General features: G+C 41.4%; 1 protein-coding gene across 5 annotated transcripts; it reads left to right on the forward strand.

The window, feature by feature from the left end:
* The first annotated feature begins 121897 nt into the window (after positions 1-121897).
* Positions 121898-243297, forward strand: ATP11B (ATPase phospholipid transporting 11B (putative)). Of its 5 annotated transcripts, none has more exons than XM_056121109.1 (31): positions 121898-122198; positions 145409-145525; positions 151223-151312; positions 153713-153793; positions 157715-157822; positions 158184-158312; positions 159113-159216; positions 171201-171248; positions 173260-173324; positions 176941-177022; positions 187649-187799; positions 189585-189782; positions 191264-191503; positions 192048-192223; positions 193005-193073; positions 194618-194691; positions 194772-194875; positions 198193-198374; positions 201300-201503; positions 203174-203327; positions 204816-204918; positions 209291-209436; positions 211038-211097; positions 213262-213389; positions 214651-214789; positions 222213-222278; positions 223113-223216; positions 225101-225266; positions 227938-228023; positions 237616-237749; positions 242077-243297. In XM_056121109.1, the coding sequence occupies exons 1-30, from the start codon at positions 122172-122174 to the stop codon at positions 237719-237721; spliced, it is 3507 nt and encodes a 1168-aa protein (XP_055977084.1). In that variant the 5' UTR covers positions 121898-122171; the 3' UTR covers positions 237722-237749; positions 242077-243297. The 5 variants fall into 5 exon arrangements, with proteins under 5 accessions (XP_055977084.1, XP_055977083.1, XP_055977085.1 ...); XM_056121108.1 differs by lacking the exon at positions 227938-228023 and adding an exon at positions 229375-229484; XM_056121110.1 differs by lacking the exon at positions 242077-243297 and adding an exon at positions 229375-229484.
* Positions 243298-250851: the final 7554 nt, after the last annotated feature.

Below are 250851 nucleotides of genomic sequence, written 5' to 3' on the forward strand. Positions count from 1 at the left end.
AATGACTTCAAGTGGAAGCCGATGCTCTTTTAGCAATCTAAAAATACCTAGCGCCCATAAGTGTTATTCTAAATCTACTCTGTCTGTGCTCTGTCAATGGGACAACAAGGCCCAGCATACAGCATATAATCTTACAGCATGGTATGCTAAATACTTTAAGCCCACTGATCAAACAAGAGGATTCATCTAAATTATGACTGCTCACAAACACTGCACTTAGTCACCTGGATTCTGATGAAAATGAACATAGAGATTAATATTACTATAATTCCTGACAATACAACATCCATTCTTTAGTTTATTAATGAAATTATTACCAGAACTAATTTTCTGACTTTGAATTTGAATTCTGACTTTGAATTTCTATTCAAGAAATACATTTGGGGGTCAAAGACATAGCTCAATGGACTAGGTGCACGTTTTGTATGTGGGAGTCTGGGTTCAATCCCTGCCACCACGTGGTCCCCTGAGCACCACCAGAAGTAATTCCTGAGTGCAGAGCCAAGAGTTAGCACTGGCATTGTATGGTGTGACTCCCCGCCCCCAAACACACACACACAAATGTTTAAAAGAAGTTGATTTGACCTTCATGGTTAGAATTACTGCTGTTTCATGATAAAACTTGAACAAATGGAAATATGATTTTTATGGGTAATACCATTCTTAAGCAAAGAAAATGGTATTATGAACTGAAGTCACTGTGAATATTGTTGAAGTGACAAAAGACTTAGAATTTGATATTTACTTTGTTGATAAAGCAACAGCAGAGTTTGAGAGGGTTCACTCTGATTATGACTCAAGTTCTACAATAGGTAAATATATCAAATACTGCGTGCCACAGAGAAATTTCTCACAAAAGTGTCAATCAAAGCAATCGACAATTTCTTTCATTGTTAACAATGAAAGAAAATTTCATTGTTGTCTTTTTTAGCACATTTTCCCATCCACCCCAACCTTCTGCAACCACAACCCTTATGTTCAGCAACCATCAGCATGAAGGCAAGGTCTCCAAGTAAAAAAAAAAATGATCACTCTCAGAAGGCTTATCTGGTAGTTAACTTTTGTATCAATAAAATACATTTAGTTAAGATATGTATACTTTTAGATGTGTTGTCATTGCACACTCGATAGACTATATATAGTAGAAACATAACTTTCATATTCTGGTAAACAACAAAAAGAAAGGATGACTCACTTCATTGCAATATTCTCTTTGTTTCAATAGTCTGAAACCAAATTGCAAAATCTGCAAGGTATGCCTGTATTATTTTTGATAGCCCCCTTTCCTTTACTCTTATTCTCAAAGTATTGCCAAATTCTACATGTCTTAGCTCCAAAACAGAACTGGAACAGGCATATGCCTTGCATATGAAAGGCCTGGGTTGGATCTCCTGGCACCAAATGGTCACTGCCAGATGCAACCTAAGGACACCAAGTTGGGAGTAGATTCTAAGCATCGTCAAGTGTGGGTCAAAAAATAAATTTTAATATATAAATAAATATATTAAATATATATTTAATATTTAATTTATATTTAATAAATATATTAAAAATAAATTTTTAATATATCTGTATTTGTTTGTGTATGTGTTTCCCTATCTCCAACAGTGACTGGAATTTTTGAAGTCTCTCCATGTCTAGACTACATCACTATTTAAACCCTCACTAGCTGTAATGATGGCAGTAACCTACCCAGACCCAGACTGAAGCAAGAAGGCTGAGCTTCCCAGATTTGAATGGGTTCTTTTCAAACCTCTACACTCACTCTTCATTTCACACAAGCAATTCTTCACCTCAGACAAGCTACTGCCTGATGGGTCAATGTCTGCAACGGCCTGAAGCTGTGGTGTTTCTCAGGCCTTGCAATGCTGGGATTACCCAGGTCACTCCAAAGGAACTGAGGGGGGGAGGAGTCTCCAAGACCAAACACACAATGCTTAAGGATGTGGAACCAGAAACCAACTTGGGGTTGACCACATGCAAAGCACATGCCTTAACCCCTGTCCTCTATCTCCAACCCAAAAACCCCTTCACTTTGAATTGATCATCTTATTTCTAGTTCACCTAGTTAAACAGGACCTCCACAAAGTTCTGCCACCATATACAGCCACAGGTGTTTTTCCACAGAGAAATGGATTATTACCTTAGACGGATTATTTATACTCCTATTTAAATGGAATCTTTCCACTTGTTTTCTAGATCCCTTCTCTTCTTTGATAACATTGCTCCAGTGCTTCTCATATCTCCAACAAGTTATCCTTCATTATTGGGATATCCCCATCAACAACCACATATAACAATGAGGGTAGGGCATTTGCCTTGCACGCAGCCAACCTGGCTGACCCAGATTTAATTCCTCCACCCCTCTCAGAGAGCCCGGCAAGCTACCAAGAGTATCTTGCCCCCAGGGCAAAGCCTGGCAAGCTACCTGTGACGTATTCACTATGCCAAACACAGTAACAAGTGTCACAATGGAGACATTACTGGGCCCACTCAAGCAAATTGATGAACAACAGGAGGACAGTGACAGTGACAGTGATACCATAAGAAGAAAAATAAAATACCTGTCTCTTTAATTCACTTCTTCCTCTACACTGGGTTCATACCTTAAAACTCAGATCCATAGTTCCCATTTCTCAGGTAATATACAAGTGGAATTTTTTTTGGAGTGGGAAAGGTCACACTTGGCTGTGGTCAAGACTTACTCCTGGCTCTGTGCCAGGGGTCATTCCTGGTGGTGCTCAGGGAATCATATGTGAACCAGAGTTGGCTACATGCAGGGAAATTTCCTACCCTCTTTACTAACTTTCCAGCCCTTCAAGTGGATATCTAAAAGGCATCTCAAAGTAAAATGTCCAAAGAGAGCCCCTAATCTTCCCCCTCATCTGTACTTTGTGTGGGTGCAGGTTTCTTCCTCACAGCAAGTGGAAATTCTACCCTCCCAGCACTTTGAACAAAAGTGTTGACCCCTCGGTTTTACTCATCAACAAATTCCATTTCTCATACCATACCTCTTTTAGATTTTTTTTTTATCATCCACTGCTCTAACTCTAGTTTCTCATTCTTCCCACCTTCTGAGCCACTTGCCTTGATGCTGCTGACCCTGGTATAATTCCTGGCATGATCTATGGTCCTCCAAACACTAGCAGGAGTAACCCCTGAGCACATATCCAAGAATACCCCTTACGTACTACCAGGTGTGGCCCAACCTCCTTCCCACTCCAAAAACTAAAATCTGGTTTTGGTAAAGGTACGAACTAGTAGTTATTCTTATACTTTCTAATTAATAAATAAAATTTAACTACTTTAATGTGGTTAGTTGGGATAAATAAGTTAATAAATAAATAATTTTGTATTTCTTTCTGGGTGAGTAGTTAGGATCCAAACACCCGGAAACATTTTTTTTAATTTTTTATAATTTTATTTATTGAATCACTTTGAGAGCAGTTACAAAGCTTTTGGGTTTAAGTCTCGGTCATACAATGAAACACCCTTACCTTCACCAGTGCCCATTATCCACCAAAAAGCCCATCTCACACCCTCCCCCTACCTCTGGGGCAGATCATTTCCACATTACTCTCTCTCTACTTTGATTACATTCAATATTTTTACACCAGACCCACCATTATTATTTGGGATTTTACCCCAAAATTCAGATCTGCTGAAAAGGCAACACTAGGCAATTTATTTTCTACTGCTGGTTATGAATAACATATGATGACACGGGGCTGTGGTAGTGGCCACGCGATTTTGGAATTCTGAAGTTTTAGCAATTAAATCTGGAGGGATTTCTGCCAAAACCTGCTGGGTTCTGAGATTTGTTCCTGAGTCTCTGGGATCATGGCGTTGAGCAGCTTGATCAGGAGCCAGAAAGACTGTTCATGGGCAGCGACTTAGAGTCTCGTTGGGACCGGGAGGAAAGGGCCGGCTCCACCCCCCTCCTGTGAGGCCCAAACCTGACTGCCCAATGGCCTCTGGAGGATGGTGGCCACCGAGCAGCCTAGGGGAAGCAGGCAGAGAGACAACACCCTTTCCCCCCTGGGGCGGCCCTGCGACAGTAACCGACTGCGTGGTCTGGATGCATTTCTGCCAAAAGCCACTGAGTTCCAAGATTTGTTTCTGAGTCTCTGGGATCATGGCCGTTAAGCAGCTTAATCAGGGGCCAGAGATGCCTTTCGTGGGCAGCGACTTGGGGTCTAGTTGGGGTGGGGAGGAAAGGGATGGATTACCCCCCGATCCCATGAAGCCCCGCATGTCTCATCACTGCGGGCCCAAACCTGACTGTCCAGTGGCTTCTGGAGGATGGCGGTCACCGGGCTGCCAGGGGGAACAGGCCAAGGCATGAAACCTGTTCCCACCTGAGGTGGCCTGGCGTCGGTAACCTACTGCATTTTTGCCAAAAGCCGTTGGGTTTCAAGATTTGTTTCTGAGTCTCTGGGATCATGGCCGTTAAGCAGTTCGATCAGGAACCAGAGAGGCCATGCCTCCAATTATATAGTTGAGCCCGAGGTGGTTTGTGGGTGTGTCTTCCACATACCTAACTTTTGGCCATTTACTTTCTTGGTAAACTTTGCCCCAAGTTTTGGGGTCTGGCGAAATGCACAGCAGCAATTCTGGGGTATCTGGAAGTCTGAAGGCGCCATCAGGCTGCTGATGCACTCACATCACAGGTACAGATTGACCTGCTGGCAGCACCATACCCTCCGGAAACATTATTTAATACAGTAACTAACTTTCAATATCTGAGTCAAAGAAATTATCAAGAATATGATAAAACCACATATTGGTTTGAACTTGACATAGACCTGTCACTGGGCAACTGTGACTATTCAAGTCAGTTCAAACAGATGCACCCAGGCACCTGTGTGGTACTAGTTCTGTTCCACTCAAACTTGGTAACTGAGACCTTATGAAATACTCAGTGTCGCATCACAAGATGCTGCCCCAGTCCGTTTGGCCTTGGCTCTAGAGTTTCTACCAGGGGCAGGCCAACAAAAACACCCTAGACTAACTGCAAGTTGAACCTTCATTCCAAGCCTCATACAGCACCTGGAATAATGAAGAAACAAAGGAATTCTTCTGCTTTGATGGATAAAGATAAAAGCCTGGAAAGGACTCCATCAAGCCCTGGAAACTTTCTAAACTCCTTCATAAGGACATGCAAGCAACAATCCTGATGATGCTCACTGAAATGAGCTTATCAGTGGAAGAGAACTTTAATGAGAACAAAGAAAGTGTGAGAAATCTTTGAGCTAAGGAATACACTAGCTGACGTAACAGACACGACAGAGGAGCTCAGCAACAGAGTGACAGAAGCTGAAGTCAAATGACTGAGTTTCAGGGTAAGTTCTCTGAAACTAGTTTGTTTGGTATTTTTTTTTCACTTTTTTCCACATTATTTAAATACCAAGATTTACAAAGTTGTCCATGATGCATTTTTTACAAAAAAAAAATTTGTTATTGATGCAAAGTCATTCAATATTCCAACCCCAATGCCACTGTGACCTTCCCTCCACCGTTGCTTCCATTTTCCCAACTACCCCTTAAGTCTGCCCCCATAGCAGACCCAAAATGATTTATTTTATACTGCTTGTTACCATGAAATGAATCGTGGAATAATCAAAATACACTTCAGTAAAAAAAATTTGAGAAAATTGTTGTTTCTCACCATCAGTACATTTAGTCCTTGTCTAAGGATTTACTAAGTTAAGCAGTTGTTAGTTAGTTAGTTGAGTCTTCTGTGTTAAATTTCTCGAGCAAGGTTGGCTTCTATGTTACATTCCCATCCAGTTTTGTGTGTTCCTGTTTGGTGATGTTGCACGGCCACAAATGCAGCCACGTGCTCCAGAAAATCCAGATTAACTGGATAGTGAGCTTACATGGCAATGTTGGTGGAATGTGGGTATAGATGCTGGAACTTCCAGAAGTACAGGGAAATGAGGGAAAGAGGGTGGAGGAGGTTGCCCACTACCACTCCAAGAAATCCTGGAATTCTCAGCCCCCAAAAAAATGGTGTACCTGAAATTTTCAGCAGTTAGGCATCTCTGTGGAGCTCAGTCATAAGGCAATGGAACCCAGCCACAGCACGGTGGCAGCTGTTGGGTTGTGTGTGAGTACAGCTGCTACAACTTCAGCAAAGTGGGTACTTGGTCATCCACTTCTGAGGTCTCCTTGGAGGTCTCAGCTGGGGACTGATGTATCCAAAAAACTTTGGCAGTTAGTTGACCTCCTTCAAGATTTATTCATCAGCTCACAAGCTGGGCTGGCAGATGAGCTTACATGGCAACAGTGGTGGATATGAGACAGTTTTTTTTTAAAAAAAAGTAGAAAAGGAATGAACATAAAGAAGAAAACATAAGAAACTTAGGAGACATAATCAAGAGGACCAATATTAGTTCCTTGGGGGTTCCAGAAGGAAAGAAAAGAGATAAAGACAAAGAATTCTTGCTTGAAGAAAGAATAGTATGAAAGTGTTATTAAAATCCTGTTCAGGGACTGGAGCAATAGCACAGCAGGTAAGGCATTTGTGTTGAATGTGGCTGATCCAGGTTTGATTCCTAGTATCCCATATGGCCCCCTGAGCACCACCAGGGGTAATTCCTGAGTGCAGAGCCAAGAGTGACCCCTGTGCATCACCGGGTGTTACCCAAAAAACATAACAAAACAAAAAATCCTGTTCAAAGGAGAGATAAAACTTTTTTTCAAGCATCGGAGAGATAGTACAGCAGGTAAAGTGCCTGCCTCACATACTGCCGTCTGGAGTTGAATTTGGTTCCATCACCAGCACCCTACATAACAGCTGTTATATGAAAAAAAGAAAGAAAGAAAGAAAGAAAGAAAAGCTCAGGAAAAAGTCTAAACAACTGAATAACAGCAGCTGAGGAAAAGGTCAAAGAGCTCCAAGATGAAATGGAGAAACTCTCTAGGAGACAACAGAATAAGGGGTAAAGTCTGAAAAGAAATGAATAGCGAGCCAGAGAACTCTGTGGTGTATTCAAGAGGAATGATATAAGAATCATCAGAGATCCTACTTACCAGAATTACATTATATATAAATGAACTAGCTTTGCCATCAAAATTATAGTGTTGAATTTACTTTTCTAAAAAGACCCAACTAAACACTATCTATAAGAAATTTAGTTTAGAGACTGGAGTTATAGTTCAGTAGGTAGGTCACCTTGCATCTGACCAACCCAAGTTCAATCCACAGCGCCCCATATGGTCCCCTGAGACTGACTGGAGTGATTCCTGAGTGCAGATCTAGGAGTAACCCCAAAGCACTGCCAGATGTGACCCAAAAACAAAAATAGAGAGATTCAGTCTAAAGATACACATAGATTAAAAGTGAAGATGTATAAAATGATATTCCACACAAATGGAACCAAAAAAGTGAAGGAATTACTATAGTTATATCAGACAAAATAAACTCTCAGCTAAAAACTGTATGATGCAAAGGAAATCATTACATAATGATTGAAAATTCAGTTCATCTAGAGGACTTTGCAAATATTTATAGACTCAACAGTAGAGCACAATATATAAATATATTAAGAAAATATTAACTAATATGAAGAAAATTCATAACACAATCATGTTAATTTAATATACTGCTTTCAATAAAGGATAAATATTAGATAGAAAATCAGAAGGAAACACTGAACATAAATAGTACATTAGGCCTATCAGATCTAATAGGACCAAAACCAGCAAAAAATATTTTATTCCAATTACATGAAACATTTTTAATATAAATTATGCATGAGTCCATGAAACAAGTCTTACTTTAAGAAGAATGAATTACATCAAGCAACTTTTCTAATGGAAATAATATGAGCTAAAATCCAATTACCAGAAAATAGAAAATTACCAATTACCAGAATAGATATAGAAAATCCATATATATATACTTATATATGTATATGTATATATGTGGGGGAAGTATTAAACAATATCCTCCTGAGCTACTAATAAAAAATTATCAGAACAGAGTGATAGAACAGCTAATAAGACATTTGCCTTGCAAGCGACCAGTCTGGGTTCAAATCCTGGTTTCCCATATGGTCCCCAGAGTCCCACCAGGAGTAAGCCCTGAGTACTGCTTGTGTGGTTCATTAAAAGAGGAAGAAATAAAAAATAGAAGGGAAGAAAGAGATAGAGGAAAAAAGGAAGGAAGGAAGGAAGGAAGGAAGGGAGGGGGGGAGGGAGGGAGGGAGGGAGGGAGAAAGAAAGAAAGAAAGAAAGAAAGAAAGAAAGAAAGAAAGAAAGAAAGAAAGAAAGAAAGAAAGAAAGAAAGAGAAAGAAAGAAAGAGAGAAAAGGGGAGAGAAAGAAAGAAGGAAAGGAGAAAGGGAGGATGGAGGGAAGGAGGGAGAGAATGAGGGGGGAAGGGAAGGAGCGAGTAGGAAGGAAGGAGGGAGGGAGGGAGTGAGGGAGGAAAGGAGGGAGGAAGGAAGGAAGGGAAGGAGGGAGGGAGGGAAAAATTAGAAAATATCTTGAAAAAATGAAAACAGAAAAACAGGTCAAATTAGTGGAATGTAGTAAACACAGTTATGAGGAAAGTTTACAGCAAAAATCAGATGGGTTGGATACGTAATGATATTTGGAGATGACCGCTGGACTAGAGCCGTTATCTACTTGATTCCACCGGACGTCAAAAGACCACGTGGCCCCCTACCTACCAGATGGTCAGACTTCTTCATCAAGATCCTGAACGATCAGTTTGAGGCTCTTCATGTTCCTAGAACAAACACGCCATTGGGCTACACTAGCACACGACAGGGACAAATGGAGATGTTACTGGTGCCCACTCAAGCAAATCAACAATGAACGGGAAGTCAAGTGATCAAGTGATGCTTACACTAAGCAATAGTAAAGAGGAACAGAAAGATAGGGTTGAGGTATTAGCCTTACATGCAGTCAAACCTGGTTTGATTTCTGACAACACATAGTCCCCCAAGCACTACTGGGAGCAGTCCCCAAGCCGGCCTGCTGGATATAACCCAAATATTTAAAAATGAACCATTGCTAATGGTTAAAGTGCAATAGTAACTTTGTACATCAAAACCATAAATGTTAATTAATGCTGTTGTAACCATGTTACAAAACTACATCAAAATATTTTTTTAGTTTTAGGGACCAGAGCTATAGTAGAACAGGTAGGGCACTTGCCTTGCACATGGCTGACCCAGATTCCATCCTGACACCCCAGGAGTGATCTCTGAGCTCAGAACTAGGAGTAAGCTCTGAGCACAGCCTGGTGTGGTCCCAAAACAAACCCCAAAAAAAATTTTTAAAAGAAAAGTGAAAAAAACTCAAAATAAAAATCCTAACTTTATATCTCAAAGAACAAGAGAAATTACACACTTATACTTGCACCCTAATTTTTTTAAAAAGGATATAAAAAAGATCATCAAGGGGTAAACCACATGCAAGATAAGCACTTAGCCCCTGTTCAATCTCTTGGTTTTAAGAACTGTTTTTTTTTTTTTAAAAAAAGGTAAAAGGTAAAGGTAAAGGCCCTCCGGTTGATCGTCGATTTGCTCGAGCGGGCCCAGTAACGTCTCCATTGGAGACTTTGTTGTTACTGTGTCTGGCATATCGAATACTCTCGGTAGCTTGCCGGGCTCTCCGAGAGGGGCGGAGGAATCGAACTCGGGTCGGCCATGTTGGCCGCTTGTAAGGCGAACGCCCTACCCGCTGTGTACATATCTTCAGCTAGATTATGAAAAAAAGGGAGAGATAAAAAATAAAGTCAGAAACACTAGGAAAAAATATAACTGATAACAAAGAGTTTAAATTATGGAAAAATACTGCAAATAATTATATATCAACAAAATAAATAACCATAAAAATTATTAAATTTGTAAAAGTATACAACCTCCAAAGCCTTAATCATGAGTACAAAGAAAATCTGAACAAATGATCAATCTTAACACAGAAAAGTGCTACACTGAATAGGTTTACTGACGAATTCTAACCAAAAAAAGGAAGTCTGGATATCAATTCAACTCAAATTCTTGCAAACTAGAAGAAATATGAGTAGTTCTAATGAAGCCAGCATTACCCAGATACCAAAGTCAGAAAAGACAATTATACACATGTTATAGTCATGAACACAGATATACAAATCCTCAACAAAATTAGCAAACCAGACTTACGCTTAATCATACATTAAAAGGATGTATCTGGATCAATGAGGATTATTCCAGTGGGATAAGGATGTTTCAATATTCACAAATCAATAAATGTGACATTTTATCACTGCCATCATGTAAGCTCATCTATCGGCCCAAGTTAAGAGACTCATGACTAAATCTTGAAAGAGAGCAACCAGTTGCAAAAATTTCTCAGATATGTGAGACCCCCACTGAGACCTCCTGAGTTACCACAGAAGGAGGCAGGCCAAGTCCCCACTGCCAAAGCCCTGGCAGGCACACTCCCATCACAACTGCTGCCACCATGCATATGGCTGGACTCTACCATCTCAAGACTGAGCTCTACAGAGGCATCAAATTGCTGAAAATTTCAAGTACACCAGGATTATTTTGGCTGAAAACTTCAGGCCTTCTCAGAGTGGTGGTGGGTGACTTCCCCCCAATCTCTGTACTTCCGGAAGCCCCAGAAAACACAATCCACCACTGCCATCATGTAAATTCATTTTCCAGTTAAATAATCTGGATTTCCTGGAGAAAATCTCCAAACTCTACAATACCAACATCCCAGTAGAAGAATACCAAATTGGATGAGAATGTAACATAGAAGACAAATAGGCTTGAATAACAAAGAGTTAACACAGAAGACTTAACTAGCACAGCTCAGTAAACCCTCAGACAATGACTTAATGTGCCCCATGGTGAGATATAATAATTTTCACAATCTTCTTTTACTGAAGTATTTTTTGCTTAGTTCGTTATCCATTTAGTGGTAACAAGCAATATAAAATAAATCATTTTGGGTCTGCTATGGGGTCAGACTTGAGGGGTGGTTGGGAAAATGGGGACAATGGTAGAGGGAAGAGAAGAGTGATGACGGGATTGGGTTTGGAATATTGACCACCGATAACAAACACTTCGTGAACAACTTTGCAAACCAAACCACAGTGTTTAAATAAAATGGAGGGGGCTGGAGTGATAGCACAGTGGATAGGGTGTTTGCCTTGCACGTGGCCGACCCCGGTTCGATTCCCAGCATCCCATATGGTCCCCAGGGCATCACCAGGGGTAATTTCTGAGTGCATGAGCCAGGAGGAACCCCTGTGCATTGCAGGATGTGATCCAAAAAGCAAAAAAATGAATAAATAAATAAAATGGAAAAATCAGCTGATGTCATGCAATACACTAACAACAAATAAAAACGGGTAAACTTATATTATCTACTCTACAGAGGCAGAAAATAATTGACAATATTTAACATGTTTTCATAATAAGAACTTTCAACAAGGTTGTATAGGTGAAATATAACTCAAGAACCTAAAGGCTATGTACGTCAATTCCACAGCAACACACTCAATGATTCATCTTAAATGAAAGTTTTTTCTCTGATATCAGAAACAAAACAAGTATACCCTCTCTCACCATTTGTATGCAATATAATACTGGAATCCCTAACCCAGAAACTAGGCTAGAAAAAGAACTCAAAGGCATTCAAATCAGAAAGAAAGATACACTGCACCTCAAAAGAAACAGTGACCAAAATACAAAAGCAACCAATGCTGGCGTGGATGTGGCAAGAAAGGGACCCTCCTTCACTGCTGGTGGGAATTCCGACTGGTTCAGCCCTTTTGGAAAACAGTATGGACGATTCTCAAAAAATTAGAATTTGATCTCCCATTTGACCCAGCAATACCACTCCTGAGAATATATCCCAGAGAAGCAAAAAAGTATAGTTGAAGTGACATCTGCACTTGTTTGTTCATTGCAGCACTCTTTACAATAGCCAGAATCTGGAAAAAACCTGAGTGCCCGAGAACAGATGACTGGTTAAAGAAACTCTGGTATATTTACACAATGGAGTACTATGTAGCTGTTAGAAAAGATGAAGTCATGAAATTTACATACAAGTGGTACTACATGGAAAGTATCATGTTAAGCGAAATGAGTCAGAAAGAACGGGATAGACAGAAAGATTGCATTTATCTGGGGAACATAAAGCAACAAAATGGGAGACTAACACCCAGGAGTGGCCGAGATTAGCACCAGGAATTTTGCTCCATGACTTGGAGGCCAGCTACACATGCTAGGGGAAAAGGAAGCTCAGATAGAGAAGGGAGCACCAAATAAAGGGTGTTGGGAGGATCTTCCCAGGATGGGAGAAGCATGCTGAAAGTAGACTATAGACCAAACCTGATTGCCACTCAATGCCTCTCTTGCAAACCACAGGACCCAAAAGGAGAGAGAGAGAGAACAAATTTACTGAAAAAAAGCAAATAGAAAAATATCTTATGTTTGTGGATTGGAAAACTGTTAGTGTTAAAATGGCCATGCTACACAAAATGAATTACAAATTTGATGTGGTCTCTATCAAATATATTTAAGATGAATATAGCCTGAGATGATAATGTATAATTTGACAACTGTGGTCTGATACTGCATTGCATAATTGAAAGTTTCTGATTAGAATTTAAATAAATTAGAATTTAAATATAGAAAACAAAAATATATTAAGTGTGAATGTATATGTTAAATATATATTAAATATTGATCACATTTAAACCTATATTATAATTTAATTTGTTGATTACATCTTAATAAAACTGAATAAAAGAATCTCTATCTCTTCATTATAGAAATGCCCTGATTGGAATATTTTAAATATAAAACCCTGCCATTATCAATATTGTAAATCACAGTGCCTAAAATGAAAGAAGCAGAAATCACCAAAATGATTTGCTTCCACATATTCAAAGCCAATGACAACTATGCCAGGCTAATTCTACATCTTAAAAGTTGTGATAAAGGGGCTGGAGTGATAGCACAGTGGGTAAGGCGTTTGCCTTGCACATGGCCAACCCGGGTTCGATTTCCAAATGGTCCAGCATCCCAAATGGTTCCCTGAGCACTGCCAGGAGTAATTTCGGAGTGCCTGGGCCAGGAGTAACCCCTGTACATCACTGGTTGTGACCCAAGAAGGGAAAAAAAGTTGTGATAAAGATTTGCAGAGATTCATCTAATAACCCAGTGCAAATTTTGCCTGAGCTCACTATATTGCTAGCACTGCTGAAAGACTTCAAGAATGATCAAGAGGAAAGAGAGGAGTACGAAGTGTAGGAAGAAAAGGCGACGACAAAATGTTCCTGTCTTAAAGGTGCTTGCTACCCGTTTCTGGGGGAATTCGAAGAGTGTTTATTTAAGAATGATCACCTAACAAAATCTCAATTGGTTCCCCCTGCCTCTACTCCTCACTATTCTTTGTGCATTGTCCCATACAGCAAGCCAAGGGATTGCTCAAATACATAAATAAAGGTTTGCACTGTGAAGTTTAAAATCTCATAGTTTCAGGATCAGAAAGATAATAGTGCAGATAGGGTGGTTGTCTTGCATGTGACCAACTTGGGTTCGATCCCTTGCACCACATATGTTCCCCTAAGCCCACCAAAAGTGATCCCTGACCATAGGTAGAGCCAAGAGTAAGCTCTGAGTCCACTGGTATGGCCCAGACAACAAACAAACAAAATTTCATAGCTTCACATTTCATTGTTACTGTTCCTTTGCTCGAGCGGGCCCAGTAACGTCTCCATTGGAGACTTTGTTGTTACTGTGTCTGGCATATCGAATACGTCTCAGGGAGCTTGCGAGGCTCTGCCGTGTGGACAAGATACTCTCGGTAGCTTGCCGGGCTCTCCGAAAGGATAGAGCAATAGCACAGCGGTAGGGCGTTTGCCTTGCACGCAGCCAATATGGCCGACCCGAGTTCGATTCCTCCGCCCCTCTCGGAGAGCCTGGCAAGCTACCGAGAGTATCTCGCCCGCACAGCAGAGCCTGGCAAGATCCCTGAGACGTATTCGATATGCCAGACACAGTAACAACAAAGTCTCCGATGGAGACGTTACTGGGCCCGCTCGAGCAAATCGATGAACAACGGGAGGGCCTTTACCTTTACCTTTACCACATCTCATTTACCAAGAAAAGTCATAACAATAATAATAACAATAAAGCACAAACTTCTTGACAAAATGCAATTAAGGCTTAATTGCCCTGGTCCCTGCTGATATCTAACCTAATGTCCTACCCCCATCTCCACTCTACCTTGCATTAGAGTCTCTGGATTTTTCTTTTTTCTCTTTTTCATTCCTCAGTAAAGCCAACCTCTCTCTCCCTGCCTCAGCGCCTGTCCATCCCCCACGCAGCTGCTGCAAGTCTGCAGTCTGCTCTCCCCCAGACTGTGTTTCTCCAGGAGAAAGAGTGTTCTGGTCTGCAAGCTCCTCCCCCCCCCACCCCCCGCATGTGCCTGCGCTTCTCCCCATCGGAAATTGTCATCTACCTGTGTCCTTTCTTACCATCTATTTTCTCCTACTAGAAAGTCAACGCCATGAACACAAACCTTGCCCTTGTTGTCCACTCTGCACACTTGGCACCAGTAAATATTTATGCAATGAGTAAATGAATGAAAGCTAGGCAGAAAGATGAATGTCAGTGTTGATTAGAGTTATCCAAGAAGAGTCCAGGAACTCAATGGGCCGTAAAGGACACATTAAGGTAAACTCCTTAGAATGTGATGGGACTAGTCATCTCACTGTCTTCTCACTAGTCACCTTCACTGTCTTCTCACTGACAGAGCATTCCTCCCTCAGAATCTGCAAGAGTCAAGCAAGTAGCCAGAAAGCAGCAGCAAAATGATTATTGAATTACATGACTTTATTGGGGGGGTCATGGTCATGGTCCTCCCGTTGTTCATCAATTTGCTTGAGCAGGCCCAGTAACGTCTCCATCGTGAGACTTGTTACTGTGTTTGGCATATTGAATACGTCTTGGGTAGCTTGCCAGGCTTGGGGGGAGGGGTAGGAAATGCTTTCCCAAGCAGTGCTCAGGAGGCCCAGGGCCACCACCAGCGATTCTTAGCCAACTAAACTGGTGTTCAGTGCAAGGGCCTGAGGATGCCTGCCTGTTCAAGAACACCTGCAAGAACGTTGACTCATGCAGGTATGGGGTGGCCCAGCAGGTCAACCTGTACCTGCAGGGTGAGTGCATCATCAGCCTGATGGTGCCTTCAGACTTCCTGATACCCTCAAACTGTCACTGTGCCTCTGACCCGACTCCAACAACTTGGGACCAAATTTCCTGAGAAATTAAATGCCAAAAGTTCAGTATGTGGGAATCACACCCACAAACCACCTTTGGCTTGGCTATACAGGCCCATTTGTAGGCCTTGCTCCAGAGACCCATAAATAAATCTTGAAAGAGATCAAAATCAGGCCATTTAAGCGCATTAACAGCCATAACTCAGAGACTCACAAGTGAATCTTGGAATAGAGCAGCACACTGCAGAGATGCCTCCCAACCCCAAGCCAGGCTGATTTCACTGGGGCACCTCAGAGAGCAGGAGGTGTGTCCGTCCACCTGCCCCAAATGAACCCCGGTAGCCACAAACCTCCAGAACCCAATCACCACCACACTCATGGCCAACCTTCATAGGCTTGTCCTGAGCCCCCCCACACATAAGAATTAACCCTCTGAAAAAGCCAGGTATGCGGAACTAGTGACTGAAAACTCCAGGCTTCACAGAATTGGAGATGGGCGACCTCCCCCATTTCTCCACCCTTCCAGTTCCTTTGCAGTCACACCCAAGAACTGCCTCTGGGCGCCATGTAAGTACATTAACGGCCATGATTCAGAGACTCACAATTGAATCTCAGAAGAGAGCAGCATACCACATAGATGCTTCTAGACTCCAAATATTTTTTAAAAATTTAGAATTCCAGGAGTTCATGGCCACTTTTGCAGCCGCAAAACATCTTATACTGTTCATAACAAGTAATACAAAATAAATTACTTAGCATCTGCCAGTGGGCAGTCTTGGGTGGCGGTGGGAAAATTTGAAATAATGGTGGGGGGAAGGTGTAATGGTGGTGGGACTGGTGTTGAACTGTTGAGTGCAAACAATTATTGTGAATAACTTTATGAAAATAAAATTGAAAAACAAATTTTTAAAAAGGTAATGTAGAGTTCATGCCTGCTTCAGTCAGCATAATCAGTGGCTGAATAAATAGCAGTACTCCTAAAAAAAATGCTGACTCGACCTCTGGGGCCCCACTCGTGATATTTTCAGGAGCAGATGTTGCCAATAATCAAACCCAGAACAGGTGGGTGCCAGGCAAGCACTCTAACCACTGTACTACTTCCCAAGTTTGAATAACTTTCTTAAACAATTCTCCTAGACATAGATCACTTCTAAGCAGAAGCCAGAATTTTCAGAGGGGGGAGTTCACCAAGTGGTTTCTAATTCAGACCAGCAGCGTCCCAGATAGAGATGGCTCCATATCTAAAGACAGATCAGATAGGGCTGGAGGAAACCCGAATTAGTATAAATGGAAGAAGAAAAAAGAAAAGAAAAAGAATTACTCCAAGTAAGTTCCTCTCCCCTCTCTAAACCTCAAGACTAACCTAACAAAATTACTGGACTGTAAAATTTTGTTTGCTTTTGTGATTTAAGTGCAGTTGTGTTTGTTTTAGATAAGTTTTTGGCTTCTGTATCATGTGTCTAAGTCAAGAAATGCTTATTCACAGAAAATGAAGGTAAGGCTGGGGCCAGAGAGAGAGAGTACAGTGAGGAAGGTGCTTGCCTTTGCACATGGCTGACCCCAGTTCAATCACATATGATCAGCATCACATATGATCCCCTAAGTACCATTAGGAGTGACTCCTAAGCACTGACTCTTGAGCACCGTCAAAGCACAGACTCAACAACACTGAAAATATGAGATTCAAACTACAATCACCAAACTTTAAAATGTTCCTGTTAAGATGTCAGGCTGAAGAAACAGGAGGGAGCTTCAGAATTCTTATGGAAGAAAGTTAACATTGCTGGTGGGATTGGTGCTAGAACATTATATGCCTAAAAGATATCAACAACTTTTTAAATTATGGTTCTTTAATGGGCTGGAGTGATAGCACAGCTGGTAGGGCGTTTGCTTTGTGCATGGCCGGCCAGGCTGAGTCGGGTTTGATTCCTCCGCCTCTCTCAGAGAGCCCAGCAAGCTACCGAGAGTAACTCGCCCACATGGCAAAGCCTGGCAAGCTACCCATGACTTATTCAATATGTCAAACACAGTAACAACTAGTCTCACAATGGAGACGTTACTGGGCCTGCTCAAGCAAATGAATGAACAACGAGAGGACAGGGACAGTGACAGTGGTTCTTTAATTAAAATTTTAATGAAGAATAAATAAATATCCATACTTCCAAAATTGTTCGCCATTATTACTACAAATAATGCATGTTCCCTAACACTATTATCTTAACCCCAACCACAGAGGCAAGCATAGGGGACATTATGTTCAGTTGGAGTGAAATGTATGCAGAAGACCCCATAAGAATCAAAGATCCTTTCTCTAGTCATGTCCCTAGTAATAATTAAGAAATGAAAAGGAAAAGGGGATGAGCAGCATTACAGATGATGCTGTATCATTAGACCACACTTGAACTACTGGTTAAAATCAAAGCTACATTAACAAAGAAATATTTATTGGTGTAACACATCTAGCCTTGAAAGATTACAGCCTGCAAAGAATATTAATCTTCTCTGAATGTATGAGCAGAGCAACATGTTGATGGTTAAGGAGATGGGTACAGGGACCAGAGTGACGGCACAAAGTATAGAGTGCTTGCTTTGCATGTGGCTGAGCTGGGTTCCATCCCTGGCATCCCATATGGTTCCCTAAGTATGGCTAGGAGTAAATCCTGAGTACAAAGCCAGGAGTAACCCTTGAGCATCAGCAATGTTGAGTGTGTTCCCCAAACAAAACAAAACAAAACAAAACAAAACAAAAAAAGGAAATTCTGTCTTTGTTATCTTTGTGTTCTGAGGTCTTTAATGAGTGAATTGCCAAATTAATCATTAGTAAATCATGCTTTATCTGTTTCTGTAATTGACACATCACTGTTCTTGCCTTAAAGAGTCATTGTGAAGATCAGACAAGTTTAGGGACATACATTTTCTATACTATATTGTTCCATCATTTGCTGTCTTATGCAGATTTCTGTAGTTATTTATTTACTTTGTCTTATCTACAAGGCTATGAACTTTGACTTATGTTCGAGACTGTATTTCATATATATCTTTTTTTTCTCTTACAATAGTATTGAATATGTGATAGGCTTTCAATAAATGCTAAAACCATAGAACTAAAAAAAGGGGGGGGATGGGCAGCAAGCACTTAAAGGACAGTTGTTTGGGGACAAAGGAGTTGGCTAATCTTAGTATGACAACAGATCTTCATAATCTGTTGATCACATTAAAACTAAGGTTTGTTGCCTTTTTTACTTTACACATTATGTTTTGGGGGGAAAAAAATCCAAGAACCAAAAAAAAAATTTGGTAGATTAAAAAGGACAAAGCAAATTGTATTGTCTAAAATATGCAAACTGTCTTGTCTCAGATCACTCAGTATTAGCCGTAGCAAGTTAAAAGAATGTCACAAATTCATACTTAATGATTAATTGATTTCTTTTTTACCTTTAACTCCAGAAATTTAAAAAAAATCTCTGAGACATCAACTTATACTGTCTGGAGGGGAGAGAGATTAGCAACATATATGACAAAAGGTTAAATACTTATTAAGAAAAACACTGTTTACAAAAAAGACAACTGTGGCAATAATCGATAAATGACAGGTATGAAACAGCAATTGACAAAACAAGAAATTCAAACAGCTACTGACAATTATTCTTCCTTTTATTAATTCAGCGAACAAAAGTTGAGTAGCAAGTAAGTGCCTGATATTGTATCAACTATAGGATGAGGAGCAAATAATCACTAAATTCTGAAAGCACCCGTATTTTAATATTAAAGTTAGTTTATAATCAACTTGATTTATTTCAAATTCAAGTGCTCATTTTACCTATTAAGTGCCTTCAATTTACACTATATATTGGTCTAAGAAGCTTATTATTTCTCATGTGCTTTGTCTGGATAATTCCATAGATGGGAATATTTCCAACAGAATACTGTCACTGTCACCCCGTTGTTCATCAATTTGCTCGAGCAGGCCCAGTAACGTCTCCATTGTGAGACTTGTTGTTACTGTGTTTGGCATATCGAATATGTCATGGGTAGCTTGCCAGGCTTTGCCATACGGGCGAGATACACTCGGTAGCTTGCCAGGCTCTCCGAGAGGGGCGGAGGATCAAAAGAAATTATTGTTTGAAGAAAATAATCGTTCTATTTATAAAAACTGAAACTGGAAACCATCCTCAGCACTTGGTCATTTTTTTAAGTTATTTAATATCACTAGAAAATTCTCACCAAAAAAGGACCAGTTTAAACACATGATACAAAATTGGAAATGATCAACCTCATCAAGAAATGGGGGAAAGAAATGAACAAAAACTTCCTCAGAGAAGAAATACAAATGGCCAAAAGGCACATGAAAAAACGTTCTACAACGCTAATCATCAGAAAGTTGCAAATCCAAACAATGAGATATCATCTCACACAAAGACTGGCACACATCAAAAAGAATAAGAACAACCAGTGCTGGCGTGGATGCAGGAAGAAAGGACTCTCATTCATTGCTGGTGGGAATGCCGACTGGTCCAGCATTTATAGGAAAACAATTCCTCAAAAAACTGGAAATCAAGCTTCCATATGACCCAGCAATACCACTTCAGGGAACTTACCTAGGGGTGGAAAAATACAGCATAAATGACATCTGCACTTGTATGTTCACTGCAGCACTGTTCACAATAGCCAGATTCTGGAAACAACCCAAATGCCTAAGAACAGATGAATGGTTAAAGAAACTATGGTACATCTACACAGTGGAATACTATGCAACTGTTAGGGGAAATGAAGAGGTGAAATTCTCTTATAAATGGATAGATATAAAAGAGTATCATGCTGAGTGAAACGAGTCAGATGGAGAGGGACAAACAGAATGATTACACACATTTGTGAGACATTTTTAAAAAAGAAAAAACCTAGTATAAGACCAATATCCAAGCACAGCAGAAACATGGGCCAAGAGGATTGGTCCACAGTTAGAAACCTGCCTCAGGTGCTGGGGGAGAAGGCAGTTGGGATAGAGGAAGAACCACTATGACAATGATAGCTGGGAATGATCACTCTGGTTAAGAACTGCGTGGTAAAAGTAGGTCAAAGAACAAACCCAATAACCTCTCAATATCTGTATGGCAAACCATAAAGCCCTAAAGGAGGGCAGGGGGGGAAATATGAGAGAGAGAGAGAGAGAGAGAGAGAGAGAGAGAGAGAGAGAGAGAGAGAAGTAGGAAAGTGCTTGCCATAGAGGCAGCTTGGAAAGTAGGGGTGAGGAAGGAAAATTGTGGTCAGTGGTGGTGGGAAATGTACACTGGAAAGAAGTAGCACTGTAGCACTGTCCTCCCGTTGTTCATCGATTTGCTCCAGTGGGCCCAGTAACATCTCCATTGTGAGACTTCTAATAAATAATAAATGGGAAGTGATGATAACATACTGAAGTGTGGATATATGTATACTCTATGATTCCTACAATCACATTCCTGTTAATCTAAGTTGTAAAAAAATAACCAAGAGAAGCCTGATTACTTTTAACAACTCTGATGTACCTAAGTGAATTGCCAAATAAATATTCTCATTGGAGTGTTCAAAAATTGGGTAGTCCTTGGATCATACTAAGAAATCCACATCTTGGCGTGGAAGCAATATGCTTGGATCCTTTTTAATTGTGGCAGGGATAAAACGCGACTTGGTTGGTTTAAACTGAATGTTAAATGCAAGGGTCAAAGTTTAGCGAAGCACTTGCCAAAACCTTTATGGGAGAAAGATCCCTATAAAAGGGAATGCCCTGCCAAAGAGGCAGGGTGGGATGGGGGGGGGGGGGGGGGTTGGGGGTGGGAGGGATATTGGGATCATTGGTGGTGAAGAATGAGCACTGGTGGAGGGATGGGTACACAATCATTGTATAACTGAAACCCAAACACAAAAATTTATAAGTTTACAACTGTACCTCATGGTGTTTCACTAATAAAAATAAAATAAAGTCAAATTGTTAAAAAAAAATCATTTCAAGACCGTCTAGTTTGGCCAAGGCCTGAGAATCCGTTTGGGGAGCCGGTGCTTTCTGGCTGAACATTCCTGTTTAGTCAATAATATTTATTTTGCGCTGGTGGGGGGGGGGGCGGGGACCAGAACTCCTCGCTGCCACTTCTGTTTAATAATAAATGCTGAACTTCAAACGCGGCAGCCTCATCAGTGCCTACCGGGAGGTGCCCAACTGCAACCCGCCAGCGCACATGAAAGAGCAAAACGTTTCCTGTCGCAGCTCGCGGCGGCCAGGAATAAACCTGCCCCGAGTGGGAAGAGGTGAACGCGGCCGCCCCCCGCGCGCCGGCCCCGGGAGCCCCCCTGCTCCATCTATTTGCCCGGGACCGGGGCGCTGCGCCCCTTCCCCGGTCGCCCCGGGTACCCTCCAAGCCTGCGGCGCTCGCCGGCTGCACAATCTGGGCTTGCTGCTCGCTCCCCCGGGCCTTTCATGCTGCCTTTTCAACTCGCTGGGGCCGTTGCCAAGCCAATTAGCCCTTCCCGTGGGCCGGGGGTGAGCGCTCCGGACACGCGTGGGTTCGGCTCGGCTGGGCCCCCGAGTCGCCGCGCCTCGGCGCGTTCCAGGGCGCGCGGCGCGCGAGGCGGCGGGGACGCCCGCGTTCCGGCCTTTGGTCTTCAAAGTCTTTCTTTTTTTATTTACCAGGAAAGGCTCTGAGAGTCGCCCCTTTGATGATTTCATTTTGGAATGTTAAAAAAAAAAAAGATTTATAAGGGCTGTATGCTACACGCGTATTCATAGTATCAGAGCAACGTGACCCCCGCCTTCACCTGGTGCTGATTTGGACTTGCTCTCTGAGCCTTTGAAATGCAGGAGGGTGGTCGTCCCAGCTGGACCAGCGGTGGGGGAGTGAACTCCACCTAGAATACCATTTGGCGCCCTATAATTCGCATTCTGATCGCCTCTGCTAAGGGTGGCGTGAGTGTGTAGGCATTCTCACAACAGTTTCGTGAGCTCTTTTTTTGGTTTTGTTGGGGGCCACGCCCGGTGATGCTCAGGGCTTGCCCCTGGTTCTGCACCCAGGAGCCACCCAGGCGGTGCTTAGGGGACCCGCATGGAATGTCAGAGATTGAACCCTGGTCTGGCCGCTTGGAAAGCCAGCGCCCTAACCGCTGTCCTGTCACTCCAGTTTTGAGAGCTTAAAAGAAGATCTACCTTGCCAACCCCTCCCCAAATTATTCCGTCTTGGGTGCAGTTCTTCCAGCAATGTGTCATGGAGACCCAAACAGATCTTCAGTGGGATTTGCTTTCAAGTCCAACGCATCTGTTACTTTTTTAACGCGAACTAATTTAGAACGTCGCTTTGTCCCAGAGGGACTGATATTAGAAGTGCTTTGCCTCATACACACACAGCCCTGCAAATGTGCTTTTAGTTCTGCACACTTGTAACAATCCCTAGGTATGAAGAAAAGCCCTTTCTCCCACAGCTCGCCCAGCCCCGCAGGCGTTTTCAGGGATGAGCTTGGAGTGCCCCTCTGTGGAACACGGGGAGCACTACAATTTCTTTCTCCAGGTTACTGCCTGATCACCACCCTGCCTGAGGGAAGAACCACGAACTTACTCATGGGACTTAGGGAGAGGTTTACTTTGCATCAGCATCTATGAGTTGAATCTAACTCTTTTCCTTCCATGAGGTAAGGAAAGGAGGGCTGAGATCTCCAAGCCTACTCGGATCGGGGCTGAACATCCTCCATCCTGAGATCCTCCGAATTCCAGTAGGCAGGGGTCACACCCACCAACCGGCCCCCTGGTGCCCTGTAATCCCATCAACGGCCAAGACTCAGAGACTATAAAAAACAGCTCCCATAATAAGACATCTTATTATGACATCTTATTATCTCATTCCTACTTTGGACAAACTGGCAGGCTACCGAATGTAACCTGCCCACACGGCAGAGTCTGGCAAACTCCCACTGGCGTACCCAATATGCCAAATACCAGTAACAATGATGGGTCTCATTCTCCTAAAGAGCCTTGAATATAGCACTTTCTTAAAAATCTCAGGGCTAGGATGAAGGAGACGTTACTGGGGCCTGCTCAAGGCAATCGATGAATAACAGGATGGTCGTGATTCGATTCGTGATTCCTTCCATGAAAGCAAATGTTAGATAAAAAAAAAACTAACGAGGGCTGGAGCAATAGTATAGTAGGTAAGGGACTTGTTTTACATACATGGTCCACCTGGAGTGATTCTTGAGCACAGAACCAAGAGTACACCCTGAGCACCGCCAGATGTGACCCAAAAGCAAAAATGCAAAAATAAAAATAAAATATGGACGAATTCATGCACGAATGAATCCTACTTGTAGACACCAAAATTCAGGCACCAAACAAAATGATAGTCCCAGGAGAAAGCCTAGAGAGCTCTTGGTCATGCCTCTCAATTGTACTGGCGAAGGAATCACAATCCAGCGTGTGTGTGTGTGTGTGTGTGTGTATGTGTGTGTGTGTGTGTGTGTTCCTGGAATATGATGGCACACCTGCTAAGCTCATGCCTCCATGAATTCCCTTCAATAAATAGTCTCTGGAAACAGGTTATGCACAGGCTTCTCATTCCTTACTATTTGCTCTACAACAGATTTGTCTGACTGCAAATGCCAGATTTTTTGCAAGCTTCCACTATCTAACTCCTGAAAGAAATTTAGATTCATGTTAAAATAATATTTGCTTTCAACCAGATAGAGGAAGGGTACCAGACTGCAGGCATAAAAAGTTTGAAAACAACAGCATAGGAGGTTTCCAACTCCTCATCCCTCAGAATTTGAGTAGAGAGATTACGTTTCCGTACTCAGAAGCCCAGAACAAGTATGTTTCCACTTCATGCAAGGTATGTTCCTCAAAGAGAATATGTCAGATGAGTCACATTTGCAGTTCACTGGAGATACTCGCTCAACAATAAATATCCTGTTTTTAAAAAATTAACTCCTTAAAAAAATAAGGCCAGAGAGATAATATAGAGGTTATGGTGATTGCCTTGGTCTCCAGGATTCGGCCAATCCTGGCTTAATTCTCTGCATGATGGATGGATGGATGATCCCCCAATCACCAGCAGTGATAGATCCCTGCATAGAGACATGAGTAAGCCCCGAACACCACTGGGTGTAGCCCCAAACTCCATAAATTAATAGCAATAAAATTTAGATAATGTTATTTTGTAAATCTGAAATTGATTCATATGATCAAGTTATACTCACTGAAAATCTTTTCATTAGAATTGAGGTTGGCCACACCTAGCAGTGCTCGGGGACTATTCCTGGCTCTGTGCTCTGGAGGGAACCCTAGTGGTTCGGGAAATTGAACTATGTTTAGACTGATGCAGCTGCATCCAAGGTTAAGTGCCTTCCCAAAACTCACATCTGACTCATAGAAGGAAGACAACGCATTGGCTCATAAACTGAAAATTCCAACCAAGGTTTCAAGCAAAAGTTGATCCAAAGACTTTGATAATGACTCCAAAGAGCTAATTTCTTTGTATTTCCTGCTTTATTTCAAAGATATTATTTTATCCTAGAGACAAATTAAAGAAATCATTTAAATGATCATAAATGGATGACAGAGGTGACTTATTCTCCAAGAAGAAATGATGGATAACAATAATTGAGTTATTTGAATTAAAATCTGTGTAGGGTTTGAGGGAGAGGTGTTGGGGGGTTGTTTTGGTTTTTGTTTTATGTGGGGGATTTTTTGGTGGAGGATGAAACCAGCTATGCTCAGGGCTTCCTCTGGTTTGGCATTCAGGGATCACTCCTAGTGAGGCTTGAGGAACTATTCGGGGTGCCAGAGATCAAAACTGGGCAGGCTACATGCAAGGCAAGTGTTGTACTCCCTGCACTATCTCACCAGCCCCTCAAAATATTAAGAAGAAAATATGCATTACACAATGTTTAAGGAGGGAGGGGAGACTTTCTTTGTTGTGAATCTGTTGAAGGCCATGGTGGGAGAATCTGCTCTTGATAATTTGCTACTGTACATATTTAGTTTCCCAGTAAGGGGAAGGTGTGATGAATGCTCCAGACTTCATGTTTTACAACAAAATGATAGTCCCAGGAGAAACCATAGAGAGCTCATGGTCTTGCCTCTCAATTGTACTGAGGAAAGAATCACAATCCAGAGATGGGGAAAGAACATAAACTTCATTTTATAAGAACTGATAAGACCATTTAAATGTGAACCAGGATGGACCTCTGTATGCCAAGTCTTGATAATTTGTCAAATAACACCACCTGCAAATCAGAGTCTCACCCAAAAATTCAGAGATTCCAGACCCACCTAAGACTGATGCAATTTCCAAGAGCAAACTCATTGCTTCCTGGTACCCATGCTTCCATTCTGGCTCTGACACCATGAATTCTGAATCCATATATTAATCTGGCAAGTGTGACTAATATATTAACCTCAAGATTTTATCAAGATTATTTTTAAATGATATTATATTGATGTTATCAGTGATTCCACTTCATCCAATCTATTTTTACTTTTAAGTCTAGGATTCAGAAGTAGCTATCAACCTTCTTTAATAGTCTACCTACTCTCGAAAACAAATTTTATACCCAGAAAACCTTTGTAGGCTGCAGGTTTTAGGCAAAATTTTTATATATTTAGGACTGTCAGTGTCATTAATATCAAAGAATTGATTTCTTTTCCCCCTAACTTTTTTAAGAGATGAAGCTCATTGGCTTCACTAAAGTCCTTACTCCTTTATTTGTTTTGCCAGACACTTCAAGTCTCTTCAGTATGTAATCTTCAATCCACCAAACTGTGCGCGTGATTTGTGTTGGTGTTAGAAGATAATTGCTCATTTGAACACTCTAAATCGAGCCTTCCATGGCAATTTTACATTCCACACGCAAGATAAAGTGAATGGAAGATCATAAAGCTGGAGTTCTGTGGACACTGTTTGATCATGTGAAATGAGATATGTTTTGTTGACTGAATTACCTTGTTTCAACTCAGCTGAAGAACTAGATGTTGTAAATATTTTATACCTTATTAAAGAGATCCTTGAAAAAAGCCTTCAGATTTTTTCTTCTGCAATAAGGAAAAAATAAATATTCTGGAAGATCCTACCACTTATAAGTATATCCTGGCTACACTATCCTTCATTGCATTGCTAAAATTATAAGCAAAAGGAGAAACTTTTAGGATACTCTTTTCCAGAAACATTTTTTTTTATTTATTTATTGAATCACCGTGGGAAAGGTTACAAAGCTTTCAGGTTTAGGTCTCAGTCATGCAAATATCAAACACATTTCCCTTTACCAATACTTTTTTTTTACCATGAAGAACCCCAATAAAACCCCACCCCCCACCCCTCCCAGTCCCTGTGGGGCAGATGAATTCTAGTTAACACTCTATCTGCTTTGATTAGATTCATTGTTTCAATAAAAGATTCACCACTATTATTTAGAGTTTACCCCCCCCCAAATCAGACAAGCTGAAAAAGCATTGTGACGTGATTTGCTTACCAGAAACATTTTTTAATATTTTGTTTGTTTTGCTTTGGGGCCACACTCAGTAGTCCTCAGGGAAACTGGGACCATTGGTGGTGAGAAATGTACTCTGTTGAAGGGATGAGTATTGGAACATTATATGACTGAAACCCAGTCATAAACAACTGTACATCACTGTGATTTAATAAAAAAATTAATAAAGTTAAAAAATTAAAAGGATGGGATAGGGCCAGAGAGATAGTATACCAGATAGGGCATCTGCCTTGCTTACAGCTGGTGCAAGTTTGATCTCCAGCATGCCATATGACCCCCAAGAAATACCAGAAGTAATTCCTGAGTGCAGAGTCAGGAGTAACCCATGAGCATCACCAAGGATGTCCCATACACAAGATGATTTTAAAAATTAAGGATAGTATAAAAAGTAATTAATTACATCCATTCAGAGTCCTAGAGAAAAATAACAGTGGGAAAATATTTGAGGAGAAAATTACAAAATTTCAATAAGAAGTGATAAAATGAACTCATAGATTAAAGAAGTCCATGTGTGACAAGAAAAATCACTGAAAAGAATTCACAGTGATGCACATTATAGTGAAACTATAGACTACAGAAGGCAACAAGGAACCTGCAATGTGAAAGAAAAGAGATGATGACTAGGGGCCGGAGCAATAGTATAGCAGGTAGGGCGTATGCCTTGCACACAGCCAACCCAGGTTCGATCCCCGGCATCCCATATGGTCTCCTGAGCACCACCAGGAATAATTCGTGAGTGCAGAGCCAGGAGTAACCCCTGAGCATTGCCGGGTGTGACCCACAAAGAAAAGAGAGAGAGAGAGAGAGAGAGAGAGATGATGATGATGATGATGATGATGATGATGATGATGACTAGACCCTTAGGCGTTCCAATAAAAAGCAGAGAAGAAAATAATAGCTTCAAAATGTTGAAATTTACTATCCTCTTAAAATTAAGTACAAAATAAAATTTAGAAAAGAGAAAATAAAGACATTCTCTGTTAAACAAAAACCTGTTCGAGTGCCACCAACAGATCTTTATCACTGGAACTTCAGAAGAATGCACTTTGATAAGAAAGAAAAGTATTGCTTAAGAAAATCTGGACTGCAGAAGGAATATTGAATGAATTGCTAAAAATGTGGATTATTCTAAAAGGTATGTATTCTAGGACCAGACAGATAGTAAAGCAGGCAAGGCACATGCCTTGCATTGTGTCAACCTGGGCTCAATCCTTGGCCCTACATATGTTCCCCTGAGCAGTGTCAGGTGTGACCCCTGCACATAGAGCCAGGAGTAAGCCTTGAGCACTGCTGAGCATAGCCAACGCTTATCTTAAATTTTTAATAAATAAGTCAATTAAAATGTATGTATTCTATGGGGCTGGAGCGATAGCACAGCGAGTAGGGAGTTTGCCTTGCACTTGGCCGACCCAAGTTCGATTCCCAGCATCCCATATGGTCCCCTGAGCACCGCCAGGAGTGATTCCTGAGTGCAGAGCCAGGAGTAACCCCTGTGCATAGTGCATAGCCGGGTATGACCCAAAAAGCAAATAAATTAATTAAATAAATAAATAAAATGTATGTATTCTTATATATATATATGGGGAAAGGACAAGGGAGAGGGAAAAGAAAGGTAAAGAAGAGGAAGAACAAAAAGAGATATAAATATAGTGTTTCAAATAAAGTGTAAAACTAAAGGTTTTGCCTCCAATAGCATCTGAATCAGAAATGAGTAACACGAAGTGCTGTAAGACTCTGCATTTTCCCAGAAAACTTTTAACATATTGACTGACTTTAAAAGTACTTAAATGGAATGTGTAAGAAACAATTTTAATATATTTCAATACACTTTATTATTTTTAATCCATAAGCAAAGGAAATTAGATGAAGAAATAAATTTAACTAAACCACTGAATTAAGCGCTAAAAGGAAAAGGGAAGAAAGCACCAAAAGTAAGTCAGATGTTAGGGAAACTTTTAAGAGCCCAAATATATCAGTAATCACAATAAACATAATGGCTTTGAAATCAGTTAAATAAAAAATAACATTTTTTAAATCTAAGTAGACAGCATATAATAGCCGCTAACAAACAATGCTTAAAGCTTAGAAAGGTTGAAAATGACAATACTTAAAAAGAAATACACCCCCTGGTACTTATCTTGGCTATTCTTGGGTGATAGTCTCCCATTTTGTTACTTTATATTCCCCAGATGAATGCAATTTTTCTGTCCCTCTCTTTCTGACTCATTTCACTTAGCATGATACTTTCCATGTAGTACCACTTGTATGTAAATTTCATGACTTCATCTTTTCTAACAGCTACACAGTACTCCATTGTGGAGATGTACCAAAGTTTCTTTAACCAGTCATCTGTTCTCAGGCACTCGGGTTTTTTCCAGATTTTGGTTATTGTGAATAGTGCAGCAATGAACATAGAAGTGCAGATGTCAATTCAACTGCACTTTTTTGCCTCTATGGGATATATTCCCAGGAGTGGTATTGCTCAGTCAAATGGGAGCTCAATTCTAATTTTTTGAGAATCATCCACACTGTTTTCCAAAGGGGTTGAACCAGTCGGCATTCCCACCAGCAGTGAAGGAGGGTCCCTTTCTCGCCACATCCGCGCCAACACAGGTTGCTTTTGTTCTTTTGGATGTGGGCCAGTCTCTGTGGTGTGAGATGATATCTCTTTGTTGTTTTGATCTACCTCCATGGCTTGGAGGCCAGCCTCACATGCTGGGGGAGAAGGCAGCTCAGATAGAGAGGGGAGCACCAAGTAAATGGTGCTGGGAGGATCCTGCCAGGATGAGAGATGCATGCTGAAAGTAGACTATAGACCGAACATGATTGCCACTCAGTGCCTCTTTTGCGAACCACAACACCCAAAAGGAGAGAGAGAACAAAAGGGAATGCCCTGCCACAGATGCGGGAGGGAGGAGGTCGGGTGGGGGGGGAGGGATACTGGGATCATTGGTGGTGGAGAATGGGCACTGGTGGAGGGATGGGTACTGGATCACTGTATAACTGAAACCCAAGCACAAAAATTTGTAAGTCTACAACTATACCTCATGGTGTTTCACTAATAAAAAAATTTTTTAAATACACCCCCCCCCAAAAAAAATACACCCCCATGCTTGCCTTGCAAACAGCTGGCCCATGTTCAATCCCCAGCACCACTTATGATCCCCCAAGACCCATCAGGCATTATCCCTGAACACAGGCAGAAGAAAGTCCTAATAACTGTGTGGCACATTGGTCCCTGACCCAACAGTACCTAAGCAGCATCTTATTCTCAGGCCCTTCCACTGAACTACAAGTCCAGTTGGCAAAGAATGCTGGGGGAGGCCTAATGAACAATGCTCAAAACCCCTCCCCTCAAAAATAAAATACTACCAGATGCCAAAATTATGCAGCTATCACTAGTCAGGAGATCTTCCAAGCAACACTCAAGGGGTCAGGTAGCAGCCCTTGACTATACTTGGTCCATGGAATCTGATGGTTCAATGCTTTGACCTCCGTGCAGTACTGTGTGGGCCCAGAGGTGCTCTGGGGTTCCTGTGCTGTAGCCAGTGCTGCTTGGGGGTCATGCAGTGCAGGGATTGAGCTCATGCAAGATGTGCACCCATGACCGCTGAGCAAAATCCCCAATTCCAAGAATACACATTCTTTTTAGATTCACAGGCAGTGTTACCAAATATCTGAATAAATACCAAATAAATATCATTTATTCAGCTCTAAAATAAGTCTCAACATATCTGAAAGAATTAGTATTAGAGCTAGATAGATAGTACAGAGAATAATGTGGTTACCTTACATAAAGCCAACTTCAGTTCAATCCTGACACTGCATATGATCCCCTATCTCTACCAGGAGTGACCCCTAAACGTAGAACCAGGAGTAGGCCCTGACCACTGAGATTTATGGCCCAAAAGCCAAAAAAAAATAAATTAGTATCATAAAGACTAGTCCCAGCAACAGTACAGTTGAAAAGTGAAGAGGTACTAGTGAAGGAATAGGTGTTGAATGATTACATGACTGAAATTCAATCTTGAACAGCTTCATAACTTTATATCCCACAATAATTCAGTTTTTAAAAATTTAATTAAAAAAAGAGAAAGAGAATAATAAAAACCTGATGGAAGACTTCAAATCATATGTTTAGAATTAGAGTAATTAGAGCACAAATTAGAGTAATTGCAAATGAAAGTAATACTAGAATATAGAATAAATAAGCTAAAAAACCAGAGAAACAAATTTTAAAAGCAACTAGAAAAAAGAGGATAGTTGGAAAGGGGTAACAGTAAGAGCAACAAGCCTCCTTCTCAACAAAAAACATAGAAATCAGAAGATAATTGGCCAAAAGAAATCAGTAACTTAGAAGTTCATATTCACTCAGACTATCGTTTAAAGATAAAAGTAAAATTAAGATATATTCAGACACAAAAATTGAGAGAATCCATCCAGAGAGGACCTGCAAAGAAAATGCAAAGGTTTTTCTTCAGACAAAGACAGATAAATCTCAGGGAGAAGCTCAAAGGTACAAGAAAAATTAAGAAAAAGAGAATTTATGTATGCATATAAATGAATATTTACCATATAAAATGTGAAGAATATTGCCTTATGTGGTATACATATACTCTGTAAAACATTCTAAGTCATTTTGGAAAATAAGTAAATGAACTGAAAACAAAAGGTACTTGATAATTTTTCCCTGTAGAGGTAAGGTTATCAATTATGATACATACATACTGGAATCAGTTATGTAAGAGGACAACAGATTCATTTAAATGGCTAGGAACCAGCTTTATCACTGTTGAAATACAAATTGATAGAAGGAGAGGAGGAGGCTAGAATGTGAATATAACAATGTGTTAGATTTAGGGACCAGTGTAAGAAACTTATGTATAAAAAATTTAGAAATCTTTATGTGTGTATAGATATGGAAGTTAGTACATACATATACACACATGAATTTCTTTGTTCTGTCAACTGAGACCTAAAAAATGAATATAATAGAAATAAACATTTTGTAGCACCAGATCTTGGTTTATAACAACTTTCTCCTGAAAATGGGGCCAAGAAAGGGGAATGCTCCTTGGACAAATGACTAAAATTGGAATAGAAATATCAACCTGAAAGCAGCTTGTAATGTCAATAAATCAAGAGGTGTTTTAACTATATATATATTTGTGTGTGTGTGTGTGTTCTCTCTCTCTCTCTCTGTCTCTCTGTCTCACACACACACACACACACACACACACACACACACACACAGTCAATGAGATTATTTCACGAGGGCACAGGATTCAACAAAAAGAATTTCTAATGGTCAAAGCAAAAATTATTTCAACAACAGAAGTAATAAATTAGCATTGGATTATTGCCCAAAGTGTAAAACAAATATTTATGGCCCATATGAATATGAATAGAAGTTGAGATAATTGATAAATGCGGAAAAGAAAGAAGAAGGCTATGCAAAAGAATTCCAAATAAACGATGTATATACTCCAGCTTTAAGCTCCTTTAAGAAAGGGAACTTCCCAATCTTCTGTAAGTAAAATACAATTCAAAACTTGTGAGTTATTCATAAGTCAGAATCATGAGGGATATTTTTAGTTTTAAATGCTTATTGAAAAGAGCCCTCTCGGAGAGCCTGGCAAGCTACCGAGAGTATCTCGCTCGCACGGCAGAGCCTGGCAAGCTCCCCGTGACGTATTCAATATGCCAAACACAGTAACAACAAAGTCTCCAATGGAGACGTTACTGGGCCCGCTCGAGCAAATCGACGATCAACGGGAGGGCCTTTACCTTTACCTTTACCTTTTTATTGAAAAGAGAAGGAAAATCAATCTAAGAATTTATTCTTAAGAAACTACAAACAGGACTAGAGAGATGGCCCAGGGAATAAGGTACATGTGGTTTCTATCTCTAGCACCCAGGGCCTCTGAACACCACCATAGTAACCCTGGAGGCCCTTAAGCAACACCAGGGTGAGTCAGGTAATCCCCAGCAGTGCCCAAGCAACGTCATGTCCTTGGGCCCTTGATTTGAACTGACACCAGTTAACTGGAAGTTACAGGCGGGGCCCTCAGGGCCTCCTGAATACCACCCCCACCATTCTCCCCTGCATAAAGAAAAGAAGCTAAAAAGAGCAAAGCACTTGTCTCAGCAGCAAAGCTTGCAGGCGTGAAACCTGAGTTCCTATCCTGACAGGGAAGAGGGGGGAGAGAAGAAGACACAGAGAGAGACAGAGAGAGACAAAGAGACAGAGAGACAACATCTGAATTTTTTCCTCACAAAATAATTTTCACTTGCATGTTTAAATTCTTTAATAGTTATGGAACTACTTGAGTTATTTGTTTCTTCTATCAACCGCATTATGTATTTATGCCTTCAATGAGTTTATCTAGTGCAACTGTGTTGCAAACCTTGTGAGCAAAATATTTCATGTGATGTTCCATTTATTATCCTTTCAACGTCTGAGGGTTGGTAATTATACCCTTTTTTATATCTGACATTGGAAATTTTGTGACTTATTTCCTGAGAAAAATGGAGGTTTACTGTTTTGCTGATACTCTAAGAGAATAAGCTTTAATGTCATTCATTTTGTTTTATTCATTTTATTATCTTATTTATTTTCTACTTTGAGATTTTTTTTAGTTTCTTAAGGCAGTAAGTGATAAAAAGCCTTGCACTACAACTTAGATTTCATACTGTTCTTAGTAATTAGAGACTGAATGCTTTCCTCCTAAGATCAGAATAATATAGGATTTTCACTCTTGCTGCATCTATTTCACATTGTAATAGACATCCAATGGAATAAAGCAAGAAAAAGAAATTAAAAGCATATATATTAGAAATAAAGAAATAAGTGCCTTTTTTTGTAGTAGTTTTCTACACAGAAAATGCAGAATCTATGGGAAAAAAACTGAATTTGAGTCTAGCAAGATACAAGATCAAAATTAAGCATTGTTAAAATTCTATATTCCCTAACCAAACAATTGGAAACTTAATTTAAAACCGGAATTATTTAAAATTACATCAAAATATAAAATATGTACAGATAAATCTAACAAAATAGCATAAAAACTTTACAGCAGAACCAAAAATTAAAGAACTAAACATATTAAGCTCACGAATCAAAAAATTCAATATTATTCATAACAAATAGATCAACAGATTTAAGATATCCAGATATTCCAGATATCCCAGGAGGCTTTGTTTTGTAGAAATAGGCAAGCTTATTCCAGGAATGAGAAGGAAAAGACCTAGAATAACTTATTTCTCCATCAGACACCAATAGAGTTCTAAACCCAAATTCCATGCTATCTTATTGGTTTAGAGTTTCCCCTTAATTCAATTTATCTTATCCTCATTGTTTAATCTACTGTATATTGAATGATTATGTATTATTTAAGCTATATACCACTTTATTAAATTCAATAGTTAAAATAAGTATATTAAATATATTCAATTAAAATAACTCCAGCAAATTCTATTCCTGGGGTTGCCCAAATATCTCAACTTGTCAACTTGGGACTTATAATTTCTTTTTTTTTCTACTTCATGGGATTCTGCCTTCTGGAGAAGCCTGTGCTCATACGTGCTCTCTCTCTCTCTCTCTCTTTCTCTCTCCCCTCTCTCTCCCCCCTTCATCGCTCCCTCTTTTTTTTTTCTATCTCACTCTGTTCCCTCTTCTAACCCCCATATTCTCTAAATAAAACTATTTACTTCAAAAACAAATTTAGAACAAACCAATTTCTGTCTTATTGGAAATAATAAAAATATGCATAAAGGCCCTCCCGTTGATTGTCGATTTGCTCGAGCGGGCCCAGTAACGTCTCCATTGGAGACCTTGTTGTTACTGTGTCTGGCATATCGAATACTCTCGGTAGCTTGCCGGGCTCTCCGAGAGGGGCGGAGGAATCGAACTCGGGTCGGCCATGTTGGCCGCTTGTAAGGCGAACGCCCTACCCAACATCTAAATTTACCACATAACCCCTTTCCGTGAAAATAAATCTATCAATCACATTTTATCACTCTCAGCGAAGAAAGTAATGAACAGAATATATCCTATTTTTTTTTCACAGCAATTTCTCTCACTAACATTTGCTGCTTTTTGTGTGACGTTTATGTGAAGATACATCACAATTAGAAGTTCTGCCCAAAAAGAAGACAAGTAGAACATGAATAAAGGGGATGGGAGTAATAATTTTAAAGTGGAAATAGAAAGACCTTGTTTTCGGGGTGGGGTTAGAGCCACACCCAGAGGTACTGGGATCTGCTCCTGCCTCAATGCTGGGGATTGATCACAGGGCTTGCTCAGGAGACCCTGTGGCACTGGAGATTAAAGCAGGTTCAGCTAAAAGCCGCTGGGTTTTGAGTTTTGTTTCTGAGTCTCTGGGATCATGGCCGTTAAGCAGCTTGATCACAACATCATATGTTATTCATAACCAGCAATAGAACACAAATTGTCTACTGTTGCCTTTTCAGCAGATGTGAGTGTTGGGGTAAAATCTCAAATAATAATGGTGGGTCTGGTGTCGAAATATTGAATGTGATCAAAGTAGAGAGAGCATAATGTGGAAATCATCTGCCCCACAGGTAGGGGGAGGGTGTGGGATGGGGTTATACTGGGGGTTTGGGGGGCATGGGCACTGGTGAAGGTACAGGTGTTTCATTGTATGACCGAGACTTAGACCTGAAAACTTTGTAACTGCTCTCACGGTGATTCAATAAATAAAATTATAAAAAAATGAAAAAAAAAAGTAAGGTGGAATTCATGCACAATTCAATCAGCTAATCAGTGGCTGAATAAATAGCAGTACTCCTACATAAAAAAATAATAATAAAAAAAAATAAAAAATAAAGCAGTTTCAGCTACCTGCAAGGCAAGCACCTTAACAGCTTTATACTATCTCCGTATTCTGCAAGGCTGTACCTTTAAGGTAGTGTCTATGCCATTTTCTTTCACGGATAAACTACATTTCCAAAAGTCCTATGTTGAAGCCTACGCCTTCTATATAATAAATTTTTGGAGAAATGGCCCTTATAGAGATAATTCGGGAAAAATAATCAGTGTGTAGCCCAGATTGAATCTGACTGGTGTTCCTTTTCTTAAAACAAACTGTGTTGCTTTACCAAACTATACAACTGGTCATGAGTGTTGGGGGAATATAGCTTCAGACCTCTGTAAGTAAATGAGCTTCATAGCACGCAACACACACTAACAAAACTGCCCTGGCCTCCCATACCTCCCTTCCCTCTTCGCTCCTTTCCTCCGCTCTGTCCTTTCAAGAAGAGACACGGAGAGCTCTTGTGAGAAAAAGACTATGAGGACATAGCAAGATCATGGGCATCTGCACTCCAAAGAGAAATGTCCCAGGAAAAATCCTGCCACCAACCTCACCGTGGCCTGCCTGCATCCAGAACATTCATCTCTGTTGTTTACGCCCTGAATCTAGCAGTTCCAAAAGACCAAGGCATCGTCCCTCAAGCATGTATTTGCCTCCAGTTTGGACTTGGCCTAATTAGATAAAAATAAGTCACTGAAGTGTCTTTGGCCTCCTCCACCCTATCTGTTCTGCCCCTGTTTGTTCGACCCAATCCCATCTCTGCCTCCTGAGCATGGCACGATTCCAAAACCTCCTGGAAATGCAGGGTTGGTTTTTAGCTTCACCTATTTGATTAGCTCACTTTGCAAGTTTCTGGGTTGATGCAGACCATCACAAAAGCCTGGTTGGCCAAGGGACAGAAATCAATAAGGAGGGAGACAGCAGGAACGACAGGAGTTGGGTTCAGAAACCTCGCCACACAGTGTGCTGGCTTTGTTGAGCTTCATGGCACGGGCCCATGTTCTATAAACTTTTCATCTGCACACAAATTGCATTTCACAGCGATGCTAAAGGCAGGGGGGGAGGGGACTGATACTGCACGTGGGAGGTATGTGCACAAATCCTGTTATCAGATAATAGGATTATCAGGCATGCCTCCTGAGCATGCTTTGAAAGTTTACTCCTAAATCTACATATCCAGCCACGGGCTAGCCTTTCTATTGCACAACAAATAAAATTGCTGCCAAATCAGTTTTTAAGCCACTATTCTTCTTCCTCGTTATTTCTGTCATCATTCTGAGTGGAGTTGCTGCAGTAAACCATATCAAAAGAAGCATTTCCCTCTCTCTCTCATATTTACACCATCACACTCCTACCTTCCCAACGAATACTGGATCATTTCTTCGTATTTGTTCTGCAGCTCAGAGGAAATTCTAGGTGCAAAGAAAGCAAAGAGGAAAAAGTGGAAAAGAAAACGGCAATAAAGTATTTTAGCAATAATGATGAAAAGACCAGCCCACTGCCCGTCTCACAGGACCAGATGGAGCACACCAAATGTCAGGAGACAGGAGGGACGGAAAACCTAGGCCCAAAGGTCTTCAAAACTTATAACCAGTGGGGGCTGGAGTAATAGTACAGTGAGTAGGTCATTTGCCTTGCTTGGAGTTGAGTGGATTCGATCCCCAGTACCCCATATGGTCCCCTGAGCCCTGCCAGGAGTGATCCCTGAGCACAGAGCCAGGTGTAAGCCCTGAGCATCATCAGGTATGTCCCAAACCCTGCCTCACCCCTCAAAATAATCTCTAACCAGGGGCCGGGGAGATGACTCCAAGGAATGGAGCCTGTGCCTTGCAAGAGCGGGCTCCTGAGTTCAATCCCCACACAGCATGGACCCTTCAAACCCTGCTGTGGTATCTCTGAGAGCCCCTGGCATGACAAGTCCTGAACATGACTACACCACCAGGCCTGAATAGTAAACCATTTGACCCAAATGACTGAGTATTACCAGCTCCCCCACCCCCCCCCCCACACACACACACACCCTGGAAATGCAGAGTTGGTTTTTAGCTGCACCTATTTGATTAGCTCACTTTGCAGAATCACTTGGGAGGCCCAAATAAATAACAGGGAAGAAACTTATAGCCAAAATGTAACTTTCTGTGGCCATTTGTCATAGCTTATTGTCCTGGGCTTTGATTAGAACCTTTTCAGTCTTAGGCTCTGGACAGCACACAGGCCAGGTCAAAACCTTCCAAAACTCCAACTAGATGATTGTTGCTCTCTTGTGGCTCGGAAGAGTGTCATTTTGCCTCCAACTTCACCACTCAGGTTGAAGAATTTATTGCTTGTATTTCCTGCAAGACAGTCCCACTGACCTTCTCACAGGACCTGATGGCGAACACCAAATGTGTCAGGAGACAGAGACGAGGGAAGGACAGTCTGGGCCCAAAGGCCTCATGTTGGGAATTCAGAAAGGAAGGCAGGGGCGTCCACAGTTGGCCAGTTTGAATAATAAAGGTGGACTTTGAGCTAGGGGATATTTTCCAGCTGCCTGGTACCTACCTGAGATGATTTCGGTCAGGGGAAATACTGATTTAGTGTATGAGTTAGATAAAAGCTGCTTTGCACATGATTGGCCCAAATAAAATTATTTATGAATTTTAGGAATTAGCTAGTCCTGGGAAACTAACCAGATTTTGAGCTGTGGAAACATCATAGAATATAAAAATGTATAAACATGATGAATGTACAGAGAAAGTTTTCACTGCTCCCTAAGTATTGCTTTGTTTTATTTAAATGTACTCTATCCTTAAAAAGTTATTTGCGAGGGCTGGAGCAATAGCACAGCGGGTAGGGCCTTTGCCTTGCACGTGGCCAACCCGGGTTCGATTCCCAGCATCCCATATGGTCCCCTGAGCATCGCCAGGGGTAATTCCTGAGTGCAGAGCCAGGAGTAACTCCTGAGCACCTCTGGGTGAGACCCTGTGCATCACCAGGCATGACCCAAAGAGCAAAAAAAAAAAAAAGAAAAAAAAGTCATTTGCAGGAGCTGGAGCTATAGTAGAGCGGGTAGGGCATTTGCCTTGCACACCGCTGACCTGGGTTCGATTCCCAGCATCTCATATGGTGCCTCGAGCATTGCCAAGAGTAATTCCTGAGTGCAGAGCAAGGAGTAACTCCTGAGCACCTCTGGGTATGACCCAAAAAAGAAAAAAAAAATCATTTGCAGGGGCTAGGGAGATAGTACAGCAAGTAAGGTGCTTGCCTTGCATGAAGCTGATCTGGGTTCAGTCCCCCACACTACATATGGTCCTGAAGTCCAGTCAGTAGTAATGCCTGAGCACAGAGCCAGGAGAAAGCCTTGAGCATCACAAAAGTGTGGCAAGAAAAAAAGAAAAGAAAAGGAAAGGAGAGGAGAGGAGGGGAAGGAAGGAGAGGGAAGGGGAGGGAAAGGGAGGGGAGGGGAGGGGAGGGGAGGGAAGGGAAGAGAAGGGAGGGAAGGGAAGGGAAGGGAAGGGAAGGGAAGGGAAGGGAAGGGAAGGGAAGGGAAGGGAAGGGAAGGGAAGGGAAGGGAAGGGAAGGAAGCCAGTTCTTTTCTATTCTTTGTAATCCTAATATGCCAAAAATATTTCTACTAATGACGACCCAGGAGCAAGTCTTGAGCTTCATAGGAGTGTGGAAAAACAAAGTCAGTTCTTTTCTATGCTTCTTAATCTGAATATGCCAAAAATACTTCTCCCAATTATGAACAGATTTTGAATTTCATTAAATATTTTCCTAAATGAGTTCGAGTGGCTTTCTGACATAATCTTTCATTTTGCATTTATTGATGTAAGCTAGATTTTTACTTCCCAAAATAAATCCAATTTGGAAATATTATTGGATTTGGTTTGTAAAATTTTGTTAGGATTTTTGCAACTGTACTCAAGTAAAATTGATTTATATTTGTCCTCTGTGTAAGTGTAATCTTCATTAGATATTGGCACAAGATTATCCTAAACTCCAGGTATGAGCTGGAGAGTGTGGTTTTCTCTTCTATACCAAGAAAAAAGAGCCATGGCTGATTTCATTCCCAGCTCTGCAATGTCCCTGAGCATTGGTGGAAAAAAAATTAGAAGTGACACCCAAAGACAAAGCTAGGAGTAATCCCCAAGAACCTCTAGGTAGGCATGACCAAAACCAACCCTCCCCCCCAAAAAAAAATTTTTTTTAATAAAGATAAAAAAGCATTGACTTTCTTCTCCTTAGTTATTTATTGAACCTTCCAACTAAGTGCCTTAATCTCTGTTCTATCTATCTCTCCAAACCTTTTTTCTAGTTTATTGAGATTGATCAATATGGCAAGCTACCCGTGGCGCATTCAATATGCCAAAAGCAGTAACAATAACGGTTCTCATTCCCCTGACCCTGAAAGAGCCTCCAATATGGCAGAGTTGGGAAGGATGAGTGGAGAGGCTGCTAAAATCTCAGGACTGGGATGAATGGAGACATTACTGGTGCCCGCTCGAGCAAGTTAATAAATAACGGAATGACAGTGACAGTGACAGTGATCAATAATTAGTTTTTAAACTATATTTCCTTAATATATGCATTTAAGGCAATAAATTTTCTGCTAAGTTTTAGTCTACCCCCATTTAAAAATGTTAACCTGTGGCATTTTTACTATTATTTATGTTAAATTGTTTTCTAATTTCTTTGTGATTTTTCCTTTGATTACATAGATGCAAATTGGTTAAATTCGAAATAAATGGGTATTCTTTATCCTTTTGTTATTAATTTCTATCATATATATATATCCTGCTAGAATACATATTCTATATGAATTCCTTTCATTTTGTTAAAACTTTCTCAGTATTGAGCCATCTTTTGTAAGTATTCTGCTGACTTTGAAAAGTATGCTACATAATTCTATTGGTAGAGTACTCTCTATAGATGTTTGGTCAAATGTGTTTAAATACCTCTACTGAGTTTTTTGGTCTCTATATCTTGACAATTAGTAAAATGAGAGAAATTTAAATCCTTGCTGTAGTGAGTTCTTGGTTTCTTTCAATTTACTTTGACATATCACTTTAAGAGCAAATAAGATTGCCACTTCTAGTGAATTTTACCTTTCATCATGATGAAGTAAAAATCTTTTAACACTACTATGTTTACTTGTCTCATATAAATTTTAAAACAATTTAGATTCAGGGGGTTAATGTTGTGCTTTCTATGGTCATTCTATATTCTTTGGTTGTTTTGTTGTTTTGGGGGGGCCACACCCAGTAGTGCTCAAGGATGACTCCTGGTGGGGCTCATGTGACCATATGTGAAGAAAGAGATCAAACCCAAACCAATTGCACGCAAAGCAAGCATTCTGTCTGCTACTCTCTGTCTCTCTCTGTCTCTCTCTGTCTCTCTCTCTCTCTCTCTCTCTCTCTCTCTCTCTCTGCCCCTCTTTCTGTATTCTTAATGTGTTTATCATAATACATTTTTGGGGGAAAAAATTAAATATAATTCATAAAACTTTTTAATTGAAGCTTTACTCCTTTTATAGTTAATGGAATTGCTGCTATCTCTGGGGTCACATTTGCCATTACTATACACTATTTGTCTTCTAGCTCTGTGTTGCTTTACTACCTTCTCTTCTCTTGACTTCCTTTATGGAGTGTGTGTGTGTGTGTGTGTGTGTGTGTGTGTGTGTGTATACACGCGCTCGCGCGTGCTCACTCCACCGCTCCTCTTTGATTTTTGCTGATTTTTGTTTTATTTTGCCATAGTGCTACAAGTGCAAAGCATTACATGTGCAAGGTACATACATGTACAAGATATATCCACCACAGATGGATAGCTCCCAACTTAATCTATCCAATTGAGGTAATTTTTTATATATATACTTTTTGACTTCGTAATTCTCTTAGCAATTTTCTAAAGCTCTAAAATTGATCAAAATTATAAAGTCTAAAAAAAATTGAAAATATATCCATAAAATAATGTAAGGCCAACAGTAGGATTCTGATCTTTGAAGTGTTATTCACTATATTCAAGCTTCTGGAGGCAGCAGCACTGAGAATCATTTGGCTTGAGATTTCCTGGGCCTGGACTAGGAAGGTATAGGCCACACTAGATCTGGCTGACTTTGTTTATTTGTATTGCTATCTTCTCTACCCAAGAGCAGTGGAGAGTTTGTTCATCTGGATACCTGCCCTTTGCACCTGTGTCCTAGATGCTGTGGCACTGTGATCTCGAACAAATAATATCTTTTCGTTCTTTGCTCACATTTCTGACACAGACCTCTGAAAAACCTTGGAATTTCGTAAGTGGTAAGAGCAACAGAAATGCCTGTTGCTATATTTATGAACTGGCTTTTGTTTGAAAACAGATCTCATTCTGGGACTGGAGGGATCGTACAGCACATAGGGTGCTTTCCTCACATGCTGCAGTCCCTGGTTTCATCCCCAGAACCCCCAGTACTCTCTGAGCTAGGAGTAAGCCCTGAGCACATAAATAGACAGAGAGAGAGGGAGAGAGAGAGAGGGAGAGAGAGAGAGAGAGAGATGGTTCTTTTCTTTCCTTTTCTTTCCCCTGGGCTTTTGTTTTTGTTTTTAATTAAGTAAAATAATTCTCCCTTTCCCCCTTCTCTTCATTGCTATCATTGCTCTGACAACCAGGGGTCAGGCACATGCCTGGTTGTGGTTCTCACAGACTTTAGCTATTCTTGACCTCACACGCATAGGGGTGTGTGAAGGTGTATCATAAAGCAGGGTACTCATGCACATTCTGGTTATAGTGTTCACTTCTGGGGTCACCATGGTGCTTCCCAGGTGTCATACTTCCTAGCACTGGCATTCACTCACTTTTTTGTTTCCCTGCTCCCCGGGGAATCATATCCCTTTTGTGGGGACTTTCAGGATTACCTGGCTTCAGTGAAGCCAGAAATCATTTGTCAGTCAAGGACCTCATTCAGCTGTGCTGCCAGCCTCACACAGAGCTTCAAGGACCCGGCAGCCCCAGGTATCTGACAGCCTGATGAGTGCAAGACAGGTGGATTCAGCCTTTGAGCTACTCCTCTGGTTCCAAGGTGACTTTCAGATCGCACCTAAGTATGAGGGCTGGTTGCCAGGAGAACAAACCATTTCATTCGTGTGTCAGAACTTGCAGTCCCTTTCCTCTGATTGCAGGCCTGTGGTTTAATCATTTATGACATCTCCCTAAAATCCCAAAAGGACCCTGTTCAGGAAGCTTCTGGGTGAACACATGGAGATATATGAGGAAGTTGACCCACAAAGCACTGGTGGATGCAGCCCTATTCACTATCACTGTCCTCTCCTTGTTCATCAGTTTGCTCTAGCGGGCCCAGTAATGTCTCCATTGGAGACTTTGTTGTTACTGTGTTTGGCATATCGAATACACCACGGGGAGCTTGCCAGGCTTTGCCGTGCGGGCGAGATACTCTCAGTAGCTTGCCGGGCTCTCTGAGAGGGGCGGAGGAATCGAACCTGGGTTGGCCAGGTCGGCCGCTTGCCCCTATTAAAATACAGAAAACAACAGGAGGCAGAGCTAGAGCACAATCAGTAGAGCATTTTCCTGGCACGCAGTGGATCTGGGTTCAATTCTGGCCACCCTACATGGTCCCTCAAGCCCACCAGGAGTGATAACCTGAGCACAGAACCAGAAGTAAGCTCTGGGCACCGAATAAAGAGAAAGCAAACATATAGGGTTCAAAAAGATAGCAAAGCACTTGCTTTGGTATGTTTTTTTTTTTAAGGTGGGGTACTAGCCTTGCCTGCAGTTGACCCTATTTTAATCCCAGGCACTGCATCTGTCCCCAAGCATTGCCTGGGGTCAATCCTAAAAACAGAGCCAGCAATAAGTCCTGAGTACAACTGGGTGTGGCCTAGTGCCCCAACAATTGGAAAAAAAAAAAAGTAGGTTGGGCAGGAGAGTTAGTACAGCAGGTAGGGTGCTTGCCTTACACAGAGCCAACCTGAATTCTATGCCCAGCACCTCATAGGGTCCCCTGGGTCCCACCGGGAGTGATCACTGAGCCCAGAGCCAGCTGCTAAAAAATGGCTATCAAATTCATTTTGTTTATGAGCAGCAGACACTATAATTTTTAATTACAGCCTGACCACATCATATAATGGCTAAAGTGCTCCTCAGAGATCAAGAAAAAGTGATGAAGACATGGGTATTAGAGCAATGTATGACTGAAATTCAATCATGAACAACTTTGTAAATGTATATCTCATGGTGATTCCGTTTTTTTTTTTTAATTTTCTTTTAAAGAACCAGAAAACATCCAATTGTTTCCTTGAAAGGGAGGAAAATATGTATTGCAAATGAGAAGAGTTCCACTTCAGTCTAGTTAAGATTTACTTTGGCAAAGGGAAAATTGCCACACTGTTTTACTGTGGCAATTTTTTCTTCTTTTTGAATGGTGATTAGATGAAGGCGATTATGAAGCCACGGGATTGTGTGATTAAGATTAAGAATGGGGTTTCTACCCCGCCTGTGACAGTTGGTTGACTTTGGTTAAATTACTTACCTCCTCTGAGCCTCAGTTCCTGATTTTTAAAATAAGATAATCAGTACCTTCCTTACCAGGCAAAGGTGCCAGGGAAGAAAGAGGAAGCCAGGGAAGCATTTCGCCCACACAGTAATTGCTCAGTAAATGAAAGCTATGACTTCCTCCTTAGTGCTGGGGTCACTGTGAACTCTGCCGCCCAGTGAAGTCCAAAGTTCAAATCTTGGCTTGGCTCCTTAATTGCATAACCTTGGCTGAGTTAGTAATAAATCTCAGTCTCCTGCTTCCTGATCTTTAAAACGAAAATCCGTCTTGCAATACTTTGAGAGTTGTTGGGAGGATTCAGTGAGTTAATGCCTAAAAAGTGCTTAGATCGACTATTGGTTGTTATTGTTACTAGTGATTCTTCATCCCTCTGCAGAGAGCACTTTCCCTCCTCTGTACTACCAGGCCTTTCTAACTCTGTTCTCCCGGCCAATCACATCACATGCAACTCGCTCTTAGAGCCGTCATGCCAAGCTAGACTCAAGGCACCCTTGTGACACAAAGGAGCGCCTGATTTAAAAAAAAAAAAAAATCCACGTTTAGGGCTGGAGTGATAGCACAATGGGTAGGGCCTTGCACACGGCCAACCTGGGTTCGATTCCTTTGCTCCTCTCAGAGAGTCCAGCAAGCTACTGAGAATATACTGCCTCCATGGTAGAGTCTGGCAAGCTCCCCATGGCATATTCAGCATGCCAAAAACAGTAACAACAAGTCTCACAATGGAGATGTTACTGTAGCCCACTAGAGCAAATGGATTAACAACTGAACAACAAATGCTATAGTGTTATATCCAATCAAGTGTTTTTAATAAATTTCAAGTCCTAGTATCAAACAATTCAAGAGCACATTGCACAGGAGTTTATTAGGGAAAACATAATAAATTCACATCCTATTGTTTATGTATGTAAGGTAAAGGTAAAGGCCCTCCCGTTGTTCATCGATTTGTTCGAGCAGGCCCAGTGAGACTTGTTGTTACTGTGTTTGGCTTATCGAATATGTCACAGGGAGCTTGCCAGGCTTTGCCGTGCGAGCGAGATACTCTCGGTAGCTTGCTGGGCTCTCCGAGAGGGGCAGAGGAATCGAACTCGGGTCGGCCATGTTGGCTGCGTGCAAGGCAAACGCCCTACCGCTGTGCTATCGCTCCAGCCCTGTATTATTTTTTAATTAATTTTATTAAATCTCCGCCAGATCGTTACAAGCTTCCATGTTTGGGTTACAATCACACAATGATCAAACACCCATCCCTCCACCAATGCACATTCCCCACCACCAATATCTCCAGTATACCCCCCTTCTCCACCCTCTCTCTGCCTCCATGGCAGACATGATTCCCCATAATCTCTCTCTAAAAATTAGAGGCATTATGGTTTGCAATACAGACCCTGAGAGATTATCATGTTTGGTCCTTTATCTACTTTCTGCACACATCTCCCATCCCGACCGATTCCTCCAGCCATCTTTTTCTTAGTGATCCCTTGTCTATTCCAGCTGCCTTCTCCCCTTTGCTCATGAGGCAAGCTTCCAGCTATGGAGAAATCTATCTGTCCTGTGTATCTAATACTATCTTTAGGTGTCAGCCTCATGTTATGTTGTTTTATACTCCACAAATGAGTGCAGTCCTCCTATGTCTGTCCCTCTCTTTCTGACTCATTTCACTTAGCATGATACTCTCCATGTCTATCCATTTATAAGCAAAATTCATGACTTCATCTCTCCTGACAGCTGCATAATATTCTATTGTGTAGATGTACCAAAGTTTCTTTAATTAGTCATCTGTTCTAGGGCACTTGGATTGTTTCCAGATTTTGGCTATTGTGAACAGTGCTGCAATGAACACATAGGTACAGATGTCATTTCTACTGTGCCTTTTTGAATCCTCAGGATATATTCCCAGAAGTGGTATTGCTGGGTCATATGGAAGCTCAATTTCTAGTTTTTGAAGGACTGTCCATATTGTTTTCCAGAAAGGCTGGACTAGTGGGCATTCCCACCAACAGTGAAAGAGTATCCCTTTTACCCCACATCCACGCCAGCACTGGTTGCTTTTGTTCTTGTGGATGTGGGCCAGTCTCTGTGGTGTAAGATGATATCTCATTATTGTTTTGATTTGCATCTCCCTGATGATTAGCGATGTGGAGCAGTTTTTCATGTGCCTTTTGGCCATTTGTTTTTCTTTTCTGAGGAAAATTCTGTTCTTTTCTTCTCCCCATTTTTTGATGGGGTTGGGGTTTTTTTTTCTTGTACAATTCTACTAGTGTCTTGCATATCCTGGATATTAATCCCTTATCAGATTGGTATTGGATAAATATTCTTTCCCATTCTGTGGGCTCTTTCTATATTTTGGTCACTGTTTCTTTTGAAGTGCAGAAGTTTCTTAGTTTGATGTAGTCCCATTTGTTTATGTTTGCTTCCACTTGTGTGTATTATTTTTTTGTTTAAATAATTTTTTTAAATTTTTATTAGTGAAACACCATTAGGTACAGTTGTAGACTTACAAATTTTTGTGCTTGGGTTTCAGTTATACAATGATCGAGTACCCATCTCTCCACCAGTGCCCATTCTCCACCACCAATGATCCCAGTATCCCTCCCACCCCCCACCCCCCATCCCACCCTGCCTCTGTGGCAGGGCACGATTGCCACTCAATTCCTCTTTTGCATGTATTATTTTTAAATGGTTTCTTACGTCTAGTTCTTGAGAAGTATAGCAGCAGTGCAGTAAAAGCGTCTGAATTGTTGCAATTTGCTCAATTTAGCATAAGGTGGCGCTAAAGGATGTTTTAATCTGTGGTCCAGCGTGTACAAACAGTTCCAGCCTAGCCAGTCTAAGAGTTCAGCATACCCACCCTGCACATACACACACGCCCAAAGCTTCAGCTGTCAACAGCTTCATTAAACTGTCTGTGCTTAGACTTCTGAAATTGTTTTGTTTGCTGAGTTCACCAGGAAAGTTCCCACAAACACGTATTTAAAAGAAAACTTCAATTGTACTGATTTTAAAACCTGGGCACATATATTTTTGTTTTGTATTACTTATTTAGTTAGCATATTGGGTATGCCACGGGGAGTTTGCCAGACTCTGCCATGTGGGCAGGTTACATTCGGTAGCCTGCCAGTTTGTCCAAAGTAGGAATGAGATAATAAGATGTCGCGCCATGCGCTTCCAGGAGCTGGGTTTTATAGTCTCTGAGTCTTGGCCATTGATGGGATTACACGGCACCAGAGGGCCAGTTGGTGGGTGTGACCCCTGCCTACTGGAATTTGGAGGATCTGGGTGGAGGATGCTCAGCCCCGATTCAAGCAGGCTTGGAGATCTCAGCCCCGGGACCAGCATGCCTTTGTTCCTCTGCTGGTACCTTCATGCGTGTGGAGAGTGGTCTCAGCATGGTGGTGGCTGGTTCCCAATATGCCAAATACAGTAACAATGATGGGTCTCATTCTCCTAAACTGAAAAAGCCTTGAATATGGCACTTTTTAAAAAATCTCAGGACTAGGACGAAGAAGACGTTGCTGGGGCCTGCTCGAGGCGATCGACGAACAACAGGATGGTCGTGATCGTCATGATTACTTATTTACTGAGGTACATTTTGGGGAAAGGACATTTTGGTCATACCTGGCTGTATTCAAGGACTACTACTGGCTCTGTGCTCAGAAGTCACTCCCCGTGATGCTTGGGGAAGGATACATGATGCCAGGGGTCATCAGCCTACAAGGTCTTACCACCTGTACTCTCTTTCTGGCCCAAGGTATATATGTTTGACACCTACCAGAAAGTTGTGTTTTTCCTTTGAATTCCAGTTAAACGTAAATTGCACATAAACAATGTAGAAAAGCATTTAAAAAATGAATGCTAAGAAAGTCATTGTGTACAATACTACAACACAGAGATAATTGTGGACACTTGTATGTGCTAAACCTGAGTTCAATCCCTGGCAGTACCTGCCTTCTCCCATCCTTTCCCCAACAATCCCATCCCTGCCACATACTACCTGGTGTCTTACCAGCACCACTGAGCCAGGGCAGCGCCACCTCACCAAGCCAAGCGCTGAGCTGACAGCCACCACAGCTAAGTCAAGTATTACTGAGAGTGTCCTCTGACCTCTTTAGTGCTACTTGACAGGACCCCTAAAATAAAAGAATGGGGGACAAGAAAGAGAATATAGCAGAAAAGGAACTAACTTTGCAAGCAGCCAACCCAGCAACATAGAAGTTCCCCCCAAGAACCACCAGGATGACCCCTGGACACAGAGCCAAGCATAATCCCTGAACATTGACGGGTGTGACCCCAAAACCCAAAGGAATAGAGAAAAAAATAAAATAACGTGTTTGACTATTGAAGATCTGTTGCACAACAATGTATATATATGTTACATTATTAAAGTATTTAGTACTGTTCAATATTGAACATTATTGATGAAAAGGTGAGAAAGAAGAAACAGAAAGAGGGGGAGGGAGAGAGGAAGGGAGGAAGGAAGGAAGGAGGGAGGGAGGAAGGGAGGGAAGGAGGGAGGGATAGAAAAGGAAAATAGACCAAAGGATCTTTTCATATGTCCAGTTCAGTAGGAAATCAGCCAATAAGCAATCTCATGCAGAGGAGATGTGCCCAAGGACCTGCTAGGCTTGTGTTCAAGGAAGCCAAGGTGCTTAGTGCTATGAGTAGCAAGAGAAGAAGACAGATGTGGGAGTTCAAGGAGATCTTCAATCAACCTCAATTTCTCCTTTGCATTGGCCTTGAGCACTTCTTTGGGGTATCAGACAGGAAGCAAAAACTGGGGGGAAAAAGTCCTGGATTAGACTTTGACCCTCAGGAGAATTGTTAGATGTGCAAGAGGCATAAGAGAAAAGTAAAAGTATTTGCTTCTTGGGATTCCCTCCAGGTTCCAAGTGGAGAATTTTGTGTGTTTGTTTGTTTGGAGGCCACACCCAGCATTGCTCAGGGCTTGCTTCTGGCATCAGGGATTATTCCTGGTGGGGCCTGAGGCTATATGGAACAACACAAGCACCTTATCCACTGTACTATCTTTCCAGCCCTCAAATGGAGAATTTTATATTCTCTGGAAACCCGACTAAAGTCCATTTATGGAATCAACAAAGATCCAGAAGCCAACTGCAGCACGGGATCAAACCCTGGCTCTGCCATTCACCAGTTGTGTGACTCCCTGTACAAATGACTTCATGATTATCTTCTTCTCTATCCCCCTTTATAAAATGGGATGGATAATGGTAATAATAGTCCTCATAGAATGTGTGAGAAAATAAAAGGTATGAACATGTTTAAATTTCTAACGCTGAAATTTTATTGTAAAGAATTTTGCAAATCATGCTGTTTACAGGTTTTTTTTTTCTTTTAAATGTCTGCCATAGAGGCAGGTTGGGGAGGGGAGGGAAACTGAGGACACTGGTGGCAGAAAATGTACACTGGTGAAGGGATGCATTTGGACTGAATCCCAATCATAAAAAACTTTGTAATTGTGTACTCCATGGTGATTGAATTTTTAAAAAATGTTTTAAAACTCTATAATCCTTAGTATACAAGAAGACGTCAATAATGATAATATTAGTATATGTCTTGGAAGACCTTGAAAATGAGTCTGAAAAGTTTGAATGGTAAACTATAAACCCATCTACACAGAATAAAGACAAAAGAATAATAGAAAACTGATATATTGACAGAGAGTGAACTGAGGAGAAACAGAACCTGCCCATAAAGTGGGTATCTAGGGCTTAACAACTGTGGAGATACAGCAGGGAACAACGTGAGTGAGAAGTTAATAGTTTATCGTGAAGAACCATGTCAAGGGGTTTAGAAGTAGACAAGTGAAAACGGGTTTAGAAGAGGATAAATGAGGTAAGAGTGAGTAACCTGGGGGGTATCTCTGGGTCCAAGAGCTCTGGGGGTCTCAGGTGAATCATAAGCTATACTCTCTACCTCCAGTATTCTGTTGGTTAGGTTTGTGGTCATTGTTCTTCTTTTATCTATTTTTGTTGGTCTTGTCAATAAAGAATTTCTCACAACCTCCCTGAGAGGTTGTTAGAAGAAAATTGTATGGCAGACATTGCAATTCTTTTAAAGTGAAATTCCAGATAGATATAAGGATTGTCTTATAGAAAATAATGAAAGACCTCAATGACAAATTTAGTCAACTGGAAAATAGTGACCAAAGTTTCTGACAGAAAAAATATAATGCCTAGGGGCCAGAGACATAGTACAATAGGTCGGACACTTCCTTGCATGCAGCCGAACCAGGTTTGATCCCCAATGTCCCATATGGTCCCCCAAGCACCACCAGAAGTGCTTCTTGAGTGCAGAGCCAGGAGCACTCAGGAATTCCTAAGCATCACCAGGTGTGGCTGAAAAGCAAAACAAAACAAAAATAGTGCCTAACAGAAATAGGAATTGGGAAAGAGAAGCTAAAATTTCAGAGAAAACGAAAAGACAATACAAATTCAGAATTATGAAATAGAATTGTTTAGAAGACTGCAGATAACTGAATTTATTACATGTATAGTTATCTACTTTGTAATTCCACAAAAATTATAAAATATGCATAAAAATGATATAACCAGGAGCTCGGAAGATAGTACAGGAATGAAAATGCTTGCCTTCCACGAGGATGACCCAAGTTTGAATTGGGGTGAGATTGATGTGGGATTGATCCTTAGCACCACATATGGTGCCCAGAGCACTGCCAGAAGTGATTCCTCAACAAAGAGCCATGAATAAGCCCTGAGCATCACTGTTTGTTATCCAAAATAAACACAACAAAATAACATAGCCAAAGGGATCCAGTAGAAAGTTACAACACAAAAAGTTTCCAATCAAAATATCAAAAGAGCAAATCACTTTTTTTTTTTTTACTTTTTGGGTCACACCTGGCGATGCACAGGGGTTATTCCTGGCTCTACACTCAGGAATTATGCCAGTGATGCTCAGAGGACCATATGGGATGCTGGGAATTGAACCTGGATCCGCCGCATGCAAAGCAAACGCCCTACCTGCTGTGCTATTACTCCAGTCCCAGCAAATCACTTTTACAACTGAAAGAATTGTGGGGGAATTTTTTTTTAACTACATTATTAGATGCCTTGAAAAAACTTTTTTGTTTAAAAAAAAGTAATCATTCATAATAAAGACAGTAAATACTGCTTCCTAATTAAACAAATAGACTGAGCACATTTATTGCCTTTTCCATTTAAGTCCTCACTAAAATGTCAGAAAGTGATAAGAAAAAAAAACCTTGTACATCTGTAAAGACCAAGGGAAAAATAAAAAGTATGAAATAAAAAATATGTCAGTAACTGTAATGAAGTCTTACAAGACAAAAAGCATTTTGTCTCAGCATTCTAAGGAAGCGATTCCAATAAGAAGCAAACATGATCCTCTTGCCGAACATTCGAGAAGCTTGGGGTCTGGAAGCAACCGAAGATGAGAGATGCTGGAGGGATTAAGAAGGGAAATAATTGGCAGTCTTCTGCCCATCAGACACCTGCCACTTTGGTGTGACTCAGTGTCAGTTTGACTGTGGTGGTGAGGGGGCACTGGGGTAAAAGAGGGCTTTCTGGGCAAGAAACAGTTACACTGTTTTCATCTATTCCTAAACTTCTGGGAGACACTGCACTGAGAGTGAGCTCTGGATGGACACTCCAGCCTGCCTCTCAGCTCTTCCAAAGGGACTGGACAAAGGAGGAAATATTCCCTTTTCTGTAGTATGTTCTTCTCAGATGGTGCCCCTGGGGATACATCCTCTTCCTCTCTACACCTTCAAGATCAAAAAAGCTGGTGGAGTTCTCTGTCCATGAGGGGGTAGGGGGTGGCGCGCTTGCCATTTCTAGTCCTTTTTCAAAGCACCTCGCGCTGATTCTCAGCGCCTGCCACCGGCCCCTGCTCTGCTCTGCAGCATAATAAAATGGCTCATCAGGTGAATGGTAATGCGGTCCAGTTAAAAGAAGAGGAGGAACCAAGGGGATACTTCCAGTGTAACTCACACAGAACACTACAAGACGCTGATAGAGGCAGGCCTCCCACAGAAGGTGGCAGAAAGACTTGATGAAATGTTTCAGGCAGGATTGGTAGCTTATGTCGATCTTGATGAGAGAGCAATTGATGCTCTCGGGGACATTAATGAAGAAGGAGCTCTGTCTGTACTACAGCAATTCAAGGAAAGTGACTTATCACATGCTCAGAACAAAAGTGCATTTTTATGTGGAGTTATGAAGACCTACAGGCACAGGGAGAAACAGAGGAGCAAGGAGCAAGAGTCCACGAAGGGACCAGATAAAGCAAAGATTAAGGCCTTGTTTGAGAGGACTGGTTATACTCTGGATGCAACCGCAGGACAGAGGAAGTCTGGTGGTCCTCCTCCAGATAGTGTGTACTCTGGTGTGCAGCCTGGAATTGGAACAGAAGTCTTTGTAGGTAAAATACCAAGAGATGTATATGAGCACGAATTGGTGCCCCTGTTTGAAAAGGCTGGTCCTATTTGGGATGTACGTCTTATGGTGGATCCACTATCTGGTCAAAACAGAGGGTATGCATTTATTACCTTTTGTGGAAAAGAAGCTTCACAGGAATCTGTTAAACCGGTGTGTGATCAATGAAAATCCCCTGTTGAGCATATCGTTATATGAGAGAATTGCCTCAATATCAAAGTGTTTGTCGTTAATGTTTTATTTTCTTTTATTTCTACTTTGAATGTTTTTGTATTAATGGAGTTGCTATGTGGCCTTTGAATTATTTTTTTCTCATTGTAAAAGTAAATGAAAATAATCTGTGAATAAATGAGCATAGCCCAGAAAATAATGTATTAAAGAAAGTCTCCTATAATTTTCAGAATTCACTAGATTGATTAGTAGCATGAGTTTTATTTGAATATTTGGAGCCTGCAGTTATTATTTAAAAATAAAAAGCTTGTCAATTCTTGCTGTTAAACATCAGGATAGAGTGCTTAAAAGTGTAGTAAAAAACTAGAATGTTTTCAGGGGAACATAATGGGTAACATTGACTCTCTTTAGAACACAGTACAGGAACTGGTTGTGGATCTATTTTGTTTCATTTTTGTCATAGCCTAATCATATAGTTTATACATTTTCTAGGTCCTTGTTCTTTTCTATCTTTGTTTCCAGGCTCTTCGGTCCCCTCTAACTTGACTCTTTTCTGTTTTTCTACTATTTTATAACCAGACTTATAGTAATTGGAAGTAATTTTAATCTATAAACTTGATTTATTTATATCTAATTTCCCCTTCAAGGATCCCAAATTATAGTATTGATTCGTTTTTCTGAAATTCTCTGGGGGGAAAAAACCTTCAGATAGATAAGATGTTAATATGAAATAAGATCTTTTTATTTATTTGTTTGTTTGTTTGTTTGCTTGCTTTTGGGGTCACACCTGGCAATGCACAGGGGTTACTCCTGGCTCTGCACTCAGGAATTACTCCTGGCGGTGTTCAGGGGACCATATGAGATGCTGGGAATCGAACTGGGTCAGCCACATGCAAGGCAGACGCCTTACCCTCTGTGCTATCACTCCAGCCCTGAAATAAGATCTTTTTAAAAATAAAGTAATTGTCATTTAAAAAAAAAAAACTGGTGGAGTCAAACTTCTCAGAATTCATTAGAAGAGGAGAGAGAAGGTGGGGGAAGGGAGGAGGAGGAGGAGGAGGAGGAGGAGGAGGAGGAGGAGGAGGAAGTGAAGGGGAAAAAAAAAGTCCTCACAGGCAGAGGACTGAAAACAGCAAATGATCTCACTGACATTGAACATTGTTTGAAAATGTCTAATCACCCATGACTGATAAGGTGCCTGACATTTCCTTGGTCAGCCTATGACCTTAATGCTCACACACTTGGAGCCACCCAGAGAAAGGTGTCCCCAGTGATTCTTCGGTTTGTTTTGGTTTGTTTGGGATTTTTCCTCTCCTCTCTGTTGACACTGTTGCAATGAGCAGGCTCTCTCTCTCTCTCTCTCTCTCTCTCTCTCTCTCTCTCTCTCTCCCTCTCCCTCTCCCTCTCTCTCTTTCCCTCTCCCTCTCCCTCTCTCTCTCCCTCTTCCTCTCCCTCTCTTTCTCTCTCCCTCCCACCTCCCTCTCTCTCCCCTCTCTGCTTTGCTGGCTGACTGGAGGGTGACTGCAAAACTCACACAGATGCTTACTAGGAGTCACACTCCTAGCCTCAGTGCTCACATTGTGTGCAGTGGCCCTGGGGATCATATTCTTGCTTGAGAAGTTCACTCTTCAGTCACAGAGCCATGATCTCCTAGTCCCTGTGTAGTCCTCTGATTTTAGTGTGTGACTTAGACACCTAAAACAAGAGACCCCTCATGACTCTTGAGGGAAATAAAACCAACTCTTCCGTTTCCCACCCTCTCTTTACTCCCCTTGGTCAAGACACTAGAAAATAGAGACTGACTTGAACTTTTCACTGCAGCTACACCACTTGTTTCTGGAAAGCGCTAACTTCTATGCAATTCGTCTCAGAACACTAAAATGCTCACAACCATATGCAAAGGTGCAAGTCATCTGACAGTCATCTGAAAGAGGACAGAGTTGGGGTCGAATTCCAATAGCTGACTGATCCTGGGCCATTCATTAATTGACATTCATTTATTACCTAATCTCCCTGAACTTCAGTTTCTTTATCTAGCAAATAGTTAGTGAATAAATCACAAATCACAATCACAAATCATCCTGTTATTCGTCGATTGCCTCGAGCAGGCCCCAGTAACGTCTCCTTCATCCTAGCCCTGAGATTATATTCAAGGCTCTTTAGGAGAATGAGACCCATCATTGTTACTGGTATTTGGCATATTGGGTACGCCACGGGGAGTTTGCCAGACTCTGCCGTGTGGGCAGGCTACATTCGGTAACCTGCCAGTTTGTCCAAAATAAATAGTGAATAAATAGTTAACCTGTTTACTGCTGAGTTGTTCTGAGGCTGGGGAATAAAAACAAACAAACAACAACAACAACAACAAAAAACTAAACAAGTTTGCTAGTTTGCTTGTTTGCCAAGTAAAAGAACCTTTCAGAGATTAAGACCTGGAGTTCCTTGAGGCCCGTTTGCCACAGATGTGCTCTACATAGAATGTTCTGGGCGAGTTGGGGAGCCCAGTGGTTCCCGAAACAAGCAGCAGAGACACTGATATGAGAAAAGGTAGGAACAAGGGAGAAATACTGAGTCCCGTGAAACACCACAGAAATACTGTCCCGTGTGATTTTTAGATACGGCTCAGAAACTTTAGAAGGACAAAGGTTGTGGGGTCCAGAGACAGGGAAGAGGCGGGGCAAAATGAAGAGATAAGGAGATAAAATCTCCCCTATGGCGCCTGAGCGATTGCACGGTAGCTAGGGAGTTTGCCTCACTGCTGCGGACTCAGGTTCCATCACTGGCATCCCATATGATTCCCCGAGCTCACCAAGAATAGTCCCTGAGTAGAGAGCCAGGAGTAACCCTGAGTATTGCCGGTGAGGCCCCCAAACCAGAAAAATTTAAAAAAAAATCAATAAAATCTCCCCTGAACTATGAGTGAAATTCCCCTACGGAAAAGTTCTTTCTTTGTCCATGACAAAGGTATATTTAAAAGCAACTTCCACCCAGGCTTCTGAGCTCCTCCTGCAAAATTAACCTTTTACCAGAGATAGTCTGGGGCGGCTAATCTTTGTTCACTTACAATGACAATAGTTTATATGCCAGAGAGTCATGATGGAGAGTCAAGACTTTATACTAAAAGGTTTTGGGAGAAACAACTACAACTTCTCAATGTGAAAGGTTCTTAATTATTTCCTATGGCCACAGTACAAATTGCCTCAAGTTTTGGCAACACCACACGTGTGCTTTTACCATTCTAAAAGTGTCTGACTCAGAGTCACGCGGCCAACATGAGTGTGTACAGGGCAAGGCTCCCTCCAGAGATTCCTGGAGAGTCCTCGGGAGTCCTACCTGCTTGCCTTTTCCTGCCTCTGTAGCTGCATTCTGTGTCTTGTCCCCTCCCCCAAACTTCAAAACTCATGGTGATATTTGCTTCCAGGTCAGCTTGCCAATTTTCTTTTGGGTCAAAATCTTCTCTGTCTCTTTCTTAAAGGGATATTGGGGTTACAGTGAGGATCTCCTGGAAAGTCCACCGTAATCTCCCTACCTCAAGGTATTTTAGTTTAAGCATATCTGCATATCTGTGGTTTTTGTTTGTAGTTTGCTCGCCAAACACAGTAACCTTTCAGAGATTAGGACCTGGTTCTCCTTGGGGCCCATTTACCACAGACATCATCTACACAGAATGCTCTGGGCAAGTTGGGGAGCCCAGTGGTTCCCTATGAATTTACAAGGCGACTGACAAAGTACCCGACCTCCCGGGCCTTCCCCGGCTCCACTGCACATAGTGATGACCAACTGAAAGACAGGAGGGTCCTCTCTGGGCTGCAACAAGCCAGGAGAAAGAGTTCCTGGAGTCACCCCATCCTCACTGTGGTGGCCCAAAGCCCAGGGACAGGGCCACTGCTGGCCCAGCCTCGCTTTGGTAGCTCTGTCACCTGTGCCTGTCTGCAAGGCCAGGGATCTTGGCAGATGCCAGGAACATGCATCTAGTAGCTGTACTCCCACAGGCAAGGGAGCGTTCCCGGGGAGACCCACCCACAAGTGAGGACCCCTCCCCGCCCCCCACTCTCCTCTCCCTGGGGCACAAGAAGGGTCCCTCTATGTAGATGAAAAGTTCCATTAGACTGAGTAGCCTCTAATCTGGTTCTCCTTCATTATTGACTACAGATTGTTGCTCCCCTTTATGTATTTATTTGCTTATTTTTAATTGAATCAGCATGAAATAGAACATACAAGAATATAAACTATTGTCATGACTGGGTTTCAGTCATGTGGTGTTCCAACACCCATCCCTCCACCAGTGTGCGTTTCTAGTAAACAATGTCCCTAGTTTCCCTCCCACCACCCCCAAATACCACCTGCCCCCACCCCCACCCCTGAGCCTGCCTCTGTGGCAGTGTTGCTCCTTTTATAATTGGGCAAGAGTTATGTCATGTAATTCCAAAGTGTTTTTTTGGGAGGAGGAGGGGGCTTTTTGGGTCACACCTGGCAATGCACAGGGGTTACTCCTGGCTCTGCACTCAGGAATTACCCCTGGCGGTGCTCAGGGGAACCATACAGGTTGCTGGGAATCAAACCTGGTTTGGTCGCGTGCAAGGCAAACACCCTACCCGCTGTGGTATTGCTCCAGCCCCAGTTCCTAAGTATTTTACTTGGTGATATCGTGTGTGTGTGTGTGTGTGTGTGTGTGTGTGCACGCACTCACATACATGTGCACACGCACATGTGTGCTCCAGGGTCTCATACGTGCTAGACAAACGCTCTATCTTTATACCATTTCTCTGGCCCCTGGACTCTGTTTTATAGACCCATTAGCTCTCTCCATTGATGTGCTTTGGGCTTCAAACAATAGACACAGCAAATGAGCCAACGTTTGTTGAACGTCTCCTTAGACACTAGGTCCTGACACTGTCTTATTTCTGTCATTTTGTTTCATTATTTTGACAAACACATCTCGGGAGTGAGAAAACAGAGTCTTCAGTTCAACTGGGAGCTGTATTCTCTAACTGATAATGTTACTAAGAGGTAGTTCAGAGTCATATGCACTTGTGACCCCTGAACCACTATTTTCCCACATACCCCTTCAGCACAGAGAAGGAGAAGCATCCTTTAACCATGACCTCAGCCCAGTCATGATTTCTTTTCCTCCCTCATGTTGTCACTGCTATTACAGTGAGGTGGGGAGGGGCTGAACACACTTGGCTGTGGCTCCTGAGATGGAGAGTTCAGACTTTGTTGTGGTGGGATAATGAGGGCAGTGCCCTGAGTCATGTGTGGCCTCCTGCCCACAAGGCAGGCACACTAGCAATGAGACCCAACCCTGACTGCTTGGAGTCCCGCAACTGTCACCCACCGATTATTCCTTCCTTACAATCCTAACCACCAAACTGACAACTCCATGAAGTAAAGAGTTCACAACAAAAAATAACTTAGCAGGGACCAGAGCGATAGCACAGCAGGTAGGGTGTTCGCCTTGCATGCGGCTGACCTGGGTTCGATCCCCGGCATCCCATATGGTCCCCCAAGCACCGCCAGGAGTAATTCCTGAGTGCAGAGCCAGGAATAACCTCTGAGCATCGCTGGGTGTGACCCAAAAAGCAAAAAAACAAAACAAAATAAAACTCAGCAAATGACTGTGTAAGATTATTCTGCTCTGGATGTATTGCTTCTAGGCCAGATACCTCCCACACTTTTTGATTAGGAAGCTCAGTGACAAAAGTGCTCTACACCTCTACATGTGGATGCTTGCTTTTAAAGAAAACTGTACACTAGCGTTATGAACTATAAATATTTATAATATGAAATGTTAGTCATGAGAAGTTCTATTATTTTTCTCCATGTTCAAAGTCTGCTACCATGGATGCTATGTGAACAAGCCAGGTGATAGATGATTACAGTGTCATCTGTTTGACTACTGAAATACAGACCTGTTGCTATATACCAGGGCTCATTCATTAATACCTAAGAACCTGCCCCAGCAACATTATAAATGTCTGTAATGAAAGACTTCAGCTTCTCTAGTCACAAAACTCAGGTAGTCAAACAGAACCCACCCAGATCTCTTCATGCGCAAGTGACTTTCTGGTTCCTGGGCATACATCCCTGGCACTGCCCTAAATGTCCTGATTCCCATAGTCCATGTGCTAGAAAATAAAAAGGGATGAGGTGTTCCTGAGAAATGTGCCATGAAAACTCAGATTTTGGACATTAAAAGCTTGCCCTAAATTTGTGATGGTGGATAAATAAAATTTTCTTTAATTTTATATCATGAAGAATTATTCAGTCACAACAGAGCATCTACCTTTATCTATATTGAGCCTACTCTGTATTTTTTATCAGGACTAAGTTCCTGGATTGGTCTGTCCTTCAGGATGTCTAAAGGACTCCTTCCAAGAATCAGGGAGACAGTGCAGTAGGGACTGTATGTGGCCTTGAAGGTGGCTGATCCTGATCCTGAATGTGGTGGATTTTGACACCACAAATGGTCACCTGAGCACGGCCAAAAGTGAGCCCTGAGCACAGAGCCTTGAGTAAGCCCTGAGACCCACCGTGTATAACCGAAAAGCTAAAATAAGAAATAAATAAAAATCACATTAAGGTCTCTTTCCTGAGTGAGGCAACTTTCTATAATGTCTTTGTAAGTTGCAAAGTGATATTAACATCCCCTTTTATAGATTAACATCCCCTTTTACAGAAGAAGCACTCAGTGAGAAGAAGTGACTGGCCCAAGTCACAGAAACACTAGTAGACTTTGGAGGGGCACCGGGAACCCCCAACCTTTGCTCATATGTGTGCAACTCCACCTGCCCCTAGGAGACCCTCCTGACTTCTGTTGTAAGCATTGGTTAAGGAAAGGAACAGCTAGAAATCTGGGGTATCCATACCCCCATTGTGTCACAGTAAGGAGAAAGAGCGTTAGAAAGGAATTGGTCCCTTTATGTTTCATTTCCATTTCCAATTCCATCATTACTGGACAAAGGACAAAGGAACTCAAACAAGTCATGACCTTCTCTGCTCCTAATTTTCTTTGAAGTATAATGTTGTAATTGGACTGGATGGTCATTTGAGAGCTGTTATAAGTGCCAGCAGTTAAGAATGCTTCCCTTTCTTCAAGTGGAGGCGAAGGGTGTTGGAAAACTGAACTCTTACAAGTCTTATTTCCACAGCATCCTGATACCATATCTTCATTCAGCACTTTCCATATGCCAGATTCAGACATGCTCTCAACTAATCACCAAAAGAACTTCAAAAGATCAATGATGATATTCTCATTTGACCAGTAAGAAGACTGAGTCACAGAAAAGTGAACAAATTTTTCTAAAGGAACACCAATAAGTCATAAAATTAGGAATGGAACCCAGGTTCATCTCCCTCCAAAGCCTGCCTGTGAGCCACCTCATCCTGCCTCCTTTGACCATGCTTTGCACGAGTCCAACAGGGAGACAGGAGAGATGGAGTCCTCCCTCTTTCTTCTCTCACTATAGCTACAATGTTGTGACTTAAAATATGTATATAAAATATATAAAATATAAAATATATTATATATAATATAAAATAAATAAAATATATAAAATATATATAAAATATTCAGCCCAACAGCTGAAGACCTCCGAGGCCCAGCCAAGGCCATGCTGGGACCACTCTCCACACACTTGGATGAGCCTCACGCATAAAAGAACTGGCAGAGGAACCCAGGTGTGTGGGACCCGGGGCTGAGATCTCCAAGCCTGCACGGTTTGAGACTGGACCTGCCAGTAACTAGACAGTTACACCCACCAACTGCCATGTAACTCCAACCACGGCCATGATCCAGAGATTATCATACTCAGCTCCCGGAAGCGCACAGCCACATTCGCGGCCGCGCGACATCTTATCATCTCATTCCTACTTTGGACAAACTGGCAGGCTACCAAATGTAACCTGCCCACACGGCAGAGTCTGGCAAACTCCCCGTGGTATACCCAATATGCCAAATACCAGTAACAATGATGGGTCTCATTCTCCTAACCCTGAAAAAGCCTTGAATATGGCACTTTAAAAAAAAAAAATCTCAGGGCTAGGACGAAGAAGACGTTACTGGCACCTGCTCGAGGCAATGTATACACCATGACTTATAATTGTCTCTTCACATCCCCGACTTCTGTCCTCTTCAACCGACTAAAATGGCTAAGATGCACTGTGTGATCTACCAAACAGAACACAGCCTATAAAACTAAAGAAATTGACTCTGTGCTGCCCATGAACAGCCTTTCTGGCTCCTGATCAAGCTGCTTAATGTCCATGATTCCAGAGACTCAGGAGCAAATCTTGGAACCCAGCAGGTTTTGGCAGAAATCCCTCCAGATTTAAGTGTTAAAATTTCAGAATTTCAAAATCGCGCGGCCACTACTGCAGTCACGTGACATCATATGTTATTCATAACCAGCAACAGAAAAAAAATTGTCTACTTTTGCCTTTTCAGCAGATCTGAGTGTTGGGGTAAAAAATCTCAAATAATAATGGTGGGTCTGGTGTCAAAATATTGAATGTGATCAAAGTAGAGAGAGAGTAATGTGGAAATCATCTGCCCCATAGGTAGGGGGAGGGTGTGAAATGGGGGTACACTGAGGTTATTGGGGGTGGAGAATGGGCACTGGTGAAGGTACGGGTGTTTCATTGTATGACCGAGACTTAGACCCGAAAACTTTGTAACTGCTCTCACAGTGATTCAATAAATAAAATTATAAAAAATGAAAAAAAATAATTTAGTCTCTTTTGCTAAAATTAAATAAATAAAATAAAATCTATAAACTAAAAAAAAAAAGAACTTGACTCTGTGGGAGAGAACTAGTTCAAGGCAAGGATTAAGGCACTTGCCTTGAACACTGGGAATGATCCCCAAGCACAAGCTAGGAGTAGTCCTCAAACACCCCCAAGTGTTGCCAGACCAACTCCTGCTCCAAAAATCGACCAGTATTGGGATCTAGTGCTACCATTTATGAAACTTTGATGAGTGCCAATACTCAAAGAGGAATGAGAATATTTATTCTATCTTATAGAATGAATGGTTATGAAAATCATTATCAACTTTGTTTATTCATTCATGAACCAAACGTTTGTTGAGTGCCTCATATGTGACAGGTTCTGGCTGCGGGTAATTAAATATTGAACAAACGAAATAAGATCCTGCTCTCACGAATCAGATAATCTAACAGAGGTAAGTAATAAACATGGGACCAAGTGTACCGGCAATTCCAGACTGATAGAAGTATTGTTACTGCCATAAAAAGAGTGACCAGGAGCAGGAAGACTTGTTCATGAAGTTGGGGTAGAGCAGGGAAGGTGTGGAAAATAGCCAGTGCTGAGAGAACTGCAGACAGGGAAAGTGGAAGTTTCAGCTGGTCTGAGTGCATTGAGAAAGTCAAGTCTGGCCAGGGGGGCTGGAGTACAGTAAGGAAGAGAAAGAGTTTAAAGCAAGGAAGGAAAGAAGCACATAGAGAGAACATTTCTAAGGGCACAGGAAGATGTGCATAGATGCCCAAAAAAGAGACATGATTGGAACACATTTTTGTATGATTTGTTTTGTTTGCATTGGAACTGGTTTTGTTGAGGGGTGGGGGGAACCCTGCAGTGCTCAGGGATCACACCTAGCTCTGTACCCAGGAACTGTTACTGGCAGTGCACCAGGACACCTGTATCAGGACACCAGATACAGTGCCAGGAATTAAACCCAGGTCAGTCACATGCAAGGCAAGCACCATCACCCTGGACTATTTTTCCAGTCGCTGGGTACTTAAAAAAAAAATAATAAGTCCTATAACCAACACTGCTGACAGCGGTGCAAAGGGGGCACGGCCAGCGGTATAGGAGCACACCGTGCCCAGTGACACACAGTGCTGAGGGTCACTCAGGCCCTTGAGTGTGCAAGCCCAGTGCTCCTTGGGCCCCTGCATGCTTTTTAAATGAGATGGATGGCTCTCTAGTGTGGAGAATGGGTTGGGTGTGGGGAAGGAGGCAGGGGAGCCCCAGGAGAGTTGACTGAGCGCGGTGGGTGCAGGTCAGGAGAGAGTGGTCCTTCGGCCCAGCTGGGGCTAGATGGCAGAGGGAGATGCCATCCAAGGGACTGGGAGCAAACAAGGATGAAAACCAAAACCAAAGTGCAAAGGATTGCTCACGTGTAATGCACTGTACTGGGCGAAGGAATTATTCAATGCTGATTTCCCTAGGGTAGGGGCAGGAGGGGCTGGACTGCAGACAAGACTCCTGCTGGAAAAGAGACAGAGCTGCAAAATGATTGATGTGCAGGGACCCTGAGTGCAAACTTCTCCATGATTTCCCTAGGTCTGACCCTGCTGTACGGGAATTGTATTTCAGCTGTTTGGGGGCCTGGCCAATTCCCAAGTCATTTATGTCTTTTTGAAAGCTCATTTCAGCTGAGGTTCTTTTCTAGGTCAAAAAAAAAAAAAAACAGGAAAAAGGAAAGAACATGGAATTACCATCTTCATCAATTTTAGGTAGATCTCCAAGCCTGCTCAGATTGGGACTGGGGCCTCCTCCACCCAGATCCCCCACCTTCCAGTATGTAGGCGTTACACTCACCAACTGCCCCCAGCACTGTGTAATCCCATCAACGGCCAAGACCCAGAGACTATAAAACCCTACCAAAAGTATCCTGCTCACACGGCAGAGTCTGGCAAACTCCCCGTGGCGTATTCAATATGCCAAAAACCAGTAAATGATGGGTCTCATTCTCCTGACCCTGAAAGAGCCTCAAAAGTGGCACTTTTTAAAATCTCAGGGCTAGGACGAAGGAGACGTTACCATTACCGGGGCCTGCTCTAGGCAATCGACGAACAACAGGATGACAGTGATACAGTGATCACTTTTAGGGGTATAGTGGAGTAGTGACTCGCATGGTCACTTGACTGTGCCACAGCTCCTGAGCACTTTTCCACTGTGCAAAACCGAAACTCTCTCCCCACCCTCTTCATCTCTTATATCCAGCTTTGGAGTTTCAGCCAAATAACTTTACTCATTCCCCACAGTCTCAGGGCCCATCCCCTGGTATTTGTTTTTCCTACGTGAAAACAGCATTGAAAATAATCAAGATCTCAGACATTTCACTTAATTGGATTTTGTTTTCAAAGCACTTGACTCATTAAATTAAAAGCCATGAAGCTTAGAGCCATGAGGGAACATTTTCTGGGGAATGACTCAGTGCTTTTCTTTCTCTTTTTCTTTCTCAGTCTTTTTCTTTCTCTTCCTTCTTCCCTTCCTTTCTCCCTTTTCTTCTGTCCTCCCTTCCCTTCCTCCTTTCCTCTCTTCCTCCCTTTCTCCTTCCTTCCTTCCTTCCTTCCTCCTTCTTTCTCTCTCTTTCTTTCTTCCTTTCTTTCTTCCTTTCTCTTTTTCTTTCTCTCGTTCTTTCTTTCTCTCTCTCCCTCCCATCCTTCCTTCCTCCCTCCCTCCCTGCCTTCCATCCTTCCTTCTTTCCTTCCTTCCTTCCTTCCTTCCTTCCTTCCTTCCTTCCTTCCTCCTTCTTTCTCTCTCTTTCTTCCTTTCTTTCTTCCTTTCTCTCTCTTTTTCTTTCTCTCGTTCTTTCTTTCTCTCTCTCCCTCCCATCCTCCCTCCCTCCTCCCTCCCTCCCTCCCTCCCTCCCTCCCTCCCTTCCTTCCTTCCTTCCTTCCTTCCTTCTTTCCTTCCTCTCCCACACCAGGCGGTGCAATGACAGGAGTCAAGGCAGAGCCATGGCTGCCACTGCATGCAAGTTGTCTTACCTACTGTAGGATCTTTCAGCCCCAGTGACTCAATGTTTCTAATGGGCAATGTTAACCTGGAAGGAGGGGGCAGGAAACCATTCTTCCTGGAGCTGCACTGTCTAAAATTGTCCATGCAGGACTTAAAGCATCCCTGCCTCTCACTCCTGCTAAAAACCAATCATTGTGACCACCACCTCCTAATGTTCCCCAATGTGCCTTTGAGGAGCATAAAGTCATCCCAGCAACGATGTACAAGATGTACTTTATTAGGACCTTCTGCTCCTGGGAAATTGGTCTCCTATGATCCTTGCGATTTAATTCAATTCTGTCTTCACAAGTCCTGAACGGGACATGGTCCCAACTATTTATTTTGCAAGAAGCAATTATGTTTTCCCACACTCTCTTTCCCTACAAGCATCATCTAGGACTTTGGCCAATTCCCTTGGGCTCACAGGTCTTTAAAATAACTGTCATTATATAAGAAAGTCTTAATAAGACAGTTGTTGCCCTGCTTTGCTCACCTACCCATCCAGTCCTATTTCTTCTTGTGCTTTTTTATTCCCTTATATGGACCGATGCAAAATGTCCAGGAGCGCACAGCAGCCCGGGAAGACAGGGAGAATCTTACATGCCCGTGACTAGTTCCAAGAGGAAGACCTAGAGCCTGAGCCATAGTACGAGTAGCATTCTTGCCTTAAATGTGCCCAACCCAAATTTGATCCCCAGTATCCCATATGGTCCCCTGAGCAATGCCAGGAATAGTTCCTGAGTGCAGAGCCAAGAGTAAAAACAAAAACATGGGTTAGAGTGATAGTACATAAAGCAGGTAAGGCACTTGCCTTACATGTGACTGACCCAGGTTCAATCCCCATCATCTCACATGGTCACCCAAGCTTGCCAGGAGTGATTCCTGCATGCAGAGCCAGGAGTAATCCCTGAGCATCTTCTAGGTGTGACCCTTTCTTTAAAAAGGGAAGGACTTAAAAAAGAGGTGAGTTAGCACAGTTATCACAGGCCTGGGTGACCTTTGAGTATAAAAGATGGTGCCTTGAACAATTGTGTGTAGATGGCAGGGGGAGGGAGGGACATTCAAGAATATGTGTATGTGTGTGTGTGTGTGTGTGTGTACGTATATGCGCATAAAAGAAAGGGAATTCAGAGACTTTATCAAAGACACAGTGACCAGCTCCTTCCCGTCAGGTTTTACTGGTTCTTCTAGCACTGGGTAGTGTGATCTGATAGTAGGAACCAGGAGAGGACTACCTCTTGGCTCTGCCTTTGATTCACAGCAAGTCTTTCTTCTTCTTGCAATGAATTTATTACTCACCAAAGTCAGTCACAGCCACCAAACCTGATAATTGGCTTTGCTGGGATCCTCCCAGCACACAAAGCACACAGTTATGAAATATATGTCACCTCCAATTACATCTGTACTTTTACTCCACAGAAGTGATGACAAGTTGCTTATATCATGTCATGATGTGCTGGCTTTGTGTCATGACAAGACAATTGCCTCATTTTCACTAAAAGCTAACAAAACTGAAGGTGTGTGGCAGACTGTGCTCAAACATCAGTTTACAGTAACTGGATCTGCTGTGAAGTCTCACAGGGAGAAAAGCAATTTGGACATCCCCGCTGTAACCTGACTCCAAGGCTCTGCTGAATGCAGAGCAGGCACCTCACGTTACTGTCTTATCCATCCCGCCAACACAGGAGCAGGGCCTCAGCGCCTCTCCATTCTGCCTCCCAGAGGCTCCCTTCACAAGCTTTCTTTCCTCTTCCAGGCCCCTGGAAGCTCAAGACTCGGTGCTGCCTTTCCAGTCTTTTCTCTCCACATCCTTCCTAGTCAGCAGAGTCCTCCCTCCCTCTCTGTGTCTGTTTCCCTCTGCTCTGTCAATCTTTCTGTCTGATTCTGTCTCTCTTTCACTCTCTCTCTCTCTCTTTCTCTCTCTCTGTCTCATACACACACACACACACACACACACACACACACACACACACACTTTCTTCTAATTCACTGACCTTTCTCTCTCACCTACCTTTGAGGCAAGCCCCCTCAATCTTAGAAAGAAAACACACAGCTGACCTAGGTTTGGTCCCTGGCACCACCAGGAATGATCCCTGAGCGCAGAGCCAAGAGTAAACCACAGGGTGTGGGCCCCCAAACAAAACTAAACCAAAACCTCTGGCTCAGCGACTCCATTAGTATACTACCCAGCTCTTCTGCTTGCTCTACCAAGCTTCTGGTCTCCTAGGAAACCTGCCTTCACTTTACTCAAACTACTGCTGCAGAGAACCAGCTGACTCTCCATTCTCCAGAAAAGTTCACCTCATCCTGTATTTCTCTGCCACTGTCTACTTTCGAGAGGTTCTCTTTCTTTGAATTCCAGAAGCTTTCCTTTGCTTTAATTTGTTTGGAGCCTACATTCCGCAGTACTCAGGGCTTGCTTCTGGCTCAGAGCTAAGGGATCACTCCTGGAGATGTTTGGGGGGACCAGGTGCAGGTGCTGAGATTTAAACAGGGCTTGTTTGCATGCAAGGCAAACACCATAACTCCTGTACTCTCCTGTACTCCCTTCAGACCCTGTTTGTTTTTAATCCAGAACTTCACACTCACAAACTTATTCGAAATATAGAACTTTGTGTCTGACTCCTATCACCAGCATTCTTCGAGAGTTTTGTTTTCTTTTCTCAAAATTTTTGAGGACTGGAGAGACAGTACAGTGGGTAGTTCATTTGCCTTGCGCATGGCTGACCCACGTTCAATCCCTGGCATCCCATATGGTCTCCTGAGCATTGCCAGGACCAATTTCTGAGTGCAGGGCCAGGAGTAAGCCCAGAATATTGCAAGGTGTGACCTCCCCCTAAGATTCCCCCCCCCCCCCAAAATACAGACAAATAAAAAATAAATTATTTTTCGTTTATTCTATTGAATCACCATGAATGACAAAGTTATAAAGATTTATGATTGAGTTTCAGGCATGTTGGCCCACCCATCTCTGTTTTATTTGCTCTCTATCGCCCTGTCCTCGGTAACCACTACACGGAAATGTCCGCCTCACTGAGGTCCCTGCTGCCCCAGCCTCCAGGGCACTTGGAAACTTGGAAGCAGCCTGCTCAGTGGGGAAGCACCAGGCCCACTCCCCAACGGCTGGTCGAGGCTTCAGACAGATGCCTGGCAGGGAAAGGGGCCTGATTCAGTCCCAGTTCTGTTCCCGCTGACATTCCCGATTGTCAACCCACTGCTCCTTCAGACTAACCTCCCCCTCTCAGGTGATCTCACCGGTCCAGCTTGGCAGCACGTTTCTTCCTTCTGTCTTGGACCTGAGTTTCCTCCTGGGGCTTCCTTCATTCTACATTTTTTGACAAGGTCTAAGTTTTTCCACATGATTTTCCTATTGTTACCTCAAACTCCGATGAGCCTATTTACCCCTGAGGGAGTGGCAGGGACAGATGGATGTGGTATTCTTTCTGACTCATGAATTTCAGTCAATCCAGCAACACTCAGTCTCAAAATTCCAGTAAGCTTTGCTTCTCCTTTCTATTCAAGTTACCAAGCCTGCTTAACTCCTTTCTGGGTTTTTCTTCCCTCTTACCACACCCAGTGCCTTGATTTCTGTGCTCCATCTATCACCCCACATTAGTAAAGTAAAGTAAAGTAAAGGCCCTCCCGTTGATCATCGATTTGCTCGAGCGGGCCCAGTAACGTCTCCATTGGAGACTTTGTTGTTACTGTGTCTGGCATATCGAATACTCTCGGTAGCTTGCCGGGCTCTCGGAGAGGGGTGGAGGAATCGAACTCGGGTCGGCCATGTTGGCCGCGTGTAAGGCGAACGCCCTACCCGCTGTGCTATCACTCCAGCCCCACATTAATCTTCATAAAACCCTGCTCACAGACATTTATGGCCCGTGGTAAACAGAAGCTTTTCAGTTGGGATGTGAGTAGTACAAAAGGATATCACTGTATCACTGTCATCCTGTTGTTCGTAGATTGCCTAGAGCAGGCCCCGGTAATGGTAACGTCTCCTTCTTCCTAGCCCTGAGATTTTAGAAAGTGCCACATTCGAGGCTCTTTCAGGAGAATGAGACCCATCATTGTTACTGGGTTTTGGCATATTGAATACGCCACGGGGAGTTTGTCAGACTCTGTCGTGTGGGCAGGATACTTTTGGTAGCCTGCTGGGTTCTCCAGAGTAAGAACTAGATGATAAGATGGGGAGATTCCGGGAGCAGGGTTTTATAGTCTCTGGGTCTTGGTCGTTGATGGGATTACATGGCGCTGGGGGCAGTTGGTGGGTGAAACGCCTACATACTGGAAGGTGGGGGATCTGGGTGGAGGAGGCACCAGTCCCAATCCGAGCAGGCTTGGAGATCTACGCCCCAGGTCCCGCACACCTCGGTTCCTCTGCCGGTTCCTTCATGCGTGAGGCTCGTTCAAACGTGTGGAGAGTGGTCTTAAGCATGGCTGTGGCTGGAACCAGAGGTCTTCAACTGCCGGGGCTCTGCTCAGGGTGGGGAGGAAAACTAAACCCACCCTCCTCCAAGGGGCCCCGGTGAGGACAGCCAGGAGTGGAAGCAGGAGACTCTGCACTGTTCTCTTAATCATTTTTTCTTGGGGGAGGTCACACCCAGCTGTTCTCAGGACTTATTCCTGACTTTGTGCTCAGGGATCACTCAGGAAACTATATGTGACAGCACCAGGGATCAAACCTGGGTCTGCCACATGCATGGCAAGAGCCCTGCATACTGTATGTAATATATACATGTATAAATATGTTATTTATACTGCAGGTCTAATTCATTTAGCTTATTACATTTAGTAGTGTCATGGAGATGTTTAGAAAGTTGTCAAATTTGGGGAAAGTGCTATCATAACTTTTGTTTTCTCTCTATGACCTATAGGATGTGGAAGAATTGTTCCCCCGTCTGGTCTCTGGGTCTTCATCATTTAAACCTTAAAGCTCCTTTACCTTGTGAAAACTCTGGCACTCATTAGGGACCACATACATTTTTGGGTCTGTATCTGACCCCGTATTTCTGGGTGGTAGATGACACACGAGTCAGCACTCAGGTTGGTAGGAAGAGTCTCAGATCCCAGTGCATTTCCCCTGCTGAGTGACCAGCCAAAGCTTCACCCTCAAAGTGACGGTTACCGGTGTCTGTCACCCATATCCTAGATCTCCAGGAAACCTCTTTCCAACTTTTCCTGTGACCCTGATATTCTGTCCCTAAGCCTGACTTTGGATCTTTGAAAGGCAGCTTAACTTTCTCTTATGAGAACAGTTATGTTGCTGTTACAAGGTGGAAGTAAAAAGAAAATTAGAAAAGGAAGTTGTTGGGTAATGTGCACAGCCATCACCAGGGTAAATACAGTTCCCAGTAACCAGTTATCCAATCCCACCAGATAGGAATCAAATCAGCCTCCCAGGAGGCTTCTTCCTCTGTGTCCTAATTCTTTATTCCAGAGCATCTCCTCTCCCAACAGGCAATGTCCCCAATCTGCATGCACAAGTGTCTCACGGCTCAGGTTAGTCTACCAGTTCTACCAGTCCTAGGCCAGTTCTACCAGTGCTTTCTTGTTCAAACAAGTGTGAATCCAAGTGAACTACCCCCAAAGTCCAGCTGATGACAGGGAGGAAATATTTTTAAAATACAGTATTCTCAGGCCAGAGGTGCAGGCACTTGCCCAGCTCCCACACTTGGTGGCAGGTATTCCAAAGAGGAGTGTCTCTTGGGTCACACTTGGGATATAGACACTGCCAACACATGGCTTCCTGCCTAAAGTTGAGTATGCAAGATACATACTCAACTTCTGAGCTAATCCTAGCTTCCCAAATAAGGTATATTTCCATATAAAATAGTTTACAAAAATATTATAAAAGAGGTCATTGTAACAAACTCAGTAACAATTTATTATTTTTACTGGTTATAAAATCAACCACACGCATGCCTTAGACAGGCATTTTTGGGGGCATGATATATTTAATTTACTAATATATGGACTGGAGCGATAGCACACTGGGTAGGATGTTTGCCTTGCACGCGGCCGACCCGGGAGGCCTGGGTTCAATTCTTCTGCCCCTCTCGGAGAGCCTGGCAAGCTACTGAGAGTATCCCCCCCCCCCCCCCCCCCCCCGCACAGCAGAGCCTGGCAAGCTACTGGTGGTGTATTTGATATGCCCAAAACCGTAACAACAAGTCTCACAATGGAGACGTTACTGGGCCCGCTCCAGCAAATCAATGAACAATGGGAGGACAGTGCTAATATGTATCAGTGTATAGGGAAAAAAGGAGATAATAAGCTAGGCTAGGCTAAGATTTGATAGGGCTGGGAAGGGCAGAGACGGTAGCAGTGACGACAGTGCTAGAGTTGGACTATGTGTTCAAATTCTGATTTGAGTCTATTAACCTTATGCAAATTGTACAAGTTTTTGTGTCTTAACTATAAATAATAAAAATGAATATAAGCATCATTATAAATGATGAGCTTATTGGGTAAATTAATCCAAGGAGAAGAATGAACTGGTCAATGAAAGTGAAGCATCTTTGTTAACACAAATGTTAAAGAATGAAAAGATATTACCTTTCAGAAAGATTGATCATGAGCTAAAATACAGTAGCACTGCACTGTACTGCACTGTCCTCCCGTTGTTCATCGATTTGCTCAAGCGGGCACCAGTAAGGTCTCCATTGTGAGACTTGTTACTGTTTTTAGCATATCGAATAAGCTATGGGGAGCTTGCCAGGCTCTGCTGTGCGGGCGGGATACTCTCGGTAGCTTGCCGGGCTCTCCAAGAGGGATGGAGGAATCGAACCCGGGTCGGCTGCGTGCAAGGCAAATGCCCTACCCACTGTGCTATTGCTCCAGCCCAGTAGTACCCTATAAGGTGAAGTTAAAACGATTAAGGTAAACTGAATATAAATACATACACATGTTTATTTTCAAAGATGCATACTGGAAACTTATGTGTTAGAATACAATATTATGTCAATGAAATATAAAGTAGAATAAAGTAGTCTAATTAATTGTAAAATTCTCATATGTAGTCACTAAATAATGATTCATCCCTTCCAAAACAAATACTTGTATTCACTTTGAAAGTTAACATTTTAAGATTTCTGCTTAGCAGCCCTGCAGAAAATAGGGAAACAGGAACTAAGGCTTAATAAGACCCTCACCTGGCTCCAGCAACAGACCCAAAGAAGCTCCAGCGGGAACAAAAGGCCAGGAAAAGAATTTCAAAGAAGACCATCACCACTCCCATCTTCCCTGGTAACCTTAGCAACGGACTTTTACCTGGGAAGAAGCCCCAGTTTGGGGCAGGTTGGAGAAACCCTATAAAGGCCACCTTGAACAAAGGAAGGGCATGCATATGCTGCCTGAGCCCATGTGTCACCCGCATCTCCCCTCTTGAGATGTGTACCTTCATGCTTTCGTGTCTAATGCTAGGATGTGTGTAGGGGCTCTCTCCACCCTTGGAGAAGCCCATGTTCTCTCTTGAGTACCTCTCTCTCTCTCTCTCTCTCTCTCTCTCTCTCTCTCTCTCTCTCTCTCTCTCTCTCTCCCCCCTCCCCCGCACCTAAAAATCCTACAAATAAAATCTATTTGTTTCAAAAAAAAAAGATTTCTGCTTAGTTTTTGCAAGAAAAACTGAGACAAGCAGTACCTACTGTGTGTGTAAAGTCTAGACGTGAAGGTGTGGGTGTTGAGCCGGGGCATGGTGGACTGAGAGTCCCCTGGGGAAGTTGCATCTAAATCTTCACTCTGCTGATTGAGATCACACACCTTAGCTCTTCAGAAAAAAACACTTGATAATACAAAAGTCTGATTTCTAAGCCCATGCCATTAGCGACCTCATCAGATTGCAAAGAGAAAGTACTGGCCACCCTCTCAAAAATAGATGAGTACCATGTCCTAATGTTTTAAAGGAATGAAATAACTTATACAATTCTGTATCATATTTATCTTGGGAACCCTTGATCTATAGAAACTTGTTGTAGTATTTAATTATGTGTTGATTTTTTGGTATTAAGTTGTGTTTTATCAAAGCATACCACCACTTGATCACTTGACTTCCTGTTAATCATCGATTTGCTCGAGCGGTTGCCAGTAATGTCTCCATTTGTCCCTGTCACGTGCTAGTGTAGCCCAACAGCGTCTGTTCGTTCTAGGAACACGAAGAGCATCAAACTGATCGTTCAGGGTCTTGACGAAAAAGTATGACCATCTGGTAGATGGGCGGCCACGCGGTCTTTTGACTTTTCATGGAATCCAGTCAGTAACGGCTCTAGTCCAGCGGTCATCTCCAAATCTCATTACGTGTTCAGCCCATCTGATTTTTGATGCCTTGGCAAACGAGACAGTGTCCCTGATTCTTGATTCAGAGCTCCATAGGGGTCAGAACTTTGGATTCTTTCTCTCATTTGAGTGAAGCGTGATACTCCAAGCATAGCTCTTTCGATTCCTCTTTGGGAGACTCAAATAGCGTTCTCATCCTGTTTGTGTAGCGCCCAGATCTCTGAGGTGTATGTTAATGCAGGAAGAACAGTGGAATCGAAGATATGTGCCCGGAGCCGGAGGTTCTTCGTCCCCTTAGCTATTTCTTCAATGCTCTTGAAGGCGGTCCAAGCCACTCTCTTCCTCCTGCGCAACTCAGGTGCCAGGTCATTTGTCATGTTGACTTCTCGACCTAGGTACACATAACTGTTGCATTCGGAGATAGTCATTCCATTGAGAGCGAATGGAGCGTCAGGAACGAGGCTGTTTCTCATGAGAAGTATACCATACATATGAGAAATATTACACATTGTTAAGGAAAAAACTTAACAAATTTTTACAAGGCAAATATTCTTGTAAGCAATACCTCATCAACAAAGAGAGTGCTATCATCTTCCCTACGCCCACAACATGCTCCCTGGCATTACTCCCAAAAGAGAAACTGCCATTTCCCCCTCTTAGATTAAAAAATAGATTTGTGTATCCTATTCTTTAATTTTCATGGAAAGAAATTCCTTTAAGTTGGGAAGCCAGGGGTGGGGGGTGGGGAGGGAGTCTTATCAAATGAAGCAAGCAAGTACAACAGAAGCCTATGGGAACTCTTCAGCAGGGATCCAAGGAAGGGGGCGTGCGAAGACCACATGAAAAGACAGACCACACTCTCAGGTTGACAGGAAGCTCCAGGAAGCTACTGCTCTGGACATGGACCCCTCTTCTGTATTCTGGGGTCCCAAACTCCATCTAAAGCCAAAACTTCATAGGAGAGCTCCAGAAAGAACTTGAACTTCCATGAAAAGTGTAAGGATGGATGTAAGTTCCAGCATCTGATCAGTTGAAGAGAAGAAAAGAGCCTCATGTCTGCGCCTGAAGGACAATTCAGTTTGAAGATATCTGAGCCTGAATTGACCCAGAATCAATTTTTGACATGTCCTATGCTAAGTGTGAAGTCTTGGATGTTCTGGTCTGCCATGATGATGAGCCGGAAGGGTGGCAGACGGCCTTTGTTCCTCATCAGTTTCCTCTCTGAGGTAAAGGCTTGGGGAGCACCCAAGAGGTATACAACATTTTGTGTCAGAAGTTCTCTGTGAAGAAAGTCACATTTGTCTACAGGTGTTGAGTTGCATGGTCCTTCAGTGACCAGGCTTTCTCCCACATACTTGGAACTTCTCATACCTCAGAGTCCTCACGTTCCACAGGATCATAAAATTTTGTATGATTGGATCAACCCCGTTTATCTGGCTATGGACTGCCAAACTTAAATTCAAAAGAAATTTGAAGAGAAATCTTAAATTCTCCTAAAGGAGTTCCCAAAGCCTAAGAAATTTATAAAAGTCTGTGAGGTTTTGGAGAAAGGAGATGTGAACATGGAGCCGGGGTCCTCCCTTAAGAGAAAGCTTATCGGGGTCCTGGCCAGTCGACCCTGGCACACTGGAGTACGACCCACCTGGTCGCCAGACTTACACCCTATAGGAGAGGGAGTGGGAAGGGGAGAAGCCTCTGCCCTGTCCCTCCAAGCACCGTGGACTGCAGCCGCCTCTGAGAAAGAACCACGTGGAGAAGAGGAAGCTGGTGGTCAATCAGCAATCCGTTTATTAGCTCTCACACGGGGGTTTTTATACATACATTTCAGGGGGCAATCCACATGTATCACATTTACCTTGTCAGGCTCAATACAGATGTTCGTTAATGATCGACATCTCCCGCTTTCAGGGCCAGGTGTATTAGCTCAGTCAGATAGTAACTATTACATCCTTCAACCTCAACCAGAGTGTCTTCTTGTGTGTGGAGTGCTGGAGCAAGCCCCTGGGCCCCTGTAAACAGGGCCAACTCTTTCTTTCAGGGGCAGGGGATTTAGTCAAAGTCACAGGCAGGCTACTGAGACCCCCACAAAAGCTGAGGAGTATAAACTTCCCAACATCCTGAAGGACCCTGTGCAGTTTCTCTACTTACAGGCACGCTTCCTGCTGCTCTTTATCTTATCAGGCCTGAAACTTCACCTCTTATTCGCTCAGTAAACAAATAGAAGATGAGACTGAGGAGGGTGGGGGATCGGGTGGGAAGGGAGAAGCACCCTTTGCTTCTGCCGGCACTGAAGAAGGTACTAGCCAGAGCTCCTTGGAGCCAGAGGCTCATCAGGTGGCCATCAGCAGCAGCAGCCCACAGTGTGAGGAACAGAGAAGCCCCAGACCTGAAGAAGACAAAAAAAAAAAAAAAAGGAAAAATCAAGTGGTCCACGTGCCGTGGAGAACTGAGGCATTGAAAGACTGGACTTGGAATCCATGACAGTATCAAAACTGTCACTATCACTGTCCTCCCATTGTTCATCAATTTGCTCAAGTGGGCCCAGTAACATCTCCATTTTGAGATTTGTTGTTACTGTGTTTGGCAATACGTCATGGGTAGCTTGCCAGGCTTGCCAGGCTCTCCGAGAGGGGCAGAGGAAATGAACCCAGGTCGGTTGGGTCGGCCTTGTGCAAAGCAAATGCCCTACCGCTGTGCTATCGCTCCAGTCCAGTACTAAAAGTCTTATTTTCTGCTGCAAAAACCGTGGACCTGATGATGGTGGCTTTACTCCATACTTTACCAAAGATGAAGATGAAGTGCTGCTAGCCATGAACCCAGAAAACAAGTCTTTTGATGTTGGTCTACAAAGATAGAGAGTACCTGAAATTAAGCACCAAAGTCTTGAGCAAAAGAAAACCTTTCAAATAGAACAGGTTTCTGGGATGTTTCACTTGTCTCTCTTTTTTTTTTGAGGCAGGGGGTGGGGGGGAAGGTCACACGCGACAATGCACAGAAGTTACTCCTGGCTTTGCACTCAGGAATTACTCCTGGCGGTCCTTGGGGGACCAGACCATGTGGGATGCTGGGAATCAAACCCAGGTCGGCCACGTGCAAGGCAAACGCCCTACCGCTGTACTATCGCTCCAGCCTCTCATTTGTCTCTTATGGATGACAAGTGGGGGCAAAGTGGAGAGAGAGGCCTTCATCAGAGCTGGGCCATGTGGAAGAGCTTAGCAGAGAGGGACAGACCGCAGATAGCTGTCTGTTGGAGTGCTTTCAGCCCTTGACACCTGCACTCCAGTTTCTCTGAAAGTAGACAAGTGGTTAAAAACCACTGTCAGTTAAGCAGCAAAGACTTTTTGAAACTAACAGGAAATTTCTGTGGCTCAGCCTCTAAAAACCACTGGGCTATGATAATGTTCTTACAATGTTGTGTGGTTTCATAATGATTCATAATTACTGTTCTCAATCTAGACATTAACTTGGACTTAGAGACTTTGATTAAAAGGAAAATAAACCTTAGAACCATTGTCAAATAGGAGGAAAGCAATAACACCATGGATGCCACAAAATGAAGGTAATAAGAGAATATTGTTAAAATCTTGAGTGAGGCTGGAGAGATAGTACAGGGGTTAAGGTGCTTGCCTTGCACGTGGTCAATATCCATTTAATCCCTGGAAGCACATATGGTCCCCAGAGCCCACCGGGGGTGATCCCTGAGCACAGAGCCAGAAGTTAATCCTGAGTTCTGCCAGGTCTGACCCCAAATCAAAAGCAAAAATAATACGTGTCATTGTTTGGCACATAAAAATAAAGGATCGGATTATAAATTAAGTCAAAATGACCTTTTCAATAAGCCTACTCTAAAATATCACCATTCAAAAGGAGGCAATATCAACCTATCTACTCTTTTCTCCCCCAGTGAAATAATGTAAAATTTAGACACTCAATAGACATAGAAAATATCTGGGATACAATGAAAATTATTTAGTAAAAAATTAGGACATGACCTTTTATCAAAATAAAATTGTGCCAAATGTTGAACTCAGAGAAAAAAATGAATCAAATGTCTATTATAAATACACTCAATGATGGAATAGCAAATTATAAATGAACATATATAAAAGAAATAAATAATAATAAATGAACATATATAAAAATCAGAAAATGAAAAAAAAATCAGAAAATGAGATGCATTTAAATTTAAATATATTAAGATATATTTAAACCAAATAAAAATTTGAGGACTGAAAATTTGAGAGTTTAAGATGTTTAATTCTCTAAACTTAACCAAATTGTTGTAATAAGAATCAGTAAACTTGAAAAGAGAGTTCCAGATATTATTCTCATTTTTTCCCATACTAAATATTTTAGGCATCTTACTACTCTAAGTGGAATTTCTGTTCCTTTTATAGAAATCTCTTAAACATTTCTTGGAGAGTAGATTTGGTGGAAATGGATTCTCTCACCTGTTGTTTCACCGAAGTGCTTTAAATATGAAAGAATTTCCTTGGTAGGTTATTCTTGTTTTGAGGACTATTTCATTTACCATCTTGTATATATCCAATCATTTCCCCCTGGCCTGTAGAGTTTCTGTGATGATATCTTCTGACAGTTTTGTGGGGCTTCCCAGTGGTTCTCAGGGGTATCTCTTACTTTGGACAATTTAATTATAATGAATCTTTTTGGTGTGTGTCAGTTTGGGTTTATTTTGTTTGGATCCCTTTGAGTTTCCTGGTTCTGAGTGTCTAACTCCTTTCTCAGTTTGGGTACATTCTCAGATATCATTTCTGCAAGTAAGAATTCTTCTTCTTTCTTCTTCTGGATTCCCTATAATGCAAATTTGCTCCTGTTGATGCTGTCCTACATTATATATAGAATATCTTTATTGTTCTTTCTTTCTTTCTGGGAACCCTCCTAGAGGAGGCCTAGGTGGATCCTGCCAGACATTCTTTGCTAACCTATTGGGCAGTTCAATAAAAGGGCTTGAGGATACAGTGATGACAGACCCTGCCAAGCTGGGGATTACCTGGGCCACCCCATCAGGGCGGCATCTAATGATGCGTAGAAATCGTGAAGTATCGGAGATAGAACCCACGTCCAGCGCATGCAACCTAACCCATGCACTATCTCCTGGCCTCTCCTACTTATTTTTAATTCTTCCTTCTTTTTACCTGTCTTTTCAAATGATTTCCATCACTTTATCTTCACTGATTCACATTCTGACTTTTTCCATTCTTCTTCCATTCTTCTATTCTCCTTTTATTGCATTTTTTGTTTGACTACTGCATTTTTTGAGTTCTGTTAGACTTTTCTAAAACATTCTTTCATACTTTGTTTATGTTCAAGTTCTCTTCCATTGAGCTTATGTCAGTAAGCCACCTGGGGTTGGGGGTGGATTTATAGCACATTCAGAAAGGATTCAAGAGGAGCCTGGATCTTCAACCTTAGCTAGTGATAGAAATGTGATGGTGGTTGGCAGGGAGCTTGGCAGACAGAGGGGCCCTGGCTACCTGACTGTGCTATGGCGCACTCAGAGGGTGCTTTCCATCTGTTGGGATGCAGCTGGATTGCTAGAAGTAGAGATGTAGATTGGCTGGCAGAGGTGGGATCTCTTTGTTTTCCAGAAAGCTCTCTTGATAATTATCTGTCCCCTTCCAGCTATCTCAGTTATTTGCTAAGCTATTTGCGGGGGGGGGGGGGGGTGTGGGGGGGGGGGGGAAGCATGGAGTGAGTGCTCCTCAAGAATTTTCCCTCAGGATCTGTGACTATGGAGACTAAGATTTAACAGCGTGTCCACCAGCACTGTTATCAGCAAGGATGAAAGAGATAATGAAGCTGGTACCCACCAGTGATTCCATAGCTTCTTGCTTCCCATTCCAATGTTGTAAGTATTGCACCATAGCACCTAGCTGCATTCATCCACTTTCCCCTACCAACATAAAGTTTCTCCCCTTGGATTTCATTTCCTGATTTTCCGTTTCCATCCACTGGTAAGGTGGGCTTCCTCTGTTAGGGGGGCATATTTTAGTCTGCCAACGCATTTGGATTCTCTCTATACATTCCTCAATGTGAAAAACTTTATTCGTCAAGGTTTTCGTTCAGTTTCTATGCAATTTAAGCTAAGCTTGGGTATCTATTTGGAAGTAAACATATATTCTCCCTTTTCAGCCATCACAGTTCTCTGTCTCCCTTATTCTCTTTTCAAAACAATCTTCACCTTTAAGTTATCTAGTTAAATGTCTTGAAATATTTGTCTGTGCCATGGAGCTTCCCCAAAAACCCTGTAGCATTTTATTTCAACTTTTCTTGTTTGGGTGACACATCAACTTTTCATTATGGTGTCAAATGAAATGATTTCAGGCTATACTTCCTTGAGAGGAATATACTGCATGTTATTTGACTTTGTATTTTCCATCCAGGACAGTATTTTTTAATAAGAAACAGCATGTTTAGGTATAAGAGGTTGTGTCTATTTACATATGCCAATCATGTGCACAAACTTTATATATGATATGGCTAAATAAGAACAATTTCGTCCTCGGATGTGCCATTGAGAAACAGGTACATCAACAGAAATGGGGGCTTGAGGGGACCACAGAAGTCAAAATCACCCCAGAATCCTGGCTCAGCCTAGTGGGAAGAATTAATCAAGATAATGAGTGAATGCTCTACCTGTTCTGAGAATGGGGGCTCTGAGTTAGATTTCAGCTGATTTACAGAATGTAACGAAATGTGATATTACCTACACAATTGTATGTGAACTGGCTTCATTTCCACGACTGATAGGCATCAGGAATACATGGAATCCACCACCTGACTTTCACAGACACATATTGGTGTCCAGAGTGGATACATTTAGGCATTCATCCCCTCTTGTTGAATGATTTAACAAGTTTAAATAAATAAGTATAGTGAAGAGTTCTATAAAAATTATTTATTGAAAGTAATTGTCAACTCATTTTGAGTAATTAGAAAATGTTGTCAGGTGGATTAAGCCATGAAATTTTGATTTAAAAAAAATGGAAAATTGGGCCTAAAGAGATAGCACAGGGGGTTAGGCACTTGCCTTACAAACAGCCAACTCCAGTTCAACCTTGGTCTCCCCACAACACCAGGAGTGATTCCCTGAGCACAGAGTCAGGAAAAAGCATTAAGCACCTCCAGGTGTGCCCCCCAAAGGGAAAATTTATTAAGTTAGTATCATTTATTAGTTTTGATAGTTTATATTTGATGATACCAACCATTAGAGTAAATATTATAGACTTTTGAGAAATATATTATTTAATATCTTAAGATCATATAGTTGCCTTCCAAAAGATTAAAAATATCAGTTTATAGTTTTTCATTCTTTTTATTTCTTAATAATGTTTTAATGCAAAGTATAACTACGTGGTACAATTTTTTTTTTTGGTTTTTGGGTCACACCCAGCAAGGCACAGGGCCTACTCCTGGCTCATGCACTCATGAATTACTCCTGGCAGTACTCATGGGACCATATGGGATGCTGGGAATCGAACCTAGGTCGGCTGCATGCAAGGCAAATGCCCTACCCGCTGTGCTATCGCTCCAGCCCCAGTGGTACAATATTTTTGTACAAAACTATTGAACTTTGTCTGTTTCTATGTGAAATCATTTGTGTAAGCATTAAAATATACATTGGAAACTCAAATATTTAAGTTTTTGTACCTTTCAATTCAAGCGTGATCAAAATTTGTGCAACGACAAAGTATGAGACATTCGCTCCTGATCTAAAATGAAAATTGGTCGTCCTGGATTCCTTGGGAGACACATTGATAATAAAACATAATAAGTAACTGCAAGTAAATTAACATTAACAAGAATTTACTATAACAACTATACTTTGCCCCTGTCTCATTAGGAAAGAAGAAAAGAAGAAAGGGTGAGGGAGGAGGAAAGCGGGAGAAGGAGGGAAGGGGGGAAGGAGGGACTTCCTGACAGTGCTGGCTGGGGTAAATAGACAACTGGGAAAACTCATGAAAAAATCCACATGATCACACTCGGGGTTAGATGCCACAGTCAGCTGACACATGTTACACTAAAGAGGCTGAAAACTAAATAGCCACTTCATGTTTGAGTAATATTTGATCATTCTTTATCTGGTGCCAAAATGCACATTCAAATCTAGCAGAGGACAAGAAACTGAAGACAGTTGCAACAGTCATCAAGGGAGGCTCTCCACTGACTTCACTGAAACCCAAGGTTTTCATGACTTTTTACGTTTTCTTTTCTGCTACCTCCCACCTCCTCCATCCCTCACACATTTGTGCTCTCCTTCAACAATAAAAACCCGTAGGTCCATGTGTTTCCAAAGTAGTTCAGAGTGATCAGGCAGAAATAAAAAACTTGAGTTTGCCTTATACGTGCCCCCTTCTTAGTTGGTTTTGGGCAGAGAAATTAACTTTCCTTGGTTTCCCTGTCTTCATAGGTCAAGGGAGATGATAGCATGATAGAGTGAAACCTACAAAGAAGAGAAATGGTAGTCAAACTATCCACACATGGCACACTGTAGGCATGCAGGGGTGCACAGTGGTACCCACAATCCTTCCTCCTTTGGGAAAAAGAAAAAAATAGAGTCTTAGTTTCAGATCCGTGCTGCTCCAGCTTTAACAAGTATATGAAACATGGGAGGTGGGAGATTGTTAAGGTGCAGATTTGGACTTAGTAGGTCTGTGCTGAGATTCAGCATTTCTAGCATTGCTGATCCCCAGTCACTACCTTGAATAGTTAAGTTTCAGAAGTGAAAGAAAACAACGTGGAAATAGAGAAGATTAATATAGAGATAAGTAGACGCTGATAGAATGCCAACTGTGTGTTTAGCCACGTGCATAGTTAAACTATATACATAGCTTTTTCAATGTCCTCAGAATAACTCTGAAAAGTAGGTTTTATTGCTGTTCCAGAGCAGAAAATTGAGGATCAGGTGTTCCGGTTCAGATGAGAACTTTATAAAGTCAAAGCTTGCATGCCCTGCACACCTGGAGAAAGTCAGGAAGATTAGCAAAAGGACACAAGAACAAAAAACAATCCAATTGAGAGGGAATGACCAAGTAGTGTATTTTATCACGTTATCACCACAGATTTTGTGCCAATTTTTTTGTTAAAAAAAAAAAAAAGAAAAAAGTTTTGTGGTGTGTGACCAATTTGTAATTTTTTTTTCTTTTTTATGTCTTAACATGGTTACAATAGTGTTAGCACTCATGGTTTTGATGTACATAATTATTGCACCTTCACCACCACTAAGTGCCCAAAACCGCCCACCACTGCCCTTACCCCTTACATCACTTGTAATCTACCTCTTCATTGAAACCTCAAATAAAATAAGTCAGAAGGACAAATACTATTTGTCAGGAATCTGACTAAGCAACAGATTGGCACCAGAGAAGAGGCAGAACCAATAATTTTATTTACACATGCAAGCTCATCCTGGGAAACATTTTTCATTTAACACATAGAGTGGTTGTTATCATGTTTGCTAACAGACACAATAATTGGTACAATCAGCCATGAAAACAATTTGCTTTAAATTCCAGATAGACATTTACCAACTCTTTCTGTGACTCAGTTCCTGTTTAAGCTATTTGATCAGACTTGCTCTCTTGTGCTGTTCTTGTCATACCTTTGTGATTTATGACCTATTTATCTTTACTCAGCTCCTAGAATGGGTCACTGGGAGGTCCTGCCTCTGATTTTTCCAATGAATATGGAAGAATAAATCAAGGGAATAGACAGTAACAATCAATGACAAACCCTGGGCTTTGGATGAACAAACTCAAGATTTTCAAGCAGGGGATTAGGGAGCTAGAGGTGACAAAGGACAGTCATAGAGGGTCTTGGGCACTTTGGTGGTGAGGTGGGTAACTGGACAATGATACCACAAATTTTAATACCATTGTAAGCATGTTGCCATAATTAAAGAAAATAAAATATTTAAATAATTTTAAATTTAAATCATGCTGATTTAATGATTAGTGGTGGAAAATAGGGTACAATGACTACATGGTGAAAATGGTAGGCTGAGGATCAGTGACTTGTAGAGGAAAAATGCAGGGGTAAATTAGTCTTATAGTACGTTCTGCCCCAGCTGGAGAGGTTTTTTTCCCTTACTTTCTAGTAAGCTTTTCTTAAGAAAGAAAGAGGGGAAGGAAGGAAGGAAGGAAGGAAGGAAGGAAGGAAGGAAGGAAGGAAGGAAGGAAGGAAGGAAGGAAGGAGGGAGGGAGGGAGGGAGGGGGGAGGGAGGGAGAGGGGAGGGAGGGAGGAAGAGAGGGAGGGAGGGAGGAAGAGAGAAGAAAGAAAGAAAGAAAGAAAGAAAGAAAGAAAGAAAGAAAGAAAGAAAGAAAGAAAAGAAAAGAAAAGAAAAGAAAAGAAATCAGGGCCACTAAGCCTTCCCCTTTGGTCTTGTTTCCTTCCAGGGTCTCCAGAGAAAGCTGTTGTTGTTCAAGGTTCTGCTCTGTACCTTGGTTGTCAAAGGCTCGCTGACAAAGCACCAATGTGGCTGTCACCTTCCGTGCAGTGAGGGGACTAAGCTTCTCCTCTCCCGGTTGTTTCTATAGTTACCAAGATAAGAAGGAAAATGCAAAGAAGCAGTTAAAAAGGAGGACCAGCAATGACTGCCCTTTCGAAAGGACTTTTTCAACCACTGTTGAACAAGTGTGGTTGAAATAGCCCAGCAAAGGTACAGCAAAGAGTCTGTATCCCTAATCTAAATTCCACAGTGCCCTAGCAAACAAGTGCTGGAGCCAAAGGTATGAGTGTGCAAGCATAATGAGCTCTAACAGGTAACAGTCACGTGACAAATAAAGCAGACTGCCACAAGTGTCTTTCCTCAACACCGCAAGTGTTATTATGTTTAGGTCTGTGAAACCGTGAACTTTACTTAGGTCAGAAACACAAAAAAGCTTTATTTCTTTTTTGTTGTTGTTTTTGGGGGCCCCACCGAGCAGTATGCAGGGACCACTCTCAGCTAGCTCTGTGCTTACTTGGAAATCAGGAGGTAAAAGGAATTGAACTTGGGCCTCTCTTGTGGAAAGCATTTGCTCAGTCCTTTGAACTCTCCTCTGGCCCCTTCAAAACCATCTTAAGACAGAACTTCCTGACCTCATGCCAGACTGTCTTCACCAGGGCAACTCAGAGTAGGGCAGGTTGAGTTTCCCTCCCTGCCCCAGCAGAACCCTGGCAGCTGAAAGCCTCCAGAACTCAATCGCCATCATGCTCAAGGCTGCTCTCCACACACTCGGACAAGCCTCACTTATGAAGGAACCTCACTTATGCAGGAAAACCCAGGTATGCAGGACCCATGACTTAGATCTCCAGGCTCACTTGGAACGGGACTGGGCCTCCTCCTCACAGCTCCCCAGTTTTCTAGTAGCTTGGCAGTCACACCCATAAACTGCCTGAGGCGCCATATAATCTGATCAATGGCCAAGATCCAGAGCCATGAGATAAAGCTCCCAGAAGAGAGCGACACAGAATATCCTGGAGCGTGTGACCAACCTCTTCTATCCTAGCCCACTGATGTACCAAAAGCAGCACACATTTGTCTGGGTGTAATCTCTTACATAAGGGCTTACATGACTCTAGAATGAAATATAACAATATTCACACACTTTCTTCTTATGGTGGGGGGATGGTGTACCAGGTGGGATTGGTGTTTTAATGTTATCTGTAATGAACCACTGTGAACAACTTTATAAAAATAAAATTAAAATACAATTACAATTAATTGATCACAGGCAGTAAAAGTTTTTAAAAAAAGATTTTAAAAAGCTTTAGCCTTTATTTTCTTTTCAGGGTGACATACTGAACTGTTTTCCAGGTACCATGCAAGAGTACACCTACTTGGAAAAAAAATATGTTTCTTCAAGACTTTTCAAGAAATCTGGAACTGTTAATACTGGTTCAAAATGCATTTAACTCCTGGAGAATTCTCCAGGCTCCATACTGAGCCAATATCACCGGGAGGTCCCAGCTGGGGTAGGTGCTATCTCCCCACCTTCTTCAGATGGAATCCCGGCGACCATGAGCTACTACAAGCATGGCTTCATATGTGGGTACCAGGACTATTTTCCAAACCGCATGAAGACGCCGGGCCGGGCAGTCCCGCCCCAGTTCCTAGGCAACCTCTGATCCCAGAAGTCACGTCCACAACCCGCCCCCAGCGCCATCTTACAGCACACAACAGCAAAAAGAAAACTGGCTGGCAGGCTCCACAACTCCCGGAGAATTCTCCAGGCCCCTCAGTGATACTGAGCCGATATCACTGGGAAATCCCAGATGGGGTAGGTGCTGTCTCCCTGCCTTCCCCAGATGGAATCCCAGCGACCATGAGCTTCTACAAGATGGCTCCGTATGCGGGTACCAGGACTATTTTCCAAAGCGTGTGGCTGCTTACACAGCCACGCAACATTTCCTAATGTGCAAAGTGATCAATGGAAAGTAAATGATCTAGTGTTTGTCCCTGAAAGACAGGCTTGAATGGTGGTGGGAAAATCTGAGCAAAATATAATGCCCAACCCAAATGCATCTGGACTGTGCATTTAACTACAGTGCTATTCTGCCCTGGGAGGGGAAGGGTATCTATCCCTCCGCCTGTCCCCCTTTGCTGCGGCAGCATGGTGGCCTGCATCTTTTAGAGTCTAATGAACAGCTAGGTATGAGACTGCATTGACGAGGCATATGGCGCCTCATGGGATGGGGGGTGGAATCGGCCCTGCTCCCTGCTATGGCAATGCTCCTGGTTGCCACCCTCAAACGCCTCCTCCAGCTCCTGAACAACGATGATCCCAGAGGCACACAAACTAATCTCAGAACCCAGGGGCTTTTGGCAGTAATCCCTCTACGCTTATTACTAAAATATCAGAAATCCAAATGCACGTGGCCATAATAGCGGCCACACGACATCATATGCTCTTCATAATCAGGAATAGAAAACAAATTATCTAATGATGCCTTTTTGGCAGGTCTGAATGTTGGGGAAAATTCCAAATAATAATGTGGGGCCTCTTGTAATATTGAATGAGATCAATGTAGAGAGAGAGAGAGAGAGTAAAGTGGAAATCTGTCACACAGGTGGGGGGTGGGTGGGAGGAGGGTATACTGAGGTTCTTAGTCGTGGAAAATGTGCTCTAGTGAAGGAACGGGTATTTGGTCTTTGTATGACTGACCGAGACTTAAACTGAAAGACTTTGTGACTGTTCTCATGGTGATTCAATAAATAAAAAATTTTAAAAATGCATCTGATATCTTTTACTGGACTATCAGTTTCCTTCCTTGAGGGTGTTGTGTCTGGAAGGGATTGTAATAGGCTCCTTTCCTCTCTTCCTGGACACATCTCTGAAGGATGACTAAGATCAAGTTCCTGGATTGTCTTAACCATCAAATGATAGCAGGAGAATGGTTAAGAGAAAAGCAGATTACACAGAAGGCTTAATTTGAAACAAAACAGCTTAGTGAACCCTCAGATAAGGATGTAATGTCCCCATAGTGAGATACAAACAAGTTTCACAAGTTTTCTTCTACAGAAATATTTTTTGATCATTCCATTAACCATTTAATGGTAGCATGCAATATAAAATAAATTATTGTGGGCCTGCTACTGGGGCAGGCTTGAGGGATGGTTGGAAAATGGAGACAATGGTGGAGGGAAGGTGACAGTGTAGTAGGAGTGGTGTTGGAATATTTAATCCCTGTAACAAATTATCATGAACAACTTTGTAAACTGTGATGTTTAAAGTGGGGGGGGAGGGAGTGGTGGGGGGGTGGAGAAAAGCAGAGACAGCTATATGGCAAGTGAAGGCAACATGTATTTAATACCATTAACACACACACATATTTTTTCTTCAGTCCTTGGAAGCTTACAGTCTTTAAGGATGCGAGGTTGTTGGGAGAATGTGCTAGTGACTCCAACTGCCGCTTCTCTTCCTCCATACCAGAATCCCTACTTCTACCTGGGGAGCCTGACCAAGGCAATAGGAGACTCTTTCTGGTCTTTTATGTCTAGTTGCTGTCAACTGCCTAAATTCTGGACAACAGATGCAAGTGGAATTGTTCCCTGGGCGTTTGGGGAGTGTCAATAGCAGGGTCTCCAGTGGGTGGGCAGCCTGTCTCTCTGCCTGGCCATCTCTTCTGAGTTCTAGGTTCTTAGTTCTCAGGTTATTCCCAACTGGATTTCAACTGTGGGCTCCCGCACAATTCCCTAAAACTTACCATTCTGTAGAGCCAGTTCAAATTCATGCCTGTTTCTCCCCTGGGGATAGTGTTCATCTACTCCTCTGAGTAACTCAGGATGAAAAGACAATCTCCAATGCTGGAGGCACACAACCAACGAGCCACTACTCCCCTCTACCTTCACAAAGACAGGCCCAACTTCATGTTGTTCTCCACGCCAGCTGCACGTCTGTGCAATTGCCGCTCCCAAGCCCAGCGAAAGAGCTGTGGTTGCCCATTGTTGTGTGGCCATGACTGGCCTCACTTCCCAGGCTGGGCTAGGGTTGGCTTCACCTCATTCATAATGCTTTGCAGAGAAATTCAATACTAGCAGAGGCTTGCTTATTCTGCACCTGCAAACCAGATCCCCTTGGACCACTCACTCTTGTATGTAACCTTGCTGCCTGCCCCTCCTCCACTCTCACAAAATTTTGCACAAACCCCCACTTTCCTTACACAGTGTGGTATACAAAATTGTTCATGGTGATTTGTTTCAGGCATTCAATACTCCACACCAGTCCCACCATGACTGTCACCTTCCCTCTACCATTGTCTCTGTTTTCCCAAACACTCCTCAAGCCTACCTCTGGAGCTGGCTCACAATAATTTATTTTGTATTGCTTGTTACTACTAGATGGCTAATGGAATTAGCAAAATATATTTCTGTAGAAGAAAATTTGTGAAAATTGTTGTATCTCTGACTGGAGCGATAGCACAGCGGGTGTGGGGTTTGCCTTGCATGCAGCTGACCTGGGTTTGATTCCTCCATCCCTCTCAGAGAGCCCGGCAAACTATTGAGAGTATCCTGCCCTCACGGCAGAGCCTGGCAAGCTACCGGTGCTGTATTCGATATGCCAAAAACAGTACCAACAGGTCTCACAATGGTGACGTTACTGGTGCCCACTCGATCAAATCAATGAACAACAGGACAATAGTGCTACAGTGCTACAGTGTTGTATCTCACCATGGGGCGTAAAATCCTTGTATGAGGATTTACTAAGCTGTTGTGGCAAGTTCAGCCTTCTGTGTTAATGTTTTTGGTAGTCAAGATTGGTTGTCCTCTATGTTATATCCCATCCAATCTGGTGTGCTGCTATTGGGATATCAGTGTTGGAGATGTCATGTACGGGGGAAACCGATATGATGCTAACAGCTAACATTAAGTCTCAGCTAAGCCTCAGTTTCTGTTTATCCAGAGCAGGACTTGCAGTTTTTGGTAAACTCCCAGTTGAGTAATGTTCCTAGATAAGGAGTTGGGCGGTTGGGTCTGGCCGTCATGAGGGGTTACTGTACCCTCCTTAGAAACTGTTACTAGCCATTGTCTAATTGCTGACCACTATTGTAATAGGGCCGATGTTAAAAATAGACCAGTATATAAATTGCCTCTTAACTCTGAATCTTATATAAATTGCTTGTGATATGGAGTCGGGGTTCTTGTCAAGACTCCACTGCGTTGGATGAGACTTGGACCCTAGCTCGGGCTAGTGATGGCTTGAGTTAGTAATAAAGTTCCTTTGCATAATAAAGAATAAAGTTCTCTCCGCAACTGGGGATCTGAAATTCGAGCACAACATTCACTCCAGGAAATCCAGAATATTTAACTGGGCAGTCAGACTGGAGGCATGGGGCTGGCTTGCGGGTGTGAGAGCAGCTGCGGGGGATTTGTTAGGACAGGAACTGGCCCACCTCCTTCCCGAAATTGCCCTGGAGGTTTTAGCCAGGAATAGGGAGCCCAGAAAGTTTTTGCAGCTAGTTGATCTCTTTCCAGATTTATTTATGAGTCTCGAACAGGACATAAATGAGTTTTTATGGAGACAGCGGTGGGACGTGGGTGTGGCTCACCCTCACAAGATTTTATCAAACCATTAGGCCTTCCAATGATTCCTGCACATCCCAGATATCAGTGGCAGGCCTAATAGTTTGATAAAATCTTGTGAGGGTGAGCCACACAAACGTCCCACTGCTGTCTCCATCAATAGTGGGGAGAGACAGAGTCCAAGGGTTAAGGCTCATGACTTGCATGCGGCCAACCCTGATTGGATCCCCAGTACCATATGGTCTCCCAGCATCAGTCAGTCGAGTGCCGGAGGTCCCTGAGCACCATGGGGGGGGGGGGTGCACATGTGGTCCCTGACACTATAGGACCTGAGCAGTTCCATTGTCTAGGCCACAAGCCTGGTTGCCCAGTATTCCAGGAAGGGATCCCAGGCTGCTGAGCACTGCTTTGGAACCCTCCCCCAGCAAATGAAATTAAAATGTAAGTAAAATGAGGCCAGTCTAAACCATCAGACTACACCTAAAATCTGACCATTATTTTCCATCCTCTAGTCAGTAGCGGGGAAAACTCATTCTAAGGTGTAAAGATTCTAATTAGAACAAGAAAGTTACTAAGAGAAACAGTTGGCAGAAAATCTAATTCAAGAGCATTGCTGAAGGCACTGCATGGCATTTGATGCACCGATTAAATTTGTTTCAATTGAGAAAACAGGAAGAAAGGAATGCTGGTGAGGTCATCTTCATCTCATTAATGCCAGTGAAGATCAAGCTCTGAAACCTGAGTTCCTAGGCATGATTCACAGAAAAACTAATCGAGGGGAGGGAAAAATATAATCAAATAATCACTGTTAGTTATTCAAAACAATCTAACAATCTTTAATTGCACTGATATTATGGGAGCCAATAGGGACATGAATCCTTCTCTCTCTATGGGTCTAGCATGGGAGCCAAAGGCTGACATCAGTGTTACGTTGTTTATAAGAGAAAAAAGGGATGTGGCTCCCTTTCGGACATGTGTCGTTTCATCCTGTGTCTCATTGCCCAGGAACCAATCTTCCGAGACTCTGAAAGACACCGGGCGGAAAGGAAATCTCTGAGGGGTATGAAGATTAGCTCATTGTGCAACCAAGACAGCCACTAAGCAGTAACACCAAAGAAAGAGCAGAGTCCTCTATGTGGTTATAAGATACGCTTCGTCCCTTTAATGGAGGACTTAAAATCACTCAGCAGTCATCTAAAAAAGCACAAGCATACTTCTAATATTCAGATGATGACTCTGGCATGCCTTCCAGATGCTCTTGAGATTTAGACTCTGTCTCTCTGCACAACTGCACGTCAATCTTCTTCATTCTGCTGCAATTATTCTAGCTTCTTTAGTTCCTCGTAAGATTCTAAGCTCCTCAGAGTCAAGGACTGTGGGGTTGCAGTGCCTAGGCTGGAGCCCACCAAGGGGCTCTGGATTAATTAGTGTTTTCCAACCATAAAGTCATAGTACAAGTTCTTTTTTTTGGTTAATATTTTTATCAGTAGATTTATTTAAAGGGAAAGAACTCAACTGTCTTCAGTCTTTTCTCTAAGATGGAACACAATGTAACAGGTAAGAAAATATTTTTATGACTTTTAGAAGCACATTTTTTCAGGAATATGATTCATGGAAAGGTAAGTCCACTTGTCTAGGAAATGACTGTGTCAGTGTTACAAAACACAGTGAGATTTTAAGAACTGTTTCTTGTATTTGAAATGTAAATATATGAGTCAGACTTCTCCAGAGGAACAGAACTAATAGAATATGTGTAATTTAAGGGGGATTGAGGGTGCAGGAGGTGGAGTAGGTATAGAGATAAATCTTATAAGGAATTGCCATGGAATTATGGAGACTGGCAAATTCAAATCTGCAGTATGAGATGGCAGGTGGGGACCCAGGAAAGTTTATGATGCAGACAGAATCAAAAGACATTTCATTGGAAAAGCTCAGGCTTATGTTATTAAGACCATCCACTCATTGGATGAGGCCCAACCATACTATTGCATGCAATTTTCTTTACTGATTAAAATGTTAAAAAAAAAAAAAAGAAAAGAAACCCACAGAAATACAATAATGTGAGCCAAATAATGTTATCCCCCGGATCCAGTTCAGTTGACGCATAAATTAATCATTACAACAATTACATGGAAGTGTCTCTAGGGATTATTTACTGGGTATTGCTTTGAGCTGGTTTAATCGACCACTCCAAGGACTTTACAGCATGAGCTTTCATGTCACAGATACCCAAGCGCTAGATCCCTCTATATTGATCTACCATTCAGGTGACACTGAGAAATATGGAGTTTGCATACTTTTTCAGTTTCCTAACTTAAATTTTAGAAATAGGGACTGACAAATAATAGTACTTACTCCATAGAATAATTATGAGAATTAAAATTAAATGCATGTAAAATTCTTAGCTGAGGATAACAACATATGTTAATTGCTGTTATGTTTTCTCTTTTAATTTTTTCCCATTGAATGACTGTTAGTTACAGTTACAAAGCTTTCATGATTGAGTTTTACTTGTACAATGATCAAACACCCATCCTTCCACCAGTGTACACTTCCCATCACCAATGTCTCCAATATCCCTCCCGCCACCACCCCCCACCCTTTGACTTTATGGCAGGTACTTTCCTTTTTTTTGGGGGGGGGTCATACCCTGCGATGCACAGGGTTTACTCCTGGCTCTGCACTCAGGAGTTACTCCTGGCGGTGCTCAGGGGACCGTGTGGGATGCTGGGAATCGAACCTGGGTTGGCTGCATGCAAGGCAAACGCCCTACCAGCTGTGCTATCTCTCCAGTCCCCGGTACTTTCCTTTTTTACTCTCTCTACTTTTGGACATTGTGGTTTGCAATACAGTTACTGAGAGACCATCATGTTTGGTTCCTTGTCTACTTTAAGCACACATTGCTGTTATTCTGATGTGATTTGCTACCTAAAATCAATGATCGATTCTTCAAAAGAAAAGCATTCCTTTTCAAATTTAAATTTTTGATTGAGTTAAGAAACCATGATCTACAAACTTATTGATAGTTGGATTTTAGTCACATAATATTCTAGCACCAGTACAACACTAGTGTCAACTTCCCTCCACCAGTGTTTCCATGTTCCCTCCCACCCCAGATGCAACAAGCACCTCTCATAGTTTGGTTATTGTAATTTGGGTCTCATGTTTTCAGTGTTGCTGAGTCTCTGATTTGGATATATAACTCTCTCGCTCCATCACATTATCAATGTACTCCAGGCCCTTGACCCCTGCAGTCCTACTACTTTCCTTTCTCATCCTCTCTCTCCCCAGCCCTCCACCCCCACTTCTTTTTTTTTTTATGGCATTTTCAATTTTTATTGTAGTTTTTTTTTCTTTTTTATTAGTGAAACACCATGAGGTACAGTTGTAGATTTACAAATTTTTGTGCTTGGATCTCGGTCATACCACGATCAAATACCCATCCCTCCACCAGTGCCCATTTTCCACCACCAGGATAATATCCCTCCCCCCCCCATCCTCCCATCCCCCCATCCCCCCCTGCCACTGTGGCAGGGCATTCCCCCCTGTTCTCTCTCTCCTCCTGGGCGCTGTGATCAGCCAAAGAGGCATTGAGTCCACCCCCACTTCTTTCCTTATTGCCCCCACCTTATTTCCTTCTTTGTTCTTCTCCCCAAACTCTGGGCTCATAGGAGAAAAACAAAAGATTTCTAATTTTCTCCGTCACATGCTTGCTCCATCATGATAGGCATTTATTGGCTTAACTGGTCTCAGATTTCACGACTTCATTTCTATGGTGAAAATAACAAGAGCAGAGTGCATTTGATAGAATTCGTGCTTGCATTTTCTAAGAGAAACAAATGTTCAGATGCTATTGAAGTGGAACGGGGAGCTAGACAAAATCCATGAAGCAGAAATAAGCTCTAAGTGAGCTTTGGTGAAAATAGATGAGGCTCTTTAAAGAAATAAGTACATTTATAAATGGAAAGTTCTGGAGCACATGTGCCACATTCTACAGGCTTCAGTCACATAACAAAACTAAAGTGAGAGTTATTTAAAGAAACTCCAGATAATTTTGAAGCAAATTCAAGATTGAATTTCAGCATGCATCATTTAATATTTTAGTATACGTGCTGCTGAAGCGAGCCCCATACATCTTTTAAAAAATAAAATATTCCCCTTTCACTTATTTATTATTCTTTTATTTTATTATTATTATTTTGATTTGGGGCCCACACCATGCTGTGCTCAGGGTCACTCACAGCTCTGTGCTCAGAAGATATTACAATGAAAAGAATCAGACCAGGTAACTTAACCCCGGTCTATCTTTCCAGTCCAAACAAGGACTTTTTTTTTTTTTTTTTTTTTTTTACAGTTTTTGTGTCATACCTGGTGATGCTCAAGAGTTACTCTGGCTCTCCACTCAGGAATTACTCCTGATAGTTCTCAGGAACTATGTGGGGTGCTGGGGATCAAACCCAGGTCGGACACATGCAAGACATGCGCCTTACCCATTGGACTATCTCTCCAGTCTGCCTTCCCTTTTTAATAGTAACAATATGATCAGTTCTCTCCCAGAAAAAAATTTTCAATTCTATCAATACCCAGTGTTCAGTTTCTTCATTGTAATTATAAAGCAATTTTGAAAAATGTCCAAATCTGGATATAAACAAGGTTTGCACATTATTATTGATTGCTACATACCTTGAGGACTTTAATATGTACCTTTCCCATTGATTTTCCCCTCTCTTGAAACGTTAGCATTGGGAGGAAAAAGAAAAGTTTATAAACCTAAAGAAGCCCTTTTTAGAGTTTGTTGGTCAAATATATATGGAATGATTAGACATGTTTTTCTATACATTAAGTTTGAGAACCAAAGATGTTGCTCAATAGTAGATCAATTGCCCTATGTACATGAGGCTCTGGGTTCAATCTGTGATACTGCTAAAATGTAAAACAATATTTAAATGAGCTAAAATCTGATACTTGATCATTTTTAGATGGGTGGGTGAAGGAAAAGTCTACCTCATCAGGGTGTAGATAGAATTGACCTTGAACAGCATGGACTTGACCCACATAGGTCTAAGTCTAGGTGGATTTTATTTCTCTTTACAGGACTGACTGGTGACAACTTACAGTGGTCTTCAGTTTGGAAGGTGATGTTCATGTGTATGGAGGATGATCAACTTTATACTCACCTTGTTCAAGGGTCAGCCATTTCCTCCATCAGAAGTCACATGTGTGGCTCCCTACATAATGTAATGACTATGCCTGAGGCCATAATACCCTGAATGTGCTTGACCCATCTGTTATTATAATGACTCTATAGTAATACCCAAAATTCTATTTCCTCCCAGTATATTGATTGCATTTCTCTAAGTGGGTATCTTTTTATCGTGGCTATTAGTTTGCATTGAGGTATAGTTATAATAAAACCATTGACTAACCTATATATTTTTATTAAAATTTTAGCAATTAAATTTTATGCATAAGATTATATTGCAGAATGAATAATTTTTCAGCAGCTGGACTCTATCTTTAGTCTCTGTATTTCACATTTTTATCATTAAATAGATGCTCATTTTTCCACTAAGGTCAATTAAGAACTGTGGCATTAGATTTTCAAAGACCATCAACAAAAATTGCAACCTAGATTCCTAAATTATTTAATTTATATTGATGTCTTACTAATATGAAAAGGTAATGAAAGTATTTATGTAAATACTTTTATTTAACTTGAGTTGTTTACTAGAAAATTAATAATTTTCTCATTAATTGTCCACCATGTCAGACGACCCCGAAAAGGGTCTGGAGCGATAGCATAGCGGGTAGGGCGTTCGCCTTACAAGCAGCCAACATGGCCGACCCGAGTTCGATTCCTCCGCCCCTCTCGGAGAGCCCGGCAAGCTACCGAGAGTATTCGATATGCCAGACACAGTAACAACAAAGTCTCCAATGGAGATGTTACTGGGCCCACTCGAGCAAATCGACGATCAACGGGAGGGCCTCATTAATTACTTAAAACGAAATTAGTGAAACAATAAATTTGACTCTGTTTATGGCCCTTGTTTGTTGCTGCATAGTACTTTGCAAAAGGATTATATTGATTTTATAGTGCCATCCAGAATAAGTACATGATTTTATTTCAACAGTGACATTTGTTATAATAGAAAGCTAACTTTTGAGCAAGAGAGTTTAGGGTAAACACACTTACCTTGCACATGGATGACCTTGGTTTGATCCCCCTGAGTTTATGTCCCCCTGAGCACCACAAGAAATGATCCCTGAACACAGAGCCGGGAGTAAGCCCTGAGCACTGTCAAGCTTTTTCTCCTGACAAAAACCAATTATTTTTGTTATTTGGGCAGCTATAAAATAATATTTTAGAGTTGCTTTCTCCAACACAAGTGTTCAAGAACAGATGACTATATAAAGAAATGATGGTACATCTATATAAGGAAATACTACGCAGCCACCAGAAAAAAAAAAGTCATAAAATTAACTTGTAAATGGATGGACATAGAGAATTTCATGCTGAGAGAAATGAGTCAGAGGGAGAGAAACAGACATAGACTGATTGTACTCATTTGTGCAGTAAAAGAAAAAAAAACATAGTATGAGACTAATACCCATATTCAAGGACAATAGAAACAAGGGTCAGGAGGACGGATCCATGGTTAGAATCTTGCCACAAGCAGTTGGTATGGGCAGTTAGGACAGAGAAGGAACCACTATGACAATGATAGTTGGAAATGATCACTCTGGACAAGAACGGAGTGCTGAAAGGAGGTGAAGATTTCTATGTGATAGCATTTCAGTAGCTGTATTACAAATTTTAAGAGAGAGAGAGAGAGAGAGAGAGAGAGAGAGAAGTGTCTGCCATAGAGACAGGCTGAGGTGGTGGGGTGTCAGGAGAGAAACTTGGGACATTGGTAGTGGGGAATATACACTGGTGAAGGGACAGATGTTGGAACATTGTATGACTAAAACCCAATCATGAACAGCTTTGTAACAGCTGTGTATCTGGTGGTGATTAAATAAAAAAATAAAATAAAGTGGTTTTCACTTGTGTTCCTTTGATTATTTTCAAGCACAAACATCTATCACATTTGTTGTCTAATTTTATTTCCTCTTATGTAGAAAAGATAATTTTCTTAACCTGTTCCTTTTTACATTTCATTTAGTTAGTATTATAGTCTAGTAGTCTAGGTAACAGAATCACAATAGCGTTCAAGTTGGTGATCTTGATACAGCAAGTTGCTACATCATGCCACTACCAAGGTGTCCATGACCGCCCACATTGCTTCTATGTCACCTCTGGAGTTTCCTTGAACGATTCAGAGGCATATCTGAACAACATGACTTTGTGATAGGCACTTTCAGATTTCACAAACTGACCTGGTGAGAATGTACATAAATAATCCTGGGTTTAATTTCTCATTTGTCAAGTTGGTTTGATCATACTTTAACCAACACAAAGGGCTATGCAAAAAGCTTACTGAGTTTACATATCTTAACTCATTATAAAAAGTATATCTAATGATTATAATTAAGTATTTTGAAAATATGTGACTTTAAAATATAAAGTTAACACTTCAAGAAAAGTAAATATATCCAAAAATTTACCATGAATCTTTCTATACTTAATAATATTCCTGAACTTGGGATCAGGAATCTATTTCAAATAACAAAATTATTTGTTTTTGTCCATATCTAGTTAGGGAAAAAAAGAAAGTATACATAAGCTGAAAGGATTTTTTTAAAAAAGAAAACAAGTCTTCTGGGGAGAGAGAGTGGGGACATCCATTTTTATACAACGTTAATTAACACATGAGGTTTCTGGAGGAGTAGAGCAATGGCAGCTATTTTGGGATATAGTTTTCCCCGAGGGTTGAGATTATATGATGACATTCTTTCCCATTTTTCTTTTCATCAGTAAACTCAGTGGATTTAACAACCAGTAATCCTGTGACCATTCACATATAGGTCCAGGGCCTACCTGCTCCTCTGGGACCAACCCTCACTCTGGTTGACCAGAAAAGCAAGCAAGGAGGTGACTCTGCAGAAAAAAAAGAATCGAGGTAGCTGCACCAGCTCTAGTCTCGATATCTATACTAGTTCACGTACTCATTGGCAAGCAACCAAATTGACTTGAGCCAACTTCAAGCTGACCAGGGTTTCGATGATCTCATTGAAGAGTTTGCTGGCCTTAGCAATTTTCTTGACCCGCAGAGACACTTCTCAAGAAGGCCCAGGTGACAATGACTTTATAGAACATTTTATATCTCCCCTGGATTTTACTTCTAGGAAATGTAATCAATTGTTTTCTCTAGTGTAGCATAGACTTTTCTTCTTTTAATTGGCACCCCAGTGACCAATTAGATAATAGGCATGCTAATTAAAATAGCAATGATAATGCACAATTGCCTTTAGAAAACCTGTACATTTACCAAAGGGCTAGACATTAGGAAACCCTGATTTTAAATCCCGCTTATTCTAGATATACTGTGTTTCCACGTGCTCTCTTTCTTCCATTTATGAAACAAATATGAAACTGGAAATGTCAAAATAATAGCTACAGGAGCCAAAGAGATAGTACAGTGGGTAAGGTTCCGGACCTAGCACAAAGCCAACCAGGTTAGATTCCCAACACCCCACATTATCCCCTGGCTACTACCAGAAGTGATTCCTGAATGCAAAACCAGAGTAAGCCCCAAACATCACTGGTTGTGGCACAAGAAACGAACTAAATAAACAAAATAGCTAAATGTCCCATAATCACTCTCATAAATAGGTCATGAGATGAAAAGATTCTCTCAAATAATAAACAGGAAATAAGATTGTTCTTTGGATGAAAAATAAAAATGTTCCTTAAACAGAATAGCCTGCCATTTAATGAATACAGTACAGTGACAGAAAGGATGATAGAAAGTCCTGGTCAGCCGCAAGAATGCAGAAAAAAGTCACTGTCACTGTGACTGTCCACCCGTTGTTCATCGATTTGCTCGAGCGGGTCCAGTAACGTCTCCATCGTGAGACTTGTTGTTACTGTGTTTGGCATATCGAATACGTCATGCATAGCTTGACAGGCTTTGCCATGTGGGCAAGATACTTTCAGTAGTTTGCCGGGCTCTCCGAGAGGGGCGGAGGAATCGAACCCGGCTCGGCCAGGCTGGCAGTGAGCAAGGCAAACGCCCTACCGCTGTGCTATCAGTAATGCACAGTTAATTTGTGTCTTGACCAAAAAAAAAAAAAAATTCCGGTCATCTTCTATCGAGTACCTGGCATGCCTGGTTTGTTCATTCTTAGAGAAAAGAGCTTGCATTTGGCTGTCTTAGCATAATGCCACCAAATCATGCTCTCATAAATAAATGACTCCTCTTTTGTTTTGATCCGTGCCAGCAGTGCTCAGGGGCTATTCCCAGTTGTTCTTACGGTTTGTTCTGTAGGTGCTGGGAAGCTAATTTGAGCCTCCTGCACATGAAATATGTGCTTATCCACTGAGCACTCTTTCTCTCTGTCTCTGTCTCTGTCTCTCTCTGTCTCTCTGTCTTTCTGTCTCTCTCTCTCTCTCTCTCTCTCTCTCTCTCTCTCTCTCTCTCTCTCACTCTGTCTCTCTCCCCAATGCCCCTTCTTTTAAGGTGTCTTCTTTTTAAGGTGTCTTTTGATAATCTGACCTCATGTAGGGTTTCTATTCAGGGATAATGAAAGAAAGAAAACTTCAGCAATGGGGCAGGAGTGATAGTACAGCAGGTAAAGTGCTTGCCTTACACAGGGCAGATCTGGCTGGGGCCCTGGCACCACATGTGAGCCTCAGGGCACTGCCAGGAGTAATTCCTGAGTGCAAAGCCAGGAGTAACCCCTAAGCATCCTGGGGCACATCCCCCCCCCAAAACAAAACAAGAAAGAAAGAAAGAAAGAAAGAAAGAAAGAAAGAAAGAAAGAAAGAAAAAATTTCAACAGTGAGCTCGTGTTTTTTGAACTTTGCACTCTTTCTCATGTAATGTAACACTTTCATGTAAAGTAATGAAACACTTTTCTGGCTTCATAGGCCAATCTGCTAAACTTAACGTACATACTTAAACTTGATCAACTCAGACTATTGATGAAACAGATCTTCTAATCAGCAATATTCTCAGCAAACTCCATGGGAGGAGTTCTCCTAGTGTTTTCCCTGGCGATTGCCCCTGCATGGATGAGTATCGAGCAAACCTTTTTAGTTGTTTGTCTTTTGGGTCATACCCAGCGATGCTCAGAGGTTATTCCTGGCTTTGCACTCAGGAATTACTCCTGGCGGTGCTTGAGGGACCATATGGGATGCCAGGGATTGAACCCAGGTTAGCCGCATGCAAGACAAATGCCTTACCCACTGTAGTATCGCTCTGACCCCTCAAGCAAACCTTTTGTGGAAAAAATGCTCCACCCAGTGAGAGAGCACAGTGCACTCTACAGCAAATGTGAGCTGAGATGTACCATTAGGGGTACAGGTCCAAGCACATAGGCCATCCCAAATAAATCTGTGTTGAAATGATGCTGCTATTTTCTTTCACGAAGACTAAACGGGCAGCTTGACTGTTCTGGAAGAATTTTTCTAACAACATAAGATCACATCATGTGATGTCAATCTGGCCCTAAGGACCATAGGACTTCTCTACACTTGCATGACTGATTTTTTTTTTCTTTTTGGTGGTGTTGGTGCGGGTGGGGGAGGGTTGTTATTTAAACAGACACTCTTCAAGTTCAGGGGGAGGGAAGGGGAAAAAATAATGTTAAGAAATGAAATATTGGGGCTGGAGCAATAGCACAGCAGGTAGGATGTTTGCCTTGTATGCAGCCAACCCAGCTTCGATTCCTAGCATCCCATATGGTCCCCTGAGCACCTCCAGGGGTAATTCCTGAGTGCAGAGCCAGGAGTAACCCCTGTGTATCACTGCGATTGACCCAAAAAGCAAAAGAAAGAAAAAAAGAAGGAAGGAAGGAAAGAAGGAAGGAAGGAAGGAAGGAAGGAAGGAAGGAAGGAAGGAAGGAAGGAAAGAAAGGAAAGAAAGAAAGAAAGAAAGAAAGAAAGAAAGAAAGAAAGAAAGAAAGAAAGAAAGAAAGAAAGAAAAAGATTCTCATCACTGACTCAGGCCCTCTCCTGGGTATTGGCTAGAGATTCAGCCCCAGATGATTCCCATCTTCTCCTTATTCCAATCCTTAGCAACCACAGTATCTTCTGCCTTAGCTGTTTCCCACACATTCTGATCCCTGGGGTTGAATGAGGGAAGGGTACTTTTTAGCTCCAGGTGTTTTCCTACAACTCTCTCAACTTGGATTCTGCCTGCAGCCACAGCTGCAGCCAAAGGAACCCCAGGCGGGCAGCATCCTTTGCTCAATGCTCCTGCCAATCCCAGGATTGACCATCACAGGAGAGTTGTGGACCAACAACCCAGGTGTTGCTCCACAGACAGCGGGCTGCTCACTCATCACGCTGCTGCTCTTTGCAGGGAAAGGATTTTTTTGGTGATGCCACAGGTTGGTCCGGCAGGACTGAGTAAGTCAGCCAGCTGGAATAGATCAGCAAGAGACAGGCAAAGGCTGTGGCCAGACTACCTTTTGCTGTGACACCTGAGCCTTCATCAGGAAACCTTGGCCCTAGCCCATGCCGACCACACCTGCCAAAGATTCCTCCCACTTGCTCTCTCTCCGTGTGCTACATCTGGACTGTGTCTGTCACTCGGCCCAAAATATTTCTGCTTTTCCACTTGCTCCATTTCCCTGCACTGATGCCTGGAGGCGTCACTTCTAATACTAAGAGACTTACTTCATTTTGTTAAGTAATGGGGAGCTTTGAAATCAGCAGATTCATGCGTCAAGTGTCAAGTTACCACTTCTAGAAGAGAAGTAGTCCTTTAATAATAAAGGTATTAAAATTCCCTTTAGCAGCCAGGAAGTTGACTTTGTAGCTTCAAGTTCCTGTCTAGCAAGTATAAGGCCACAAGTTCAAACCCCAGGGCCTTCTACATATGCTGAGGAAGACCTGAGAGTTCTGCGACTTAGGAATTCCTAGCAAGAGAAAACTTGTTTCCTGTAATGGTGAGGTTGGGATTGTATAAGTGTCTAGGACGTTTATATACACTAAATCAAAAATTAGGTTTTTATAAGGAAAGAAAAGGTCTGATAGATGAGACACAGCACTGTAGCACTGTAGCACTGTGCTCCCGTTGTTCATGGATTTTTGCTCCAGTGGGCACCAGTGACGTCTCCATTGTGAGACATGTTGTTACTGTTTTTTGGCACATTGAATACGTCACGGGGAGCTTGCCAGGCTCTGCCGTGCTGGCAGGATACTCTCGGTAGCTTGCTGGGCTCTCGAGAGGGGTGGAGGAATCAAACCCGGGTTGGCCACGTGCTAGGCAGACACCCTACCCGCTGTGCTATCGCTCCAGCCCTCCAAAATATCTATTTTCTATTAAAAAGATATTTTAAGACTGATACATGGCCTATGCGATACATGGCTGCCCCAGGATCCATTAGGCCACTCTAGTGAAATAATGACTTTGCCGTTAGCTTTTATTTTATTTTGTTGTTGGTAAGTGGTTCATTCATTTCTTTTTCTTTCATTTTCATTTTCCATTTCATCATCCTGTTAATCGTCGATTGCCTCCAGCAGGCCCCAGTAACGTCTCTTTCATCCTAGCCCTGAGATTATATTCACGGCTCTTTAGGAGAATGAGACCCATCATTGTTACTGGTATTTGGCATATTTGGTAGGCCACGGGGAGTTTGCCAGACTCTGCCCTGTGGGCAGGCTACATTCGATAGCCTGCAAGTTTGTCCAAAGTAGGAATGAGATAATGGGCGTTCGCCTTGCACACAGCCAACATGGCCGACCCGAGTTCGATTCCTCCGCCCCTCTCGGAGAGCCCGGCAAGCTACCGAGAGTATTCGATATGCCAGACACAGTAACAACAAAGTCTCCAATGGAGACGTTACTGGGCCCGCTCGAGCAAATCGACAATCAACGGGAGGGCCTTTACCTTTACCTTTACCATAAAAAGATGTCTTGATAAGATGTCAGTTCCGGGAGCTGGATTTTATAGTCTCTGAGTCTTGGCCGTTGATGGGATTACACGGCACCAGGGGGCCAGGTGGTGGGTGTGACCCCCGCCTACTGGAATTTGGAAGATCTGGGTGGAGGATGCTTGACTCCAATCCGAGTAGGCTTGGAGATCTTGGCCCCGGAACCCACGTGGCTTTGTCCCTCTGCCAGTACCTTCATGTGTGCGGAGAGTGGTCTCAGCATGGTGGTGGCTGGTCCTGGAGGTCTTCAGCTGCCGGAGTCCTGGTCGGGGCGGGGAGGAAAGCTCAACCCGCTCCCCTCCAAGGGTCCCCGGCGAGGAACAGCCAGGCGCGGGGGCAGAAGACTGCACTGTTCTCGTCCGGGAGCTGGATTTTATAGTCTCTGAGTTTTGGCCATTGATGGGATTACACGGCGCCAGGGGGCCAGGTGGTGGGTGTGACCCCCGCCTACTGGAATTTGGAGGATCTGGGTGGAGGATGCTCGACTCCAAATCGAGTAGGCTTGGAGGTCTCGGCCCCGGAACCCACGTGGCTTTGTCCCTCTGCCAGTACCTTCATGTGTGCGGAGAGTGGTCTCAGCATGGTGGTGGCTGGTCCTGGAGGTCTTCGGCTGCCGTAGCCCTGGTCGGGGCGGGGAGGAAAGCTCAACCCGCTCCCCTCCAAGGGACTCCGGGAAGGAACACCCAGGCGCGGGGGCAGAGACTGCACTGTTCTCGTCCGGGATCTGGATTTTATAGTCTCTGAGTCTTGGCCGTTGATGGGATTACACGGCGCCAGGGGGCCAGGTGGTGGGTGTGACCCCCACCTACTGGAATTTGGAGGATCTGGGTGGAAGATGCTCGACTCCAAATCGAGTAGGCTTGGAGGTCTCGGCCCCGGAACCCGCGTGGCTTTGTCCCTCTGCCAGTACCTTCATGTGTGCGGAGAGTGGTCTCAGCATGGTGGTGGCTGGTCCTGGAGGTCTTCGGCTGCCGTAGCCCTGGTCGGGGCGGGGAGGAAAGCTCAACCCGCTCCCCTCCAAGGGACTCCAGGAAGGAACACCCAGGCGCGGGGTGTTTTCTTAAATTAAAAAAAAATTAAAGAACTGTGATTTATCAAGTTATTGATAGTTGAGGTTTAGGCATGAAACGTTTTAACACCAATCCCTCCCCCAGTGTCAACTTCCTCCACTGGTGTTCGCAAACTTGCATCCCAATCCCCAACAGTGAGACACAGCAGAGAAGCAAAATATAACACCAAGGGTTTTTAATCTTTGGTATTTGGATTTTGAACATAAAAATTATATGGAAGAAGGTATTGGAGATAAAACACAGGAGGGGGCGAGGTGCTTGCCTTGCATTAAGCCAACTTAAGTTCCGTCCCCAGCAACACGTATGGTCTTCTGAATACTACCAGGAGTAATCCCTGAGGACAGAATCAGGAGTAAGCTTTGTATTCCTCCCAGGGTTAGTAATATTCTATGAAAGGAATTTGCAAATTGGAACATAAGATAATTTTACGAATTGTATGTATTTTTTAATGTTGAAAGGTACATATCCATTTAAAGATATATTGAAAATTTATTTCAAATATCTCAAGCCCTAAATATTCTTATAAATTTTTCATAATTATTTTGATGAATACCTTCATGCACTTTAATCTGACCACATAAAACCACTAATTAATGATTTCTATTTAGCTATCTTTATATTCCAATTCTGCCAATTACTTCCCAAAGAACTCTTCACTCACAGGGCTAAACTGACCTGAGTCAATAGAATGGCTATTTTGGGAAAATTTTTCATATGCTTTAAATTGCATTTTTATTAAAATAAAATTGATAAGAAATAAAAAAAAAAGGAGTAAGCTTTGAGTATCACCTGGTGTGGCCTGAAAACATACATATATATGTATATGTATACATACATATATATGTATATGTATCCTTATATAATTAATACATATATAAGTAAGTATAGTTGAAAAGCATATTAGAATGTTACTTTTATAATATAAAATCCTTGCTAACTTTCATCACTAGTTTTGAACACCAAAGTTGCCCAAAAGGTGGGCCAGTCATAAAACAAAAGAGGTAATGTCTCCCTATAAAGGAATTCCCATAAACTAAAATATTGGCTAAATCAGTATGTGTCCACTTGTTGGCAGAAGAATGCAAAGTAATACCTATCATCTTAGTACTTGCATACTCATTTTTATGGCTGGGAACCAGTTCGAACAATATTCTCAGTTTTAACATAAAGGCTGAACGCTGTAAAAATTTAAATTTCATTGTGCAAGAAATCAGACTCAGGGTAAAGACTTCCAAAGACTTGATAAGTCAGCATCAGTGGTTACCAGTTGTTCTTCCTTTCTCAATACTCTATAGAAACAGGACTGGAGCGATAGCACAGCAGGCAGGGCGTTTGCCTTGCACACAACTGAACTGGGTTCGATTCCCAGCATCCCATATGGTCTCCCAGGCACCGTCAGGAGCAATTCCTGAGTGCAGAGCCAGGAATAACCCCTGTGCAACATTGGGTGTGACCTAAAAAAGGAAAAAAAAAAAAAAGAAACTCTTTAGAAACTAAGAACAGGAAACCAATTGATTGATTGTTTTTTTATTTTGGGGGGTGAGGAAATTGGAGGGGATGCAGCTCCCAAGCAGTGCTCAGGAAGCTTGGGGAACCCACCTGCACCTCCCAGTCAACGGCTGGCAGCTCAGTGTAAGGGCTTTAGATTATGGTGCAGGTCAGGCCTTGCTACACCAGAGATCACTGGGATCCCTGGGGCCTGGATGGCTGCTCCTGGAGATGCTCCGGAGACCACTTGGCACTGGGGATTAAATCTGGGTCAGGCACATCATTGTCATGAGCCCTAACAGTTATATTATCTTCCAGGCCCTAGAATAGGGATTTTAACCTGAGAGTGATCTGCACTTCAATCCTGGCTGACTCATCCTAATAGGGTGCTTCTGGCCAGGTTTCTTAACTTTTATGCTCATATAACTGAATTTCTAATCCCCACCCACATGAGAATAGTATCTACATCCCGACTAAAGGTTAAATATTTAACAACTGCTGTAGCCTGGACATCAGCTGACGGGCTGGGACCTGGTTGCAGGAACCAGGAGGGCTCCATGGTACCCAGTGCTAAATCTCTGGTCTCTGGACTAGAGGACACAGTTGAGAGATCTGTAGGAGAGAAGGTGGACAGCCAGAGAAACAAGGTGGGATGGTCCTTGGGGAAGCTGGGCTAGCAGGTCTTCACCAGCCACTTGGGAATACTTTTGTGTTTAAACAACCTGTTTGGTCACCTGGTGTGTAATCTCATTTTGCCAGGTTGATGACAGTAAAATAATGTCCTACAGGTAAAGCACCCAAATTATATTAAGTCCATTGAATGGTAACTAAAGCAACAGAAATAATAATAGGGATGTAAAGGAATAAAATAATGCTAGTCTCAGTAGTACAGTGAGGATTAACTAATATAACACGTAATTTTGTCCAAAGCTTTGTTCTTACAAGTGCTTAACAAATAGCTGGCATTATTCTTGATTTTACAATAATTTATATCATTATTATTATCCTATAAATATTAGTGTGCATATTAATTTGAAAACAGTGAATTAAAAGATATACCTGGGTTTGATTTCTCCGCCCCTCTTGGAGAGCCTGGCAAGCTACCGAGAGTATCCCACCCACATAGCAAAGACTGGCAAGCTCCCCATGACGTATTCGATATGCCAAAAACAGTGACAAGTCTCGAAATGGAGGCGATACTGGTGCCCATTCAAGAAAATCGATGAACAACGGAAGGACAGTGACAGAGACAGTGACCAGGACTAAGTGGGCTGGAGCGATAGCATAGCAGGTAGGGTGTTTGCCTTGCACGTGGCTGCCCCATGTTCAATTCCTCCGTTCCTCTCCGAGAGCCCGGCTAGCTACCGAGAGTATCCTGCCCACACGGCAGAGCCTGGTAAGCTCCCTGTGACGTATTCGATATGCCAAAAACAGTAACAAGTCTCACAATGGAGACGTTACTGGTGCCCGCTTGAGCAAATCAATGAACAATGGGAGGACAGTGCTACAGTGCTAAAATTACGTTAAAAATATTAATAAATGTACATTTTAAAGTTATTTTTCATAGTTAAACAACATGAGCATGGTGATCAATTAGTAGTTAGAAAAGTTGTAGTCTGTGCAGTATTCACTTAGTCCTGGTAGCACTGTAGCACTGTCCCCCCGTTGTTCATAGATTTGCTTGAGCAGGCACCAGTAATGTGTCCATTGTGAGACTTGCTACTGTTTTTGGCATATCAAATACACCATGGGGAGCTTGCCAGGCTCTGCCGTGCAGGCAGGATACTCTCGGTAGCTTGCCGGGCTCTCAGAGAGGGACAGAGGAATCAAATCTGGGTTGACCGCATGCAAGGCAAATGCCCTACCTGCTGTGCTATCGCTCCAGCCCTTTAACTAGATTTAACTTAATTTAGTGAAATTTTTTTTCCACACTGGCAAAGGTCTGGTCCTGGAGGTCTTCGGCTGCCGGAGCCCTGGTCGGGGCGGAGAGGAAAGCTCAACCCGCTCCCCTCCAAGGGGCTCCGGGAAGGAACACCCAGGCGCGGGGGCAGAAGACTGCCACCAGCCATCACCATGCTGAGACCACTCTCCGCACACATGAAGGTACTGGCAGAGGGACAAAGCCACGCGGGTTCCGGGGCCGAGACCTCCAAGCCTACTCGAATTGGAGTCGAGCATCTTCCACCCAGATCCTCCACATTCCAGTAGGCGGGGGTCACACCCACCACCTGGCCCCCTGGCGCCGTGTAATCCCATCAGCGGCCAAGACTCAGAGACTATAAAATCCATTTTATTGTCTCATTCCTAATTTGGACAAACTTGCAGGCTATCGAATGTAGCCTGCCCACAGGGCAGAGTCTGGCAAACTCCCCGTGGCGTACCAAATATGCCAGATACCAGTAACAATGATGGGTCTCATTCTCCTAAAGAGCCTTGAATATAATCTCAGGGTTAGGATGAAAGAGACGTTACTGGGGCCTGCTCGAGGCAATCGACGAATAACAGGCAAAGGTCAGGACTTACTCCTAGTTCTGCACTCAGGGATCACTCCTAGTGGTGCTTCAGGACCATCTGGGATCAAACTCCCATGAGTCGTGCAAAGCAAGCACCATACTCACTGTACTATCTCTCCAGCCCTATTAATCACTTGATCACTTGACATCCCATTACTCATCTATGTGCTTGAGCGGGCACCAGTAACGTCTCCATTCATCCCTATTAATAAGAGATTTTAAATAAAACAAAGATCTTTCCTACAAAATAGCTTACAGGCTCAGAATAAAACTAAGTAGTTTGTCAAGTAGTGCAAAGAAAATTCAATTCATAAAAACAATTGCTTTGGACAAATTGGCTGCAAATTCATGAAATAAAGGATTCAATAGACTCTAGAATTCTTGAAGCAGCTAGACTTTTGTTACAGATAATTTAAAATTTTTTGACTTTTTTTAATTTGTGAAGGGTTTGTTCTAGAATAAATCTTATTTTGAGCTAAACTAGCAAGCAGGAATGATTTTTTTTCCTTAACGAAATATATCAGTTTCTGGGATGTCTTTTGAAGGCTTTCTCAGACTCTGCAATTAGACAGTTCTCCAAATAGGGTTTGCCAGATGAAATAGCTATTTTAACATCACCTGCTGAGTTTTCTCCAAGTGGACATTCAAAACAGTGCAATTTAATGGATTGAGGGTTTGTGGGTTTGGACTTCCATTGTGTCTTGGCACTCAATGCAAAATCAATTAATTACCAAATTGCTTTCTCCTCTCACAATAACCGAAGTCTCCAGTGAACAGTTAGTGGTTTAGTGGTTTGGGAAATGGGGGGGGGAGGGGTAAGATAAAGTGAAACTTGACTGAACTTATCTACAGCTAAAATTAGCAGTAACTTCTTTTTGGCACTCATACAGCAGGTGGTGCATTTTTTCTTGGCAGTTTATTTCAAGTGTAATAGTAGAGGGCTATTTTTTAAATTTTTTATTTTTGTATCTCTAGGGATCAAATTCAGAGCCTCACACACACAAAGTTTGTGCGGTACCACAGAGCCATATCCCTGGTCCCAGATTATTTTATGTTTTCACTCCATAAGGTAACCATTTCCATTCCTGCTATGAGGCCCATATGACTGAGATACTTGCCACTTCATAAAGCCCAGAGCCAGAACTGCTCATTTTACTTTCAATTTTAATAGAATTTATTTTCCCACATTTGGATGATAAGCTGAAAGCTAATTTGTATTACCAGTTAATCAATATTATACCTCAAGTTCTGATAGCCTTCAAGAGATTTTTTCTTCCTTCAGGGAAGCCAGAGAGAACAGAGGTTGCTATTCATAAACTGTTTAAACAGAAAAAAACATTTTTTACATGGTATTCAGTAATCAGATTGCACATCGTTACAGAGTGTACACATATAATTTTCTGGATTCTGTCGATTTGTTAGCTTTCAAAGGAATCACTCCCTTTGTTTTTTTTAATTTTTATAAAAAATTTTTATTTTTTAATGAATCACCATGAGATAGAGTTACAGACTTACAAACTTTTGTGCTTACGTTTCAGTCATACAATGATCAAGTACCCATCCCTCCACCAGTGCCCATTCTCCACCACTAATGTTCCCAGTATCCCTCCCCCCACTCCCACCTCATCCCCCCACCCCCCACCCCTACCTCTGTGGCAGGCAGATTCCCTTGTACTCTCTCTCTCTCCTTTAGGGTGTTGTGGTCTACAATGCAGGTATTAAGTAACAATCATGTTCAGTCTATAGTCTACTTTTGGCACACATCTTCCATCCCGAGCGGGTCCTCCAAGCATCCTTTACTTGGTGGTCCTTTCTCTATCTGAGCTGCCTTTTCCTCCAGCATGTGAGGTCGGTTTCCAAGCTGTGGAGCAATCCTCCTGGTCCTTATCTCTACTATCCTTGGGTGCTAGTCTCCCATTTTGTTACTCTATATTCCATAAATGAGTGCAGTCTTCCTATGTCTGGCCCTCCCTTTCTGACTCATTCCACTCAGCATGATACTCTCCATATTAATCCACTTATATGCAAATTCCATGACTTCATCTTTTCTAACAGCTGCATAGTATTCCATGTAGATGTACCAAAGTTTCTTTAGTCAGTCATCTGTTCTCGGGAACTTGGGTTTTTTCCAGATTCTGGCTATTGTAAGCAGTGCTTCAATGAACATAGGGTGCGCAGATATCATTTCTACAGTACTTTTTTGCATCTCCAGGATATAGTCCCAGAAGTGGTATTGCTGGGTCAAATGGGAGCTCAATTTCTAATTCTTTGAGAAGCATCCATACTGTTTTCCAAAAGGGCTGAACCAGTCGGCATTCCCACCAGTGAAGGAGAGTCCCTTTCTCCCCACATCCGCGCCAGCACCAGTTGCTTTTGTTCTTTTCGACGTGGGCCGGTCTCTGTGGTGTGAGATGATATCTCATTGTTGTTTTGATCTGCATCTCCCTGATGATTAGTGGGGATCACTCCCTTTGAATGATGAAATGCTTGCAGAGAAGGAAACCTAAGCCATTGAGGATACAAAAAAGAAAGATAGGCAAGAGAAAGATAGTGAAGATTTGTCTTTTATTCATTTACTAAATATATATATATTTCATAGCCTAATTTATCTAGAAATATATGTTAATTATCAAACAATCTAGGTATTTATTTTTCTTTGGTTGGGGCATACCCAGCAGTGCTCAGGGCTTACTCCTGGCTCTGTGCCCAGGGATCCTTCCTGACGGTGCCCTGGGGACCATACCTGGGGCTGGTATTGTACCAGGATTAGGCACATACAACCACCTTTCCATTGATATGATCTCTCTGGACCATAGCTAGGCCTTTTTAGACAAGTCATTTCAATTCAGATTGTGAAGATCTACTATGGACCATAGAATTAGTAGTGTTGAAGAAAAAAAATGATGTGGTACAGACTTTGAGTCCTTCAGCACTGTATATTCTCAAATGATGTCCTTTATTCAACAATTATTTTCCCTGGGCCACGTATGAAGATTTACTTTTATGAATGATTCGATTTGGGGGGTGCTGGAGAGATCTTGTTTTACCAAGGATTGAACCCAGGGCTCTCACATGCAAAGCATGTGCTCTTGCCCTTTGACTTGTCTAAGGGGCTAAGTATTAAATTTCTTTTGAGAGGGGATAAAAAACACCCCAAGCAGTGATTAGAGGGCCCCAGGGGCCACTTCCAGTTATACTTTTATGATCTGACTGGATATTTCAGTGCTTGAACTTAGTAATATGGTGCTCCTGAAGCCTGGAGGTGTAAAAGTCACCAGTGGTCAACCTTGTGGTCCTCAGGGGGCCATAAAGACTGGGCATTGAACCCAACGCCTGTGCATGCAAATTATGTGTCCTGACACCCCTGTGCTATCTTTCCAGCCTCTGTGATATGAAAAAAACCTTGCAGATTACAGAATGAATATTGTTTAATGTGTGATCATTGCATCACAGTTAAACTGCATCTTTTTTTTTAAGGAGGCAAATTTAGTTTAATAAAGCATAACTTTGTTCTCAGTGTAGCATGCAATCAATATAAATTTGAGCCAGGTAAATAGAAATTAAAGAACAGATTGATTTGCTTACTACTGACAATTTTTAATCAACAAAAACTATAAAAACAAAAAGTATTAAAAATCATTAGAGCACAAAACCAGGATACTGACAGTAGATGCTCATCCCATTTTCTGCCATTCTTCCATGTGGAATGTAGAGATTAATTTCCTGCACTCTGACACTAGTGTCAGGGAGATGTTGGGAAGTGGGATTCTGGGAAAGGGCTGAGGAGTCAAAAGGAAGAACAGAAACCCAAGAAGAATGAAGTTCAGATTTCAACTGAAGAGAAATTTCACTGATATGCCCTGCTAAGAGCACCAGTGGGAACTGTTAAGACTTGGATGCTTTCATCCATGACTGGCTTCAAACAAGAGAACAGTTCTGTGAACAAACCAGCATATACCTCCTGATACTTAGGAGCAGAAGAGCAGATTTAGGATTAGCAGTAAAATATTCATTTTAGGGAAACTAATGAAATTTTTGCATAAAACTGAAAGCTTGAACTAAGTGCTATATCACAGTTTAAGTATCAACCTGATGAAAGAGAACAGATGGAGGTATAAATGATGGATGTAACCTACAAACTGGCACCTTTCCCAACATATAGTTAATTCATTAACTATAACAGGAGAGGAGTTGCTCTTTTGTCTGACAGATCAGAAACAGTTCAATAAAGTAGTAACAAAATGCTGTTCACGATTCAATGCAATCTTGTGGCACTTTTTTGTTCATTATAGTGTTATTAGTGCGAACAGAGAGATAGTACAGTGGGTAACACTCTTACCTTGCATACAGCCAACCTGGCTTTGGTCCCCAGCATCCCATTTGGTCCCCTGCACCCCACCAGAAGTGATCTCTGAGTACAGAGACTAGAATAAGCCCTGAGCACCTGCGGAGATGACCCAGAAGCAACAACAACAACAAAATCCAAAACCCCAAACCTTTAAAGGCCAGAGCAATAATAAAATGAGTAGGGAACTTGCCTTGTATTTGCCTAACTGGGTTCAACCTCAACATCCCATATGGTCCCCCAAGCACTACCAAGAGTGATTCTTAAGAGCATTGCCAGCACTAACCTCTGAGCATCACTGAGTGTGGCCCCAAAACAAGTTAAAAAAAATGTATTCACTGTATCACTGTATCACTGTCATTCTGTTGTTCATCGATTTATTCGAGCGGCACCAATAAAGTCTCTATTCGTCCCAGCACTGAGATTTTAGCAGCCTCTCCTTATTCTTTCCCAATGCTGCCATATTGGAGACTCTTTCAGGGTCAGGGGAATGAGACCTGTTATTGTTACTGTTTTTGGCATACCAAAAAAATGTATTATTCGTTCAAAAACACACATGCACACCATTATTCATTGCTGCACTCAGTACAATAGCTAAGATATTGAACCAATCTAGGTGTCCAGAAACAGATGAATGGATTATGAAGATGTGGTATATATACACAATGGAATACTATGCAGCAGGAATGATGAAACCATGCAATTTACTGCAAGAATACTGGATGAGGAAATGTATTGTAGTAAAGGGGGGGGTTACCTAGATCACCCTTGACCCCAGTGTTTAGAGAGAAGGACAGAAAAGGAAAGAAATCAAGGGGTGGGGAAGAAAATAGGAAGTAATGGGTGAAAAGGCCTCAGGGCTTCAGTCATGCTAGTGATATGCGTGTGAGTGGTGTAGCCATATATCCAAAACACAGACTCAACAACACTAAAAATATGAGAACTAAGGTGCACCCCCTGGAACTTCGTAATGTGCCTATCATGCTAACAGGCTGGTGATGAGACAGGGATTAGGGGTGCGATGGAATATGGAAACACTAGTGAAGGGAAGTTGACACTGGTGGTGGGGTTGGTGTTGAAATACTCTATGTCTAAACTCAACTATCAATAACTTTGAAAATCACAGTTCCTTAACTAAATTTTTAAAAATTAATTAAAGATTAAACAGTGGCAAAAAAAAATGTCATTTCTTACTGAACCAGACTAAAACCTATTTATTAGAATCTGTACACACTTATATTATTCAAGGCTAACTTATATTTCCATTTTTAAATACTTTAAACAGGGGCTGGAGCAATAGCACAGCGGGTAAGGCGTTTGCCTTACATGTGGCCAACCCAGGTTCAATTCCCAGCATCCCATATGGTTCCCTGAGCACCGCCAGGGGTAACCAGGGGTAATTCCTGAGTTCAGAGCCAGGAGTAACCCCTGTGCATCGTTGGGTGTGACCCAAAATAGTTAAAAAAATAAATAAAATAAATACTTTAAACAGATTAAAAACTAAAAATTTATAAAATACAATGAAAAGTTTATGTGTATTTCAAATGTTGTATAACTTTCCTATAGGGATTGTGATGGATTTTCCCCCTTTTTTCCAAGGTATAATGGAAAGTCACAGAGTGAAGCATTTAATAGTAATCTCCTCTCTCTTTGTGTCCAATGATGACATTGATCTATGATTATGTGAATTAACATAATTTCTAATCCTGCTAGTAATTCTGCCAAGTCACCCATTCTCTCTTATTTTGGGTTGGAAGTGCAGGAGAACCGCCTCTTCTCTGAAGGTTGAATCTACAACTTTACTTGACTTTTTTGTGTTTGTTTGTTAGTTTGGTTGGTAGGTTTGGGGACTACACCGAGAGTTGCTCAGGGTTTACATCTGGCTGTGGACTCAGGCATCACTCCTGGTGGTGCTCAGGGGACCAGATGGGGCCAGCCACGTGCAAGTGCCCTATCAGGTGTATTATCTGTCTGGTTCCCAATTCTACAATTTTATACTCATAAATTACTCTTATTGAAAAACAAAGAAAGTAATAAAAAACCGGCACAAATCGTGTTACCATATCTACACCCCCTTGGTACATACTCACATAGACATGCCTAAATATACAGGCATGAGATCTCTCTCTGTCTCTGTCTCTGTCTTTGTCAGTCTCTCTGTCTCTGTCTCTGTCTCTGTCTCTCTGTCTCTGTCTCTGTCTCTCTCTCTCTCTCTCTCTCTCTCTCTCTCTCTCTCTCTCTCACACACACATACTGAGAATAGCATCAGACAACAACCCTGCTTTGTGCAGAAGAGGTGCCATGTGTTTTCTACAGACAGGATGTTTCTTCACTTGAGGTCACTGAGTGCGTATCTGCCCTTTGGCAAGAAACATTGCCCCATCCTGACACTCAAAGTCTCAGCTGAATCATGAAGAAGTCGGTTAGTGAACAAGTAGGTCTTAAGTTTAAGATAACCAGCATAAGAAAAAAATTAAAAAAATTTTTTTTTTATTGAATCACCATGAGTTGCAGTTATTCATGATTAAGTTTTAGATCAATGCCTTCACCAGTGTCCACTTCCCTCCACTAATATCTCCTCTATGGCAGGTACTTTTTTCATTTTCTTTTTCTTTCTTCCTTTTAGGCACTGTAGTTTACAACACTGTTACTGATAGTAAGAAGAGAAGTAAGAACTTTAAACTTTTTTAAACTTTATCTTCTTATGGGCTTTTTTTTGCATTACAATTTTCTACATAAATATAGATTGCACATTTCTTAATATAGTTTTATTACATTCAGGATGGCAGGCATAAACTTGTGCTGCTGTTAATAACAATTCTAAAGTGTTGCCTTGAGGTGTTAAACCATGATCTCCCTGAGGCAGTCTGGGGACTAGCAGCTCATGTCCCAGCACAATGGCCAATATTTGTTCAATGCACAACAAATACGTGTTGGATAACTGAGCAGTGACAGAGAGGTGAGAGCAGAGGAAGGAAACCATCTGGACCAGAATAGGAAAGCCCTTATTCAGATTCTAAATGGGTTTTATAAGGCTGCCAACAACAGACTGATTACAGTGACAGATTTGTGATTTGTTTCTGTGGAATTATCTAAAGGAAATCCAGTTATTTCCCCAATAGAGTAACATGAGTAGGATCGGCAGTCTGATTCACAATACATAAAGGAATGTGAGTCTGAGAGCAGGTTGTATTGAAGATTGTGAGAAGTAGAATGAATTGATATTCACTTATTCACTTATTGATTTCTTCTGCATCTATTGGACAGAAGAAAACTTCTTATTTTCATTTGGCCTTCTGCTTCACAAAGTCATAATCTTAATTTATCATGCTTTTCCTTGTACTGCCACTCTAGAAGAGACTCCCATGTCACCACTGGTCTCTTAAAAATCACTTCCCCAAACACACACAGATTAACTGTTCAAACAAATTTTGAGCTCCAGAACCTCACAGAATCTCTGTTCTGACATTATGAATATGGCTATTAAACAGACTCAGAAAATACTTAGAGATGTACTGTGGAAATAGTGGGGGGGGGGGAATGCAGAATTTTCTGGTGAGTAGATTCAGAGCTCGCCCAGGAAAGGCTCAAGAAAAAAAGAGAGGCAAAAAATTGTGTGTGTATACTTATTTATACATACATGGAAATTATTTATGATATGAATTCATTGTGTGGAACAGAATTACATTCATCCAATTTTGTATGTAATTTTCAAAAGAATAAGTGTTCCTTGTATTTTGATTTTATTTAGGTGGGAGAGGATACCACCAAAATTGTTTGAGTGCCTAGGGTTTATGTATATTTTAACTCAGTTCTACAAGGGACTTGACTTTTTTTTCCTCTTAGTCAACAATTGTAGATCAATTCTAATAAAGATGAAAGAGCAATCAGCCAAAGAAAGAGACCACTCAACAGCCTGAGCATGGAGGACCACACACAGAGGCCCGGATTGAGCCATGGCACCACAGGGTGCCCTGCGCACCACTGGTTGTGAACCCTGACCACAAAGCCAAGGAGTAGTCTCTGACTAACTCTGGATGTGGTCCCCAAACAAGAATAAAATAAACAACAAAAAGAAAGCAAATGCATCAGAGCAATAGTACAGTGGTTAGGACACTTGCCTTGCCCACGGCTAGCCCAAGTTTGATTGTTAGCATCCCACATGGTCCCCAGGAGTTATCACTAAGTGCAGACTCAGGAGTAACCCCTGAACATCGTGGGATATAACTCCCTCCCAAAAGAGAGAGATAGACAGAGAGAGACAGACAGAGAGAGAGAGAGAGAGAGAGAGAAAGAGAGAGAGAGAAAATTCACAAACACCAAGAATTTGTCATTGGCCACAACTGTGACAGTTTGCCTAGAAAATTTATGTAGCAGCTGTAATGCACGATTCCCCAGCATTTTAAAGAAAACTGTGGTAAAAGACTCAGATTTACCATCTCAACCATTTTAAGTGCACAGTTCAGTGGAACGAAACAGATTCTTAATGTTCACGCGACCACGACCACATTCATCTCCATAACTTTTCACCTTGTAAAACTGAAAATTTAGACCTCAGTTACCCATCAAACAAAAATTCCCTGTTGCCTCTCTCCGTGTCCATTCTGTTTTCTTTAAGATGCCGACCTAATGCAGTCATTTCATTAGGGGGAGGAAAATCCTTATTATACGTCTAGCTTCAAGCAATCAAACTTCCTTACGATGTCCCTAAGATAAAGTATTATAAAACTAACCCCTCTAGATGAAGAACTATTTCCATCAATTGTAGTAGCACAAGTAATCAAAATTCTGCTAAGCGTTGGAGACTGTCAACAGCAGCAGTTTTGGCTGTGCTGCAGCTGGCCTCAGGCCAGCCTTCCGTCTGGCAGTAATTCAATCACAGGCCACTTGTTTATTAAAGTACCATCTCTCTTAGGACAAGTCAGGCCAAGTTAAAAAAAAATCAAGTTCATTTTTCTGTCTTAGACAAGTAGTCTGACAGAATGCTGTATTTAGCACATGTGAACATGGTATGAAGTTTTCAAAGGGCAACTTAAAAAAAAAAGGATAAGTGCAGGATATATTTTATTTACTTTTTGCATACTTTTGACTTTTGAAGAAAGGAATTGTTTTTATGATTCTAACTCCCACTGTGGTTTTGAATTTCAGTTCTGTAGAGGTATAAATAGCTGAAAAATAAAACCGTGTTCATAAAACTTAGTCTACAGCTGCTACTTGGGACATGTTCAAGAAAAGTTGCAAATAGATAATGTGATCTTGTTCCTATTGGAGATCATCACAAGTGATAAATATATAATACTGGTCAAATGGAAAAGCTTGCCTGAAGCCAGTTTTTTCCTTGGTTTAAAATCTAGTCTTGAAAGTCTAGAATGAAAATCATAATATGCTTATGAAGTGAAATTATTTGTATCTACTTAGTTTATGATTTGGTAAAGTAATTGTCTTTTTAGGACCAGAGAAAACGGTCCGAAGAGCAGAGTCTAGGCCCCGTGTCATGGTTTTATTGCTAAAGAAATAATGAAGACAATCTAGTGACCATAGCCAGGTCTTTCAATCTGACCCTTGAAAATGTTCTGAGAACTACACAACAGAAATATTTGAGTATAAACTTAATGCAAGCTGAAATCATTTGGTAAGCTTCTCCTTTAAAAGTTTGGCCAAGTTGGGGGAGGGGTACAGTATAGGTGCTCGGAGTTTATTTCTGGCTCTATGCTCAGGGATCACTCCTGGCAATGCTCAGGGGACCATGTGGGTGCCAGGGACTGAACTGGGGCTGCCAGAGACTAAACCCAAGCAAAACAAGTGCCTTATCCTTATACTATCTCTCCGGCCTATAAGCTTTCCTTTGTATTGCTTTGATGTTCTTGTTTTATTTTATTTTTGTTTGTCTTAGGGCTACACCTAGCAATGCTCAGTGAGTGGTTCCTCCCAGCTCTGCACTCAGGAATTACTCCTGGTGGTGCTTGGGGGACCATATGAGATTCCAGGGATTGAACCAGAGTTGCTGTGTGCAAGGCAAGTGCCTGACCCACTATTCTATTGCTCTAGTCCCTGCTTTCATATTCTTTTATTTGCTATAGCACAGGCCATACCTTGTGGTGTTCAGTGGCCATATGATGTCTGGGATCAAGCCCAGAGCTTCACATATGCATGCCTCTACCATGTAAGGCACATTCTGGCTTCCACTTTGATATTCTTAACTTAGATCTTTTTTTTCCCCCAAATGACTCAGAAATTGACATTAACCAGCTAACTCACTTAAACTTTTATTGAGTCTTTTATGAGAAACAAAATGATTGGGCCAGGAATCTTTTTGCTCATTTTCGGGGGCCACAACTGGAGGTACCCAGGGGCTACTTCCGGATGGTTCTGTGAGAGTCCAGGTAACCAGATGTGGTACCAGGAATCAAACTAGCATAGGAAGCAGACAAGGCACACTCCTTAATCCTTCGTCAGCTGGTCCCTGGGTAAGGAATCTTGACCTTAACAAACTCATAGTTTGTGCTTTCTGTGGATGGCTGAAATTGTTCAGACCAAGAAAAGATTCTTTTTTTCCTCTTCGTTATACCTAAGAATTCTAGTACACCAAGATTTTTTTTTTAAACCATGGAACACATTTCACAGATATAGCTAACACAGAATTATATTAACAAGTTTAGTCAACAAAATGAATCTTGCTTGCCACTTCATGGGTGTGTTAGATGCGATATTAAATGGTAAACTCGCTCTCCCCAAAGGTCTGTAGCCTCACTTAGGACGGTTTCAGGTTTCCTTGTCTGGCACCACAGCCCAACCTCATAAAACACTTTACTTTGGCTCTTCACAAGCACTTGAGCACTTTTCATCGCAAAGCTTTACTTTGGCAATAATCTCCTACCCGACCATTCCCCCACACCTAAAATGTCTACAGAATAACACTGATTTCATTCTGCCATTTCTTTTTCTCTAAACACCCACTTTCTGAGACGGAGAAATAGTACAGCAATAGGGTGTTTGCTTTGCACGTGGCTGATCAGGGTTTGATCTCCACATGGTAGAGGGATCCCAGAGTTCGGAGTGATCCCTGAGCACAGAGACAAGAGTAAACCCTGAGCATACCCGAGTGAGCCCTCGCCCTGCAGAAAACCAAAAAACCAAACCAAACAATCAAAAAACAGTACCCCAAATAAATAAAAGTACTAATTTAAAAAGAAAAAGAAAAACCCACTTCCTTGGGCTGGAAAGAGTTCAGGAGGGAAGGCAATTACCTTGCAAGTGGTTGTTGGCCACAACCCTGGTTTGAATCCCCAGCACCACATATGTTCCCCTGAGCACCACCAGGGGCACTCCTGAGCACTGTCAGGAATAGCTCTTGAGCACCAAGTGTTGTGGAGGTCCCCAAATAAACGCAAATGAAATAAAGAAAATCCCACTTTCTGCGAATACCTGTGACTAGAAACTCTCTTGATAGTCTGCCTCCAATACTCGATCAACTCCACTTCTTGTGCCCCAAATAGTATCTTCAATGTTACTTAGGCATCATGACTGATGATACTGTTAATAGTAGAGTGTCAGGCATACAATCATCCAACACATGGGGCTTGAGAAATAGTACCGTGGTTAAGGCACATGTAGCCTCACATGTAGCTGACTTGGGTTCGATCCCCCGCATCCCGTAGGGCCCCCGGAGTCCTTCATGACTGATTCCTGAGAGCAAAGCCAAGAGGAACCCGTGAGCATCACCGGGTTTGGCCCAAAAACAAAAAAAAAAACAAATTGTCCAACACCATGGTGGCCACCAGTGTCAGCATCACTGTACCAATATTTCATGGTCCTTTTCCATCCCCCTCACCACAACCCCCTGGCAAACTCATTTAAAATTTTTTAATTATTATTACAGTTTGGGTCACTTGCTTTGCAAAGCGCTGTCACCTCAGTGTTAATGCGTATGATTTTGATGGACGGTTATCTCACCTCTCTACCACCTGTGTCTATCTCAACCAATGTCCCTATGTCACCTGCGGTCCAACTCCTCATCCCCCCTTACATCTTCCCCCACCCCCCATGGCATTCTCATTTCTATTATCCAGAGCCAAGGTTTGCCATCACTCAGTACCTGCCACTCTCTATCTTTTTTCCCATTCTCTATCTTGCCCAGAAAGTATCTGAGCTTTCTTCTTGAAAAGTCTTTGATCCTGCAAGTATACCTGCAGGTATAAAACTTTTATTTCCACTTCCATCTTCCAATTTCAAGTTCAGCTTCAATTTACCTCTTTCCTACTGAGCCCTCTACAATTGGTATTTCCCCCTTCCATTTTCCGGGATTAGTGACTATTTTCAATCTAGTTCCTTAGGACTGAATCCCATTACGACTTAGATTGATACCTAATAGAGTTCTCTCTGCAACTTCTCTTTCCAATTTGATTGTAAAGGATCACAGTTGTTATACATACGTGTGTGTGTGTGTGTGTGTGTGTGTGTGTGTGTTTGGTGCTTCATTCACTTAAGAAATGGCTGTCCTACAACCTAGATTCAAAACATTTGTTAATCCATAGTATAACAATACTATTTTTTTATGTGTTGCCACAAAAAGAAAGAGAGAAAGAAAGAAAGAGTGGAATAAATGGTTATTGATCCCAAAAAACATTTTTTTTTCACAGCTGGTGCCTATCTTAAGTTCTGTGTATACCCATCTCAGTGCTCTTCAAACTTCCTGATCATAACTGATAAGAAATCAGTTTATATGGTGACTGTGTGTGCGTGTGTGTGTGTGTGTTCACAAAGCAATAAATGCTATCTATCCTGTACAATATGTTTTGGTGTTTTCTATTATATTTCTCAAAACACCAGTCATGACACACTAAATTGATCACCACCACAATACAAAATACTCTATGCTACCTATATGAAGTATATAATAATATACCTCATATGAGGAATATCTGAGATATATAATGGTGCTTTAGGAAAATGCTTACAGCACCCCCCCCCCAAAAAAAAAACCCAGTGCCTAGACAGCATGTTCTGCTCCTGAAAGTTTGAGCTACAATTATGAGCTCTGCAGTTATCCTGAAATCAATTCCTAGCACCTTCCACCCTAGCATTAAGAAACAATCCTTCCTCGCACTTTTAGCTTTTGAAATTTGGGACACAGTCAAATAATAATGCACCCAAAATCCTTCAAAATTCTATTTCTAATGTAGACTTGACAAATCTTGGGGAATATAAATAAAGTGTCCATGACTAATTTTATTTCGCTCACTTGCAAGATGACTAAAAATAGAGTTGGTCATATTTTTTGCTTTTTACTTTCTCATGAGCATGTGTTTTGTTGCCTGATCCCTCAGAATCTGAATCTCAGCTTAGCCAAGTTAGTCACAGGTAACGTTGCCTTTGAAAAACTGATGAAGGTTAAATGAGATTATGCAGGCAAAGCCTTAATATAAGGCCGAGGATACTTTGTGAATGGTAACAGTATTTTAACACCAAAGTAAATAGTGCCAATTTTCTTTTGGGATCATAAAGCAAGGTATAGTTATAACAACAAAAGGAGGATTAATTACCTTTTCAGTATCTAGCAACATATTGTCAGTGGATTATTCAGAATATAAAATTTTATTGCTAGTTTCACAGAATATAAATATCCCTGAGTCAATAATCTGTGAGGCTAGACAACTATTATATAATATGGACTATTGCAACTGATTATATATATGTACATATATATATATGCCACTATCAGATTTGTTTTTTGCTTTTTTAAAAGAACCACCTCCATGTTGAATGACAATGTTTTGACTTTGGAAAAACACTTCACACAAGACACATACACAACTCTCAAAGATGTGGAAGGGGATGCATCTAACAAGAGTGTGAAGTGTGTTATAGGCTAAAAAAATATTTCATACAGTCCATACATGCAATACTCAAAGATACAGGGATTGGATTTGGGTGAGACCCCACGTTCAAAGTCTCCCTTCCTTCTCTTCTCTGTTTATCCACACCCTTATCTAACCCAGGGTGTTTTCTGATTGCAGGAGTTTGGCAGTCAACAGCGACCTTGCACAGCAAGGATCTTTCCACCTCACGTGCTCCATTGAGCACGGCCAGACAGAACATCGCATGCATCCTCCAGGAGACACGGGTCCAGGCGGAACCAAGTACAATGATGTGCGAATATTCGAAATTCATGAAGCCAGCTTCGTCTTCAGCATTCAGCTCCCGAAGAAGGGGGGGGCGGGGAGGAGATCCAGATTCCCTCGAGAGCCCCATCCCAGTCGCTGGCTTAAAGGGGACTGCGTGATGCCTTCAACAGCGTAATCTGGAAGCAACATTGGAGACCTCCGGGGATCACCCTTCGGCCGACCCCACTCCAGAAGGGTGCAGGTTCGTGCTGGAGGGCCCGGGCTCGAAACAGACCTGCAACAGGAGGCCGTAAGCGAGCGGCCGGCCTGGAGCCGCTGGAGACAGACGGACGGACGGACGGACAGACGGACAGACAGACGGACAGGCAGGCCGACACGCAGGTGCACTTCCAGCCCGGGTGGGAGCTCGACGCTGCGCGCGCTGCGCAGCCCGAGCCCCGCCCCCGGGCCCACCCCGGGCCCCCCGGGTCCACGCAAGCCCCTTTCGTCACGTCCGGGGGCGGGCGCGGGTGGGGCCGGGGGGCCGGGCCGGGCCGGGCCGGGCCGGGCGGGGGGCGGGGCTGTGTTGGCGCTCCGGGTGACAACGGTCCGGAATGAAGGAGGCTGCGGCGCGGCGGCCGGTCGAGCTGCGCCGGGCGAGGGCGGCGCCGGGGCCGCGCCTGTAGGACTCGGGGCCGGCGCGGCGCGATGGGGCCCGGGCGCGGGGACTGAGCGGCGGCGGCGGCGGCGGCGGCGGCGGCGAGCGGCGCTCGAGCTCGGAGGGGCTCCGCGGCGTCCCCCCCCTCTGGCCCGGCGGCCTCCACCCGCAGCCCCTCGGCGCCCCGCGGGACCGGGACGGCACCGGCGGGGGCATGTGGCGCTGGGTCCGGCAGCAGCTGGTAAGTGCCTGCGAACCCTCCCGCGGCCCCGGGACGCCGCTCGGGCCGCCGGGGACACTAGGGCGGGCGGCGCGGAGCCCGCGAGGCCGGGCCGCGGGCGCGCCGGGCTAGGCCGCGGCCGAGGCTGGCGCGCGGGGCCCGGAGCCGGCGCCGCCCCGCAGCCCCCCGAGGCTTCCCCGACCGCGCCGGCCCCGCGCACTTCGCTTCAGCCCCCCGCGCTTCCCCGACGCGCCCCGAAGATGCGCCCCGCGCCTCCCCTGAGCGCCCCGCGGCCCCCGATGCGCCCCTATGATGCGCTCCGCGCTTCCTCGCGGCTCCCCGCAGCGCCCTGATGCGCCCCGCGCTTCCCCGCAGCGCCCCGACGCGCCCCGCGCCTCCCGATGCGCCCCGCGCCCCTCCGCAGCTCCCCGCAGCGCCCCGACGCGCCCCGCACTTCCCCGACGCGCCCCGATGATGAGCCCCGCGCTTCCCCGCAGCAGCGCCCCGCGCCCGCTTCCCACCCGCGCCCTGCCCTGCCCTGCCCGGCCGCGCTCAGCTCCCTCCCCTCGGTCGGCGCCCGCAGCCCCGGGTGCGGGAGAGCGCGGGCACCCGGCGCGGGTGCGTTTCGGGGACAGGACCCGAGGCGCGGGGGCGGCCCGGGACGCGGCGCAGGGGCGCGGGTTGGCTCGAGGATGTCACGATCCCGCGCGGCGTGGGTGGGCCGCGGGGAGGGCAGGCGCGGGGACGGAGCCCCCCACGCGCCGAGGGCCGGCCAGGCGGCCCCGGGTCCCGGGACCTGCGGGGAGACGCGTGCGGGAGGCGCCGAGGACTGCCCGGCCCCGGCCCTCTCCAGCCTGCCCCGCGGGAAACTTTCGCCGCGAGAACCTGAACGTTTCCACCCCACCCCCCACCCCCCGCGCACTGCCCTAGGCAGGGGGAGAGAGAAAAGGGTTGGCAGCCCCGGGTTAACTTTTCAAGTCTTTCTGGCACGTTTAAAGGGAAAAAACAAAACCAAAAACAACTTCAGGGTGACTTCTAGAGGCAAGTCCAACGCGCCACGTTTCTCAGAATTATTTCAGAGGTAGAGATTTCAAGAAAAAAAAAAAGAATTTCTTTTTTCAATGTCTTATCTGCCTGCTGCCAACCACAACCCAGAAAATACAAAACGAAGGTAACAATTAGGGCAGAAATTACACCTTGCCCAAGAAGCCTTAAAAACCTCTCTCTGATGAGGCCGCTGGCGCCCTGGCTGAACCGTGTTTGCTGAAATGCAAAATCTCTAATTCGGGCGTCTCTTTTTTTTTTTTTTTAAACTCATCCTAAAAAAGACGGTGTTAAATCTTAGGCAAGCAAATAATAATAATAATAATAATAATTTTTTAAAGTCATTTTACGGGACTCCAGCATAGATCCCTCTCTTTTCCTTGCCTCTTGGAAGCGCAGTTGAATATTGGGACGAGGACATTTGGGGTTTTCCGAGCCCTCAGTGAACGCAGAATACAGACGAACGTTTCAGTTCATTCATTTTGCAGTGAGCAAAAAAGATCTTCGAAATAAAGCTGGAGCTCCCTGCCACTCCCAACACAAGTGTTGTCTCTATTTTTAGCCAGCTGTAACTTCAGATAGGCCAGCTCTATGCCTGGTTAAGAAACCTGGCTAATGATGGCACTGTAATAGTACCATTTGTTGTAATACTTCGGCTTTGTTGCATTACTTACGGGGTGGCATAGTAACTTGACTCTGGTAGTTAATTATTACAGGTCTGATCTCATGCTTTTGGTTTGCCAGTCTTCCAGTAAGGCTTATTTATGGCCTCTTGTTTCTGTGCGCAAGGAAGTGGTGGTTCTCTTCAACATAAACTGCTCCCAGTAGGAGATGCAGACACCACTTTCTCGGGGTTTAGGCTATTTGATGTCCTGAATAACCTGGTGGCAGGGTCACTCTCATCTTCAAGACAATCCCGTATTATTTGGAGTTTCCTCTAAGTAACTTCAGGTGATGAGTCCAAGAAAAAGGAAGGGCGTGAAGTTGTGTGGTTAACCAGTTGAACAAGTAGCGATGCATAAAAAAATGATGTCCCTGCCCTGGTGCTGCTCACCTCACTGGTTTTACTTTTAAGTTATCAGATCTTCTGAGTATGTAATCAGACCTGTGCCGATGTAGGACTTTGTAGCTCTGATTCACTTTGTACAGTCACTGAAATTATCCGGAAAGGATAATGATACACAGAGTAATGAAAGTATATTTTACTATATCAAGCACAAGTTCAAAGTCTACATTTCATATCCATTTGCTCAATGAAGTGTTACTGTGCTTTAGTGCTTAAATTTATTTCTTCTCTTTATTTGGGTGGTGGTGGGGTGTGGTTGGTGGGGTTTGGTGGGGTCCACGCGCAGTGCTGGGGACTGAACCGGGTGTGACTTGCACACACAGTCTTAACTCCTGTTCTAGCTCTCTGGCCTACTAGAACCACTTAAAAAAAATCCAGGTATTTGGGACAAATTTAGGAAAATGAAATCACAGGGACAAGGTTTATTTTTGTTCCAGAAATGCCTTATTATATGAATTGTATTTTCAACAACCTGTGTTGCTGAAAATAAAAAAGAGCATTTCACTGCAAAAACAGCTATTATGCTCTAGTAATTTCTCAAAAAATAGTTGACTCCTTATTTCCAGAAACTATTTTCAATACTTGAGAAAAATCAGGAGGTTGTCAGAAGGTTGATGATTTTCCTTAAGAGAGATAAAGTAAAAAGAAGGAATTGGAATACCCCTTTCTCTTTTATTTCTCTTATTATTTTCATTTCCAGTTCACAATGCTGAAGTAATTTTACACAACATTTTCTTATGACATCTTGTACAGTTAGAATTAGCCATAGTCGACTTTCTAGCGGTATTATTTATGTTAACTAGTGATAAAGTACCTTGATTAAAAGAGTAAAATTATTAGGTATTCACTATCCTAATATTTAGATTTATACGGTAGCCATTAATCACTGTGATTAAAGTTAATGTAATTGGTTACCATACTAGACAGTTAAGAGTAGAACATTTCACTATCACAGAAAATTGTATCGGACTGCAGTAGTAAGATTTTCAGTCTGGCCTGTAGAGTTGACATGCAGTATTTCTCTACAGGGCAATGTAATGTTCCTTTTTTTTTTTTTTTTAAACACACCCTCTCTGCAGACGTTAGAATCAGGTCCGTGAGTGCGCTCAATCTTCCTCTCACACAGTTTTTGACGCAGAGTAGATATCTAGTCCAGGTCTGCTGAATATATGATGGATAACTGAGGGAAGAAAGAATCCACTCTATTGTTTTTGTGTTTACAGATAAAATACCCCATTTCAGTACTGATCGTCCCAGGAAAAAGCTAGGAAATCATTTTACAAAAATAATAGCTTATTTATTGTCACGCTGTTGCAGAATTTCAACCTGCAGTGTGCAGTATAACAGGGTGGGGGAGGGAGGGAGGTGGGGATCAAACGCTCCCTCTGACTTGGCTTTAGAAACAGGATTTATTTCACCCGGTGGCCCAGACTGGACCCAGCCTGAGCTGGGAATCTTTAGGTCTGGACCCTGAATAAAGACAAAGCAGAGAGTTTGTACTCTATTAGTCCCACATTCAGGAGCCAATGCGCCTTCTGAAATGCTTACGAAGTTAAAAGGGGTGGAGGAGGGCATGAGACTAAGACTAGGAATGGTTCAGGGAAGACCAGAAAAGGAGCTCCATGGGAAAGAGAAGGAAGGACTGTCTAGCTAGCTGATGGAAACAACTGGAGGGCACCCTGGGTAACAGGCCACCCGCTGCTTCCTCATTACTGAGCTCAGTACTGTCTGAGCATGGCCACAGTACAAGGACAGTCTTATTTTTCCCTTTTTCTTTGATTTTTGGTTGGTGCGCAGGGCTGACTCCTGACTTCACTCAGAGATCATTCCTGGTGGGTTCTGGGACCATCTGTGGTGCCCTGGATGGAACCCGGTTCAGCCACCTGTGAGGCAAATGCCTGATGTGCCATAACTCTCTCTCAGCCCCAGGCTATTTCTTGTTCCATAAATGTGGTTCCTGCAAGTTTGTATTGGGGAGGGGGCAGGGGGAGGAACTCAACAGGAGATGGAGGGAGATCGCACATTGTGGTGGTGGTGGTGGACAGAGTGTGACAATTTGTTTTTGAAGAGGTGTGAAAAGGAACACCTAAAACATGCAGTGTTGTAAGTCAATGTTACTTCTATAATGAAATGCAAATTTTGAAGTTAAAAGAGTGTAAAATATCTCAATTTTTAAAATTTTGTTTTGTTTGGGGGGATGGGCGCATCTAGCAGTGCTCAGGGCTTACTCCTGGCTGTGTGCTCAGGGATCACTCTTGGCAGAGCTGGGGCACCATGTGGGGCACTTCAGACTGAACCCAGATCAGCTGTGTGCAAGGCAAGCACCCTACTTACTGTATACTATTTCTTCAGCCCCCCATCTCTCTCTCTCTCTCTCTCTCTCTCTCTCTCTCTCTCTCTCTCTCTCTGTCTCTTTCTCTCTCTCTCGTTCCCGGGTTTTTGGGTCTCACCTAGTGGTGCCCAGAGATTACTACTGACTCTGCATTCAGGAATTACTTCTAGCACTGTAATACTTCAGGGGATTATAAGGGAGGCTGGGGATCAAACCCAGGTCTGCGGCATCCCAGGCAAATGCCCTCCCTCCTGGACTATTGCTCTGGCCCCAATGTCTCATTTTTATAGTTGAAACAATATTTTGGGAAGATTGGGTAAAGTAAAATGTCATCATTTAACCTATTTAAGAAATTGGGGCGGAGGGAGGATGACTCCCAGGTGGTGCTCAGGAAACTGGGATGAGATCTGGTAGTTGGCCTTCCTGTGATTTTAGCCCGTCCAAGTTCAGTAGCAAGAGCTGGAGATGCAGTGGGCACTGCTCAGCTCCCGTGGAGTTGAGGATTAGCCAGGTCACCCAGGGGGCAGGGGCTGCACCTGGTGATGCTTGGGGAACCACATAGAATTGGCTGGTAAAATGCACCCGAACCCCATTTAATTTTTGTACTGTCCAGCCCCATTTAATTTTTTTAATGACATTGCTAGAATTTTTTTAATTAAAAATGTGATTTTCATTTGTGACTTACTACATTCATATATGTAACAGGAAATAACAGGGCTGCTCTATGACACAAATGAACTTGTGTTTATACAGCACATCAAAGTCTCACTCATTGGAGTAGATTGTAAATATCCTAAAATATATAGTTTCTCTTTATATCCATCGCGTTTAAGACAGCAGCTGGCTCCCGTAGCTATATCACCTGCTTTGTATTGATTGAATAAATGAGTAAACAGTTTTTTTTTTTTTAAATTCTGCATCTGTTTGGAAGCACTTCTCTATTAAGGAATGAACAAACAAGAGGAAAAGGAAGCACAGGCCTATGGTTATTATTTTGATAGGGCCAAGTAGGTTTTTAACGTCAGGAATTGATGTTTAAACTCAAGCACAAAATTTTTAAGTCTACAACTGTACCTCATGGTGTCTCACTTATAATAAAATTTCAAAAAAAAAAAAAAGTGAACCTCGATTTGTGTTTCCCTCCATGGGTTGCAAGTATGACCCTGAATGATGATGATGATTGATTGATTTTGAGAGGGGGCAGTAGCGTAGACCAGACAGATGTGGGAATCCTGACCTAGATCTTGGGGTCGAGGAAATGACTCAGAGGGCTGGAGGGCATGTGGAAACCTGGGTTCAGCTTCTGGCACCCCAAGGGGGGACCTTCAAGACCCAGTAGCTTGGCCACTGCCTGGTGTGCCTACCCTCCCCTCCCCCCCCCCAAAAATAATAATAAAAAGAATCTTTAGCGCTTAGACTACTTGACTCTTTTGTCTTTCTGCTCAGACATAGATTTTTAGACGCTTCATCTTTTATTTGACTAAGGGGAAACCCCAGTGACCCTGCAGCACTGACTGTCGTTACTGCGACTGGTCCCATCTGTCCCTGCAGTCTCCTTGACATGGCAGAGCGATCTTACTAGAAGGTGTGTAACTACGGTGCTTCCTAGAAAAACCTTCTGAGGACTTAGCGCTGCTGCCCGGAGTCTCAGTAGAAGTCTCCGCCTGAGCTCTGTGCCCTTCTCTGCTTCATCCGCCTTGGCTTCTCGGTGGTTCTCTCCAAGGAAGTGCCAGGCAGGCTTTAAAGTCTAAGGTGGTTGGTCCCCAGGACTTTGAACTCTACTACCCGACTTAACTCCATTGCCGAATGTTTTCCCCTCTGCTTTCTGCAGGTGCCTTCACTCCCTTCGAGTCCTTATTCAGTTATCACCTTCTTAGTGAGGCCTATTTTGGTCCTTCAGTATAAAATCAGACTGCTCCTTAGTCATATCACCCTCTTTATGTCTCAGCACCCTTCGTTGTTTCACACACCTTTTTAATATATAATTAGTTTCCCCTTAACCTCAGGAAGGCAGGAATTTTAGCTGCTTTAGTTCCCCCTTGGGAAAAACTTATTTCTTTAACACTGCATCTACTTTTAGATAACACCTTCTCATTCTCATTTATTTCCTCACTCAAAGCTCTGAAACTACCAAAATGAAGCAGCCCTGGCCCAGCCAGTCTCCTAGGATGTGTTTGTCTTTTCCCCTCTTACCTTATTTTCTTTCTGTATCCCCCCCCCCCCCCCCCCTTCGGGGCTGCAGCCGTAGCCCAGCAGGTAGGGTGTTTGCCTGTCGCACGCAGCTGACCCAGGTTTGATTCCTCCGTCCTTCTCTGAGTGCCCAGCAAACTACCGAGAGTATCTCTCCCGCACGGCAGAGCCTGGCAAGCTCCCTGTGGTGTATTCGATATGCCAAAACCAGTAACAACAAGTCTCACAATGGAGACGTTACTAGTGCCCGCTCGAGCGATTCAGTGAACAACTGTAGGACAGTGCTACCGTGATATCCCCGCCCCCTTACCAAATGGCTCCCATAGCCCCATTTTTCACAGTTCTTTGTTGTTACCCCATAGAATATCCTGGGTACCCACATAGGGCCAGATAACCATACTTTTGATATTTTGTTCTGTAACAGATATACAGATATTTGGATAGTTGTCTTTTTTGCCCCCATTACAAAAAATATGGTAGTAATCTTGCTATGTTTCTATTTTTTATTTTTTTAATTTTTTTTCATAATTTTATTTTTTTTCTTATATTTATTTATTGAATCACTATGGGAAAAGTTACAAAGCTTTCAGGTTTAAGTCTCAGCCATACAATGATCAAACACCTTTCCCTTCACCAGTATTCATTTTCCACCACCAAGAACCCCAATATACCCCCCTCCCACCCCTCCCAATGCCTGTGAGGCAAATGATTTCTACTTTTCTCTACATTGATTACATTCATTATTTCGACAAAAGGTGCACCATTATTGTTTAGAATTTCCCCGCCAACAATCAGAATTGCTGAAAAGGCATTGTGAAATACTTTGTTTCTATAGCTGGTTATGAGAATCATATAATGTCACACAGGCGCAATTTGGGATTTCTGCAAAGAGCCAGATAATTACGAGATTGGTTTCTGTGCATCTGGTGTTATGGCTGTGCCAGAGAGCCCCTCGTGGGGGACAGCTTGTGACCTCGGTAGGGCGTGAAGGACGAGCCGGTACCGTCCCCCTTCCCATGAGACTGCAGTTGCCCCATCACCGCCGGCTCATACCTGGCTTTCCAATAAGCTCTGAGGTGGTGGCCACCTTGTATGCGGTCCAGATGCATTTCTGCCAAAAGCCGCTGGGTTTCGAGATTTGTTTCTGAGTCTCTGGGATCATGGCCATTAAGCAGATTGATCAGGAGCCAGAGAGGCTGTTTGTAGGTGGCGACTCAGGGTCTCGCTGGGATGGAGAGGAAAGGGCCGGTTCCACCCCCATCTGTTGAGGCCCCATGTGTCTCATCACTGCAGGCCCCAATCTGACTGTCCAGTGGCCTCTGGAGGATGGTGGTCACCCACCAGGCCACCAGGGGGAATAGGCCAAGGCGCGAAACCCATTCCCGCCTGGAGTGGCCCAACACCAGTATCCTACTGCAGGAACAGGACGCATTTCTGCCAAAAGCCTTTGGGTTCCGAGATTTCGTTTCTGAGTCTCTGGGATCATGGCCGTTAAGCAGTTCGATCAGGAACCAGAGAGACTCCAATTATATCGATGAGCCAGAGGTGGTTTATGGGTGTGTTTCCCACATACCTAACTTTTGGCCGTTTACTTTCTTGGTAAACTTTGCCCCAAGTTTTTGGGGTCTGGCCAAAGGCACAGCAGCAATTTTGGGGTGTCTGAAAGTCTGACGGTGCCATCAGGCTGCTGATGCACTCGCCTCACGGGTACAGATTGACCTGCTGGCGGCACCATACCCCCCAATCTTGCTTATGTTTTTAAATTTATGTTTTTTATTTTTATTTCCAGTTGGAATTCTTAGACATGAAATTGCCACGTCTTGGTCCACGCTTGCACTCTTTTACTTGAAAAACTTTATGAATCTGATGAGTATGAATAGTATCTCATTTTGTTCCAGTTGCATTTTCCTGGTTGCTAGTGAGATCTGGGTGTTCTCTATTTCATTCCTGTGAGCAGTCTCATTTTTCTTAATGTTTGTCTTTTCCTTCTGTATTTAGTCTGCTAATTCTTTGTGTGCCAAAAATCTACTTTTAGTCTGTCCCGTATAGGTAGGTAGCTAACCTTGTTAGTGGTGCCCTTTTTGGGGCACAGTTTATATTTACTTGTAGGTAAATTTATTAGGCAAATGATACCTGCCTTTTTTGGCTGGGGGAGGCACACCCAGCAACACTCAGGGCTTTGCACTTTGCACTCAGGAATTATTCCTGGCGGTGCTCAGGGAGGCATGTGGGGTGCTGGAATCAAACCGGGGGCAGCCACATACTAGGCAAACCTCCTTACCCACTGTACTCGCTCTCTGGCGCTGATTTTTCTTTTCATTATTTAGAGGGCGTTTGCCTTCCACGCGGCTGACCTGGGCGACCTGGGTTTGATTCCTCCGTCCCTCTCTGGGAGCCCAGCAAGCTACTGAGAGTATCCCTCCCGCACAGCAGAGCCTGGCAAGTTCCCCATGGCATATTCAATATGCCAAAAACAGTAACAACAGATCTCACGATGGAGACATTACTGGGCTGGCTTAAGCAAATCGATGAACAGTGGGAGGACAGTGCTACAGTTCTTTCTCTGCCACTCACTATAAACTTTTTCCACTATTGACTTCTTTTCATACAGGATTTTTTTTTTCTTTTCGGGTCACACCCAGTGATGCACAAGGCTTACTCCTGGCTCTGCACTCAGGAGTTACTCCGGGCGGTGCTCAGAGGACCATATGGGATGCTGGGAATTGAACCCGGGTCGGCCGCGTGCAAGGCAAACGCCCTACCTGCTGTGCTATCGCTCCAGCCCTTCATATAGGAATTTTTTACACAACCCCGGACATGTAAAATAGATATTCAAATGTTTACTGATAATCATAAATTTAAAATCATTTTTGTGACCCCCCTCCCCCCCACACACCCCTCAATCCAGATTGAGTATGTGACACCACACGTGCTGGGCGCTATCAGATCATAAAGTTATTTTTCTAGTGTTTTCTTCAAATTGTCATGAAATTCTCAGCACTTAGGTCTTTAGTACCCCCTTACTGGATTTTTATATATGGAATAAAGAATTTATTTTCTCCCATGTGGAAAATTTTTGTTTCTGTGTTGCTTACTTAAAGCCATCTTTGTTTGATTAGTTTTTTTGATTTGTTTTGGGACTACAACCAGCAGTGCTCAGAGATTACTCCTGGCTCTGCACTCAGGAGTTACTCCTGGTGGGGCACTTGGGACCACGTGGCATGCCAGGATTGAACCTAGGTTGATCGTGTGCAAGGCAAATGCCTTAGCCACTGTATCATCTCTCCAGCCCTAAATGAGCCTCTTTTCCCTACAGAAATTTCTGTTGTTTGCTTGCTTTGTCATAAGCCAGCATTCTCATTTACATGATATCTTGTTCTTATAGGTTCTTCTGTTTTATTCCTTATTTTTTTTTGTTTTATTCCTTATTGAATAGATGAATATTATATTACAGTGCAGCAGTGGTCTACTGTCTTAGTTTTTTTATGGTGGATTATCACATTACCTGATTGGGAAAAAAAAAAACAATTTCACTTTATTTTATGGGAGCCAGAAGCCACTTCCTGGAGTCTGTGTGCATCTTTGCGTCTGATTCATACATGCATCAGGGCATGTGATGCTGCTGAGGACCATTGAGGTCACACCCCAGCCTCCATGTGGCATATAACTTTGAGTACTAGGGATCAAACTTCATCCCTATCCCCCTCCATTTTATTTACTAATTTTGCATTGGATATTTAATCTTTCATATGATATCAGATTATGTGAAAAATTGTAGGGTTTGGATGGACTTTGCATTGAATTTGTTTCTTTTCATGCGTTTCCCTTTGATGATATAGAAGTCGTAGATTGTATTTTAATCTTGTATTTCTTTAGCTGCTTGTATCTTATTCTGTCTCTCTATAGGGAGGGGTTTAGAAGTTTTCTTTTGTGGGTGCGTTTTGGGCCACACCGCCTGTACTCAGGACTCACTCCTCATTCTGTGCTCAGAGATCACTCCTGGTGGTTCTTAGGGGAACCACACAGGGTACCAGGGACCGAACAAGGTCCATCACGTGCAAGGCAGGCACCTTACCTTCTGTTCTGTTTTCCTGGACCTGGATTTAGAAGGCTTTCACAAAAATATTCCATGTTACGCCTACAAGTTACGATTGCATAATAATTCTTTCTTTTCTGTTACCAGTTGAGCTATACTCATATTCTATACAGTTTATCATTTTTGGGTTTTATTGGGTTTTGGCATTCTGAACCACATCTGGCAGTGCTCAGGGACTGCTCCAAGTGGTGCTTGAGGCTCTCATGCAGTGCTGTGGGTCATGGCCAGAACTCCAGCCCTCAATTGATCCCTTTAATACATGCAATTAGAAATTGATAGGTTTTTTTTTTCGTAAATTAATTGAGTTGTCTAGCCACATTGGTTGTAAACATTTTATATTCCTCTTAAAGGACTCCTACCTATTGCTTCTTACTGTTTCTTCAAGCCTGTTCAACCACTAATTTACTTTCTCTGAGACTTGCCTTCTCTGGGCAGTTCTATAAATAGTGACCCCTAAAATGTGGTGTCTTAGATTGTCATCTTGCACCTAATGAGATGTTTCCAGTGTTCATGGGCCATGGTGTAGCGTATATCAAAACTACTCTCCTTTTTTTTTTCTTGCCAAATCATACTGCACTGTATTGGTATACCACATTTTACTTATCCATTTATCAGTTAATGGATATTTAGTTTGTTTCCACCTATTTTGCTATTGCAAATAATCCTTTAACTGATCATAAGCATCTTTGTATGTACATATCTTCATTTTTCTTGTATTAATAATGGAGTGGACACACAGAGCTAAATGGTAACCATATTTTGAACTTTGTAAGAACTTTTTCCGAAGTGACCATTGCACGCTCACACCAGCAATATATTCACGTGTCTTCAGAGCCTTGATTTTGCTAACGATCATCATATAGTGAGTGAAATGCAATCTCATTTTTGGAGTTTTTGTTTTATTTTTGAGACTACACCAAAATGTTGTTCAGAGCTCACTTCTGGCTCTGCACAGAGATCACTCCTGATGTTTCTGGGGATTGAACAGGGTCAACTGTTGCAAAGCGATGCCATAATTCTTATACTATCTCTCCTTTATTGTAGTTTTGATTTTGACTTCTCTGTTGACTACTTTAGGTGTCCTCAGTGTCTTTATTAGCCATTTGTGTATCATTTTTGGAGAAATGTCTGTTCAGTTCTTTATGGTTATTACTTTTTTTTTAATTGTGTGGTTTATATATTCTAATTATACGGCCCTTATTTGACCCTGTTATTTGCAAATATTTTTTCCATAATGTCTTAGTTCTACTTTTTTTAAATTTAAAATATTTCTTTTTTTTTTTCTTTTTGGGTCACACCCGGCAATGCTCAGGGGTTACTCCTGGCTCTGAGCTCAGGAATTACCCCTGGCGGTGCTCAGGGGACCATATGGGATGCTGGGAATCGAACCCCGGTCGGCCGCGTGCAAGGCAAACACTCTACCCGCTGTGCTATTGCTCCAGCCCCAAAATATTTCTTATTTTTAAGCAATTTGATTTATTCTAAGGATTTAGTGATTTCTTTTATTCATCAGTGCTTCTTTTCTTCTCCCCCCACCTTTTTTTTTTTTTAAATTGGACCACCAGGAGATATACAGTTACAAAGTTGCTCATACTATGTCCCAACTCTTGTCCTGTCACTCATATGTTACCCCTACCCTCCACCATGGTGACGTTACCTCTCTCCCCTTCCCCCATCCCTCTCTCCTTTTTCTCCCTCTCCTTCTCTCTCTCCCTCCGTCTTTCCCTCCCTCTCTCTCTCCTTCCCTGGCTCTCCCTCCCTCTCCCTCCTTCTTCCTCCCTCCCTCCCCCCACCCCCCCTGCACTGTAGTTTGCATTACTGTTACTGAAAGGTTATCTTGCATATCATTTTACCTCCTTTCAGCACTCCATTCTTGTCCATAATATCATTGTTTCCTGCATGTCCTTTCCCCTTCTGGATTATTTTTATTCTTGCTCAGATAATTTAGTTATTTGGGCTGGAGCGATAGCACAGCGGGTAGGGCATCTGCCTTGCACGCAGCCAACATGGCCGACCCGAGTTCGATTCCTCCGCCCCTCTCGGAGAGCCCGGCAAGCTACCGAGAGTATTCGATATGCCAGACACAGTAACAACGAAGTCTCCAATGGAGACGTTACTGGGCCCGCTCGAGCAAATCGACGATCAACGGGAGGGCCTTTACCTTTACCTTTAAAGGAAGTACTTATTATAGTGAACTTTCAGTCACTATAATTTTATGCTTATTTTATAATTACTATTGAGTTCTACTTAGTATGAAATTCTGGAGAAGCAGTTACTTTTGCTCAACATGTTGAAAATACTTCTTGCTTCATTACTTCCCCACTTTTATTGTTGCTGTTGTGAAACATATTATATGCCTCTCAGAGAGCCCGGCAAGCTACCGAGAGTATCCCGCCCACATGGGCTGAGCCTGGCAAGCTCCCCGTGGCTATTCGGTATGCCAAAACCAGTAACTATAACAGGTCTCATTCCTCTGACCCTGAAAGAGCCTCCAGTTGTTGGGAAAGATGAGTAAGGAGAGGCTGCTAAAATCTCAGGGCTGGGACAAATACAGATGTAACTGGCGCCCACTCAAATAAATGGAGGAACAACAGGATGACAGTGATACAGTTGTGAAACATTTTTAAATGTAATTGCTACTGCTTTGTTGATAATGTCCTTCATTTTGCAATTTTATTATACTTTGCCCATCACATTTTTTTCTTTTGCTTATCTAATTCTGCACTTATGTGTACTTCTAATTGAAGACTTATTTCTTCAATTTAGTTTTTTTATCCATTATTTTTTCTTTAAACATTGCTTCTTGGCCTGTCTTCTTCATTCTGGAACTCTTGTTTGATATTAATTTATCCCCAGTAACTCTTAGCTCCTTTCCCATGTTCCTTTATTTTCTCTGTGCTGATTTTAGCATGAATTACTTAGTTCTTACTTCCAATTCACCAATTTTAATTTTCTTACCCGTTTTCAATTTAGAATTGATTCTGTTTTTCTGAATTTTTGAGTGATTTTTTTATTTCTAGAGTTAACAATTGGACTTCTTTTATTTCTTGTTGCAAAACTTTCTGATTTGCCTTAACAAAAAAAAAAAAAGATACATGGTCTCTCTGGAAATTTTACACATAGTGAACAGTACACAGCTTTTCTTCAGCCTCCACTTGGTGAACCCTTCCCTTCCGCAGGACCCAGATACAGAAGGGTTGTTCTTAGTTCTTACCATAACAAAGAAGTTGAGCTTAAGACTCTCTATTTCCACTCCCGGAATCTCAAGGGATCAGTCCCTGATTATAGAAATGATTATCTTGTATTTAGGCTAGTTATATCTTCTTAACCAAAGAAAAAAATAATTATTTTTGCTTTTGTGAAATAAAAAGAGCAGGTCAAGTAAAATGTGAACCGTTTCAAGGTCAGTAGCTAACTAGTGCCAAAGACGGAACTTGAGTTCAGTTTTTTGTTTGTTTTTTTTCCCCCGGGCAAGAAAGAATCCAGGCAAGAATTACCAATCTGAGTAGTTTTCCCTAATTTCTTCTACTTCTCTGTCTTATCATCTTAAAATGCCCGTGAGTAAGAGAAGGCTGAAGAAGAGAGTAGGAGAAAGGTCTAGGCAGCAGTCTTGAGGAAAAAAACAAGTGAGGTTTGCAGGGGATTGCTCCTAAGCAGTGCTCGGGAGGCCTTTCCCCGCCTCCCAGCGATTCTCAGTCAGCCGGGTCCATGGTTGAGTGCAGGGACCTGAGGCTGTGGTGCTGCTGGGCTCTGTTGTTCCTCCCCTGTGGTGCTCAGAGGCTCCCGGGCCGTACCCAGTGGTGCTTAGGGAACCATGAGGTGCTGGGAATGAAACCCAGTGCACGCGTGACATTTATCCTAAGCCCTGAAGTATCTCCCTGCCCCTGTGTACTTTGATTGCAAAGAGAAACATCTATCAGTAATTTTTTAAAAAAAGTAAACATGAAGTACAGATAATTGAATCCTATTGGGAAAACTAGTGATGTGACTGTGAGTGGTCACAGTTAGAAGATGAGTACGTGCAGGAAGCCCTAGAAGACGTGAGGTCCGTCGCACAAGGGCACATGAATCCCCACAAGGGATTTCCTAGCGTTATTACTAAAATAGAAAAGATGATAATGTATGGTCTCAGCATAAAAAAAAAATTCCTCCATTTCAAATGAGGAAGAGTCCCTATCCATTCGTAAAGTTAGTCCTTTATACCTTGGATTAATCATTTTTCTCACCTAACCAGTAATTTTTCCTTTCCCATCATTACTTCTTCGCCCTCTTTATCAACTACCCCATTTCAACCCTCTAAATATAGGTACATGCTTGTAATTTGCTCACACTAAAATTTTTTCATTTAGTCTAGCCTTCCTTCCTAACCTCTGAATATATCCAATTGCTTACGAGATAGCAATGCTATTTATGGTGGAAATAGATCACATATAAGAATTTTGTGGGGGCTGGAGCGATAGCACAGCGAGTAGGGTGTTTGCCTTGCACGCGGCCGACCCGGGTTCGATTCCCGGCATCCCATATGGTCCCCTGAGCACCGCCTGAGTGCAGAGCCAGGAGTAAGCCCTGTGCATCGCCTAGGTGTGACCCAAAAAGAAAAGAAAAAAAAAAAAAGAACGATGTGAATCAGAGCAGGAAAGCGGGTACAGCAAGTAAGATGCTTACCTGTCATGGAGCTGACCCGTTCAGTCCTGGCACCTCCTACGGTCCCCTGAGAGGAGTAGATCTGAGCACCTCTGAGTGTGGCTCAAAAGCAAGCAAACGAAAAGAATAATGGTAGGACGCACATTTTATTTGCCTGCTTGTGAATGATAGCACAGCGGTAGGGCACTTGCCTTGCACGCAGCCAACATGGCCGACCCGAGTTCGATTCCTCCGCCCCTCTCAGAGAGCCCGGAAAGCTACCGAGAGTATCTCGCCCTCACAGCAGAGCCTGGCAAGCTCCCCGTGACGTATTCGATATGCCAGACACAGTAACAACAAAGTCTCCAATGGAGACGTTACTGGGCCCGCTCGAGCAAATCGGGGCAGATATTAGTTTCATCAAATAAGGGTGACACTGCTTAATTACAGGACGGTCATATTAGTCTCATGGCTCCTTTATGTGTAATGTTTTTCTTTTTCTTTTTCATGAGACCTTTGAGATTTAGAGATAATACAGAGGATGATATATTAGTAAAGTGTTGTGATTAATTATCAGGTATTGCTTTGAGTCAAAGATAGGTTTTCCTCCGGTCTCACCAGTTAGCAGTTACAAGGGAGTCCCTTGGGATGGGGAGATGGCTCCAAGGGCTGGAGTGTGTGCTCTGCGTGTGGAGTCCCGGGTTTGAGCCCCGGCACTGCGTTAATCCTCTGAGCACTGCTGAAGAGCAGCACCCACCCAACTCCCGAGCACTGCGGAGCGTGGCCCAGAGTGAATTTTAAACAGAGGTCTCAAGTCAGTCTTCTCTCTCTTGAGGTTCTGCCTCTAAATGCAGTTCTGAGGTTGTTTTCCACCCCCCTCACCGTTTATTTCTTGTTTTGTTTTCAGGCGGAAAAAAAAAAGTTGTTATTTCTTACTTTTTTAGACTAGCATGTTTTGATTTTTAAATAAACTGGCTTCCAAAGTCGGTGTTCTGCATATTAGCCTGTGGGACTCCTCAGGCTGCTGGGTGAGCCCAGGGCCCCTCCGGGGCTGCTCCTGGCGATACTGGGGGAGAGCAGGTCGCAGAAGGTGTGCGTTTTAACCTTTACACTGTGTCTCTGACCCCATTGCGGTTGTGTGTTTTTTTTTTAATAAGTTGCCAGAATTTTTTTTTTTTTATCACACCTGGCGATGCATAGGGGTTACTTCTAGTTCATGCACTTAGAAATTACTCCTGGCGGTGCCCAGGGGACCATATGGGATGCTGGGAATTGAACCCGGGTCAGCTGCGCGCAAAGCAAACACCCTACCTGCTGTGCTATCGCTCCAGCCCCCAGAATTTTTTTTTTAAGAATTGAGGTTTTTTTTAATTTTTAAAAATTTTTTTTTTTTTAAATTAGGATAGTTAGACTAGCATTAATCTATCTTAATACCTTCGTGTTCAAGATGAGAAGAGATCAAATGAGAAAGGATTAGTATTATCAGGGAGTTGAGATTGATGAGTGGGTAGTCTGGAATGACAAGCAAAAGTGTAGTGTGTGCTAGAGTCCCCGGCCGGGGCCTGGTAGCTTTGACCTAGTCATGAGGGTGTTGGGATTGTCTTTCTCAGTGCCCTTAAATTCCTGGTAGTGCTTGCCGTAAGGAGTATGACTTGTAGATGAGTTTCACACTGTTGCACAGTTAATGTCAACACATTTGTGTTGATTTAGAGGGATTATTGGAACAGATTTGCATGTTCTTTTTTAAACTGTGGAATATGGAGATGGTGAACCATTTAAGAAAGTTCTGAAGTTCTCCTTGGGGCTGGAGAGTGTAGGGGCAAGGTGCTTGCCTTGCTTGTGACTCACTCTGGTTTGAGCCCCAGCACCACAAACGGGCTCTGAAGCATCATGGGAGTAAGCCCCGAGCACAGCAGGATGGCAGCCCAAACAGATCAAAAAAGGAAGCCTTGATATACATGGTTTTACACTTCCAGTCATGAAATCTTCCGAAAACTATTTTCACTGTGATCAGAAGGATACATATGAATTAATTCACCTACGATTTCAGAGATGCACAGATTCAAAGCCCACTGATGAAATCAGCTTAATAAGTCACTTTCTTCACGAGACACACTTTTATATATTTATTTATTTATGTCACATCCGGTGATGCACAGGGGTTACTCCTGGCTCATGCACTCAGAAATTACTCCTGGCGGTGCTTGGGGGACCATATGGGATGCTGGGAATTGAACCCAGGTTGGCCGCGTGCAAGGCAAATGCCCTATCCGCTGTGCTATCGCTCCAGCATCCACACTTTTATTTATATAATTTTTTTCTTTTGTCTTTTTTAGCCACACCTAGCAATGCTTAGGGCATACTCCTGGCTCTGTGCTAGGGATCACTCCTAGTTTTTGGGAGACCAATTGGGATGCGAGGATCAAATCTGGGTTGGCTACAGGCCAGGCAAGTGCCCTGTCGGCTGTACTCACTTTTATTTATTTCCTGACTCATTTAAGTTGTTACAGAGATGCTAGTTAGCTAACTTTTCATGAAACATTTAGCTGTCCTTATAGTCATAAATCAGGTGAATCAACCACTACTAAAAAGTTTAAAACCCATAAAAAGGATGTTTATTGAAAACAGCTTTGGGGATAAGGGCACCGTAGAACTGTCCTCCCGTTGTTCATTTGCTCGAGCAGGCCCAGTAACATCTCCATCATGAGACTTATTGTTACTGTGTTTGGCATATCGAATACGTCACGGGTAGCTTGCCAGGCTTTGCCATGTGGGCGAGATACTCTTGGTAGCTTGCTGGGTTCTCCAGGAGGGGCAGAGGAATCGAACCCGGCTTGGCTGGGACAGCTGCACGCAAGGCAAACGTCCTACCTCTGTGATATCGCTCCAGCCCAGGGGATAAGGGCAAACATCATTATTCTTACAAGATTGTACTTGATTTGGGGGAGATTCTCTCAAGTGGAGTTCTGGAGGTCTGGGAGCCACTCCCCGTATACTCAGCCAGCTATGCTCAGACCCGGCGATGCGGTGCTGCTCCGGCCAAGTGGTGCTGGGGGCTCTTAGGGCCACACAGGGCAATGCTGGGGCGGTGTGGTACATGCCAGCATAAGACTCTGACTCCTCAACTCAACTCTCCCTGGTTCCTGTCATTTTAAATGAGGATCCCTCGAAATGTATTTAAAACATTTCATTTTTTGAATATTTGAATGTATCCCTTTGAAGTAATTGTTAGAATTTTCAGAAATTTGAAACTCTTGGTATGTGCTCATTGATTCAAATCATTCAGTAGAGGTGAATGGAAAATGAGAAGCATTTGCTTCCTAGAAAGTTCATTCAAGGTTGGGGATGGGGGAGAGGAGAGAGAGATACATTTTGGGTGGGTCTTTATTTTGCTTTTGTTTCTTAACTTTAGATGTATATACCGATGAATTGCAATCTTAGTGGGAAACAGAGTAGCTTTGTCTTGTTGTCTAGGTTCTTGAAAAAAAAAAAAGAATATATATATCTTCCTGAACCTCGGTATTAATTGAAAATTATTCCATAAATGCACATGATTGGTGTGTTCCTTCTGTTATATTAGCATGGTTATAAGTGGACGCTGAGTAAATATACCTCCTGCAGTCTAACATTCTAATTACCTCTTTTTTTCCTCCTAGAACTTAATGAGCTTTACAGGCAGACTTTCTATTAACCCTTTTAAATACAATGTGTGATTCACATTGTTCATTTGTTTACTGAGTTGAGTATGTTATGATTTGCTTGAGTGTATAACAACACACGTAGTCCTTTGTACTTTAAGACAGTACTTGAAGTCCATAGATAGATGTTGAATAAATTGTATCTTTAAGATGATTGTGATGTTTCAGATAGTGCAATAATTTCAAATCTGGTTTTGAGACCTGCTCTTTTCTACCCCAGTGAGATATAACTAGGGTACAATAGTGAAATGTTTAAAAGAAAATGTATGAGGAAATAAATATGCATGTTACCGTATGTTATCCTTGAAGAAACTGATTTTGAAAATATACAGTGGCTCATTTTTTAGAAATCAGGGCAGAGCCCCTGCCCAGTATTCCAGGTCCCGTGGCGGGTGGGATAGGAGGGAGGGACCCTGCGTACATTGCCTGGGATTAAATTTAGGGCCTTGCCACTCACTAGCCATGTGCTCTAGCTCTTCACCTTCCGCTCCTGCCCCATAGAGGCTGATTTTTCACATACTGCCACATCCACAAAATGTCATCGCTACAAACAGCACCAACAAGATTAAACTTGATGGCTTTTATTCAGTTTGAGTTGTGGGACCTAGTGGAGCTCAGGAGTCACTCCCAGTGGGGGTTGGGAGGCCATGCGGTGCCAGGAACTGAACCTGGGCATGCGAAGCAAACGCCTTTGGATCTGCCTCCCCAACCCCCAAACTGTGTGTTGTTTTTATTGAGCGTACAAGCGCATTTAATTGGTACAGCCCTATACGAGCTATTTCTAAGATCACAAAATTAAAAATTTAGAACCGAGAATAATAATAGCAGTTGAAAACGATGCATAGCACTGCTAATATTCTGATAGGCTAAAAGGAGGGTCCCTCTAGGCAGTATGGGAATCTCCACTGAGTGCGCCTAAGCGGAGTGGGCACTTGACAGAGCTACCAAGGATGCAGTGGCTGCCATTTGACTGCGTAGATTGCTAAGTTAGAGTTCTTCGTAATATCTAAAAGTGAATTTTATCTTATTGATGAATTACTTGGCCTTTAACCAATATAGTAGTACTATAAATAGCCCCTGAGTATGATGAAAAATTGAAAATCTCAGAAATTTCATTATGATTGTTTTGATTTGGCGGGGTGGCACATGGCGGTGATGCTCAGGAGTTACTCCTGGTTTTGCACTCAGGAATTATTCCCGGCAGGGCTTGGAGGACTCTATGGGATGCCAGGGATCAGACCCAGGTTGGCCACTACCTGCTGTGATATCACTCTGGCCTCAAAATTTAAAAAAAAAAAAATAGTTTTTGTTTTGGGGCCATGGACACACCTGGCTGTGCTCGGAGATTACTCCTGACTGCGCTCAGGGCTCACTTCTGGCAGACTCGGGCCATATGGGATGCTGGGGATCGAACCCAGATTGACCATGTGTAAGGCAAATGCCTTACCCACTGCACTATCTTCCTGGCCCCCAAATCTGTCACTGTCACTATCCTCCTGTTGTTCATCGATTTGCTCGAGCGGGCCCAGTAACGTCTCCATTTTGAGACTTCTTGTTACTGTGTTTGGCATATTGAATATGCCATGGGTAGCTTGCCAGGCTTTGCCGTGCAGGCGAGGTACTCTCAGTAGGTTGCCGGGTTCTCCAAGAGGGGCAGTGGAATCGAACTTGGATCGGCCATGTTTGCTGCGTGCAAGGCAAACGCCCTACCTGCTGTGCTATCGCTCTAGCCCTAGCTCCCAAATCTAAGAAAAATTAAATCATTACTTGTTAGGTTTTTGTTTATTTATTTTTTACTTTTTGGTCACATTCAGCAATGCTCAGGGGTTGCTCCTAGTTGTATACTCAGGGAGTGCTCCTGGTGGTGCTCAGGGGACTATATGGGATGTGGGGGATTGAACCCAGGCCGACCCCGTGGAAGGCAATACCTTATCTGCTTTACTTTTGCGTAGGCCCCAAATCATTGCTTATTAGGATCAAAACAAAATCCCTGATGTTGGTGATTGCTTTCAGCCTATAATGGGCTTTCAGAAAGTTACTAAAGAAGTCTTAAAGATTTGCTTGCTACCCTGGAAAAAAAGAGCTCAATACTATAAGAACAAAATATAAAAGTATTTTTATCACAGTGATACTTTTTCCATTTGAAATTATTACTAAATATACTTTGAGAACTAATCTAAATTTGAGATGAGAAATTTATAGCATATGTTTATATTTCAGGGAGTCAATTGATATTGTGACTAGCACAAATAGATGATTGTATTGAAGCAATCTGGGCAAGATCTTGCTTGCCCAGTGAATTATAAGTACTTAGGAAACAAAGCTCTTTGAAACCTAGTTGCTATGGATAAACTTCATCAGATGTGCTAGATGCTGGCTTGGCTGTGGCTCTCCTGGTTTTGGCATCTCTGAGTATAAATTTTGTTGTTTTCTTTTAAGATTTTTATTTAGACACCTGTGATTTTCTAAGTTGTTTGCAATAGGATTTTGGACATGCACTAGGAATCTTTGCCAGGGGAAAGGCAAGAAACCTTCAGGAGTGAAAGAGAAGAAACCTTGTCCATAAGTATTGTTCATTAGATCTGTATGTTTTATTTTATTTTTTTATTTATTTGTTTTTGGCTTTTTGGGTCATACCAGCGATGCACAGGGGTTACTCCCGGCTCATGCACTCAGGAATTACCCCCGGCGGTGCTCGGGGGACCATATGGGATGCTGGGAATTGAACCCGGGTCAGCCGCGTGCAAGAAAAACTCCCTACTCGCTGTTCTATCACTCCAGCCCCATATTTATTTATTTATTTATTTATTTTTTGCTTTTTGGGTCACACCCAGTGATGCTCAGGGGTTACTCCTGGCTCATGCACTCAGGAATCACTCCTGGCGGTGCTCGGGGGACCATATGGGATGCTGGGAATCGAACCTGTGTTGGCCATGTTGACTGCGTGCAAGGCAAATGCCCTACCCGCTGTGCTATCGCTCCAGCCCCCCATATTTATTTTTTTAATCGTGGGGTAGCACTTCTGACAGAGTACAGGCTCTTCATGCCAAGGGTGTTACATTCCCTGGTTAGTTTTTGTGCAGTGACTCGTGTGTGAGAGTGTGTAGAGGTTTTCTCTTACCGTCAAGCTATTTTTAGTCTTCCCAGAAAGAGCATCAGATTCTCTGGGTTTTGGATGTTGTCTTCCAAGACCACCATCCACCTCCAAGGACAGCTACGGGCTCTGATTGGTACATGTCCTTCTGATCAACTCGTTCAGATCGGAGGTTCCAGTGACATCACCCTGCCCCCCCCCATCCACATCCAGATTTGATTAATTTGCTAGAACATATCATCATGCTCAGAAAACCACATTTACTTACCAGATCACAAGGATCACCAGTTATCCAAGAATAAGCAGTTCTTTAAGAATAGCCTGGTTGGAAAATGCTTAGAGCTCAGTACGGAGGCAGGAGTTTGTGGGGAGTGGGCGCAGAAGTTGGGGGGAAGTACAGAACTTTTATGCACTCTCCAAGGTTCTCTCTTCCCAAATCTCCTTGTGATCACCAACTAGAAAATCTTTGGAGCCCTTCCCTTTGGTTTTTATCATATAGGTCAGATTGATGAAATCATCTACTTTCAGTCAGTTGATTCAGATATATTGGGACTTATACTTTTTTCCCCTTTAGATGTTTTTTCAAAGGTTATTTTTATTAATGTTAACAAAAGACACCTGAACACTCTCAATTTTAGAATTTCCAAGATGTGGGAGCTATAAACACCAAATAAGTGCAAGAAATACATTTGATCACTTAAATATATTTGTCTTCTTAATCACAGTATTAAAATTCATATCTGAGACAATGTACCAGTTTTCTCTATGGTCTTTACTCCTAATATTTAAATAAACTGACTCTAGGCAATTTACAACCGGCAGAACGTGTAATCTAATCAACTAATATATGAAAAGTCACTGTCATTATCCTCCCTTTCTTCACCGATTTGCTTGAGCCCAGCAAGCTACCGAGAGTATCTCGCCTGCACGGCAAAGCCTGGCAAGCTCCCTGTGATGTATTGATATGCCAAACACAGTAACAAGTGTCACATTGGAGACGTTTCTGGGCCCGCTCGAGCAAATATATGAAAAGAATCATAAATAATCTTGTTGACCGTATTGCCCTTTTTTTTTTTGCTTGGTCTTAGGGTTTTGACCCACCCCATCAAAGTGACACGAGAACTATTTACATAGCCAACAGATTTCCTCAGAATGGCCTTTACACACCTCAGAAATTTATAGATAATCGGATCATTTCATCTAAGGTAAGAATGAACATTTTTACTATTAAAAGTAGAGATATCTACTATTCATTTTAAGAAGTGATTTGTTTGTAACCTACTATCCATGTATAGCCCTAACAGTATAAAGACATTGTAGTTTGTAGATTTATATTAACGAGACTGTGAATTATATAAAGCCAATTGCTAGTCTCAGCCAAAATTCTAAAAAATTAACCTTAGTAGCAACTAAATTAAGAAGCTATGCTAAATGACATATGCATTGGTATAATATATAATCCTTAAAACAACTTTGATAGCTTTTATAAAGTAAATGCAAATTTCATACCAGTTTCTTCCATTGAAATTCTGGCAAATAATTTATCAGAATTGCACACTAGGCAATGCTGATACTGGATTTTGAACCCCTGGGTCACCTGACTTCCTCCAGTGTTATCACTCTCCTGTAAACATTTAATAGTACCAAAATTCTATGACTTCCTTGTTTCATTTTTTCCCTGTGGCTTTTTAAAGAGGACTTTCTTTTCTTTACTTTCTCCCAGGAGTGAGGCATACCTGGAGGTTTTCAGGGCTTATTCTTGGCTCTGTACTCAGGGATTACTCCTGGATGGTTTGGGGGACTGTAAGGGTTGCCAGGGATTGAGCCTGAGTCATCTGATGCAGACATGTGCCTTACCCACTGTGCTATTGCCCTGCTCACCCCCCCCCCCCCCAAAAAAAAACCCTTTCTTTTGAAACTGAAGATCCTAGAGTAATGTTGGCCAATAGCCCAACAGACTTTTCTCTCATGGAATATATTTTCCATACTGCCCAATGATTTTCCACATAGTGGGTAATAGATATACACATGCCTTGAAAATGAGCTGGTGCAAGTGAAAAACTTAATTTTAAAATTTATTTTAAATGCCAGTAGCTACTTGTGGCTAATGGTTATCCTCTTGGAAAGAGGATGTCAGTGAAAGCAATTTAGGGTAATGTTCTCCTTTGATTGAATTGTTGCTGAATAGACCACCTAGAGAAGAATCTGTGCGTTACAATCACCTTCCTCCTTTGCAGCATCTTCATATTTTCCTCTGATCTGGAGCTCATCTTCCCCCTGAGGATCATGTCTTAGACCTCTGATTCTTTTTGCCTTGCTTCTGTCTGTAGTCATCACATTATTTACATATACACTGTGCCTATTAGTGACATATCTCACTTTGGACGCTGTTTCTAAAGCAGAGAGAAGGAAAGGGGAGCTATCAGAATCTACTAACATTAGAAGAACTCTTGAATTATGGTGAGTGTGGCATGTTCTGAGTGGTGCGCAGGAAGCTCATGGCCCTGTCCTGTGGCTCTCAGCCAGCCAGGCTAGCTGGTGGTTCATCGTGAAGGCCCAAGGATGTGGTCCTGTGAGGGGCCAGTGATGCCTGGAATTACCCAGGCCATATCTGTAGTTCTCAGGGTCTCTGGGACCATATCCAGGTACTGGCAGTCAAAAGGGTTGGCCACGTCCTTAAGCCCTGTTTCCTTTCTGGCCCCTTCACTTTTCTTTCTTTTACTATTGCTTTCTTAAACTTTCTAAATCATCTCTAACCTGCTGTTTCATAAGTTCATTTTTTATACTCTTCATTTGCCATAGTTTTATGTAGATAGCCACAGTTTTGAAAATATAAATTTTTTACAGAGATTATAGATTTTGTCTTTTGTAGAATTCATGTTTTTGATCATAATTTTCAAGAGTATAGACAGATACATATTTCTAGACAGTGTCAAATTTTTGCCTTTTTATAAAGGAGGTGTACTTCTTATTTTCTTCTTCTGTCTGCTTTCATACTTCATTATCTTAGTCCTACAAAACTGTGCTAAACTTTGCTCCTCTCTTTCTGCCTTGTTATGCTAGCCCACCTTCCGAAATGTTCTCTCTTATTTCACTTCCTATTTTCCACCTGTTAAATGTTTCTTTTAAAAACCTATGTCAATATGTCACTTTTAATTAAGTTTTTAAATCATAAAATTTTCCCTTATGATTATATTCATTTATTTTTATCTTTGAACAGCTCTTGATCTTTTGTTCTTACCTATTGAGCGATAGCACTGCGGGTAGGGCGTTCGCCTTGCACGCAGCCAACATGGCCGACCCGAGTTCGATTCCTCCGCCCCTCTCGGAGAGTATTGGATATGCCAGACACAGTAACAACAAAGTCTCCAATGGAGACGTTACTGGGCCCGCTCGAGCAAATCAATTATTTATTATTATACTTTTTTTTTTTTTTTTTTTTTGCTTTTTGGGTCGCACCCGGCGATGCTCAGGGGTTACTCCTGGCTTTGCACCCAGGAATCACTCCTGGCGGTGCTTGGGGGATCATATGGGATGCTGGGAATCGAACCCAAGGCAAACGCCCTACCCACTGTGCTATTGCTCCAGCCCCTATTATTACACTTTTTTGATTCCTCTTAAAATGCAGGTATCTTTCTCATTGTATATAGTTGACATGCCTTTGTTTACTTTACCAGTTACCATAGTAAGTACCTTATCTTAAACTTGAATTTCTTTGTTTTTCTTAAATTTAAATTTCTTTTACTCTTTAAAAGAAATTAAACTTATCTTAAACTTAAATTTCTTTTTTTTTTCTTTTCTACTTTTCTTTCTTAAATTTTCTTTTTTTTTTTTTTCGTCACACCGGCTAGTTCTTTTTTTTCTCTTTTTTTTTATTAGTGAAACACCATGAGGTACAGTTATAGACTTATAAATTTTTGTGTGTGCTTGGGTTTCAATTATACAATGATCAAGTACCCATCCCTCCACCAGTGCCCACCCTCCACCACCACGGGTCCCAGCATCCCCCCCACCCCCATCCCCCCGTCCCACCCTGCCTCTGTGCCAGGGAATTCGCCCTTGTTCTCTCTCTCTTCTTTTGGGTACTATGTTTTGCAAGAGAGCACACCGGCTAGTTCTCAGGGTGGCTGTTCCTTGCTCTGTGCTCAGAGCTCATGCCCAGGAATGCTCAGCACCTAGCACTGCATGATGCTGTGTAACTACAGAAAAGTTCTATGTAACTATGGGAAAATGACACTTTATTTTTGAGGGTGGTGCCTGGCCTTGAACTTGTGGCAGTTTAACTCTGTTGCCAGTCCTTGGCCCCAGGAAATCACGATTTTAATTCATTTGCCTTGATCATTACACAGAGTTAAAATGATTTTATAACAATAAACTGCTTTCCTTAGACACATTTTAGTGCTTAATATTATTACAGCAAACACTAGCACCATCCTACATATTCACCTAAGAAAGCACAAAGTCTATACTTACACAGTCTGCTGCGAGATTGTATTTCAGAAAATTGGTGAACAATTCCTAACGTTTATAAACTAGTTTTGACAAGAAGTCTTTCATTTTTTTCCTGAGCTCCCCACTGTGTTATTGAACTTCTCAAAGAAAATACCTTGAAACTACTTACCTTCCTGCCAGTTTATCTAGGTGTTCTTGTCAAGATTCTGGTAGACAAAATATATTGTCATTGTTATGATTTAAATAGACTGGTCTGAACTTAGTATCTTGCCAACTTAATTCTTACAAAGTTTTAAGTTTGGTTTGGAAATTGAGAAAGTCGTACGTTAATCTTAGTCTTCTGACTTACCTTTCCTCAAGTTAAGATCAGCTGGTGGGGGCGGGGGGGTTGGTTGATTTGGTATGCAAACGTGGAGGTGCAACTTCTTTTGGCTCCAGGAAGTCCCAGACATAATTTCCATTCCCAGATCCTGTTGCTGCTGCTACTGCTGCTGCCTTTACCTCGAGAAAATCAAACACAGGTTTTAGGTATCTCAGATTAGAACTGAAAATATAGTCTGACCTTTCTCCCTTTGGGCCAAATAGACTTTTGTAGACCCTTCTGATATCCTAAGCCTGTTTATAAAATCTTTCGTATGAGAAAGGCTATTTCAGGTCTCAAACTGGTTATGAAGCAGTAATTTTATGGCTTTAGAGGCACACCTGCTCGGTGCTCAGAAGTTGCTTCTGAGGACTGGAGTGATAGTATAGTGGATAGAATGCTTACCTTGAATGCGGCTGACAAGGGTTTGATCCCCAGCATCCCATTATGGTCACCTGAGCCTGCCAGGGGTAACCCCCAAGTATAGAGCCAGGAGTAAACCCTGAACACAGCCGGGTATCACCCAAAATTAAAAAATAAGAAAAGTTTAAATAGAGTAAATATATATTTTTTTAATTCACAATATTGAACCATCTGGCATGGCCCCAGAGATAATTAAGTAAACTACCTCTTTAAATCTTTTTAAGTGATCAGAGCTGTTGACACATCATTGCCTGATAACCCCGGTAATTATCCGAAAATTTTTGTCATTGCTATTTTATTCGTTCATTTAGTTCTTTTGCTAAAGGTTTGAGCCTCAGCTGTAGTAGTAGTATAAGTACTGGAGATAGAGCGGTAAACCAGACAGTGTTTCTAGACTAAGGTATTTTGCAGTTCAGTGAGACACTATGCAATGGTGAAGTAAGACTATTATAAAGTCCTTTATTTTTTATATATGAAGTTGTGAGCAGAAGTGATATGAGTGAAATATATACTATATTGCTCTGCACCTAGAAACCAGCAGTATAGGGTTATGGGCTATTTACTAAAATAACAAAAGCCAGAGGTGGCAGTTCATATGAGCCAGGTTTGTCTTCAGTGCTTCTATAAAAGCTAGAAAATGGGGCAGCAGGATTAAATCCAAGGTTATTCAGTGACCTCGGATTAGGATTTAGCTCACAGCAGTTAACCCCTTATCATCTGTTCTTAACCATTTTGCTCTGCTCTCTAACTTTAAAAATTAATATTTGGACATAGTTCATGTCCTTCAGGGCATTTTTCTTAGTGGCTATACTGGTAATCACTTAGCTAAAGATTTTTATTTTAACCTTTTTATCATATTTTAGATTATTTTTCCATTTTCCATAGTTAAAAAAAATCATAATTATACTGTTTCTAACAGATATCACTGTCACTGTCCTCCCATTGTTTATGGATTTGCTCAAGCGGGCTCAGTAACGTCTCCATTTTGAGACTTGTTGTTACTATGTTTGGCATGTTGAATAAGTCACAGGTAGCTTGCCAGGCTTTGCCTTGTAGGCGAGGTACTCTCGGTAGCTTGCTAGGCTCTCTGAGAGGGGCGGAGGAATCAAACCCGGCTCAGCCAGGCCGGCTGCATTCAAGGCAAACGCCCTACCGCTGTGCTATCGCTCCAGCCCCTCTAACAGATATATAGTATATAAAATATATTTGTATCAGCATTTTTGTTGACTTGTGATTATCTTCAGCATAAATCTGGTTTGTATAAATGATGTCCAAAATGAATGGTTAAAATGCTTTAGATTGCTATCTCCAATTTATATGAAATTTCAGAACTCAGCAGCAAAATTAATAGTTTCTAGTTTAATCTCACTTAAAAAGTTGTTCTAAATACTGTATAATTTAGTATAATTATCATTTGAATTATAATTTGAATCTTCTATGATTCAATTATAGGAGAAAGAAAAAAAGAGTAGGATATGAAACCTGAAACTCAGGCAGCAAGGATTGTGTAAATTTGTTACTTAATAAACACAAAATACTACAAAGTATGATTTGGGTTTATATGAATTTGTCTAAGGGTTTAACAAATATAATTTTTTCTTACTATAATTATTCATTATATATTATCTTTAACTATTCATTTTTATCTCTCTCTCTCTCTTTTTAGTATACTGTGTGGAATTTTGTTCCAAAAAATTTATTTGAACAATTCAGAAGAGTGGCAAACTTTTATTTTCTTATTATATTTTTGGTTCAGGTAAGTTTACAAGTTCTATTGCATTCTAAATCACTCAGCTATGGAACTTTTTTTCAGAGCTTCCCCACTGAATTGAGTGGAAAACAGTTTAAACTGCCAGCCTCACCTGTATTTCTAAAGTACTGCATATGAATTCTAATGTTAGTTACATTTTGTCTGCTTACTGATTTCACTATTTCACTATTGCTGATTACTTTCAGTATTGGCTGATAACCAAAATCGAAGCCCAAAAAAGTAACATTATTTTTCAAAGGCCTTGCAAGTAAAATATTTCTTTAGCTTTTAATTAAGCTATTACTTAAATTTTTTCTTCTCAAATTTAAAAAATTTACTGGAGTATAAATTTTGACATCGTATATCAATTACTTCTTAGCTAAACTATGAACCGATAGTAATCTGCTTGACATTTCTAATTTATTTATTTATTTATTTATTTGCTTTTTGGGTCACAGCTGGCGATACACAGGGGTTACTTCTGGCTCTGCACTCAGGAGTCACCCCTGGCGGTGCTCAGGGGACCATATGGGATACTGGGAATCGAACCCGGGTCAACCATGTGCAAGGCAAACGCCCTACCCTCTGTGCTATCTCTCCAGCCCCAACATTTCTAATTTTTACCTTATGTTTTTTTCCCTAACATCAAAATACCAAGAGAAAGAGCTTAGGTATTCTTGAATAAGTCAAGAGTTCAAAATCCTGATTTCAGCAGCCAGGAGTATGGCTCATGTGACCAGGCACAGGCTTGGCCTGTGTGGGGCCCCAGACTTGTCCCTGGCACCAAATCAGACTTTTTGAGTATGAATTACTAGGTGTGACCCTGACAACCTGGAGTTCTGCCAGGGATTCTCCAACAGTAACATTTATTTAATAAAAACGTAGTCATCATAGTTATCATTTTTTTTGAAAGAGGTTGTTTTCTGTGGTACCTTTTTGTTTGTTTCTTGGTGTTGATTGTTATGGTCCCCTGCTGGGGACCCCAGGGCAGTGCCTGGCAACTCAGGGTGCCACATGGTACCAGGGATGGACTCAGAGCAGAGCTTTATCTCTAGTCCTAGCATCAAATTTCTTGTGTAAATTGAATTTTTCTCTCACTAGGAACAGGTTTTTTAAATGAAAAGAAAAGGAAGTTATCACTTTTAAAGTATTTTAAAGTATTTCAGTATTGGTGAAGGTGTAATGACTTTGTATCCAAATTATTAATATTAATACGATAAGAACCATGAAGCCTCAAGTCCAATAAAACATTTACATAAAAATACTTTGAGGAAGTATTTACTGGTAAAAAGGGAAACTATTTTTTAGACAGAGAAGGAACGTCTGATTTTCTATCTACTGGATGTCAGTTTGGTATTCTCTGAAAAGTAAGAAATTTGTACTAACCAGGTCCACCTAACACACCTTTTTGTGAATTTAAAAGCTTCGATCAGGAATTCAACTTACCTGGAATAGAACAAACTTGTTTGACCTATTCAGAGTAAACAGACGTTAATAAATCAGTTAGATTCCTTCTCTGCCTAACCAAACATAATCACAACCATTTGTTTCTGTAGCAGTTTATTATAATCTCAGCTGTATGAGGATGCTAGTTTATAGAATGCTAGTCTAGCGTTCATCAGTCCTTTTATACCTGCAGACGAGCGCCTGTTTTGCATACCCATCCATGGATGGGCATTTAGGGCTCATCCTGTGGACCCAGGGCTTCCAGTCTTTCAGCCCCTGGACTGGCACCAGTCTGTGGGTAGGTGGTTGAAGCTCACTGACTTCGCAATACTAGCATCATTTTCACAGCTGTACCTCTCTGACTTTACTATATGTAACAAAGTCACTTGTGGAAAAGACCCTTTTCAGCATTTATCAGCATGGCCAAATATGAATTGAAATTCTGAGCAGCTCCATTGCTCGGCAAATACAGAAAGAAGGCCTTCTATATTCTTGTTAAAAAAGGCAGAGTGAAGGAGGGGAGCGATAGTGAAGCAGGCAGGACCAGGGCCTGCTGGGTTCAACTCTCAGTACCCATATGGTCCCCGGAATCCTGAACACAGAGACAAGAGTAAGACTTGAGCATTTCTGGGTGTAGTCCCCAACACTGCTCCTCCTCACCACCCCTGCCAGAGAAAAAAAAGAGAAAATGCAGAGCACATCTGCTGTAGCAATGTTTGTGGGTATGCAGTCAATAACATTCTATCTACTATAGTGTAATAGCCGACAAAATGAGATTAAACTACGAATTAAGCTATATTTTCACTGCGTAATACTTTTTTTTTCCTATTATGTTTTACTCTGAACTGGGATGCATAGTTTGAATACTGTTCTCAGAATTTCCAGTATGTATATTTTGGATATTCATAATGTAAGGTGTACAATATAAGAACATATTCTTTATTCTTGTTTTTAACTTAGCTTATGATAGATACACCTACCAGCCCAATTACCAGTGGACTTCCGTTATTCTTTGTGATAACAGTTACTGCCATAAAGCAGGTATGAAATGTTATTTTGTTATTTTCTTGAAAGTCATTCAGAAGTTGCTAAATAGTTCTACTCTAAAGTAACAATATTGTCATAAGAATAATTTACGTAAGAAAGAAGCAAATTTTGTGATCCTGCATATGGTAAATTTAAGCCACCCTGTAATTTGGGTACCTGGTAACTCAGAATGATTACCATTGTAAAGATAAGGGAGTACAGGAATTCTTGACAGGAAGTACCTCAAAATAAGCATTATATGTGTACAAACCAATTTTTATATGAAACAGATTATAAATACAATTCAAAAGAAATATAGTTTACATCGAGAGTGGAAAATATACTTCTACATGAAAATTTGTGAATAAATATTGTACAGTGCCTTCTTTATAACTTTCTGTGTGTTTTTTTTTTTTTATGCAAAGTGTTATCGCTACTACTTCTGAAAGAGAGTTAATTGAAATTTCTTGTTTTCACTGTGCCAAACTTCAAATATATAAGATTTAGGGATAATTTTTAAATTGACATGGAAATGAAATTGACAAACATTTCATAATTCTGAAATGAAATATATTACACAAAAAAGTTAAGAAGAGGACTGAGTGATAGTACGGTGGGTAGGGCATTTGCCATGCATTGCCTGACCTGTGTTGACTCTTGGTACCCCATATGGTCCCCTGAGGCCCTGCAGGAGTGATCCCAGAGCACAGAGTGAGGAGTAAGTGCTGAACGCCACCAGGTGTGGCCCAAACAGCCCCCCTCCCCCACAAGTTAAGAGTATGGATTAATGGTTACACTATACATCTCATATGTCAGAGGTAACCATTCTATTGTTGTAAGATGGTATTTTTGTTTTGTTTTGTTTTGTTTTTGATTGAACAATTGGTCTTTGTGCCATACCTGGTGGTATTCAGGGAATACTCCTAGCTTCATGTTCACGGGCCCGTGTCCAGTGCTGGGATTCAAACTGGGGTTGACCATAAGCATGGCAAGAGCCTTAACCCCTCTATGATCCAGCCCTGTTCTTAGTCTCATTTTGTTTTCTTCATTATTCTTTGGAGAGTCACATTTGCATAAATCAATAAACATTCAAGTCACTTTCTATAACTGCATATTTTGTTGGGTAAAGGTAAAGGTAAAGGCCCTCCCGTTGATCGTCGATTTGCTCGAGCGGGCCCAGTAACGTCTCCATTGGAGACTTTGTTGTTACTGTGTCTGGCATATCGAATACTCTCGGTAGCTTGCCGGGCTCTCCGAGAGGGGCGGAGGAATCGAACTCGGGTCGGCCATGTTGGCCGCTTGTAAGGCGAACGCCCTACCCACTGTGCTATCGCTCCAGCCCTCCAAGTTATTTATGAGACCAGTTGTAGTTACTGGTTTTGGCATATCGAATACACAACAGATAGCTTGCCAGGCTCTTCCGTGCGGGCGGAATACTCTCGGTAGCTTGCCAGTCTTTCTGAGAGGGATAGAGGCTATTTGTATTTTTATATCACCAAAGGACACATATTTATCCTATGGACCTTTGTTTTGTTTGGGGGCCGGCCACACTCAGTGGTGCTTAGGGCTTACTCTTGGCTCTGAGCTAACGAATCACTCCTGGCAGGGCTTGGGGGACCGTATGGGGTGCAGTGGGATTGAACCTGGGTCAACCACATGGAAGATAAATGCCCTACCCGCTCTATTATCACTCTGGTCCTTCTTGGACCTCTTTTGTATAGTTTCAGCTGTTTATCTAGTGTTGGATCTTGAAGTGGCATTTATAGATTGAGGGTTTTCAGATCTTACGTATTCTGAAAAATTCCTCAAACTCTAGCACACATGTGTTGTTTGTACTTTTTTTCACTTGAGTGTTTTTAGTCTTTCTTGGTCTCTTCACCTTCACTCTCATTTCCTTTTTTTTTTTTTTTTTTTGCTTTTTGGGTCACGCCCAGCGATGCACAGAGGTTACTCCTGGCACTGCACTCAGGAGTTACTCCTGGCGGTGCTCAGGGGACCACATGGGATGCTAGGGTTACTCCTGGCGGTGCTCAGGGGACCATATCGGCTGCTGGGAATCGAACCCGGGTCAGCCGCGTGCAAGGCAAACGCCCCACCCGCTGTGCTATCTCTCAGCCCCTCATTTCCTTCTTTTTTTCGCCCATCTCATGTATTTCTCTTTGTTCCAATTTGAATAAATGATAATTGGCTAATGCCTTTTATTCAAGAATTAAGCTGTATGGGGCAGAGACTTTGTTTCATATACCAGTTTATTTACAGTCATCAGGACGAGGACCTGCATGTTTTGGACCTTCAGTGAATATTTGTTCAATAGATGAATGAATTAAAAGATTTTGTTTAATAGAGTAATGTTTTTAATAAAAAATATTAAGCATTTTTAAAGCAATACAAAATATTACAGTACTTCTTGTCTTTGTCTCCCAGAATATTATTTGGCTAAATATGGGCTGGGATTAATTGGAAAGTAATGCCCTGAGTTGAAAAGGTGCTGGTAAATTTATATTTTGAAATAAGACACCTTATACTATGAGATGTTACTAAAACAATAATTGGAAATCCATCACCTTCAAAAATTCATGAAATTTAATGGTAGAAAGCATGAAGATTATGCCTCAAACCTGCATTATTCTTGCTATTGCAACTAGTTCCAAGTGTGCATTTAGGTACTAACTTTAGTTTTACAGAGAGAGAACTTGAATCCTCTTTCAGAAACAGCTTAAGTACTCAAGAGTTTTCTTGTTGATAAGAGAATGTTTTATTCATTTAATAAACGGATTACATCAGTGTGTTTTTCAGGGTTTTTTTGGGGGGAAGGTGGGCACATGGAGGGTGTGAAGTTCAGGGCTTACTCCTGCTCCATTCTCGGGATTGCTCTTATGGTTCCAGATCCATCAAATCAGAGTGAGCTGCATGTACGCAACCCTGTACTCTCCCTCTCTCGCCCTGCTTTTCAGGTTTATATCTCCGTTAGTAGAAATCACTGGGATCAATTTTGGATCTTTAGAACCAGTCATGTCAGAGTTTTCAAGTTCCAGCTCTTTTCTTTTTCCCTGCCCCACCCTTAAGTCAGCTTCTGCCCTTTGTACTTTTATCAAAATAGAAAAAGACTTTATTATCAGTTATCTGTACTTTAATATGAATGAACTGGCGATGTTTTTATTTACTTCTTCCCAACCTGTTACATATCAAGTCTTCTAGTTGGCAGGGTACTGGACTTTGGTGCATGATAGTCTTTACCCTCTGTGAGCTATGAAACCCGTGAAATAGGGAATATGAATGCAAATACCAACTTGATTAGAATAATTCAGTAAAATAGTGGTAAGAGTCGGTGAACTGTAGATGTTCCGAGAAAGAGTGGAACACTTCATCTGTATGGTATCAAGGTTCCTAAAGGAAGCATTAAAGATGAGTATTCAGATAGAGTAAAATGACAGTTGGCCAAGAAGATGATGAAGAATCCAGCAATTAAGGCAAAGGGCCAACTGCAAGAAAAGGCAGACCCTGTTTTGGGGAATGTATCTGACTGTCTGGCACAGTATATGAAAGTACTAAAAGATATTAGTGGAAATATCAATTTATTCTAAATTAAGGAGACTGGAAGATATTTTTGCTGTAAGCAGTACAAGTTCCTAAGGGAATTTTGAACAGAGTAGTGCATTTAAATAATATTTGGAAAGATTGATCTAATAGTAGTATGTAAGATGAATTAGAATCACGTGCCTGTGGAAGTTGGAGAGGATGTTGGTTAAGATGATTGATTGCCTTGCCCCTGCCAACCCGAGCTTGATCCCTGGCATCTTATATGGTTCCCCGTGCCCAATTGAAGTGAAATTGGTAAGTGAAATGCTTCATGGAAATACTAGTTGTTCTCTCTTTTAAAAAAAGTATCTGCTCATTATACCGAAAAGTCTACTTATTCTTTGTTTTCTTTGATAGGGTTATGAAGATTGGTTACGACATAACTCAGATAATGAAGTAAATGGAGCCCCTGTGTATGTGGTTCGAAGTGGTGGCCTTGTAAAAACGAGATCAAAAAACATTCGGGTATGGACTTGGTACTAATTATAGATATCAATTATATTTTAGTATCAGAGAATTCCATGTTAAATAAATATTTAAATTAAGCACTGTAGCACTGTAACACTGTCCTCCGTTGTTCATCATTTTGCTCGAGCGGGCACCAGTAACGTCTCCATTGTGAGACTTGTTGTTACTGCTTTTGGCAAATCGAATACGCCACGGGGAGGTTGCCAGGCTCTACCATGGTTTTAAATTAAGAACCTACATTAATATTAATACTTAAATTAAGAACCTACATTAATATATTAATAAATCACTTTGTATCCACTCAAAATAAGTTCTTGCTTTAAAAAAATATGTATTTTCTTTTCCTCATAATTCTTAGGTGGGTGATATTGTTCGAATAGCCAAAGATGAAATTTTCCCTGCGGATTTGGTGCTTTTGTCCTCAGATCGACTTGATGGTTCATGCCATGTTACAACTGCCAGTTTGGATGGAGAAACTAACCTTAAGGTTTGTGTGTGTATATATATATATATATATTTTAGTGATAGCTTTTGGTGAACAAAAACTTAAAAATCAGTTTTGTTTTGTTTCTTAAGAAATGGTAATTTTTATATTTAAAGAAATAGAGGTTTAATAACTAACACAAGGGTAGTTTCTTATGATTTAGCTATTTCAATTAAGGAAAGTAAAGTAAAGTAAGGTCCTCCCGTTGATCATCGATTTGCTCAAGTGGGCCCAGTAACGTCTCCATTGGAGACTTTGTCGTTACTGTGTCTGGCATATCGAATACGTCATGGGGAGCTTGCCAGGCTCTGCCCTGTGGGCGAGATACTCTCGGTAGCTTGCCGGGCTCTCCGAGAGGGGCGGAGGAATCGAACTTGGGTCGGCCATGTTGGCTGCGTGCAAGGCAAACGCCCTACCGCTGTGCTATCGCTCCAGCCTGTTTCTTATGATTTCTTATGATTTAGCTATTTCAATTAAGGAAATATAAAGAAAAAAATTTTTAAAGAAAAACAGGACATTTTAATATCTTAATACTCATTTAGAGGGGACACATGTTTCAGTTTTCAGATCTAGTCAATTTTGAGTAGCAATAACTGTAACAAAAAAAAATTTTACAAGCAAGTGGTTCCCATGGGCTGTATCGTTCATTGACCTTTACTTTCTTCTTCCTCCTCCAGTAACACTCTTAAGCTGAGTGATCCCAAGTACAGCATGCCAGGATTTTTATCTGTAAAAGACATTTGAAATAGTTTCTTGGGTTGGACCTTGAAACTGCAATTTAATCCTTTTTTTTATGTTCTCAGACACATGTGGCAGTTCCAGAAACAGCAGTATTACAAACAGTTGCCAATTTGGACTCTCTCTTAGCTGTGATCGAATGCCAGCAGCCAGAAGCAGACTTGTACAGGTGTGCTGTGATTTTCAACTTAACTCGTTTTAAATTCTGCTTCAGGATTTAATTTTTATAATTATAAGAACTATATAGTGAAATCTTTAGATACTCCATGATATTATTTATGTACTACAGATGAGTGAGACCATCCACTATTCTCCCTCTTATTCAAATTTTACACACCATGGTTTACAGCACTTTTGATGATAGTGTTTCATTCATAGCGCAATCTAGCCCCTCCCTGTTTTCCAGAGTGTTCACTTTCCTCCACCATCGTTCCCAGTATCCACTCCATCCTAATTTCCCCCTTCCTCCCCTGTACCATGCTGTTTTGGTTATTACTGCTTTATAATACAGTTTGGAGTTAGAGAAAGAGGCAACCTCCTGTCTTTTTCTTAGAGTTGCTTTGGCTAGTGGATGGCTTTAGTTTCTGTAGGAATTTCAAGAGTGCTTGATCTGCGTCTTTAAAAATGTTATGGATATTTTTCTAGGGACTGCCTTGAATGTGCATAAAACATTGGACAAGAATATCATTTTGGGGAACTGGAGTGATAGCACAGTGGGTAGGGCATTTGCCTTGCACTCAGCCAACCCAGGTTCGATTCCCAGCATCCCATATGGTTCCCCGAGCACCGCCAGAAGTGATTTCTGAGTGCACGAGCCAGGAGTGACCCCTGTGCAATGCTGGGTGTGACCCAAAAAGGAAAAAAAAAATATTTTGACAATGTTGTGTTTTTTTTTCCAATCCATGAACAGGGAATGTGTTTCTATTTCTTTACATCCTCTTCTGTTTTAGTAGTGATTTATTGTTTTTTAAAAAATTTTTATAAATGTATTTGGCGTAAGTTTTTTACTTATTCCTTAAGCTGATACCCAGATACTTGATTTTCTGAGGCAAAATTATGAATGGAATTTAAAGATAAATTCTCTCCCTTCCATTCATTACTTGCATATTGAAAAAGCATGGATTTCTGCATGTTGATTTTGTAGCCTACCACATTTTAGGACATACCTGTTCCTCTAGAGCGTCTTTGTAGAGTCTTTAAGATTTTCAAGATATAGTAACATGTTGTCCACATATAGAGTTTGAATTGTTTTCCTGTCTGAGTGCCTTTTACATCTCTTTCTTGTGTAATTGCTAAAAGACTTCCGTACTATATCCAGTAGTAGTGTTGAGAATGGGCACCTTGTGCCAGATCCTTGAGGGAAGCTTTCAGTTTTTCACCACTGAGCACAGTGTTTGCTGTGGGCTTGTGGTAAATGGTTTTATCTATGTTACGTTTCTTCAATTCCCATTTTATTGGGAGTTTTTAGTCATGCATGGGTGTTGGATCTTGTTGAATGCTTTCTTTGTCTATTGATATGATAATATGATTTTATTTTTCCTTGTACTAATATGGTGTATCACTTTGATTAACTTCTGTTTATAAAACCATCCTTGCATCTTCGGCATGGATCCTGCTTTCTTGTGGGAAATGATCTTTTGATGTATTGTTGGATTCGTTTTATTAATATTCGTTGAGGTTCTTTGCATCTGTGCTCATCAGGTAGATAGGTCTATAGTTTTCCTTTTTTGTGATGTCTGTCTACTTGAGGTACCAAGGTAATGTTTGCCTCATAGAAGCTAGTTTTCTTCAATTTCCTGAAAGCATGAAAATCATTGGCAGTAGGTTCTTTTTTAAAGTTTTGAAAGAACTCACTAGTGAAACCATCTGGACTTACACTTTCCAATTGGGTGAGATTTTTTATTACTGTTTCAATTTTCTTTGTAGTAATTTTCTCTACAGGAGCTCTGTTTCTTCTTGGTTCAACCTTGGGAGGTTACAGGAATCCAAAAATGTAGCCTTTCTACTAGCTTCTCCCTTTCCCTAGCATAAACATTTTCAAAGTAACGCCTGAGGATCCTCGAGTTTGTGTTATCTGTCATGGCATATCTCTCCTTCTGTTTCTCATTTGGTTTACTAGGGATTTCTCTCTTTCTTAGTGAGTCTTGCTAATAGTTTTTCAATTGTGTTAATTTTTTCCAAAGAACCAGCTCCTGGTTCTGTTGATCTTTTGGATTGTGTTTTTAATTTCCACTTAATTAATGTAAGCTCTAAATTGTATTGTTTCCTTCCTTCTGCTTGCTTTAATTTCCTTCCCCCCCCCATCCCCCTATCTGCTCAAGCTGTGTGGTTAGGTTATTTATGTGGGCCATTTCTTTCTTCATAATGAACAACTTGAATTGCTATGAACTTTACTCTTAACATTGCTTTTGTTATGTCCCATCTGTTCTGGTAACTCTTATCTTAATCTTCATTCTCATTTGTTTCTGGGAATCTTGATTTCCTCTCCCATATCCTCTTTGACCCATGTTTGTTCAGTATTGAGCTAATTTCTGAGTGTTTGAGTTTTTCGTGTGTGTGTGTGTGTGTGTGTGTGTGTGTGTGTGTGTGTGTGTTTACTTCCATCTTCATTGTTTCATGGCCTTAGGGGATAGTTGTTACAGTTCTTTCCTCTTGATTTTATGGAGGTATGTTTTATGACCCAATGAGTGGTTTATCTTGGAAAATGTCCCGTGTGCACTGGAGAAGAATGTGTATTTAACTTTTGGGGGAATGAAGAGTCTTAATGTATTTGCAAAGTTCATCTATTTCACTTATTTCCTTAAGGCCAACGTTTTCTTGAGTTTTTGTCTGGTTGATCTATTTAGGGGTGAGAAAGAAGTTTTGAAATTCTCCAACTATTATTGTGTTATTGTCAATGTTGTGTTTTTCCTTCTGGTTAAAATATTTTGATGGTCCCTCTATAGGTGCATAAGTATTCGGGAGTGTGAGATCTTCCTGATGTACATATCCCTTGATCATTAAGAAGTTATCATATCTGTCACTTTAAGTTGGTGTTGTTTGATATAAGTATGGCTAGCCCAGCCTTTTTAAGAGAGTTGTTTGCTTGAAATACTGTTTTCCAGCTTTTAACTTTGAATCTGGGTTTGTCTTGACTATTCAAATGTATGTCTTGCAGGCAACAGAAAGTTGGTTTTATTTCTCTGATCTACCCTGCCACTCTGTGTCTCTGGATTGGTGCATTTAGGCCATTGACATTGAGTGAGATTAATGACATGAAGGGGTTTTTTGCCTTCTTTCAGTAGAAGTTAAGTATGTTCACGAAATTCATCTTGTCTTAAAGATGACCCTTCATTGCTTTTTGCAAAGTTTGTTTCAAGGCTGTGACGTTCCTGACCGTTTGCTTATCCATGAAGCTCTGTATTGTTCCTTCAAGTCTGGACAGATTATTCTTGTTGTAGTAGTCATTTCATTGAGGTGGGTTTTTTTTTTTTGTTTGTTTGTTTGTTTAACTATATCTTGCCAAGTTTTTTTTTCTCAACTATATCATACAATTTTTTTCCAGCCTGTAGGGTCTCACTTGGTAAATCTGCTGTGACTATTAAGGAAGCATCTTTGTAATTTTTTGTCTTGCTGCTTTCAACATTCTCTCATTTCCTTTGGCTTCTTACATTCTGATCGTGATGTGACTCTAAATAGTTTTATATGGTTCTCTTTTGGCTGGTATCCTTTGGGCCTCTTAAATATGAGTGTTTGCACTCCTCAACTCTGGGAATTTCTCAGCAGTGATCGATTGCCTCGAGCAGGCCCCAGTAATGTCTCCTTCATCCTAGCCCTGAGATTATATTCAAGGCTCTTTAGGAGAATGAGACCCATCATTGTTACTGGTATTTGGCATATTGGGTACGCCACGGGGAGTTTGCCAGACTCTGCCGTGTGGGCAGGCTCAGCTGTGATATCTTTGACTAATGGTTCTTCATCGAAATCGCTTTCCCATTCCTTGGATATTCTGATGATTTTCATGCTGTTTGTTTATTTTGAGATCTACTCCTGTCTTCTTTGATTTGTAGAGGTTTCCTATGATTTTATACTCACTGCTCTTAAGTTTGCTGCCAACGCCTTCTATTGAATTATTTTATTTCACTTACCAAATCCTTTAGTTCCTTCACTTCCTTCTATTGTTTGTTTTGGTTTTGGTTTTGGGAGCCACACCGAGTGATCTCAGGAGTTCCTCGTGAGTTACTCCTGGGTCTGCACTCGTGAGTTACTCCTAGCAGTGCTCAGCCGATCCTATGGGATGTCGGGAATCAAACCCTGTTCCGCTGCATGCAAGGCAAGTGCCCTACCCACTGTACTATGGCTCCAGCCCCAGTTCTGTCACTCCTGATTGTAGTTTTCTCCTTTCTGCTTTCGTAATTTTGCTTTATTGACTCCCTGCGCCATTGTTTCTTTGAGCCCATTAAACATCCTCAACATGCTCTCTCTCAAGGCCTTGTCTGAGAGGTTTCGAGCTGGTTAGCACTGGCTGAGCCTTCCAGGATGTGTCTCCACTCAATCTGCAGGGTGGGGTTCTGTGCTGCTTGCCCATTTCCTCTGGCGCTGTCAGGGAGTGAGTCTAAGTCACCACTCAGGCTCCCCTAGCCCCACCCCACCCACCTCCACCACCAGGGTGCTTCAGGGGGAACCAGCTTAGTGTTTCTTTCTTCCTCCCCTTTGAAAGTTGTCCCGAACAATTTTGTTGTTACTGAATACCTGTTAGATTTTTGTGAGGGTCACAGGAAGGCTTTTGATATCAGAGCCTGCCACTAATGTGGTAGTAGCACTGTAGCACTGTCCTCCCTTTGTTCATAGATTTGCTCGAATGGGCACCAGTAACATCTCACAACAAATTGGGAGACTTGTTGTTACAGTTTTTGGCATCGAATACATCACGGGGACCTTGCCAGGCTTTGCCATGCGGGCAAGATACTCTCGGTGGCTTGCCAGACTCTCCGGGAGGGGCGGAGAAATTGAGCCCAGGTTGGCCGCATGCAAAGCAAACGCCCTACCCGCTGTGCTATTGCTCCAGCCCAATGTGGTAGTAATTTAGGATTCTATGGTTTCTTACTACCACAGTTAACTTTGTGCATTTTAGGAGGAAAAAAAGTGATTTGGAGCTAGGATTAAATTAACGTTGGCACAGTGAGTTCGGGGGCAGCCAAGCCACTCCAGACAGAGTTCAGTGTAAGGGTCCAGTGTTTGTTCCCTGTGAGACAGTGATGAGGGCAAGTATTGCATGGCCACTGCCAGAAAGCTTCTAAAAGAGCATCTTTTGGAGACCTAGGATACGCCTTCCACAGGCTGCTAGAGAATTGGGAAGGGCGGAGCCGGATATTCCCTGCACAGGCATGGTGTAGGCAGGGACAGATCTCCCTCGGATTCACTTCACTTAACTGATTCCTTCCAGTTCTGACCAAATTGCAGCAAATTGCAAGAGACATGGAAATATCTTCTAATTACGAGAGACTTGCATGTGAGACTAACATGTATTCGATAGCTGAGAATAGAATCTAAATTACAAACGTACTACAAACATTACCTCAGCGTCTTTTCATTATATATTTCTCTGTTGGTAGAAATGTTTCAAAGTTAGTCTTTTGGCTTTTTCAGATATCTTTGTTTGGACGCATGTAGTTATGATGGAGATGTTGTTATGTGATTTAAAAATCTTGATTTATCAAAGTTAAATATAATGTAGTTTTGAAATAATGGTAAAACTTAATGTTATGCTTTAGGAACATTTAAAGCATAATACCATAATTTTAACTGCAAAGATTTCTCATTAATTACTTTTTTGGTTCCCCAAATTTTCTAATACCTCTTAAAAGCACATGGATTTTTTTTTTTTTAAAGAAATGTACGTCTAGGTTGGGAAAGATTGCGCAGAGAGCTGGAGTCCTCGCTTGGAACCCTGAGTTTGATCCCCAACACCATGGGGTGTGATTTGTCATGATTGTAGTCAATGTCACACTTGGGTTTTTTGTTATTATAGTTGATTACACATTCACCAATTTGAAATTCAACAACGCTACTTCTTTAGTATTATTTTTTCACTTGACTTCCGGGACACTCAATTGTCTCTCTTTTCTTCCTGTTTTGCTGCTCACTTTCTCAGTCTGTTTTGCTGTTTCTTCTTATCTCCCTGAACTTTTTTCTTGTTTTAGCATGCCCCTAGGATTGGCCTTGATCCTCTTCCTTTTCTCCTCCTGTACCTTTCTCTTTCCTTGAGTGATCTCATCCAGACTGATCGCTTTAAAGATCATCTCTTTGCTAATAGTTCCCAGATTGACATCTGCATCCCAGAGTTCTTAAATTCAGGACTCATATCCAGTTATTCCACAGTTGCACTTAGGTATTAAGTAGAAATCTCTCCAAGTAATGTTGCTTAAAAACAACTGCTAATCTTTCCAGAACTTTTTCTGCCAGCAGGCTTTCCTATCTCAGTTGATGATAGTCCATTCTTCAGATTATTCAGGTTAAAACTTAGGTTCAGTGTGACTCCACATCTTATCCTTTCCTTCCCTCCCAATTTCTTTTAGTTTAGGATCTCAATCTACTCTACTAGAACTTCTTACTCATTAATTTGAAAATATACACCAGGGGCGAGAGTGATAGTACAGTGGGTAGGACACTTGACTTGCACAGGGCTGACCGACCCGGGTTTATCGCCTGGCGTCCCTTATGGTTCTACAGGCACAGCCTGGATTAATTCCTGAGTGCAAAGCCAGGGTTAAGCCCCAAGCACTGCCAGATATAGCATAAAACCAGAGGCGGGTAGGGAGGGGAGATGCTAGGTCGGGGAGGGAGGGTGAGAGAGAGAAATAGAGACCGAGACAGAGAATCTATCCCGTATCTTTCACCATTTTTACTGGTAATAAACTAAATTGGTTCCTACCTGAATTACTGCTATCAAAGGCATTCTTACTGGTTGTCCTGTTTTTTATCTTTTTGACCTTGCAGTCTAATCCCACAAAAGCAACCAGAGTGTTCCTTTTTGAAATGTAAGTCAGATTATTTCATTCTTCTGCTCAAACCTTGCAATGACTTTTTCCAACTTCCTTCCACTTGATCTGTAGACATTAATGATTGCGTCACCAACCTTTCCAACCTGATTCCTGCTCCCTTCCTCTTAACGCCAGCTTTCTGGGTGTACCTGTTTTACCTTAAATATGCCATATCCACTCATACCTTTTCTCCTAACTGTATCTTACCGAACTTCTTTAGTTCTTATTTAAATCACTTCCCCAGTGAGATCTTGTCTGATGTTGCTGTCTAAGCCCTAACTCTATTCTGCTTTCTTTTTTTCATAACATGCACTTTGTTATTTACCTATTGTATTACTGCTTACTCTCTCTCCCACTCAAATGTCACTTCATCCTTGTGTGTTTTGTTCATTATAGAGCCCAAGTGCATAGGTCAGAACTGGTCCTAGGAGATCTTAGTATGTCTTTGTTAATATTGAAAAGTTACTTATCTTTACTTAATTTTATGTGCCAAATTTTTCCTTTATTGAACTACTTTCTATAAGCAGAATTTATGTGTACATATTAAATACAGTGATTAAATGGAAGTTTTTATACATAAGCAGATTTTGTATGTATATAGTTTATTTAGCTATTAAATTGAAGTTTTAGGAATTATACCAGACACATGGTAGACAATATCTGTCAAGTGAGTATATGAATGGTAAGGATTTCAAATGATACATAACATGTTTATTACCCATGTATTCAGTAGATTCTAAATACTTCTGGAAAGTGGGACGAAAGAAACTATGATAAATTCTTTATCTTAGAGTGTATAGTCTTGTGCTAGGTGACCGCTAAAGAACAAGTAAGAGATATGGAAGTAGATTAAATTCTCATGGAGTTAGATCTTAGTGAAATACTGACGTGACTTTGCAAAAGCATTGGACTGATTTTTATTGTCATGACAAAGTATACTTCTATGCATTTAAGAGATTTTACTAAACTTAAGAGGTAATACAGAAGGTAAGGCACTTCCTTGCATGTGGTAACAACGACTGTGACCCTGTTTCAAATCCTAAGGGCCGCATGTGGTCCCCTAAGCACTGCCAAGGGTGCTCCTGCACACAGGCCCAGAAATAGCCTCTGAACACCATCAGGTATAGCCAAAAACAAAATTTTTTTTCTAGTCTTAAATATTACTCTTTTAAATAGTTTTCTGATTTTTTGGATAATGGTTTTATAGTTCTAAATTCTAGTTTTATTTTCATTGGAAAGGTTAGACATTTTTGTTTGATTTTTCACCATTAAATATTATCAGTTCTTTCCCAGTTTTTAATTGGGATTCCATTATTCCTTTTACACTCTGATAGTTAGTAGCTTATTTAATAGCCTAAACTCTAATAGCAAATGTATGTAAGAAATAGTCTGTGCCTTTTGAAGAAATGAAGCAGGAGAGCCTTCTGTTCAGGAACTGCTTCTGGCAGATGCCGGTTTCACAGTAGTCTCCAGTTTCCTTAACTCCTTTGTTCCTTTAGGTTTTTTTAAAAAAAAAAATTTTTTTTTCATTGTGTGAACCTCACTCAGTAGTTCCCAGAGACTATTCCTGGCTCTGTGCTCAAGAGTGACTCCTGAGAGTGCTTGGGGGTCCACGTGGTATCAGGGACCAGACCAGGGTTAACCACACGAAAGATAAGTGTCTTAACCCCTGTCCTGTGCTTGGTCTGGGGTCCCTTTTCCTTTATTTGTCCCACCATCATCACCACCACCTGTTACTTTTATCTTTTTATGTTTTAGATCTGATTCAACATATAATTTTTCCTATTCCCCCCAACCCCCCTGCCCCGCCAACACACATACACACACACACACACACACATACACACACACACACACAAAAAAAAAAAACAACCCAGGAAATTCTAGGAATTTATTTTAATGAATACAGAAGATTCATGTGTAACAAAGAAGGCTGTATTGTTTAGGCTCTCTATAAGTTGGAAGAGAACTAAACTTCCTACAGTGGTGACTCATTTAAACAAATATGCAGTAAGCCCAGAATGCAATTCTGTGTGTCCATTCAAAAATATTCATGTAGACCTCTGTTTTTGTTTTGCTTGGGCACACTCTGGCACTCAGGAGCTCAGGAGTGGCCCCTGGTGGTCCTGGGAGTACAGGGCAAGCAACTACCTACCACCTGCCCCGGCTCTGGCCCAAGCCTATGGTTTTGGCAAGAAGTGATAGATGGTGGAAATTCTGCCACCGTGATAAGGCTCTTATTTTTATTTTTTAAGATATACATTCATATGAGAATGGAAAATCGGTTGGAAAACAGACCCCATGATATTCACTTGTGTTTGAGTAGTGGATTTACGAGGGATTATTATTTCCCCATTGATGTCACTTGCTGGGGATTAGATAAATCAAGGAAAAGGACAGCGTGGGTAGCTCATGGGACCTTTCAACCCAGACCACTGGCTCCAGAGGCAAGGCCAGGTGGAATGCTTCCTCAGCAGGGCGTCCTGTTAACTGCTCTCTTCCTCTCCCGGAAGAATCTCTGCTAGAGAAAGCCCACGACAAACTACAAAGATGTTTGTACCGATAAACTAAGGCCCTCAGATTTGTGGAAGTCTAGCCCGGATAGATTAAGATACTCAGGCACCTGACCAAACAAGACTGTTGTTCTCCTTTTGATGATTACTGGTTGTAAGCAAGAAATATTCTCCGTGGAGGCATTCCCGGCTGGCTCTCAGTGGGTGGGGTTCTGAGAGCCCTGCCTTTTTAATCTCTTATTTCTGTCTCTTTTTTTTAAATCCTCACCACATCCCTGCTTCGGGTCAGTTTACCCAGCGCTGATCTCTGACTTTATATTGTCTGTATCATTTTGCAAAATGTGCATGCATAGTCTTTATAATCAGAACAATGTAATAAAGCTGTTTTAAGTTTGAGCAGAAGTGTGGATTTGGATTAAGGGTGATGAAAAGTACAAAATAAATTAATAAGATAAATTAATCCTACTACCCGTGACATATTCAATATGCCAAACACAGTACACGGTCACGGTCCTCCCGTTGTTCATCAATTTGCTCGAGCGGCCCCAGTAACGTCTCCATCGTGAGACTTGTTGTTACTGTGTTTGGCACATCGAATACATCACAGGTAGCTTGCCAGGCTCTGCTGTGCGGGCGAGATACGCTCAGTAGCTTGCCGGGCTCTCCGAGAGGGGTGGAGGAATCGAACTCGGGTCGGCCATGTTGGCTGCGTGCAAGGCAAACGCCCTACCGCTGTGCTGTCACTCTAGCCCAGCACAGTAACAACAAGTCTCAAAATGGAGATGTTCCTGGGCCCACTCGAGCAAAATCGATGAACAATGGGAGGACAGTGTTTGTTTGTTTTATTAAATTAATCCAGTTTAGAATTTGAATCGACAGAATAAAAGAGTTGAACAGACATAATTCAGGACGTAAAATGAAAGAAAACAGGCATCCTAATGGAATTTTTTAATTACATTTCTTATTTTTTTGCAGTCCCAGGGGTTAAATCAGGGTCATATACGTGCAAGGCAGACAGATGCTCTACCGAAGCCATAGAATATGGCCTTCCTGCTGAAATTTAGCTCAGGATATGTTCACATGTCAGCTCTGAAAAAAAGCCTGGGTGACATCAGCTGAATTGATGTTTTGGATCTAAATCTAAAGTTGAGCTTGGAACTGGAACCACATACTGCATAAATTTGATCAAGTAGTTGTATTTAAAAAAAAAAAGAAAAGAAAAGAAGAAGAAAGAAAGGAGGGAGGGAAAGGAGGGAGGGAGGAAGGAAGGGAGGAAGGGAGGAAGGAAGGAAGGAAGGAAGGAAGGAAGGAAGGAAGGAAGGAAGGAAGGAAGGAAGGATAGAAAAGAAAAACTGGCTCTGAGACTTTAGCTTAGTGTTCGTGCCATGAGTTTGAACCCTGGCACTGTGAATGTTGTCACTGGCACACTGCAAACGAGTACCTGAGAATCTCAACAAGTGTTTGACCCCGGGAGCCCAGAGCATGTGTGCCCCCAACTGGCAGCAACAACAGCAAAAAGGAATTAAAAAGTTGTCATAAAACAAAACACAGGATTTCTGCCCAATCCACAGAACTGAAGTAAACAGGGGTTTAGTAGACAACAGTGATTCCGGAGTCTACAAGAAGAAATCACTTGGAACCGGGAAAACCAAGGGCCATAGGGAAATAATGGGGAAGGGAATGTGTGAGAGAATGTTCACTGTTTCTTTTCTGTGTACATAATTAAAATGAAGCTCTGTCTAGAATCTGCTTTGGCCCTGAATTATTTATTTCTCACTGTTGTAGAAAACTAAGAGTGTCCATTTGAATTGACTCATGTTATGGAGCTGTTTTGGTAGTGAAGTTGGAACTGAGAGGCTCTGAAAATCTTATTTTGTCAACAGCCTCCTCACTCTAGATTTCAAGTAATCAAAAGTTAAAGAAGCTTATCTCATTGGAATTTTTTGGGTTTTGTTGTTGTTGTTGTTTTGCTTACTATTCTGTCCCATTCACTTAACTCATCCATAGTAGTGCTTAGTACTTGTTCATTGGGTGAATGTAAATTAAATGTGAATAATTATAGAGTGAATAATTTATGAAATGTGTGAAAATTTATTTTTGGAAAATTATCAGTTCTCATCATGACCAAACTAATAGAAGTAATAATACACAACATGTGCATTGAAATTTTGAAAACTTTTTTAAATTATTTTTTTATTATTTCATTCTTAGCTGAATTGATGGCTTTTTTTTTCCCTTGCTTTTGGGGTCACATATGATGATTATTCCTGGCTGTGTGCTCAGAGATTACTCCTGGTTGTGCTCAGGGATTTGCTCAGGGGACCGTATGGGATGCTGGGTATTGAACCCGGGTTGGCCATATGCAAGGCAAATGCCCTACATGCTGTACTATCGCTACAGCCCTGCAAAAAATATTTTTAAAGCTTAAGTGAATTCTAAGTATTTTTAATGATTTCCAGTTTGAAATTTGAGTTCATGCATATACCTTCATATATACGAAAGGTTACTTTAATTTCATGTATATGAATAGTATTAAAACTATCTAAAATCTATCCATTAATGTTCTAAATCATTTATCATTGATGATTTTTTTTCTAACATGGTGAATTCTTTGTTAGATTCATGGGACGAATGATAATAACACAACATATGGAAGAAATTGTAAGGTAAGAATAAATTCACCTTATCCACATAAGTGGGAATTGTTTATGGAAAGGGCTAATTTCCATTTAAACTTCCACTTTAAATGGAAATTAGGGGTAAGTAAGCAGAAAATGATTGGAAAATGTTAATTGAAAGGTATCATATTTTATTCTCTCAGTTTTTCCAAAATTTGTAGTAGCAGCATGGATGAAACAAATCTTATGAAATGATGCCAAGATAATGTAGTAAGATGATTTATATTTTTGTGTTATTGTTTCTTTTTAAAAGAGTCACCCCAAATAACAACAAAAAGAAATTCTTAAAGTCATATACTTTTAAGCCTACCACACATAAAGCTTAGAAGGTAAAAGTGTTTTATAATTCCTAACAAGTATAAATGTTACAATCTCCATTTCAGAATCATTCGTCACAAACTAGAGATTCTGGTACCTAGCCCAGAACCCTGATTTATTTTTCTGATTTTTTTTTTTTTGCTTGTTGGTTTAGTTGTTGTTTTAATTGGTTTCCTTAGCTTAATTCCTAGTTTCTACATAAGAGATTCTATAGTTTCAAAGATACACTTGTAGGATATGTTGATATAATTGTCGTGTTATTCATGTCTACAAGGTCAAGATTCCAAGAGCAAAATATTTTTTATTGAAAGAAATTTAGTGGGGAGGAGAGAGAGAAAGGGAGGGAAGGTGGGAGGGAGGGGAAGGAAAGGTGAGGGAGGAGAGGGGAGGGGAAGGGAAAGAGAAAGAAAACATGGTTTGAAAAAGCCAGACTTCATGAGTGAATAGCATTTTTCTGGAGACATGCTCACTTTATACTGACTGCATGAAATAAGTCACAAATTTTAAAGATGAGCATTTTAAAAATGAAATGCTCAAAACAAGTCACCCCAAATAGCAAACTGACTACTACTAATACTGATTAATGTTTCAGCAAGTATTAATTATATTAACATTAAATATAGCTGTCAGTAAATTCTGTAGAGATCTTTGTAAGTATAAAACCCTGGCTGAATAACTATGAGTAGTCTTTGTTTTTATTTCTTTGGTGGAATGTACATAGCTACACATAGTCGGAATTGCACTGAGATTTTTCTGGGAAAGAAAAAATAGTTTAAAAATTGAAGTAAAAAAGGAAAGAAAAGATGCTGAATAAAAGTAAAAACTGAACTGTGTTCTTTGCTCAATTATCCTGAGTAAATTGAACTGTGTTTTAATTTGAAGTTTTCTATGATTATATCCCAACTTTACATGTCAGTGTGTGCTCATCGTTTTATATTACTGTCAGAACTAGCACTCAGTCAAAAAGAGTTATTTTGTGGCTCCTGAAAGTACCTTGGAATATCCATGGAATTTGTTTAATAAAAAAACCATCCTGTTTAGTCATATCCCAAATAACTGATCCTTCTTGATTTATTGGATTCAATTTTTCTTTCTGATTATTCCTTCTTGTTTTATATCTCCTTTAAGGAGGGCAACTCAAACAACAAAAAGATCCATGCTCCAAGAAGTATACAGTGCAAGTAGTGAAGTTGTAGTTTGGTTTTGCCTAGAAAAAGCACTAACTCGCTACAATATGTTTTATAATTGAGTTTAGCTTTAATTGTGCCAAACTTAATGTGTTTGAAATACTTCTTATAATTTAATTTTACTTTTGAAAAACTTATTAATACTGCTCAAAGTTCAGAATTTCATCTGCTGGTAAACATTTTTTAAGTAATTAGTTACCTTTGGTTCTGTTGTATTTTATTTATAAACAAAACTTAAGCTGGTAGCCTTATTAGTTTATTTACAAGCGTAATCTTACTTCTGAGCCATTTATCTCAAAAGTGGGCATTTGTTGTTCCCTATGACTAACATCAAGGTACGTCTAGATAGCTTTTTAGCAGCTGAGATTTGGCTTTTATATGAAAGCCATGTTTTGACTATAGCTCCAGGAACCTTTTGAAAATAACACTGCAAATTGAATCGAAATTTCAATATAGCTAATGTTTTTTGTATTTCTTTCTTTTGTTTTTCCTAGACCACTGGGGCCAGAGAGTCTCTTGCTTCGTGGGGCCAGGTTAAAAAACACAAAAGAAATTTTTGGTTGGTATATATTGAAACTTTTAAATTATAGATTCATGTTGATTGTTTGTATGCAGCATTTTTACACTTATGTCATTGTGGGTGCTGGAGAAATAGTACAGGAGTCAAAGTGCAGGCCCTGTCTGTCTCCAACCCCAGTTCAGTGCCCAGAACTGCACTGTCCCCTAAGCATTGCCAGAGGGAACTTTTGGAGACTTCCAAGCATTGCAAGGTGTGACCCTGTACCCTCCACATATCAGGGTCCTCCATTTGGCCAAGAATTACTCTGTGGCTCCAGTGGTGCCACTACCAAAGCTAGTGGGTGAGCACGTGGTACTTATAAGAATTACTACAGGTTAACTTCCTGGGCCTCTGGGCACCACTTGGGAGTCTCTATCTTTGCCCCAAATAAATAAATAAAAGTGAAGCATTGTGGTCTTTTGGTTGGACAGTTTACTACTTAGTTACGTGTTGTCTATAATAATTTTCTAACAAAGATTGTACTAATACAGATTTTTGTTTGTTTATGTGTTTGCTTTTTGGGTCACACCTGGTGATGCTCGGGTGTCACTCCTGGCTTTGCACTTGGGAATCACTCCAGGCAGTGTAAAGGGGACCATTTGGGATGCTGGGATGCGAACCCGGGTCAGCCACGTGCAAGCTGTGCTATCATTCCAGCCCCAGTGCTAATACAGTTTTATATCGAAATTTGTTGTTGTTGACTTCTATTTTGGAATACTACAAATTAGAGGCTTGGTTTACAATCTCCCTGTTGATACTTGTGAAACTGAATGTTCAGAAGATAATTCTGGTACTTCTAGTAATGGTGGGTGGAAACCAGTATCTGGAGTCATGTTAAGATAGTGCAGTAAACCCACTGTATCATTGCATTACAGATTTTCTTAGATTGAATTTATAGAACTGCTGGCTCAATGTTCATTTATTCATTCATCAACAAAGTTTCGTTGACTGTGTGCCAGGGAGGGACTGTATGACTGGATCAACAGGGTGAATGAATAGTGTCCTTCCATTAGTAATGTGAATCAGCTCACTGTGATCTGAATCAACTCTAGGTAAATTGGCATGTTGATAAAGACCTTTTGCTTTCTCCCCCAGCCCCATTTTTTAAAACTATAGATCCTGTAACACGGTTATTATCGCCTTAACCTTTATGGAGTTGATATGCCAATTTACGGTACCCCACTAGCACCAAAGTGCCCAAGACCCTCCACCACGCTCCCTCAGTCACCTCTAGCCCCCACCTCTTCGTTTCTCTGCCCTTCTGCCACTGCCTAGTAATCAAGTTTTGTAATTCAAAGTCAAGAATAACCTTTCGGAGGGCCGTTGGGATAGGAAAGGGACCACGAGGACAAAGATAGTTGGAAATGGTTGCTCTGGATAACATCTGTGTGCTGAAAGTGGGTGAGGGAGCAAGCACGATAACTTCTAAGTATCTGCATTGCAGACCATAATGCCCAAAAGGAGGGAGGGGGGAGAGGGAGAGGGAGGAAGGAAAGGAAGGAAGGGATGGGGGGGAGAGAGAGAGAGAGAAAGAGAGAGAGAGAGAGAGAGAGAGAGAGAGAGAGAGAGAGAGAGAGAGAGAGAGAGTACCCGCTATAGAAACAGGCTCCATGGGGGATGGGGTACCATGAGGGAAACTGGGAACACTGATGGAGGGATGGGTGTTGAAATGTTGTATGACTGGACCCAGGTCATGCCTGTAACTGTGTATCTCATGGTGATTAAATAAATAAGTGAAGAAGAACCTTTTCCTGGCATCCTAGCAGGTGCCCAAACCAGGTTTAATTCCCAACTCCACACAGTCCCCTGAACATTGCTGAACGTGGTCCTGGGGGCCCCCAACACCACTGGGGTGACCTGGGTGTCTCCAGCACTGCAGACCCCGAGCAGTTTCACGTCCTCGAGCACAGTGGGGCCCGCGGACCTCCTGAGCACTGCTTGGGAAGCCCCCTCACCCCACCAAAAATAAGAGAGTGACCACCAGTCTTCTCACTTTCCAGTTTTCCCTCCCATTTTGGGAATATGCTTTGCAGCATATCATCAACTGTCTACAGCTTTTGGGGTCTTCCTCCTTATTCTCCTCATTCCTGTTACCTGTGCTATATCTCACTTCTCAGGATTAGCCTTTCTAATAAAGAAATTCATTATTACTGTCACTGTCCTCCCGTTGTTCATTGATTTTCTCAAGCGGGCCCAGTAACGTCTCCATTGTGAGACTTTCTTGTTACTGTGTTTGGCATATCAGATACGTCATGGGTGGCTTGCCAGGCTTTGCTGTGCGAGTGAGATACTCTCGGTAGATCAAACCCATCAGGAGACCTTTATTCCCTCAGCCCCCAAATAAAATCCCATGTTCCACCTCCCCCCCTCCCCCGCCCCTTTCACACTCACGCAGTCCAGTGGACTCCATATGAGATGCGGTGTTGACCGTGTCCCCAAAAAGGCAGTACCGAGGCATGGTCAGACCCACCATGCCAGCCACAACAAAAATAACCAGAGCTAACATAGTTGTGGAGGATTGGCACCATTGTGCATTGCTGGTGGGATTATAAGATATTGCAGTTATTGTGGAAAACATTTTTCTTTTTTGGTCTTTTCCTCAGTAAGCTAAACATAAAACTACCATCTGAGCCAGCAGTTCTATTCCTAGAGATACACCCCAAAGATTTGAGATCTTGTGTTCCAAGACTTAACAAGAGTGTTCTTAGCAGCACCCTGCACAGTTGTCCATAGGTTGAAACTGCCACAAACATCCATCAACTAATTAAAGAATAAATAAAATGTACCCTATCCATGTAATGGAACATTATTCACCCTTATAAAATTCTGGTACATACTTCGCCATGGATAATCCTTTTAAACACTGGGGTTGAGTCAGGGAAATTAGGCACCGCAGATCACATATTGTGGAATTCCATTAATCTGAAATACCTAAGAGAACAAAAAATTAGTTGTTCCCAGAGGCCCTGGAGTGGAGGGGAATGAGAAACGACTGCTTACAGAGCATCAGGGTTTATTCGGGGTTGTAAAAGTTTCCTAAAATAGTGAAAATGGGTTGCACAGCAAGTCAGTCTGTGAAGTAACACTGAATTGGAATCTTCAGACAAATGCAAATGGTTTATCTTGACTACAAATTCTGATCCTCGTCCATTCCTTTCAGCCCTTCAGAAAGTGCTGTCCTATCTCTACCTTTGGTGATGCCGTTTGCTGTGGCTCAGTGGTTAAGTGTCTGTCTTGAAGGCACATGACCTAGGTTCAGTGTATCTACTAGAAAAAGAAAAACAAAAACTTGCCCTATCTATCCTGGCTTCCTCTTTTCGCAAATCCGTTTCTTCCAGTATTTCCCACTCAATCTATTTATCCAGCATTTCCCACTCAATCTATTTATCCAGATATCTCAGTAAAAATCAGGGATGCATTTGCTAATCAAGCAGGTTGAATGACTGGAGCTACCCCAAATTGGAATTAAAACGACTCTTAAAACTGAAAAGATAGAGAGCTAAGCCAAATTGTAACAGCTGGTTAGATATTTTCTTAGATGTTTTTGCACCAGTGAGTGCCTTTCTCTTGTGGAACATGTTAGCATATTGAAAACCATTTTCGTTTTGTTCTGCAGGTGTTGCCATATACACTGGAATGGAAACAAAGATGGCATTGAATTACAAAAGCAAATCACAGAAGCGATCTGCAGTAGAAAAGTAAGAACATTATTTTCACTTATTTACACATGGATATGTCTATTATTCATGGAGGTATAAAATATGCATGTAACATGTCAATTAAGTCGAAGATGGCTCTTGAGGATGATTTCTTTCAGTTTTGTATACAGGTAGGGTTTTGTCTGCCAGGGTGCTTTGGGATTAGAGAGAGAGTACCGTGGTTAAGGCACATGCCCTGCATGCCACCAATTCCATTTCAATCCCTAACACCACATGGTTCCCAGAGCATCTCTGGCATCAGCCAAATGCAGTTCAGGAGAATCCTCTCTCTCCCTCCACACCCCCTGCAGCGCCATGGTAGTGACCCAGGTACTCCTAGCACTGAAAGGCTCAAGTAGCACTACAGCCTTAGGCCCTACATGGAACCACTGGCCCAAGGAGTTGCATGTTGAGGGCAGGGACTTCCTGAGCACCACTTGGGACCCCAGAAGTAAATGAATGATGAATAGAACAAATGCCATTAAAGAGAATCTCATGACTAATCCTATACAGATATTATCACTGTATCACTGTCACCCTGTTGTTCATCAATTTGTTCATCGATTTACTCGAGCAGGCGCCAGTAATGTCTCTATTCCTCCCAGCCTGAGATTTTTTTTTTTGTAGGAGTACTGCTATTTATTCAGCCACTGATTAGCTGATTGAATTGTGCATGAACTCCACCTTACTTTTTTTTTTTCTTTTTCCATTTTTTATAATTTTATTTATTGAATCACCGTGAGAGCAGTTACAAAGCTTTTGGGTCTAAGTCTCAGTCATACAATGAAACACCCGTACCTTCACCAGTGCCCATTCTCCACCACCAAAAATCCCAGTATACCCCCATCCCACACCCTCCCCCTGCCTGTGGGACAGATTATTTCTACATTACTCTCTCTCTACTTTGATCACATTCACTATTTCGACACCAGACCCACCACTATTTGAGATTTTACCCCAACACTCAGATCTGCTGAAAAGGCAACAATAGACAATTTGTGTTCTATTGCTGGTTATGAATAACATATGACGTCGTGTGGCTGCAGTAGGGCCATGTGGTTTTGAAGTTCTGAAATTTTAACACTTAAATCTGGAGGGATTTCTGCCAAAAGTCACTGGGTTTAGAGATCTGCTCCTGAGTCTTTGGGATCATGGCCGTTGAGCAGTTTGATGAGGAGCCAAAGAGGCCATTCGTGGGCGATGACTTGGGGTCTCATTGGGGTGGGGAAGACAGGCCCGGCTCCCCCCCCCCCCCCCCCATCCCGTGAGACCCAACAAGTTTCATCACTGCGGGCCCAACCCTGACTGTCCAATGGCCTCTGGAGGATGACAGCCACCAAGTCGCCAAGAGGGAGCAGGCGGGGGGACAGCAACCATTCCCCCCTGGGGTGACCCGGTAACAGTAACCTACTACAGGGTCCGGACACATTTCTGACAAAAGCCGCTGGGTTTCAAGATCTGTTTCTGAGTCTCTAGGATCAAGGCCGTTGAGCAGCTTGATGAGGAGCCAGAGAGGCCGTTTGTGGGCGATGACTTGGGGTCTCGTTAGGGTGGGGAGGACAGGCCCAGCTCCACCTCCACCCCCAATCCCGTGAGACCCAACAAGTTTCGTCACTGCAGGCCCAAGCCTGACTGTCCAATGGCCTCTGGAGGATGACAGCCACCAAGTCGCCAAGAGGGAGCAGGCGGAGGGACAACACCCTTTCCTCCCTGGGGTGGCCCAGCGACAGTAACGTACGTGGAGTCCAGATGCATTTCTGCCAAACGCCACTGGGTTTTGAGATTTATTTCTGAGTCTCTGGGATCATGGCCGTTAAGCAGCTTGATCAGGAGCCAGAGAGGCCATTCGTGGGTGATGACTTGGGGTCTCGTTGGGGTGGGGAGGACAAGCCCGGCTCCACCCTCATCCCGTGAGGCCCTGTGTGTCTCGTCACTGGGGGCCCAAATGTGACTAACCAGTGGCCTCAGACGGATGGCGGCCACTGGGCCACCAAGGGGAGTAGGCCAAGGCACGAAACCTATTCTCACCTGGGTTGGCCCAGCACCGGTAGCCTACTGCAGAGACCAGACGCATTTCTACCTAAAGCCACTGGGTTCTGAGATTCGTTTCTGAGTCTCTGGGATCATGTCCATTAAGCAGTTCAATCAGGAACCAAAGAGGCCTTGCCTCCAATTATATAGCTGAGCCGGAGGTGGTTTGTGGGTGTGTTTTCCACATACCTAACTTTTGGTCGTTTACTTTCTTGGTAAACTTTGCCCCAAGTTTTTGGGGTCTGGCCAAAGGCACAGCAGCAATTTTGGGGTATCTGGAAGTCTGAAGGCGCCATGAGGCTGCTGATGCACTCGCCTCACAGGTACAGATTGACCTGCTGGCGGCACCATACCCCCGCCAGCCTGAGATTTTAACAGCCTTTCCTTACTTGTCTTTCCCAGTGATTGGAGGCTCTTTCAGGGTCAGGGGAATGAGACTTTTTATCGTTACTGTTTTGGGCATATCAAATATGCCACAGGGAGCTTGCCAGGTTCTGCCCATGTGGGCGGGATACTCTTGGTAGCTTGCGAGGCTCTCCAAGAGGCATATATAAATATATTTTTCTCTATGATTTTGTTGCCTATTGTCTGAACCCTATCAAATATGGTGTGGTAATTATTATATCCAAACAAAAAAAATTTTTAAGAACTATTTCAATGCACTGGAGAGTGACTGAGAGCAGATGGAAACTGGCCAATACTCCTTGAAAATGGCCACATCTGGGGCCAGAGCAATAGTATTGCAGATAGGGAGCTCGCCTTGCACAATAATGACCTGGGTTCGATCCCCGGCATCCCATCTGGTCCACCAGGCACCACCAGGTGTAATTTCTGAGCCAGGAATAACTCCTGAGCATTGCTGGATGTGACCCCAAAACCACCCCCACCCCTCAGAAAGCAATTAAAATGGCAGCAGAAGGGTCCAAGAGCTAGTAAAGATAGTATGAAGGTTAATGTGCTTGCCTTGCGTTGAGACTAGCCCGATTTGGTCCCCAGCACCAATTATGATTTCACAGGAATTCCACCGGGAGTGATCCTTGAGCACAGAGCCAGAAAAAAGCCCTCAGCACAGAGGGGTGCAACTCCCAAAAACAAAGTTACAAAAACTAATCTAAACGAAAATGGCAGCATTCAGGGGAAAGATTTGAGGGTGCATGTATTTTTTTTTTTTTAGTTCATTTCCCAACTTGTGTAGTCTAGGGAACCCAGGAACTTGAGTTTAATGCCTTAAGGTGCCAGAAGTCCTGGTTTACTGTGGGAAGAACATCTAGAAATTTAGGGAGAAACTATATAAGAAGGGAGCCACAGAAAGGACCGAAGTACACAGCCTGCATGTCAGTTAGTGGCGAATTTGTGGTGGTTAGAATGATAAGTGTGCTAGAAGATCTTTCTGGAATCACAGTAAACTTAAGCTGGGCAGCTGACAGAGGGACCCAGGGATGGGACTGGGGGCTCAAGCTCCCGCCTTGTAGGCATGAGGCCACAGATTGCCTCATTGCTGAATGCAGGCTGAGCCATGCTGCTGTGATCCCTGGTGCCACAGCATATTGTCTGATCGCCACACTAAGTAGCACAACTTAGCGTGTGTATGCTGCAGCTAAAATGTACAACCTCCAGGGAGCATCTCAGCAGAGTGTGTGAGCACTGCAGCTCCACAACTGAAGTTTGCAAGCACCATGAGCCGGTGTGGGATCCCCAGATTATCATAACTAAGGAAAGGGCATGGGGTTGGGGGGTATGGGTACAGAGGAAGAATTTAAAATAGCTAAATAATTTTTGCTTTTGGAGACAAAACATGGCATGTGAACCTAGACCAACGTCTGCTAGAATTAAAATCAGTGTTCTACCAAGAAACAGAAAAGAGTACAGAGTCTCTTGAACTAGTTATATAAAAATTCAATGTATAATAGAAAATAAGCAGTCACAAAGGGCTGGAGTGATATTACAGCAGGTAAGGCCTTTGCCTTGTATGAGGCCAGCCCTGGTGCAATCTCCACAACTCCATATGGTCCCCGGAGCACCACACAGGAGTGATCCCTGAGTGTAGAGCCAAGAGTAAGTCCTGAGCACCTGTGGCCCCCAAACCAAATGATAATAATGGATGACAATAATAGTCAGACATATAAGAAATATATGAAGGCACTCAACAGAAACTATCTCCATAAATGATTTGGATCTTGTGATTAGGAAGCAAGCACTTCAAAGCAGATATTTTAAGTATCTTTTAAAGATCTAAAGGAAATTGTGAATGAACTTATGGAAATCACAGCAGATAAATGGAAACTTTAAAAAAAGAACTCAATAGAAATAGTTGTGAAAGACAGTTAATGAAATGTGAATGTCATCAGATGAGCTCAGCATCAGAATGAGGGGAAAAAAATGTTACTGAACTTGAAAGAGCAATATAGAAATGCTGGAGTTTGAAGAATAGAAAGAGCAAAGAATGAAGAAACATGAAAAATTTCATAGCCCTGTGGAATAATACTAAGTGACCTAGATTGTCTAATCTTGCCCCATCCCCATCTGTGAGTTTCAAAAGGAAGCTTGGGGGGCACAGAACTTGAGCATTTGATGGCTGAGAACCAGCAACAGATGAAGGACTGGGGGAACGAAGAAACAGGGCCACAGTCTGGTTGATGGTCAGTTTATTACTCTCTCCTCCCCAGCATAGTTTGATCTCTCCCCTTACAGCACAATCGTAGTCGTAGTTTTGGTTGTAGTCCCAGTCATCATAGTTCCATGATCTACTCTAGCAGAACTCAAAGTCCTTGACTTTCAGTCCTTATCTTTCTTCACTTAATCACTTAATCACTTAACTTCCCGTTAGTCTTCGATTTGCTCGAGCGGGCGCCAGTAACGTCTCCATTTGTCCCTGTCGCGTGCTAGTGTAGCCCAATGGCATCTGTTCGCTCCGGGAACATGAAGGGCCTCAAACCGATCGTTCATGATCTTGATGAAGAAGTCTGACAATCTGGAAGGTGGGCGGCCACACGGTCTTTTGACATCCCGTGGAATCCAGTCGGTAACAGCTCTAGTCCAGCGGTCGTCTAAATCTCATTACGTGACCAGCCCATCTGATTTTCGACACCTTGGCAAATGAGACAGCGTCCCTGATTCTTGATCGTCGATGGATGTCAGAACTCCGGATTCTTTCTCTCATTTGAGTGAAACGTGATATTCCAAGCATAGCTCTTTCTATTCTTCTTTGGGAGACCTGAATAGCGTTCTCATCTTGTTTGCGTAGGGCCCAGGTCTCTGAGGCATATGTTAATGCAGGAAGAACAGTGGAATCAAAGAGATGTGCCCGGAGCCGGAAGTTCTTCATCCTCTTAGCTATTTCTTCGACGTTCTTGAAGGCATTCCAAGCCGCTCTCTTCCTCCTGTGCAGCTCAGGTGCCAGGTCATTTGTCATGTTGACTTCTTGACCTAGGTACACATAGCTGTTGCATTCAGAGATGGTCGTTCCGTTGAGAGTGAATGGGGCGTCAGGAACGAGGCTGTTTCTCATAAACATTGTCTTCGTAAGATTCAGCTGTAGTCCTACCTTTCCACACTCACGGTCAAAGTCGGCCAGCATTTGTGCCGCTTGGCTGATGTTTGGTGTTACTAAAACAATGTCATCAGCAAAGCGGAGGTGGTGTAGTTGCCGACCATCTATCTTCACTCCCATTCCTTCCCATTCCAGTCGTCTCATGATGTTCTCGAGGGTGGCACTGAAGAGTTTCGGTGAAATGGTATCACCCTGCCGCACCCTTCTCTTGACATCAATGATCACTTCTTTGTAGAATGGTGAGATCCTGGTAGTGAATCCGCAATACAGCTCACGGAGGATCCTGATGTATTGGGCTTGAATGCCCTGATTGGCTAGGGCTTCAATGACCGCTTCCGTCTCAACAGAATCAAAGGCCTTCTTTAAATCAATGAACGTTAAACAGCGGCATCTTGAACTCCCGAGAAACCTCAATGAGCTTGGTGTTTCGTGTGGATATGGTCGATGGTGCTGAATCCTTTGCGGAACCTGGCTTGCTCGCATGGTTGTCCTTCATCTAGTGTTCTGCCAATCCTATTTAGGATGACTCGAGTGAACAACTTGTAGATGACAGACAATAGGATAGTTGCCAATGTCATGGATGTCTCCCTTCTTGAACAGTAGTACGGTCCTGCTGGTTTTCCATTGGGACGGAACCTTGCATTCAGACAGGTAGCGAGTGAAGAGCCGAGCCAGTGTATTGATGAGTACTGACGGCAGGTTCTTCAGGTGTTCAGGTCTGACCTTGTCTGGGCCGGGTGCTGTTTGTTTCTTTACCGATGAAATGGCGTGTCGGATTTCGGAAGGGAGAATTTTGGGAACGACATATCCATCCTGTGGAATTTGGTATGTCGGCAAGTGGACATGGCTATCGAAGAGATTTGAGTAGAAGTCATGGATAATCTTCTCCATTGCCATTCTGGAGGATGTGATGGATCCATCAGGACGTCGGAGGGCAGTCATCTTGGTCTTGTAGTTGGCGAAGGACAGGCGGGCGTAACGAATACTTTTCCCGGCTTCTGCCGCATCTATCAGTACTTCTGCTCTTCTCTCTTTGAGGTCTTCCTTGATCGCATCTCTGCACTGCTTTGGGAGCTCAGACATTAGCTTGCGGTTGCCTGAGGCATGCGCCAAACCACGCTGGCGAATTAGCTTAATCCTAGTCATAGTCCTAGTCTAGTCCCTCTCTTACCCTTTGCAGCATAGCTATATAGAAGTCTTAAAGGGTGGGGCTACACATAGGTGGGGTTGAACATTATCATAACAACAAATGGATGTAAAGCCACTCCTTTGAGTGAGGAGCTTATTTAAGGACAAAAATCTTATCTGAGGGTTCAGCACTCCAGATTACTAGGAGATCCTCTCAAGGGCGGGATTCCATCCAGGGTGTGTTACTTTCTCCTTTCCTCAGCTAGTAATTCATTTAAACAATTATAATGATTTACTTCTTATAACATTTCTGGGCTGGAGTAATAACACAGCGGGTAGGACGTTTGCCTTGCATGCAGCCAACCCAGGTTCAATTCCTCCGCCCCTCTCAAAGAGCCTGGCAAGCTACCAAGAGCATCCTACCCTCACGGCAGAACCTGGCAAGCTGCCATGGCATATTCAATATGCCAAAAACAGTAACAACAAGTCTTACAACGGAAACGTTACTGGTTCCCACTCAAGCAAATCAAAAAACAACAGGAGGACAGGGCTACGATGCTAACATTTCTAGTCATTTTGTATGAACACAGTAAGAGATTTATTCAATCACAATCACGATCATCCTGTTGTTCATTGATTGCCTCGAGCAGGCACCGGTAACATCTCCTTCTTCCTAGCCCTGAGATTTAAAAAGAGCCATATTCAATACTCTTTCAGGGTTAGGAGAATGAGACCCATCATTGTTACTGGGTTTTGGTATATTGAGTACGACATGGGAAGTTTGCCAGAATCTACGTGCGGGCAGGATACTTTCTTTAGCCTGCCAGGTTCTCCAAAAAAAAAAAAAAAGAAAAGAAATAATAAGATGTTGTCCGGCCGCATTTGCGGCCGCGTGCTTCCGGGAGCTGGGTTTTATAGTCTCTTCGTCTTGTTCATTGATGGGACCAACCTGGCACTGGCGGCAGCTGGTGGGCGTGACACCTACCTACTGGAAGATGGATCTGGGTGGAGAAGGCCCAGTCCCAATCTGAGTAGGCTTGGAAATCTCAGCCCCGGGACCCACATGCCTGGGTTCCTCTGCCAGTTCCTTTATGCATGAGGCTTGTACAAACGTGTGGAGAGTGGTCTCAGCATGGCTGAGATTTATTAAGCTTAAAGATTGGCTCTTCCTGGGGACATCTCGCTATATATCCCAGACTATAGTTCTCAGGCCAGGTTAGTCTTTCCTAACCCCAGCAAGGTCCTTATTCAGTTACTTCTTTGTGGGTCATCACAGGGCTTGTCTCATATCCATGCTCGTAACTTATACTTAATGGTGCATAGCTTGTCCCCTTTCAATGCCAAGGTAGCTTACAGCTTGCCCTGGGTCCATCCAGTCCCTTTGACGGGTCCCTGCTTTTGGAGTGCTAGAAACTAAGGGCAACTGAGGCTTAAGTCAAGTAAATACAGATGCCTGGGAGTGAGTATTATTTTGGACTCAATTAACTCCCACAGATTACAAAACACAGCATGGACTGTCTTCCTGTGTCTATACAAAATGGACATTGCTAAACCATGCACGTGACATAAAGGAAAGAGAGAAGCAATATAGGATTATTAGTGCTTGATGGAATTGGGTGTACTTCAGGAGCACTGTTATGGGAGTAACTCAACAAACCTAAGCTCCCTGCAGAGGAACAAGGACAATCCAGTGTTATCCAACATCCACTCCTCTGCCCCCCCCCCCCCCCGAAAAAAAAAGGTAGATCCAAAGGAGCAGAATAAAAATGGGGCTGGAGCAATAGCACAGTGAGCAGGGCTTTTGCCTTGCATTCGGTCGACTCGGGTTCAATTCCTAGCATCCCATATGGTCCCCAGAGCACCGCCAGGACTAACTCCTGAGTGCAGAGCCAGGAGTAACCCCTGTGCATCGCCAGGTGTGACCCAAAAAGAAAAAAAAAATAAGGCTGGAGTGATAGTAGAAGTGAGTGGATTGGGTGCTTGCCGTGTGCATGGCCAACCCGGGTTTGATCCCCCGGTACCATATGATCTCCCTAGCATTGACAGGAGTAATTTCTGAGCTCAGAGCCAAGAGTAAGCCCTGAGCACTACTAGGTGTGGCCCCAAAACCAAATTTTTTAAAATTCTTCAAACAATATAAAAACTTATAAAACTTGAGGAAATAAAAGCCAAAGTGGTAGTTCAATCAAATCTAACTAAATTTACAAAACTAACAAAGGGAAACTTGAAACCCTATGTTTGCATAAGAAAAAAATGAAGTCCTCATCTAAGTTTTGCCTTCCTGAGCTATATAAATAGGAGCATTTGAGCATTAACAACAACAGTAAATTAGGGGTGGGGGGAAGAAGAGCGGGTGGGGTGGAAGGGATTCTTCACTCTATAGAAAGGAACAAAGGGCAAAACCAAAAATGGTCAAACTTAGTGAAAATGATGGGCTTCTCCATTCCGAAAGACACTGTTAAGAAAATGAGAAGACCAGCCACAGACTGGGAGAAAATATTTGCAAAGTACCTGTCTTGTAATGCAGAGATTCCACTCTTACTCATCTACCCTCAAAAAAACAAAGACATATGCACAATAGGTTTGTTGCAAGATTAATTTTACTAGTCCAGCAACAGATGAATGAACAAAAAAATCATGGCATGTATGTGTATTGGACTCAGTTCTGAGAAAAGATGGAGTCTTGCAGTTTGCCCCAACTTGGACAGAGGTGGAGACTGTCAATGCTACGTGAACTGGGTTAGAAAGAAAAAGACACGTGCTGGATGGTCGTGCTAATACTCCGAGGGCAAAGTGAAAGAGAGAGAAATCCTCGTGGAAGCAAATTCAGAGATACAGTTAATAGAACTGTGAACTGCAGAGACAAAGGGGAGAAGAAAACAGATGCCACCGGGGGCTAAAGGTTCTGACAGTGTGGTGTGCATAGGGCAGCAGATCTGCAAATATCAAAGTGTAATATCGGTTCTACTGTAAGCTGTCATACCTTAGTAAAACTTGATTTCAAAAAATTCAAACTAAAAAATGAAGTATGATTTTGATCCATCCCCTGAAGAGGAAATACCTAGAAATAGATCTAACAAAATATACACAGAATCTACGCTGAGAAGTACACACAAAGCTGATGGAAAAAAATCAAAGGTGTGACACTACACTTTAGAATGAGATACTGTAACATGAAATTTGCCAGGTGAAGAGACATTCTTAATTTAGTTTCCCACTTGTGTGATTTGGGGAAATTGACAGGAAGAGTTTGGATTTTGGTCTTCATCACTGAAAATGTGTATGCTGAGGCAGTAGTACAAGAAGTAAAGCATCCCTTAGCTGTGTCCCAGGTACCACAAATTGTCAACAGAGTACCACCAGGGGTCCCTTCTGAGCACAGAGCCAAGGATAGTCTCTGAGCAGTGTCAAGTATCGCCCGCAAAGTAAAACACACCCCCCAAAATACAATAATTTCTTCCTTACAAGATTTTTGTAAAGATTAGACTAGTCAAAATGACAAAATTTTCTTCAAAATTGACCAAAAAATTTTTATAACATCTTAATGCTATAAAATTGCTTGTTTTTGTATAGACGTAAGAGGATAATATAAAAAATACTAGAATAATATGGCAAAAAATACCTGGCAAAATTTTCTACTGTAAGTATTTAAATAGTAACTATGGCAAGTAGGCTTATACTCAAACACTTTGATTATTTATTGCTAGTAAATGGATTCTGTTGAGTGGTCACTCCTTGAAAAAAAAGATTTTCCTTTAAATGGTGGCTTTAATATCTATGTACTTCTGTACATCAGCTGCCAAAGGGAGAACAGTATCTTTTCTGCTCTAATATCTTAGAATAAGTATAATTTCTAAGCAGATCATTGGAGAGAGAAAAATTTGATGTACCTTATGCTTCTTTTTCTCTTATTTCAGGTCAATGAATACCTTTTTAATAATTTACCTAATAATTCTTATATCTGAAGCCATCATCAGTACTATCTTAAAATACACGTGGCAAGCTGAAGAAAAATGGGATGAACCTTGGTATAACGAAAAAACAGAACATCAGAGAAATAGTAGTAAGGTATTTTATGGTGCTCTTGGCTCTGCTGTAACAGACCTTTGTCCCTTGGCACAGCGAACCTTCTGATAGTGGCTTTCTAAAGGAGTCACCACTGTGCGCTCTCAAGACCATTAGTGCTAAAGGGGTGACAAAGGACATTCACTGCAAATTATGAGCATGTTTGTACTAGGATGTGCTTGCGTTTTAAGGATTAATTTTATTCCCTGTGTCATGACTTGGAAAGTCAGGAGATTATCATGAAATCTGAAATATCTGTGTTGACATTCTAATACTTTAGTAGTACAAATTTTGTGTTTTATTCTGTTCTAAGTGAATTGTAAGAGTAAGTTGGATTTTTTTTTATTGCTCTTGGAAAAATTTAGGAGTCGTATTGTCAGTCTAATAGCATTGATATTTTTAAACTGATCAAGTATAGGACTGCCTAGAGAACCTAATTAATTAGCAGCTGTAGTTGGACTTAATCTCTCGGGTAGAACAGCAGGTAGAGTACATGCCTTGCACATAACTGACCTGACTTTAATCCTTGGCACCACATATGGTCCCCTGAGCGCTATCAGGAGGGACCCTTGAAAACAGAGCCGGGAGTAAGCCCTAAGCACTGATGTGTGTGCCCCCTGCTCCCCTCAAAAAATCATTCTCCAAATTTCATTTTAGGTTTAAATACTGGATTGCTTTGCTCTAATAAAATAATGACTTCAATGATAATATAAACTGATGCCCCAGTTAAAAAATTAAATAGATATAAACAGTAAGAATTATAAATATATATATAAATATTAGAAGACAAACTTGAGACTGAAGATCACAAAGAACAAATGTATTGGGACTGGAGGGATAGTACAGTGGGGAGGGTGCTTGTCTTGCATCCAAGCATCCCATGTGGCCCCCAGCTGCTACCAGAAATGATTCCTGAGCACAGTGCCAGGAGTAAGCTCACAACACCACTGAGTGTGGCCCCAAAAGACAAGGAAGGAAAAAGAAGAAGCATATTTTTAGTATCATTCATTAGTTACGTATTTTACCTTTCACAGAATATATGTTACTTCTTTAGGAGCGATAGCCCAGCAGTAGGGTGTTTGCCTTGGGCCAGCCGGGCCGGCCGGGCCAGGTTCAATTCCTCTGCCCCTCTTGGAGAACCTGGCAAGCTGCCGAGGGTATCTCGCCCACACAGCGAAGCCTGGCAAGCTACCCATGAAGTATTCAATATGCCAAACGCAGTAACAACAAGTCTCACAATGGAGATGTTACTGGGCCCGCTCGAGCAAATCGTTGAACAACGGGAGGACAGTGCTACTGACTATGGTACTTCTTGGCTATTTAAATGTAGACTGTTTTATGTAAGCTGTAATTAAGCGTTTAATTTCTGGCAGTGCTAGCTTAGTAGTCACTCCATAATTTTTAAAAATTACTGTATTTTCAGTTAGCTGTGATTTTTGAAGAGTAAGGGTAGAATGGTAAGTATACCCAAGAGATTATAATTACAGTTTGGCCAGTAGTAGTTTCAGTTACACCAGGCTTTTGGGTAGCTTCTGAAAAGCAACACAATAAATAATTTGAATTTCCACCTTTTCTTTCACTTTGTTCAGATTCTAATAAATAATAAATTAAGCAAAGAAAATAGCATGTTAAAAAGATAATCCCATAATGAATTTTTAACTTGTAAGACTATTCTACGCAGTGGATAGTTGATGTTCCGTTTAGATATGACTTCTTTGCTAATTTACTTCAGTTATACCAGAGAAATTCTCACGTTTATATCAAACAATTGTTTTTTTTCCCCCTTAGATTCTGAGATTCATTTCAGATTTCCTTGCTTTTTTGGTCCTCTACAATTTCATCATCCCAATTTCATTATATGTGACAGTCGAAATGCAAAAATTTTTAGGATCATTTTTTATTGGCTGGGATCTTGATCTCTATCATGAAGAAACAGATCAGAAAGCTCAAGTCAATACTTCTGATCTGAATGAGGAGCTTGGACAGGTAAAAAATGGTTCTTTTACAACCTCTTCAAGAATGATGCAGGGAAAACTGGATAAACTTATAAAAAAGTAAAGCTGGGTCCGTATCTCACACCTTACACAAAAGTCAATTCAAAGTGGATTAACTGGAATCTATAAAGTACACTTAGGAAAATATAGGCAGAATGCTCCATGATTTGGACTTAAAACGGGTCTTCAGTAATGTGATGCTTTGGCAGAGACAACAGAACCAAAAATAAACAAGCCAAATGCTTAAATTAAAAGACACCTAGCTGAATTGAAGAAAATATTTGCATACTACACATATGATAAAGGATTGGTATCAAAGATAAAGTACTCAGAAAGAATATATGCAGATTTTTAATGATGCACATCTGTAAATGTTTTAATGAAATGTAATTTTTTAAAAGTAAATTTGGTTCTCATCCAAAAACAAAAAAGAGGTTCTTTTGATTCTCTAATTTTAAAATTTTGACCCAAATCATACATGCATAAAGAGTAATAAAACAAAATATTACAAGGTTTGTACCAAAGAGTAGTCCTACTTTGCTCCACACATGACTCTTCTTTTTAATTTTTTTAATTTTTAAGTGTAGATAACATCTCTTCCATTACTAAGTATTTCACTTCTATATATAATTCTTTCTTGAATTATAGACATTATTTACTGTGAGATTTAAAGTATATTTTTATACTGCTTATTACACTCATTTTGGCAAAGTTTCAACGGAATCAGAGATGGTTTCATTTGTTCAACCTACCATTTTTGTGTATTTGTTCGTTTTTATTTTTCACTGGGGATGGCCATTCCTGCCATTGCTCAGGGTGTCTGCCTGGCTCTGTGCTCAGGGCTCATTCCTGACGGTGCTTGGGGGACTATCTGTAGTGCTGGAGATCAAACTGGGTCAGGCACATGCAAGAAAAGTACCTACCCCCCTCCCATGCTATCTTTTCAACCCCTCAACTTATCATTTTAATTTTTATTTATATACTATTTATTTTGGTCTGGGGGCCACATCAGCAGTGTTCACGGCCCAGGGCTCACCCTTGGTGGTGCTTGGAGAACCATGTGAGGTGACAGGATTGAACCTGGGTCGGCTCCAGGCATGACAAGCACCCTGCCCATTGTCCTATGTCTCTGTTCCCTCAACCTATCTTTTTTAAGCCACAATTTGACCTTTATTTTTAATGACATTTAGAAGGCTTTAAAATATATATAAAACATTAGTTCAGGAAAAAGAATTGTTCCAAGTAAAATGTTTTATGGGTTGAAGACATAGTAGAGCAGGTTAGACACTGGATTTACATGTGATGGGCCCGGGTTTGATCCCTGGCACCACGTCCAGTCCCCTAAATCCTGCCAGTACCGATCTCTGAGCACGGGTTTCTTGATTTTGTGAGGTGGGGGGAGAAGAATTTGTTTTTTTAACATGGGACCATGTACTCAGAGGTTTGCTATATTGTTGTTTTCCCTCTCTGTAGGTGGAGTATGTGTTTACAGACAAAACTGGTACGCTGACAGAAAATGAAATGCAGTTTCGGGAGTGTTCAATCAGTGGCATGAAATATCAAGAAATCAATGGTAGACTTGTTCCTGAAGGACCCACTCCAGACTCCTCCGATGGAAACTTGTATCTCAGTAGTTTATCCCACCTTAACAACTTATCCCACCTTACGACTAGTTCCTCTTTTAGAACCAGTCCTGAAAATGAAACTGAAATAGTAAGTGATTTTTAAATCAATAGGTGTTTCATTAGAAGTAGTTCTCTTTCACAATCGGTGCATTATAGAAGAAAAGTTAAATGTTCTTAGGGTGAGGAGTATATGTTTGAAACATATATCCTGTGATTCATTGAATGGGAACTCAAGAACCCAGTATAATTTGCCAATTAAGATGTGTTTGCCTTCGTTTTCTGTTAATTAAAGGAAGTAAGGAAGCCCTTACTGCCTCTGAATTAAAGATTTTGCTGAGAAATAGAACTTGAAGTTTCTTCTTTCTGAGATGTCAAAAAGGTTTCCCCTTTACTTGCAATTCAGTTATGGCTCTTAAAAAAAACACTCATGGTGGAAGGCCATAAGCAAATGTGGCATTTTAGCCTTTGAAATCTGAAGTCACCAGCTGCATTCAGGCAATTCTGGATGGTAGCATTCCTGCTCCAGTTCTTCGGTGACCAGATCAGTAACATTAGTCACTGACATTTTAACAATTATTTGCTTCCTGTTACTTGGGAATGCTATTTTTATCATGAATATTCTGTTCCTACAGATTAAAGAACATGACCTCTTCTTTAAAGCAGTCAGTCTCTGTCACACGGTCCAGATCAGTAATGTTCAGATGGATGGCATTGGTGATGGGCCCTGGCAGTCCAATCTTGCGCCCACCCAGCTCGAGTACTATGCTTCCTCCCCAGATGAAAAGGCTCTAGTGGAAGCTGCCGCAAGGTAATTGAGTCTCATTTTTAAGCCTCCACATGCATTCTCCATCTTGGGAGACACCACATATCAACCTGAGATGTGTACTCTTCCTCTTCCTCTCTCTGCCCACCTCATATTTCTCTTAAAGAAAACTCTTTTGTTATGCATGCGCACGCGCACGCACACACACACACACACACTCTTCAGAAAAACAAAATATGAGAAAATACCAGAAAATTAGCATTTTAACTTGTCATGCTAAATTTATAAACGCCTAGAGATAGAAGTGTATTTTAAATTTTAAGTGATGTTTTAAATAAACCTTCAATTTTGTTGTGAAGAAAAATTATTGCATGTACTTGCATAAATGCATGTTGCATGTAAGGCATAAATGTTCATATTTTGAAAAGATTGATCTTTTGCACAAATCTTATTACTATGAAATAAGAGTAGCACAAGTTATAGGAAATAATAGTGTATTATTATGGCTTGACTCTGATCCTCTAAGTTCTTAAAAATTTAGTCTGAGAGACCATAGATATAAGGCACTTGCCTTGCGTATGACAAACCTGGAACACTGCCAGGACTAACCCCTGATCTCCGAGCTTAGAGCCAGGAGTAAGACCTGAACACAGCTGGGCATGGCCCAAAAGCAGACAAACAAGCAAGTTATGCAATATGCAAAGAAAAACCTTTAACATGCCTCTCAAAATTGTATTTTAACTGTTTTTGTGCATATTAAGTATAACAATATACTGTGAGATGTGAGCTACTGTTTCTTAAATTACTTTCTCCTTTTAATCCCTAGAATTGGTATTGTATTTGTTGGCAACTCTGAAGAAACTATGGAAGTTAAAATACTTGGAAGACTAGAACGGTAATTTTTCCCCCTTGTATTGTTATTTTCTATTATATGTGACTAGGTAGTACAGAACAGGAATTGGTAAATTCTGGCCCACAAACCGTGTCTGGGCTATAGACATTTTTGTACACTCTGCAAGCTCTATTTTTAAAGAGTTTTTTTTTTTTTTTAAAGAAAATGGAATCTGCAGGGGCTGGAGCAATAGTACATGCATGCGGCCAACCCAGGTTCGATCCCCGGCATCCCATATGGTTCCCCCCCCCCACCCCCCCAGCACTTCCAGGAGCAATTCCTGAGTACAGAGCCAGGAATAACCCCTGAGCATTGCTAGGTGTGACCCAAAAAGCCAAAAAAAAGGAATCTGCAATAGAGACCATATATGGCTTGCTTGGCCTAAATTATTTACTCAGTGGTCTCTTTCCAGAAATGTTCCAGACCCCTGCTCTAGGGTGATGTTAGTATCACACTGTGTCTCTTTATAGGAATAGGAATAGTCAGGTCTGAATCTTTCATCTGTGTTTCGTCTTAGTGGTTCTTGAATTTGCTTATATTCTAATTGCTACATTTTACTGGGCTAATGAAATAAATAAATTTTATTAAATAAAAACTAAAAAAAGAAAAAAAAAAGTGGGGCTAGAGCCGGGGCCCTTGTTCCCTCTCTCCAACCCAAGAAAAATTTGTATTACCTGTGAATTTATCTTTTAAATACTAAGGAATAGCTGCCTATTACCAATGTTTGTACTATGTAATCAATCTTATTCTTGCCTATTGTGGCTTAATTACTTCTAGTCACATCTCAGCTCCAGTTGTGCTTTTTAGAACTATTTTCCCAAACCATATAAAACCCATACTTTGACTCCCTTTCGTGTGGGAGGTGGCCTCTCTCATTTTATCAACTTGTATCAACAAAAGTATTTTGTCTCTGAGAAGTGCAAAACTTTCCAGAAATGAGAATACTCTGGAAACCATACCTGACCCATCTGTAGAGAGTCTTTTTCAGCTTCCTGAAGAGGTGCTCTGTTTTCCCACCCGTACACACATGCCCTGTCTGCCACAGGTTCAAAATCATGGCCGTAATGATTGTGTTAGAGTGAGTGTTGAATTTCCCAGGGGTGTTTGATGGGAGGGGAAGGGTTTTGGGGGGAGATTGATCATCAGTTATCTTTTGTAACAAGGAAAAACAGGGAGCTAGGCAACTTGGATTCTAATCCCTGTTCTTCCACTCATAGCTTCTTTGACTGTAGGCAAATTACTTACATCTTTTGAGTTTAATAATCTTTATCTATAAAATAAGACCTACGTCCTTTGGTTCTCTTGGATATTGGATGACATGAGGTATAGAAAGCACTTGGCATTTAGAAACTGACATTGATAAATGTCAGTTCCTCAGTTTCTGTTTTGTATTATTAATGACTCCTAATCCATCATCTTTAGAAATGAAGTTGAGATTAATGTTTTGCTTGGAATTGACCATTTTATCTTTTGTTTTAATACTTTTCAAATATTCACTTAATAGTTTAGTTTTCTTCTCTTCCCCGCACTCCCCTCCCCCCCCTTAGGTATAAGCTGCTTCATGTTCTGGAATTTGATTCAGATCGAAGGAGAATGAGTGTAATTGTAGAGGCACCTTCAGGTAATCACTCTAAAATCCCATGAATTTTTAATTGTCTAATGTTAAGAGATTGATAAGAGATAGATAACTTTTTTTTTCAGGTGAGAAGTTACTATTTACTAAAGGAGCAGAATCATCAATTCTTCCTAAATGTGTAGGTGGAGAAATTGAAAAAACTAGAAGTCATGTAGATGAATTTGCTTTGGTGAGTACAAATTTGAACGGTGTAAAGAACTCAAAAAGATAGATGTACATAAAGAAAAGATCTAGGGTCTCATTTTTGTAAATTTATGAAAAACTGTCAAAATTCTGTGTTTCTGTTATTATTATATTATGATATGACATCATAATCTTTGGCTAAAGATTTACTTTAAGGCCTTGGGATCCTCACAGGACTCATGCATATGCTCTGCATGCAGAAATCCTAGGTTTGATTCCCAACACCACATGCTCCCCGGAATACCACTGGGAGTGATAACCCTTCCCCCCCCCACACACACACTGGTACTAGCAGTTGCCCAGGTGTTGTCCCTAAGCCCCACAAGTGTGGTCCGGAAACCAACAAGCAGTCCTTAACCTAAACATGTGTTCTCTCTCTCTCTCTCTCTTTCTCTCTCTCTCTCTCTCTCTCTCTCTCTCTCTCTCTTGAATTTTTGGGTCAGAACCAGTGGTGCTCAGACCCAAAAATTCAGAGCATCATACCCTCAATGCTCAGGGATTACTGCTGGCTCTGCACTAAGAATTACTCCTGGCAGTACTTGGGGGACTGTATGGGATGCTGGGGATTGAACCCAGGTTGGCTCTGCACTCAAGAATCACTTCTGGGGGCTGGAGAGATAACACAGCGGTTAGAGCATTTGCCTTGCACATGGCCGACCCGGGTTTGATTCCCAGCATCCCATATGGTCCCCTGAGCACCGCCAGGAGTAATTCCTGAGTGCAGAGCCAGGAGTAACCCCTGTGCATCGCCGGGTGTGACCCAAAAAAGCAAAAAATAAATAAATAAATAATCACTTCTGCCAGTGTTTGGAAGACCATATGGGATGCCAGGGATGAAACCCGGGCCAGCCACATGCAAGGCAAATAAATGCTTTACCTTCTGTCCTATCACTTTGGCCCCCACTGTGTGTTTTCTTTAAATCTATTATAGTCAGTGCACTTTTGACCCCTAAAATTACTATATTTCTATATTTTAAATGGAATGAACTGTGGTAATAGAACACAGAGGAACCTCAAGAAGTGGAGAAACTGAAATTTTTATATATTAAGATTATAAATTGCACAGCCACTTGACAGTTCCTCCTGGATAATAGAGTAACACTCAGCAGCCTAACTCCTGAGTACACTTGCCCAAGAGATTTGAAAATATATATGCACAAAAACATATACACAGGGCTGGAGAGAGAGTACAGTGGGTAGGGCACTTGACATGCACACTGCCAACCCAGATTCAATCCCTGGCATCCCGTACATCCCCCTGCATTACACCAGGAATGATTCCTGAGCACAGAGCCAGAGTACACCCTGAGCATTGCTCGATGTGACCCAAAAGAATGGATATGATGTTCTTAGAAGCATTCTGCCTACTAGCCAAAAACTGGAAGGAGCCAAATACCCACTATTTGATGAAATGTATTAAACAATGTTATTTCATATCCATGGAATGAAATGCTTTTTGGCCACTGAAAGGAATATGGCACTAATATATGTTACAGTAGGTCTAAACTTTAAGCAGTTGAAGCTTGAGAGGTTGGGGAGTGAGCTCAGGTGAGAACAGGTACATGCCACGTGCAAAGCCCCAAGGTCAGTTCCTGGCCTCACACACACAAACACACACACACACACACACACACACACACACACACCCCCAAAGCACTAGTGAGCCTGACCCTCACAACTGAATGTGAGCCTGGTGGCCCACTGCACCAGCAGTCCTGGCCACAGGGGCCCCTTGCACAGCCAGCCTGGACTCTGAGGGGGACCCTGGAGACCCTAAGTACCAGCAGCCCTTTGTGGGCAGAGCTCCTCTGGGAGCAGCTCTAGCCTCCCCAAGCCTTGCTGGCGTGACTGACCCTATTTTTTTTGGAAAAAAAAAAAGATTAGAGGTTATCTATAAGAAGCTAATGGCAGAAAGCCTCATATTTGATTTATATTAAATTAAATTTTTTTTCAGATAGAATTATCCATTTTACTTTTACAATCTACCCTTTCTGAGTTCTATTATTAGAATTCATTTAGTTTGGGGGTTTCTGGGGAAAATGTGTAGCAGGAAAAAGAATTTTTATATTCTTTCAGATTTAATATCTGCTTTCAGATAATCAAATATACACTCCTAAGTTTTGTGTAATTCCAATTCGTCTGTGAAGATAGAATGAAATTACTTAAAACATCATTCACTGGCTGTAGAAATTATTGTTTGTCTGATAATGGCCACTTCACAAACTTCTTGTTGATGCCTCAAACCCTCAGAAAATTGTGGTTCCCTCTACTTCAAACTAATTGGTGGGCCAGAGAGACAGTACAGAGGGTAGGGCATTTGCCTTGCACACGGCCAACCTGGGTTCAATCCCCAGCATCCATACGGTCCCCCAAGTACCACCAGGAGTAGTCCTTAGTGCAGAGCCAGCAGTAACCCCTGAGCATTAAGGGTATGACGCAAAATAGTTTTTTAATTGAGTACTGTAATTAAAGGTAAATTTGAGTTGGATAAAACAAGAGAGTAGAACCTGGAGCTGCATCCTAAAGTACTATTTGAGAATTTTCTAACTTTAAGATCCCAGAGAAGATAATCTTTATGATCCTTTCTAGACTCTAATATCCTATAAGTCATTGTTAATTATTTTGAACAATTTTTTAAGAACACCTCAGAAATGAAAAGTTATGATAATACATGTCTCATAACTCACATCACTAGTATTTGTGCTCATTAATTTCCTATCACTAGATGATAGTGATTTTAAAATTATCTGTAGACTCGCTCTTCTAATCCCCTGTTCTCCCTTGAACATGTCTCTCTCTTTGCTTTTATCCACTATGGAGAGGCCCACTTTCTCTCATAAACATGTATTCTCTTACGTCTTTCTTTTTTTCTTTTTATTTATTTATTTTTTGGCTGTTTGGGTCACACCTGGATTAATGCACAGGGGTTACTCTGAGTTCTATTATTAGAACTCATTTAGTTTTGGGGTTTCTGGGGAAAATGTGTAGCATTTAGGAATTACTAAAGGCTCATGCACTTAGGAATTACTCCTGGCGGTGCTCAGGGGACCATATGGGATGTTGGGAATCGAACCTAGGTAGGCCGCATGCAAGGCAAATGCCCTACCCACTGTGGTATCACTCCAGCTCCCCCTCTTATGTCTTTCTAAGTAAAAATTATCTTGCTTCACTTAAAATTTTTTTAACTAAATAAAAATAAAATAATCTGTAATTTATTTTTGAGGTTGGAGTCATTTCACTGAATTCTTGTTTCCCCATTAATTTTTTTTTGACCAGTTTTTGTCTTTAATTTTTCTAATTCAGAAAGGGTTAAGAACTCTGTGTGTGGCCTATCGACAGTTTACACCAAAAGAGTATCAGGAAATCGACAGGCTCATATTTGAAGCTAGGACTGCTCTGCAACAGCGTGACGAGAAATTGGCAGATGTCTTCCAGTTCATCGAGAAAGACCTGATACTACTTGGGGCAACTGCAGTAGAAGATAGGTAAGTATCAGGTAAAGAGGAAAATTGCTTTTTCTCTTGTAAGAATGTTTCTCATCCAGCATATCTAATTATAGCATAAAAACTCTATTTGTGTAGAAACTATGACTTAATAAATTTAGAATTAGAGCCAAATTTTGTGTTAGTATATAAAACTTGTGTTCTAGCCAGATACCAGAATAGATAGAAGAGATGCTATTTTAATGCTTCCTGAAAAATGGTTTCAAGGCTGTGAGTTCCTAAGCTGTTGCCTGTCCATGAAGCTCTGTATCGTTCCTTCAAATTGAATGAGGTGTGCATTTCGTTGAGTCTTTGTGCTGTATTGATACCTCCGTAGTCTTCTGACTTCCCGTTTCATTTGACAGATCTTCTATATATCTTGTGGGCTTTCCTTTGTAAGTTTTTTTTTTAATCTTACTGCTTTCAGTATTCTGTCTCTATCTTTGGATTTTAACCTGTTTTAGTGTAATGTGTCTTGGAGTTTTTCTAGTGGAATCTGTTTTCACAGGGAACCTGCAGGCTCATATTCCTCAACTCAGGGAAATTCTTAGCGACAATTTCTTTAACTCTTGTCTCTTCATCACATTTGCCTTCCTAATCTTCAAGAACTTCGATGATTCTTCTGTTGTTCCTCTTGCACTCATCCCCTAGTTCTCTGGTATGCTGTTCAGTTTTTTTCTGTTTTCCACCTTCTGCTGTTTCCTTGTGGGTTCCTCCTCATCTTGGAGCTCCTCAGTTTTTTTGCTCAACTTCTATTATTCTGTTATCTAGAACTTCCGTTGACTTTTTTTTTATATCACCGAACATGTTCCATCATTTCTGACTGTAATTATTTTTTTCATTTTGTGCTTTGATTACCTATGCTAGAATTTCCTTGAACTTGTTGAACATTCTCATCATAGTGTCACTGGAAAGTTTGTGTGATAATTTCCGGCTGACCATGTTTTCGGTGACACTGTTTTTATTCACTGAGCTTGGTGGTTTTCTGTGTGTTTTCCCCCTTTATTTTCTCGTGTCCTTGCTGTGCTTGGGCTGGGTCTTTGTAGTTAGACAAGCTGAGTTTGCTGTTTTCTCTGCCCATCTTCACCAAATGATGGGAAGCATAACTGTGAGCAGCATGTAGTTTGTTGAGTAGATCTGTCACATAGCCACATAAACACTACATGCTTCGGTGGCTGTGGCGTGGGCCACTTCTGTGGTGCAAACCGGGTATGGAGGCTGCTGGGAGCTCGCTGGAGACCCAGCTCTGCCTCCTGGTCCAGATCAGTCCCGGTGAGGCCCGCTGAAGGTGGCCTTACCCGGAGTAGCAGAGCAGCAGGTAGAAGTCTGAAATTTAAGACATTTCATAATGTGGTAGGAGTTTATGAAAAGCAAATTTTTAGGATTTATAAAAATCAGTCTTAAAGATATACTCTTAAAAGACTTTGTGTTGGTGTCAGAGGGAAAGTAAAGGGGTTAAAGCACGTGTCTTGCATGCAGCTGACTCTGGTTGAGACTCCAGCCCTACATGGTCCCCCAGACATCACCAGGTCCATCGCTAGAAGCCCTGAGCACTGATGGGAGACCCCTGAGCACCGGAGTAGCCCCAGTAATCCTTGACACCGTAAAACTCAAACAGAAATGAGTTGCCTCCCACAAGTGGCTCTCTGGCATGGCCATGACCTCAGAGGCACACGAACCTAATTCAGAACCCAGCAGCTTTAGGCAGAAATGTGAATGGACTATGCATTAAGCTACCGCACTGTGCCCCCCCCCACCCCGAGGGAAAGGGTGTCTTCTGTCTCTTCTGCCTCCCCTCCACCCCCACCCCTCACCCCACCCCCCCCGCCCTCGTACAGCAGTGAGCGGGCAACTCCAGCTTCATGGGATTGGGAGGTGGGGTGGGGTGGAACTGGCACATCCTTCTTGCCCTGTCGAGACCACAAGTTGCCCCACATGAGCGGCTCTCCGGCACGGCCATGGCCCCAGAGGCACACAAACCAATCTCGGAACTATGCGCGACTTTTGGCAGAAATCCCTCTAGACTTAATTAGTAAAATATCAGAAATCCAAAATCCTGCAGCCGCGATCATATGGTCTTCATAACCAGCAATAGAAAACAAATTATTTTACGATGCCTTTTCAGCAGGTTTGATTGTTGGGGGAAAATTCCAAACAACAGTGGTGCATCTTTTGTCAAAATAATGAATGTCAATCAAAGTAAGTAAAGTAAAGTAAAGGTCCTCCCGTTGATCATCGATTTGCTCGAGCGGGCCCAGTAACGTCTCCATTGGAGACTTTGTTGTTACTGTGTCTGGCATATCGAATACTCTCGGTAGCTTGCCGGGCTCTCCGAGAGGGGCGGAGGAATCAAAGTAGAGAGAGATTTAATTGGAAATCATCTGCCTCACAGGCATGGGGAGGGATGGGGTGGGGGGTATATTGGGATTCTTGGTGGTGGAAAATATGCACTGGTGAAGGGATGGGTATTTGATCAGTGTATGACCGAGACTTAAACCTGAAAGCTTTGTAACTGTTCTCACGGTGATTCAATAAATAAATTTTTTTAAAAAGTTACAAGTTTTATATTGTCTCTACTTGTTACTCATTAAAAAGAGAAATCTGGGCATCTATTAAAAAAAAAAAACTCAAACAGAAATGGATACTCACTGCTAGTCTGCTTAAGAATTGCCTGGAGGAGCCTCTGGTTCTCCTGAGCAGTATTTGGGAGAAGACTCACCCCCTTTTAACATTGCCTCCCTAAAAAACAGTTTTGTATAAACCAAATGGTCACATATTTAGTTATTCCCATTTCTTACCTAATAGGAGAAAGTCCATAGCATTCTTAGGTCAGGGAGTCTAGAATTTACCTTTCTTTACTGTGTGATTTTTTTTCCCCCAGTGTCAAAAAAAATCCCCTGCTACTAATTTTGTTTCTTGTATTTTCAGATTACAAGATAAAGTTCGAGAAACTATTGAAGCATTGAGAATGGCTGGTATCAAAGTCTGGGTACTCACTGGAGATAAACACGAAACAGCTGTCAGCGTGAGTTTATCATGTGGACATTTTCACAGAACCATGAACATCCTTGAACTTACTAACCAGAAATCAGACAGCGAATGTGCTGAACAATTGAGGCAGCTTGCCAGAAGGTAAGACTATAGTTATCCAGAGTGTAAGGTTCAGGAGGCAGCTGACTGTGGGCCAGGAGCTAACTAGATAACTTGCTGTCTACTTTCTATAGCTGTGGCACACAATTATTGTTATATCTTATAGTTATTTTTATTATAAGAAATACTTGTTTTGGGGGGCCACAACTGACGATACTCAGAGATTACTTCTGGCTTTCTACTCCTAGTGGTCTTAGGGGACCCTATGGGACGATGGGCATCAACCTTGGGTCAGCCGTAGGCAAAGCAACTACCCTACCCACTGCACTATCATGCAGGCCGTAATTGTTACATTTTTTTCTTTAATAAAAAAGGAGTGCAGAGAATGATAATTCATGATAATGAACTTGAAGCGAAATTTAACTTTGGGTATCTGCAGGCACCTTGGTCTACTTGCACGTCCTTGTTGAAGGCCTGTAGGCCTGTGTTATACTGTGGAGTGGAATAGCATAGCATAGGGAGACTGCAGGGGTGTCGCCCAGCAAGTTACAGTGACACCATCTGAACTCAGTGGTGTTTGAAGGTCTCAGGTTACCATTTGATACTTTGCCAAGTTCTTTTTTTTTTTTTTAAGTAAAGCAGTTTTTATTTGGAAGTCTTGAGAAAGGAGAGAGAGGGGGGAGAGAGAGAGAGAGAGAGAGAGAGAGAGAGAGAGAGAGAGAGAGAGAGAGAGAGAGAGAGAAGAGAGAGAGTGTAAAGCACTCAAGAGAGAACAAAAGCTTCTCCTGAGTGGAGAGAGCTCCAGTACAGATTGCAGTATGAAAGTATGAAAGTCCAAATCTCCAGAGAGGAGATGCAGGCGATGTGTCCCAGCTCCATGAACCCGGCAGCATGTGCCCCGGATTCTCAGGATCAGTGTTTATCCATCAAGTCCAAAGAAGAGAAATGGACTCTTAATATTACTCTGTTAAACACAGAAGCCCTGGAAGCCCTGGCAGCCACGTCTACTTCCTGGTCCAATGACTCGACATGGCATTGGGTGCAGGAAGTAGATGTGACTGCCAGGGCTTCCAGAAGTACTAGGGATGAGGGGAGGCTGCCCACCCGACTCAAAAAACACCAGAGTTTTCAGCCTGGGCACCGGGGTACCTGAACTTATTCAGTTTGGCATCTTTGCAGAGAATATTAGTGAAGTGGTGGAATTGAGCCCTGGGTGGGCTTCAGGGGTGGGGTGTGGCTGCAGCTGCAGGGGCTTTGGCAGGGTGGTGCCCAGCCCACCTGCCTGCCTCACAAAGGTGCCCCAGGGACCAGCGTTCCCATGAACTTGAGCTGCTTGGCTGGCATCTCCTTGGAAATTGAGCCACGAATTAGCAGAACTGGGGTGGCAGGGGAGTCAACAGGGAGACTCCCAGGAGGGTGAGACCACAGGGCTGCCTTGGACAACAGGAAGGAGCTTGCACCAGAATATGGAAACAGGCCCTGCTGCTTACAGTGAGAAGGTCTCACACCAGAAGGGGGTGAAGAAAAGCAACTGGGCAAATAGTAGGCTCAGTAATGTAGTTAATGTGCATCCTAATGGCAAAGTTGTTTTTTTTCCCCCTTAACGTAAGGCATGCAGGTGACAATGTTTTAGTCAGAATCTATTGTTTGTGAGTATAAACAGTCTGACTTCAAGGTGTCTCAGGGAAGATATAATTATTGTCGTTTTTAAGAATTACAGAGGATCATGTGATTCAGCATGGGCTGGTGGTGGACGGCACCAGCCTGTCTCTTGCACTCAGGGAGCATGAAAAACTCTTTATGGAAGTTTGCCGAAATTGTTCAGCTGTGTTATGCTGTCGTATGGCACCACTGCAAAAAGCAAAGGTATGTTTGGTGGTGAAAAATTTTCATAAGGATATTCCAATCAGAAAGCATTTTCTAAGGTTAATATCCGAGTCGCGTTTGGTGGTGTGCAGTAGGTGAATTTTATTGAGTCATTTTTTTTTATATTACATATTTTAAGAATGTGATTTTACTAAAACAAAGATGGGACTTCACTGAAGCAAAGATGTGAACTATAATGCTTCACAAGTAAGTTGCTTCCATAGTGAGGGAACCTTGAGAAGACTGAACTTCTCTGCAGTAGTTTCATTGATCTCCGTTTCCTTATATCCTCATTGAATGTTCATTTTCCTTATTAAAAGTAACCAGTAAGGGATGAATAGGACTTAGTAAAATTGGAAATGCCAGTTGACTTGTAATTTGCAGGAAATATTTAATGAAGCTATGATAAAGTAAAAACCTATAGAAATTGAAGTCTTAGATGATATCCTTCATATTCTATGAAGTACGCATCTTAGTGCCTTTTCACATAGAGGTCTAATAAATTAGATAATTTTTTCTTTTTACTTCAGAGAGTTTTTGAAAAGCTTATTTTATTATAATTCACATACCTCTGTCTGTGGAATCCAAATACAACAAAAACTTCTATTTCATAAAAGCAACTGAGGTATTCCAATTAAATTTTTACTTACATCATTGAATATAACCTTGATTGAATTTTTAAATTATATTACAAGAGCTAGTATTCATTCCTGTGTCAGAAGAGTAATTTCTTTAAAAAATACATTTGTCTGATAGAGTTCAATTAGTACAATTTTATACAGTTAATAAGCTTTTTTTACAAGTTTAAGCTGTGTTAATAGGTTCTGCAGAGAGAACATTCTTTTGCTATGTCCTCTTTGGATGCTGCCATTATATATTGAGGTCCTTCTGGCTATGTCATTTCCGAAAGGCATTCCTAACTTATTTTTATTGGTGGTGCCAGGGATCAAATCCAAGGCCTCAAACATGCAAGGAAAGTGCCCTTCCCTGTATTACTGCAATCATAATGGAGACACCCCTTAAAAGATGAATCCCAAGTACATACTATAAAATCAGTTATTTATTTATTTATTTATTTTTTAATAGTGAGACATCATGAGGTGCAGTTGCAGACTTACACATTTTTGTGCTTGGGTTTCAATTATACAATGATCAAACACCCATCCCTCCACCAGTGCGCATTTCCCACCACCACGGATCCCAGCATCCCCTCCCACCCCCCCCCCAGCCCCCATCCCACCCTGCCTCTGTGGCAGGGCATTTCCCTCTCTCTCCTTTTGAGTGCCGTGGTCTGCAAAAGAGGCATTGAGTGGCAATCATGCTTGGTCGACAGTCTACCCTCAGCATGCTCTCCCATCGTGGGTGGACCCTCCCTAAAATCAGGTTTTTTAATGACTGGTCTTAGAAAAGTTGTTTTAGATAAAGTACTTTATATAAATAAAAGAAAATTGAAATTTTGTCATGAATAACTAGTTGTCTACCTTTCAGGTAATAAGACTGATAAAAATTTCTCCTGAGAAACCTATAACATTGGCTGTTGGTGATGGTGCTAATGATGTAAGCATGATACAAGAAGCACACGTTGGCATAGGTAATTGATTTTTTTTCTCTTAAAATTTTAAGTTGGTATTATTAATCATTGGATGATCTTTTTTAATCTTGCTTTTATAAGGTACAATATTAAATATGAATAAAATGAAATGACATTTCAAAATTCCGTTTATCCCCACAGGAAGTGTATTATTATTAAACCCATTATTCAGGTTACTCTAATCACAAGTTTTCAAGGAAATAAATATCACATTCGTTAATTTTATCTTTGCCAATTCTCCTTCAGAACTCAAATACCAAGCAGTGGTGTGGTGGTCAACATAGCTGCCCCACAAGATGAGAATAATTTTCTTGTTGTTTTGTTTGGGGTCCACACCTGGCAGTGCTCAGGGCTTACTCCTGGCTCTGCACTCAGGAATCACTCCTGGTGATGCTCAGGGAACCATTTAGGGAGCCAGGACTGAACCCAGGTCAACTGTATGCGAGGCAAATGCTGAACTACCCCCTCAACTATACTGGCACGTACAGTAACTCTCTTTTCACATGGCGTTTTGTACCTTTTAAAGTATTTGTACTTATTATTCTATCATTTTTTTTAAACTAAATTTGTGATTTCTATAAGAATGTCCTTGTGGTGGTGCTTTCCTCTCTTAGAATAGATATTATATACTTTGTCACTCAAAAGATTCTCGTAATTTTTCTTTTGTTCACGGGCTCTTGGGCAGAGTCCAGGAGGCCTTGTAGCCACTCGTGGTAATACTCATGACAGTGCTCTCCAGAACCCAGAGCTTGAGTGGCCACGATTGCCACCCGGAGACATGGGCAGAGGAGGCATGCCCGTGGCGGGCATCAAACCCGGCGCCTCTGCAGATCAGTCGTCACTCAGCCCAGGAGCCATTGCCCTCCTCCTCTGCAGCTCCCGCCCAACTGGTAGAGGCTGTTGTTTGTGTTTTGAGCTTCCCACAGATTGTTGTTCAGAAGAGGCTCACTGCATGTGTGGGGTCACTCCCAGAGGTTCTCCGGGGAGCCATGTGGTGACGGGGACTGAACCTGAGGCTCTAACATGCACAGCGTCCACTCCAGCCCTTTGATTGTTGACCTGTTGAACACGTTCTTGTCTCCCTCAGTTTCATTAGACAAATGCAGAAGCAAGGGAGAAAACTACAGGTTTGGGCTGAAGGATGAAACGTCAGTGAACAGAGAGTTGGGGAAGTTTTCTGGAATGGCTTTGATCATGCCTGTGGTAATAGCTTTGGGAGCCCATGTTCCCGCTGTAGCCCTCAAACCAACTCCTTTCTCTTTGAGTGAATTAACTATTTTGAGAACTGAATTTTTAAAATATATGTTACTGCATTATATCAGTCTACATAAGCCTGGCAAGCTACCCATGATGTATTCAATATGCCAAACACAGTAACAATAAGTCTCACAATGGGGCGTTATTGGGCCCGCTTGAGCAAATCGATGAACAACAGGAGGACAGTGACAGTGATAGTGATAACAGTGTTAATAACCTTCTGTTCCATGATTAAAAATAAAAAAAACTATAGTATTTAAAACTTTTATTCTTAGATGGAAATATACTGACTAGTATAGAGAATAAGTTCATATGTCTGGAAATTCAGTATAGATTAAAAAAAGACAGAGGACCAAATTATTTGATTGAAAGTAATTGATATAGCTATTTGGAAAAAAATTCCAAGAATTTGGCTCCCATTCTATTGCTTATAAAGCAAAACAAGATCTGGATGGATTCTGAAAAATATTGAAAGACAGTTTAAATAAATCCTCTTCTAATTTGAGATATTTTAAGTATCTTTTAACTACAACAAAAAGAAACTATGCAAAAGGAAACATTGTTACTTGTGGCAGAAGCACATTTTAACACATTTTAATGACAAAGTAGTTAAAATTTTGCAAGCATTTCTAATTTATGAAGTTTTTACAACTTAAGGAGAATAACAAAGCTGGAGGAAGAAATTATACTGTCCAAGAAGAGAAATCTAGAAATAGTAACTGCATCAAAATTTTAGTCACACTACTAACTAAAAGAATTCCAATAAAATAGCCTATAAATTGATTTTATCAATCCTGATTGGCTAAGAATAGACTAACAAATATTGGTGGAAATGTAAGTTGGTATACTCTACATTATCACAAACTTCTAAATGTTTGTGTTTATGTGTTGGCCTTACCATTATGTATTCAGGAATTTCTCTTAAGGAAATAAACAAATTTGGCGCTGGAGTGATAGCACAACGGGTAGGGCAGTTGCCTTCCACGCAGCCGACCCGGATTCGATTCCCAGCATCCCATATGGTCCCCTGAGCACCTCCAGGAGTAATTCCTGAGTGCATGAGCCAGGGTGTGACCCCAAAAAAGCAAAAAGAAAAAAGAAAATAAGTTTTTCGATAGATATGTATTAAAAACCATGCTTATAACATATTGTCAAACAGATTACAGAAAGTATTATTATTGTACATTGTTGATGCACTAAATGCACATACACAAAATACACAGAAGAAAAAAATTCTAAAAATATATACACCAAAAATAGGAGTCATAATTGGGTAGTAGGCAACTGTCTTTGCCTGTAATTTTTTTTTATTATTTTAGTCTTTTTTAGGCAAAATTTAGTTAGAAAACTCATTCATATTTGTTAGATAAAATTTTGTTCTGATGTTACATGACAGTGTATACTTTTTAAAAGGGAAGCTACAGCACCAGAGCACTAGTACAGTGGGTAGAGCGTTTGCCTTGCCTGTGGCTGACTCTGGTTCGATCCCCACCATCCCATATGGTCCCCCACCCCTCCAGGAGTGATCTCTAAGCACAGAGCCAGTAGTTAGACCTGAGCACTCTCAGGAGTGGCCCAAAACCAAACACAAGAAAATGAAAAGCTATGTTAGGCCGGAGAGCTAATACTCGAGATAAAGCCCTTCCTTGCCTTACACACAGCTGACCCAGGTTTAGTCCCCAGCACTACATATGGTCCCCCAAAGCCCACCGGGGGAGTGATTCCTGAGCACAGAGCCAGAGTAAGCCCTGAGCACTGCCAGGTTTGGCCCAAAGAAAACAAAACCAAAAGCTGCTTTGTGGTTGGCCAGGTCAGGATGTTATTGTCCAGACTGTGTAGGGAAGGCTGCCAACTACTCCCTCTATTAAAGCTTTTAATTTGGAAACAAAAGCAAAGTTATGCACTGACAGCAAAATTTCAGCTCTGATGGCTCCACATGAAAAAATTTCCAGTTTCCCTGCCTGTCACTTATAAAATATTCAACAATTCCCTCTTTTTTTTTTTGGTTGCTTCTGAAGAAAGCTATGAAGTAAGTTTGGAATGTAAGATATTTTCTAGTGTTTTGGGAAGAACAGTGATGGTTTTGGGAATCAAAGACCAAAAGATGGAGCATCCACAGTTAATGAGAAGGCAGGAGGGGAGAGCACACCTGGGCAACGTTTCACACTGTGTGGTACCTTGAAAACAGCCTTGAAAGGAAGACCGGATATAGTCACTGTTGGGGGTGGGGGATGGGGAGTGGGAATGTGGAATATAGTATTTTAAAGGAACCTTTTTCACTGATGGTGGGAATGTAAATTGGTTCAGCCTTAATGGCAAACCATATGAAGATGTCTTAAAACAAAAACAGTAGCACTGTAGCACTGTTCATTGTTCATTGATTTGCTCGAGCGGGCACCAGTAACGTCTCCATTGTGAGACTTTTTGTTACTGTTTTTGGCATCTCGAATACGCCACGGGGATAGAACTTTTAAAAAAAAAACTATGTTAAATTGGCTTAGAGCTTTCTTTCTGTTAGAAATCTGTTAAGCAAAGCAAGGTGAGTCAGAAGGAGTAAAACAAATACCATTTCTGGATGATCTCCTATGTGGAAATGAAGAAAACAAGGCAATAGAGAGTGGTCAGCGAAAATAATACCAGTGATTGTGCCAACCGAAGTGAGTGTGCCAAGGGTGTGTGGTAGTGGGGACTGATGAGAAGGCCCTAGGGACAGGGCAGGTGATGGGATATTGATACACCGATGTGAGTATGATGTGGTAACGGTATGCCTAAAACATTACTATTAATGCTACATGATGCCTCAATTGTTTAAAAAGCTCTTAATTAGTGCTCTGTACTTGTTACTGTAAAATGTGATTTTTTTTAGATCTTTTCAGTATTTTATATCTTATTCTAATTCTTTAAAAATTCATGGTATATCCTGGTATATAATATAATTGTATGTATTTAAGGAAACAGACCAACCTTTTGAGAGTCTGCTATTGTTACATATTAAAATGTATAATGATCCTAAGTGCAGGTTCCACTGCTATAGAAATTTTAGGTATTTAAAAACATCATGAAAATTACTCTGATTAAATTACTAGTGTATTCTCCTTTTTGTCCCTTATTACAGGAATCATGGGTAAAGAAGGAAGACAAGCTGCAAGAAACAGTGACTATGCAATAGCTAGATTTAAATTTCTGTCGAAATTGCTTTTTGTTCATGGTCATTTTTATTATATTAGAATAGCCACCCTTGTACAGTATTTTTTTTATAAGGTGAGTTTCATAGAGAGACTTTAGTTTTTCCCTTTTCAAAAATGTTTTTTATTTTTGCTTCAAAGTAGACATCTAAATTTTAAAGTAGCTGTTTATTGTAATAGCAATGCATTATAACAATTTTCAGGTGTGGGACATTAGAAATCAGCATATGTATATGTGGAGATATTTTCCAAATCAGTCATTGACATATTTGTGGTTTTAATTTTAAGTAATGCTGTCACCATACAAGTTGTTTCTCTGTAATAATTGCTATAGCATATACTTGGATGATTTTAACATAAATCTAATATGTGCTGACAAAACAATTACAGTGGTTGCCTGAGGCCAGGGGCACTTTATAGAATCAATTACAAAGGAAAACAATTTGACGGTGGTGGTGGCTAAATAGGTATATATTTATAAAAACTTTTCAGAATTTAAATTTGCAGTTGATATGCATTATTCTATGCAAAACACTCAGTTTGACTTTTTAATACTGTCTCAAACCAGCAATGAGTTTTCATTGAACTACTCGAATGTAGTTTCAAGTAGGAGGTCTTAATCATTTTTTGTTTCATAAATAACCATTTAGTGGTCTGGATAGTGGATATAAACTGCTAGTATAGGGTTTTTAGATGTATGAAATCAAATGCATAGAATTACAACGAACTAATTGCATTGAGTACGATACTGACGTTTGGCCCTTTTGAAGAAAGAGGAGGGTCTGCAAAACCCATCATAAGAGCCCCTGAGTACCAAGACGTTTAATACATCTGGGCATTCTATAGTGTATGTCTGCCTGCAGTAAAGCCATAGCATTACGGTGATGAAAAAACACAACTTCTCCTTAGCTTACACTTAATGTGTTTAATATATCCAGAATATATGAAGATAGAAAGATGTTTTGATAGTCCACTTACCGGTACTTTAACTAATTTTGCATTTTAAAGCCATTATAGTCCTAAAGTTTAAGTAAATCTTTGTTATTGTACTATATATTGAAGTTATTAAATAATAGCAATAAAGTTTTAAATTCAATCACGGTATTGCTTGGAAGTAATGAAAGTCAGCGATATTTTCATTCTGATCTTTGCAATGTTATTAGGATACTTTTATTTTAAAAAAGATTTTTTTTGTTTGGTTTTGCTTTGGGCCCCACAGCCAGCAGTGTTCAGGGCTTACTACTGACTCTGCACTCTGGGCTCACTCCTGGCAGGCTCAGGGCACCATATCTGGTGACGGGTTGAACCCAGGTTGGCCTCCTGCAAAGCAAATGACCTACCTCCTGTACTGTCACTCTGGCTGAAGAATACTCTTACATTTTTTTGTTTTGTCTTGGGGCTACACCCAGCTGTGCTCAGGGGACCAAAGGGGGTGCGAGAGTTCGAAGCCAGATATCCATGTGCAAGACAACTGCCTTATTCCCTATACTATCTCTATAGCCTCACTAAAAAATGAAATAGGAATCCTATTTTCCCAATTTATATATATATATAAGTTTTCATGGGCAGATCTACTATTTACCCATAATGAGTATTTCTAGAACCATGACTATCCATTTAGAGGTTGTTTTTCTTATGGACGAAATTTAATTATTTCCACTTGATTTTATTTTTCAGAATGTGTGCTTTATCACACCCCAATTTTTATATCAGTTCTACTGTTTGTTTTCTCAACAAGTAAGTAAACAGAATGTATTGCTTTAAAATTAAGTGTATGTGTTCAGTTTTTAACAGACTTGCTAGAACTTTTTTCGTTTTTCCTAGTCCTGCAGATAACTGGATAAAGCTTTCTGGATTAGTGTGTTTAATTAGCCTGGCAGTTATAATCTTCTGATTTGAGTTTATTATCAAAATACATTTACTTCTTGATGCTATTTTTAAAAACAGCAAATCTGCGGCAATTGAGAGAACTTTGATTTAGCAACTGTAATATTTCTATACAGTTCATACCCAGCTATTCCAGACAACTATTGGAAGATGACTTAGTTGTTTCTTTTCTAACTCAGAATTTTGTAAGATTTGGAAGAAGGAACTTAGTGATAGAATCCAGGGATGACTTAGAGATCTCAAGAGCTAACTCTAAATAATAGATAGACGCCATCTGGAGTGCTATTTTTAAAGGGGTTATGAATCTATAGGCCCAGAGAGAAAACCCTGTAATTAGTCTGCAACAGCTGTAATTAGCTCATAGTGGACATTTGGTTGCATATTGTGATATTTGCTATGCCTGAGGTATTGGTATCTTAAATAAAAGGAAATTGAAGTTCACAAAAATAAAGCAACTTTTCCAAGATCACATAGCTCAGTTAATCACTAAATCAGACTTGGATCTCCTGCCTCTGACTAACTGAGCAGCCTGCCCACATACCATACTTTACAAATTTAATTGATCAGGAAATCTGTTCTCATGTGATAGAAATAACGAAAGCTTAATTATCTCAGGTTTTCTATGAGTTGTTTTTTTTCTTGTCACCCTTTTTTTCCCCCCTTCTGTGTAGAGCCTAAAGCTCTAGATTCCAAGTATCTACTTGGGCATCAATTACCGTTGACAGTGTTTGCTTATTTGAATGAAATAAAACTGCAAGTTAACAAATGCCTGACTCATTTTGATTAGATGTTCATGAATTTTGCCGTATTTTTTTTCCTTAAGTATTAATAGGTGACAGATAGGCAAAGGAGTAAATAATACCCACAGTAGCATATAAGATTGTTTAGAAGAGGCCAATATTGAACAGGATTTTATTTGTTTTATTTATTTATTTATGTATTTATTGCTTTTTGGGTCACACCTGGCGATACAAAAGGGTTACTGCTGGCTCTGCACTCAGGAATCACTCCTGGCGGTGCACTTGAGCAGTATTTAAAGTTTCTTGGACTATGCTTTAAAGGAAGTATCAGACTGAGATGGGAAGACATGAGCCATGTGAGCAAACCTGTATGAGTGGCTCACCAAAGAAATAGTAAGAAACCTGTGTGAAGAGGAATTGTATAGGAATACGTCGCAGCGACATAGGGCAGGGGGCAGGAGGCTGGGGCCAACCGAAGGAATAGAGGCGAGGTGTCAGTCTAGACCCAGCACAACCGTACGCATGGGACCCAAACAGTAGTCGACTTAAAAATGTGTCTGTCAAGGAGACAGGTTGCAGGCTGGGAGGGAACCTTGAGGGCATTGATGGAGGGATAGAGTTGGGAACATTTTTTTGCCTGAAACTCTGTTGTTAACAATTTTGTATATCATGATTTCTGAAAAGAAATTTTTAAAAAAAAACATACATTCCAGCGACAAACACAGACAAATCATGAAGGGTAGATCCAATTTACTCTATTACCAGAACACAGGCATAAACAAACTTTCCAGTTCCGACATAGAAGACAAATTTAGGAATGTGTATTTCTATCTATGTTAAGAAATGTTATTAAAAAGATTAATGTGTAAATTGAAAAACTATAAATTTCTATTTGGATATGCTTTTTTAGTTATGTATAAATTACGAGTCACGACAAATCACGACCATCTTGTTATTCGTCGATTGCCTTGAGCAGGCCCCAGTAACGTCCCCTTCATCCTAGCCCTGAGATTTTTTTGAAAGTGCTATATTCAAGGCTCTTTAGGAGAATGAGACCCATCATTGTTACTGGTATTTGGCATATTGGGTACGCCACGGGGAGTTTGCCAGACTCTGCCGTGTGGGCAGGTTACATTCGGTAGCCTTCCAGTTTGTCCAAAGTAGGAATGAGATAATAAGATGTCGCATGACCGTGAATGCGGCTGCGCTGAGCATGTATAAATAGTAACATATAATTTAGAGCTTTAAAAATTCATACTGATTTCTCTTTCTAGACACTGTATGACAGCGTGTACCTGACTTTATACAATATATGTTTCACTTCCCTGCCTATTCTGATATATAGTCTACTGGAACAGCATATAGACCCTCATGTTCTACAGAGCAAGCCCAGCCTCTATAGGTAAGTATTGTCCAGTGTTAAGTGTCTATAAAGTTTCTGACAGCAAGTAATACTGGTTATTAATTTTTTAAAGTTCCTTAAAAATGACATAACAATAGCAAGTGATATGTTGGTGACTAATGTTTTACTATAGAAATTATGTCAGTAATCATGGTTTAGAATTGCTTAACATAAAAGAAAATTTTAATGTTTCAAATTTTAGAAATGATCACCGTTTAAAAATATTTATTTATTTAGAAATGATCACTTTACTCCTAAGATGTACTGGGTGATTGTGCAGTTTGCACTTACTGTTGTAGAACCAGTCATGTTTCATTTTATATGCATGAAATAAGTTATTTAGTAATAAATAAGTTCCCATGATAGCGTTCCCAACTTTAGTAATCAATGCAGAACCGGGGTTGAGGACATTAACTTCTGTCCCAGGTCCCCTGGGTTATTCCTGCTTCAGCAGAACCAAGTAATCACAAAGATAGGAGCTGTTCCTGAGGAGTAGCTGAGGACTCCCACTCAGCATGTTCTCTTCTCTGAACATGTTCATTAACTCAGCAACAGCAATAATCGGGACAGGAGAATAGAAAAGCAGGCAGGGAACTCTCCTTGCATGTGACTGACTTAGGTTCAATCCCCAGCACCTGGTCCCCTGAGCACCACCAGGATCTGTCATCCCAGAGCACTGAGCCAGGAGTAAGCTCTGGGCATAGCCGGATGTCGCCCCCCAAAGAAAGACATGGCAATAATTCACCTAGAATTTCCAAGGGTATCTAGGAATGGTCTTTCACAGACTGTTTTCTCTTAGTACCGATTCATGAACATGAATTGAGTTAACCTAACTCTCAAATGACTGCACTAAAAAGAATGATGGCAGAGCGACTGAAAATTTATACAGAGTAAAAATAAACCAACTTGAAACACTGGAACATTATGACAATTACTTCATCAAATTAGATCATTTGTTTGAACATATTTTTAAATTATAAGCTGTTGGAAAGATAAGTGATATTATGAGCAGTGATTTATAAATAACAGTTCGTTCTTTCTAATAGTTTCAAATTTTAAATGAAAAATCCATTTTGGTTTCTCAAAATATTTGTTGAAATAATACTGGTTTTTGACATTATGTAAGTTTTAGATGTGTAGCGTAATTCAACACATACCAATTTGAGCGATAATTTTTTAAATGATCAAGTTGTAATTTTTAGTAGATGAGTAATAAATCGATCCTAACTTTTTCCTTTTTCTCTTTTTTTTTAATTTACAGAGATATTAGTAAAAACCATCAACTAAGCATTAAAACTTTTCTTTATTGGACCATCCTGGGATTCAGTCATGCCTTTATTTTCTTTTTTGGATCCTATTTTTTATTAGGAAAAGATATATCTCTGCTCGGAAATGGCCAGGTAAAATATGGAGTTTTTATAAAGAGTACTTAATAATTTGATATCTTTTTTGATACTTATCCATTAAAAATTAAAATTCTATTTTCAATATAAAATTGTTCATATTTGGTTAAAATTAACACTACTATTAAAAGGTCTTAATATTTTTTACTTAATAAAATGTCATACAAGCGAAAATTTTAAAAGGAATATAATCTGGTATTAATATGAAACTAAAGTTGTAAGGTAATCTTAGTATTCGGAAATCAATTTACACAAATGAGTATACATGTTCCTGCATGCTGTTCACATCAGGGTTGTGTTTTATGAATAGTGCTTATTGTTGTGCTGAGTCTTCACATGTTCTATCTTCATTAATCCATAGTCTTGTTGGTGAGTTATAACCCATATCTTTCAGATGAGAAATGATGTCCTAGATTAAATGATGTGTAGATTAAATGAGGACTTAGTGTTTTGCTTTTAAGTACAGAATTATCAGGAAGTGCTACCATTCTCTTCTGTATTTAATAGCTATTCTTGGTATATCACAAATCCCTGTTTAGAATTGGCACTTCTATGAGATGTGAAATTGGGAGAACTGGGTCTGTCAGGTGCCACGTCTAGACAGGGGTGGTAAATGATGGCACTGCTCCCGTGGTGGCTAGAAATTCCCCTTTACTCTCCCTTTTCCACTGGTAATTCTTTTATGTGTGACTGTAGGGGGGAGACACAGTTGATGGTTTCATGGCTTACTCTTGCCTCTGTGCTCAGGGATCGCTCCTCGCAGTGCCATGTGTGGTACCAGGGATGGAGCTGTGCTGGCAACTCCTCCTGCCTTCCCCCTCCTCCTCTCCCATCCCATCCCTGTTCTTCCCCTTTTTATTTTCCCCTCCTCTTCCTCCTCACATTTCTGTAAGTAAATTTTGTTTTGCCTTACGTTGGTTTTGGGGCCACACCCAGCGATGCTCGGAGATACCTCCTGGGCCATGCTCAGGAGACCATATGGGATGCCGGGGATTGAACCCAGGCCGGCCCTGTGCACGGCAAGTGCCTACCCACTGTACTTTCTCTTCCGCCCTCTAAGTACATATCTTTGAATAAAACTATTTTACTACCAAAGAAAGAAAGATGATAATTGGGAGAATAAAACACTGTATGTCCTCAACCAACATTTACTGAGCAGTAACCATTCCTCTGCAACCGAGTGGGCTCTGGAGATATGAAAGCGGCTAATTCACTTGAATCTGAAACTTGGAATCTTGTGACCAATACAGAAACAAGTATCACTGTATAGTAATAAAATAAGACAGTGCACTACTTCCCCAATAATAACTTCCTTTTATTAGGGGTGTGTGTGTGTGTATGTGTGCGTGTGTGTGTGTGTGTGTGTGTGTGTGTGCGTGTGTGCGTGCCAGGAAAATGTATTAGCTTTTTATGACCCTGTGTGAGGAAAATATCTGTTTTTTTTTTGTTTTGTTTTGTTTGTGTTTTTATATATATTAGAAAATTGATCTCAGAAAACTAACAAACTTCCTTCAGGTAACATGGCATAGGCTCCAAACTCATGTCAGTATGACTGCAGAGCCTGCGAGAACGTATAGCTAGGTCCCATCTGCATGTTACTGCCATGCATTCAAAGCTCATCAAGCGGGTAGACATGAGTGGGTTATACCTGCCGTTTCCACCCGGAATGCGGGGCTGAAACTGGACCAAGTGAAGGGGGAAAAGAGATCAGAAGATGACATTTTAAAAAAGGAACTAAAATAATGATTTTGTCGCTAGATAGTCACACATTTCTGGTTTGATTTTTGACGTCAATGGGCGTGGGGCCACGGCTGGTGGTGCTCAGGGACTACGACTAGTTCTGTGCTGAGTGGTCACTTCCTCCTGTCCTGGGGGACTGCACAGTGCTGGGAGGTGAAGGGGGTCTGCTGCATACAAGGCAGGTGCCCCCACCCGCCGAGCCATCTCTCCTGCCCTTTTTTCTGACTTTCGCAGCAATATTATGATTACAAATACCATGATATATAATGATATATTATGATAAATATTAAGATAATATGATACACATCATGAGACACTTCCTAGCCATTTTCCATAATTACCCCACCATGTTTGATGGGGTTCAGACAGTAGGCAACAAATCATAGAGAGAAAATATATATATATGCCTCTCAGAGAGCCTGTCAAGCTACCAGAATTATCCTGCCGCACGGACAGACCCTGGCAAGCTCCCCATGGTGTATTCAATATGCCAAAAATAGTAATTATAGTAGGTCTCATTCCCCTGACCCTGAAAGAGCCTCCAATTGTTGGGAAAGATGAGTAAGGAGAGGCTGCTAAAATCTCAGGGCTGGGATGAATGAGACATTACTGGCACCCACTCGAGTAAATCGATGAACACCGGGATGACAATGAGACAGTGGTACAGTAATGATATTATGATTAATATATGATAAAAGGCCCATTATGATGAAAAAAATTTTGAGGTACACGGAAAAAATAAATTACCAGTTATCCTTCTGTTAGATATAATTAATATGATTTTAACCTATTTCCTTCTTTTTGTTATTGGGGTGGGGATACCTGGCAATGCTCAGAGGTTACTCCTGGCTCTGTGCTCAGGAATCACTCCAGGAAGTATTCCAGGGACCATGTAGGATGGTTGGGATTGAACTGAAATCAAGGCGAGCACCCTACCCACTTTACTATCTCTCCAGCCCTGGTTTTTTGGGGATTTTTTGGGGGGGGAGCAATACCTGAGTATGCTCAGCGACTACACTTGGCTCTTTGTTGGAGTCACTCCTGGCAGTGGTCAGGGAAGCCAATGTGGTGCCAGCGAACAAACCTTGGTCTCCCCAGGATCTGGAGAGCATACTAAGGGTAGGGAACTTGCCTTGTACCCAGCTAACCTGGGTTTGATCCCTGGCATCCCATATGGTTCCACAACCTGCTGGGAGTGATCCCTGAGCTTTGTTTGAGCCAGGAGTAAGCCCTGAGCACCACTGGACATGGCCCCGAAACAAACAAGCAAAAAAAAAAAACCACTCAGCCTCCTGCATACAAAGCATGGGCTCAGCCGATTCCCCTATCTCTTATTTTTTTGCTGTTTTCAAGTCTTATCGTGTATGTTATTTTATTTCTCAGCTGTATCCTTATTATGGGCTGGAGCGATAGCACAGCAAGTAGGGCTTTTGCCTTGCACGCAGCCGACCAGGTCGACCCGAGTTCGACTTCTCCACCCTTCTCAGAGAGCCCAGCAAGCTACCGAGAGTATCTCACACGCAGGGCAAAGCCTGGCAAGCTTCCCGTGGTATATTCGATATGCCAAACACAGTAACAAGTCTCACAATGTTACTGGGCCCACTCGAGCAAATCAATGAACAAGGGGAGGACAGTGACAGTGTGGTTCTTATCATAATTATCCCCACCATAAGACTTTTTCCATGTTACTGAAAATGCTTCAAAAATGTTTCTAACGGCTTATAATTTTCTACAGTGTTTCCTAATTCATTTTGGTATTTTCTTATTCTGAGAAGTCAAATCTGTTTCTAGTTTATAGTGACTTTAAATCTCTACCATGATTTATATAAAAGCAAAATCTTAGTGAAGGGTAAATTGTGGCTGCCTTTTAGTGCAAAAGATTGTCTCTGTCACCTATTACTCGTTTCTCTAACTCAAATTGCAAATAACAAACTTTGGGCCAACCAGTTCTACCTTTCAAATGTATTTCCCTAGAAATAACTTACCATGCTTGGCCACCAGTGTTCATAGAAAGAAAATAAAGATTTGAATCAGACAGACTGCATTCCCATTCTTGTACTTGAAACTATTATTTGAATTATTTGGGATGGGTTAGTTAAACAAGGTCAATTTCCTTGGGGCTAGTGCAGTAGTACAGTCTGTAAGGTGTTTGCCTTGCACATTCTGGTCTGGGTTCAATAACTGGCACCACATATGGTCCCCTGAGCACCACTAAGAGTGATCTCTGAGCACAGAACCAGGAGTTAATCCTGAGCAGTCAGTGTGACCCAAAAATCAAACCAAAAAAATTTTTTTTTCTTCTTATACTTTCAAAATGAGAAGCATAGACTATATTATCAGCTTGCTATGAGAATAAATTATAAAATGTTTTTATTTTATTTTAGGACCACACCTGGCTGTGCTTAGAGCTTACTTTGGGTTCTGTGCTCAGGGATCACTCCTGGCAGTGCTCAGGGGATCACATGGGGTACGGAGCATAAGCACCGTGCCCACTATACTGTCTCTCCTTCCCCTAAATGCCATACCTTGTGTAGAACATGGCTGTATCAGGGGCTAGTATATAGAAGTCCTCTGTCTTAACAGTGTTTGTTGTTTTCATTTTCAAGGTAATTGAAGATCCTATTCTACTCAGTCCGTGTGATCTTACTTCCCCTGGGAACTTTTTCCTATTCTCCTTGTTCAATTAAACTGTCCTCGATGGTTCTTTTAGGACATGTTCTGCTTGTTTGTGGCGTAGGCCATTGCTGTGTGTCCTCTAGATACTCAGGCCTCTTTCATCCCAAAAGGTCTCTTATAATGATTTCTTCATCATTGCTCAGTCCACACACCTCTCTCCTTTTGCTCTGCTTCCTCTCTGTACTGAAGACTTCACATAACTGGTTTATGTCCTTATTACTGCATGTTTAGTTGCTGTTTTCCAAAATTTATTTTCTGTGCCCCCAAAACTCTACAAATGACTGAAGACCTGGAGTAAAAAAAAACATTTTAATGGGAGTGTTCTGGGAAGAGAACATTAAAATGAAGGGAAGACAATACAGACACGTGATTCGGAGAGAAAAGTAGAAAAGAGGAAAGGGAGAGGGTAAAATTCTCCTCCCAATAAAGTCTAAAAGTGTCATGACTTCTTATAGATGTTAATGCATTTCCAGCAAATATTTTTGGGAATTGAGACTCACTCTTAATTTCTCTTTTAACATGCCTTTTTCTGCTCAGATCTTTTGCATGCCTTTAAGGTGGTCTTTCTTGTAGTAGAATATAATAATCCTAATTAAGTTTTCTCTTAGAATTGTCAGAGTATCTCTTACTTTGTGCTGATAAAAAACTGCTTTCCTATAGGGAAATCTTTATTTACAGAACCATAAAAAAAAAAGACATTCTTTTACTGTTAATTCTCAGTAAATTTCCCAAGAACAAAAATATATTTAGAGGACTCAACTAGTGACTAATTTTTTTAAACAGTCAGGTTAGTAAAATTTTTCTAGTTCTATGAGGAATTAAAATATAGTGATTAGAATATATGTTTAAAATGAGAGGTTGGTTAAGACAACAGTACTCTCTTACAAATATTTGGCAAAAGTTACAGATTGGTCATTTGGTAGATATATTTGTAGGGATAGTCTTTTCATTTTTTAAAACAACAAAAAAATTTTAATTATTTCTGGAATCTAAGAGAATCAACTTTTTGTGAATTCATGTTGCCTGAGCCTTACACGTGTATGTGTATATTTTAAAATATACAGTAATGAGTTTTTAACATCGTAAAAATGTTGGTTTGGGGAGTTTACTCCCAGCTCACCGCTGATGGGTCACTCCCAGTAAAACTCCAGGATCCATGTGGTACCGGGGTTTAGATCTAGGACTTCAGCACCGGAAGCACACACTTGTTGCTCTCTGCTGGTCCCACTATCTTAAAATGTTTAAGATTAAGATTCAGTCGTGTTGAATATATTCACATTGCGAAACTTTTCACCACAAAAAATTGAAACTCATAACAAATAACCCTGCCCTTCTCAGCCTCAGCATACTGATTGTAGCAATGAGTTTGACTCACCGTGAAAATACTTTAAAAAAAATCTAGAAATAGTTGGGAGGTGATCATCACTGAAAAGAGTTTGTGAAGTATATTATAAGTAAGAGCTGATGACCATATTTTTTTTATAAAGAGTAATTTTTTTATTCTTTTGTTAATCCCCGCAGAGTGAGTCATCTCATTTTGTAACATACTTGTCCCTATTGCTATTGTCCATTTATATTCTTGGAAATAGCTTATGTGCCTTTCTGTGACCTCGAAGATGCAACTTTCAGAGAAGAACCTACTTAAGAGATAAGGGAAGGTGGTACTTGAGATTATAGACAAGGAAAGAAGGTGACAGGAAAATGTGAGAGGAATAATTCAGATAAATTGAATCTCTAGTTAAACTCCAGCAGATTTCCACAGTCTATAAAAGCAGAAGTGTTCTAGCTTGGATAAGTATGAGACTGACACACTGCCTGCTAACAAGGCACTTAAGCTGGGATAAGTATATTTTAGAAGAGTAAAACTTCAAAATAAAGGAACGAGAAGGGAAAAAATTGCAGTTAGATGATGAGAAAGAAAACCTAATATGATAAAGGAAGGAAAATACTAAAATTTAGAAAGAAAAAAATAAGCAAAACCTTGTTGATAATAGCCATTGGATATTCTATATTTGCCAAGTCCCCTGCCCTTTTTGTGTACTCTATTTTTCACTCTATTTTATGTAGGTTTGTGTGAGGTTTATCCCCATTTTATAAAGATACATGAGCCAAGTAATTAATTGATAGAATGCTAATTGTTAGAAATCTGTAATTCAGAAATAGCTTTTAGATCATTCTTTTGGGCTGGAGCAGGTAGGGCATAATTCCTGAGTGCAGAGCCAGGAGTAATCCTTGAACATTGCCAGGTGTGACCCAGACCCCACCCCCTACCTTCTGTCCCCCACCCCCCAGTTTTTTTAACCTATGGTAAAGAGCATGACTACTTTATAAACTATAAAATTAGTATAAATTTCAGGTTGTGTTCCTCTTTGTAGAAATTAAATCCTGACATTCTTTGGGGATTCTGTATTTTTAATAAACCTTATAGGTATTAACTGCAAAGCCCTGGAGAATACTTTCTGTCATTAACTGTATTTTTTACATAGATTCCTTAGAGACATAGTTTCATTGGCAATTATCCTTCCTTGCATATAATTGTTCCCTGTGTAAATTTCTTTGTGCTTTGCCTCCACTGGGTTCAAAAGTACAGTGTTCAAGGGATCTGCTGCAACGTCAGGTTAGAATGGTTTCAGAAAGAACTTGTGCTTTGAGCAGGGTTTTAGCATCATTTGTACTGCCCAGCAGGGACAGAGCAGTCACTAATGACTTTATCATTGGAACTCTGTGCCACACAAGTCTACGTCCTTTTTTTGGAATTCCATATTTAAAAAAAAAATGTTACCCAGCAGATCACAGGGAGTATTGTGAGTATACTCTGAGTACTCATCATAATGCACTGAGGTGTTTTCTTCTCACACTTTTCAGATTTTACAAATCTAGTCACAGATTTCAAATGTAACTGGTGTGGATAAGCACAAAGGATTTTTAGTAAAGAATGAAGGCATTTTGCCCTGCCTGTGATTCCGCATCATTTCACACGTAATAGTCTGTTCTTTCTGCTTAGATGTTCGGGAACTGGACATTTGGCACCTTGGTCTTCACCGTCATGGTCATAACTGTCACCGTAAAGGTATGGTGTGGCCATTAGAAGCACAGACATGCCCTGTGCCTGCATATAGCATGGTTTGTTTTCTTTCATTCTTGATGTACAGGTAGTTTTTCTACTTCAGTCATGAATAATAGTTTTTTTTACTAAAACTATTATTGCTATTTCAGAGGGTTTTTTTTAATGATAGAATTTTTCTGTTGGTTTATTATTTTTAAAGCCTCATTTTTTTATGGTCTAGTAAAGATTAACCTCATAAAAATTCTGCTCTTTGAAATTTTGTTTCTGTCCATAATGTACAAAACTGCAGTTTATTGTAAGGCACAGGATTGAGGGAAAAAGTGCTCATAAAGTTCCAAAGATGTGGGGCTGAAGCGATAGCACAGCGGGTAGGGTGTTTGCCTTGCGGATGGCTGACCCGGGTTCGATTCCCAGCATCCCATATGGTGCTCTGAGCACCATCAGGAGTAACTCCTGAGTGCAGAGCCAGGAGTAACACCTGAGCATCGCTGGGTGTGACCCAAAAAGAAAAAAGAAAAGTTACAAGGATGTGTTCTCCGAAGAGAAAAATACTGTAAACTTAAAATTACTCCTTTTCATATAAAACATTGCTAACACTTCTTTAGAAATGTTTTTCTAAATTTTCTTTATATTATTGGCTTCAAAATTAATATTTATCTTCAGAACAACCTTGCCATAGAACTTTAGTCATTGTATGGGAAACCAAGCAGAATGATAATTGTTCTATTTTATAATATATTTTATTTTCCAGTTTTATCTGAGAAGTTAAAGATTTAGATTGAATTTCGTATTTGTTACATTTCTAAGGATTTTTAAATTTATTTTGTTTGTTTTTAGATGGCTTTGGAAACTCATTTTTGGACCTGGATCAACCATCTTGTTACCTGGGGCTCTATTGCATTTTATTTTATATTTTCTTTGTTCTATGGAGGGATTCTCTGGTGAGTGACTATGTTGTAGTCAATACTTGAGTTATATTGACTCAGCTGTAACAGTAAAAGTGACAGAATGTATTGCAAGCAAATTGTGCTCAGAAAAATTTTGAGAACTCTATTGTATGTACTTCTTTCATTTGTCTTACTAAAATGGGAGAAAAGAAACCAGTGGTTACTGACTACTTCGTTGTAGTTGTTATATGCAAGATGTTAAGATCAGTGCATCACAGTAATCTTTTTTGACCTCCTTTATGCTATATGGAAGTGAGCCAGATCACAAAGGTTGAAAAAATAGCAGTTAGGAATTAACTGCAATGGATTATTTTAACGGTTTTATTAACTGTTTTATTCCACAGTTAATGTTCTTGAGACATATTCTCTCTGAACTATTAATGCAAGTCATAGAGAACCATTAAATGTTCATGAGTGAGTTAATTTACCCCTCAAAAGTAAATATATGCTTCATCTTCTTTGGTAAAACCAGAGAGTGGTGGCTCTTACAGATTAAAAATCAATGGCTAAGACTCTTCAGTAATTGGTAGACAGCTAGCTCTTTCTGAAACTTTATATAGCATTCCCTTCTGTACCTATGATCTCTGTATTAGGCAAAATTTTATAAAAGTTAGACAGAAAAATAAAACAGATTCAGGGAGCTTATCTCTTATTGATAAGCATGACTGTTATTGTAATGTTTGTTTTTAATGCTTTTTATTCCCACCTTTCTTTCTATACCATCTTGTTTTTCTCTTGACGTGATAAGATAAAAATCCACAAAGAGTATCTTGATAAAACCTTCACTCTAAGGGTAGAGAAAGAGTACAGGGGTTAGGGTGCTGATTTTGTACACAACCAGCACTGTGATCCCCCGCACCACACAAGGTCCATTTCGCCCCGACCTTCCCTAAGCCCTGCCAAGAGCAATCCCGGAGCATTGCCGGGCATGGCCCAACCACCAAAAAGAAAACAGAGAGAGTTTTTGTCAGTAAGTAGATTTTGTTTCAACCTACGATGAAGTAAGCTTAGTCACTCACAAAATATTTTATCATGTAATTTTTTTATTGCTTTCCCAGTCACTTAAGTCTGTATTACTACTTAATTCTTTTAACATTAAAACTAAGAGTTTTCTGATGAACTACTTATCACTTCCCTAGTAATAAAGACTATAGTCGTCATTAGAAGTGATTAACTTGGATTTTTTTTTTAACAAAGTTTGTCTTGTTTTATTAGGTAACTCAAGTAAAGCATAGCACTGTAGCACTGTCCCCCCGTTGTTCATCGATTTGCTCAAGCGGGCACCAGTAACAAATTGTGAGACTTTTTGTTACTGTTTTTGGCATATCGAATATGTCACAGGGAGCTTGCCAGGCTTTGCCGTGGGGGCGAGATTCTCTCGGTAGCTTGAGGGGCGGAGGAATCAAACCCAAGTCGGCCTTGTGCAAGGCAAACGCCTTACCTGCTGTGCTATCGTTCCAGCCCAAGTAAAGCATACTGGCTTTAAATTTGGGCACCTTCATGAAGTATTACTAAGTTCTTAGCCTTTGTGTAATCAGAGCAATAGTACAGTGATTAAGGCACTTGCTTTGCATACCCACCAACCTGGGTTCAATCCCTGGCACCAGAGAAGGGTCCCTGAGTCCCTCCAGGAGTGATCCCTGAGCACAGCCAGGAGTAATCCCTGAGTACCAAGCCCTAAACAATGCTGGGTGTGATCAAAAAAACAAACAAAAAAATGAAAATTAAGTTTTCACCTTCAGATTGTTTACATGATATTCTGACTTAAGAAACCCTCTTGATAGGCAAGGCCGGGGATGTGGTTTGGTGGGAGAGCGTTTGCTTTGCATGAGTGAGCCTCTGGATTTGATTCCCAGTACTCCATTTTCTCTATTTCAGGCCATTTGTGGGCTCCCAGAATATGTACTTTGTATTTATTGAGCTCCTATCAAGTGCTTCTGCCTGGTTTGCCATAATCCTCATGGTTGTTACATGTCTTTTTCTTGATGTTGTGAAGAAAGTATTTGACCGACAGCTCCATCCTACAAATACCGAAAAGGCACAGGTAATTACTTTTCATGTACAGTGTCTTTTAAATTGGGGGTATTTAATGATGACTGGCTATGATCCTGATCTGCTTATACAAATAAATTGGAAATGATTCCAAGTACTTTGCAGTCAATATCACTAATGTAATGTTTTTATTTTCTTTTATTACTCCTGACATAATTTTAATGAAATTTTGTTACCAAAAGAACTCCAGGTTTTAAACTATAATACCAAGCTACAGCTGTGTAATGTGTAAATTGTTATTTATATGGCTTAATAAAGATGTTTTAAATAATATAACATTTCTATCATATATGTATAATTACATATAGGGATACATATTCTTGTGTTTAGAGACAATAGAATTTAAATGATATTTTTCAGGTTATGCTTTCAAGAAAATGTTTTGAAATAAGTTCTTTCACCTAAGTAAATTTTACGAAAACAATTTTTAGGACCCAGGATATTCCTTAGAGGTAGGACATGCATGTGTGAGGACCTGCGTTCAATCCACAGCAATTGCAGAAAAAGCCAATGAATCATTTAAAATATATTATCTCATTAAACATTTACTGATACATATTAAATAGACTAAATAGTAATGGTATGTTGCATAGTGTTTAAGAAGATAGACTTTATGGCCTCACTTCAATACCCACTTCTACAACTTGGTCTCCTTGTGACATTAAACTTCAGCTTCCCAGAGCTGGAGAGATATAGGACAGCACTTACAAGAGACAGAGAGCGAGCATTTCCTTGCATGCAGCCAACCTGAGCTTGGTCCCCAATACCCCATATGGTCCGCCGAGCACCACCAGGAGTGGTCCCTAAGTGCAGAGCCAAGAATAATACCTGAGCATTGCTAGGTGTGTCCATCCCCCCTCCAAAAAAAAAAAAAGTTATTCAAATATGTAGTAAGTAAATGCTCAAGGTAGCTGGTTTTGGTTTATTTAACTTGTACCTGATTTGTCCTATTAACTGTAATATAGTTCTGGACATTTGCTCTTACGAAAATCTTCCAATCAGCTCTATGTCTTCAATAAACACTGCTTTTTTTAAATCATTTTTACATTGATTAAAATTTTTGCCTTATGCTTGCTATATATCAAACTTTGCAAGTTTTGTTGTATATTTATACTACAAGCAAATTAAGTACTTCATAAGGTGACTTGAATCAGAAACATAGTTTCAGTTCAGTTAACGATATTGACATTTTTCTAACATTTATTTGCTTTGTTCACTCAGTTTAATCCTAGACAAATGTACATTTTAACACTATTGATGCAACATAATTCTCTAAAGCCTGTAAGCTTAAGTCAAATACTGTTTTAACTATTTCTAAGGAGTATGTCCTAATTAAGCCCCCTGCTAAGCTGGATCTCCCTTGTAAAATCAGAATATTATTAATACTTTATGAGATTGCTAGATAATAAAGTACCTAACCTTGGACCTATATGTAGTATTTCCTTAGTAAAACATTATTAATTATAGAATGATAAGATTATTGCTCTGAGCCAAAAAATTTTCTAACCCAGTCACTCTATGTTGGCTTGTATTTGTATCAATATGGACATATTTTTACTCAGTATATATTCCTTGAATATGTATCAAAATTTTGCCTATCTTATTTCTAATCTCCAGAGATGGATATTTACCAGAAGTGCTAACATTCTCTTTTATATTTTTTCTAGACCCTTATGGCGAACACATCTGTCTCCCACTATTGGCCTATATAAATATATTTTCACCAAAATATATTACTGTCATCACTTTAAAAATTTAAGTTTTTATAAATGTAACCATTTATTTACATTTAGAAATTAGGCAGAGAACTTGCAAATTTATGATATATTTTATAAAGATTTCTTAATTATAACAGGTGATATTAGTACTTGTTACCCTTACTGTGATCTTTCTAAAGAATTACATAGGACATATTTAGTATTTTAAGGTGAGTGACCTTAGCTAAGAAATAGCTTAAAATACTTTATATATTTTAGCTCTTTTACCAAATGTTAAAACTGATTTCAAATAATATATGTGATAAATCAGTCATGTTTTTTCTGTGTACAAAATGGCCCAATTATTTTTGCTCCACTAAATTCATTTTTAAACGACTTGACCAGATGCTCTACTGGGGTCTAACCCAAAGGGGAAATTTCTCATTCCACTCAAGGATCTCTTCATCACCTGGGTCGGTTTTCTTCCTGTCTCTCCCTTCCCTGATCTCACTCCCCTGCCGCCTCACATCCCCTCCTCCCATTCCCATCCTTCACCCCTCAGAAAGAGCAAATCATCATTCCGATCCCGTGTGTGATACTATTCCTTTGCTACAGGCAGTAACCTTTACTGTTTCAGCCCATGTTCTCACCTTTGACTTCATGATGATAAAATGGTTAGTTATAAACTGCTTTGTTGCTTACCATAGAAATTAAGAAGTATCGACATTTATTTTTGAGCTTTATTTTCCCCAGAATAGCTGTGTGCTATTCAGAGTGAAGAGTAGGTATCATTGATGGCAGAGCCAACAGCCCTACAAATGTCGTTCATGTGTGTACTGTGTATGATATTTTCTACTCTCGTAGGAACAGATGTCTTCACAAAGCTTGTCCTGTGTCTGTCTCTTGGGTAATGAATACAGCTCACTGACTTGTTGTATGTCCCATCCTTTTTCTGTCCACTTATAGATGTACTCCAACACAGTCGCTTTAAGTGACGAGTTCATCGCACTGCAGCCTTTGTCGAGGGCAAGGAATCAGCTGAGCAGACTTAGGTAGAGTAGGAGTAGAACCTCATTAACTCTTCTGCATGCTAAAGGTCAATGAAACAATATTCGCAGATGGGCAGAGGCATGAATTAAGGGGGGGGGGGGGTGAACAGAGACTGAGTTGTTCAGTCTCTAGTTTGACCTTTATTGACATGTACATTAAAACCGGAAAAGAAAAAAAGATATATTCATTGCTTCAGAACAAAAAAAAATTTAGATGAAAATTTAGTATAACAGGACAGAGCTCTGTACCTTGTTATCTATTTTACATCTCAACTATTTCTAGCATGATTTGAATGCTTCTGCTTGTCATATTCAAGAATGCTACTGCATGTTGAGTAATGTAAGCTACAGAAATTCATCATAAAGGTTGAAGTGTTAAGTTGCAGTTACTTGGGAGTAAGAGTTGTTCGTGTTTGGTCTTGCCCTACTCTGTCTCGTAAACACCTCGCGTACTTGTCCATGTGCACTGTAATGGCGGCTGGCATCTCGATTGTTGCTCCTGTTTTAAAGCATCTATAAATTAAACAGTATATTTTCTATCTTGTATATACCTCACTCCGACCGGACTTGAAGAAAAGTTCATAACTAAATGTATTTTTCATGTTTTCCACTTTTCTGTTTCTTGCCCCAGAAGGACCTTGTAGGTTCTTAATTTATATGTATTTTTAATGCTTTTTACTACCAGGGTTTCTATGTTCACTTGATTGAATGGCTTTGTTGTAGCATGACTTAAATGACCTGATGCATCCTTCTTATGGCATAAATTTTAACAATTCTAAAGGTTTACTGAAATTTTTTACCATTTTCAAGATTTTTGAAACATTTTAAATTAAATTGCAAAGGCTTAAGTGCAGATAAATTTTCAGATCTGTGGTTAAATTTCCTATTTAAAACAGGAGTTAAAATCACAGCAGACTTGAAGATTCACCTCTTTTAAGCCAAATAATGTATATCCATTATCCTTCACGATGCGTTTTTATAAACTGGGTATTTATCACTTTTTTTCAACATCTAATTTAACTTTAATTCAGGCATTAAAATTATTTAAAAGACCCCTATAGGACCAGGGAGATAGCCCTGTCGGGAGATTTTTATGGCAAAGAATTTAATAGAAGAAATTGAATTTCATTGAAGGAAAACATGGTTTTTAATGAACGGTAATGCTGTGCCTTGGGAAACCGTCGCTTCCTTTGGTTGCTCTGCCGTGTGCCTCGTCCGAAGCTGCTACTAGCTCTCTGTGACATGTATTTCTGCCTTGCTGATTGTGGACCCCAATTTGCTGTTGTGACGTAAACTTACATAGAGTGAGAGAATTTTCTGTAATCTGAGACCTGTTGCTTTTCTGTCCTTCCAGATGGAAGAAGATAAGGGTTCAGTCAGCTCAGCATATGAATTTGCTGAAAGCGAGCACAGAGGGGAGGACAGTGGGCACCTGCTAGCTGAGGCTTGTTCTTGCGTGACTAGGTAGTACTGCGCGGAAGTACTTGTGGGCGCCTGTCTGCTAAGTTCTCACGCCGGGGGCATGCTATGGGAGCACGGGCCTGACCTTTCCATTCTTACTAACTCCTTCACTGCCATACGCTCTTTTGGTTGACTTTGTTTTCCTTTCCTGTGATCTTCGCATTTTTATATGTCCACCTGTCCCGGTTTTGTTATCAATCCCTTGGAGATCTGTGTTGTCATCCTTCATCTCAAATTCTAACTTTGGAAGCTACTCACAGCCTGTTGTCTTACAGTCCAGACAGCATTCCTCTTCACTTCTCCTTTAGAAACAGTTGTGCTACTTTTGGTATTTCCGAAACCAGTTTGCCCACTTGAAATTCAGTTGTTCCTCGGTATGCACATCTGAATCTAGTTAGTTAGACACAAAACTGCCTCCTGAGTTAAATGATTACATAATTCTTAGATCTGGTATGGAATAATTTTTATAGAATTGTATTCACAAAACTATAAGTTCATACTTTTATTAATTATATCTTTGTAATTAAAAGTATGACCCAGTGAGAACTTACTTAATTCACTTCCCTTCTGAGAAATAAACCCTAACAACCACTTCTAGATCTAATTAGAATGTGCAAGAATATTTTCTCTTCTGGGATAAGCCCTTACAAATGACTTAAAGCCACTTGAAGATTGCAAAGGCCTTAACTCTATATATTAGACCATGAAACTGGTAGAATTACTTGAAAAACCTGAGTTATTCTGGAGGGCGTATTTTTCCAATTGGAGTTCTTCAATTTTCCTAAATGAAAAATGTTGAAGATTAATTTGTAAATTCTGCTGTTGAAATTCAAAACAACTTTGAATTTTTGTTTCGGGATGCTTCATTTGATTGTCCTTATATTTTTCTTATATTTTGATAAATACAGAAATCTTTTATATGACCTGAGTGGGCTCCAAGGAAAACCCAGCTAAAAAACATGCTGGATAAAGAGGGGACATTGGCTGAGATTTCTGTTATGACTCTGATAATCTGCAAGGCCAAGAGTCCACTTGAGACATTAATAGGCATTGCTGTAATAAAACTGAAAATATGTCTTCTGTGAGAAATCACAGAGCTCAAGTGGATTTTTGATAAGACATGGATCTGATGCTGCCTTACTTTATGTATGTCCATTAAAATGTTGAATACAGTTGAAAATTGAGCTCACTGAATGCTCTTAGGACAAAAGAGATCATGCTGTTATTACTATAATTCAGGGGTTCCATGAAGGTTCTCATCCTATGATAATTGGTCTCTCTTCTTGTAAAAAAAGAAGCTAAATGAACTCATTGGCTGTCAAATTCTGGGGGGGGGGGGGGGTATTATCCTGAAACTAACTTTTTTCTGCCAATTTTTTTCTGAATTAGAATTAGTAGAATGAAAAATACAGAATAGTTTTCTTGATGTGTTTTTGCCCTTGGCATATATTGTAAGATAAAACTCACCTAGTGCACATTACATAGTATTATCCTTCTACTTTTTTTCCTTAGAAATGACTGTTATTTCTCTAATCAAACCTGTTGAATCAGGCCAAGAGTTATACTGAGCCCTTAAATTTGACCAGGGATTAGGGTCTGTCTTCCAGTCATCTCCCTCTACTGTCACCTGCCATTGTTCTGTCATTTCTTTGTCTCTGGATTCCTGGCCTTGCCCTTGCTGCCTTCTCCAGCTGTCCCTTGCAACCTCAGGATACAGGACATTAGGGACATTCACCACCCTTGTTGTGCACCAGGTGCTTCAGTCCAAGCCCTGTAACCTGCCACACCACCACCCAGACCTAGAGTTTCAGCAAGATCTTCCCCTGTGCCAGAAATGCATACAACTCTCGCCTCACTGAACCAAACAGTGAACTCCAGAAGGCACAGAAAAACTCAGTGGTCTATATTGTTCACCTCTGAAAGCCACACTTTTCTGAATGAATCAAGTTCGGTAAACAAATGGGACCAAATACATTAGAAACCTAATAGATATTATGTTTTACTAAATTGATCTCTTCAGATCTGCTGACTTAGTGAGCAGCTCTTTTATCTGAGGGATCGAATAAAAATAACACTGACATTTTTACCCCTTTTTTTGGTAACATACAGTAAATGCCTTGATACTTAGAAAATTTTGTTTCGTGTGTGTGTGTGTGTGTGTATGTGTTATTTGACCATACCTGACATGTTCAGGGCTTACTCCTGGCTCTGTTCTCAGGGATAACTCCTGGCGAGGCTCAGGGGACCAGATGGGGTGTATCAGGGATCAAACCTGGTCGACCATATGCAGGGCAAACATCCTACCCATTACACTGTCACTTCAGCCCAGAAACCTAAATTCTTAATATCAACTGCGCCATGGCGTAGATCATTAGGTAGTGCTAGTCATCTTACCCTCACCATTAAATTGGGGGCCTCGGGGCCTGAGGGATGGATAGCTGGAAAGGCGAGAGTACATCTTTGCATGCAGGAACCCTGGCTTCAGTCCCAGCCCCACACGGTCCCCAAGCAGTCAGAGCATGACACCCCTCCCACCCCCCATCCCACCCCGGCCAGGTCCCAAGCTATGCCTCAAAAGGCAAAAAAAAAAAAATTGTTTTAATGGTGACATAGGAAGCAGAGATGTGGCTCAGTGGTGGGCATACGTGTAAGGGCCTCTAATGTGTAAGGGCCCAGAGTCAGTCCCTGACATTTAAAACATTAGAATAACCATTTTCAAATTACTCTTCCTCTTTGAACTGCAAATGAGTCATATGTAAGCACATCATTAAAGGGACCTCAGTCTTAAAGTAAGAAAAAAAATAGCCAAATTATTAAAAATCAATAATCTAACAAACATAATTCATACTGTTCACTTAATTTTCATAGTTCAGTTAGGGCAACATAGAGTAAATCTCTCAGGAGATCACAGAAAGACAATTCTGGAGGTAATTTATCTCTTTATAAGTGTCTTTCAGATTTGTTGACTTAGAGGAAGGAGGGGAGAGAGTTTACAGCAGTGAATATGAGTTTCAAACTTATTTTAGAGCAGCAAGTCGAATAAGACAGTTCCTCTCCAAGTGCCATCACTAAGTGACTACCTCTTGCAAATATTCAATTCCTTGTTCTAGGGAATCTTTTTTTTATCAAATTAGGAAATCAGTAATACTTTGTGACTTTTGATTTCACATTAAAAAACAAAGTTCTTTGGGGCTGGAGCAATAGCACAGCGGGTAGGGCATTTGCCTTGCATGCGGCCAACCCGGGTTCGATTCCCAGCATCCCATATGGTCCCCTGAGCACCTCCAGGGGTAATTCCTGAGCGCAGAGCCAGGAGGAACCCCTGTGCATTGCCAGGTGTGACCCAAAAAGCAAAAAAAAAAAAAAAAACCCACAAAGTTCTTTGGGGTGGAGGTCAGTGGAAGTAGCATGGAAAATATTAATGTGCAAACTATTATAAACGATATGCCAGACACAGTAACATTATAAACCACATTACTAAATCTCTGTAGCACTGTCCTCCTGTTGTTCATCGAGTTGCTCGAGCAGGCCCCAGCAACGTCTCCATTGTGAGACTTGTTGTTACTGTGTTTGGCATATCGAATACATCACGGGGAGCTTGCCAGGCTCTGCCGTGCAGATGGGATACTCTCGGTAGCTTGCCAGGCTCTCTGAGAGAGGTGGAGGAATCGAACCCGGCTCAGCCGGGCTGGCTGTGCGCAAGGCAAACGCCCTACCCACTGTGCTATCACTCCAGCCCATTACTAAATAGGTTTTTTAAAATATGCATAAGCCTTGTTAGGCATAAGCCTCATTGGGGTTTTTACAGCTTTTTTTTTTACAGAGTTGGAATGTAGAAAATGTTTAATGGAAAGTAGAAGAGAAAGTAAAAGGAATTCCCCATATGGGGAGGAACTTAGTATAGGACAAAGTTCCCCGTAATTATAGCTTAAGGCTTCTTTCCAAATACCTCCTCTAAGGCTATGCAGTGTTTACTTTGATTACCAAGTAAATAAAACAATTATAAGAGCAAAATAGCTAATACAATTAATAGTTCTATAATTCTTAACAAAGCTTAACAAAGCTTATTTTGACTTGCTAGGTGTTGTAGACATAACTTTGGAATTATGGGCCAGAAAGATAGTACGGCAGTTACGATGCTTGCCCTGCATATGGCTGACCCAAGTTCCATCCCCTGCACTCCAGATAGACCCACCAGCTGGCCAGAAGTAACCCAAAGCATAGAGCCAAGAGTAAACCCCGAGCATGTGTGGTCCAAAAAGAAAAAAAAAATTAGAAATAATGACAATATCTTAATATTTAGAAGATTTCAGGAAGATATTTTGTAGAAGCAGTAACAGAAAATTCTAAATGTTTACTATTATTGATATGAAAAATAACGGGAATAAAAATTATGAGCCAGGATTTATTTCAAAAAGAGCCAGTTCTACAAAGATGAAAATCCTTAACGGCCATACAGAGTCATGTTGAAGCCATGGTTGTTTCCTGGGTAGCCCTTCCCGTCTTGCTGAGTCTTATGGTCACTCCTGGGGAGAGTGTGGTTGAGAAATGGGTCTTACCCAGAAACCAACATTTCTGATCAGCGACTTCGTTTGGGGTGCCTCCAGTAGGGCCTCAATCTCATTGCTTTGCATTTCCCCCCCTGATATTTATCAGTGCCCAAAGTGATTCCCTCTCTACTTTAGATGAAATATGATCTGGAAACTCCATGCCGTTCCCACCGCTGCTTACTCTGGTAGCTCTGGCTGCCAGATCCTGGCTGGGGTCCCAGTTCTTGAATATGAGATCAAAGGTGTGCTAGGGAAAGCAGTAGCCTTGGAGATTTGCTGGAGAACACTATAGTGTTTTCTATAAATAGCGTCACAGAAAAGCAGTTCACCAGCATTTAGCATTTCCAGAGCAGCTGGGGATGTTTTTCTCTTTACGAAAAAAAAAAAAAAAGAAAAGAAACTAGATTTTGCTTAGTTCTCAAGATGATCTAAAGGAATCGCTTCTTTCTAATATTTGGACATGTGAAAACGTTTATTTTTTCTATTGGGCCGTTTATATTTTAATACCTGTCATTAGGTCTTGAGATGAAAGATGATGAATGCAAAGCAAGAGGTATTACCTCAGGTCACAGCCAGACAGTGTTTTGCACTTAGGGGGGCACTGAAAGGTTGCTGACCACCTTCTGGACATCATCTTTAGTGAATTTCCTTCAAGTGGCTGAACACCCACACCAGGCACACTGTCCCATTCTGAAGCACCTGGCCTGGTCCTTTCTGATCTAGCTCAGTGCTCCCCCAGGTAACTGCAGGCAAGACCAGTTCTTTTCTGTTGTTGTTAATTCATCATAGACCAATTCTTGTGTAAAATCCAACCAAAACTACTAGAAATGGAAGCACACTTGAGCAGAGTTTATCAGAATGTGTTTAATAGTCAAGAAGTATGAGATTCCACAGTAAATGAGGTACTTTACCTGGTTGTGGCGGGGAGAGAGATAAATTACTTGGAAAGTCAGCTCAGTTTCAAATTATCATTAGATTTAATTTCTAAAAGTATTTTGTTAAATTGCCTTATCACCTTGTGGGCCAGTGGCACTGTTTTCAGACCAACACTTGAACTGTGGGTCATACTTTGAGCCCCTCTGACTGGTCTTACTGCACTGGACAGAAGTGGTGACGACTCTTACTTATCCTTAGTCTAAATATGTGCTGAATACACATGGTACTGTCCAGCCCACGCACAATTACTCATTCTCCTCTTAGCCTGGAAAGCACTTTCTCCCTCATCCCCACCTATTGAAATCCCAACCAGTCTTCAAGATGAATTTCAGGCATCATCTTTTGTATCAAATTTTTCATGCCCTCCCCCCAACTGGGCTTGAGCCCTCCTTCCTTTTTTTCTTTTTAATATTTGTGGTCTGCCTCGTGCCATAATTGTAAGAAGGCAGGGTGATGGCATGATAAAGAGGTTTGGGCCTTAGAATCAAAGAAGCCCCGACTGTGAAACCTTCAACAGATTGTGAACCTGTTTTCTCAACTGTCAAAGAGATGAATCTGGTGCCTCTCCCATCGGGTTGTTGATGCGTTAACTGAGACAGGCTGTGAGAAGCACCTCTAGCACCTCTCCTAGTCATGGACACACATATGGTAATATTAGTGAATATAAGGCCCGACACAGCTCCCACCCTCCTCACCACTCACTCACTCCCCTGAGGGCCAGGCCAGTACAGAGCCATGCTTCATTTCGGAAGCTAAGTGTAAGCACTGTGCCACTCAAGTGACATAAACAAAACAGACTTCGCGGGGAGGTTATTAATAGCTGACGTGGTGAAAGAGGGAGATTTCATGGAGATGGTGACACAGAAACCCAACCCTGGTGGTGGCTCCGCATTCTGATCCGAATCGCTGACCGGCCCTGTCAAGCGTCTGCGCGCAGACCACGCACACACAGCTGCATGGGAGACTGCACAAGGGCATGAGGAAGCAGAGCAGGAAAGGCAGCCCGAGGCCAGGGATCCAAGGAGGAACGTGGACGCAACCCTGTTCTCTCAGCCTGCACCTCTTAAGCTGTTTCTGCGAATATTCATATTCCTTCAGATACTGGTTCATGTCCCGGGGTGGGGAGCAGTGGCAGGGCTTACCGAAAAAAAAATGAATTTGAGAATTCAGCTATCCCCAACCCTCCGCCCAGGGTCCCAATCATGAGTCCAGACTTAGTGATGAGGCTTGGCCAACACCTTACTGAAATAGTGTTTCCCCAAATGCCATGGGCTGCAGACTTGTTTCACAAACATCTGTAAACATCTGACAAAATCCAGATTAAGAAACAGTTCCCCGAATAGCCCTGGACCCGAGGATATGATGAAAGGGCAAGTAAAATGTGGTTGTATCTCGTGTTTAGCAAACCTAGAACATTGGTACAAGTGGGCCCTTGCCAAATTGGATCTGTGTGGGCTCTTGTTGCTCAGTACTTGGTAGGGTTACACTGGCAGGGATTTTGCAGGACCCCACCAGTCGCTGAGGTTCAGAATGTCAGGTTATTGACTGTCCATCACATCTGTGTCTGTGTCCATTGTGAACAGTTCCACAAACGTCCCCTGTTGTCACGCTTGTTCCTAACACTTGGTGATTCCCAACCTCTGTGGTAATACTAATTGATTTGTTGTGGTTCTCCTTGTTCTAGAGTATAACTATATATACTTTAATGCTGTGTAATATAATGCTATGTAAAAAGTGCATGAAATTTGTTGGTTTGTAATGACAGCCCTTGAAAAATTTAGGATCACCTTTGTCTGCATCAAAACCAGGGTTGGGATTCATTGGACAATGTGGTCATACCATTTTTTCCCTCATTTTAACACAGTTAAAATTAGTAGTAGTATGGTTTTATCTTGTGGGGTTATTTGTGTGTGGATTACTGTAAATGCTGCAAATTATTCAGATTGTTTTAAATTTAAAAGCACAGATCAAGTGTATAATAAATTTCAGTATATGTACCATCAGATAATTTTTTAAGAGGAGGATGAATTGATTATGGTCATGGTTGGCACATAATAGTTGCTTACTAGTGCAAGTTAAATAATAACTTTTTTCAGGAATAATTATAGAGTGAATATATTTACCTGAACATAATGCTTAGAATTTGGCACATAATAAGCACCACATAAAGTATTTGCTGTTGTTATTATTGTTACTAAAAATTAAGGCCTGCCTGAATATTACTTCCCTGTCTTCAAAATGGTTCACATTCCATTTTTCTCACAATTTTACTTGAAATTGCAAAAGCATTTCACACACACAAATCAAAAGAATTGGAATTTATTAAGTTTCTGAGTTGTGACATAAATCTTTTTTTTTTTTTACTGTGATGATTAAAATAAGATATCAAACTTCGGTAATTCAAATACTATCTAGCTACTTGTCTTAAATATAAAATCATGTTCCTTGATTTTTGATTTAGGAAAGAGTGCCTTTAAAATATCCTGGTATGATTAGTAAACCAAAAGCCCCCAATCAAAAACCTAAATGTCTTTACAGATTACTTTTGATTATAAGCTGATTGTTGTAATTCTGTAATGCTTCTCAAAAGTCCAAATTTCTAAGTAATTCTTTTTTTTCCTTTTTTCCCCCGACTTCAAACCCTCCAGCTTACTGAAACAAATTCAAGTATCAAATGCTTGGACTCCATGTGCTGTTTCTCAGAAGGAGAAACAGCGTGCGCGTCTGTTGGAAGAATGCTGGAACGAGTTATAGGACGATGTAGTCCCACCCATGTCAGCAGGTGTGAAATTTCTCTAAGTAGCCTTTGCTGCAGATGAGTATCCTGTAAACCGGAACGGGATGAACCTGCATCTGTAGATCCCTAATAAGTCCACAGCGGGTCTTAACAACCGAAGCAGGAAGTGTGCTATTTACTGGCACTCATTGATGATAGCGGTCACCTTGTGGTTGGGGGTCAGGGGTTCTCTCAGTCATAAAGGAAGAAAAGCACCTTGGAAGAGACTTTCCGTCTAATGAACAAACAACAAAATCCTTGCTTTCTTATCTTCCTAAAATGTGACTAGGAGTGTGAATGTGGTACTCTGAGTTGGCTTTTATAATTTTCTTTTTTCTGATTATACTTATACTGCTGTTCTATTTCCTCTTTTTTTCCTTTGTATTTATACAATAATCTATAATAGTGAAATCAAAAAATTTTGCTTTTCTTACTCTTCCTGTATATTTTCTAGTCATATGAGACTTTGAGGTATTTATAAACACAAAAGACTGTGTCTCCGCTCCCCTGTCCCTTTTGATCTCTGTAATCAGGTTGGAAAATGAGTTGTGATTTTTTTTTTTAATATTTTGCTTGGTGTTGATGGTCTGAAAGTTCCTGACTTAGAACAGGCTTTTAAAATTACGTGGTTTAGAAGAATCTTAGCCTTTTTGTTCCTTTCCAAATCTATTTCTTCAATTAGATTTATCATATTTTGATTGCTTTTGTTCTCAAAAATCCTTGGGGGGGTAAATGAAAATTTTACTTAAAATTGAAATGAATTAATTTCCTCCTGTATTTCCCCCAACAGACATAATGATATCTGTTGGAGATAACAAGGAATAGAAGTAACAGTTTTCATGTGTCCAAAATCAAAGCAGCAGTGCAGGGGTACACGGAGAGTTTTACCAATGGGAGAGATAGGCAGTGCTTCCCACATGCATCCTCCCTCTCTGCATGACCATGGCTGGGAAAGGGGTAGAAACTTTCCCAGGAACAGGGAAAGAGAGCAAAGGAACCACTGCTCTCCCGTAGGCTTGGTGTCTTTAATGATGAGAGTGTTTTCATAATGTAGCACATAAATCAGATTTTCTGGCAAACATTAGTTCCCACTTTGCCGTTCCAGGCCCAGTCTGTAAGCTGCTGTTGCCTTTATAAATAGTATTCTTGTGGCAACATGATGTCTTTTTGTTTTGTTCCTCACTTATTTATTCAAACATGTGATCAAAATATTTACACACTGTTTTTATGATTTGGCAGTAATTTCATGCCACATGAAAGAATTACATGAGCCCCTGATTATATTGGGACTTTGTTATGATTTACACCATTGTATTGTAAAATGCATGTAAGAAACCAGTTCTGTCATTAGCTAGGTTAACAAGTTTTTCAGAGTTCCAAAAGGATCTAATTTATAATCTTTTACTTAAAGATGGGGCCCAGAGAGTTCAGCAGGTGAGGCACTTGCTTTGCATGCAACCAACCCAAGTTCGATCCCCGGCATCCCATATGGTCCCTGGAGCACCACCAGTAGTGATTCCTGAGCACAGAGTCAGGAGTAACCCCTGAGCACTGCTGGGTGTGACCCAAAAACAAGAGAGAAAAAGAGAGCGCACACTTTTTTTTAACTGTACAGAACTAATTTGGGAGTTAGACCATGAGACTACTCTGGAACTTTCGCAGAATTTTAAATTTGTTTCAAGTAGTTCTCTTTCATGACAGTATACAACTTTGCCAGCTGTTGACAACAAAGTAGAATGAAATTTTTAATGAATTAAAAATTTCTCTGCTCTGTCTACTCCCATTTTCCTGGTATCAATTATTTTGCTCAGCTGCTCCTGTTATTCTTTCTGTAATCTGTTAGTTATTTTTTGTTTTGGTTTGGAGGCCACTCCTGGCAGCACTTAGAGGTCACTCCCAGCCATGCTCTCATGCTTGGAGGACCGCGCAGTACCAGGGCGTGAACCCCAGACTCCTGCACACAAAGCATGCTCTCCGCTCTCCTGCCCTTGCGGCCATCACCCCAGCTTGGTAGCCATTTTTGTCTGCATTATCCCTTTTGGGGCTGCCCCTGGATTTATTTTGGTATCTTCTCTTGAAGGTAACGTTTATCATCTATCCTTGTTTTCACCTAAAATTACTCCCTATTCTTTCTTTCAATACGACTTTTGATTTTCGGAATCAACTGTTTTACAGTAATTAAAACTTACTCGACAGACTGACTGTAAGTACCTTTCCAGTTCTGTTCAACATTTCAGGTCGGATCATTCATTACTGTTATTACTGTATTCCTTTTTCCTCTTCTTTTTTTTAATTCCTTCTTCAAATGAATAACCTAGAAAAGTCTGAGACTTTTTATTCATTTTTCTTCTAATGGATAAAATCCGATGATATGCAAAACCACTTGGTGCTTTTCAAAGGGCTATATGAAAATTGCCATTGGTCCATTAACGTTATATTCAAAGTATGAAAGTCTTTTGTTATCTAGAGTTTTGTTTTTGTTTTTTTTACATATGATTATCTCTATAAACTATGTCTAGTTTTTATTTTAGAGCAGCCTGTCTACCTTTCTGATTCTTGTCTGACTTAAAAGGGAAAGACCGATACCCCTCCCAAATACAGGAAGTAGAAGCATTGCCTGTTTGTTTAGAATATTAAACATAAGAGGTTATGAGCATCACTTGTTACATATTTCTCTGGTGATTGAACTTTCCCCATCCACAAAATTTCCACTTGTACATTATTAACTATTGCTGTCAGAGGAACATGTCATATTGCAAGGTCAGTTTCAAAAGTAGCATCATAGTAATTATAAAGAATATGCCATGTTGTACCCTTAAAGGGCTGTACTTCAGCAATAACTGATTTTCTGTATGTAACTTACCAAGAGTTACTTTATCCCAATCAAAATTTTTCTTCTAAATAGAAAGGAGTTGATGATATTTATCGTATGAATGCACATGTGCTTTGAAGAGATGAGAAATGAAAGAACCATTACCTAAGATGATTCTCTGTAAGCAAGGTTGGAAAAGAGGAAAAATGTTGGCAATGGAACCTTGACTTCCAGGGCAACGGGGGTATTGCTAGTTAATTTTTCTCATGTGTCTGAGTGGACTTTTTCTTACACAAATACTATAATTAGTTCTTATTTTCATTTCATTCATTTATTGTACAAATACTGAGTGCCTACCATGTACCAGACACAGGTGCTAGTGAGACGGTGTAGCAAACAAGCCCTTCCTTGAACTAAGGTAGGAACTAACCAGGCTTTCTGGTGATGAGTAAGCTTAGACAACCAGCAAACCGCTGGTAATAGTTGTTGGGGTGTTTGTCTTCCTCTTTGCCAACTTTGTAAAAGTTCTGGGTTCCAAACTTCATTGTGACTATGCTCATTTAATTGATTTAAACTTGAGTCTCTAGGAAACAGCAGATATTTTTGGTATCATGTGAATTTGGGGCATTTTAAATGCTAGACTGTTCTGGCATTTTTATTTAAGGAAAGTGGAAGCCCTGGAAAAAAGTAACATCAGATACCTCTATTGTCAGAGTATTTTTAGCTTTCTGAGAAAAGCCACCTGGACTTTGGTAATCCTAATCCTGTCTCTGAAATAGCTCCAGCTCTTTTGGGCACCTTGGCTGGCTTTATTCTTGAATTAGCTTAAAGTAATACAACTGCAAGTAAAGTATTCCATCATGAATTATGGGCCTCCCATTCAGGCAGTAGTGAACTTTGCCAGTTCAGTTAGAGGATCATTTGTTCTTTGTTAAGTAAAACTTTGACTCTGATGACTTTCTAAGGTTAGTACTTTGATAACTATTGATTAAAACATCTTCTATATTCAAGTTAATTATGCTGAAATCTTTAGAATGAGTTTATCGCTGAAAATATCAAACCGTATTATGAAAATTATGAACATACTATTCCAAAGCTTTGGGTAAGTGGCCCTTTTATTTGCTTGTGTGATGTCAAAGTACCACCTCGTTGTTTTTTAGTAAACTGGATGTTTGTAGCTTTTAACGTACTTATTTCTTCTTGAATTGTTAAGCTTTTAAAGTGTCTCATGCTTTACTACCTAGAGAAATTGTGCTAGTGTTAATGGCTGTTTGAATTTTGACTACTATTTTTATATGATGGAGAACATATATTTTCCCAAGTTTGTGTATGATATGAATAGAATGTTTGGTTGTGCGACGGTCGACTGGAGAATTTCTCGTTAGCGTTACGAAGTGGATCAATCACTGCTTATTTAAGAACTCAAATTGCACTTGGGTCCTAAGTTTTAGAGTAAATTTTTTTTTCTCAATTAAAACATAGGTCCTGGTGAGCCAAACTTCTCTCTTATTGTTACTTTAGATCATGGAGTGCAGCGGATCCTTTCTATACCAACGACAGGAGCATCTTGACTCTCTCCACAATGGACTCATCTACTTGTTAAAGGGGCAGTAGTACTTGGTGGGAGCCATTTCTGCTCCTTTTTAAAATTGAGTCTGATCGTCCTGGTAATGGCCACACTGGCTCTGCAGAACAGCTTTCCAAAACCTGGAGTAGCTCAGGTCTACTCTGAATTATAATGGCAAACCAGCCAAAAGCAGTGACATGAACTCATCTCAACCCCCCAGTTTGAATCTGAGTATGTTAAAATTTATGACTAAGAACCGGGAAGATGGCTCGGAGGGCTGCAGTGCATGCTTTCATGCAAGGAGACCCCGGGTTTCATCCCCACCACCACCCAGGTTCCCAGTACAGTTCTAGGAGCGACCTCCCGACTCCTACCCCAAGCACCACTGTATATGCCCTGTCCCCGAAAAGCAAGAAATAAAACATAAAATTTACGAATAAGGAAACATTTTTCCATCATTATGTCTGGGTTGCCCTTTGTGCGTATGGGACTCCTAAGGCATTTCAGCCTCTTACCAAGGCCACTATATTTTAATATCACGGTAGGAAAGAGAGATGATTCCTAGTCAACTGTATTTTTTAGTAATAGCTTGGTTACTGAATCTTATATTTAAAATCTGCTTCTGTAAATTATGCTGAAAAGTTTGCCATGAAAACTCTATTTTTTTATTAGAGTTATATTTGACACTTTTCATGGGAAAAGTTACTGTGAATAGTAAGAAATTTTGGTCCCTCAGTGACCCATGTTATTAATTTATTAGTGCTTCTTAAGTTCATGGATTAGAATGTATTCCCAAGTATTACTGACTGTACTATGGGTAGTAAATACATACCAAAACCAAACGTCTCAGATTTACTGTATCACATCTAGTAATCATTATATACCAAAGTATACCATATCTGATATGTAAAATCAGGAATCAAGTCCATTCGCCAAATTTCAAATTGATGTTAACGAATATTTTTGTGACAAATATGAAGGACCTCTATGAGTAAACTAGATACCATTAGTGTATTGTTATTTAATCTGTTCATCATTGACCTTTTGCATGCTTTTATCTGGTTCATATATATTTAATTTGCTTTTCCTCCCTGTGTCTGAAGGCTCTGTTTCTAGTATTTGTTGACACTGTTGTAAAGTTCAGCTCTATCAATAAAAAACAAGTTTGGACAGTATTTAAATATTGCAAATACTTTTAATTACACAAATCAAACATTAGGGCAGTTACATCAGTGGAGAAGAGCAGAGCCACCCTGCATGGACAGTGGCGCTTCCCTTCCGGTCAGCCAGAATAGGAATGAAACCACCTAAAATGGAAATGTCTTGGGGTAACGGCAGCAATAAATTAAAATGCCCAGAAGGATCAAGTACATACCTCGCAGTAATTCATGTTCCATTTTAAGACTTAATCTCCTGCCTCAACTTATTATGTATCTCTGTGTTGCCATTTTTTCCCTTTAAAGGTAATATTTTGCATTTCAGAAATGATTATTGATTTAAGAACTATTATCCAGCTCTAAGTACATGATGATTCTGTTTATATATGTACTTTGTTTTTGGATCACACCTGGCAGTGCTCAAGGATCACTTCTGGTGGGGATCCAGGGACCAGATGGGGTGCTGGGAATCAAACTCGGGCACATTTTTAATGTCTGGAAATGGTGATAGGCGGTGCTGCCAAAATTTTCCCATAAGACTAGAATTCTGGGCCAAGGAGTTAGTGCAGAGGGTAAGGCACTTGCTTATGGTTCCCTGGACCCTGCCAGAAGTGATCCCTGAGCTCAGAGCCAAGAGTAAACCCTGAGCACAGCCAGTCATAGCCCAACCCCACCTGCAAAAAAGTTTTTTTTTAAGAATAGAATTATTTTTTGTAGATCTAGTGCACAACCCTCTACCACTAACCCATTTAATAAATATTATCCTTCTAGAATCTGGGGGCATAGTACAGTGGGTAGGGTGCTAGCCTTATACAAGTCCAACTGGCGTTTGATCTCCAGCATCCCATATGGTCCCCCAGGCACTGCCTAGAGTAATTTCTAAGTCAAGAGCCAGAAGTAAGCCCTGAGCACAGCTGAGTGTGGCCCCCATTCACACACATATGCGTGCGTGCGCACACACACACACACACACACACACACACCCACACCCAGAAATGTTAGTCTTTCGGAATTGAGCTGATAGGGAAACAATGGTAAAGAATTAAAATTCTATTCTTACTAATGCGGCATGTTTTAAAAACAGTAAGCAACCATTTCAGCCTAAATAATTTTCATAAGCAGCCTTCTTTTCTCGTGCATTCCAAAATCTAGGAAGATACGAGTATTCTGGTAATAGGTTAAAGAGGTAATAAAATATACTGTATGCAATCAGAATGGAATGACAGAAAATTACTCAGTAGGGTACTTGAGAGTGCAGAACCTGATCTTTCTTAGCTTATCTTATAAAATGTACTTACACAAAATGACATTCAGTGGCCTTCCTTGCATCTCTGCCTTACAGTGTTTACTTACCATCAGCTTACTGACAACCAATACAAAAGGATGACAAAGCCATTGAGCAGTCTCGGCCACTGGCCTGGTGGCTGCTGTCCTTTTCTGCCCGCACCATTAGAAATTATTGGGAATTTTTGTGTCTAGAGAAAAGGAAGTGGTCTATATGCTAATAGGCTTATTCAGCTTTGCTCTTCAAAACCAACTTCAAGAAGGTTATCTTGAAATTCTAACAAGGGGGTTTCTTCTATTTATGAATGAAAGTAAGAGGTGGTGTCTATAAGCTTCCAGTAGTTCCCTGGTGCTGGAATTCCTACTTTAAGACTGTTCTACAGAATCTGAAAAACTCCCCTTTGCATATTTCTTAAATACTTTGAGCAGCACATGTTGATCATTAATTATTAATTAATTAATTAACCTGCCCAGACCCACATGAGTTAGGACTGTTTATTTGGTGGTCTCAGATCTATTTGCCTAATCTGAAAGCTGGTAACCCTGAAGATAACAGCAAGAACCGAGCCCGTTTTAGAATGTCCCTCCAGCCGCTGTATCGAGCCCAGCACCAGGCACATCGAGGAGTGAATGTGGAGCAGAAGTACATCAAGAAGAAAGTGGACCATCCGAATTTCCATTAGCTTACCCTCCTCCTGAAGTCCTAGTCTCCGTGCTATCCAAAGGATTCAGAGACCTGAACCAAACAGGGAGATTCACCTGTTAGGAAATAACTTGACTCAGACAAGAAGCAGGTTGTGAAACTGAGCTCGTGTGATGAGCTTGAGACACTCCTGTTTCACAGGCTCAGGTCAGGTAAAAAAATTCCCGTTAATACTGAAAACCTTAAAAAATATGCAAACTAACTCTGAAAAGTTATTGATCTGGGGAAAATCATCCGTGTTTGTTTTTCCTATTACTGTCAAATTGGAGTATTCTAGAAGCAGGTATGAATGAAACTGAAACTAAAGAGTTTGGATTCTTGTACATTTTTTTCTTTAGAAGAGCCCACTTAGACGAGTTAACAGTTCACTTTTTCACAAAAACAGAACATTATTAAAGTGCTCTTTGATAACAAATGATATTCCTAAAAAATTAGATTATAAATAATGTCATGTTTGTTATGATGATTGTTAGATTTTTTTTCTGAATCATTAGTGGCTGGAAATCCTGTAGCAACACTTAGTTTAACATTTTGGACCTCAGATACTGTGGCTGTCTAATATAAACCTTTAAAAAGTATCTGCTTGGCGAGCGAAGTATCTGCTTAGTATACTTGACTGTATGGCTCCCGGTAGTTTTTTAAAGTTTATGAAACTATATTTCTCAAATAAAATGTTTCCTACATAATTAAAAGTCGTTTTCTATTCTTTAAGCACATACACTTCTCTCCACTCACCACGACTAGCACTGCCAGATTTGTTTCTTTTTGGCTTTGAGGTAATTTTACTACATTTGCCATTTTTGCCTTTCACTGACTAAAGCTCGTAACATTCAGAGCTTCGAAGGACGGAGTGCAGGCCTGCTGTGTATAGGCCCATCCCTGGCATCTTACGGTCCCCGTTCACCACGCATCTGCTCCACTGAGCCACCAAGCCCTTACCCCTGAGCCCAGTGTCCATCCAGTGGTCCCCACATCCCCCAGTATCCCTCGGGAAATGCCTATCAAAATAAGTCTAGGGGCTGAAGTAATAGCACAGTGGGTAGGGTGTTTGCCATGCACGCAGCCGACTCAGGTTCGATTCCCAGCATCCCATATGGTCCCCTGAGCAGGAGTAATTACTGAGTGCAAAACCAGGAGTAACCCCTAAACATCGTCAGGTGTGACCCAAAAAGCAAAATAATAATAATAATAAGTCTAGTAGTTCTTTGCTCTTATAAGTTATCTGCACAGCTCCTCAAAATTGCCTGAGATGCACCAAATGTAAAGATACCACATTTCAACTAGAAACAGCCTCATGGAAAGCCAACTGGGAAATCCCTTGGCCCATGAAAACAGGCATCTTACTTAAACAGAACTGGTATAATGTGCATTTAAAAGCCTAACTTCCTGGTGATAATCATCATTGCTAATGCCTCGCTGCCAGCTAAAAGTAAGCTTTTAAAGAAATTTATTAAAGTAAAAAGTAACCTTCGCCCCTGTGTTAGCATTTGCACAGTGGCACAGTATCTGTCATAGACGAGCCAGCTAAGTAGATAGATGGTGTGTTGCCTCTCACCAGGAGCCCAGACCTTGGGGCAGGCAGGATCAGCTCAGCAGATATGCAGCACCAGGGTTGGAACACACAGCCTCCCATGTGCCAAGTAAGCTCCTTACGCTTCTGGGTTCCAGGCACCTCACTGAACTTGGTTTCTGAAATGAAGAGGATGATCCTCAACATGTAAGCTTATATAGGCATCTGTTTTTATTTAGGAAGCAACTGAGTTCATGCTTCCTAGAAAACAGTGCGGAGATTTCTGCAAAATTAAAAAATATAACTGTCATCTGATCCAGCAGTTCTATTTCTAGGTATCCAAAGAACACAAAAACTAATTCAGAGAGAGAGAGAGATGTGCACATCTGCAATGCAATTTGCAACAGCCAAGTTACAGAATCAAACGAAGTTTCCAACAATAAATGGATAAAAAAGGTAAAGGTAAAGGCCCTCCCATTGTTCATCGATTTGCTCGAGCGGGCCCAGTAACGTCTCCATTGGAGACTTTGTTGTTACTGTGTCTGGCATATCGAATACGTCACGGGGAGCTTGCCAGGCTCTGCCGTGCGGGCGAGATACTCTCGGTAGCTTGCTGGGCTCTCCGAGAGGGGCGGAGGAATCGAGCTCGGGTCGGCCATGTTGGCTGCGTGCAAGGCAAACGCCCTGCCGCTGTGCTATTGCTCCAGCCCTAATAAATGAATAAAGAAGATATAACACAACACAGACTTATGTATAGAGAGATATACGCACACATACAATGAGACACTCAGCCAATAGAAAAGATGACATTTCGCCTTTTGATAAAATACAGGTGAACTGGAGGGAACAGTGTCTGGTGAAAACAAATACTTCAGCGGATCACAGAAGAGAAAACAGTTTGGAGCACTGGTTTCCGGGGTATGAACCCAGGTCCTCCTAGCTGCAATGCATGTGCTCTACCACTGAGCCACACCTCTGGCCCCAAGAGCTATTTAACTTTTATTTCGAAGAGTTAATTAAGGACACAAAGGACAAGACTACTAGAAGGGGTAATAAAGCACCACATAATCTTTAAGATAAAACGATTTGTGTCCGCATAAACTGGTTAACGGTGAGGTGCACAGATGGCTGTATTGCAGGTCTGTCTTCTGCGCCATCCTTGCCCTGATCCATGTACGCCAGAAAGTTCCCTTGCGCTGTTTTCCGTAGATTTATTCCCGCCTGCCTGTCCATGTCAGCTGATGTTCTGTTATCTCTTGCCTGAAGTTAGTGTTTTCCGTTCTTGATTTTCATGAAAGTAGAATTCCACATGTTCTCTTGCTTCTGCCTTTGTTCCTCTGAATGTCTGTGAAGTTCATTCATGCTGCAGAGATTCATAATTGGTTCTTTTTGTTCTCCTGTTCCCTTCACTGCATGGGCACCCCACAATTTTGTCTCTCGGCCTCGGACACTTAGATTGTTTAGTTTGGGGTGATGAAAAGTAAAGTTATTATGAACATTCTTCATATAACGTTTTCATTTCTCATAACTAGAATTGCTGTCATAAGGCATTACATTTAATTTTATAAGAAATGAATAAAAAGTTTTACACCGTAGTTGTATGCTATATTTTGTCTGTTATATGCATTTCAATGCAATTTCCATTTCTTTTTTTTTATTCTAAATTATTTGGAGGTTTTTTTTTCCCCTCTTACACCTTATATAAACAGTGTGGTTTACAAAGTCGTTCATGACAATCTGTTACAGACATTCGGTCTACTAACACCAATCCCACCACCATTTTCTCCAATTTTCCCAACTACCTCTTAAGCCCACCCTTAGAGTAGGCCCTTAATAATTTTATACTGCTTGTTATAATTTGCTAAATGATCAAAAAGATGTTCCAGGAGTTAGTGAATAAGAGATTACTAAAATGCTATTACAGGTTAAGCTTTCTAGGTTGATATTTTGTTAATCAAGATTGGATGCTTTGAACGTTACACCCCATCCAATCTTGTGTGTTACTCTTGTTTTATCAGTGTTGTAGAGTTTGAGCAAAAGGTTGTGCTTAGAGGAAAATTTGTAGCACTGGATAGATAGGGTAGGAAAATAGATTTCAGATCAATCATTTGATTGTTTCCACCAGGGGAACTAAGAAAAAATATTAAATCCAAAATATGCAAAAGAAATATATAATAGGAATTAGAGCTGATACCACAGGAAATCAATGACCCCAAAAAGCTGGTTTTCTTAAAAAGTCAGACTAGCCTTTGAAAATAGAAGGCACAGATGACTAATATTAGAAATGAAAGCAAGAATAGCAGTATAGATTCTAAAGACATTAAAAGAATAATCAAGGATTATACACAACTCTGTACCCACATACTTCATAATTCAGATGAAATTCTTTAAAAGATACAATCTGCCAAAGTTTATACAAGAAGAAGCAGATATGAATAGGCCCGTCCTTACTAAAGAAATTGAACTGCACTTGATTAACTTCCAACATAGAAAGCAACAAGACAAAAGGGTTCACTAGGGAATACTACAGACTCTGGAAGAAATTATACAAAATTCTCCACAATATTCGAGGCTGAAAGAAGAATGCATCCTAAGTGGTTCTATGAGCCTAGCATTACCTGAATACCAAAACCAGACAAAGGCATTATTTTCACTACAGGATAAAACTACAGAACAAATTCTCTGATAAATATAGACATAAAAACCCCTTAAAAACTTTTAAATAGGGTCAGAGCAAAAGTTCTGGTAGGTAGGTGCTTGCCTTGCACATAGCTGACCCCAGGTGTGTTCCCCTGAGCTCTGCTAGGAGTGATCCTGAGCACAGGGCCAAGAGTAAGCCCTCAACACTGCTGGATGTGACTCAAAAATAGAAAAAAAAAAAATTTTACCAAATTGGAGCCACCAGTAAGCGCCTGTCTCACACAAGGTCTGTGAGACTGAGTGTAACACCAGAAACTGCTCCTGGGAATCCCAGCACCACAACCAAGCATGTCATTTCTAGCGCATCACAACCAGTTGTGTATGAGAAACATAGCTAAAGTATACACAACTATGTGTGTGACATTGGCAAGCACTACAACCAAACTGTGTGTAAGCACCGTAACGAAGGTGCAATCACAACAAGCACCAGGCACCACAACCCAGCATGTGTAACTCCTGGTCATCACAGAAATAAGAAATGGAAAGAAGTGGAGGACTTGTTTTATAATTCTGCAAATTAAATCATATTTATCTTACATGTGGAAGGATAGTTTAAGGTAAAGGTAAACGCCCTCCCGTTGATCATCAATTTGCTCGAGCGGGCCCAGTAACGTCTCCATTGGAGACTTTGTTGTTACTGTGTCTGGCATATCGAATACTCTTGGTAGCTTGCCGGGCTCTCCGAGAGGGGCGGAGGAATCGAACTCGGGTCGGCCATGTTGGCTGTATGCAAGTCAAATGCCCTACCGCTGTGCTATCGCATTAAATCAGGAGCTAGAGAAATACAGCTGGTAAAGTGCTTGCATTGCACACAGTTGACCTAGGTTTGATCCCCAGCATCCTCTATGGTCCCCCAAGCACAGTCAGGAGTAATTACTCGGTGCAAAGCCAGGAGTAACCCCTGAGCATCACTGGGTTTGCCAGCCCAAAAAACAACTATTAAATTAACTAAATCATATTAAGTATCATAATACGGTATGTCAGTTTTTTTAAATATAAAAAAATTTAACTCATATCACTCAGCTAAAGAAAAAACTTATAATCTTAACTACTGCAAATATATATTTGACAAAATTCTTCACCTAGTCATGATAAAAAAAAAAACCCTCAGTAAACTAGAAACCAAGAGGAACTCCTTCATCTTCCTGGAGAATATCTACAAAGATCTATAGCTACCGAAACTAGTGGTAAGAAACAAACTTCCCCAAGATTTCAAGATCAGGTACAAAACAAAGTTGTCTGCCCTCACTTTCTCCCTTTGACATCATACTGGAAATTTTACTTCGTGCAATAAGGAAAGGGAAACTAAAAACGCCTTTACTTACAGGAGACATGGTGACTTCTGAAGAAACTCTAAACCTATTTTTTTTAAGGT

The sequence above is a fragment of the Sorex fumeus genome, unplaced genomic scaffold (genome assembly GCF_029834395.1).
Source record: "Sorex fumeus unplaced genomic scaffold, SorFum_2.1 ptg000044l, whole genome shotgun sequence".
Taxonomy (NCBI): Eukaryota; Metazoa; Chordata; class Mammalia; order Eulipotyphla; family Soricidae; genus Sorex; species Sorex fumeus.

Bases quoted from the DNA above. Each gene is read 5' to 3' on its own strand.
- ATP11B (XM_056121108.1), top strand. From the start codon at position 122,172: ATGTGGCGCTGGGTCCGGCAGCAGCTG. The intron at 201,504-203,173 runs GTAAGACTATAG...GTCGTTTTTAAG, and splicing joins TTGAGGCAGCTTGCCAGAAG to AATTACAGAGGATCATGTGA. The intron at 223,217-225,100 runs GTGAGTGACTAT...TCTCTATTTCAG, and splicing joins TTCTATGGAGGGATTCTCTG to GCCATTTGTGGGCTCCCAGA.